Source organism: Heterodontus francisci, chromosome 1 (assembly GCF_036365525.1).
Source record: "Heterodontus francisci isolate sHetFra1 chromosome 1, sHetFra1.hap1, whole genome shotgun sequence".
NCBI classification, from domain to species: domain Eukaryota; kingdom Metazoa; phylum Chordata; class Chondrichthyes; order Heterodontiformes; family Heterodontidae; genus Heterodontus; species Heterodontus francisci.
The window spans coordinates 35,144,085-35,432,442 of NC_090371.1; the positions used below are offsets into that span (position 1 = coordinate 35,144,085).

General features: G+C 45.3%; 1 protein-coding gene across 6 annotated transcripts; it reads right to left on the reverse strand.

Moving 5' to 3' along the window:
• Positions 1–5,987: 5,987 nt before the first annotated feature.
• Positions 5,988–188,048, reverse strand: LOC137368771 (leucine zipper putative tumor suppressor 3-like). Of its 6 annotated transcripts, none has more exons than XM_068028988.1 (5): positions 187,981–188,048; positions 68,839–69,052; positions 36,926–37,414; positions 19,900–20,736; positions 5,988–9,515 (listed from the first exon to the last, which is right to left on the reverse strand). In XM_068028988.1, exons 3-5 carry the CDS (start codon positions 37,373–37,375, stop codon positions 8,808–8,810), a joined length of 1,995 nt encoding a protein of 664 aa, XP_067885089.1. In that variant the 5' UTR covers positions 37,376–37,414; positions 68,839–69,052; positions 187,981–188,048; the 3' UTR covers positions 5,988–8,807. The 6 variants fall into 6 exon arrangements, with proteins under 6 accessions (XP_067885089.1, XP_067885082.1, XP_067885074.1 ...); XM_068028981.1 differs by lacking the exon at positions 187,981–188,048 and adding an exon at positions 73,493–73,745; XM_068028973.1 differs by lacking the exon at positions 187,981–188,048 and adding an exon at positions 73,362–73,452.
• Between the last annotated feature and the right edge of the window lie 100,310 nt (positions 188,049–288,358).

Below are 288,358 nucleotides of genomic sequence, written 5' to 3' on the forward strand. Positions count from 1 at the left end.
TCTTCCTCTCTGTGTTTGCTTGTCTGTCTTTCCCTCCCTTTTACTGGTTCTATTGAAATACTTATCCATTCCTTCATCACCTCTAGACTGGACTATTTCAATGCTCTCCTGACCGGCCTATCATCTTCCACCATCCATAATCTTGAGTTCATCCAAAACTGTTGCCTGTATTCTAACTCACACTAAGTACCCTTCACACATCACTGCTGTGCTCACTGACTTACATTCATTCCCCATCAGGCAATACTTGAATCAAAATACTCATCCTTGTTATCAAACCCATCTCTGGTCTTGCCCTATGTCTGCAACCTCCTCCAGCCCTACAATCCTCCGAGACATCTGTGCTCCAATTCTGGCCTCTTGGGCATCCCTGATTTTCATGCTCCACCATTGGCGGCTCTGCCTTCAGCTGTCTTGGCCCTAAGCTCTGGAATTCCTTGTCTAAGTGTTTCCATCTCTCCTCCTATAAAACACTCCTTAAAACCTATTTTTGACCGAGCTTTTGGTCAACTGTTCTAATATTTCGTGGCTCGGTGTCCAATAATGTTGGTGCTCCTGTGAAGTGCTTTGGGATATATTATATTAAAAGGCACTATATAAATGAAAGCTGTTGATATTCATATGCTTGTTTTTTTCTCAAGTTCTGAGATTCTGAGGAGCCTGAAACAGATACTCCTTTCTCTCCACAGATGCTGGCCGAGTTGCTGCATGCTTCCAGTTTTATTTTTGTTTGTTGAAGACAAAGGTTGTATCATCATGTGATGGGAAAACACAAATCTAAAAGTGACTTTTGGTGATGCCAGCAGGTGAACATTTAACACACTCATATGACGCTCCTCTTTCTATTATTTTAATGTTGGTGGTAGCCTGTTTATTTTTAAGTCAATTAACATTTCTGAAGAAATAATGGGCTGAGGAATGTCATACAAATGCACTATTTGTCCACCAATATCGCCAGTCATAATTTCTAGGCTATTATTTATCGTGTTCCCCTTTTAAACAGTGAGTTGGTTATATACTTGAAGGAGAAAACATTCAGGGATATGGGGGAAAAGCCAAGGCGGTTGGACTAACTGGCTTGCTCTTCAAAATTAATACTGCAGGCTGCTGCCACCCATGCTCATTCACAACCTGTTTGCCACCTCAATTCCTAGGACTCATTTAAAGGCCGCAGATGGCATCCGAGCTAGGTAATTTTCCTCCTGGTGGCCAGAACTCACCAGTGTCTTGTTAATGAGACCCAAGGACCAATATTGAGTGCTTTGGCATGTGCATCAATCACTGCAGCCATTTTCCACTCATATTCTGGTGCTAACTAAAGGCAATATTGATTCAAGATTAAGAGTCACAAAACATAAATCATCGAGACAATGGGAAGAATTGTTATATGATCACGTTTATTTTTTTAAAATTTAATTCATGAACAGTATACAAGAGTATTTTATGATACAAAAGAAATAAACCTTAATTTAATATATAATACAGATAAATTGATGTTCAGAAATTGAAACAATTTTTTTTTTTAATGTGACCTCTGGACACATACAAAGGCATGTCAGCCTGGTGTACAACTAAAAAGAAACCAGGAGGAATTTTTGAAACTGCATATTTAAAGTATTTTGTTTTGCCATTCTTTCCAACTTATTTATTTTATTTAGAGGTACAGCACTGAAACAGGCCCTTCGGCCCACCTAGTCTGTGCCGACCAACAACCACCCATTTATACTAATTCTACATTAATCCCATATTCGCTACCACATCCCCCCCATTCTCCTACCACCTACCGAAACTAGGGGCAAATCACAATGGCCAATTTACCTATCAACCTGCAAGTCTTTGGCTGTGGGAGGAAACCGGAGCACCCGGCGGAAACCCACACAGTCACAGGGAGAACTTGCAAACTCCGCACAGGCAGTACCCAGAACTGAACCCAGGTCACTGGAGCTATGAGGCTGCGATGCTAACCACTGCGCCATTGTGCTGCCCCAACTTAGATGGGAGGAAAAGAACTCGTGACTTTGAACAACAGGTGAGCTAGCAGCAGACATTATTAGTAAAAATATTTTTGTTATGTATTCATTTTTACTTCTTCCCCTTCAACAGCCTCTTCCTGTTCCAAAATAAAATGTCTTGGGCCTTACTCACAGTCCAATATTCAGAGGTACACCAGAGTTGCTCAAGCAGAAACTCTGAGCAGTTTTGATGCAGTACATGAGGGGAAACGGTTTCCACTGGTAGGAGGGCTGGTAACTACAGGACACAGATTTAAGGGAATTGGCAAAAGAATTAAAGGGGAGATGAGGAGAATTTCTTTTACTCAGTGAGTTGTTGTGATCTGGAACGCACTGCCTGAAAGGGAGGTGAAACCAGATTCAATAGTAACTTTGAAAAGGGAATTGGATGAATACTTTTTTTTTATTTAGAGATACAGCACTGAAACAGGCCCTTCAGCCCACCGAGTCTGTGCCGACCATCAACCACCCATTTATACTAATCCTACAGCCTATCACTCTAGAATTGGCCTTTATAGCCACTCCAGGCGCTGCTTCACAAACCATTGACCACCTCCAGGCGCGTATCCATTGTCTCTTGAGATAAGGAGGCCCAAAAGAAAGAACACTAATCCCATATTCCTACCACATCCCCACCTGTCCCTATATTCCCCTACCACCTACCTATACTCGGGGCAATTTATAATGGCCAATTTACCCATCAACCTGCAAGTCTTTTGGTGGTGGGATGAAACTGGAGTACCCAGCGAAAACCCACACAGACACAGGGAGAACTTGCAGTACCCAGAATTGAACCACACAGGCAGTACCCAGAATTGAACCCGGGTCGCTGGAGCTGTGAGGCTGTGGTGCTAACCACTACGCCACTGTGCCGCATGGGAAAAAAAATTGCATGGCTCTAGAGAAAAGGTAGGACAGTTGGACCATTCGGATAGCTCCTTCAAAGAGCCAGCGCAATGGGTTGAATAGTCTCCTTCTGTGCTGGATCATTCTATGACATCTGTGGGGAGGCACCTACCTTCCAATCTGCATTGCATGACACCAACACCTAGAGAAATTGAGGGGACAAACCTGTATCTGATCCATTCTGCGGCATAGCAGATTGTAGCTCCAGTCCATCGTGATTTCACATGTCTGTAGATTTGTGCCTCAGCTTTTCAAGCAGATTGACAACCACAGTTCCAAACATCTCTCCTGAGTTTTAATGTACACATAAATTTGTAACTGAACATAGTGGGGAGAATTCAGAAGCTAACCAGTGACATTTTTGTAACAGTTCCCAACGAACAAGTTTATTTCTATTTTTGTTGCATGTGATCTTGACCTGATCACCTAAATATCATTATCCACTGGAAGAATGTTGACTAAAAAAAGTGCTTCATCAGCTTCCTGATGGGATTTTGTTTTCACTATACATCACAGCTCATTGATCCTCATGCAGCTCCTTCTAATTACAGATAGCTAAAAAATACAGTAGTCAATTCTGGACAAAACAGTAAAACAATTACAGAACAACTTTATGAGATCTATGCTGAGGATTTACTGTAAAAGTAGACATTGCCAGCCATTTAAATAGCATTTTTACAGTCTGCCATTATTTGTTTATTGCTTTGTTTCAAAGACTACCCTGACTGTGGTGTATAGCTGGTTGTGACAAATGTTCTTCCCTTTGAAAAGGCATACACCAAGCCAGCACTGGCTGGGATGACACGCAGTGCAAACTCAAATGGGTTTTGAGGCAGCCTCGTGGAAGGCGGGTCTTATGGTTCATGGGCAGTCGTTGTCTTCCAAGTTATACTGGCATCAATTTTCACCCAAAACTGCTTTGCATCAATGCAAAGCTGGCAACATAGCCACACCCACATTAAATCAAACCTCAGCCATAGCCGAGCTTTCTGGAGAATAGAACACCTCATACATGGGCGCCAGGCTCACAGGGCCTTCTGGATTCTGAATTGTTGAAATGAATGCAGATGAGGCATGAATGGGAAATACAGGCTGAGTGCTCTTTCTGCATTTAACCTTGTATAAAACACAACTAAATAAACTTTGGTATAAACTAAAGTGCTAAAGATTATTCAACATGTTCATAATAGAGAGCACCAAGAGCTAACCAGAAATATACTTGCTGCAGCACAGACATGCCATTCTTTTTCTTTTATGTAACTTATCAAAGGATCAATGATCAATATTTTAGGAAATAAAATGTTGTAACTGTGTTCAGAACATTTACAGGATTTAGGAATCAATCATTTTCAAACATTACATTAGCCTTGAATGTTCTGAAATGAATTGTCAACTAACTCCCACAAGGTTGTCCCAAAGTGAACCATGTCCAGTGAACTATCAGGCCTCCTCACTCAAAATGAGATTTAGTTAATGGATAGAAATTAAGAAAGTAGGATTAAACTGATCATTTTTGGGATAATAGGGCGCAACAAGTGGAGCACCGCAATGATCAGTGCTTGGACCTCAGCTATGTACAATCTAAATGAATTAGATGAAAGGACTGAGTGTAACGTATCCAAGTTTACTAATGATGCAAAGCTAGGTGGAAAAGTAAACTGTGAGGAGGAAGCAAAGAGGCTGTAAAGGAATATAGACCAGTTAAATGATTAAGAAGATGGCAGATGGCGTATAATGCATAGAAACAGAAAATAGGAGCAGGAGTAGGCCATTCGGCCCTTCGAGCCTGCTCCGCTTTTCATTATGATCATGGCAGATCATCAAACTCAGTAACCTGTGAGGAAGTGTTAAATTATCCACTTTGATCGGAAGAATGGAAAAGCCGACTTTTTTTTTAGAAAGGTGACAGAATAGTAAATGTTGGTATGCAGAGGGATCGGAGGGTCCTTGCACACAAATTACAGAAAATTAACATGCAGGTACAGCGAGCAAATATCAAGGCAAATGATATACACCAACCCCTTGTAATAAACGCTAGCATAAGAATGAGGAAGACTTGTTGCAATTATATGGAACTTCGGTGAGACCGCAATTCTGGTCTCCTTACCAAGGAAGGATATACATTTCCTACAGGAATTGCAATAAAAGTTCACTAGATTGATTCCTGGAATGAGAGGGCTGTCCTAAGAGGAGAGATCGAGTAGAATGGCCCTATATTCTCTGGAATTTAGAAGAATGTGAGGCTACTTCTGGCCTCAGAATTTAGAACGAGGAGTCAGTCTCAGGATAAGGGATTGGTTTATTAGGACTGAGAGGAGGAGAAATGTCTTCGCTCAGAGGGTTGCGAATCTTTGGAATTCTCTACCCCAGAGGGCTGTGGATGCTCAATGAGTACATTCTAAACTGAGATCAATAGATTTTTGGGCTCTAAGGGAATCAAAGGATATGGAGATAAGGTGGGACAGTGGAGTTGATCTAAAGGTTCAGCCATGATCTTATTGAACTCTGGAGCAGGCTTGAGGAGCCATTCAGCCTACTTCTGCTCCTATTTCTGAAAATTCACCACCGGCATGTTCATTAAATCAACATCAAACATCCTCCACAAGCCCTGGACCAAACTTCTTGTAACGTTTCCACTGAGGTGGCATGGCGCATACAGAATCTGCTGAGGGTGGGCTGGAATAGACATCGGCAATGCACCATTACAGGTGCATGTGGCACCAAGCTGAGCATACAAGATACCCCATCCCCCGCAAGTTGGGACAGATTCTGGGGCTTCCAACTTTAATTGATTTGCTGATGGAGCGGCCCATTTAGAATTTCAGGCCCTGTGTCTCTCCCATGGCCTGTGAGCATGGGAACAAACTGTGTATCAGACATAGTGTAAAACCCATGATACACTGTGCAGGATAGCCTTCATAACTATTCTTGGTGCGGTAGCACGATCCTTTCATAGCGTCTTTTCCCAATGTTTTGGTGGAGAATTAGACAAAGAAACAAGAATGTTTGGGAGGTCGTGCAGCTTCAAATTAATTTCTAGTGACAGATCTGCAAATTGCACTTCACTGCTTGTAAATTTGATGTGTTCTTATTTAATTTTGATGACCTTATTAAGTTCTGCCAGTTAAGGATCACTTATCATTCTGATGATGCATTGAATCAACTATTAAACAGTGCTATGAGAAAGATATGCAGCAACTGAAAAATTGCATTGTCTAGTCGTACAGGAAATCTTTAGAAATTGTGTAACCTTAGAATGGATTAAGTTTACCTTTACACACATCACAAGCACACATATTTACAAAGAACTATACACACTCTACCCAATATTTACCAATGAACAAACTGATGGATAATTCTTCTTTCAAGTGGATAGTACAACAGATAACAGTGGATTACCAGTAATTCTGTGAAGGCGGATGCAGTGGCACGCAGTTTTCAAATTACAGCGATTGAGGCGACAAATGATTATTTGCCCTTGTTGGTGCCATAATATTGATTATGATGCAAATTATTGAACTGTAATTCTTTCCTTCTCTGTTATTCCTCCCCTGTCTACCTCTTTAATGTTGGCACAGGCACAGTGGGCTGAATGGCCTCCTGTGCCATGCGATTTGACCATTAATCTCTTCGTTTAAAGATAGGGGATTTTGTTTAATCTTGCAAACTATAATCAATTCTCCTTTATCAAAGATTCCTGAAGTGGGCGAAGAGGAGAAATTAGAGAAAACTACTAAGGCAACCAGGTTTTTGGGCTCTACTCAATTACAAAAGACCTGCATTGAGTTTGGTGCTGCAAAGTCATGTGAGCTACTGAAAGAACATCACCTGCTGCTTCAGTGTGTGAGGCACGGATTACATAGGTTTCCTGCTCAACAAATGATCCAATTATGCCATTAGCTCCGTACTTTGCTTGAGTACTTTTACTTCTGGTGCAATATAGAGAAAGATACAACAGGAATAAAATAGGATTTATGTTTTTCTATGTCTACATATAGAAAGCAACATTTAAAAGGGTATGAGCAATAGGACTAAATGGGCAGTTCTTTCCGAATTACCCCCTTTTATAGGGCATAATTCTATATGAACTTTTATGTTTGGAAAAAGGTGTGGGCTCATTTTACCTGGAAAGTGATTTGGAATTGACCTTCCAAGATTATAAAAGTGATTGACAAAGCTGACCCAGGCAAATCGTTCACTGTCGTTGAGGCAGGGGCAGAAGTTAGAAACAACGTCAAGGATTGTACAAGGGTTTAAGAGGCTATTAGATTTGTTTCTGGAAGGAAAAGGTGATGGAGGAATTTGGTGAGAAGGCAGGTCGATAGCATTATTTTGTCAAAATCAGAGCTGATGGCCTTTTACAAAAGCCTTTTATCTCAGTTTAAATGCTTTACAAACATAAGCAGTATTTCCTAGAAAAACTGCATAGTGTACAGGAAACTGAATGATTATGGCCTTGGAGATTGTCAGTGCACAATACGATGGTTTTAGTGAAGGACATTGTAGCTTGGTGTTTTGTGCTGTCAGTCTCAATGAATGTTTGAGTTCTAAGAATTATTTAACTTCAATTGTTCATAGATTGAAATATAAAAGCTCCGTGGCAGTATTCACAAGAGGCAGATGTTGATAATGATGGATGTGTCAGTTCTTTGCAGCACAATGCTCTGCATTTGGTTGTATGGGTTATGTGATTCCACTGTGGCATCTTCACAGAAACTGATAGTCCATACAGGTAGATTATGCACTTATACACTGCAGTGATAAAAGGGACCATTCACACAGTGTGTTAGGGATGGCAGATTTATCTCACCATTGGTTTGTCTCTTCATTTCCTGATTTGCAGATTCTTGCTGCACAATGTCACAATCCCTTGCTAATGGGACATAGGAGTTCTGCCCCTCGAGCCCATTCCGCCATTCAATTAGATCATGGCTGATCTGTAACTTCATTTACCTGCCTTGGTAAAATGATAACATGAAATGAGACCACGCTAAAGTAAGATACTTCACCATGCAACATGACGAGAAGCCTGCTATGACTGTTTCTGGTCTACGAGTCATTGGAATACATGACTGAAATCCATTATGAAAACAGAAAATGCTGGAAAACACTCAGCAGGTCAGGCAGCATCATCTGTGCAGAGAGAAACAGGTTCAGGTCGATGACCTTTCGTCAGAACCGGAAGACATTAGAGATTTAACAGTTGTAAAATACATTTGCAGCCAGGGTAAGTGGGGGCAGGGCAAGAGGGGTAGCTGGACAGAATGGGGGAAGGAAATACAGAAAGGGCAGGTCTATGTTAGGGTGGAGGGCAACAGAGAGTCACTGAAAAAAGGGATAATGATGTTGCCTGTCCTGCTGAGTGCTTTCCTGAAATCTGTTTTTATTTCAGATTTCCAGCCTCCGCAGCACTTTGCTTTACTATAATTGGTTGTTGGATCCCCAAGGCTAAAGGAAATGATGACCATGCTGCTGTGTGTCAGAGTGCCAGGCAGGGATTGGCTTAGCTAGCACACGCACCAGCAACACAGCACAAACCAGGAAGCAGGTCACCTGACCCCCTCCCCCCGCCCCCATGTCTGCAAATGGTAAAGCAGTGTTGGAAGAATAGAAACAAAAAAGAAATGCAGTACAGTATCACTGTAAAGGGTGCTGGGGTGGGGGAGGGGGTGGTTGTTAGCCCTCACCCAGTTTCAAAAAATAAGAATGAGGGGGCCAAATTTTGTAGCATTCATTCATTTTTGAAAAGAAGACCATAGTGAACATGGTGCGAAAACGAAAAGAAAACACAAGGTGATTGTGAATCTAACAAACAAACATGTTTAGGCAAAACAAGTAAATTGTCCCACTTATACATCAATATAAAGTGTACACAGTCATTTGCACAGATTATATTTCCGTGGATTCTATCCGTTCGAGCCGGGATGGTGTCCATTGCTTAATTTCGTCAGCTGTGGGGGAATTAGCCTGTGTGCTTATCTCACCAAGTTTGCTTTCTAGTGCCTGGTTCTTCTGGTACATTTCCACATAGTTCAACTGCAGCTGCTTCTGATATTTGATGACTTTCTCCTTCTCGTCCTGCCACGTCTGCCTCTCCTCCTCAAAGCGGGCCACCTGCTGCTCATGCTGCTGCCGCTCGAGCCTCAGTTCCCCCTGCAGCCGCTCAATCTGTTTCTTCAAGGTCTTCACCACATCCTCGTTCTGCCGCTGCATTTTCGCCTCGTCACTCTCGCAGGCCAGCTCGTCCCTCGGTTGCTCCGGCGGTTCCTCACTGCACCAGTTCTGGCGGCCCGTGTTGGCCAGAGCCTGCTTTAATCCTGAAATCTCCACTTCATTCTGGCCTAGCTTTTCCCTCAAGAGCTGGGCCTCGTTGGTCTTCCTCTGCAGCTCATTCTCGCACACCTCCAGCTCGATGCTCTTGGCATTGACTGAGTCTTTCAGTGCAAGGACCTGGTCCTCTTTGGCCCGCAGACCTGATGTTGCCTCCTTTAGTTGCGTCTTTAATGCCACCATCTCATTCAGTTTCTGAGCCACATCAGCCTGTGAATCCTTCATCTGCTGCTTCATTAAGGAGATCTCACCAGCCTTCTGGCATACCTAGGATAAAGACAGAGAGCACGTGAAAAATAGTCCAGCATTGCCTTGATTTTAAAATTCTCATCCTTGTTTTCAAATGCCTCCATGGTCTTGCCCCTCCCGATCTCTGTAATCTCCTGCAAACCTACAATCCTCTGAGCTATCTGCACTCATCTAATCTTGAGCACCCCCGATTTTAATCGATTTACCATTAGTGGCCTTGCCTACAGCTGCCTGGGCTTAAGCTCTGAAATTCCTTCCCTAAATCTCTCTGCCTCTCTACTTTCAAGATGTTCCTTAAAATCTATCCGTTTGATCAAGATTTTGGTCATCTGTCCTACTATCTCTCTGTGCGGCTAGGTGCCATATTTTGCATTATAACACTCCTGTGAAGCACCTTGGGACATTTTATTACATTAGAGGCACTGTATAAATACAAAATGATGTTATTTTAACTCGGAGTAAGACAAACCAGAAGGGTCACGAGTCATTTTGTTACAATCAAGTCACGTTCAAAGGCTTTCATATATTGGGTCTCACTATGCCTTTGAGGTTGTATTTACAAATAAAGAAAGTGTCCCTTTAACTCCTAAAGCTTTGTGTCTCGATGGTGTTCACAATGCAGGCTAAACTATCTCCAATGACGGAGGGGAGGAGGAAACATTATTTTATTTAGCACAGCGAGTTTGTAGAATTGGGAAAGCACTGCCTAAAAGGGTGATTGAAGCAGATTCTAACTTTTAAAAAGGGAATTGGATAAAAACTTGAAAAGAAACAATTTCTTGTGCTACTGGGAAAGAGCGAGGGAGTGGCACCAATCGGATAGCTCTCTCAAAGAGCTGGCAGAGACACACCAAGCTGAACGACCTCCTTTTGTGGTGTAAGATTCTACAATCTCCAATGAAAACACAGTCATTAAATAAAATGCCAGTGGTTTGGAATTATTTTTCACACCTTGGACGAACAGGGAAGTGATGTCAGCATCCTGACTTACTATCTGACAAACCATTTTGAAGAGAATCTGAGGTGTTTTGAATAATGAGACCCCATTAACTAGTATGAACAGAACAAAGCACACTGAAGCTGGCACACACATTCCCAGGAATTCCTCACAGTCTCAACTATACCTTTAATTGATGGGGGGCGGGGGGGCAGTTCCCAACCCAGTTCTACCACACTGCGTTCTTATTAACACAGGGAACAACAGGAGTAAGTCACTGGAGCCTGTTCCACTATATTTTATTTATTTTATTTAGAGATACAGCACTGAAACAGGCTCTTTGGCCCACCGAGTCTGTGCCGACCAAAAACCACCCATTTATACTAACTAAGGAAGGGATGGTAGGGTGAAGGAACCTTGGATGACAAGAGATGTGGAACAGCTAGTCAAGAGGAAGAAGGAAGCTTAATTAAGGTTGAGAAAGCAAGGATCAGACAGGGCTCTAGAGGGTTACAAGGTAGCCAGGAAGGAACTGAAGAATGGACTTAGGAGAGCTAGTAGGGGACATGAAAAAGTCTTGGCGGGTAGGATTAAGGAAAATCCCAAGGCATTCTACACTTATGTGAGGAACAAGAGGATGGCCAGAGTGAGGGTAGGGCCGATCAGGGATAGTGGAGGGAACTTGTGCCTGGAGTCAGAGGAGGTAGGGGAGGTCCTAAATGAATACTTTGCTTCAGTATTCACTAGTGAGAGGGACCTGGTTGTTTGTGAGGACAGCGTGAAACAGGCTGATATGCTCGAACAGGTTGATGTTAAGAGGGAGGATGTGCTGGAAATTTTGAAAGACTTGAGGACAGATAAGTCCCCGGGGCCAGACGGGATATATCCAAGGATATTAAGGGAAGCGAGGGAAGAGATTACCGCGCCTTTGGCAATGATCTTTGCGTCCTCACTGTCCACTGGAGTAGTACCAGATGATTGGAGGGTGGCAAATGTTATTCCCTTGTTCAAGAAAGGGAATAGGGATAACCCTGGAAATTATAGACCAGTCAGTCTTATATCGGTAGTGGGCAAATTATTGGAGAGGATTCTGAAAGACAGGATTTATGATTATTTGGAAAAGCATAGTTTGATTCGAGATAGTCAGCATGGCTTTGTGAGGGGCAGGTCATGCCTCACAAGCCTTATTGAATTCTTTGAAGATGTGACAAAACACATTGATGAAGGAAGAGCAGTGGATGTGGTGTATATGGATTTTAGCAAGGCGTTTGATAAGGTTCCCCATAGTAGGCTCATTCAGAAAGTAAGGAGGCATGGGATACAGGGAAATTTGGCTGTCTGGATACAGAATTGGCTGGCCCATAGAAGAAAGAGGGTGGTGGTAGATGGAAAGTATTCAGCATGGAGCTCGGTGACCAGTGGTGTTTCGCAGGGATCTGTTCTGGGACTTCTGCTCTTTGTGATTTTTATAAATGACTTGGATGAGGAAGTGGAAGGCTGGGCTAGTAAGTTTGCCGATGACACAAAGGTTGCTGGAGTTGTGGATAGTGTGGAAGGCTGTTGTAGGTTGCAACGGGACATTGACAGGATGCAGAGCTGGGCTGAGAAGTGGAGAAGTGGCAGATGGAGTTCAACCTGGAAAAGTGTGAAGTGATTCATTTTGGAAGGTCAAATTTGAATGCAGAATACAGGCTTAGAGACAGGATTCTTGGTAGTGTGGAGGAACAGAGGGATCTTGGGGTCCATGTCCATAGATCGCTCAAAGTTGCCACCCAAGTTAATAGGGTTATTAAGAAAGCGTATGGTGTGTTGGCTTTCATTAACAGGGGGATTGAGTTTAAGAGCCGCGAGGTTATGCTGCAGCTCTATAAAGCCATGGTTCGACCACACGGAATATTGTGTTCAGTTCTGGTCGCCTCATTATAGGAAGGATGTGGAAGCTTTAGAGAGGGTGCAGAGGAGATTTACCAGGATGCTGCCTGGACTGGAGGGCATGTCTTACGAAGAAAGGTTGAGGGAGCTAGGGCTTTTCTCATTGGAGCGAAGAAGGATGAGAGGTGACTTGATAGAGGGGTACAAGATGATGAGAGGCATAGATAGAGTGGATAGCCAGAGACTTTTTCCCAGGGTGGAAAGGGCTATCACCAGGGGGCATAATTTTAAGGTGATTGGAGGAAGGTTTCGGGGAGATGTCAGAGGTATGTTCTTTACACAAAGAGTGGTGGGTGTGTGAAATGCACTGCCAGCGGTGGTAGTAGAAGCAGATACATTAGGGACATTTAAGTGACTCTTAGATAGGTACATGGATGATAGTAGTATGAAGGGTATGTAGGTAGTTTGATCCTAGAGTAGGTTAAAGGTTCGGCACAACATCGTGGGCCGAAGGGCCTGTACTGTGCTGTACTGTTCTATGTTCTAACCCTACCACCTACCTACACTAGTGGCAATTTACAATGGCCAATTTACCCATCACCTGCAAGTCTTTGGCTGTGGGAGGAAACCGGAGCACTCGGCGAAAACCCATGCAGTCAAAGGGAGAACTTGCAAACTCCGCACAGGCAGTACGCAGAATTGAACCCGGGTCCCTGGAGCTGTGAGGCTGCAGTGCTAACCACTGCGCCACGGTGCAGATCATGGCTAGTCTGCATATTAATACCATCCACCTGCCTTGGTTCCATATGCTTTTATATCCTTGTCTAGCAAAAATTTATCAGTCACATTTAAAATGAATAATTTTAATCAATTCTAAATATTTTGTTTGTAAACAATTTTTTCCACAAATATTCCCCTTTACTTCTCTTCTGAAATGTTTCTGTGACAGTTACGATTGTCTTTTTAAAAAAAAAAGCATAGGGTAAATTTTCTTTTACCCTGTGTTTAGGGAATTGGCAGGTAGATAGCTTTTTATGTTTGATTTGTCCATGTCCCACCTCTCTGCAGAGTTCAGCTCTCAGGGTCTTCTGGTTGTCGATCTCCAGCAGCAACCAGAAGGTCTTGATTTTGAAGGCCTAAAGCCCGCAGGGTCTGCAGTTTCCCTTAGATTTGCTCTTGTTTTCCAGGCACGGGGCCCAGCCAGTGTTGTTTTCCCCTGTCTGGAGTTCCCCAGAGGATAGAGGACCTCTGGAACTTCTGTCAGCTTGTATGTTGGACATGGATTGGCTGAATTCATGCCAGGTGGAGATCTGGTATTGCACATCAGGGTTGGAGTGATCTCCTGGCCCAGTCAGAGAAGAATTTTCCAGATCTCTTCCCTCCTCCCAACATTGGCCTGTGTTTTTCCCTTCTCCTGGGAGTTCACATGGTTTTTAGGTGGGGCAGAGAGTGTATAATATTAGCAGAATGTGCTTGAAGCACTCAGTAGGTCTGGCAGCATCTGTGGCGAGAGAAGCAGAAAGGTCATTAACCTGAAACGTTAACTCTGTTTCTCTCTCCACAGATGCTGCCAGACCTGTTGAGTATTTCCAGCATTTTCTGCTTTCATTTTAGATTTCCAGCATCTGCAGTATTTTGCCCTTGTATAGAAAGTGTATATATTGTGATTCATGAGGTAGCACCATTGTATGGGGGCAGGTTGGATGAACCAGAGAGCTTTGGTAAATTCACAGATCTGGCAAACGGCCGAAAGGAGGAAAACCACAGGTAGCTGCCATATCTCATCTGAGGTCTGCTGCACCCATCATGTATGTGATCAATGAGATGTTTTGATTACGTTGCTCCCTCAGACCAAGCATAACACTGATAACCAGGACACATGAACCGTAGCTATGCATAATCCAACAAAATATGTGGTGTGATTGGGGCGGAGAGCTCATTCAAACACAAACAGTAGCTGAAAGCATGAATGGATTATAAAATCACTTATTTCAGTCCTAAATTTTGGTTAATAGTAAAAGTTTTGTGCTTCTCAAAGATGAAGTTATTTGTTTATTCTGCTCCTGCACAGTTACTTCTGGTTCCCTCAATGATCTATCCTTGGCCCCCTCCTATTTCTCATCGACATGCTGTCCCTCAGCAACATCGTTCAAAAGCACAGTTAGTTTTCACATGTACACTGACGATACCCAGCTCTACCTCACTAACGTCTCTCTCAATTCCTCCACTGTTGCTAAATTATCAGACTGCTTATCTGAAATTTCATCCAACTAAATAATCGGTAAGACTGCTCGGCTATGGACCAGGTGCTGGAAAGTGGGATTAGATTGGGCGGCTAGTTTTATGGGCCGGCGCAGACACAATGGGCTGAATGGCCTCCATCTGTGCCATAACTTTTCTATGATTCTACGACTGAAGCCATCGTTTTCAGCCCCTGCTCCAAATTCCGTTCCCTAGCTACCGAATCTACCCCTCCCCCTGAAAACAATCTGAGACTAAACCAGTCTATTTGAAATCTTCGTGTTATATTTGACCCAGAAATGAACTTCCGACTCCCTATTCACACCATCACCAAGACCGCCTATTTCCACCTCCGTAATATCGCCTGACCACCCGTCAGCTCATCCACTGGTGAAACCCTTATTCATGCCTTGGTTACCTCTAGACTTGACTATTCCAACACACTCCTTCAAACCTTCCTCTTTGACCAAGGTTTTGGTCATCTGACCTAAATATCCTTTTATGTAGCTCAGTGTCATATTTTTGTTTTATAATGCTTCTATGAAGTGCCTTGGGACTTTTTATTAAGTTAAAGGTGCTATACAAATACAAGTAATATTATGCTGTATTAAACTGGTTTATTATATTGTAATATCTCTGCTGCCCTCTGTTGGGAGGTGTAAATAAAGTTTCCAACATGGCTGCTCCCAGTAAAAACCTCAGGTAGTTTAACTCTGAATACACAACAGAAACAGGACGATGAGAGGATAGGATTGATTTTTTTTCTTCCATTTCATTCGAGATGATTACAGCCTGAAGAACATTGTGACATACTTTTTGGAAATGCCAAAGTCAATTTTGAGGAAGTTAGAGTGATTTGAGAGATTACTTTGGGTGTCTGCTATTCGTGTTCATTTCAACTCAAATGAGTATGTAATTTAAAAAAATATGGCACTGAAGACTTATTTTGGGACAATGGGGAAATTCAACCCTAACAAAGAAGACTAGTGTAATTATGAACAAAGGTTACACATTTGGCTTAAAGCTAACAAAATCGGAGATCAGGATAAAGTGAATGTTTTCCTCACCATGATGGAACTGGATGCATTTGAGGTGGTGTTTAACCAATATTGCCTGCAAAACCCCAGTACTATGGACTATTCTGAAATAAATAAGATTCTGGACTCATATTACAGCTCCACTAAAAATGACATTGCGCTCCGAGTTATATTTTGTGGAAGGAAGAAGTTGCCAAATGAGTCTATTGCATGTTATATTCTTGAGTTTCAGAAACTTGCTTGTCACTGTGGGTACAGTGCCAACGTAGAAGTCAACCTTAGAAACACATTCATTGGAGGCCTAAAGAACAGCAAAATCCAGGCCAAGCTTTTGTGTAAATGCAATAAGCTAATGTGGAAGGAGACCTGCAATGAGGCCAGAACCATGGAAATGGCAAGAGGGGATAGCTGCAGATTGCAAGGAAGTTCCTTTCCTGAGCCGGCAGGAGAGGTCCATCAGATTTCAGTGGGAACCAAGCCACAGCAGCCAAGTTCACAGACTCAGAGTCAGAAATTTAGATGCTATCATTACCATGGTAGCCACCAACCATTTCAATGCTGTGCCTGTGGGAAAATCAATCATATCCAGACAGCACACAGGAGTAGAGGGAACAGTTATGCTCCAGATTGCAGCAATGCACCAAGTCGAAGTCCTAGCAGACCTAAAGCTAGATCAGGCTCCTGGAAGTCCTCGAATGCGCATATGATAGATATGGAAATGGAAATTGATGTCATCGAGCAGGAAGATCAAGAGTTGTACTCAGAGAACAAGAAAAACAAAATGCCGCTGGATGCTGGGAGAATTGGAGTTTTCAAGACTGAGATAAATAGATTTTTGTTAGGTAATGGGATCAAAGGATATGGAGCTAAGGCAGGTAAATGATCACAAGAAACAACAAATAGGAGCAGGAGTAGACCATATGTCCCATCGAGCCTGCTCTGCCATTCATTATGATCATGGCTGATCTTCAGCTTCAACTCCACTTTCCTGCCCGCTCACCATATCTCTTGATTCCCGAGAGACCAAAAATCTATCTCAGCCAAAAATATATTCAAAGAAGCAGCATCCACAACCCTCTGGTGTGGAGAATGCCAAAGATTCACAACCCCTTGAGTAAAGTAATTTCTCCTCATCTCAGTCCTAGATGATTGGCACCTTATCCTGAGACTGCACCCCTGTGTTTTACATTCCCCGACCAGTGGAAACAATCTCAGTGTCTACCCTATCCAGCCCCTTCAAAATCTTATAGGTTTCAATGAGATCACCTCTCATTCTTCTAAACTCCAGAGAATACAGGCCCAATTTACTCAGCCTTTCATCATAGGACAACCCCCTCATCCCAGGGATCAATATAGTGAATTGTCGCTGCACTACCTCCAATGCAAGAATATCCTTTCTTAAATATGGAGACCAAAACTTCACACAGTATTCCAGATGTGGTCTCAAGAAGCTCTGTACAATTGTAGCAGGACTTAGAACCATAGAGAAATTACAGCACAGAAGGAGACCATTCAGCCTGTCGTGTCTGTGCTGGCCAAAAACTAGCTGCCCAATCTAATTCCACCTTCCAGCACCTGGTCCATAGCCTTGCTGGATACAGCACTTCAGGTGCATGTCCAGGTACCTTTTAAAAGAATTGAGGGTTTCTTCCTCCACCACCGTTTCAGGCAGTGAATACCAGGCACCCTCTGGGTGAAAAAGGTTTTCCTCATGTCCCCTCTAATTCTTCTACCAATCACCTGAAATCTGTGCCCCTGGTAATTGACCTCTCTGCTCGGGGAAATAGGTCCTTCCTGTCTACTCTATCTAGGCCCCTCATAATTTTGTACACCTCAATTAACTCACCCCTCAGCCTCCTCTGTTCTATAGAAAACAACCCTAGCCGATCCAATCTTTCCTCATAGCTGCAACTTTCAAGCCCTGGCAACATTCTTATAAATCTCCTCTGTATTCTGTCCAGAACAACTATGTCTTTCCTGTAATGTGGAGACCAGAACTGCACACAATACTCCAAATGGCCTAAACCAGCGTCATATACAGTTCCAGCATTACATCCCTGCTTTTGTATTCTATATGTCAGCCAATAAAGGAAAACATTCCATATGCTTTCTTCACCACTTTATCTACCTGTCCTACCACCTTTAGGGACCTGTGAACATGCACTCCAACGTCTCTCACTTCTTCTACCCCTCTCAATATCCTCCTGGTTATTGTGTATTCCCTCGCTTTATTTTCCCTCCCCAAGTGTATTACCTCAAACTTCTCCAGATTGAATTCCATTTGCCACTTTTCTGCCCACTCAACCAAACCATTGATATCATTCTGGTATCTACAGCCACCCTCTTCACTATCAACTACACAACCAAATTTTGTGTCATCAGCAAATTTTCCAATCATGCCTCCCATATTTAAGTCCAAATCATTAATATATACCACAAACAGCAAGGGACCCAACACTAAGCCCTGTGGAACGCCATTAGAAAGTGTTTTCCATTCACAAAAACATCTGTCGACTACTACCTTTTGTTTCCTGTCACTGAGCCAATTTTGGATCCAACCTTCCACATTCCCCTGTACCCCATGGGCTTTCATTTTACTGACCAGTTTGCCATGTGGGACCTTGTACATCTCTGATAGGCCCCACCCTTTCCTTAGTTATCCTCTTGCTCTTAATGTACTGATGAAACATCTTTGGGTTTTCCTTGATTTTACCTGCCAATATTTTTTCATGTCCTCGCTTTGCTTTTCTAATTTCCTTTTTTACTTCACCCCTGTACTTTCTATACTGCTCTAGGCTTTCTAAAATATTAAGTTTTTTGTGTTCGTCATAAGCTTTTTCTTCTGCTTCAACATACACTGTAAGCCTCTGGATAACCTGGGGGCTCTAGTTTTGGCCGTACCACCCTTTATCTTTGTGGGGACATGCCTACACTGTAGAATTTCGCTTTTGAATGCCTCCCACTGGTTTGCCACTGATTTTCCTTCCAGTAGCTGTGTCCAGTCCACTTTCACCAGATCGCCACTCAGTTTTGTAAAATTTGCCTTCCCCCAATTTAGAACTTTAACTCCTGTCTTATCTTTGTCCTTTTCCATGATTATGCTAAAACTATGATTGCTATCTCCAAAATGGTCACCCACTGCTACTTCATCTACTTGCCCAGCTTCATTACCGAAGTCTAAATCCAGAATTGTGTCCCCTCTCATTGGACTTGTTACGTGCTGGCTTAAAATGTTCTCCTAAATGCAGTTCAAGAATTTTGTGCTCTCTGTGCCCTTCACACTGTTTGTATCCCAGTTGATATTAGGGTAGTTGAAAACCCGAACTATTATTGCCCTCTTAGTTTTTACACTCAGAAATTTGCCTACATATTTGTTCCTCTATCTCCCTCTCACTTTTTGGGGGTCTATAGTACACTCCTCATAGTGTGGCTGCCCCTTTTTTATTTCTGATCTTCGCCCTTCTTTATTCCTGTACTCCAATCACCTTGCAATAAAGGCCAATTTGCCATTTGACTTCCTAATTGCTTGTTGTACCTGCATGCTAACTTTGTGTTGCTTATCTGAGTACACCCAAGTATCTCTGAATATGAATATTTAAAAGTTTCACAACTTTAAAAAAAAAATTCTACTTTTGTATTCTTCTGACCAAAGTGCATGCACTGAACACCCTAATTGATTGGCGGAGTACACTTAGGGGGCTCAATGGCCTACTCCTGTTCCTATGTTCCCATAATGTATTTTGACATTGAATGGTAGGAGATGGGTCTGTGGAGTGGTTCCATATGCAAAGTATTGCCAGTCACTAATGTAGTACCAGGAGGAATCAGAGTAGAACACTGGCAGAGATCCAGTCTTGTCGGCTCTTTCAGCCAGGGAATGGTAGTTGGTGGGCGCAACCTTCAGACAGAGTGACCATAAAACATATGGGGACTTTAATGAGAGACAGTGGCATAGTGGTAATGTCACTGGACTAGTAATCCAGAGGCCCAGGTTAATGCCCTGGGGACATGGGTTCAACCCCACCACAGCAGCTGGTGGAATTTAAATTCAATTAATTAATAAAAATCTGGAATTGAAAACAAGTCTCAGTAATAATGCCATGAAACTATCGATTGTGGTAAAAACCCATCTGGTTCACTAATGTCCTTTACCTGGTCTGGCCTATATATGACTCCAGACCCACAGCAATGTGGTTGACTCTTGACTGCCCTCTGAAATGACCTAGCAAGTCACTCAGTTCAAAGGCAACAAATGCTGGCCTCGCCAGCGACGCCCACATCCCAGGAAAGAACAAAAATGATAATTGTCCCTTACCTCCCATTTGGTCTCTTCAAGTCTGGGCAGAAGTTCAGACTGCTCTTTTTTAAAAGTCATACATTTTTTCTCCAGTTCTTCTCTCTGTTGTAGAAGTTGCCCAATGTCCTCCTGAAGTTTCTTCTTCTCTTGCTGGAGCTTGAAGATCTGAAGCTGTAAGGCCTGCTGGGCTCTCTGTGCCTTCTTGGACACCTGCTGGAGCTTGTTTGCATAATTCTGCTTCAGGTCCTCCATCTCACGCTCCCAGATCTTCTGCTTCTCCTCAAAGACTTGCACTATTGCCGCTTCACTCTTGTCGAGGCTTCTTCTCATCTGGATAACTTCCTGTTCCTTCTCCCATAACCGGTCTTCAAGGTCCTGAATGATATCATCGTTAGACAGCGAGTGATATGGTAACGTTTCCTGCATATGATTGAGTTTGTTGAAAGAGGCCATGCTTTTACTAGAAGACCGTCCACTGTCAGAGGTAGATATTCCATTATAGCCCAGCATTCCCCTCTCCCCGTACGAAGTTCCGAGACGATTGATGTGGCTTGTAGAAGCACTCATTGGCCCAATGTGCTGGCTGTAGCCCGTTCCATAGGTAGGAAGGCTAGTCAATGAGTTACGGCCAGAATCAGACATACCTCCACCATGGTTTATAGTCCTACTGTAGCCTGTCTTGTCCAATCCAACTCTCCCTCCTGAAGGGCTGTTGCTACTGGTATGATGAGCATTAAGGCTTTTCCTGCTGTCTATAATTCCATTGCTTTGCGGTGGGCAGAGGTTCTGCATGGAGTGGAAGTTTTTGGGAACAACTGGCTTGAAAGCAGAGGGCCGAATCAATGACTCGCTGTTCTGTAGAGGAAGGATAGACAAATCATTACTTTTCGTCATGAACAACTGATTGAAGCAGTTCACCTTAAACACAACATGCTCCAATGTTTGCATTTACACTGAGACCATTTTTGCTGGTGTGCATACTGGAAAAATTAACCCTCATGGGCAGAAAAACACAGCTCCTCACTGATACTACAATACTATGTATACAATTCTAGCATCAGCATGAAGTAGGCTTCCCTTTGTACCAATGCTAAACTCCTGGAGTAGATATGCAGAGTGAAGGCCTGACCCGACTCTGTAATGAAGCGAGACTGCATTTTGTGCTGGTTTCTAATTGGACTTATCTGGATTCAGGTTGAATTTACGCTGTAAACGTACTTAGGGTTTACAAGGAAAATGCTCCCACTTTCCACAATGAGCTTTTAAATAATGAACAGAAGGATTATTTAGAAACGGGAAAGGGCTATTCAGTCAGACATGCCAACCCACCAAACTTGCAAAAAGCTGATCAGCTACCAATAGCGCAAAACATCCCTGAATCTAGGCCTGATGGGATGTGAAGAATGGGGATTAGACTTAAGGTGCAGCAGAAAAGGATTCTTGTAACTTAAACTGTAACTGGTGCACTGTGTACCATGTAGAAGATGCAGTGCAGCTACTTGCCAAAACTCCTTCGACAGCACCTTCCAAACCTGCAACCTCTACCACCTAGAAGAACAAGGGCAGCAGATGCATGGGAACCTGCAAGTTCTCCTCCAAGGCACAAATCATCTTGACTTGGAACTTTATCCCATTCCTTCACTGTCACTGGGTCAAAATCCTGGAATCCCTTCCTAACAGCACTGTGGATATACCTACATCCCAAGGACTGCAACGGTTCAAGAAGGCAGCTCACCACCACCTTCTCAAGGGCAATTAGGGATGGGCAATAAATGCTGGCCTTGCCAGTGATGCTTACATCCCATGAACAAAAAATATGCGCTTTTGACTTCAGTCATTTTTATCACAGTAACTAAGAGTGCAGCTTGGCAGCTGTGTGACTTAGAGATTACGTAATTGTGATATGAGTGCTGAAGGTATGAGATTTATTTTCCAGATGGTGAATGGAGACTTCCCTTACACCGCTCACTGAAAAAAAGAATGTTTCACAAACAAAAACAAAAAAATGCCAGAAATACTCAGCAGGTTAGGCAGCATTTGTGGAGAGAGAAACAGAGTTAACATTTCAGATCTGTGACATTTCAACTGATGATTCCATCCATAGTATTTTGCTTTTGTGTTGTTTTGTGTGAGAATGTTGCACACCTGCTTTGATGAGTTTATGGGAATATGGAGCCTATTACAATTATGAATGCAAAACTTAGTAAAACGCAACACTATCCCCACTCCCCATTTTCTTGACAAACCACAGCAGTTCCATAAGCGGACAGGAATACTGAAATAAAGCTAGTTAACGTGCTCAAAGCAGAGAATCCTCCGTGTTTCAAAAAAGAAAAACAAATTGCTTTGAAGAAAATAAACCCGGACATAAAACAATAAAAAGACCATTTGAGGAGAACGGCGAGCTCCTACAAACAGTATTTTAGCACACTATTACACATAACTTCTTTTGGGCCAAACATTTTAAACACGCTCACAAGGAACTTCTTTGGGTATGCAGACAGGATTTTCATCAAACTTCCACCTAAGTTACAGCGACCAGGAAATTCCCAGTGATGAACATCATTTTAACTGTGACTCAGAGAAACCAAAAGGCTTCATCAAAAGGTTCTGCCTCAGGTTTGTGTGGCATGAACAATGGGGCCAAGCGTCTTGGTTCTGGCAGCCTATAATCCCAATCCTCCAGCTGATCTGATATGTTCTGTCTGTTATAGTTGCACCTATTAAATGATCTGGCTAGTTAATACTCCAATACCAACGTAGAAAAAAAAAGCTGATTTTACTTGGGAAGCATTGACAAGCTGCCACTCACAAGGCTGTCAATGTCAATTGGCTGTCAGCTTAAAAGGTTGACACAGTTGGCACATTTGAGCCAGGACTTCTTGGTGAATCTCAGCTCCTTACCGATCTGTCTCTCAACATATCCTCCACAATCCCCCTTCTCTCTCCAAAGGGACATTGGCTTTCCCTGGTTCCAGTTGGGTGTGAGCGTGACCACAAGCAGGACTGAATATCATTTGTTGCTGGCCCAACTCGCTGAGCATTGAGCTCACTATAGTTTTGAACTTCAAGTCTTATGCCTCAGCTCCAGGTGTACAAAACACCTCAGATTTGTAGTTCACCCATTTGGGTTGGGGAATAAGGTAACAACTGCCAGATTTAAAGGTCTGCAGCAGCTTGAAGGGCCTGTTGTTAATTGACAATCAATAGTAGAACAGCCTTTGAGAAAACATGCCCAGGTGTGCAGGAGGCCCGAGTGTGGATAAGTTTTCTAAAGGGGCTGTAGAAGTCTTGTTGGAAGAAGTTAGATAAAGGACAGGCAATGTGCACCTAAGGAAAGCTACCTGGGGGAATAAGAGCGAGCCACTACATCCATAACTGTCAACTCCACACACATGAAAACAGCACAGGAAAAGTTTCATGACCTTTCTAGGTTAGGCAGGTTAAGATAACCTACTTGGGCCTATAGTATTTGTATCAAGCACCTTGTAAATCCCTGTACTAGGTCAGGCCTCCTTTACGTTATGTGAATTCTGCTCATTAAAGACTGAAAAGAAGGAATTGCATTTATATCGTGACTGTCACAACCTCAGCACAGCACGAAGTATTTTACAGCCAATGAAGTACTTTTTGAAATGTAGTCACTTTTGTAATGCAGGGAAACGCAGCAGCCAATTAGCACAAAGCAAGGTTCCACAAACTGCAATGTGTTAATTACCAGATAATCTGTTGTAGTGATGTTGGTTGAGAGATAAATTCTGACCAGGACACTGGGGAGATTCCACTGCTGTTCTTTGAAGTAGTACCATGGGATGTTTTACAACCATCTGAGAGGGCAGAGAGGGCCTCGGTTTGACGTCATCTCTGAAAGATGGCACCTCGGGCAGTATAGCACTCCCTCGGTACTGTGCTGGAGTGCCAGCCTATATCACATGCTCAAGTCTCTAGAGTGGAACTTAGACTCAGAAAATGCTACCACTGAGTCAAGGCTGATATCAAGACAACATTATAACCCCTCTTTCTCTGGCGGTGCGAGACAATGAAAAGCCAGCAAGAAATGTAAAAGTTACTGTTAGTCAGGTTGCTGTTGCCAGAGAGTGATGTAGCAATGTACAATCCGATACGGCTCTTGGGATCCCAGTCCCCTCCTGTAGCTGTTTAAGCATCAAATGATTAATATCTTTCATCAGCAGCAACAGCTTCAGCTAAACTTAGTACAACATCACCCAGGAGATGGTGCTGCTTCCATCTATCTGATATGTGACATCTGATGATTTTAAAAAAAGGTTATGAATATCAAATTTATACTGTTTGAGCCACAAGCTTCTCGCTTTGACTGAAACCGCACAGGAATTGAATGTGGCGTTTGGAATTGCCATCTTAAATTTGAATTTCTTCAGTCAAGTCAGATTTAGTTCACAGATATTTAAAACATATGAACTTTCATTCAGAATTGAATAATTCTAGTATTTTATGAAGGGATGGTAATGGAATGTGTTAGAGCTCCTAAATCTAATGATCTAACTTGTGTATGCCCATATCTTCTGTGCTGTTTAAAAACTTCTTTCACCCCTCCCCCATTTCCCCCTTTCTATTTCTGTGCATCATGTGAAAGGACCAAGTGACCTCTTTCTAGCGCTGCCTGCTCAGTTCTTCAATTGGTTATTTAGAGGTGCACATGAGCAGTCCAAGCATGGCTCAATTCAATCTATTTCACACCCAGATTCGACTAGCCCGATTCCAATCTGTGCCCCTTTGTGGTCGCACAACCACATGGGGAAATCACAGGTGTGGCCATGGTGCTAGTCGTGGTTCACTGGTTCCATTCTCATCTATCAAATCATATCATTTGCAATGGCTTCCCTCCCTGTTCCCACACAGTTACCTCTGATGTTCCCCAAGGATTTATCCTTGGCTCCCTCCTATTTCTGATCTACATGCTGCTACTGCCTAGTTCCATCTCTGCCACACCGACTTTGCCCCTGCCTTAGCTCATCTGCTGCTGAAACCCTCATTCATGCCTTCATTACCTAGAGACTTGACTATCCCAATGCTCTTCTGACTGGTCTCCCACATTCTATTTTCCATAACCTTAGGTCATCCAAAACTCTGCCACCTGTGTCTTAATTCGCACCAACTCCCATTCACCCATCACCCTTGTTCTTACTGACCTACATTGGCTCCTGCTCAAGCAACATCTTGATTTTAAAATTCTCATCCTCATTTTCAAATCCCTCCATGGCCTCACTCCTCCCTATCTCTATAATCTCCTCCAACTCTACAACCCTCCGAGATATCTGCACTCCTCTAATTCCGGTCTCTTGAGCATCCCTGATTTTATTTGTTCCACCATTGGTGGCCTTGCTTTCAGTTGCCTAGGGAGTAAGCTCTGGAATTCCCTTCCTACACCTCTCTGCACCTCTACCTCACTGTCTTCCTTTAAGACATTCCTTAAAGTCTATCTCTTTCAGCAATTTTCTGACCATCTGTCCTAATATTGCCTTATGTGGCTCTATGTCTAATTTTGCTTTATAACAAGGAGTGCCATGGTACATTTTATTATGTTTAAAGGCACTATAGAAATATGAGTTGTTGTATTTGTGGTTCAGTAATGTCCTTGAGGGAAGGAAATCTGCCATCCTGACCTGGTCTGGCCGACATGCAACTCCAGGTCCACAGCAATGTAGTTGACTCTTAACTGTCCTCTGAAATGATGCAGCAATCCACTACAGAAAGGTCGATGAATAAAACTGGACAGACCACTCGGCATCAACCTAGGCACCATATATTCCTTCACAGTCGCTGGATCAAAGTCCTGGATCTCCCATCCCAACAGCACTGTGGATGTACCATCACATGGACTGCAGCAGTTTAAGATGGCAGCTCATCACCACCTTCTCAAGGGAAATTAGGATGGGCAATAATTCTTTGAACGAATATAAACAAATATTTAAAAATGTAAATAATTCCATGGCACTATTTTGAAGAGCATGGGAGTTCTCCTAGTCAATATTTACTCCTCAACCAACGCCACTAAAACGCATTATCTGGTCATTATCACATTGCTGTTTATGGGAGCTTGCTGTGCAGAAATTGGCTGCTGCGTTTCCTCACGACAGTGGCTACATTTCAAAAAGTACTTCATTGGCCATAAAGTGTTTTGGGATGTGGTCATGAAAGACGCTTAATAATTGCAAGTATTGCTTTTCTGCCATCCAACCCTTAGGTATGGTGTGTTGCAATGCCAGTTTCCTGAAAAACCCCGGTAGGCAGAGTTCATTTGAAAGCTCTGTTGATTGGATTTCCCTCCGCATTCCCACCCGTGCCTCACGAACAGCAATGAGGGTGATTAACTGGCTACAATTAAAGTTGGATGTCTCTACCTGAACATCACTTATTCAAACTAGTTGGTTAATTACACTGGCACTTAATTAATTATGCTGTATATTGGTTTATGTTGAATTAATATTGCTCAACTTAACACACCCCTGGAAACCATCCAATGATTTGAATAGGACTGCTTCATTCAACCAGCGATGGACTCTTGTTATAAAAGCTGTCAGATTTGTGTCTGAATTTATCAACTCTGCAGTTATTTCCTTCACACTGTAGGCAGCTTTGAGAGCTGGAAGATCACCAGAAACACAAGGGAGTCATTTTAACCTCACACACTGGGTGGGAAACCCACAGAATTGAATGGAATGTCTGTCTTACACCTTACACAATATTACTCTCCATTGTTTATAATCGAGCAAAATCAGGCGGGGTATAAAATTAAGCAGGGTGCACATGCAGCATTGCACCCGAACCCATCAGTTTCCCGACGTGCAAGTAGATTAAAATCACTCCCGCCATCTCTGCTTTGCTCAGTTATTCCCTTTCTCCTATTAGAGGCTCGACCTCAAGCCCAACAATTTTTCCTGATTCGACAGAGAAAAGAAAAGAAAATGAATTTAAGAAATATTTTGAAGCAATTGCCCTCGTGTGCAAACCACAATTTGCATTTGTATAGCGCCTTTAACATAGTAAAACACCCCAAGGCGCTTCATAGGAGTGTTATCAAACAAAATTTGACAGCAAGTCACATAAGGAGATATTAGTAGAGATGACCAAAAGCTTGATCAAAAAGGTTTGAGGAGGGTCTTTAAAGGAGGAAAGAGAGGTAGAGGTGTAGCAGTGTGTGCATTGTGGATTGCATAGTATTTCATCCAATTTGCCCAGTTCCATGAGATGCCTCCTACAAGTGAGTTTACTCCCTCTACAGCATAGAGTGGGAGGATGTGACAGCCGTATTTTCATTTGCATGTTTCTGCTTTCAATTTTAAGGCTAGTTCTATTGATGGTGGCACCAACATTCTATTGGAACTCCAATGCTTGACTTTGTTGTCTGGATTCCACTGGCTGGTTTCTAGGGAGTTGGGGGCATTTCTTCTTTCTTTCTTTTGGGCCTCCTTATCTCGAGAGATAATGGATACGCGCCTGGAGGTGGTCAGTGGTTTGTGAAGCAGCGCCTGGAGTGGCTATAAAGGCCAATTCTGGAGTGACAGGCTCTTCCACAGGTGCTGCAGAGAAATTTGTTTGTTGGGGCTGTTGCACAGTTGGCTCTCCCCTTGCGCCTCTGTCTTTTTTCCTGCCAACTACTAAGTCTCTTCGACTCGCCACAATTTAGCCCTGTCTTTATGGCTGCCCGCCAGCTCTGGCGAATGCTGGCAACTGACTCCCACGACTTGTGATCAATGTCACACGATTTCATGTCGCGTTTGCAGACGTCTTTATAACGGAGACATGGACGGCCGGTGGGTCTGATACCAGTGGCGAGCTCGCTGTACAATGTGTCTTTGGGGATCCTGCCATCTTCCATGCGGCTCACATGGCCAAGCCATTAGCACCACTATTTTTAACCATAGGAACAAGCCTCCAGTTCCAGCAGTTGGATCAACTGTAAATCAAACAATGAACCTTTTTGGCTGATTTGCATGAGGTCACACAATCGACAATTAATAACCCAATTCAAATTATTCTATAGATGCTGTTATACTTGTCAGGCAAGAGATTTTTCAAGTGCTGCATTCCATACATACTTTCCCTGTCTAAAAATAAAACCGGTCAATTAACACAGCTCTTTGTGTTGCTATTGGGAGGAGCTTGCTGATTGTCCTCATGGTGAAACTGGAATATATGTATTATTCATCATCACTCTCACCTAGGGTTGCCAACTTTGGCTGAAAGTATTCATGCTCCTATCATATGACCTCCAACCAGGTCAAACAACCTTTTTACTCCATCTCCAATATTTTTAGAACTAATAAACATTTGTTTGTAATGTGCCTCTGATTTTTTTTTCTGGGTTTGTTCGCAGCAGTCTCCAGGAGACTCGAGGACATTGCTGGAGGGTTGCCAACCCTATTCCCATCAGTGATGATGGACAGAACATTGTACTGGTGCAGGGCTGAATGGTGGCTAAAACTCTGACAGGGCAGTAAAGATGACTTTTTGCCTTGCTTCTGATTCTACTTAATTCACATTTTTTTTTTTAATATTCATTCATGGGATGTGGGCATCGCAGGCCAGGCCAACATTTATTGCCCATCCCTAATTGCCCTTGAGAAGGTGGTGGTGAGCTGCCTTCTTGAACCGCTGCAGTCCATGTGGGGTAGGTACACCCACAATGCTGTTAGGAAGGGAGTTCCAGGATTTTGAGCCAGTGACAGTGAAAGAACAGCGATATAGTTCCAAGTAAGGGTGGTGTGTAACTTGGAGGGGAACTTGCAGGTGGTGGTGTTCCCATGTATTTGCTGCCCTTGTCCTTCTAGTTGGTACAGGTCGCGGGTTTGGAAGGTGCTGTCTAAGGAGCCTTGGTGCATTGCATCTTGTAGATGGTACACACTGCTGCCACTGTGCGTCGGTGGTGGAGGGAGTGAATGTTTGTAGATGGGGTGCCAATCAAGCAGGCTGCTTTGTCCTGGATGGTGTCGAGCTTCTTGAGTGTTGTTGGAGCTGCACCCATCCAGGCAAGTGCAGAGTATTCCATCACACTCCTGACTTGTGCCTTGTAGATGGTGGACAGGCTTTGGGGAGTCAGGAGGTGAGTTACTCGCCTCAGGATTCCTAGCCTCTGTCCTGCTCTTGTAGCCACGGTATTTATATGGCTACTCCAGTTCAGTTTCTGATCAATGGTAGCCCTTAGGATGTTGATAGTGGGGGATTCAGCGATGGTAATGCCGTTGAATGTCAAGGGGAGATGGTTAGATTCTCTCTTGTTGGAGATGGTCATTGCCTGGCACTTGTGTGGCGCGAATGTTACTTGCCACTTATCAGCCCAAGCCTGGATATTGTCCAGGTCTTGCTGCATTTCTACATGGACTGCTTCAGTATCTGAGGAGTCACGAATGGTGCTGAACATTGTGCAATCATCAGCGAACATCCCCACTTCTGACCTTATGATTGAAGGAAGGTCATTGATGAAGCAGCTGAAGATGGTTGGGCCTAGGACACTACCCTGAGGAACTCCTGCAGTGATGTCCTGGAGCTCAGATGATTGACCTCCAATAACCACAACCATCTTCCTTTGTGCTAGGTATGACTCCAAACAGCGGAGGGTTTTCCCCCTGATTCCCATTGACCTCAGTTTTGCTAGGGCTCCTTGATGCCATACTCGGTCAAATGCTGCCTTGATGTCAAGGGCAGTCACTCTCACCTCACCTCTTGAGTTCAGCTCTTTTGTCCATGTTTGAACCAAGGCTGTAATGAGGTCAGGAGCTGAGTGGCCCTGGCAGAACCTAAACTGAGCGTCACTGAGCAGGTTATTGCTAAGCAAGTGCCGCTTGATGACACTGTTGATGACACCTTCCATCACTTCACTGATGATTGAGAGTAGGCTGATGGGGCGGTAGTTGGCCAGGTTGGACTGGTCCTGCTTGTGTGTGCAGTACATACAAGGGCAATTTTCCACATTGCAGGGTAGATGCCAGTGTTGGAGCTGTACTGGAACAGCTTGGCTAGGGGCGCGGCAAGTTCTGGAGCACAGGTCTTCAGTACTATTGCCGGAATATTGTCAGGGCCCATAGCTTTTGCGGTATCCAGTGCCTTCAGTCGTTTCTTGATATCACGCAGAGTGAATCGAATTGGCTGAAGCTGGGGATTTCAGGTGGAGGCCGAGATGGATCATCAATTCGGCACTTCTGGCTGAAGATTGTTGCAAATGCTTCTGCCTTATCTTTCGCACTGATGTGCTGGGCTCCCCCATCATTGAGGATGGGGATATTTGTGGAGCCACCTCCTCCAGTTAGTTGTTTAACTGTCCACCACCATTCACGACTGGATGTGGCAGGACTGCAGAGCTTAGATCTGATCCGTTGGTTATGGGATCGCTTAGCTCTGTCTATCACATGCTGCTTACGCAGTTTGGCATGCAAGTAGTCCTGTGTTGTAGCTTCACCAGGTTGACACCTCATTTTGAGGTATGCCTGGTGCTGCTCCTGGCATGCCCTCCTGCACTCTTTATTGAACCAGGGTTGGTCTCCTGGCTTGATGGTAATGGTAGAGTGAGGGATATGCCGGGCCAGGAGGTTACAGATTGTAGTTGAGTACAATTCTGCTGCTGCTGATGGCCCACAGTGCCTCATGGATGCCCAGTTTTGCATTGCTAGACCTGTTCGAAATGTATCCCATTTAGCATGGTGGTAGTGCTACACAACACGAAGGAGGGTATCCTCAATGTGAAGGCGGGACTTCGTCTCCACAAAGATTGTGCGGTGGTCACTCCTACCAATACTGTCATGGACAGAAGCATCTGCGGCAGGCAGATTGGTGAGGACGAGGTCGAGTATGTTCTTCCCTCGTGTTGGTTCCCCCACCAACTGCCGCAGACCCAGTCTACCCAGTCTAGCAGCTATGTCCTTTAGGACTCGGCCAGCTCAGTCAGTAGTGGTGCTACCATTAAACTATTCATTTAATAATGTACAAAGGCATAGAACGAGAAAAGGTGATTCATCCATTAAAACCCTTTCTCACCACAGACCAGGCTGGGCTTTATGTACCCTCCCCCCGCTCCCCACTGGAGATGGTCCCGGAATTTGTGGAGGAGTGGGGGGGGGGGGCGCCCTACAGAATTGCAGCAGGAGGCGGGGGGCCTGTTGCTTGCCTGTCACACTGCAATTAAGTTGGGGGTGAGAAATGCCAATGATAGCCTTCCAACCATGAAGACAATTGAGGCCCTTAAGAGGCATCCCCAGTGACCTTGCCTCAGTTACCTGGGTCTCTAGCATTGGGCCTGGTTCCAAGGCCTCCTGTAGTACTGGCAGTGGCCACCGCTCCTGTTGGGCGCTGCTGATACTATGGAGCTGCTGGTCCTGATTGGCCAGAAGCTCTTAGAGTTGGGATCCATGTCTTTAAAGGAATGGGGATCCCAGCGCCGGGAAGTTAATTTTCCAAGCACCTTTAAATAGAACCAGAGGGTTCCGAATGGCTGCGGTGGGGTTCCCACTGTCTCTTCGGCCTGGTGCTGGGAGCCCTGCCAGCTCCATTAAATCCATCCGACAGTGTGCAATTGTTGTAGAACCCCAACTGGTTCACAAACGGCTATTCGGAAAGGAAACCCGTTATCCCTGATTGCAGCAGTGCGACTGGCTCTCGAATGCCTTCTCAAATGGCCTGGAAAGCCACTTGGCTTGGGAGGTCCACGAAACGGGTGATAGTAAGCCAGCAGCCATTGAATTAGAAAAGAAAAATCAGCCGATGGTAAAGTGAGCTGGCAATTCGCTGCTGCCCACATTGTACTATCGCCCAGAATGAATTTCACCCCATGGTGTCCAGTGTTTGATTGTCTCATAACATTGAGAGATATTCTTCTCACAGTCCATGTTAAACCATTTAATGAAAGTAACCAACAGCAGCAAATGCAATTTGCTAGGACTCTGTTTTCAGACCATTAAACTCTAGGAGGGTAAAAGAAAGTTTCTTCTAACTTAGACCAGCATTTTGACACAACACAATCTAAATGTAAGGGAAGGTGCGGTCAAGCAAAAGATTTTGTATTTTGATCCAGATGAGTTCACAGGGAGTCGTGCCTCACGGGGGCATTTTATTTAAATCTTTTTGCTGAATGAACAATCAATTTGCACTTATTGCAGACTTGCTTTGCAATGGTCAAAGTGCTGTAAAGGGTCTAACATGGCACAGCAGTGATAAGGCTCACTCCTCCCTCTCCAGGCACAAACAATAAGAGAGATTATTTCAAAAGTAAAATGTTAAAGGACTTTGGACAGCTGAAACATCAGCACTGTTACTCTGTGCACGATTCAGCATGTTGTGCTGTAAGTTATGAACAGAGACTTGATTTTGTGACAGAAAAGGTCAAAATCTAGGTTTTTAATAATTCCGAGAACAATTATTAACAGGGTTCTAACATGTGACTTAACTTGAACTGAGCAGACATCTAAAAGGACAGGACTTGTGAAAAAAAAAACTAGCATCAAGCAAGATTTTAGATGAGGACCACTACCTTCGACAGATGTGTGAATATAAGCAACAAACTTCCAAATGATACCGTTTTTTTTTTAAAAAAGGAGTTGGTTTGGATATTTGGTCAGTTTGGGGTGGAGTATATATTGGCAGACAACAAATGACCAAACACCAGTGACACCAAAACTGTCGAGACAATGGAAATGTTTAGTCAAGGAAAGTAGCTGATCTAGAATGCGAATAGATATTTATTTATTCCATATGTTTGAATGTTCATTGATGTGCATTGGCTCCCGTTCCCCCAAAGCACCTCGATTTTAAAATTTGCATTCTCGTGTTCAAATCCCTCCATCGCTTTGCCCCTCCCCATCTCCATAACCTCCTCCAGCCCCAAAAACCCTCCAAGAACTCGGAGTTCCTCTGATTCGGGCCTCTTGTCCTTCCCCTACTTCCTCACTCCAACATTGGCAAATGTGCCTTCAGTTGCCTAGGCCCTTAGCTCTGGAATTCCCTCCTTAAACCTCTCTGTCTCGCTCTCCTCCATGAAGAAGCTCTTTAAAATCGATCTCTTTGACAAAGCTGGTGTCTTTCTTTGGCTCACTGTCAAATTTTGTCTGATTACACTTCAGTGAAACATTTTGTGATGCTTCAATATGTTAAAGGTGCTATAGAAACGCAAGTTATTGATGATATAGCCATGTTCCAGCATCTAATTAAAGCTGGGATTTAGGCATTAACCAAGGAAAAATTGGCACCCAAGTCTATGCCAGCTTCAAGAAAGGGTGTATTATGGATTCAGGTACATCCCACATTAGGTGCAATAGTTAAGATTCCATTACTGGTTGTGTGATTACTTAAGGATATTTGCTGCTTCCTATTACTTTTTCTTCCAGCTGTATGTCAATGTGGGGACAAACAGCATGAAAATATATTTGCTTAAGCTTTGTGCATATGTACTACTCTGTAAATGGAAGATAAATTAGTGAGTAAATATTTGATTTTAAACAATTGTGCAGTTTCCTAGTAATAAAATATTGCATCTTCTAACAAGCACAAGGGCCAGCCTTGCCCACGTTAGATCCAAATTGTAAACTCCCATTCTACAGGAGGACTGGATGCCTAGCAAGATGCACCCTGCTGCATTCCTTCCTTCCAGTGAGGGTTTGGGAGCCTCACCTTCTTGATGAAACCACGAACCCTGCTGTGAACTAAGCTCCTAAATCAGGAATGTGACTTCCCCCCACCCCATTCCCAACACCTCCCCCTCAGCCCCAACACATTACAGAATGATTACTTGGCCAACAATGTCCAGTAATCTGCTCAAAAGAAATGGGATTGTCCCCATCAAAGGACATATATCAACTATACAATTATCTCATTAATGTCATTCTAATTGAGAATTAATAGACCAGAGGTCTGCAGAATACTTGGAACGCAAAATTATCTCACTATGACCCAGCTTTCCTGATTAATCATTGAGTCTACAGACCAAATATGTAATTTTTTTTTTTACACGAACTTCAGTAACAACCCACACACTCGTGAACACCTAAAAACAGAGCAGAATATTTTGGTGGATTGTCCGATGAGTAACTCACTCCAATTAAGTCTGAATCAGGCCTGTGGTTATTCTATCGAAACTAATAGACTTATTAGGCCTAATGGCCTCTTTCTGTTCCTAAAATTTTCTTTGTTTTGATGTATGCACCGCTGCTGTTGTCAGTTAAATGAAGCCAAATCTGACTAAAGCCTCTATCTGGGATATGGGTCATGTTATATTGAAGGCACTAAACAGTGATTTCAAAGTTCTTGAGGTGTCAAATCAAGGACTGGTTCTAACCTGGTTACACTTTGCTTTCATCATTGACAATTCCACCTGAGCCCACATCCTCTTTAAACTGCATTAGAACCAATCTTCCTGCAAACTACCAGGCAATCCTGTAGCTCGGTCACATTTCCACCTTCTAAAGCGGTGTGATAAAATCAGCAATAAGCCTGCACTTCTGCCAGGTGCTATTTACAAACAATACTGGAAAACCACCAGCTAGAGCATAGCTACCCGACCCGAACTCAACAGGACCCGATGACATGTGTCGGGTTCGGGTCGGGTCGGACACACTATCACCACCTCAGTAAATGCCCTTTCGGAGTATACTTGCATTCACTGCTTTGGCCACTTGCTGTTAGCTAAGGTACCCATCTCTGTAATCGCCCTTTCCTATTTTTGTAAATTTCTCCAGCCTCACAACCCTCTAAGAACTCTGTATTCCTTCAACTTTAACACTCCTTTGTGCATATAATTTCCTTCTCCCCATTAATGGTGGCCGAGCATTTGGCTGGGTAGGCCCTAAGCTCTGGAATACCCTTCCTAAACTACCCCATCTAACTACCTCACTCCCCTCCTTAAAACTCATTTGACCTCTTTGATCAGGCACTAGCTCATCTGACCTAATACTGCCTCAGTGCAGCTCAGTGTCAAATTTTGGCTGATAATACGCCAGTGACACAAGACGTTTTACTATGTTAAAAACACGATATAAATGCAAGTTGTCGCTGTATGATAGTGTAGTGATTATGGTACTGGACTGGAAACCCAGAATGAGAGTTTAGAATCCCAGTTGTGAAATACAATTCAATAAATCTGATAATTATGGGCCAAAAACAGAAAAATAACTCCGAAAGCTGACAATCTGTTGAAAAACCCAACTGGTTCACTAATGTCCTCAGAGACAGTCTGACCTAGATGGGACTCCAATCTCACCATAAAACCACAGAACCATAGAAAAATTACAGCACAGAAGGAGGCCATTCAGTCCTTTGCGTCAGTGCAGCCGAAAAAACTAGCCACCCAATCTAATTCCACCTTCCAGCAGCTGGTCCATAGCCTTGCCGATTACAGCACTTCAGGTGCAGGTCCAGGTACCTTTTAAAAGAATTGAGGGTTTCTGCCTCCACCACCATTCCTGGCAGTGAATTCCACACACACCACCCTTTGCGTGAAAAAGTTTTTCCTCATATCCCCTCTAATCCTTCTACCAATCACCTTAAATCTGTGCTCCCTGGTAATTGACCTGTCCACTAGGGGAAACAGGTCCTTCCTGTCTACTCTATCGAGGCCCCTCATAATTTTGTACATCTCTATTAAGTCACCCCTCAGCCTTCTCTGTTCTACGGAAAATAACCCTGGCCTATCCAATCTTTCCTCATAGCTGCAACTTTCGAGCCCTGGCAACACTCTTGTAAATCTCCTCTGTACTCTCTCCAGAGCAATTATATCCTTTCTGTAATGTGGTGACCAGAACTGTACGCAGTACTCCAACTGTGGCCTAACCAGCGTTTTATACAGTTCCAGCATTACATCCCTGCTTTTGAATTCTATACCTCAGCCAATAAAGGAAAGCATTCTATATGCCTTCTTCACCACTCTATCTACCTGTCCTACCACCTTCAGGGACCTGTGGACATGCACTCCAAGGTCTCTCACTTCTTCTACCGCTCTCAATAGCCTCCCGTTTATTGTGTATTCCCTCGTTTTATTTGCCCTCTCCAAATGCATTATCTCACACTCATCTGGACTGAATTCCATTTGCCACTTTTCCACCCACTCAACCAAACCATTGATATCTTTCTAGAGCCTACAGCTATCATTATCAACTACACGGCCAAATTTTGCGTCATCAGCAAATTTCCCAAACATGCCTCCCACATTTAAGTCCAAATCATTAATATATACCACAAACAGCAAGAGACCCAACACTGAGCCCTGTGGAACACCACTGGAAACAGCTTTCCATTTAAAGAAACATCCGTCGACTACTAACTTGCCACATTCCCCTGTATCCCATTGGCTTTCATTTTGCTGACCAGTCTGCCATGTGGGACCTTGTCAAATGCCTTACTAAAATCCATGTAGACCACATCCACTGCACTACCCTCATCAATCCTCCTTGTTACTTCCTCAAAAAACTAAATTAAGTTAGTAAGACATGACCTTCCCTTAACAAATCCATCCTGACTAGCCCTGATTAATCCTTGTCTTTCTATATGGCAGTTTATCCTGTCCCTCAGAATTGATGCTAGCAATTTACCCACCACCGATGTCAGACTGACCGGCCTATAATTATTTGGCCTATCCTTCGCACTCTTTTTAAACAATGATACAACGTGCACAGACCTCCAATCATCTGGTACCGCTCCTGTATCTAGTGAGAATTTGAAGATGATCCTCAGCGCATCCACTATTTCCTCCCTGGCTTCCTTTACCAACCTGGGATGCAATCCATCTGGCCCTGGCAATTTATCCACTTTCAAGGATGTCAGACCCTCTAGTACTTCCTCTCTCACTATGTTTATTGTACCTAATAATTTAAAATAAAATAAATAAAAAGGAATTTTTAGCAACTGCACTCACCCTATTTAGGATTGGAAAGTGTGTTAACCATAAAATTCCTTCACTGGATTAATGACTTCTAATTCATTTTTGGAGAGCTATCTATTCCAAAAGAGTATTGCATTTTTTTCAATATGAGTTGCAATGTCACACTGTTTCCCCTGACAATAAGATCTCACCCTGCATTATTACCTGTTCTAGTTTGCCAGATACAGGCAGTATCTTCGGGGGGTTGCTTGGCTCTCTGTACTGTGGAGGCACGTTCCTCTCATTATTGTTTGTTACGTCAGTTTTAGTTTTGTCCCCTGTGCGATAGTCCCCGTTAATGTATAAAGAATTAGACATTTTCTCAGGCTTGAAGCATTTGTCATCAGTCGAGAAGCGTTTGGAGAATTCCCGGGAAGTGTACCCATTCCTCAGCCCATCGTACTGCCGACTGCTGTTCTGGGCATGGCCTGCTCGGTTGTTGCTGTTCACACTCTTCATCGCGAACTCCTGCTCGTTGGCGACGCCACTGCCAACACTTCCCATACTGCCCTGGGAGTAGCCCGGATCAATGGATCTGGGAGAAAACGCAGGGTATGCTTCGCAGCTGTGGTAACCTGGCTCACTGGTTGCCGAAAGCATTTGAAGTTTTGCCATGTTGACTCAGGAACAATGGAGCAACATCAGTCAGTGGCACTGAAAGGTGAACAGAAACAGGTGAGTTCCCACAGTCATAAGAGCAGTAGATAATTTATTAAAGGCAATGGAGGCCAGAAAAAATTCTCAGCCCTTCCAGCACAATCTTGTTATAACTTGGGCATGAGTACAGTGGAGAGGGGTTCAAACGAAGCCAGGAACCGGATACACCAGGTTTGGATTTAAAAGTAGACTTTTTCAATGCCCTTGTTTGGGGCTGGGACCTCGGCTCACCCCACATGTGGCAACTGGCATAAAGTATGGCTCTAGGCCTGAATTTGATGGTTTGGGTCATTTGTGCAGCCCCTTCACATTCCTGGCACAGGCCTAGCTCCTTGTAGGGCCTTAGGTTGGGAAACAGGAGCAGGAAGACCACAGCAGTTGCGGGGCTTATGGTTAATGATTTTAAACAATTTTTTTTTTTTAAATGAGGTTGCAGCTACAGATATCCAAATGATTTTTTTTCTCCCTGATAAAACAGCAGAGCAGTGAGTATACTAACAAAGAGTGGAATATACGCAGCCCTGACTGCAGATGGAAACTGGGTGTTTCCTGGTTTGCATGGCTAAAACCACCAGAGGAATTTCACATTTTAAAACAGATGGGGAGGGAGGTGATTTATATGCATGTTGATGTAGACTTCCACTCTAGATATCCAAGAATTGATGCATTTTCAGTAAATAGGATAAATCCTCATTTTATTGCTGGCATATCTCCTCTAATAGGAAATCTGTCACCTTACTTCTACATTTAGCAATGATACTGAGGTTTTGGGAACAAATGGGACAATTTATTTACAGTGACTCCCTCCACAACCCCACCACCCAACCCACTGTGTAATTTTTATCCCATAGCTCACTGTCAACACATGGCACTGGCAGTAACCTTCTCACTTATTGCTCAGAGTTTCAATTTATTCCAGTTCTGCTGTCAAGTGATGAATAGCCATAAAACTGATTTAGTGAAAGTCTGATGTAATGATCCTGACAAAAATATTAAATAAACAACGGGCAAATATGTCCTGTGCAAGAAGAATTTGCATAGAATTCAACAGAATGGAGCACATTCTGCAGCCTCACAGATGGTTGAAAATGAACACACGAGTCAAAATATTAAGTATTACATGTGCGCTTGGAGCTTTGTAAAGGCCCTGCCAACAATGTCTCTGTAACCTCCTCCAACCCTTTGAGAACTCCAATTCTGGGCTCTTACATAGAAAATAGGAGAAGTAGGCCATTCGGCCCTTCGAGCCTGCTCCACCATTCATTACGATCATAGCTGATCATCCAACTCAGTAGCCTGTTCCGGCTTTCACCCCATACATCACCCACTTCTTTCACCCCACCATTGGCAGCTGTGCTTTCAGTTGCCTCGGACCCAAGCTCTGGAATTCCCTCCCAAAACCTCTCCATCACTTTCTCATGCTTTATGATGCTCCTTAAAACGTAGCTTTTTCACCAAGCTTTTGGTGACTGGCCAAAAGTCTCTTTCTTTAGCTTCCTGTCAATTTTTATCTGATTACACTCCTGTGAAGTACCTTGTGATGTTTCACTATGTTAAAGATGCTATATAAATGCAAGTTGTTGTTGATATAGCCTTGTTCCAGGATCTAATTAAAGCTAGCACATGATATTTAGGTATTAACCAATCAGCTGCTGATTATGCCAGCTCCAGGAAGGGTAAAGTTATGGATTCAGGTACATCCTCATTAGGTGCAATAGTTAAGATCACATCAGAGGTTGAATAATTATTTAAGGATGTTCACTGCTTCATGTTACTTTTTCCTCTTTGTTCTCTCCAAGCGGTTATTGTTTTCGTAAATTGAAAAAATATGAACTGATCTTCGGAGTTCATGAATTTCGGTAAATCTGTATAAAGAACAAAGAACAGTACAGCACAGGAACAGGCCATTCGGCCCTCCAAGCCTGCGCCGACCTTGATGCCTGCCTAAACTAAAACCTTCTGCACTTCCGGGGACCATATCCCTCTATTCCCATCCTATTCATGTATTTGTCAAGATGCCTCTTAAACGTCGCTATCGTACCTGCTTCCACCACCTCCCCCGGCAGCAAGTTCCAGGCACTCACCACCCTCTGTGTAAAGAACTTGCCTCGAACATCCCCTCTAAACTTTGCCTCTCGCACCTTAAACCTATGTCCCCTAGTAACTGACTCTTCCACCCTGGGAAAAAGCTTCTGACTATCCACGCCGCTCATAACTTTGTAAACCTCTATCATGTTGCCCCTCCACCTCCGTCGTTCCAGTGAAATGCCACTGTAATGCCAGGAACATTAATATCATTGTCACCCTTTGATTTTCTTCCCGTACCCCTCATCACCAGAAGGGGGAAACAAAAGCTGGAGTACAGTTCTAATAGTGTTAATGATCCAATGGTACTTTCCTCAAGTGGCCATCATTCATGCGAGAGCTGGCCAATCAGTGTAACATCCCTGAAAGCCAGGGTCAAACTGATACGCATGCACATGCTGTAATATTATTTGTTATTTTGGTATGTGAGCTATTGTAAGATTCACAGGACTCCAAATAATATCCAAAGAAAATGTGGGTTATTATGACTTAACTAGAACATATATACTCTGTCAGGCTCCAGCCCCAATTCCCTGGTCATGTTTGATGTGACATCACTTCCTCCGGTGACCTTCACTTACAGCTTCTTAAAAGGTGATCCTCTTAAGATCATCTCACAGCACACACAACACGTAGGATTCCACCAGGAGTCAGTTCCATTCCCAATTCCTCTGATACTGAAGCAGTCGGTGCCCTCATGCAGCAAGACCTGGACAACATCCAGGCTTGGGCTGATAACCGGCAAGTAACATTTTCACCACACAATTACCAGGCAATGACAAGAGACATTTGACACCATTACCATCGCTGAATCCCCCACCATCAGCATCCGGAGGGTCAGCAGTGACCAAAAACTTAACTTGGTCAGCCACATAAATAGTGTGGAGACAAGAGCAGCTCAGAGGCTGGGTATTCTGAGGTGAGTAACACATCTCTTGACTCCCAAAGCCACAAAGCACAAGTCACGAGTATGATGGAATACTGTCTACTTCCCTAGTTGGGTACCACTGGTAATAAACCAGCAGTGGTAGGAGGTCCTCAAGTGGCCTGGGTTGGGCGGGCCATTTATTAGCTCCCCCGCCGCTGGTAAAATTGCAGCAGGGGCGGGAAGGCGACGCAAATGACACCCCCCACATCCCACTCAATTTTATGCCGCCCACCCCCCTCACCATCTCCAGCTTGCTCCTGCAGGGGGTATAAAATTCCAGCCAATATCTTCTTTTGTGGCTACGTGTCATATTTTATTTTATAACGCTGCTGTGAAGCCTTGGGACATTTTATTTCTTTAAGTTGCTGTTCTCAAGGGCAATTACAGATGAACAATGAAGGCCAGTCTTATCAGAGATGCCCACATCATGTGAATGAATAATTTATAAAATTATCATTGCATTTAAACCTAGAGCTGGAACTCTGGTTAAACATTTTCGTTCCCGGCGCAGCAGGCGGAGACCAATTGTAGCACCCTCACTAGCAACCTGCTGAGGTCATCTAACAGTGCAGATGGAGACACTGAGGCTGCATGTTCCCGGTTTGTACAGCTCAGTGTCTAACCACATTGTGAACTGACTTGTAAAATTCACCCAGTCATACACTACCCTGATTTGGACATGTATCACTGTCCCTTCATCGTTGCTGCATCCCCTACTTATCAGCAGGAGCTCCAACATCACACGGATTACAGCAGATCAAGGGGAGGGCCCACCATCACCTTCTCAGGGTTATCTAGTTATGTGGAATGAATATGGCCTTGGCAGTGCTGCTGACATCATGAACAAAGCATTTAAAGCTATAAAGGTGTGGAACAGGGTCGATATAAGCAAACTGATTCCACTCGTGAAAAGGTATGAAATAAGGGCCCACAGATACAATATTAAGTGAGATTTAGAGCAGGGGGGAGGAGAAATTTCTTTACACGGAGAGAGTTGTAAGACTGTGGAACACCCATCATGATATAAAAAGCAACATTCAGTACACAGAATTCACCAGTAAATTGTTTCAGATTGACAAACCAGTAGTGACAAAGCACAATGTGCTGCTGTGTACTCTAAATTGTTCAAATACACTGGACAAAGATTCATCAACAAAACAAAGACGGTCAACTGATTGATGGAAACTGTTCCATTGTGTATTTATGTATGTGTAATGTTTCTATTTGGAATAAAACATCAAGGCTTTCTTTCTTAAATTTCCTGTGGGATTTGCAAAGCATCTGCTTGAAGAGCAGTTACATCACTCAGCAGTCATATTTTCCCCTCTAGTACCAATCTCCCAGCTGGATTAGCTCTCTTCACACGAATAACAGGTGCTCCTTCCACCTTTCTCATCCTGACATTTGATTTTAAACAAATAAGTTCACGAGTCCCACATCACATCATGTGTACCAGAGCTCCTTACACACTGATCCTGAAACACAAAGCAGTGAACTGCTCGTTTAGGCTTCAGCCACTCTTCTTGAGCTGATATTACGCCAATAAACGTTGGTCTAGCCAGCGATGCCCACATCCCAGGAACGAATAAAAACAAACAATCTCTAGTTATCCCCTCTTTAATTTGGGCAATAAAGCAGAATCACAGAACTGTAGTGATTGCAACATAGAAGGAAGCTGTCTAGCTAATGTTACCTGTGCTGATGCTCACTCTTTCTCCATATCCTATTTTCTTTTTCAAATACTTACACAATTTCATTTCAATAGCCTCGGTCTCAATGGCATCTTGTGGTAAAGCATTCCATGTTACACATACGAGTTACAACATCAACAGGTCATTCGGCTCAACCAGTCTATGTTGATGCTTATCCTCCACACAAGCAAATTGGCCTAATCACATTTATTCACTCTGTTCCACAGGTCTTTTCTCTTTATCCACTTATCTAAATTAATAATCAATGTTGACATAGCCTATGCCACAACCACTAGGTGTGGAAGTGAATTCCACAGCCGTACGACTCTCCGCATAAAGACGTTTCTTCCCCCGGCTACTCTAAATCTCTCACATTTAATCTTGTATCTGTCGCTGCTTATTGTAGCCAACCTATAGCAACAGTCTTCTTACATTCACTTCACCTGTTTATAATTTTAAACACATTCCATGATGTTTACCAAGCACGAACATCCATTTTGAAGTACATGCTGCCTATTTCCAACGGTCTCTTTGCTCATCTTGACAAGTAGTAATTTCCTGCTTAATTAAGGGTACAGGCTTAGAAATTGGATGCCACTGTGCTCATTTTACAGGCACAAAACGGACTCATAAGGCGATGTTAGGGTAGGTGACCAAAGAGATAGGTTTTAAGGAGTTCTGAAAAGAAGAGGGAGGAATAGAGAGGCTGAGGCATTTAGGGAGGTAATTACAGAGCTTTAGGCCTTGGCAGATAGAGGCATAGCCACCAATGGTGGAGTGATTAAAATCGGAGATGCGCGAGAGGCCAGAGTTGAAGGGGCGCAAAGGTCTCAAAGGGTTATTGGACTGGATGAGGTTACAGTGATAGAGGCCATGGAAGGATTTGAAAACAAGGAAGAGAATTTTTTTTTTAAATCGAGGCAATGCTGGACTTATTATCCTTCTCCTTTGTAAAGACCCATGTGAATTGTTAAATACTACAGCGATTTTATGATTTTCTGCAAATTGATGACCCTTCTCTGCTCAAAAGCACAATTCCATCTGAAGCTTTGTGATTTTTTTTGTATTTCCTCTTATCCATCCTTAATCTCATCTTATTTTCTCATATTCTCCCTTAGCCATTTCATTATAATGCATACAATCCTCATAGGCCCGCTTCTTCATTTCCAATTGGAAATGAATCTGATCATATTGTAGTTATTCCTCCCAAGGTGCAATAACCCACTTTATAGAAAAAACCTTCAAACTCCCCCCTTCATTTCTTTTCCAACAACACTGACTTTAAAGTCCTTTATAAATTATGAAAATAGTCAACTTATCATCTTAGGATCAATCATAATTTTGAACACCATCAGTGAATTTCTCATTAACCATTTCTGCTCCAGTGTAAAAAGCCCAATTTTTCAAGCCTTTTGCCATAACAACAGAACTAGCTGGTACAAGGATAAAATTCACAAACTCAAGGGAAGACACGAGATTTGAAGAAATGCTTTTACCTCTGAAGAGCAATGAGTCTGTGAAATGCACGCCCAACTAAAGCAGTTAATGCTGGGCTGATTAACACCGTTAAATAATGAGCTGGGTGACCATATGGCCAATGAGTTAAAAGGATCAGGGCAACTCGAGATGACTGAGTGCCACATGGAACATGATTCTTGAGCTGCTGGATGCAATGTCATGCCAAGAAAAGCAACTAGTCAAAGATGATTAACGTAGGACTCGATATCACTGGGGCATGGAGAGAGTTTGCAGAGCCTTTTCCTAAGAGATGAAATACATAGGGCTGAAATCCATGACGGGTTAGATTGTAGAGGTCTATGGAAGGAATGGACCCCAATGGATCAAATGGCTCATTCTCATTCCATATTTTATGTTATCTAATACCTCCTGCTAACTAAAGCACCAAATCACTGGAGAGATGATGCAGTCCAGTGAAGCTCCAATGTCCTATGTTCATATATGATTCTCTTCATAAGTGTAATCTTGATTTGGGAAAGATTGGGCAGAAAAGTGGCAGATGGAATTTAACACTGAAAAGTGTGAGGTGATACACTTTGGAAGGAGTAATGTGACACGAAAGTATTCAATGAATGGCCTGACACTGGGAATTTCCGAGGAACAAAGGGACCTTGGCGTGTTTGTCCATAGATCTCTGAAGGCAGAAGGGCAGGTTATTAGGGTGGTGAAAAAAGCATATGGGATACTTGCCTTTATCAATCGAGGCATAGATTACAAAAGCAGGGAGGTCATGTTGGAGTTGTACAGAACTTTGGTAAGGCCACAGCTGGAGTACTGTGTGCAATTCTGGTCGCCACATTATAGGAAGGATGTGATTGCATTGGAGGGGGTGCAGAGGCAATTCACCAGGATGTTGCCTGGGATGGAACATTTAAGCTATGAAGAGAGGTTGGATAGGCTTGGGTTGTTTTCACTGGAGCAGAGAAGACTGAGGGGTGACCCGATCGAGGTGTACAAGATTATGAGGGGCATGGACAGGGTGGATAGGGAGCAGCTGTTCCCCTTAGTTGAAGGGTCAGTTACGAGGGGTCACAAGTTTAAGTTTAAGGTGCGGGGCGGGAGGTTTAAGGGGGATTTGAGGAAGAACTTTTTTACCCAGAGGGTGGTGACGGTCTGGAATGCCCTGCCTGGGAGGGTGATAGAGACAGGTTGCCTCATCCTTTAAAAAGTACCTGGATGAGCACTTGGCACGTCATAACATTCGAGGCCATGGGCCAAGTGTTGGCAAATGGGATTAAGTAGACAGGTCAGGTGTTTTAATGCATCGGTGCAGACTCGATGGGCTGAAGGGCCTCTTCTGTACTGTATTATTCTGTGATTCTGTGATTAGACAAGTGGAAGGCCAGGCACTTCCTCACGGACAGAAATGTCACACCAAGGGAGAGGGAATAGGGTTCTCACATAGGGTTCTTACACAGCTGCTTTCTTCTTTCTCAAGCTAGTAAATGGAATGCCAGGTTGGGGACCTACAGTCCCCTGACAGTCTTTCGCACCAGCCATTTTATTGAGCTGACACACTGTGATGGCAAAGGAATCAGTAACATTTCATTATAATCAAAGACTGTGTAGGTTTGGGGGAGGGGATGTGGCGAAATAGGAATCAATAAAATGGTGGTCTTGAAATAAATTTATAAATACTAGAATGTAAATACTTAATGGCTGTGTTTGAATATCCTTTGTCTTCTATTTGTGACTACACTTCAAAAGTACTTTATTGGCTGTAAAGGTCTATGGGACACCTGGAGATTGTTAAAGACACTATAAAAATACAAGTCTTTCTTTCTATTTTAACAAAGACAGTAATAATTTTAACAAAGTGTTTAATCCCTTTGTTAAAAACAGTAACTCCACATCAATGGGCAAACATTCATAGAAACCAGCGATGGGATGCTATTGTGAGTAGATAAGAAACAAACTGGGGCATTTTTCATTGAAAAAAAAGGTTAAGAGGACATCTGATAGAGTCATTCAACATGATAAAAGCTTCATAAAGTAAATTGGAAAAACCCAGTTCCACTAGTTGCCGAGTCTAAGTACATTATCCCGCAAATAGGGGAGAGGTCAGGAAGAATGCCTTTACACAGAGGGCTGTTAGGATCCCACACCCTACCAGAAACAGTGATGGAAGCAAAATCCATAAATGTTTTTAAAAAGGGAAGTTTATATATGAAAAAGAAAAAATATTGAAAGGGGAGAGTAAGTGGTTCTTTCAGACAACCAGACTTAATGACTGAATGGCTGTCTTCTGTACTGTAGAATCCTATGACTCAAATGTCTCAGTGTAATTTGGAAGTCACCGTTTTAATACTATTCTAACAAGCAGGACTTGCACATCCTTCGCACATCAGCAACAGAAGTATTTTTGAAGCCTTCCATTTCGAAATTTCTCATACCATGCAGCGCATAAATTGGAGCCCTTACTTTGACACTGCTGAGTTATCTACTTGTTGCAAGAATGCAACCAAACAACGTAATTATAGGAAAGGAACGGAAAGCGCAGGTACCAGAGTATGAAAATATGCCCCATGTAAATACAGTACAATCTCTCTACTGGGAAAAGGTTAGTGAAAATGAAAAAAAATAGATGCTGCACTCACTATGGTTCTTGCTGGCCAATAATTGCTGAGTAGAAAGTAGCTCTTCAACAGTTAGAGAATGATCTCATGTTGCAGATCCTGAGGTGTTTAAAATGATAAAGGGATTCAATATGGTAGACAGAGAAATATTTCCTCTGATAGGGGAATTCAGAACAGGGAGGGGGGGGGGGGATAAAGTCTTAAAATCTTTGAGCTACAACTTATAGAAGGGATATCAGAAGTATTTTTACCATACAAAGGGAAAGGGAATTCTGGAATTCTCCCCAAAGAAAGACTTGCATTTATATAGTGCCTTTCATGACCTCAGGATTTCCCAAAGTGCTTTACAGCCATTGAATTATCTTTTGAAGTGCAGTTGATGTGTTAATGTTGGAAACATGGCAGTCAATTTGTGCACAGCAAGTTCCCACAAACAGTGAATCGTTTTACACTCTGGTCCATTTTATTTTCCACTGACTGTTGTTCATCTGTAATATCTTCCAGGTCTGAAAGAGTTTGTGCATTCTCTCTGTTTTCTTTCATTGTTTCTCTCTCCACCGATACTGTCTGACCGCAGACCGTTGACAGCACTTTCTGTTTTTGTTAATGAGACTGAGCTGCACGACAACAAAAGAGCTTTCAATATTGTTCTCTGCCCTTACAGAAAAGGGTTCATTGTGTAGCCATTTAAATACACATCATCTCATTTAAATCTGAGTCACTGCATAGCTAAAGGCTCAGAAACAGGTTGAACTGGTAGCTACAAAGGCAAAATAAAGACATTGTTCCTTTTTTGGCTTGCGTCCAACCTATCAAAGTCAAATTTCCAAAAGATGCTGGTTGAGACCCCTTACTTTGTAGTGTCTGACTGACTAGGAACAAGTGGCTCTGTTTAACTTGGGAATTTAGTACATTCACAGACAGTAAGCGAGTCTCCTGTCCGGCTGGTTTTGTTATATTTTTGGAGCTAGTAACATCAAAGATGTTTTTTTTTTAATATTCATTCATGGGATGTGGGCGACGCTGGCCAGACCAGCATTTATTGCCCATCCCTAATTGCCCTTGAGAAGGTGGTGGTGAGCTGCCTTCTTGAACCGCTGCAGTCCATTTGGGGTAGGTACACCCACAGTGCTGTTAGGAAGGGAGTTCCAGGATTTTGACCCAGGGACAGTGAAGGAACGGCGATATAGCTCCTAGTCAGGATGGTGTGTGACTTGGATGGGAACTTGCAGGTGGTGGTGTTCCCATGTATTTGCTGCCCTTGTCCTTCTAGTTGGTAGAGGTCGCGGGTTTGGAAGGTGCTGTCTAAGGAGTCTTGGTGCATTGCTGCAGTGCATCTTGTAGATGGTACACACTGCTGCCACTGTGCGTCGGTGGTGGAGGGAGTGAATGTTTGTAGATGGGGTGCCAATCAAGCGGGCTGCTTTGTCCTGGATGGTGTCGAGCTTCTTGAGTGTTGTTGGAGCTGCACCCATCCAGGCAAGTGCAGAGTATTCCATCACACTCCTGACTTGTCCCATGTAGATGGTGGACAGGCTTTGGAGAGTCAGGAGGCGAGTTACTCGCCTCAGGATTCCTAGCCTCTGTCCTGCTCTTGTAGCCACGGTATTTATATGGCTACTCCAGTTCAGTTTCTGATCAATGGTATCCCTAGGATGTTGATAGTGGGGGATTCAGCGATGCTAATGCCGTTGAATGTCAAGGGGAGATGGTTAGATTCTCTCCAGTTGGAGATGGTCATTGCCTGGCACTTGTGTGGCGCGAATGTTACTTGCCACTTATCAGCCCAAGCCTGGATATTGTCCAAGTCTTGCTGCATTTCTACACGGACTGCTTCAGTATCTGAGGAGTCGCGAATGGTGCTGAACATTGTGCAATCATCAGCGAACATCCCCACTTCTGACCTTATGATTGAAGGAAGGTCATTGATGAAACAGCTGAAGATGGTTGGGTCTAGGACACTACCCTGAGGAACTCCTGCAGTGATGTCCTGAAGCTCAGATGATTGACCTCCAACAACCACAACCATCTTCCTTTGCGCAAGGTATGACTCCAACCAGCGGAGGGTTTTCCCCGATTCCCACTGACCTCAGTTTTGCTAGGGCTCCTTGATGCCATACTCGGTCAAATGCTGCCTTGATGTCAAGGGCAGTCACACTCACCTCACCTCTGGAGTTCAGCTCTTTTGTCCATGTTTGAACCAAGGCTGTAATGAGGTCAGGAGCCGAGTGGCCCTGGCAAAACCCAAACTGAGCGTCACTGAGCAGGTTATTGCTCAGCAAGTGCCGCTTGATGGCACTGTTGATGACACCTTCCATCACTTTACTGATGATTGAGAGTAGGCTGATGGGGCGGTAATTGGCCGGGTTGGACTTGTCCTGCTTTTTATGTACAGGACATACCTGGGCGATTTTCCACATTACAGGGTAGATGCCAGTGTTGGAGCTATACTGGAACAGCTTGGCTAGGGACGCAGCAAGTTCTGGAGCACAGATCTTCAGTACTATTGCCGGAATATTGTCAGGGCCCATAGCTTTTGCGGTATCCAGTGCCTTCAGTCAAAGGCAGATCCCCTTGATATGCATTCTCTACTGGTCTTTTTACTCATGAATGAAGGCTTCCTAACATGGTTGCCAACTTTTGCTGGGTGCATTCCTGGAAATCCCATCACATGACCTCCTGTCTTGAACCAGCCTGTCCCCACACAAACACAAAAGCAAAATACTGCAGAGGCTGGAAATCAGAGATAAAAACAAAAAATTCTGCAAATACACTCAGCAGGTCAGACAGCAACTATAGAGAGAGAAAAACAGAGTTAATGTTTCATGTCAATCACCTTTCAATAGGGGCCACTGGTCTATCTGAGGCACACTGCCTTTATTAACCAATTGGAAGGGGAAACAGACACTGTTACCCAACTGGATTAATCTTGACTGATAGTGAAATATGCTTTTTCTCCCATCTCCAATATTTATAACTAACAAACAAAATGTGTTCCAAGAAAATGTAAAGAAAAAACAAAATCTCATTTAATGCTCTGATGATTTTTTTCTGCTCGGTTGCGAACAGCAGTGTCCTGGAGATTAATCTTCAATTCCTGGAGACTCTGGGACAAACCTAGAGGCTTGGCAACCGACTTCTTAAGGGAAAAGAAAACAGCACTCAACCCCATCAAGAATGGGGTTGTAACAGAGCTTTTGTTGATGACCTTAATAACCAGCTGAGATGAGGAGAGGCGTCTTTTGACCAATCCTACTAACTAGTAAAGAAAAGCATTTTATATACACAACACCTTTCGTGACCTCAGGACATCCCCAAAGTGCTTTGCAATCTAATGAAATACTTTTGTAGTGTAGCCAATGTTACAATGTAGCTAAGATGGCAGCCAGTTTGTGCAAGGCAGGATCTCTCGAACAGCTTTGTGATAATGACCAGATAATATGTTTTAAGGATATTGGCTGAAGGATAAATATTGAACAAGACACTGGGGAGAATTCACCTGCTCATCCTCAAATCGCGGAATATTTCACGTCCACCTGAGAGGGCAGATGGAGCCTCGGTTTAATGTTTCATCTGAAAGATGGCACCTCCGACAGTGCAGAACTCCCTCAGTATCTTGGAGATATAAAGGGGAGGGAAAGGCTGCCAACAATCTCAGAGTCAAGGTTCTGCTGGCCAATTCTTCTAAACAGAGGGTGTGTGAAGGGGAAAGGATGAATGCCAGAAACAGCAGTAGCAACTCATGCTTATAGCAACTTTAACATATAAAAATGCCCAGAGGCCCTTCAGAGCTGTAATCAGAAAAATATTCTGACTAGCCATTAGTTCTGACAAAATAATAACAGAAAGTGCTCGAAATACTCAGCAGGTCAGGCAACATCTGTGAAGAGAGAAGCAGAGTTAACATTTCAGGTCTGTGACCTTTCATCAGGTCAGAAGCTGAGTGGCCCTGGTGGAACCCAAACTGCGCATCAGTGAGCAGGTTATTGATGAGCAAGTGCCGCTTGATAGCACTGCCGACGACCCCTTCCATCACTTTACTGATGATTGAGAGTAGACTGATGGGGTGGTAATTGACTGGGTTGGATTTGTCTGGCTTTTTGTGTACAGGACATACTTGGGCGATTTTCCACATTGCCAGGTAGATGCCAGTGTTGTCGCTGTACTGAGCTTGGCTCGGGGTGTGGCTAGTTCTGCAGCACAAGTCTTCAATAATATTGCTGGAATGTAGTCAGGGCCCATAGCCTTTGCAGTATCCAGTGCCTTCAGTCGTTTCTTGATATCACGTGGAGTGAATCGAATTGTAATGGCATTTGTAATGCCAGGGACTTCAGGAGGAGGCTGAGATGGATCATCCACTTGGCACTTCTGGAGCAAATGCTTCAGCTTTGTCTTTTGCACTGATGTGCTGGGCTCCCCCATCATTGAGGATGGGGATATTTGTGGAGCATCCTCCACCTGTTAGTTGTTTAATTGTCCAACACCATTCACGACTGGATGTGGTTGGACTGCAGAGCACTGCAAGATCTTAGAAAGTGATGTGTTTTTTTTAAGCATTGTTTGTTAACAGTTAACTGGCACACTGGATTGGGGGCTATTAGAATGGGAGAAGGGAAAAGCCTGGACTGTCACTGGCACCACTGTATGCTCATATCATGCTCCACTTGAGTCAAAGCTTCAAAGTGTCTGAAATGTGCTGAGCGTAAAACCGTCAGCAGCCAACAGAAACTTCCAATATATTAGTGCCAAAGACAACATCAGAGACCGAGCAATATAGTCTGAGGGCAATGACTCAGGATCTAATACCTAAACACCCATACAGTCAATGAGCTCATGCTGAAACAATCCTATCACAAGAAGCAGCATCTTTTCCCCCATTTCCAATCGTAATTCATTTCTTGTCACATTAAATTTTTTCCACTTGACCCCTTCTAGCAGCTCAAACTCACCAACCACCGCCCCCCCCATTTAATTTTAGTTTGCTTGAATTAGTCATAATCACTGAACTAATCTTAGGAATCAGCCTGATATCTTTCTGCCCTGAACTCTGGAATTCCCTCCCTAATTATAGCCAGAGAATCACCTGTAATGGCTTCTCTTCCTGCTCTCACTCTGTTACCTCTGGTGTCCCAAAGATCTTTCCTTGGCCACCACCATTTCTCAGCTACATGCTGCCCTTCAGCAACATCATTCGAAAACAGTGTCCGTTATCTCACGTATACTGACGACACCCAGCTCTAACCCAGTATCACCGCTCTTAACTCCTCCACTGCCTCTAAAAGATTAGACTGTTTGTCTGGCATCCAGTACTGAATGAGCAAATATCTTGTCATCAGCGACTGCTACAAACTGTTCCCTTGTGAACCTAGGTGTCATTATTTGACTCCAAGATGAGCTTCCAACCTCATATCCCCATCATCACTAAGAGATTATCTAATTCCACCTCTGTAACATTGCCCGACTCCACCCCTACCTCAGCTCATCTGCAGCAGAGGTCTTCATTCATGCCTTTGTTACCTCTAGACTTGACTATTCCAAATGCACTCTTGGCCAGCCTTCCACATTCTACCCACTGTAAACTTGGTCATCCAAAATTCTGCTGCCCATGTCCTTACTCGTATCAAGCTCTGTTCACCCATCCAATCTAAATTGGTTCCCATTTAAACAACATCTCAATTTTAAAATTCTCATCCTCACTTTCAAATCCCTCCATGGCTTCGTCCCTCACTATCTCTTGTTATCTCCTCCAGTCCCAAACACTCCAAGATATCTGCTCTAATTTTGATCTCTTAAGCATGCCCAATTTTAATTTCTCCCCCATTGAGAGACCGTGCCTTCAGCTGCCTTGAACCTAAGCTCTAGGCCAGTCTCCCACATTCTATCCTCTAAACCCCACTAACCCTCTCTACCTCTCTTTCTTCCTTTAACATGCTCCCTAAAACTTAACTCTTTAATCAAGAGTTTTTTGGTCAAATCTTATGTGGCTCAGTATCAAATTTTGCTTTATAATGCTCCGGTAAAGCAGCTCGAGATGTTTTATTACATTACAGGCACTGTATAAATACAAGCTGTTGTTATGAGGGGTTACATTCTGTAAAGCTGGAAGTGGAGTCCCACAAAATTGTAAATTCTTAATTGTACACAGTCGTTGCACTTAACAGAATTCAATGCATGTGAGGTACTTGTTGACATTTCTGAGTGATGTGATAAGATGCTATATAAAGGCAGTCATTCAATGCTTCTGTAGTTTAGGTCACGGGAGAACAATGGCTGTATGCCAGCTCTCTGAGTTTTCCCTACTAGGCTCCCTTTACTCCCAACAGCATCGGAGGTCCACCAAACGTGAGTTGCTGACTTTGGAGTTAGGGCAACAGAGCTTCAGTATAAAAAAGGAAAAAAGGAAAGAAAAGAATAATTTGCATTTATATTTCATGACCTCAGGATATCCCAAAGCAGTTTAAGGCCAAGGTCCCACGAACAGCAATGTGATAATGACTAGTTAAGCTGTTTTGAGCAATATTGGTTGAGGAATCTTTCCATCCACCCAAGGGGACAGATAAGGCTTGGTTTCAACGTCTCAAAAGATGGCACTTCTAACAGTGCAGTGCTCCCTCAGTACTGTACTGCAGTGCCTGCCTAGATTTTGTGTCCAAATCTCTGGAGTGGAACCAGTGAGCCACGAGTAACACAGCATAAAAACACGCAACATTTTTTTCTCTGGTTAGTTGCCCATGTGATTCTGGGAGGGGTGGAGGAATGGGAGGGTGTGTGGTGGGGGTGGGGGGGGGGGGGGTGAAATGGTGAAGAATGGGTCAGATGGTGCACAAGGCTTGACGGACCATCTACTCTTCCCCGTACATTTGATAATGCACGTGGCTGTCATTCTCCCACGATCTGAATGGTGGGAGTGCCAGCTATGTAAGGCATCTCTTCTTTCCCCTATTCATTTACAAGGTCTGATACCACAATCCAGCATTCCTGGCTATGAGTGGAGCTCACAGCAATGGCAGCTTCGGAAATGGCCGTTCAGAGCCTCTCTCCTCTCCCTTTAACACACTCCTTAAAACCTACCTCTTTGACTAAGCTTCTCATCACCTTTCCTAATACTTATGTGGTTTGGTGCTGAATTTTTCCTTTAATAGGGTTCCTGTGAAGTGCCTTGGGATTTATTTACTGCATTAAAGGCACTATATAAATACAAGTTGTTGTTGCTGCTGTAAGAAGTGAACTCTTCCTGTCAAGAGTTTGTTCTTGAATATTTAATATAACTAAATCATTTGCAGGTAGTCATATAGATTCAAATATGTTGAATCCGAGAGCAGTCACTCACTGCATACCCCTTTAAGCAATGTGCTACAGTTGCTGCATTAAAATTATAATAAAAAAAAGAAATTCCCATTATAAAAGGGCAAGTATGTCCCAAGCGCAAGAAAAGCTGCTCAAGCCATTTCGCAAATTCAGCTTCTTCTTGCTAATAACTGTTTATTGAATAACTTCTCGACACTGTGGAAATCTATAACTGTCTCCCCCAAAAGGCTTTTGAGGCTGGAGTGGGGTTAATTGGAAGTTTCAAAACTGAGATTCATAGATTTTTGTTAGGCAAGGATATTAAGTGTTGTGTGATTGCCTTCAAGAGTAATGTACCTTTAAGATCTCAGTATGCTAATGAGCTAAGTGCCAGGATGTAGTCATGTGACTACATGCCAGTCTCACTCTGCTACTATAACACCAAGAGCTGTTAATAGCTAGCTCTGTACTGTATATACTTGTTAGCTGTTTAATAAACCTGTTTGAGATCTTCAACTACCTGAACTCCACGCATCTCATTCATGTTGCATCATACAACATAAACAAGCTTCTCATTGCATTAAGGGTTACAGAGCCAAGGCGGGTGGATGAAGTTAAGATGCAGATCAGACGTGATCGGATTGAATGGTGGTTCGAGGGGCTGAATGGCCTACTCCTGTTCCTACCTTCCTATCAGAAGTTAGCCAGCTGAAAACCCCACAAGCCACAGAACAAATGCAACGTCCGTAGGATTACTGCATACAAGAGCGCCACACCTCAGCGAACAGAATGTTTAATGCTCTCGAGTCCAGTAATGAAAACAAGCCCTTTTTTCAATTGCGGCTGCACTTTCAGTTCTTGGGCAACAGAATCGGTTTTTAAAAAATAAATCGTAGAAGAAATAAATCGTACCTTAGGTTTCCTTTTGTTACATTTAGGTTTTGACTGGAAAATTAACATCCTGGGAAGCCAACAAAAGCTCTTACACTTCTGAATTCACCCTTTGTGAAGTATAATGAGCTTGGGGAGTTTTCTACAGGAGGGCTTCCTCACAACCTGCTGCTAACCTTATCACTGTACAAGTAGCCAGCTGCAATGCAGGAAAATATATGAACATACACACACACACAGGAGCTGGGAGGGGTTAAAGGACATTCTGCAGCACACATGTCAAAACTGTCAGCGGTGCAGTCTCTGCTCGACTGGCTATTTGCACTGGCAGTACTGTTCCTCTACCAACTATGTAAACAGGCTCAATGGGGAGCCCGCACTCCCACCTACATTCAGATGGATTATACTCAGTCTTCTAACAGCCCTTTTATGTATAACATGGATAATCAAATACGCTCTCGAGTTTGCTTTTCTCTTAAAGTGAGACTGCATTCATGAAAAGAGAAATGCAAATACTTGGCATATGTAATTGTTGGTGCTGAGAGCGAGAGCGAGTGCGAGAGCGAGAGAGAGAATGGTTTACAATTTCTGTTTGAAAGAAAGAACCTGCATTTATATAGCGTCTTAACATGTCCTCCAGATTTCCCACATTGCTTCATGTTCAATGAATTTCTTGTGAGCTATAGTCATTGTTTGTGAGCAAATGCAGCAGCCAATTTGCACACAGCAAGATCCCATTGACATCAAATGAAATGAACGAGAAGGTCTGTTGCAGAGCTCGACACCAAAACCTATATAGCCTGTCTTTTCACTGCTGACTGTATACATCAGGCACTTTCTGGATTTACAAAGGTGACTGATCATTCAGGCTGCATGTTGAATAAGAGGGGCATGTTGGCCAAGGCACTGGGGTTACTCTACGTCTCTTCAAATAGAACCACTGGATCTTTCAAATGCATCCAAGCAGGCAGAATCAAGCTTTAGCTCAACATCCAAAAGATAGAGACTGTGATAATATCATGCACCAGTAATGCACTGATTATAATCACATTGAAAGATTACATTGTGCCATAAGTTTGCAAACTGAAAAAGCTTTGACAAAGTGTTCTGTCACAAGCCCTCACATTCTCCTTCTGAAGCCATGTAAGCACCATCGCTGATCAGTCATTTTTCACCCCACCTTCCCAACCCCAGTCGCAAGGAAAGGTTAAGGAAATTGGGTTAAAAAAGCAAAACAAATGCTGGAAATACTCAGCTTCTGTGCAGCGAGAAAGAGTTAATGTTTCCAATTCTGATGAAAGGTCACAGACCTGAAACGTTAACTCTGCTTCTCTCTCCACAGATACTGCCAGACCTGCTGAGTATTTCCAGCAATTTCTGTTTTTATTTCAGATTTCTGCTTTTGTATTAAGGAAGTTGAACTTGTATTCCTGTTGGGAAGAGAAGACTTTGAGGAGGACTATTGGAAGCTTTCAAGATTTTAAAAGAATCTCGCCTAAGTTAATACTGACAACTTGTTAATTGTAACAAAGGGGTTCAAATAGCAGAGAACACAAGCTAACAATTAGGCAGTTAGGAGTAAGAAGGTAAGGCATGTGAACTATTTCATTTAAAGGACTGTGGAATAGGCTACCAGGGAACCAATGATGCTGATAATATAAATGAATTCAAAAGGACAAATACATATGTTTCTAAAGAGAGATGAGATTGAGGGATAACGTGAAAAAAGGGATGAGCTTTGCTTAACCTTTCCTAGTTCCTAAATGTTTGTACATTTTTATTTTAAGATTCTCTCAATCAGTGGAAGAATATTATGAAGGAAGTTGGTTTGCAGTTCGTTCCTTCTAATCTTCATCTTAGATTGACAATATCATGTCCGAAATCTCAGAGATCAATTCCGGAGGAGATGCTGGGACTGCTCCCTCAAGGTACCACTTGTATCAATCTAAAAATACCAGGAGCAGCTTTACCAATAATTTCTCTTCCTTCTTCATTGCATTGTCCCCTCTGAATTTCCCCAATGTTCTGTCGTGACCCCATGCTGTTCCTCATCTACATGCTGCACTTCGGTGACAATCTGCAGACATGGCATTAGCATCCCCAAGCATGGCAACGATATCTAGCTCTACCTGTCCTATTGGACTGCTTGTCCGACATCCCAAGTCTTGGTTGAATCTTAACTTCTAAAACTCACGTTAGGAAGACCAAAGCATATTCTACTTCTTTGTCATGAATTCTGTTTTCATCTCCAGCCATTGCCTCAAGTTGAACCCGTGTAATCCTGAGCTGAGCTTCAGCCCAATTTCTTCTGGATCACAAAGGCCACATACATAAATTTCTGCAAAGTTGCTTGCCTCTTACCCAACTCAGCTCCTAGAATCATAGAATGTTTAAGGCATTTGGCCCGTCATGTCAGCGCCAGCTCTCTGCAAGAGCAACTCAGCTAGTTCCACTCCCCTGAAAATTTCTTCCCTTCAGATGCTTTCCCTTTTGAAAGCCAGATTGAATCTGCCTTCACCACACCCTCAGGCAGTGCATTCCAGATCCTAACCACTCGCTGTATAAAAACATTTTCCCCATGTCGCCTTTGGTTCTTTTGCCATTCACCTTAAATCAGTGTCCTCTGGTTCTCAACCCTTCTGCCAATGGGAACAGTTTCTCCCTATCTACTCTGTCTAGGCCCCTCATGATTTTGAACACCTCTATCAAATCTCCTCTCAGAGAACAACCCCAGCATCTCCAATCTATCCATGTAACTGAAGCCCCTCATCCCTGGTACCATCATAATCTTATGTGAACCCTCTCTATTGCCTTCACATCCTTCAAGTGTGGTGCCCAGAATTGGAAACAATACTCCAGTTGAGGCTGAACCAATGTTTTTTTTAAAAAAAGGTTCATCATAACTTCCTTGTTTTTGTACTCTATACCGCTAGTTATAAAGCCCAGAATCCCATCTGCCTTTTTAAACCTCTTTCTCAACCTGCCCTACCAGCTCCAATGATTTGTGCACACATACCCCCAAGTCTCTATTCCCACATCCACTTTAGAATGGTATCCTTTATTTTCTAAAAGCAAGATACTGCAGATGCTGGAAATCTGAAATAAAAACAAGAAATGCTGGAAATACTCAGCAGGTCTGGCAGCATCTGTGGAGAGAGAAGTAGAGTTAACGTTTCAGGTCAGTGACCCTGTGCTTCTCTCTCCACAGATGCTGCCAGACCTGCTGAGCATTTCCAGCATTTCTTGTCCTTATTTTATATTGCCTTTCCTCATTCTCCCTACCAAAATGTATCACTTCTCTGCATTACATTTCATCAGCCATGTCTACCCATTTCACCAGCCTGTATGTTCTTTTGAAGTCCATCACTATTCTCCTCACAGTTCACAATACTTCCAAGTTTTGCATCAACCTGCCCTGTACATCCACGTCTAGGTCATTAATACAAATCAAGAAAAGCAGTGGGCCGAGTACCAACCCCTGGGGAACCCCACTATATACCTTCCTCCAGTCTGAGAAACAACTGTTCACCACTACTCTCTGTTTCCTGTTACTCAACCAATTTCATATCCATATCACTGTCCCTTTTATTCCATGAGCTTTGACTTTGCTGAAAGCCCATTATGTGGCACTTTGATAGTCCATGAACGCCCCATCAACCACATTACCCTCATCAGCCCCCTTGTTACTTCATCAAAAAACTCAATCAAATTAATTAAACACAATTTGCCTTTAACAAATCACACTGGTTTCCCTTAATTAATCAACACTTGTCCAAGTGACTGTTCATTTTGTTCTGGATTATCATTTATTTATTTATTTATTTAGAGATACAGCACTGAAACAGGCCCTTCGGCCCACCGAGTCTGTGCCGACCATCAACCACCCATTTATACTAATCCTACACTAATCCCATATTTCTACCACATCCCCACCTGTCCCGATATTCCCCTACCACCTACCTACACTAGGGGAAATTTATAATGGCCAATTTACCTATCAACGTGCAAGTCTTTGGCTGTGGGAGGAAACCGGTGCACCCGGAGGAAACCGGAGCACCCGACGAAAACCCACGCGGTCACAGGGAGAACTTGCAAACTCCACACAGGCAGTACCCAGAATTGAACCCGGGTCCCTGGAGCTGTGAGGCTGTGGCACTAACCACTGCGCCACTCCACTGCTTTCCCACCACTGAGGTCAAACAAACTGGCCTGTAGTTGTTGGGTTTATCCTTACACCCTTGTTCAAAAACATTTGCAATTATCCACTCCTCTGGCACCACCCCTGCGTCTAAGTAGGATGGCAAGATTATGGCCAGTGCCTCCACAATTTCCACCCTTACTTTCCTCAACATCCCATCTGGTTTTGTACTTATCAACTTTAAGTACAACCATCCTTTCTAAAAGCTCCTCTATCAATTTGTAGCCCACCCAGTGTTTGAACTACCTCCTCTTTTCACTATGACTTTGGCAGCATCTTCCTCCTTGGTTGAGATGCAGTCATGCCCTCTGCACCATGCATACATGCTCTTTTTGGTCCTTAATCAGCCATACCCCTATTCTTACTACGCTTTTACCTTTCTTTTATTCTTTCATGGGATATGGGAATTGCTGTCAAGGTGATTGAAGGCTGCTTAATTGTCAAGTGCAGAGGGCAGTTAAGAGGCAACCACATTTCTGTGGGTCTGGAGCCACATGTAGGCCCGACCAGATAAGGACAGTCGATTTCCTCCCCTAAAAGGACATTAGTGAACCAGATGGGTTTTTACAACAATTGATGATAGCTTCACGGCACCATTACAGAGCCTAGCTTTCAATTCCATATTTTTATTAATTGCATTTATTAATTAAACTTAAATCTTCCCAACCATGGTGGGATTTGAACCCGTATCCCCAGAGCATTAACCTAGGTCTCTGGATTACTAGTCCAGTGGCATTGCCTATAGAAAACTTTTGGAAACCTCCCCCCGTCCCCCCACCCCACTTGTTAGCTGCCAGTCCCTTCTCATACTCTCCCTTTGCCATTCATTTCCTTTTTCACTGCCCCTCTGAACTTACTATAGTCAGCCTGCTTGGCATTTGTATTGACAACCTGTCATATGCAACCTTTTTCTGCTTCATCTTACTATCTCTTTCAACATCCAGAGAGCTCTGGCTTTGGTTGTGCTGCCTTTCCCCCTGATGGGAATGTACCTCAGCTGAACCTGAACCATCTCTTTAAAGGCTGACTTAAAACCCTCATTTGGGTCTTTCTCACCTCTAGACTGAACTGCTCCAATTCTCTCAGCCTAAACTCTCCATAAACCCCAATTTGAACACAATTCTGCCACAAGTATCCTGTTTAATATCAAGTCTTGCTCTCTCATTACTCTGTGCTCATCAGTTACCTTTTCTCCCCCCCCACAAAAGTCAAATTTAAAACTCCTCATCCTTAAGTTGCTCCATTACCTTATCCCACCCTATCTCTACAATGTAATCCTGCCCTATATCTTCTGTCCATCCTCTGATTGACCTCTTGTGCATCACCCATTCCTTCAGCCCACCAGTGGCAGCAAAGCCTTCAGGCACCTATGTCCCACTCTCTAGAAATCCCTCCCCAAGTACCTTTGCCTCTCTCCTCTCCTTTCAAAATTTCTTCAAAAGCTATTACTTTGACTAAGTTTTTGGTGAGCCTCCTGATCTCTCCTTCCTTAGTTTAGTATCTTGTTTTCCATGCACCTGTGAAAACTCCGGAGGGTCGTCTTTAGGCTAAATACACTACATAAACACATGTGGGTAGATTTATCTTTGTGCAATAATGTAAAACAGGTGACAGTGAATAGGCAGCCTGTTTCGTATCTCCCCTAATTTTTATTTCCATTAACATTCATGGCGTAAAAAGGGCTTCCAATAACCTATTAGCCATTTTACACAAAGTTGAACTCTACCCCATTCTGTTTGAGTCAATGGAAGGGGGTGTGGAGGGGCATTTAGCAATAGTCTCCATGTTCTGTGCATTAGACTCCTTCATGTGGGCAGCCAGAAATGAAGACTGCTTACACGCCTTGTAACTGAGCACTCTTAAAACAAAAAGTCCTTCCTTTTAAAACATTTTACTATTTTAGGGCAACTTTATGGTGGCATATCTCAGTGTGACACCAGTGAAACATTCAGTCAGCATCTAGAGTGTCCAATCATGCATCCTGTGTAAATATCGCAGTAACCTAAGTATATATTAACCAGCTGATTTTGCAAACTGCTATGATGATGGATCTAGCTGTGGCAAAATACCAAGGATGAGCACTGCAGTGATACTTTTATAGTTTAAAAGAAAGCCTTAGTTAGACAAAAATTTAGGCATACAACTTATTTCAGTAAAGATTTCAAAATGATTTATGAGGGCACAGCAGCAAAGCTGAATCATATATCCCATATGCAGCACTGTACATCATCAGGGCCTTGAAAATGCATTAAACAATAAGAGAATTTTTCCACACTGGCAGTTTACTTACTAACTGTAACTGGTCTCCCTTGGTATAGCACTCTGCAACACAAGCCCAGAGTATGGAGTACAGCTCTAGAGGGACAGGACAAAAAATAATATGTGTCTGCACCCATGCTCCATGTCCCAGAATTGCCCTTGCTAATGGTTAGCCCCCAACACCACTTGCACCACCCCAGCACCCACCCAACCACCAGTCAAATCTTTATTATTTACTTCTTGTGGGCATTTTCTTTAAATTGGTTGTGTTGGCAGTAATTGCCATCTGCAGTTACATGTCAACCTAGACATTGAGTGCCTGCAGGCGGACGAGGGAACCAGAGCCTGTCCTCTACTAAATTCCATATATGCCGGCCTGTCTCCAGAACTCAGGGCATTGCGAGCAGAAGCAAGAACCCAGAATGATTTTTTTTTTTTAAACCGTTCCAAAATCTTGGTGCTCTGAAACCAATTGTAATTCATTAGATCCATTGATAGATTTTTGTTAACCAAAGGTATTAAGGGTTATGGGGCAAAGGCAGGTAACATGGAGTTAGGTCACAGATCAGCCATGATCTCACTGAATGCTACAACAGGCTCAAGGGGCAAATGGCTAGTCCTGTTCCTATGTTCACTGCTCACTACTCTTGCTGAGATCATTTATCTCAGCACAAAGCTAAGATTGGGACTAGAACCTTCCTCATCTAAATATCTCAGTATAATACTGGGCAGAGCATTATGCCTGACAAAATAAATAATTCTGAAAATCAGGATACTGTTGGTGAAGTCAGGACAAGGACAATAAAACTGGAGTTGCAATGGAAAAGTGGCATCAATTGCAATGTTTATATAATAAAACCTTTCCTTTAATAGTCCAAATGCTGTTTACATTATGTAGAAGGAACAGCAATGCTCTGTTTACATTACAATATTCCAGCCACTGTCATTATCCAGAACAATGAGGGGTTACCTTGAGATAAGGACTGCCGTGAAAGAAGGGATGGAGATCTTCCAGCCAGCACTAGTTTATCTTTACATTATCTCTAGAATCATAGAATGGCTACAGTATGGGAAGCCATTTGGCCCATCAGGTCTGTACCTGCTTTCTGCAAAAACTACTAAGCTAGTGCCACTCCCTTGTCTTTTACCATAGCCCTGTAAATTTTTTATATTCAGATAGTCACCCAATTCTCTTTTAAAAGTCATGATTGAATCTGCCTCCACCACACTCTAAGGCAGTGCATTCCAGATCCTAACCACTCATTGCGTGAAAAAGTTTTTCCTCATGTCACCATTGTTTCTTTTGCCAATCACCTTAAATCGGTGTCCTCGGGTTCTCAACCCTTCTGCCAACAGGAATAGTTTCTCCCTATTTACTCTGACCAGATCCTCATGATTTTGAGAACCTCTATCTAATTTCCTCTCAATCTTCACCTCTATGGAGAACAGCCCCAGCTTCTCCAATCTATCCATGTAACTGAAGTTCCTCATCCCTGGAACCATTCTTATAAATTTTTCTGCACTGTCTCTAATGCCTTCTCATCCTTCCTAAAGTGTAGTGCCCAGAGCCTTGGCAAGAGGAGACAATAAAAAAAACTTGGTTACCAGAGGGCAGGACCTCAAAAGCAGTAATCTCAGGATTACTCCCAGTGCCATGTGCTAGTGAGCATAGGAATAGGAGGATTGAGTGATTGAACACGTGGCTGGAGAATTGGTGTAGGAGGGAGGGTGTCAGATGTCTGAGGCATTGGGGCCAGTTCTGGAGCAGGTGGGACCTGTACAAGATGGACAGATTGCACTTTAGCAGGACCCGGGACAAACATCCTCACAGAGAGATTTGCTAGTGCTGTTGGTGAGGGTTTAAACTAGATTGGCAGGGGGACGGGAACCTGAGAGGGTGCTCAGATTAGAGGGAAGCAAAACTGGTAACAGGAAGTAGAAAAGCAGTAAGCGAAATTAGAGGACAGACAAAGCAAAGGCAAGCATCAAATCGTATCAGAATGCAGAATAATGTTAAAAAGTTAAGAGGACTCTTATCTGAATGCACGCAGCATTTGCAACAAGGTAGATGATTTGAAGGCATAAATAGAGGTAAATGGGTATGATTTAACTACAATTACAGAGACATGGTTACTGGGTGACAAAAATTGTGAACTGCATATTCAAGGATATTCATCATTTTGGAAGGATAGGCGAAAAGGAGGTGGGTAGCATTCTTAAAAAAGACAACATTAGTGAGAGAGGATCTTAGATCAAAAGATCAAGATATAGAATCAGTCTGGGTAGAGTCAAGCAGCAGCAAGGGGCAGAAAATGTTGGTGGCAGTTGTTTATAGGCAACCAAACAGTAGCGGTAATGTTGAGCACGATATAAATCAGGAAAATGAGAGGTGCAGGTAACATGGGCAATACAGTAATAATGGGCAACTTCAATTTACATATAGACTGGGTAAACCTAATAAGCACCAATACTGTGCAGGATGAATTCCTGAAGTGTGTACAAGATGGGTTTCTAGAGAAGAAACTAGGGATTGAAGAATCCCTTTCCAGTCTGCAGGAACCTTTCCAGAATCTATAGAATTTTGAAACATAACCACCAATGCATCCATTATTTCTATAGCCACCTCCTTCAACACTCTGGGATGTAGCTTGTCTGGTCCAAGGAATTTGTCAGCCTTCAATCCAGTTAATTTTTCAAGTACTACCTCTTTATTAATACTAATTTCTTTCAGTTCCCCATTTTCACAACTCCCTTTGTTCCCGAGTATTACAGGCTGCTTTTCTGTATCTTCCTCCATGTGTAGGAACTGAAAACCCTTATTGCTGCATTTCTGTTGTAAGATCTGTCTGAAGCCTCTGTAGCAGCATTTCATGGAAAACCTACCCAAACTGATCTGCAACATCGCGTGGAAAGAACTGCTCTAGGAAGTTCCCGGTGACTGTCGTCTATATAGGTAGAAAGAGGGATGAGGTCTTGCATCAAGAATTCAGGGAGTTAGGCAGCAGACTAAAAAGCAGGACCTCTCAGGTTGTAATCTCTGGATTACTCCCAATGCCACGTGCTAGCGAGTATAGAAATAGGAGAATAGCACAGATGAATGCGTGGCTTAAGAGTTGGTGCAGGAGGGAGGGTTTTAGATTCCTGGACCACTGGGACCGTTTCTGGGGAAGGTGGGACCTGTCCAAGCGGGACGGTTTGCATCTGAACCAGAGAGGGACCAACATCCTTGCTAGCAGGTTTTCTAGTGCTGTTGGGAAGAGTTTAAACTAATTTGGCAGGGGGAGGGGATGCAGACTCCTAGCAGAATAGGGACACAGCTAAAACAGGAAAGCGAACAAGTCAGAGGGAATACAGCGGAAGTAAGTTTCAAGGGAGTAAGACCAGGATGGAAGGCCTCTACTTTAATGCCAGGAGTATTGCAGGTAAAACGGATGAGTTAAGGGCAAGGATTGACACGTGGAATTGTGATATAGTAGCCATCACGGAGACATGGTTGAGGGAGGGGCAGGATTGGCAGCTCAATATCCCGGGATATAGGATCTTCAGGCGAGACAGAGGAGGGGGTAAAAGAGGAGGGGGCATTGCAATATTAGTTAAGGAGTCAGATAGGAGAGATGATATCTTGGAGGGGGCATCAAATGAAGCTTTATGGGTAGAGTTTAGGAATAAAAAAAGGACAGCCACATTGCTAGGTGTTTATTATAGACCCCCAGATAGTCAGCGGGAAATTGAGGAGCAAATATGTGCGCAATTTGCAGAGGTGTGTAAAAATAATAGGGTAATAATAGTAATAATATTAGGTGATTTCAACTTACCCAACATTAATTGGGATAGTCATCATGTTAAGGGTTTAGATGGAGTGGAGTTCTTAAAATGCATACAGGAGAACTATTTAGCTCAATATGTAGAGGATCCAACAAGGGAGGGTGCAGTGCTGGACCTAATTCTGGGGAATGAAGCCAGACAGGTAGTTGATGTGTTGGTGGGGGACCATTTTGGTGATAGCGACCACAACATGGTACAATTTAAGCTCGTTATGGAGAAAGAAATAGACAAGTTGCAAAAAAAAGGTTTTGGATTGGGGGAGAGCAAATCTTCGTAAAATAAGGCAGGATCTGGCCAAGGTAGACTGGAAAGAGTTACTTGTCAGGAAATCTACATAAGAGCAGTGGGGGGCATTCAAAAAGGAAATGGGGAGGGTACAGGCCCAACATGTTCCCTCTAGGGTAATAGGTAGGAGCAACAAGCCCAGAGAACCATGGATGACCAGAAACATTCAGGGTATGATGAGAAGGAAAAGAGAGGCTTTTAGCAAATACAAGGAGAGCAAATCAATGGAAGCATTAGTGGAATACAGAACGTGTAGGATGGAGCTTAAGAAAGAAATTAGGAGAGCAAAGAGGGGATATGAGAAAGCTCTGACGGGAAAATCCCAAGATAGTCTATAAGTATATCAATGGGAAGAGGATAACCAGGGAAAGAGTAGGACCCATTAGGGACCAAGGGGGAAATTTGTGGGTGGAGCCAGAGGACATTGGTAGGGTGTTGAACGAATACTTCACATCTGTCTTCATCCAAGAGAATGAGTATGTAGATATGGAACTTAGAGAGAGAGACTGTGAGGTTCTTGAGAAAATTGTTATAGGGAGCGACAAGGTATTGGAGGTTTTGAAAGGCTTAAAAGTGGACAAATCTCCAGGTCCGGACGATTTGTGACCCAGGATGCTGTGGGAGGTGAGGGTGGAGATTGCAGGGGCTCTGACCCTAATTTTTAATTCCTCTCTGGCCATGGGGGAGGTGCCAGAGGACTGGAGAACAGCTAATGTGGTCCCACTATTTAAGAAAGGTTGTAGAGATAAGCCAGGGAACTACAGACCAGTGAGTCTCACGTCAGTGTCGGGAAACTATTGGAGAAAATTCTGAAGGAGAGAATCTATCTCCACTTGGACAGGCAAAATTTGATTAGCAATAGTCAGCATAGCTTTGTCAGAGGGAGGTCATGCCTAACAAATTTGATTGAATCTTTTGAGCATGTGACCAGGTGTGTAGATGAGGGTAGTGCAGTTGATGGATTACATGGATTTCAGCAAAGCCTTTGACAAGGTCCCACATGGGAGACTTATCAAGAAAGCAAATGCACATGGGATACAAGGTAACTTGATAAGGTGGATTCAAAATTGGCTTAGCTGTAGGAGACAGAGAGTGATGACAGACAGCTGTTTTAGTGACTGGACGCCAGTGTCCAGTGGCGTACATCAGGGATCTGTGCTGGGTCCCCTATTGTTTGTCATTTATATAAACGACATAGATGACTATGTGGGGCATAGTATCAGTAAGTTCGCGGATGACACAAAGATTGGCCGAATGGTTAACAGTGAGGTAGAGTGTCTTAGGTTACATAAAAATATAGACGGAATGGTCAAATGGGCAGAAAAGTGGCAGATGGAATTTAACGCTGAAAAGTGTGAGGTGATACACTTTGGAAGGAGTAATGTGACATGGAAGTATTCAATGAATGGCCTGACACTGGGAAGTTCTGAGGAACAAAGGGACCTCGGTGTGTTTGTCCATAGATCTCTGAAGGCAGAAGGGCAGGTTAATAGGGTGGTGAAAAATGCATATGGGACACTTGCCTTTATCAATCGAGGCATAGATTACAAAAGCAGGGAGGTCATGTTGGAGTTGTACAGAACTTTGGTAAGGCCACAGCTGGAGTACTGTGTGCAGTTCTGGTCGCCACATTATAGGAAGGATGTGATTGCATTGGAGGGGGTGCAGAGACGATTCACCAGGATGTTGCCTGGGATGGAACATTTAAGCTATGAAGAGAGGTTGGATAGGCTTGGGTTCTTTTCGCTGCAGCAGAGAAGACTGAGGGGTGACCTGATCGAGGTGTACAAGATTATGAGGGACATGGACAGGGTGGATAGGGAGCAGCTGTTCCCCTTAGTTGAAGGGTCAGTTACGAGGGGTCAAAGGTTTAAGGTGAGGGGTGGGAGGTTTAAGGGGGATTTAAGGAAGAACTTTTTCACCGAGAGGGTGGGGACGGTCTGGAAGCCCAGCCTGGGAGGGTGGTAGAGGTGGGTTGCCTCACATCCTTCAAAAAGTACCTGCATGAGCACTTGGCATGTCATAACATTCAAGGCTATGGGCCAAGTCTTTAATGCATTGGTGCAGACTCGATGGGCCGAAGAGCCTCTTCTCCACTGTATTATTCTGTGATTCTATATGCCTTCGGGACGCCAAGCCAAAACTAAGGACAAACATTTTGCTCAAGTGTTTTTTTTTTGTTTGTAACAGCGCTGAACTAAAATCCCTTTTATTTTTCCGGTTAACCACCGTGTATGTGTGTGTGAGAGAGAGCGAGAGAGAGAGCGAGGCTAAGATAAATAAGGGGCTTTAATATTTCAATTTGTGTTTGTATGTTTTATTTCATTATTGGTTAAAACTTGTTTAAAATAAACTGCTAATTTTGTTGTTTATTAAAGAAACCTGGTTGGTGTGTTTTATTCTCAGGAAAAGAGAGAATATGGTTGACTGTATCGGGGAAAATTTAAATAGATTTTGTGACCTGTGGAGAAGTGGGACTATAGTAAACAGTGCAGGCCTCCAGCCTTAATTGTAACAATGTGGTGTATCTGGATTTTCAGAAGGCTTTTGATAAGGTCCCACACAGGAGGTTAGTAAACAAAATTAGAGCACATGGCATTGAGGGTAATGGTGAACAGACAGAAAGCAGAGAGTAGGAATAAATGGATCATTCTCAGGATGGCAGGCTGGTACGAATTGGGTACTACAAGGATCAGTGCTGCCAATTTATATAAATTGTGAGGAGGACGCAAGGAGGCTTCAAGGGGATTTGAACAGGCTAAGTGAATTGGCAAGAATATGGCAGATGGAATAGAATGTGAATAAGTGTGAAGTTATCCACATTGGTAGAAAAAACAGAAAGTTAGAGTATTTCTTAAGTGGTGAGAGGTTGGAAAGTGTTGATGTCCAAAAGAACCTCAGTGTCCTTGTTCATGACTCACTAAAAGCTCGCATGCAGGTGCAGCAAGCAATTAGGAAGACAAATGGTAAGTTGGCCTTCATGACAAGGGGATTTGAGTACATGTGTAAAAATGTCTTGGTGCAATTGTATAGAGACTTGGTGAGACTACACCTGGAGTATCGTGTCCAGTTTTGGTCTCCTTATCCAAGGAAAGATATACCTGCCATAGAGGGAGTGTAACAGAGGTTTACCATACTAATCCCTAATATGGCGGGAATGTCTTATCAGAAGAGATCGAGGAAACTGGGTTTGTATTCTCCCGAGTTCCTTATTGGACATATTGGTGACTATCTTATATTTCTAGCCCCTAGTTTTGGTTTCCCCCACAAATAGAAACATCTGTTACGTTTACCCCATCAAACCTTTCATAATTTTGAAGGCCTCTATTAGCTCGTCTCAACCTTTTTTTCCCCCGGGAGAAAAGAGTCCTTGCCTGTTCAGCCTTTCCTGATAAATATATAACTTTTCAGTTCTGGTGTCATCTTTGTAAATCTTTGTTGCATCACCTCCAGTCCCTCTATATTCTTTTTATAATATGAAGACCAGAACTATGTACAGTACTAAGTAAGGTCTCACCAAGGTGCGATTCAAGTTTCACCTAACTTGATGCCAAGTTTTCATCAGAGCATCAGATTGTGTGTCATTGAACTTGTAGAACAAATAACTAACTTTTTTCTGAAATCAGTACCCAACATATGAGGATGAATTCAGCAGGGCTAAATTCCCAGTACAAAGTCACACTGTGCAATAATATGGTTCAAATTGGATGTGGAGCTCTGTGTACCCAATTCATGACACCCCCAGTTTTGCAATCATTAATTTTAATGACCAACCTCTATGTATAATTTTCCAAATTTATGCTGCCATCCAGTGAGACTCAGCATGGAGAGCATATCTCTGCTGGATTTACTCTCTGGTGCTCACATAAGGTACTCACCTATTGTCAGGTTCAAAACCAGGTAGGGAGGTCCTGGAGGAGGGCAGGGTGGACCGAGACAGGAAATTTGATGATGCTTTGAGTTCTGAGGGCAGAAGGTCTCGTGAGACATGAGAATGGGCAGACATTCCGGGCTACAATATTGTCCCACTCTAGCAAGGCCTTCACGGTGGCTGCAGAACCTGGCATTTATTGTCCTTTCATCTTTACTAAGCTGTTGATGAAAACAAATGCTTCAATATTAAAAGAGACAGAAATAAATGACAAAAGTTGGACTTTGATATGAACCCCCAAGTGACACGGTCTCCTGATGGCCCAATGATGTAGTAGAGATCCAGAGAGATAAGTCCCAGCTTTGATACGAACTCAGTTGGGGTAATTTTAAGATTGGGCAATGGTATAACGTGGCTATATCGAAATAGCCGCCCATTATACATCACGCCTGGTTCTCATTTCTGTGGAGGTCGGCGGTAAATTGGGCGGCAAATTTGATAGCGGACATTAATTTAACTGATCTCAGGTGTGCTACAATTGCCTTTAATTTTCATTGAGCATCTGATTCACATTTTGCAAATTTTCAGATGCTCAGAAACCAGACTGTTTACGCTAAACCCAGTATATGTGACATTACAAAAACCTCAACAAATGTCAACCACAAACAAAATGCACTGGTCCTTCAGCAACTGATTTTCAAGATTCACTGACAATTTATTTTAAAAAAAACAACTTATTGACAAGATCAGCAATCCTTTGACAGATACTGGTTGAACTAGAGAAAGTGCTTAGTCAACAACCTGGCCGTTTTTGGTCCTGGAACAGCTCATCTCAAAACCCTGCTCCCAAATGATGGTGCAGTCTGCAAGGGAATCGATCATGTGATTTCTCCACCTGGATCCTGCAGTGTTCAATTTTAACCTGCTCGGCCTGAAGCTGGCAGTGGGGGGATGGGAGGGGAGGGGGTGGGCGTAAAAGGGGGCCATCTTTATAAAAATGCAAATCATACAAAGAACAAAGATAATTACAGCACAGGAACAGGCCCTTCGGCCCTCCAAGCCTGTGCCGATCCAGATCCTCTCTCTAAACATGTCGCCTATTTTCTAAGGTTCTGTATCTCTTTTCTTCCTGCCCATTCATGTATCTGTCTAGATACATCTTAAAAGAATCCATCGTGCCCGCATCTACCACCTCCGCTGGCAATGCGTTCCAGGTGCCCACCACCCTCTGCGTAAAGAACTTTCCACGCATATCCCCCCTAAACTTTTCCCCTTTCACTTTGAACTCGTGTCCTCTAGTAATTGAAACCCCCACTCTGGGAAAAAGCCTCTTGCTATCCACCCTGTCTATACCTCTCATGATTTTGTACACCTCAATCAGGTCCCCCCTCAACCTCCGTCTTTCTAATGAAAATAATCCTAATCTGCTCAACCTCTCTTCATAGCTAGCGCCCTCCATACCAGGCAACATCCTGGTGAACCTCCTCTGCACCCTCTCCAAAGCATCCACATCCTTTTGATAATGTGGCGACCAGAACTGTACGCAGTATTCCAAATGTGGCCGAACCAAAGTCCTATACAACTGTAACATGACCTGCCAACTCTTGTACTCAATGCCCCGTCCGATGAAGGAAAGCATGCCGTATGCCTTCTTGACCACTCTATTTACCTGCGTTGCCACCTTCAGGGAACAGTGGACCTGAACACCCAAATCTCTCTGGACATCAATTTTCCCCAGGACTTTTCCATTTACTGTATAGTATCATGCTTCAATGACATCACTGGGCCCCGACCTGCAATTTTAATTCTGGCCTGAGAGGGAAAGCCAACATCAGACTGAAAGATCTGAAACTAAGAGGTCATTTAGCTCTTGCAACCACATTCCCCAAACTGGCCAAACCCTTCAGCCAGCCCTTCTGACATTGTGGCCCAACTCCAGAAGCAGCCAAACTGCCCCATTTGCTGACCTTATCTTCAGCTTTCTGACAACTCTCAGTCCTCTTTCCTCTGCCTGATAACTGCCGAAACGCCAAACACTGCCTACCCTCCTGCCCACTGACACCTGCAGCCTCACCACCCCCGATCCTGTGTGCTACTGTAGAATGTGCCATGATGACTACATCAAACCAAATATATCACTTCCAGATGGGGGATAATACAAAGCTTACTGGGCAGCAACTAAGAAACATGATGGGGATGGATTTTAACAATTTGTTTTGGTTGAAGATGTCTGCCAGGTTGGATTCAGTCCTAGGTAGGGCTGATAATCCTGTGGGATATACCTGGAGTCTCCAGGAATTGAAGATTTCATCTTCTGGACTTTACCGCTGTAAAACAACACAGGAGAAAAATCATGGGAGCATTTTGTTCTACATTTTCTTTGAACATCTTTGTTTATTAGTTATAAATATATTGGTGGATAAACAAAGGCTGTTGGGTGGGGCGAGGCAGTTGGCGGCAGGAGGTCATGTGATGAAATCTCCTGGAATACGTACAGAGTTGCCAACCTTGACCTGGGCCCCATGTGGTACAGCTCTGGTGAGGAAGATAAATGCCATGACAGGCATCGAGTGACAGTAGGAACAATGAGCAGGTGCACGCAACACTGTTTGGTTTTGATTTTCAACCCCCCTGCTCTTAGTCTGTTTAGTCTTCTTTGCTAAAAATAAAAATGAGCTGCCCTATTTAGCTGAGAGACACATTAACCACCTCTATCGAGCAGTGCCATACATAACTTTTTAGGTCCCAAGTCATAGTAAAAAGAGCATTGTTCTGAAACATGTTAGCCAGTTGACAGATATACCAATGCAAGCATGTCTAGTGATAAAAGGAAAGCATTCCTGGTGCCAGGAGAACGGGAATATTCTTTCAAACATCAGCTAACTGCTAATTTTCCATCACCACTTGATGGCATGTGACCATCTCTGATGAGCTGTGACATTTTGCAATCAAAGGAAGACACCTTAGCCTCTGTAAAGCTTTCTTCAGCAGATGCAGGCCCCCACTCTGCCTGTATTGCTGACTTTCGGGCACAGTTAGGTCCTTCACCCATGGCAACCGTCAGTCGAACCTCCTGAAAAATCAAACTGACGCAGGTTTGAAGTTCAGCCGTGGTCAGTGGGTAGCACTTTCACCTCAGTCACAGGAAATAGGAGTAGGCCATTCGGCCCCTCGAGCCTGCTCCGCCATTCAACTAGATCATGGCTGATCTATCTCAACACCATTTTCCCACACTAGCCCCATATCCCTTGATATCTTTAGTATCTAGAACAGAGTCAGATGTTGTGAGTTACATAAAAACATTAGAAATAGGAGCAGGAATAGGCAGTCCAGTCCCTCGAGTCTGCTCTCCATTCAATAAGATCATGGCTGATCTTCGACCTCAACTCCTCTTTACCACCTTATCCCCATATTCCCTGATTCCTTTAGAGTCCAAAAATCTAATGATCTCAGCCTTGTATAGACTCAATGATGAGTTCTCTGGAGTAGTGAAGTCCAAAGAGTCACAATCCTCTGAGTGAAGAAATTTCCAACTCAGTCCTAAATGGCCAACCCCTTATCCAGAGACCATGCCCCCTAGTTCTTGACTTTCCGGCCAGGGGAAAGAGCCCCTCTCCAGAGCCCATAATCCAGACTGACACTCAGCTGCAGTACAACTGCCATCTTTCTGATGAGATGTTGAACCAAGGCCCCTCCTTTGCCCTCTCGTGTGGATGTAAATGTTTTGAACAGCAGGGAAATTCTCCCCAGTGTCCTGGCCAATATTTGTCCTCAACCATCACTAAAAAATAAAGATTATCTGGTTATTTGTGTCATTGCTGTGTGTGTGGGAGCTGCCACATTTCTACATTACAATAGCGATTACACTTCAAAAGTACTTCACGGGCTATGAAGTGCTTTGGGCTGACCCGAGGCACTATATAAATGCAAGTCTTTCTTTCTTTAACTGTGGCAACATTACAAATATGAAAGCCATCGCCAAACACCAACGCAAATACATATTTTACTTTTGGATTATGGCTGCATTTTCTGCTTGTGTGGTTGCTGCATTCTTATTTGCAACTGTTTAATACCAATAAGACTGCAAACTGTTCACATTCTCATATATTCCACCACCCCCATCACAGTTAATCTGTTCAGATTCATCTCCAATTTCAGGTTTTGATATGCCCTGACTCTGAATGGTAATGGAGTCACACTGCTCCTGGGTCAGCTTGCCTGTTCGCTGCCAGTGGCTCTCCTTTATTTATGCCAACTGTGGCAATCGTCCCAGGGGTGTTGAAAATCTCCCCTGAGCCGCCGCTGAAATGACTGAGAATCAATTTTTAAAAATTTGGATGGTTATTAAAGTGATAAATGGGTTATGAGCAAAGCTCCGGGCACCACCACAAATGTTAAAAAAATACATTCGTTGCCCAGTAACTATAACCCGCAATAGATTCCAAATTATCAGGAAGGCTGCTTTAAGATTCATACTAGCTACTGTGAACAATTACACAAATCGGAAAGCATGTTAATAGCCAGCGATACCTTCACACTCCCAGTAGCTGCAACATCTTCAGCCAACCCGAGTGACGGTAAAATGCAGCTCACTTCCAGGAATCCATTCAGCCCTCTGACTTCACCGAGCAACATCTCCCACACTGAGAATACTAACTCACCTGTACACAGGCAACCAATATCCTCCGCCCCTCCTTCCCTGGCCCATTGGCCGTGTCTCCACATCTGTACACTCACTTTCAGGCTATTGGTTTTCATCTCCTCATTTGCATCTTGCAGCCTTGTTTACAGTTCTCGGTGTATTTACTCGTGGGATCGCTACTTGAAGTTTATTAAAAACATCTCCAACCGAGCAAAGCTGCTTCCAAAAAGGCTCAAGTCCCGTCGTTCTTCCTCTCCAGTCGGAATCACGAAAGCTTACAGCCATCCCTATTTAACCACGTCACTGCTGAAATCACTTCTTTCCATTATATATTTTTAAACCCCCTGGTTTCCACTGAAACCAGTCCCAGTGATTTGAGCTGGACAGTGAGTTGCAAGCATTCACTGATTCTGCCCTCCTTTCACATCCACACAAATACATTTTTTTTATCAGGAGTAGCACTCAGGAGCTGATCATTCCGCTCAGCTTGTGTTTCAACACTAATTAGAACATTCCTCTTACTGCCCTCGCTGAGATCAGTTAACAGGCCAGGGATTTGAACCTGCAACTTGGCAAGTTCACAACGTTCAGCACCATACCACATGACGTGCTGAATCACATCGCCGTTCACTGCACACTCAGAACCATACAACACTGCAGGAGGCCATTCGGCCCACGATACCCGTGCAGGCTCTTTGAAGGAGCTATCCAATTAGTCCAACTCTTTCCGCAGTAGCCATGCAAATGTTTCAGTTTCATGTATCTATCCCAATTCCCTTTCAAAAGTTACTATTGAATCTGCTTCCACCACCCTTTTAGTCACAGAGTCTTTTACAGTACGGAAGGAGGCCATTCAGCCAACGAGTCCATGCTGGCTCTCCGCAGAGCAATCCAATCAGTCTCACTCCCCTGCTCAATCCCTGCAAGTTTATTTCCTTCATGCGGCCCTCTAATTTCCTTTTGAAATAGTTGATGGTGTCCGCTTGCACCATCCTTGTTTGTATTCCTGATTATAACACCTCAAGTCGTTTTTTCTAAAGAAATGGTCATCCTTGAGAATTTGAGACTCTGATCACTGATGCCTTTCACCACACCAGGGATTGGAAGAATTTTAAATACACTTGCTTTCAGTTTGATGGAGAGAAAGCATTTTTGTAATTTTGAGAAACGGAAAGAGTTGTATTCTCTGTTTGAACACAAACACAATACTTTTGTTTCCTCGAAAAGAAAAACAAAATATTGTGGATGCAGGAAATCTGAAATAAGAACAGGAACTTCTGAAAAGCACTCAGCAGGTTCTCGCCTGGCTGCTGGACAATTTGACAGCTGCCCAGCTGTTGGTAGGAAAAGCAGTGGCAGGAGGCCACTGCCAGGGACTGTTGGGTTCATTCCTGGCAACCAGGAGAGGAAGAAGCTACAGATCACACTTGCTGGCCCACAAGGAGTGCTGTAAAAGGCACTTATCTCCTGGAGCCAGCAGCTCCTGCTTTCCTCTCACTCCTGGGATTGCTGAGCTCTTTTGAAACTCATGTGGCAACAATTAAATATGTTAATGAAATGTCCCATCTCCATTAATGGGTTGGGTGTTACGTTCCCATTTACAATTTTTAAATGCCCCCCCCCCCCCCCTCAGCTATTTCCCATCTGTTGCTGAGGGTTTATTCTTGATGCCAATGTTTCAGGTCAATGATTAAGGGTTGTTGACTCGAAACATTGGCCTCAACTTTCACTACAAGTGGGGTGGGGTGGGGAAGGAGTTATCCTGGATGGGAAAGGGGTGTGATATCCCAGTGGGGAGAGGGTGTGATATCACAGTGGGGAGGGGGTGTGATATCCCGGTGGTGGGAGAAGATGTAATTGTGATCTCCCAATCGGGAGAGGGGATGTATGATATCCCATGGGGGGAGGGGGTGTGATATCCCAGTGAGGGAAGGGGTGTAGTACCCCAATGGAGGGAGGGGGTGTGAATTCCTGGTGGAGGGAGGGGGTGTGATATCCCAATGGGGAGGAGGTGCGATATCCCGTTGGGGGGAGAAGGTGTGATCTCCCAATCGGGTGAGGGGATGTGTGGTATCTCATGGAGCGAGAAGTTGTGATATCCCAGTGGGGGAAGTAGTGTAGTACTCCAGTGGGGGGAAGGGTGTGTTATTCCAATGGGGGGAGGGGGTGTGACTTCCCGGTGGTGGGGAGGGGGTGTAGTATCCCGGTGGGCAGAGGGGGTGTAGTACCCCAGTGGGCGGAGGGGGTGTAGTATCCCAGACGGATCCGGCAAGGTCAGGGAAGTGGAGATCGTAACGGCAGGGCATCATTTAAATAAATCACGGCAGATGCCTGTTCACCTGCTTGCCTTGTCCCCGGCAATTGTGGAAATCTGGCCGTTGCCAGGCGACGAATGGGGAAGTTAGTGGTTCGGGGGACTTCCTTAAATGTGGTGGGATGTGGAGTTTGCTTGGGATAGAAATGCAAAACTGTACTAATGTGCCTTTGGCTTCCCATAGTCAGGTGATCTCTACCATGAGGCACTCACTGCAAGCAGCCATTACAAGTTCAGTTCAATAAAGACACGGTACAAGCAAAACTGTTGTCCTGTGAGCTCGTAACAGAGGTGGGCTTTTTTTATTGCAGGAATCGGGGAATTGGGGAATTCCCAAAGATCGGGAGGGGCCAGTACTGGGGAGGCACAAGGAGTCCCTGAGGGGACCTGGAGGGAAGCACTCCAGCAACTCCTGGTCCACGAGGAGTTGTAAAAGTTGCCCGGGGCTTCTTCTAGTTCGTTATGTAATTGCTACCAGGCAACAGACAACAGACAATGCTGGCCTCCACAACACAATCCCCACCCCATTCCCCCACCCCTCTGATCTTCAGGGAATCTCCAGCACGAGCCTCCCCCCACCTCCAGCCACACCCCCACCCAATCTTTAGGGAAATCCTGGCACCGGCCTCTCCCCATTGGGAATCCCCATCAGGCTGTGACTTTTTATTCTTAAGTAGGCCCCTTTCAGCATTCAGCAGGAGCCTTGTCCATGGCCTGATTCATCGTTGTAAAGATTACAGTGGTCGGGAATGCTTTGGGTTGTATTCAGGGTCTAAATTTTTTGGGCTTTAACCCCTTGCCCAATCCTTTCCCACCCATCGGGGGTTGGTGGTGGGTGTCAACTCTGTTTCTCTCTCCACAGATGACACCTAACCTGCACAGAGTTTTCCAGCATTCCCTGTTTTATTTTCCGCATCAGTATACAATTCCCTCTTTATCCAAGTTATTTCCCCATCCCCAGAACATTCCACCCCCCCACCAGTCCCCCCTCCCGCCATTCACTGGTATTGCTGCATCTCCCCAGAGATTCAGGCCAATGGTCCTTTGATCTGGTTGCAGGGGTGTGAGCAATGATGACGCCACAGAATTCCCCCAGCTCACTGGCCATTTTGATTCCCCCTCACAGTAAAAAATTCAAACAAAACTGAAAACCACACAGGTGGTTTGATGAAAGGTATCTTTCATTGTAATTGGGCTTCTGACACTCTTAAATGCATTTTTATGTTGGAATAAAGAGCGAATGATTTAGCTTCAGTACATCTGCATTAGTGATAACATATCTCCAGGTTCAAAGTTTTAAATGACTGAGTTGTTTGCTCCACTAAAAATCACAACTGTGTTTACAGGCCATGATTAATTCCATGGTGACAATGTCAGCATATAACGTTTGCAAGGAAAATGATAAGTAAGGGATCAAGGGATATGAAGCAAAGGTGGGTAAAAGGATCCTAGGTACAAATCAGCCATGATCTCATTGAATGGTGGAACAGGCACGAGGGGCTGAATGGCCTAAATCGGGCATGATCTAACTGAATGTCAGAACAGGCGGGAGGGGCTAACTGGTCCTATTATGTTCCTACTTTCCCTATCGTCCATAGAATCATAGAATGGTTACAGCACAGAAGGAGGCCATTCAGCTCATCCTGTCTGTGCCAGCTCTCTGCAAGTCTCACTCCCTGCCTTTTCCCCAAAGCCCTGCAAATTTTTTCTCCTTAGATAATTATCCAATTCTCTCTTAAAAGCTGCGATTGAATCTTCCTCTACCATTCTGTCAGGCAGTGCATTCCGACTCCTAACCACTTGCTACATAAAAAAGATTTTCCTCATGTCGCCTCTGGTTTTTTTTCCAATCATCTTAAGTCGAATTTCCTTGCTTTTATACCCAGGATTACATATGCCTTATGAACCAATTTCGCAGCCTGCCCTGCCACCTTCAACAATTTGTGCACATATACCTCCAGGTCTATCTGTTCCTGCACCCCCTTTAGACTGGTACTCTTTATTTAATATTGCCTTTCCTCATTCTTCCTACCAAAATGTATCACTACTCTGCATTACATTTCATCTGCCATGTGTCCGCCCATTCCACCAGCCTGTCTATGTCCTTTTTAAGTCTATTACTATCGTCCTCATAGTTCACAATAGCTCCAAGTTTTGTGTCATCTGCAATTTTTGAAATTGTGTGTGTATGCCCAAGTCTAGATCATTAACATAGAACGAGCAAAGCAGTAGTCCTGGTACTGATCCTTGGGGAATCCCACCTTCCTCCAATCTGAAAAGCAACCGTTCACCACTACGCTCTGTCTTCTGTCCCTCAGCTAACTTTGTATCCATGCTGTCACTATCCTTTTTATTCTACGTGCTTCAAATTTGCTGGCAAGCCTAATATGTGGCTCTTTATCAAATTCCTTTTGGAAGTCCATGTACACCACATCAATCGCAATATCCTCATCAACCCTTTTGGTTACCTCAACAAAAATTCCTATGATGAGGACGAGTTATACAGATTTTTCCCATCACTCTACAAAGGACAATGTAAGAGGAACAAGGTAATTTCAAACTTCAGTTTACTTTTAACACTGTGCCACCACCTGTGCCCAGCATGGGAGTCCTAGGAGACCTCTTTTTTTTAAATCATTAGTTCTGCCCCTTCAAACACAAATAGCTCCAGTGTTTATTTCTCATGTTATGATTGTGTTTGCATTAATGTTCCAATGAGGAAAATGCAAGGCGATGGAAAATTCCACAATGGCCCCTCCTCTACCCTATCATCATGATGCGATAGGGTTGTCAGAAGATCACCATGGAGTGGTCCTACAAAAGTATGTGAGAAGGAGTACATTGAATTTACAGAACAGAAACATGTTATTTGACTCAGGTGGCCCATGCTAGTGTTTATGGGCAGTGGTATAATGGTAATGTCACTGAACTAGTAACCAGAGAACCAGGCTAATGCCCTGGGGACATGGGTTCAAATCTCAGCATGGCAGTTGGTGGAATTTAAATTCAATTAATAAAAATTTGGAATTTACAGCTAGTTTCAGTAATGATGGTATGAACTATCACTGATTATCTTAAAAACCCATTTGGTTCGCTAAATTCCTTTAGGGACATCCTTGTCTGGCCTACATGTGACTCCAGATCCACAGCAATGTGGTTGACTCTTAACTGCCCTCTGAAATGGCCTAGCAAGCCACTCAATTGTCAAGGGCAATTAGGGATTGACAACAAATGCTGGCCTTGCCAGCACTGCCCACATCCCATGAAAGAAACCCTCAACTCTTTTAAAAGACCTCTGGATAGGCATCTCAAATGCCTATCTCCTGAAGGACTAAGGACCAAATGTTAGAAGGTGGGATTAGGCTGGGTGGCTCATTTTTTGGTGCAGACACGATGGGCCAAGTGGCCTCTTTCTGTGCCGTAAACTTTCTATGATTCTCCCACCCTCTCTTCATCTCACCCCATCGGCATTCCTTCTATTCCTTTCTCCCTCGTGTTTATCTAGTTCCCCTTTCAATGCATCTATGCTATTTATGTTATTTATGGCTCCTAGTTCTGGGGTCCCTTACTCTTTCAATGTTTCGCATTCTCACCAAAATGGTTGATTAAAAAAAAGTTATTTTATTCTCCCCGCTAGATTCAGAGGCTCCCAGATTCTGGGGTCTGTGTCAGAACAAAGACATCAGAGATGGCCACCCCTTTTTGTGCCAATGGTACATCAAAATGGCATCCACCCACCCACTCCAATAGGGCAACTCCGAGGCTAGATAGGTTAATTGGCCATTATAAATTGCCCCTAGTATAGGTAGGTGGTAGGGAAATATAGGGACAGGTGGGGATGTGGTAGGAATATGGAATTAGTGTAGGATTAGTCTAAATGGGTGGTTGATGGTCGGCACAGACTCGGTGGGCCGAAGGACCTGTTTCAGTGCTGTATCTCTAAACTAAACTAAACTAAACTAAACTAAACTAAACTAAACTAAACTAGATGAAATAAGCAGGTGCACATTTCCTGCTGCTCCCACAGAGGAAATCAGCATGTTTTTGAGAAATGGCCAATCCCTTTTGGGACCAATTACCTTTCTCAAGGGCAGCTTTGGGCCTGTACTAGATTCATAACATAGTGATTTTCTGTCTTGAGTGAAATGTGTGGAATTCCCCCTGCTGCCCCGTTTTCTCCCCTCCCCCCAAAAATGGGACAGAAACCTGATGGATCTGGGTTCCAATCTGCACGTCTCCTCGCCATCCCGCCATTCACCCATCCACCATGGGCTACCTACTTGCCTTATGCCTTTCCCGGTCCCAAAATTTTGAGCCCAAAGTGTTCATCCAGTGACTCATGGGGAAGGTTCCAGGTTAGATCCTTTTTTGTGTAAGCTGAGTTTATTTTAATGGGGGAAATATAATTGGACTGCTACTGTCGGCATCAGGGCCTGTGAGTTTGTTTGGGTGGGGTGGGGGGGGGGGGGGACAAAAAGCAAACAAACCAGGTTTTCTGTTCCTGATTGCTATCCTGAACCCTGCTCTGTGGGACAGTGGCTGCTGTACATCTAATATACTGAGCTACAGAATGACCAAGTGCAGGTTCCCTACTATTTCTTAACACAGTGTGATGGACGGTCACCTTTGATGGTGGTGGATAATGAATGGGAGAGGTTGGCCACACATCATATGCTCCATCCAATTCTTTTAATGAAAAACCGAGGCGATGTCCCTAAGCCCATGGTGCAGGATACCAAGGTTCAAAAAGTGGTAGAGATAGAAGATGAGATAAAGGAAGTAGTACATTTCTCAAAATTAAATTACATCTAGAAAGTCTTTAATTGTTAGCGGAATTATTATTAGAGATCAGGGCTATTATCACAGGAACTGTCTGCCATACATAATTTAATTAATTTTTTAATGCAGCTTCACAAAGTCACATCCCTCTCAGCCTCCTCCTGAGGTCCCCAGCATCACAGATGCCAGTCTTCAACTAATTTTATTCACTCCACGTGATATCAAGAAACAACTGAAGGCACTGGATACTGCAAAGGCTTTGGGCCCTGTCAACATTCCGGCAGTAGTACTGAAGACTTGTGCTCCAGAACTTGCCGTGCCCCTAGCGAAGCTGTTCCAATTACAACACTGGTATCTACCCAACAATGTGGAAAATTTATTTATTTAGAGATATAGCACTGAAACAGGCCCTTCGGCCCACCGAGTCTGTGCCGACCAACAACCACCCATTTATACTAAACTACAGTAATCCCTACCACCTACCTACACTAGGGGCAATTTACAACGGCCAATTTACCTATCACCTGCAAGTCTTTGGCTGTGGGAGGAAACTGGAGCACCCATCGAAAGCCTACGCGGTCACAGGGAGAACTTGCAAACTCCGCATAGGCAGTACCCAGAATCGAACCCGGGTCCCTGGAGCTGTGAGACTGCAGTGCAGATATGTCCTGTCCATAAAAAGTAGGACAAATCCAACCCGGCCAATTACTGTCCCATTAGTCTACTCTCGATCACCAGCAAAGCGATGGAAGGTGTTGCCTGCAGTGCTATCAAGTCTGTTTTGATCCCCATGGAGACCACCAACAAACGAAAATAATCAAATCCACCGATTGACCCCAATTAGTCAATTTAACTTCAGTGGTGGGAAAAATTCTAGAAAAAATAATTAGGTACAACATCAACAGTCACATGGACATATATGAGTTAATTAAGGAAAGCCAGCATGGATTTCTTAAGGGAAAATCATGTTTAACTAACTTGCTGGAGTTTTTTGATCAGGTAACAGAGAGGGTAGATGAGGGGAATGCCGTTGATGTCGTGTACATGGACTTTCAAAAGGCATTTAATACAGTGCCACACAAAATACTTCTGAGCAAACTTGTAGCTCATGGAATAAAAGGGACGGTAGTAACATGGACACGAAATTGGCTGAGTGACAGGAAACAAAGAGTAGTGGTTAATGGATGTTTTTCGGACTGGAAGAAGGTTTGTAGGGGAGTTCCCCAGGGATCAGTGTTGGGACCCTTGCTTTTCCTGATATATATTAATGACCTAGACTTTGGTGTACGGGGCACAATTTCAAAGTTTGCAGATGATACGAAACTTGGGAGCATTGTGAACTGTGAGGAGGATAGTGTAGAACTTCCAAAGGACATAGACAAGTTGTTGGAATGGGCAGACAGGTGGCAAATGAAATTCAATGCAGAGAAATGTGAAGTGATTCATTTTGGTGGCAAGAACATGAAGAGACAATATAAAATAAAGGGTACAATTCTAAAGGGGGTGAAGGAGTAGAGGGACATAGGTGTATATGTGCATAAGTCACTGAAGGTGGCAGGACAGGTTGAGAGAGCGGTTAATAAAGCATAGAATACAAGAGCAAGGAAGTTATATTGAACTTTTATAAGACACTTGTTCGGCCTCAGCTGGAGTATTGCATCCAGTTCTGGGCGCCGCACTTGAGGAAAGACGTGAGAGCATTGGAGAGAGTACAGAAAAAATTCATGAGAATGGTTCCAGGCATGAGGAATTTCAGTTATGAAGGTATATTGGAGAAGTTAGGACTGTTTTTCTTGGAGACGAGAGGGCTGAGAAGTGATTTGATAGAGGTATTCAAAATCATGAGGGGTCTGGACAGAGTAGATAGAGAGAAACTATTCCCACTTAAGAATGAGAGGGGCACAGATTTAAAGTATTTGGTAAGAGAAGCAAGAGTGACATGAGGAAAAACTTTTTCATGCAGCGAGTGGTTAAGTTCTGGAATGCGCTGCCTGAGAACGTGGTGGAGTCAGGTTCAATTGAATGGAATTAGACGGTTGTATGAAGAGGAAGATCGTGTAGGGTTATGGGGTGAAGGAACTGAGGGAGTTGCTCTTGCAGAGAGCTGGTGTGGAAATGATGGACTGAATGGCCTCCTTCTGTGCTGTAGCGATTCTGTGATTCTGTGAATTTACGAAACCAAACCAAACAGAAAAGATTTTACTTTTATAAATTTTACTTTAACACTCAGACCAAAACCAACATAAATTAAACATGAAGCAACAGATAGATCATGCTTAATATATTGTTACGAGAGTTTCCATTTTTGTGTTAAAGGTTATTGCAGAAAATAAAAGCTCATGGTGTAGGTGGTAACATATTGGCATGGATAGAAGATTGGTTAGCTAATACGTTAAAGAGAATAGGCATAAATGGGTAATTTTCTTCTTGGCAAGATATAATGAGTGGTGTGCCACAGTGATCAGTGCTGGAGCCTCAACTTTTTACAATTTATATAAATGACTTGGATGAAGGGACTGAAGGTATGGTTGCTAAATTTGCTGATAACACATAGATAGGTAGGGAAGTAAGTTGTGAAGAGGACATAAGGAGGCTACAAAGGGATATAGATAGGTTAAGTGAGTGGACAAAGACCTGGCAAATGGAGTATAATGTGGGAAAATGTGAAATTGTCCATTTTGGCAGGAAGAATAGAAAAGAAGCATATTATCTAAATGGTGAGAGATTGCAGAGCTCTGAGATGCAGAGGGATCTGGGTGTCCTAGTGCATGAATTGCAAAAAGTTAGTATGCAGGTACAGTATGTAATTAGGAAAGCTCATAGAATGTTATCGTTTATTGCAGGGGGAATTGAATACAAAAATAGTGAGATTATGCTACAGTTATACATGGCATTGGTTAGACCATAACAGGAGAACAGTGCACAGTATTGGTATCCTTATTTAAGGAAGGCTGTAAATACATTGGAAGCAGGTCAGAGAAGGTTTACTAGACTAATACCTGGAATGGGTGGGTTGTCTTATGAGGAAAGGTTGGACAGGCTGGGCTTGTATCCGCTGGAGTTTAGAAGAGTAAGAGGCGACTGGATTGAAACAGATAAGCTCCTGAGGGGTCTTGATAGGGTGGATGTGGAAAGGGTGTTTCCTCTTGTGGGAGACTCTCGAACTAGGGGTCACTGTTTAAAAATAAGGGGTCGCCCATTTAAGACAGAGATGAGGAGAAATTTTTTCTCTTAGAGGGTCATGAGTCTTTGGAATTCTCTTCGTCAAAAGGCGGTGGAAGCAGAGTCTTTGCATATTTTTGAGGCAGAGGTAGATAGATTCTTGATAAGCAAGGGGGTGGAGGATTATCAGGGGTAAGCAGGAATGTGGAGTTGAGGTTACAATCAGATCAGCCATGATCATGTTGAATAGTGGAGCCGGCTTGAGGGGCCGAGTGCCTACTCCTGCTCCTAATGCGTAAGTTCATATATAAGGCAATAACCAGAGGGAATCTAACCATCTCCCCTTGACATTCAACAGCACTACCATCACTGAATCCCCCACTATCAACATCCTGGGTTTACCATTGAGTAGAAACTTAATTGCACTAGCCATTTATGTACTATGGATTCAAGAGCAAGTCAAATGAGTAACTCACCTCTTGACTTCCTAAAGCCTGTCCATCACCTACAAGGCACAAGTCAAGAGTGTGATGGAATACTGTCCACTTTCCTGGATGAGTACAGCTCCAGCAACACTCAGAAAGTTCAACATCATCCAGGAGAAAGCAACTTGCTTGATCGACACCCCAGCGAATACCTTAAACATTCACTCACTCCACCATCAGCACACAGTGGCAGCAGTGTATTCCATCTACACGATACACTGCAGCAACTCACCAAGACTCCTTCAACAGCACTTTCATCTATCAACTAGAAAGACAAGGCTGCAGATGCATGGGAACAGCACCACCTGCAAGTTCCCCTCCAAGTCACACACCATCCTGAGTTGGAACTATATCACCATTCCTTCACTGTCGCTGGGTCAAAATCCTGGAACTCCCTTCCTAACAGCACTGTGGGTGTACCTATACTGGATGGACTGCAGCGGTTCAAGAAGGCAGCTCACCACCACCTTCTCAAGGACAATTAGGGATAGAAAATACATGCTGGTCGTGATGCCCACATCCCACGAATGAATTTTTAAAATCTGTGAAGTTAGGAACAGGAGCAGGGCATTTATCCCCTCAAGTCTATTCTGACATTCAATTTGATCATGGCTGATTTGCATCTTAACCCCATCTACCCGCCTTGATTACATACGAACATTGGAACGTATGAATTAGGAGTAGGAGTAGGCCATTCGGCCCCTCAAGCCTGCTCTGCCATTTGAGAAGATCATGCCTGATCTGAATGTAGCCTCGACTCCACTTTCCTGAAAGCCCCCTCCCCCCATAATAATTGACTCTCTTGTCTATCAAGAATCTATCCAACTCAGCCTTGAATATATTTAATGACCTATCTTTACTGTTCTCTGAGGAAGCAAATTCCACAGACTAATGACCCTCTGAGACAAAAAATTTCTCCTCATTTTTATCTTAAATGGGAGACTCCCTATTTTTAAACTGTGTTCCCTAGTTCTAGTCTCGCCCATAAGTGGAAACATCCTTCCAGCATCCACCGTGTCAAGTCCCCTCAGGATCTTATATGTTTCAATAAGATCACCTCTCATTCTTCTAAACTCCAATGGGTATAGGCCCAACCTGTTCAACCTTTCCTCATAAGATAACCCCTTCATCCCAGGAATCATTCTAGTAAACCTTTAAACTGCTTCTAATGCAATATTATCCATTCTTAAGTAAGGAGATCAAAACTGCACACAGTACCCCAGATGTGGTCTCACCAAGGATCTGTACAGCTGTAGCAAAACTTCCCTACTATTATATTTTATTCCCCTTGCAATAAACAACAACATTCCATTTGCCTTCCTAATCACTTGTTGTACCTGCATACTAGCTTTTTGTGATTCATGTACCAGGACACCCAGATCCCTTTTTATCACAGAGTTCTGCAATCTCTCTCCATTTAAATAATATTCTGCTTTTCTATTCTTCCTGCCAAAGTGGACAAGTTCACATTTTCCCACAATATACTCCATCTTCCAAATTTTTGTCCAGTCACTTATTTATATTATTTTGTAGACTCTTTATGCCCTCTTGACAACTTACCTTCCTAATTAGCTTTAGGAACATAGAAGCAGGAGTAGCCAATTCAGCCCATCGAGCCTGCTCTGCCATTCAATACGATCAAGGCAGATCATCCACTTCAATGCCTTTTTCCTATTCTATCCTCATATCCCTTTATGTCATTTGTATTAAGAAATCTGTCAATCTCTGCTTTAAAAATACTCAATGACTGAGCTTCCACAGCCCTCTGGGATAGAGAATTCCAAAGATTCACAACCCTCTGAGTAAAGAAATTTGTGTCCCCTGGTTCTAGACTCCCCAACCAGAGAAAACACCTTACCTGCATCCACCCTGTCTATCCCTTTAAGTATTTTATAGGTTTCAATCTGATCACCTCTCATTCTTCGAAACTCTAGAGAATACAAGCCCAGTTTCCCCAATCTCTCATATACGACAGTCCTGCCATCTTGGGACCAAGTCTGGTGAACCTTCGTTGCACTCCCTCTATGGCAATAAACTGCACACAGTACTCCAGGTGTGGTCTAACCAAGGTTCTATACAATTGAAGCAAGACTTCACTACTCCTGTACTCAAAACCTCTTGCGATAAAGGCTAACATACCATTAGCCTACTTAATTTCTTGCTGCACCTGCATGTTAGCTTTCGGTGACTTATTGACAAGGACACCCAGGTCCCTTTACACATCTACACTTTCTAATCTCTTACCATTTAAGAAATACTCTGCACATCTATTCTTCCTACCAAAGTGGATAACTTCACATTTTTCCACATTATATTCCATCTGCCACATTCTCGTCCACTCACTAAGTCTTTCCAAATCCCCTTGAAGCTACTTTGCATCTTCCTCACAACACACATTCCCACCTAGTTTTGTATCACCTGCAAATTTAGCTACCATACATTCGATCTCTTCATCCAAGTCAGTGTTGCAGTTTGTAAATAGTCGAGGCCCCAGCACTAATCCCTGTGGCACTCCACTAGTTACATTCTGCCAACGTGAACATGACCAACTTATCCCTACTCTCTGCTTCCTGTTAGCTAAGCAATCCTCTATCCATGCTAATTTGTTACCCCCTACACCATGAATTCTTATTTTGTGTGGTAACCTTTGATATGAAAGCTTATCGAATGCCTTTTGAAAATCCAAGTACACCACAGCTACAGGTTCCCCTTTATCCACATTGCTTGTTACTTCCTCAAAGAACTCTAATAAATTAGTCAAACATGATTTTCCTTTCACAAAACCATGTTGACTCTGCCTGATCGCATTATGATTTTCTAAATGCCCTGCTGTAGCTTCCTTAATAATGGATTCTCACATTTTCCTATGACAGATGTTAGGCTAACTGGCTATAGTTTCCTGCTTTCTGTCTCTCTTCTTTCTTGAATAGAGGTGTTATATTCACTATTTTCCAATCCAGTGGAACCTTTGCAGAATCTAGGGAACTCTGGAAGATCACAACTAATACATCTACTATCTCTGCAGGCACTTCTTTTAAGACCCTAGGATGAAGGCCATCAGGTCCTGGGGACTTGTTAGCCTTTCGTTCTAATAGTTTTCCCAGTACCTTTTCCTTGGTGATTGTGATTGTTTTATGTTCTTCCCTCCCTTTACTTGTTTTTCAAGTGTCTTTGGGATGGTTTTTGTGTCTTCAATAGTGAAGGCAGACACAAAATACCTGTTCAATGCTTCCACCATTTCCTTGTTTTCTATTAATTCCCAGACTCGCTAGAGGAACAACACTCACTTGAGTTACTCTTTTCCTTTTTAAATACTAGCAGAAACTCTTACTTTTTTTATATTTCTAGCTAGCTTTCTTTCATACTCTAATTTCTCCCTTCTTTTTAAGTCATTCTTTGCTGGTTTTTAAAATCTGTCCAATTTTATGATCTACCAATAATCTTCACAGTATTGCACACTTTTTGTTTCAAAGTGATACAATCCTTAACTTCCTTAGTTATCCACAGATAGTGCATCCTTCTCCTAGAGTCTTTCTTTCTCACTGGAATATATCTTTGCTGAGAATTATGAAATATCTCCTTACATGTATGCTTCTCCACTGTCCTATCTTTCTTTTTATTCATTCATGGGATGTGGGCATCACTGGCTATGACGGCATTTATTGCAAATCCCTAATGGCCCTTGAGAAAGTGGTGGTGAGCTGCCTTCATGACCGGCTGCAGTCGGTACACCCACAGTGGTGTTAGGAAGGGAGTTCCAGGATTTTGACCCAGCGACAGTGAAGGAGTAGCAAGGAAGATAGATGAGGGTAGTGCAGTGGATGTGGTCTACATGGATTTTAGCCAGGCTTTTGACAAGGTCCCACAAGGCAGACTGGTTAAAAAACTAAAATTCCATGGGATCCAGGGAAATGCAGCAAGGTGCATACAAAATTGGTTGAGTGGCGGGAAACAAAGGTAATTGTTGACAGTTGTTTTAGCGACTGGAGGGCTGTTTCCAGTGGCATTCCGCAGGTATCAGTACTGGGTTCCCTGCTTTTTGTGGTATATTAGAATATTACAGCGCAGTACAGGCCCTTCGGCCCTCGATGTTGCGCCGATCATCTGACCTACACTATTCCATTTACATCCATATGTCTATCCAATGACCACTTAAATGCCCTTAAAGTTGGCGAGTCTACTACTGTTGCAGGCAGGGCGTTCCACGCCCCTACTACTCTCTGCGTAAAGAAACTACCTCTGACATCTGTCCTATATCTTTCACCCCTCAACTTAAAGCTATGTCCCCTCGTGTTTGCCATCCTCATCCGAGGAAAAAGACTCTCACTATCCACCCTATCTAACCCTCTGATTATCTTGTATGTCTCTATTAAGTCACCTCTCCTCCTCCTTCTCTCTAACGAAAACAACCCCAAGTCCCTCAGCCTTTCCTCGTAAGACCTTCCTTCCATACCAGGCAACATCCTAGTAAATCTCCTCTGCACCCTTTCCAAAGCTTCGACATCCTTCCTATAATGCGGTGACCAGAACTGCACGCAATACTCCAGGTGCGGCCTCACCAGAGTTTTGTACAGCTGCATCATGACCCCGTGGCTCTGAAACTCGATCCCCCTACTAATAAAGGCTAACACACCATATGCCTTCTTAACAGCCCTATTAACCTGGGTAGCAACTTTCAGGGATTTATGTACCTGGATACCAAGATCTCTCTGCTCATCTACACTACCAAGAATCTTCCCATTAGCCCAGTACTCTGCATTGCTGTTACTCCTTCCAAAGTGAATCACCTCACACTTCTCCGCATTAAACTCCATTTGCCATCTCTCAGCCCAGCTCTGCAGCCTATCTATGTCCCTCTGTACCCTACAACACCCTTCGACACTATCCACAACTCCACCGACCTTCGTGTCATCCGCAAATTTACTAACCCACCCTTCTACACCCTCATCCAGGTCGTTTATAAAAATGACAAACAGCAGTGGCCCCAAAACAGAACCTTGCGGTACACCACTAGTAACTAAACTCCAGGATGAACATTTGCCATCTACCACCACCCTCTGTCTTCTTTCAGCTAGCCAATTTCTGATCCAAAGCTCTAAATCACCTTCAACCCCATACTTCCGTATTTTCTGCAATAGCCTACCGTGGGGAACCTTATCAAACGCCTTACTGAAATCCATATACACCACATCCACGGCTTTACCCTCATCCACCTGTTTGGTCACCTTCTCGAAAAACTCAATAAGGTTTGTGAGGCACGACCTACCTTTCACAAAACCGTGCTGACTATCGCAAATCAACTTATTCTTTTCAAGATGATTATAAATCCTGTCTCTTATAACCTTTTCCAACATTTTACCCACAACCGAAGTAAGGCTCACAGGTCTATAATTACCAGGGCTGTCTCTACTCCCCTTCTTGAACAAGGGGACAACATTTGCTATCCTCCAGTCCTCCGGCACTACTCCTGTCGACAATGACGACTTGAAGATCAACAACAACGGCTCTGCAATCTCCTCCCTGGCTTCCCAGAGAATCCTAGGATAAATCCCATCTGGCCCAGGGGACTTATCTATTTTCACTCTTTCCAAAATTGCTAACACCTCCTCCTTGTGAATCTCAATCCCATCTAGCCTAGTAGGCTGTATCTCAGTAATCTCCTCGGCAACATTTTCTTTCTCTACTGTAAATACTGACGAAAAATATTCATTTAACGCTTCCCCTATCTCCTCTGATTCCGCACACAACTTCCCACTACTATCCTTGATTGGCCCTGTTCTAACTCTTATCATTCGTTTATTCCTGATATACCTATAGAAAGCCTTAGGGTTTTCTTTGATCCTATCCGCCAATGACTTCTCGTGTCCTCTCCTTGCTCTTCTTAGCCCTCCCTTTAGATCCTTCCTGGCTAGCTTGTAACTCTCAAGCGCCCTAACTGAGCCTTCACGTCTCATCCTAACATAAGCCGCCCTCTTCCTCTTGACAAGCGCTTCAACTTCTTGAGTAAACCACGGCTCCCTTGCTCGACAACTTCCTCCCTGCCTGACAGGTACATACTTATCAAGGACACGCATTAGCTGCTCCTTGAATAAGCTCCACATTTCGTTTGTGCCCATCCCCTGCAGTTTCCTTCCCCATCCTACACATCCTAAATCTTGCCTAATCGCGTCATAATTTCCTTTCCCCCAGCTATAATTCTTGCCCTGCGGTATATACCTGTCCCTGCCCATCGCTAAGGTAAACCTAACCGAATTGTGATCACTATCGCCAAAGTGCTCACCTACATCTAAATCGAACACCTGGCCGGGTTCATTACCCAGTACCAAATCCAATGTGGCATCGCCCCTGGTTGGCCTGTCCACATACTGTGTCAGAAAACCCTCCTGCACACACTGGACAAAAACAGACCCATCTAAAGTACTCGAACTATAGTATTTCCAGTCAATATTTGGAAAGTTAAAGTCCCCCATAACCACTACCCTGTTACTCTCGCTCCTGTCGAGAATCATCTTCGCTATCCTTTCCTCTACATCTCTGGAACTATTCGGAGGTCTATAGAAAACTCCCAACAGGGTGACCTCTCCTCTCCTGTTTCTAACCTCGGCCCATACTACCTCAGTAGACGAGTCCTCAAACGTCCTTTCTGCCGCTGTAATACTTTCCTTGATTAACAATGCCACACCCCCCCCTCTTTTACCCTCTTCTCTGTTCTTTCTGAAACATCTAAATCCCGGAACCTGCAACATCCATTCCTGCCCCTGCTCTACCCATGTCTCCGAAATGGCCACAACATCAGGATCCCAGGTACCAACCCATGCTGCAAGCTCACCCACCTTATTCCGGATGCTCCTGGCATTGATGTAGACACACTTTAAACCAAGTTCTTGCTTGCCAGTGCCCTCTTGCGTCCCTGTAACCTTATCCCCTACCTCACTACTCTCAACAGCCTGTACACTGGCACTGCAATTTAGGTTCCCATTCCCCTGCTGATTTAGTTTAAACCCCCCCGAAGAGCACTAACAAATCTCCCCCCCAGGATATTGGTACCCCTCTGGTTCAGGTGAAGACCATCCTGTTTGTAGAGGTCCCACCTACCCCAGAAAGAGCCCCAATTATCCAGGAAACCAAAACCCTCCCTCCTACACCATCCCTGCAGCCACGTGTTCAACTCCTCTCTCTCCCTATTCCTCTCTTCGCTAGCACGTGGCACAGGCAACAACCCAGAGATAACAACTCTGGTTGTTCTCGCTCTAAGCTTCCACCCTAGCTCCCTGAATTTCTGCCTTAAATCCCCATCTCTCTTCCTACCTATGTCGTTGGTGCCTATGTGGACCACGACTTGGGGGTGCTCCCCCTCCCCCTTAAGGATCCCAAAAACACGATCGGAGACATCACGTACCCTGGCACCTGGGAGGCAACACACCAACCGTGAGTCTCTCTCGTTCCCACAGAACCTCCTATCTGTTCCCCTAACTATGGAGTCCCCAATGACTAATGCTCTGCTCCTCTTCCCTTTTCCCTTCTGAGCAACAGGGACAGACTCTGTGCCAGAGACCTGCACCCCATTGCTTACCCCTGGTAAGTCGTCGTCCCCAACAGTATCCAAAACGGTATACCTGTTGTTGAGGGAAACGGCCACAGGGGATCCCTGCACTGCCTGCTGGTTCCCTTTCCTTCCCCTGACGGTAACCCATCTACCTACTTCTTTTACCTGAGGTGTGACTGCCTCCCTATAACTCCTGTCAATAATCCCCTCCGCCTCCCGAATGATCCGAAGTTCATCCAGCTCCAGCTCCAGTTCCCTAACGCGGTCTGCGAGGAGCTGGAGTTGGGTGCACTTCCCGCAGATGCAGTCAGCAGGGACACTCTTGGCGACCCCTACCTCCCACATTCTGCAGGAGGAACATACAACTGCCTTTACCTCCATTCCCACTATTCTAGATTCCCAATAAATCTACTGAAAAACCAAACAAAAAAAAAAGTCAAAACTTGTTCGCTTAGCAATCCGACGGACTGAAGTTTTAAATAAAAAGCTTACCTTATCAACACCCTAGAGTCCTTTTTTTTTGGTTAGAGGAGGAGGGTGGGTGGGAGACACTACACGTGTAGTGTCTCGGGTACTGCCACTGCCCAAATAAATAGTTTTCCCCTACCCAGCAGTCCCCGGTCCTCCGAAACAAAAAAGGGATTAACTTGTAACTTACTGAAATTGACCGATTAATGATTTGGATGTAAATGTAGGGGGCATGATCAAGAAGTTTGCAAACGACACAAAGATTGGCCATGTGGTAGATAGTGAGGAGGATAGCTGTAGGTGGCAAGAAGATATTCATGGTCTGGTCAGATTGGCAGAAAAATGGCAAATGGAATTCAACCTGGAGAAGTGTGAAGTGATGCATTTGGGGAGGTCAAACAAGGCAAAGGAATACACGATTAATGGGAAAATAGAGTAAGTGAGAGACCTTGGAGTGAATGTCCACAGATCCCTGAAGGTAGCAGGACAGGTCGATAAGGTGGTTAAGAAGGCATATGGAATCCTTTCCTTTATTAGCCGAGGTATAGAATATAACAGCAAGGAGGTTATGCTGGAACTGTATAACTCATTGGTTAAGCCACAACTTGAGTACTGTGTGAAGTTCTGGTCACCTCATTACAGAAAGGATGTAATTGCACTGGACAGGGTACAGAGGAGATTTACGAGGATGTTGCCGGGACTGGAAAAATGCAGCTATGAGGAAAGATTGGATAGGCTGGGGTTGTTCACCTTGGAACAGAGAAGGCTGAGGGAAGATCTGATTGAAATGTACAGAAGTTTGAGGGGCCTGGAGAGAGCGGAGGTGAAGGGTCTATTCACTTTAGCAGAGAGGTCAGTGACGAGGGGGCATAGATTTAAAGTGATTGATAGAAAAATTAGAGGGGGGATGAAGAAAACCTTTTTCACCCCGAGGGTGGTGGGGGTCTGGAACTCACTGCCTGAAAGGGTAGTTAAGGCAGAAACCCTCAACTCATTCAAAAGGAGTCTGGATATGGACCTCAAGTGCCATAATCTGCAGGGCTACGGACCAAATACTAGAAGGAGGGGTTAGAATAGGTGGATCATTTTTTGGCTGGCACAGGGATGATGGGCCAAATGGCCTCTTTCTGTGCCTTAACATTTCTATGATTCTATGAAGCCTGATACTGTGCAGGCAGCACAGCTTCTGGACTCATGCTCTTTGCTGCAGAGAACTCTATCTACCCCCCTGATTATACTGTCCCCTACTAGCACTATATTCCTATTTACTACCCCACTTGAATGGCTTCCTATATCATGGTGCCATGGTCAGTTTGCTCATCCACCCTACATCCCCTGCTCTCATCCATACAAGCTGCATGAACCTTAAACCTGTTGGACAATTTCAAGGGCTGAGGCTCCTCTACCTGTACTTTCTCGATCCCCTTACCTGTTTCACTCACAGTCACACACCTGTGTCCCTGACCACTGACCAAATCAAGAACTTAACCTAAGCGGTGAGACTGCCTTCTGGAACAAAGTCTCCAGGTAACTTTCTCTCTCCCTGATGCATCGCAGTGTCCGTAGCTGGGCCTCCAGCTCATCAACTCTGTGCCGAAGCTCCTCAAGCCACAGACACTAACTGCAGATGTGGTAGCATGGATCACACTGACGTCCACCAGCTTCCACATACTACAGCTGCAACACATTCCCTGCCCTTCCATCCCTATAGTGTTTTACTTAACTAATTAGTTAATTATTTTTTAAATTAAGGCATCTACTCACCAACCATTTACATTACGAATTTAAACCCAACTAATACTGATAATCCTTACTATTTACAAATAAGACAGAAGATTCAACAGCTTCTTACTTTCCTTCTACAGGCATTTCTTTATTAGTTATAAGGAAGATAACTTGGCCACCTAAACCTTATTTAAAATGTTCTGTTGGTTCCGTATCCCTAGAAGCACTTGCTTAACAAATATCAATCAATATCAGATGTTACATTTTCAATTGACTCAACTGTTTTTATGGGGAGTGAGTTCCCGTTTTCCACTACCCTTTTCCTGCCATTGTCTGAAGTGAAAATCTAACCCATTGCATAAGAGACTTGCATTCTCCTAAGAGTATGGTTTTTATTTCATACTGAAGAGATTAGGAATTATCTCCCTAACTCAGCTGTAGCTCATCCCATCCTGTCTCCACATCAGGTGGAGTAAAGTTGCAACAAAGAATTTATTGCATCAGTCACTTTAACATGCATTGCCTGGAAATCGGTGTCAGATGGATGACAACACAGAGACCCTGCACACTCAATCACCCACTGCACAAATGTTGGCTCAGCGGGCAGTGGGAGGGGGGAGTCAGTCAGCTTATAATTAATTTAAAAGATTTTTTGAAACAATTTATTTTATTGCGTGGATTGTGTTGGCGATCGTAAATCCAATTTTACTGAGCATGCCAAATTAAGCAATATCTGGAACATTCCATAACTGAAGGAAATGGCTAACTAGTTTTTATGGCTGGAGAATTAATATTGTTGTCAACTGCAGTCAAGTGCACCCCAAAATAAATAGTTCACCATGGCACACATCTTTGCTGTTTTTCATTGCAGAGATAAGACTAGATATTAGCAGGTCATGAAATGTAATATTTCAGCTGTATATTGGCCACTTTGGGCTGCTGTGAACCTTTAACAGCTATTTCATTTCACATTGTGAATGGGTTTCCACTCCAACTACACCAGTAAATACTGTAACAGGACACACATGCACACAGAGCAATGAACAACAGCTACAAAAACTTATATTTATATAGACAAGAAATGCTGGAAATACTCAGCAGGTATGGCAGCGTCCGTGGAGAGAGAAGCAGAGTTAACGTTTCAGGTCAGTGACCTTTCATCTGATGAGTTCTGATGAAGGGTCACTGACCTGAAACGTTAACTCTGCTTCTCTGTCCACAGACGCTGCCAGACCTGCTGAGTATTTCCAGTATTCCTTGTTTTTATTTCAGATTTCCAGCATCTGCAATATTTTTCTTTTATTATATTTATCGAGTGCATTTAACATAGTAAAACCTTCCAAGCAGCTTCACAGGAGCATTATAGAAAAAATGTTACACCAAGTCACATAAAGGATAGATGACCAAAAGTTCAGTCAAGGTGTAGGTTTTAAGGTGTGTCTTAAAGGAGGGTAGAGAGGTACAGTGGCTTACAGAGGGAATTCCAGAGCTTAGGGCCTTGGCAAGTGAAGGCACTGCTGCCACTGGTGTGGCAAAAGAAATTGGGGATGCACAAGAGGCCAGCATTGGAGGGTTGTAGGGCTGGAGGAGATTACAGAGATAGGGAAGGGCGAGGCCACAGAGGGAATCAAACACCATTTTGAGGCATTTCCGGATTGGGAGCTAATGTCATTCATTGAGCACAGGAGCACAGGTGTGATTGGTGAAAAGGACTTTGTGCAACTTAGGATACACGCAACAGAGTTTTAGATGCACTCAACTGTACGGAGAATGGTCGATGTGAGACACAGTCACTCAACATAAATACAAAAGGAAAAGAAACGATCATGGCAGATAACTACTCTGTTTCCATTTCACTCTGACAGCCATTCTTAACTGAACCTTCAATTTGGCTAGTGAAACCTTATGCTCATAAAGCAAGCATCTTTGGTGACTGAGCTGTGAATATCATTTTCATTAGTGGGGAAAAATAACCCCTCACAGAGTCATTAAGCACCCCCAACTTGACAAATGAGTGTCCTTGAAAATCACAGAAGAGGCAAAAAAATAGGTTTTAAGCAGCATCTTCAAGGACGCTAAAGCAAAATAATATACTCAGTACAAATTTGATTGAACTTGTGTGAAAACACCGATGAAGTGTCACATCTTCCCCCTTGCACTTAATCTGCTCTCTGTTGCAGAGCAGGGCTGCATCTGAGCAGCTTGACCTAGAGCTGTCAAAGCTCTCGAAGTGGGGCCAGCTAAGTTCAATGCCAGTTGTGGCTGGAATGAAAACTCATGATCCTGGGTATAAAATGCTTCTGTGCCATATGCTGTTAACTTCAGTTTAGCTTCTCCAAGAGAATAGCACCAGCAGATAAACCAGAAAGAGGATCAGTCATCAGCCAGAAGGGCCTAATTTTTCTAAATGAAGAATGTTCAGACATTCCATTCAAACCCTCTCTCCTCCCTCCCCAATGAACTATTAACGGCACTGTTGAGCATCCCCATTCTGTCCAGAAGCATGATTTCCACATTTCTGCAGATCACCCTTTCTTAACATTCCCATTCCTTCTTTAGCAACCTACACTACTCCAACCATATTCAAATCAACCCTCAGGAAATGAATCTCATTTTTCTCGTGGACACGCTGCATTCCTCTTGTCTCAATATTGACTTTAATTATTTCAGAGCTTGGTTATTTCACAGTCTTCTCAATCTTCCATGTTCCTGCCAGTTGGTGCAAGTGGGAATACGGTGCAGAAGGGGAAGAAGGTGCTGCTTTTTATTCTTCTGTTTTACCTCCACTTGCTGGTGAGTGTTCTGCTCTTATCTCCAAGCTAGGAGATGGTAATTTGCTATTACTTTAGCTAAATAAATTAGTAACTAATTAACTAATCAAATAAATAATAAAGTTAGACAGACATGGCAGGGCTGGTGATGTGCCGTGACTGCAACATGTGGGAATCTGTGGAATGCATTGCAATCCCGGACAACCATATCTGCAGTAAGTGTCTGCAGCTTGAGCAACTTCGGCTCAGATTTGTTGAGCTAGAGTCTGAGTTGCAGACGTTGCGGGCCATCAAGGTGGAAGAGAGTTACCTGGACACATTTTTCCAGGAGGCAGTCTACTTAACCCTTAGGTTAAGTAGAACTTTACAGCTGGTCAATGGTCAGGGACAGGAGGGTGTGATTGCGAGTCAGGTAGGTATGGGGATCCAGGATGTAGTATTGCAGGAGCCTCAGCCCTTGACTTTGACCAACAGGTATGAGGTGCTTGCTACCTGTGTGGATGAGAACAAGTCTTAGAATAAGGGACAGACTATTTATTACTGAGATGAGGAGGAATTTCTTCACTCAGAGAGTGGTGAATCTTTGGAATTCTCTATTCCAGAAGAGTGGAAGCTCAATCATTGAGCATGTTCAAGACAGAAATCACTAGATATCATGATACTAATGACATCAAGGGATATGGGGATAACACGGGAAAGTAGCATTGAGGTAGATGATCAGCCATGATCTAATTGAACAGTGGAGCAGGTGCGATGTTCCTAAGATTGCAAGATAGATGAGCAAACTGACCATGGCACCATGGTGCAGGATGCCATTCAAGTGGGGGGAGTGAAAAGGCATGTGGTAGTGATAGGAGACAGGATGATCAGGGGAGATAGATACTGTTGTCTGCAGCCACGACCGGGAGCTCTGAAGGTTGTGTTGCCTGCCCAGTGCCAGAATTAAGGACATTTCCTCATGGGTGGAGATGAACTTGGAATGGGAGGGGAAGGATCCAGTTGTTGTGGTCCATGTAGGAACCAACAACATAGGTAGCACTAGGAATGATGTTCTGCTGAGAGGGTTGAGTTAGGATCCAGATTAAAATGCCGAACCTCAAAGATAATCATCTCTGGATGGTTAGCTGAGTCACACACCAATTGGCAAAGGGTCAACCAGATTAGAGAATTAAATACATGGCTCAAAGAGTAACATGGGAAGAAGGGGTTTTGATTCATAGGGCACTTTCCCTTGGGAAAGAGGGAGCTGTTTCGTTGGGATGGGTTCCACTTAAACCTGGCTGGGATCAGTGTCCTGGGAATCATATAACTAGGGCCATGTGGGCTTTAAACTAAAATGGGGATTGTGGGGGAGTGGGGGGGGGAGGAAGAGGGGGTTAGATGAAGGTAGATTTAGAAATCCAAAGAGATAAATCAGGAGAATAGAATCGTGTAGCTACGTGGGCAAAGACAAGCAGAGTGGAACAGGAACAGACAGAGTTTAATGGTAATAGTGCATCAGCGAATAAGGTCCATGCAAAGAATAACAGTAAAAGAAATAAAATTAAATGTTCTTTATCTGAATGAGTGAAGCAAATGCAATAAGATAGATGGCACAAATAGAGACAATTGGTTTAGATCTAATCGCCATTACAGCGACATGGTTACAAGGTGACCAAGTTGGGAAATAAATATTCCAGGGTATACATTTCAAAAAGACACACCTTGTACGCTTCTGTCTCGGTCTTTGTGTGTACTAGATAGCATGTTAGTTTTGGTCACCCACTTGCTTGCTGATCATCCATTCAGATATTCCAGAGGCGATGAAAGCTTAGACCTTCTCTGTCACGGACACAACCCCCCACTTCCTGATCACAACGACCCCATAGGGCAGTCCCTGCGGAGGATCCCGGCGCTTATCCAGTATCAGCAGACGGCCTGCAGGCCTCTTGAAACTCCACTACTTCCCACCGACTGCCCGCCCAGCATGATTTAATTGAGGTCGGGAGTTAAGAAAGCCCGGGCCTTATTTCTGGAACAGCGGGTGTGTTACTCACAGCTCCTGAAATGCTGCAAAGTTGAAATGGACCCCACTGATTCAAAGCGAGAAATGGTGGACAGAAAATGCTGTAAACATTATAACAGTGTAAAGATTTATTTTTTATGATCAACACATTGATCACTTTTAATGTTGAAAAAGGTCCCAAGTGTTGATTAGTGCAATGTTCCTGAGAAACAGTATTGTCAAACTACAAAATATGTTTGAAAGTAAAATTCAATGTTCAAATTTGCATTTATATAATGCTCTTTATGACCTCAGGACATTGTAAAGCACTTCACAACCAATTGAGCACTTTTCAAGTGTAGTCTTTGTTGTGACATAGGAAATGTGGCAGGTAATTTGCACACAACAAGCTCCCACAAACAACAATGTTAAAATAATCAGAGAATCTGTTCTTAGTGGTGTTGAGTATTGGTCAGGTCACTGCGGATGACACTCCTGTTCTTCCCCAAAATAGTGCCGTGGAACTGGACCATGTTTAGGGTGAGGGTCAACTAAGGTGAGGGGGCATTAAATGAGTGGTAATGGATCGACCACCACTATATGCGTCACATGATCTTCCTTTTCATCCATTTTGCATCTCCACCGAATTTGAATTTCATCCCCCTTTGATTCCTGGTGGCACTGAACCTGGTCAGGAATGGCTGGTTGAGAATGTTTGTCAAATTGATATTTCATAGCGTGTGAGCTCAGAGTGTCAGCACGCCATTCAACTGTACAAAACATTGCAGCTCAGCCGAGTCCTGTTCATAACACACGTGCTTTCCAGAGAGACTTGCTGGATGATATTCAGGAGCATGCAGGAACCGCACCTGGTTGCCTTTTTCCCCCGTCTTTCGCTGTCTAACCGAGGGACACAGGCCAATTACAATAGGGCAGCACAGTGGCGCAGTGGTTAGCACCGCAGCCTCACAGCTCCAGGGACCCGGGTTCGATTCCGGGTACTGCCTGTGTGGAGTTTGCAAGTTCTCCCTGTGTCTGCGTGGGTTTTCTCCGGGTGCTCCGGTTTCCTCCCACAAGCCAAAAGACTTGCAGGTTGATAGGTAAATTGGCCTTTATATAAATTGTCACTAGTATAGGTAGGTGGTAGGGAAATATAGGGACAGGTGGGGATGTTTGGTAGGAATATGGGATTAGTGTAGGATTAGTATAAATGGGTGGTTGATGTTCGGCACAGACTCGGTGGGCCGAAGGGCCTGTTTCAGTGCTGTATCTCTAATCTAATCTAATCTTTTCCAACTACTACCCCAATTGAGATCAGTCAACTCCACAAAGGTGGGAAATGGGATTTGAAGCCTCCTCGTCGAATGGCTCAGTGCCACAACAGATGGTGGGTTTACCCACTAAACTGTCCTCTGTGATGTCTGCTGCTCGCTGCCTGCGACAGCAATTTCTGCCTGGTTTAGCATTGCTTCTATGTTATGCATAATTGAAACCTGTGTCGCATTAATTCTTGAATTTCTTCGAGACTTGATTGATCACTTTCAGGTAGACGTTATAACCACACAGTATATCAGTGATTCAGAGTCACTGCCAAGAAGCTGCTTTACAGAGGGTTTTTCTGTGTCAGGCTAGGTGTTTTCACTAGGATGGGGTAGGGGTAGGCGGTGGCGTAGTGGTTTTATCACTGGACTAGCAACCCAGAGACCCAGGGTATTCTCTGGGGACATGGGTTCGAATCCCACCACAGCAGAAGTTGGAATTTGAACTTAATAAAAAATCTGGAATTAAAATACTAGTCTAATGATGGCCATGAAACCATTGTCGATTGTTGGAAAAACCCATCTGGTTCACTAATGTCCTTTAGGGAAGGAAATCTGCTGTCCTTACCTGGTCTGGCCTACATGTGACTCCAGACCCACAGCAATGTGGTTAACTCTTACATGCCCTCTGAAATGGCCGAGCAAGCCACTCAGTTGTACCTAACCGCTACGAAGTCTATAAAAAGGAATGAAACCGGACGGACCACCCGGCATCGACCTAGGCACCGGAAACGACAACGGCAAACCCAGCCCTGTCGACCCTGCAAAGTCCTCCTTACTAACATCTGGGGGCTTATGCCAAAGTTGGGAGAGCTGTCCCACAGACTAGTCAAGCAACAGCCCGACATAGTCATACTCACGGAATCATACCTTACAGAAAATGTCACAGACACTGCCATCACCATCCCCGGGTATGTCCTGTCCCACCGGCAAGACAGACCCAGCAGAGGTGGTGGCAAAGTGGTATACAGTAGGGAGGGAGTTGCCCTGGGAGTCCTCAACATCGACTCCGGACCTCATGAAGTCTCATGGCATCAGGTTAAATATGGGCAAGGTAACATCCTACTGATTACCACCTACCGCCCTCCCTCAGCTGATGACTCAGTACTCCTCCATGTTGAACACCACTTGGAGGAAGCACTGAGGGTGGCAAGGGCACAAAATGTACTCTGGGTGGGGGACTTCAATGTCCATCACCATGAGTGGCTCGGTAGCACCACTACTGACCGAGCTGGCCGAGTCCTAAAGGACATAGCTGCTAGACTGGGTCTGCGGCAGATGGTGGGGGAACCAACACGAGGGAAGAACATACTCGACCTCGTCCTCACCAATCTGCCTGCCGCGGATACATCTGTCCATGACAGTATCGGTAGGAGTGACCACCACACAGTCCTTGTGGAGACGAAGTCCCGCCTTCACATTGAGGATACCGTCCATCGTGTTGTGTGGAACTATCACCGTGCTGAATGGGATAGATTTCGAACGGATCTAGCAATGCAAAACTGGGCATCCATGAGGCGCTGTGGGCCATCAGCAGCAGCAGAATTGTACTCAACCACAATCTGTCACCTCATGGCCCGGCATATCCCCCACTCTACCATTACCATCAAGCCAGGAGCCCAACCCTGGTTCAATGAAGAGTGCAGGAGGGCATGCCAGGAGCAGCACCAGGCAGACCTCAAAATGAGGTGTCAACCTGGTGAAGCTACAACCCAGGACTACTTGCATGCCAAACTGCGTAAGCAGCATGCGATAGACAGAGCTAAGCGATTCCATAACCAACGGATCAGATCTAAGCTCTGCAGTCCTGCCACATCCAGCCGTGAATGGTGGTGGACAATTAAACAACTAACTGGAGGAGGTGGCTCCACAAATATCCCCATCCTCAATGATGGGGGAGCCCAGCACATCAGTGCGAAAGATAAGGCTGAAGCATTTGCAACAATCTTCAGCCAGAAGTGCCGAATTGATGATCCATCTCGGCCTCCTCCTGAAGTCCCCAGCATCACAGATGCCAAACTTCAGCCAATTCGATTCACTCCACGTGATATCAAGAAACGACTGAAGGCACTGGATACTGCAAAAGCTATGAGCCCTGACAATATTCCGGCAATAGTACTGAAGACCTGTGCTCCAGAACTTGCCGCGCCCCTAGCCAAGCTGTTCCAGTACAGCTACAACACTGGCATCTACCCTGCAATGTGGAAAATTGCCCAGGTATATCCTGTACACAAAAAGCAGGACAAATCCAACCCGGCCAACTACCGCCCCAATAGCCTACTCTCAATCATCAGTAAAGTGATGGAAGGTGTCATCAACAGTGACATCAAGCGGCATTTGCTTAGCAACAACCTGCTCAGTGATGCTCAGTTTGGGTTCTGCCAGGGCCACTCAGCTCCTGACCTCATTACAGCCTTGGACAAAGAGGACAAAAGAGCTGAACTCAAGAGGTGAGGTGAGAGTGACTGCTCTTGACATCAAGGCAGCATTTGACCGAGTATGGCATCAAGGAGCCCTAGCAAAACTGTGGTCAATAGGAATCAGGGGGAAAACCCTCCGCTGGCTGGAGTCATACCTAGCAGAAAGGAAGATGGTTGTGGTTGTTGGAGGTCAATCATCTGAGCTCCAGGACATCACTGCAGGAGTACCTCAGGGTAGTGTCCTAGGCCCAACCATCTTCAGCTGCTTCATCAATGACCTTCCTTCAATCATAAGGTCAGAAGTGGGGATGTTCGCTGATGATTGCACAATGTTCAGCACCATTCGCAACTCCTCAGATACTGAAGCAGTCTGTGTAGAAATGCAGCAAGACCTAGACAATATCCAGGCTTGGGCTGATAAGTGGCAAGTAACATTCGCGCCACACAAGTGCCAGGCAATGACCATCTCCAACAAAAGAGAATCTAACCACCTCCCCTTGACATTCAACGGCATTACCATCGCTGAATCCCCCACTATCAACATCCTAGGGGCTACCATTGACCAGAAACTGAACTGAAGTAGCCATATAAATACCGTGGCTACAAGAGCAGGTCAGAGGCTAGGAATCCTGAGGCGAGTAACTGACCTCCTGACTCCCCAAAGCCTGTCCACAATCTACAAGGCACAAGTCAGGAGTGTGATGGAATACTCTCCACTTGCCTGGATGGGTGCAGCTCCAACAACACTCAAGAAGCTCGACACCATCCAGGACAAAGCGGCCCGCTTGATTGGCACCCCATCTACAAACATTCACTCCCTCCACTACCGACGCACAGTGGCAGCAGTGTGTACCATCTACAAGATGCACTGCAGAAATGCACCAAGGCTCCTTCGACAGCACCTTCCAAACCCGCGACCACTACCAACTAGAAGGACAAGGGCAGCAAATACATGGGAACACCACCACCTGAAAGTTCCCCTCCAAGTCACACACCACCCTGACTTGGAACTATATCGCCGTTCCTTCACTGTCGCTGGGTCAAAATCCTGGAACTCCCTTCCTAACAGCACTGTGGGTGTACCTACCCCACATGGACTGCAGCGGTTCAAGAAGGCAGCTCACCACCACCTTCTCAAGGGCAATTAGGGATGGGCAATAAATGCTGGCCTGGCCAGTGATGCCCACATCCCATGAATGAATTTTTTAAAAACTCACACGCTTTGCAACCAGACTGAAGCAACCTGAATTAAAGGAAAACTCCTCAGGCTTTATTTCAATGATTTAAGTGTGCTGCAGTGCCCATCTCTCCAGCACAGGCAGTTGAAACATTTCAGCACATGAATTTCTGGCCACTTGCCTTACTTTTATTTTATTTGTTTATGGGATGTGGGCGTTGTTGGCTCGGACAGCATTTATTGCCCATCCCTAATTGCCCTTGAAAGGTGGTGGTGAGCCGCCTTCTTGAACCGCTGCAGTCCATGTGGGGTAGGTACACCCACAATACTGTTAGGAAGAGAGTTCCAGGATTTTGACCCAACGACAGTGAAGGAACGGCGATATAGTTCCAAATCAGGATGGTGTGTGACTTGGAGGGGAACTTGCAGGTGGTGGTGTTTCCATGTGCCTGCTGCCCTTGTCCTTCTAGGTGGTAGAGGTCACAGGTTTGGAAGGTTCTGTCTAAGGAGCCTTGGTACATTGCTGCAGTGCATCTTGTAGATGGTACACACTGCTGCCACTGTGGATCGGTGGTGGAGGGAGTGAATGTTTGTGGATGGGGTGCCAATCAAGTGGATGGTCCTGGATGGTGTCGAGCTTCTCAAGTGTTGTTGGAGCTGCACCCATCCAGGCAAGTGGAGAATATTCCATCAGACTCCTGACTTGTGCCTTGTAGATGGTGGACAGGCTTTGGAAAGTCAGGAAGTGAATTACTGGTTGCAGGATTCCTAGCCTCTGACCTGCTCTTGTAGCTTCGATATTGCTATTCCAGTTCAGTTTCTGGTCAATGGTAATGCCCAGGATGTTGATAGTGGGGGATTCAGTGATCGTAATGCTATTGATTGTCAAGGGGAGATGGTTAGATTCTCCCTTGTTTAAGATGGTCATTGCCTGGCACCTGTGTGGCACAAATGTTACTTGCCACTTATCAGCCCAAGCCTGGATATTGTCCAGGTTTTGCTGCATTTCTACATGGACTGCTTCAGTAGCTTGTTGCCAGCAGCCCTCAAGGTGCTAACAACAATAATCTGCATTTAGAGAGCACCGTTGATGGAGTAAAACATCCCAAGGCACTTCATCGGAGCATTACCAAACAAGATTTAATACTGACCCACATAACGAGATATTAGGATTGATCAAAAGCTTGGTCTAAGACAGGGGTGGGCAAACTACATGCAGCCCGCGGACTGCGCCACAGGGTCCAATGGCCACAGGAAGTAGTTTCAGGTCAGTTACACTATGATTGGTGGCCGGGGGCAGGCGTCTGTCGAGGACTGTAAGAGCCCATCCTTGGCATTGTGTCTTCGTTCAGCATGTCCAGTTAATTCCCACAGTTCAGAGACTGAGAGTTTCTCTGGTGAGCGCAGTCTTCTCTATTTCAACTACTGCAAACTCACTACAGTTTGCTATTCCAGCTCTACTTTGGTTATGGAAACTATTAGATTCAAATGTCAATTTGGTGTGGGCTGCAATTGTTTCTTGAGATCATTCCCAGAATATGTTGCTGCGCAGTTTATGCTCTTCTGGTTGAAGAGTAAATTAAAGTCTCATCTGGGCTGCACTGTGATATGTGCCGAGCTCCCATGAATGGTTTTGTTTACAATGGCTCTCAGTCTTCCCTGTCCAGCCTTCATCAAACAGACAGAAACATGAGCAAGCCTCCTAGCCTTGTGTCTGTGCTGGGAATCTCGCTTGCACATACAGCTCATGGATAGGAATCGACTTGTCCTGTGGATGGGAGGATATTTTCAGTCTTCACCCCTCACCCACTCCTCTCTCTCCTTTTAGTCACATCTTACTGCATTGGAATTTTAAACAAATCAGGGTACTGTTCAATCCTTGAAGCGGCCAACACCCCCAGCTTATACACACTGCTGAGTCAGCGGCGCTTGAGATGGCTTGGCCATGTGAGCCGCATGGAAGATGGCAGGATCCCCAAAGACACATTGTACAGCGAGCTCGCCACTGGTATCAGACCCACCGGCCGTCCATGTCTCCGCTATAAAGACGTCTGCAAACGCGACATGAAATCGTGTGACATTGATCACAAGTCGTGGGAGTCAGTTGCCAGCATTCGCCAGAGCTGGCGGGCAGCCATAAAGACAGGGCTAAATTGTGGCGAGTCGAAGAGACTTAGTAGTTGGCAGGAAAAAAGACAGAGGCGCAAGGGGAGAGCCAACTGTGCAACAGCCCCGACAAACAAATTTCTCTGCAGCACCTGTGGAAGAGCCTGTCACTCCAGAATTGGCCTTTATAGCCACTCCAGGCGCTGCTTCACAAACCACTGACCACCTCCAGGCGCGTATCCATTGTCTCTCGAGATAAGGAGGCCCAAAAGAAAGAAAGAACTGCATTGGAATTTTAAACAAATCAGGTTACTGTTCAATGTTGTCACCACAGTGCATGTCATTGCCCATTGGATGAAGGTGGATTCATTTATAAGAAAGGATTTTCATTTATCCAGCACCTTTCATGACTTCGGAACATTCCAACGCGCTTTACAGCCAATAAAGTTCTTTTTGAAGCTCAGTTTTAGTGCAGGAAAAACAGCAGCCAATCTGCGCATAGCAAGGTCTGACAAAAAGCAATGGGCGAGGGATAAATATTGGCCACAACTTCCCTGTTCTTCAGCGAATAGTGCCATGAGAGGGCAGGTAGGTTCTTGGCTATATTTCTAACAAGTAGAATGTTGTAGCTTAGGACTGAGATGAGGAGAAATTTCTTCACTCAAAGAGTTGTGAATCTTTGGAATTCTCAATTCATAATGCTTTGAGTGAAGAAATTTTTCCTCTTCACAGTCCTAAATGATTGTCCCCTTATCCTGAGACTGTACCCTCATGTTCTATATTCTAGACCCCATTTACTCAGCCTTTTATCCCACGGACCAATCTAGTGAACCCCCCGCTGTACCCACTCCAAAACTGTGCGCAGCACTCCAGGTGTGGTCTCACCAAAACATTGTACGATTTTAGCAAGACTTCCTTGTTCTTGTACTCCAGTCCCTTTGCAATAAAGGCCAACATGCCATTTGCCTTCCTAAGTTGCTTGCTCTGCTTTCATGCTAACTTTTTGCGTTCCTTGTACGAGTACACCAAAGTCTTTCTGAATGTCAACATTTACCACTTGCACACCTTTAAAAAAAATTCTGCTTTTCTATTCTTACTACCAAAGTGAATAACCTCACACTTCCCCACATTATAGTCCATCTGCCACCTTGTTGCCCAAACACTTAATTAATCCAGTCATTAATATAGATTGTAAATAGCTAAGGCCCCAGCACTGATCCTTGCAGCACTCCACTAATTACAGCCTGCCAACTTGAAATTGTCTCATTATCCCTACTCTTTGTTTTCTGTCTGTTAACCAATCCTCTATCCATGCTAATATATTACCCCCAACTCCATGAGCCCTTATCTTGTGTATCAACCTTTTGTGTGACAGCTTATCGAATGCCTTTTGGAAATCCAAGTATACCACATCTACTGGCCCCCCCTTTATTGACCCTACCGGTTACGCCCTCAAAAAACTGTAATAAATTTGTCAAACACGATTTCCCTTTCGTAAACTATGTCGACTTTGTCTGATCATACTAAGATTTTCTAAGTGCATTGTTAAGACTTAATAATTGATTCCAGCACTTTCCTGACGACTGATGTCAGGTTAACTGGCCTGTAGTTCCCTGTTTTCTCTCTCCCTCCTTTCTTGAATAGTGGTGTTACATTTGCTAACTTTCAATCTGCAGGGACCATTCTGGAATCTAGAGAATTTTAGAAAATCATAATAAGTGCATTCACTATCTCAGCAGCTACCTCTTTTAGAACCCTAGGATGTAAGCTATCGGGTCCTGGGGATTTGTTGGATTTTATTCCCTTAAGTTTTTCCAGTACTTTAACTCTGCTGATATCAATCACTTTAATTTTCTCACTCTTATTAGCCCCTAGGTTACCTTTTATAACTGGTATGTAACTTGTGTCTCATACTGTGAAGACAGACACAAAATATTGGTTCAATGCCTGCCATTTCCTCATTTCCCATGATAATTTCTCCTGTTTCGGCCTCTAAAGGACCACTGTTTACTCCAGCTTTTCTCCTTTTTATATACTTGTAAAAGCTCTTACAATCTGTTTTTATATTCCTGGCTAGTTTACTCTGATTCTATTTTTTCCCTTTTTATTAACTTTTTGGTGACCCTTTGCCAGTTTCTAAAATACTCCCTAATCTCAGGTTTACTACTAGTCTTTGCAGGGTGGCGGGGTGTAATGGTAATGTCACTGGACTAGTAATCCAGAGCCCAGGCTAATGCTCTGGGGACATGGGTTCAAATCCCACCATGGCAGATGGTGAAATTTGAATTCAATTAATAAATCTGGAATTAAAAAAGCGAGTGTAATGGTGACCATGAGGGAAGGAAATCTGCCATCCTTACCTGGTCTGGCCTACATGTGACTCCAGACCCAGAGCAATGTGGTTGACTCTTAAATCCCTCTGAAATGGCCTGGCAAGCCATTCAGTTCAAGGGCAATTAGTGATGGGCAATAAATTCTGGCCTAGCCAGCGACACCCACATCCCACAAATGAATAAAAAAAGAATTATCAGCCTCTACTTTTAATCTAATGCAGTCCTTAACTTCCTTAGTGAGCCACAGATAGATCTTTATTGCTGAGTTTTTGTTTTTTTAATGGAATGTACTTTTGTGGAAGATTTTGAATTGTTTCTTTAAATGTTTCCCACTGTTTATTTACCATCATACCTTATGGTCTATTTACCCAATCCACCTTAACCAGCTCTCCCCTCATACATATGTAATTGCCCTTGTTTGAGTTTAAGATTCATCTTTGCGACTGGAGTATGTCACTTTCAAACTTAATATGAAATTCAATTGTATTATGATTTCTCCCAGTGGATCTTTTACTATGATATTATTAATTATCCCTGCCTCAATGCACAATACTAGATCTAAAATAGCTTCATCCCTAGTTGGCTCCACAATGTATTGTTCCAGGAAATTGTCATGAAAGCATTCTACAAATTCATCTACCAGACCACCTTTGCTAATTTGATTGGTCCAGTCTGTATGAAGATTGAAGTCCCACACAATTATTACTTTGCCTTTATTACAAGCTCCAATAATTTCTTGCTTAAAGCTCTGTCCAATGGTATAACTACTGTTAGGGGGCCTATAAACTATTCCCACATTTTCTGACCCTTGCTATTCCTAATCTCCACCCATACTGATTCTACTTTTAAAGGGCGTGAAACCTGTGATATTCAAAGAGGGTTGGGTGCACTCATACAAGGAAAACAAAAAGTTAGCATGCAGGTACAACAAGCAATTAGGAAAGCAAATGGTATGTTGATCTTTATTGCAAGGGGATTGGAGTACAAGAATAAAGAAGTCTTGCTACAATTGTATAGGGCTTTGGTGTGGCCACACGGGGAACACTGTGTGTAATTTTGGTCTCCATATTTAAGAAAGGATATACTTGCATTGCAGGCAGTACAGCGAAGGTTGACTAGATTGGTTCCTGGAAATAAATTAAAGATTAATCTCTAGGAGACTGCTGTGAACAACTAGAGAGGGAAATCATTACGGCATTAAAAAAAGCATGTGTAATTTTCATTTTGTGTTTTTTTTTGACAAAAATATTGGAAAAGCATTAAAAAATGGCTGTTTAACTGTGTTTAGAGGCGTATGCATGTAGCAGTGTTTCCCAACTTCACTCCTGAAAGGCCTAGCTTTAACTTCTTTGGCTATGTCCCCTCGTCCTAGTCTCCACAGCCTAGGTCATGTGTTGAAGCCTCCACGATTATGCCCATCCAAGATTTGCAACCCCAGAGAACTGGGGAGATGGAAGCAGATTAATATACAGAATTCTGGACTTGAACTCTGGGGTTTGAAAGAAAAGTTGATGATTTAGCTGTGATTTTGACACACCTCCACAATTTTTATTACTTCCTGTGGTGGAGGGTTTGACAAAAGGGAACAGTTGAGAGATGGGATGTTCTGTTTTGGTGGCTGACATTTTAACAATATGGATCCATAAATCTTGGAGAGGCCTTCCTATCTCAGTAACCCCCTTCAGTCCTACAACCCTCCGACATCTCTGCACTCTTTCAATTCTGGGCTCTGGTCATCTCTAATGGATGGGCATAATCTTGGAGGCTTCAACACTTAACCTAGGCTTTGGAGTCTAGCCAAAGAAGAATCCAGAGGGCTGTTGGCTTTGCTTCCCTAACAAGGGCGGCACAATGGCGCAGTGGTTAGCACCGCAGCCTCACAGCTCCAGCGTCCCGGGTTCAATTCTGCGTACTGCCTGTGTGGAGTTTGCAAGTTCTCCCTGTGGCTGCGTGGGTTTTCCCCGGATGCTCCGGTTTCCTCCCACAAGCCAAAAGACTTGCAGGTTGGTAGGTAAATTGGCCATTATAAATTGCCCCTAGTATAGGTAGGTGGTAGGGAAATATAGGGACAGGTGGGGATGTGGTCGGAATATGGGATTAGTGTAGGATTAGTATATATGGGTGGTTGATGGTCGGTACAGACTCGGTGGGCCGAAGGGCCTGTTTCAGTGCTGTATCTCTAAACTAAACTAAACTAAACTAAAAGATTGCCACAGGTCCAGGGAGTGATAGAATGCACTCATGTGGCAATTAAGGCACCATCAGAACAGCCAGGCATATTTGTTAATTGAAAGGGCTTCCACTCCTTCAACGTGCAACTGGTATGTGAACACCTCATGAAGATAGTGCAAGTGTGCACCAAGTATCCAGGGATCTACCATGACTCATTCATCCCTCGGCAGACTCGAGCTCCGTAGGTGTTCTCTCCACCAGACAGTTTCAGGGGTTGGCTCCTGGGAGACAAGGGATACCCTGACTGATGACCCCAGTTCGGAACCCACCACAGAGGCAGAGGAGAGGTACAACCAGAGTAAGGGTTTAGAGTCATAGAGAGATACAGCACTGAAACAGGCCCTTTGTCCCACCGAATCTGTGCCGACCATCAACCACCCATTTATATTAATCCTACATTAATCCCATATTCCCTACCACATCCCCACCGTCCCTCAATTCTCCTATCACCTACCTACACTAGGGGCAATTTACAATGGCCAATTTACCTATCAACCTGCAAGTCTTTGGCTGTGGGAGGAAACTGGAGCACCCAGCGGAAACCCACGCGGCCACAGGGGGAACTTGCAAACTCCGCACAGGCAGTACCCAGAACCAAATCCAGTTTGCTGAAGCTGTGAGGCTGTGGTGCTAACCACTGCACCACTGTGCTGCCCCAATCTGATTGTAGTGGTTTGCTATGCTCTGCACAATATGGCATTGCAGAGAGGACTGGAGTTGGTACCAGAAGGTGGTGGAGAGTGCCTGACATCTTCAGAGGAGGAAGAGCATCCTGATGCGCCATTGGTGCCTGCAGCTGCAGACCTAGCTGCCAGAGAAGCCTGCGAGGGCCTCACCCAGGCATGGTTCACTTGAGCAGTGTGCTTGCAGCATTGTAAGTTTTCCATCAAGATTTTCATCAAACTCCCCTACACCTCACCACCAAACCTCCTCCCGACAGACACCCAGCCAACCATCACATTCAACCTTAACCCTTTCTCCTCATCATGGAGGCTCATTCCATTCACCAGAATGAAACTGATCTGAGTCAATGGAAGATCCAACAAAGTAGAGGCCATGACAATGAGTAGTTCACATAAACTCATTCTTTCATTCAAATAAAGAGCATCGATGGAACAGTAACAATGTAATAAGCTGGCAAATGATTCCCTTTATGCAACCAAAATTTTTTCCTGTTCTGCTTTCCATTACTTCTGCATGGTGCTATCCCTGTGGCTTCAGCAGAGCTGGAGGTAGGCCATTTGGTAAAACCTGACTCCGGTATAAAATTAAAATTCGACCTGGGCCCAACCTGACAACAGCCAACCCGAGCCCAACCCTGGCCCAAGTCTTTTAATTTTTTTAAATACCCAACCTGAAAATAACAAACGTATTAATGAAACAGAAAAAAATCATAGATTAGAGCAACAACAATACGAAGCAAAACAGTACAGTCCAGCCTGACCTGACCCGAGCCCGAATGCTGGACGCAGAATGCAGACCCGACCCGAACTCAACACATGGAGTCGGGTTTGGGTCGGGTAGCCAGGCTTTACTGTTTGGTCCCCTGCTCTGACATGAGATGCCTGTGGTGGACGTCCTCTGGAACCCATGAGGGCCCACCTGCACCTGTGCAGGGCCAGACTCGGTCATCGGGGCAGAATGCAGTGTATGCAGCTCTGTTTGAGGGGGGAATGACAAGGGCCGAGAATTGGGGGCATCTTGAGGAAAGCCCCAGTGCCATCAGCCCTTTCTCCATCTTCCCTCTCAGGTCGCACCTGCACTTCCCTGATAACCATGAGTGGGAGAGCACTTGGCTGCATGTAAGTATGGCATTCAGCCACCAAGGCAAAGCTTTGATCGATGTTCCTTAAACTGACAGCCAGAGTGTGCAGGCCATTGGTGTGGGCCAGCATGCACTCGGTGGCCTGATGCGTCTGATTGTCCATGAGGTCAGCCAGTTGTCCAGTGGAGGTGGTCATCAGCTCAAATACCTGAGGCATCACAGCACTCCTGCTAGAGATGGGTTCCTCTATTTGCTGTACAAGGGTGTGCACTGCCTCTGGAAATTCTGACAGAAGTGCAGACATTTTCCCTTGCTGCTCCACGAGTATCCATTACGTGTATGACCCCTGGGGATATGTACAGCTGAGCAGAGTTTGAAGTGCCCTGCGCCCTCCAATGGGAATTCTCCTCTGCTGTCCCTGTCTCCAACATCTGCTCCTGCTCACATGTGATGTGCTCCTCGCCATGTGCCACCCTATGTAACTGTGATGCTGGACCCACTAAGATGTGTGTATCTGTGCTGGTGGAGGGTGTAAAGGAGTCAGGCGACATTGCATCCTCAGAGTACTGGTCCTCCGCTGAGGACTCCTTGGGCTCTTCCCTCATTTCCTCATTAGTGTACAAAATCATGAGAGGTATAGACAGGGTGGATAGCAAGAGGCTTTTTCCCAGAGTGGGGTATTCAATTACTAGAGGACACGAGTTCAAAGTGAAAGGGGAAAAGTTTAGGGGGGATATGCGTGGAAAGTTCTTTACGCAGAGGGTGGTGGGTGCCTGGAACGCGTTGCCAGCGGAGGTGGTAGATGCGGGCACGATGGCGTCTTTTAAGATGTATCTAGACAGATACATGAATGGGCAGGAAGAAAAGAGATACAGAACCTTAGAAAATAGGCAACATGTTTAGAGAGAGGATCTGGATCGGCGCAGGCTTGGAGGGCCGAAGGGCCTGTTCCTGTGCTGTAATTATCTTTGTTCTTTGTTCTCTTTGTCCTCCATCGGGACCCGCGATACATCTGTGGGAGATGAAAGACATGAGTTTGTGCTGAAAGTATGCGATAAAGGGTTTCAAGTTAGTACATTTAATACATTGGTGACATTGATTCAACATGAGTGCCAAGTGGCAGTGTGATATCTAATGCTGTCAAAAGGTCTCTGGACCATCCTTATCTCTCCATCGTCATCGACCTGTACTGCTGCCACCCTGCTGGTCTCCAGGGCTTCCTCCTCTATCGCGGTCAGGATGGCCATGTCCACAGCTCCACCCCTGGTTCTCCATCTCTCCTGGGAGTCGTGGGCTCTCTTCTCCTGCAATGAGAAAGGCCAAGATTTGCAGTGTGAGAGGTGATCTGCTTGCTGAGGATGAGGGTAGACATCTGCAGAGGTTGACTATGAGGAATGGGTGCAAGAGGGAAATAGGATGAGGGTGCATCTGAATGTTGTCTGTTAAGATGGAGAATTGATGAGGATGCTGGAGAGAAAGGAATGTGTGTGGCAACAAGTTGTATCAGTCAGAGGAGTGCTGTGCAGGAGAAAGCTAGGGAGGTGAGAGAGTGAGGGCTGCCAGCTGAGAGGTTCAGGACATTCACCTTGTCTCACCTCATGAGGTCATTGAACCTTTTCCAGCCTTGGATCCAGGTCCTCAGCACCATACTCTTGCAGCTCACCACCTCAACAACTTGAAGCCAAGCCTGCTTGATGTGGTTGGCTGACCTCCATCTGCTGTCTTCAGGGAAGAAGACTTTTCCGTGCTCTCACTGCATCAATCATCAACTCCAGGGACAAGTCTGTGAACCGGGGGACATCTTTTTCCACATCTTCCATCCATTCTGCAGGTCTTTGCTCCTTCACACTGGATTGAATGCTGCAATCACCGCCACCTTTGAGAGTCCTGCCAAGGTCCCTTTAAATAGAAATCCTTCATTGCTGCTTGAGGTGCGTCATCCCACCCGCCTTCCCTGATTGGTCGGGGAACCCGGAGGCGGCATGATAATTACATTGCTCTGGGAAACAGCAACCACAAGATATGCAAATGAGTTAGTCAGGTTCCCGATCTGAAAGTGGTCCCACCATTCTGGCAGGGACTAAGTTCAGAAGATTTCACTTGTTGTCTGTAAGAGTTTCCACCTGGGTGCAGCAACAGTGGAGCTGCATGTGTTAATGGAGAGGAAGTGAGAAAAATACTCCCCCTGCCCTAAAACGTTTTAAGAGGCACTTACTTCCTAACCCTTATTTACTTGGACTGTGGGAGAGAAGTCTCTGAGCACCAGCTCCCTGCATTTACATTGCTAAGATTCTTTGGGCCTCCTTATCTCGAGAGATTCTTTGGGCCTGGAGGTGGTCAGTGGTTTGTGAAGCAGCGCCTGGAGTGGCTATAAAGGCCAATTCTGGAGTGACAGGCTCTTCCACAGGTGCTGCAGAGAAATTTGTTTGTTGGGGCTGTTGCACAGTTGGCTCTCCCCTTGCGCCTCTGTCTTTTTTCCTGCCAACTACGAAGTCTCTTCGACTCGCCACAATTTAGCCCTGTCTTTATGGCTGCCCGCCAGCTCTGGCGAATGCTGGCAACTGACTCCCACGACTTGTGATCAATGTCACACGATTTCATGTCGCGTTTGCAGACGTCTTTATAACGGAGACATGGACGGCCGGTGGGTCTGATACCAGTGGCGAGCTCGCTGTACAATGTGTCTTTGGGGATCCTGCCATCTTCCATGCGGCTCACATGGCCAAGCCATCTCAAGCGCCGCTGACTCAGTAGTGTGTATAAGCTGGGGGTGTTGGCCGCTTCAAGGACTTCTGTGTTGGAGATATAGTCCTGCCACCTGATGCCAAGTATTCTCCGAAGGCAGCGAAGATGGAATGAATTGAGACGTCGCTCTTGGCTGGCATACGTTGTCCAGGCCTCGCTGCCGTAGAGCAAGGTACTGAGGACACAGGCCTGATACACTCGGACTTTTGTGTTCCGTGTCAGTGCGCCATTTTCCCACACTCTCTTGGCCAGTCTGGACATAGCAGTGGAAGCCTTACCCATGCGCTTGTTGATTTCTGCATCTAGAGACAGGTTACTGGTGATAGTTGAGCCTAGGTAGGTGAACTCTTGAACCACTTCCAGAGCGTGGTCGCCAATATTGATGGATGGAGCATTTCTGACATCCTGCCCCATGATGTTCGTTTTCTTGAGGCTGATGGTTAGGCCAAATTCATTGCAGGCAGACGCAAACCTGTCGATGAGACTCTGCAGGCATTCTTCAGTGTGAGATGTTAAAGCAGCATCGTCAGCAAAGAGGAGTTCTCTGATGAGGACTTTCCGTACTTTGGACTTCGCTCTTAGACGGGCAAGGTTGAACAACCTGCCCCCTGATCTTGTGTGGAGGAAAATTCCTTCTTCAGAGGATTTGAACGCATGTGAAAGCAGCAGGGAGAAGAAAATCCCAAAAAGTGTGGGTGCGAGAACACAGCCCTGTTTCACACCACTCAGGATAGGAAAGGGCTCTGATGAGGAGCCACCATGTTGAATTGTGCCTTTCATATTGTCATGGAATGAGGTGATGATACTTAGTAGCTTTGGTGGACATCCGATCTTTTCTAGTAGTCTGAAGAGACCACGTCTGCTGACGAGGTCAAAGGCTTTGGTGAGATCAATGAAAGCAATGTAGAGGGGCATCTGTTGTTCACGGCATTTCTCCTGTATCTGACGAAGGGAGAACAGCATGTCAATAGTCGATCTCTCTGCACGAAAGCCACACTGTGCCTCAGGGTAGACGCGCTCGGCCAGCTTCTGGAGCCTGTTCAGAGCGACTCGAGCAAAGACTTTCCCCACTATGCTGAGCAGGGAGATTCCACGGTAGTTGTTGCAGTCACCGCGGTCACCTTTGTTTTTATAGAGGGTGATGATGTTGGCATCGCGCATGTCCTGGGGTACTGCTCCCTCGTCCCAGCACAGGCATAGCAGTTCATGTAGTGCTGAGAGTGCTTGGCACTCTTGATTATTTCAGGGGTAATGCTGTCCTTCCCAGGGGCTTTTCCGCTGGCTAGGGAATCAATGGCATCACTGAGTTCCGATTTGGTTGGCTGTATGTCCAGCTCATCCATGACTGGTAGAGGCTGGGCTGCATTGAGGGCAGTCTCAGTGACAGCATTCTCCCTGGAGTACAGTTCTAGGTAGTGCTCAACCCAGCGGTCCATCTGTTTGCGTTGGTCAGTGATTATGTCCCCCGATTTAGATTTGAGGGGGGCGATCTTCTTGATGGTTGGCCCAAGAGCTCTCTTCATGCCATCATACATTCCTCTGATGTTTCCGGTGTCTGAGGCCAGCTGAATATGACTGCATAGGTGTTGCCAGTAGTCGTTTGCGCAACGCCTAGCTGTTCTTTGTGCAGTACTTCTGGCTGCTTTAAGTGCTGCGGATGTTAAATCGCTGGGGGCTTTCTTGTAGTTCAAAAGTGCAATGCGCTTAGCGGCTATGACAGGTTCCAGCTCTTCATTATGAGATTGAAACCAGTCTGCATTTCTCTTCGCACTTTTGCCGTAGGTGGTCAAAGCTGACTCATAGATGGCGTCTCTGATGTGGGCCCACTTGGTCTCAGCATCCCCTGTGGGAGCGTTTTGAAGGGCTGTTACAAGTGAATTTAGAAATTTTTGTAACAGCTGTGGGTGAGAAATTCTGCTCGTGTTGATGCGCGGGTGGCCCTTCTGCTTGGAATGATGCAACTTCTTTGGTCTGAGTCTAACCTTGCTGCACACCAGGGAGTGGTCGGTGTCGCAGTCCGCACTGTGGAAGCTGCGTGTGATTTGAACACTGTTTAAGGCGGCTCGCCTTGTGACAATGAGGTCTAGCTGGTGCCAACGACGTGATCTTGGGTGCCTCCATGAAACCTGGTGACAGGGTTTAGTGTGAAAGAACGAGTTGGTGATGCAGAGGTTATGATAGGTACACAACTCAAGCAGTCTCTGCCCGTTCTCATTCATCCTTCCAACGCCATAGTGCCCAAGGCAGGAGGGCCATGAGTCATGGTCGGCCCCAACCCTGGCATTAAAGTCCCCCAGCAGGAATAGGTGTTCGGTGTTGGGGATGCTGCTAATGATGTTATGGAGTTGTTCATAGAACTGGTCTTTAGCTTCAGGTGCGGAGCAGAGTGTTGGAGCATAGATGCTGAGTAGGTGTACTGGACCAGAGGTGGTGAGCAGTCGGATGGACAGTATGCGTTCCGAGCCATTTGAGGGAGGCTCTATCATGCTGAGCAAGGAGTTTCTGATGGCGAAGCCCACTCCATGCTGTCTTGGTTCTTCAGGATCCCTGCCCTGCCAGAAGAAGGTGTAGTCTTGCTCTGCTAGAGAGCCACTCGCGGGGAGGCGAGTCTCCTGAAGTGCTGCAATGTCCACATTGAATCTACTGAGCTAAGAACAGCTTCACTATCCCAGTGGCAGATTCATTGACCCACAGAATGGTGCTTCAAACTAAACAAGCTCTAAGTGAAAACACTTTACAAAAATTGTTAACCATCTTTTTATCTCTTGTTCAAAGACAAGGCACTTAAGCGTTTTTATATGCCCATGAGGGAGCAATGTGGGTACTAAGTTTTACTCAAGAAACGTCCCTCCTCATGGTATCATCATTTGGCTTAATTGAAGATCAAAGGGGGAAACTGCCATTGAAGTGCTGATCAACTGCTGCCACCTCAATCTTCTCTTTGATTCTCCCTCCAGAGACTTACCTGCAAACCAGAGAAACCTCAATTTCAATTAAAAAAAGGCATATCAACTCCTCACCATGATTCAGGAACAGAAACTCCCTCCCTTGGGTCAGTTCCATGATGTCTGATGCCTTTAGTTATGACATCTTGATAATTTCGGATGAATGAAGGTGGGAGGAGGTTCGTGTGAAGCAAAGACCAGCATAAACCAGTTGGGCTAAAAGGCCTGTTTCTGGACTGTCATTTCTATGTAATTCTATGTAGTTCCTTCAGACTATAATCAATCAGTGACTTTATCAGTGCAACAAACATAGCCTGTACCACCACAAGGATGAATTGCATAGTCTATTTCAAAACCCATAGGTTACAAGGTCTCAACATTAATAAAAACTTGAATGATTTATTAAAGAACCATCATGTAAAAATGTCTGGAAATACTGAGCAGATCTGGAACATCTGTGTAGAGATAATCAAAGTTAACCTTTCAGGTCAGCAACCTTTCATCAGAACACTGACCAGAAACGTTAACTCTGCTTCTCTCTCCACTGATGCTGCCAGACATGCTGAGTATTTCCAGCATTTCTTGTTTTTATTTCAGATTTCCAGCATCTGCAGTAATTTGCTTTTATTTATGTCTTGTGAGACACTTCACTGGGTCGGTGAGCAGAGATACGAGAATGGGATTGGTGCTACAATATTCTTTTAAAAATTCTTTTCCCTTTTCACCCCTCTTTTCCTGGTAGGGGATCATTTGATAAAGACCTGATTCCTTACAATGCCACATCCAAATGATCATCGTTAGTGTAAAAGCAAAATACTGCGGATGCTGGAAATCTGAAATAAAAACAAGAAATGCTGGAACCGCTCAGCAGGTCTGGCAGCATCTGTGGAAAGAGAAGCAGAGTTAACGTTTCGCGTCAGTGACCCTTCTTCGGAACAGTGACGAAGAAGGGTCACTGACCCGAAACGTTAACTCTGCTTCTCTTTCCACAGATGCTGCCAGACCTGCTGAGTGATTCCAGCATTTCTTGTGATCATCGTTAGTGTGTGAGCCTGGATCTCCATTGAGGAATACAGATAATATCAGCACAGATCCAGAAAAGGGCGTGTTGAGTGGGACTGCGTTATGTCATACTACGAGCAATTTCAAGGGAATCAGGTATTTCTGAATGAATTATAATTCTGTGGACTAATTCCATTGTGCTTTAACTGCTTTTATGCAGGGAGTGGCTCTTTAGCGCAGGCAGTGAGTCCTAGTGCTCTGTTAATGCATAATATTTACATTGCAGGATCAAAGATGTCTAACCATAGGTTTATCAAGGTATAATTTGTAGTTAATTCTTCTGTAGTGGTGTATGATGTAATAAAGCACATTCTAAGGGACAGATTTTGTTCACTGAGTCAGCGGCGCTTGAGATGGCTTGGCCATGTGAGCCGCATGGAAGATGGCAGGATCCCCAAAGACACATTGTACAGCGAGCTCGCCACTGGTATCAGACCCACCGGCCGTCCATGTCTCCGTTATAAAGACGTCTGCAAACGCGACATGAAATCGTGTGACATTGATCACAAGTCGTGGGAGTCAGTTGCCAGCATTCGCCAGAGCTGGCGGGCAGCCATAAAGACAGGGCTAAATTGTGGCGAGTCGAAGAGACTTAGTAGTTGGCAGGAAAAAAGACAGAGGCGCAAGGGGAGAGCCAACTGTGCAACAGCCCCAACAAACAAATTTCTCTGCAGCACCTGTGGAAGAGCCTGTCACTCCAGAATTGGCCTTTATAGCCACTCCAGGCGCTGCTTCACAAACCACTGACCACCTCCAGGCGCGTATCCATTGTCTCTCGAGATAAGGAGGCCCAAAAGAAGGTGTATGATGTAATAAAGCACATTCTAAGGGACAGATTTTGTTCACTGATATAGTAACTAAAGCAGAAGAAATATCAAACAGCTGCTGAGAGCAGATAAGGCAAGGTTCATGTTGTGCCTTATCTAAGTACAGGTGTGACATTAGATTGATCTAAGCAGAACAAGCAGATCGCAACACAAACAGTAATCAAGGTTATTACTCCATAAAAAGTGGTTTGCTCAAATTGAATCTACCTTTGTACCTGTAAATGGATTAATAATGGTTTGTGGCCTCTTTGTATGTGCAGAGTAGAACAGATCGGGGGTCTGGGTGACAGAGTGACTTACAACACTCTTTCAACACTGTGGCAACCTGTGCTTCAACTCAGTTCAGGCTCGCGAGATGGTAATCTCCTCCCTGCGATGACTATTGGCATCTTACGCAATATAAGTTTGGGCAGTTCTAGTCCAGTATGTAATGGGCACAGCACAAAACTGCCCACAAATCAGCATGAATTGTCAATCTCACTCGCAGAGGGTTAAGTGGTGTGATGACTGGAAATGGGAATTAGTGAGAGAGGACTTCTAAGATTTGACAAGTGCATTGCTAGGTAGTGAAATGAAAGGAATGCTATGTAAGCATCACCTCATGCCCTGTTTTGGTATCAAATGTAGCCAAGAATAAGGTGGGGATAGGAAAAATTGTCCATCCAGTGAAATCAATAGCTAATGATGTAAAGAATGGAATAGTTTCTAAGTTCTGTTGGGAAGAGGTAAGGGATGTATTGCAAGTTTAACAATTGTAAGTTTCCTGGAACAGTCTGATTAACCACCCTGTAAACTCTTAACTGTCCAACTTGCAATAAGTCAGGAATTCACTATCCATCACCAAAACTTCCTATTTCCACCTCTGAATATTGCTAAATCTTTCTCAAATGCATGTCTGCTGAATCTCTCAGTCACATCTTCATCACCTCTGGGCTTGATTTTTCCCAGTGTCCTCCTAAACTCCATCAACACAAACTTCAATTTATGTAAAACTCTGCTGCCCACACCCAGCCTCAAACTACAGCTTGCTCATCCACCATTCTATCCCCACCAGCACCTGCCTTTTTATTCATTCACGCCATATGGGCTTCTCAGGAAAGGCCAACAATTTATTTCCTATCCCTATACATCTGAGTGGCTTGCTGGGCCATTTCAGAGGGCAGTTAAGAGTCAGCACATTGCTGTGGGTCTGGAGTCACATATAGGTCAGACCAGGTAAGGACGGCAGATTTCCTTCTCCAAAGGACATTAATGAATCAGATGGGTTTTTACAACAATTTCATGGGCACTATTACTGATACCAGCATTTTAATTCCAGATTTAATTAATTGAGTTTAAATTCCCCAGTTGCCATGGCGGGACTTGAGCTCACATCTCTGGCTCATTCGCCCAGACTAGTCCAGTAACATAACCACCATGCTACCAAACACCAGCTCTCTGTTGCCCCCGATCAGTGATTTCTCATTAACACACCCCTTTATGGCCTCACCCCCTCTTCTCTTTCCAACTTTTTCCAGGCCTACATTCAGCTCCCACCCTCTTCTGACTCCGGCCTAACTTGCGTCTCCCTCACCTTCTGCTCCATCATTAGTGCCTCAGCTTTGTACCACTGAGATTGGGCATTCTATCTTTGTTTATCCACCTTCAGAGGCCTGGTCAAAACCTTGTTCTTAGAAGGTGCCCTCAACTGTCTCCATGTCTATTTGGCCCTTACCCTTTTATGAAGCAACTTGGAATATTTCATTGCATTAAAGGTGCAACTTGCTGGGTTTTTTTTATTCATTCATGGGATGCAGCCGTCGCTGGCAAGGTCAGCATTCATTGTGCATCACCAATTTCCCTTGAGAAGGTGGTAGTGAGCCGCCCTCTTGAACTGCTGCAGTCCATGTGGGGTAGGCACACCCACAGTGCTGTTAGGAAGGGAGTTCCAGGATTTTGACCCAGCGACAGTGAAGGAACGGCGATATAGTTCCAAGTCAGGATGGTATGTGGAGGGGAACCTTCAGGTGATGGTGTTCCTATACATCTTGCTTGTCTGGACGGTAGAGGTTGCAGGTTTGGAAGGTGCTGTCAAAGGAACTTTGGCGAGTTGCTGCAGGACATCTTGTAGCTGGTACACACTTCTGCCACTGTGCGTCCGTAGTGGAGGGAGTGAATGTTTAAGATGGTGGATGGGGTGCTGATCAAGTGGGTTGCTTTGCCCTGGATGGTATCAAGCTTCTTGAGTGTTGTTGGAGCTGCACTCATCCAGATAAGTGGATGGTATTCCATCACACTTGAGCATTTACATGCTGAGTTATTATAGTGTTTCAAAAGCTACTCTACATATTCTGATTTTAAAGTTGTCAAAATTATCAGTTAACAAAACAAACCTTTGACAAAAAAAAACTGCTATTGCCAATGTGGCTTTAATGCTGTAGAAGCCTAGAGGTTTTATATAATATAAAATAAAAACAGAAAATGCTGGACATAGTCAGCAGGTCTGGCAAAACCTGTGGAGAGAGAAACAGAGCTCACATTTCAAGTCGATAACCTTTTATCAGAACTGGTTTTATGCTCCAGGTTTTATCCCTCATCTAACTTCAATGGTGCAACATTTGAAGCGTTATAATTGGCCTTGCATCACTGCACTTCAGGAAGGAAAAACCTCAGTGGGTGTCATTTTGATTTTGGAATAGTGCACAATGGGTGATATTGGATCAGCCGTTTGTTATAGATTTCTCCCAATCATATCACCCGTTTCACACCATTGATCTAAGTAAATGTTACCCTCTGTGAATCTTTGCCAAAAGGTGAGCATGTATTCTCAGTCTCCGATGCATCTGCTCTGATGATGCTACCTTCCATGACAGCGCTTCTGATATGTCTTCCTTTTTCCTCAACGGAGGATTCCCCCCCACTGTGGTTGACAGGGCCCTCAACCGTGTCCGGCCCATTTCCTGCACCTCTACCCTCACTCCTTCCCCTCCTTCCCAGAACTGCGACAGGGTTCCCCTTCTCCTCACTTTCCACCCCATCATCCTCCGCCATTTCCGCCACCTCCAGCATGATGCCACTAACAAAGGCATCTTTCCCTCCCTTCCCCTGTCAGCATCCCAAAGGGATCATTCACTCCGCGACATCCTGGTCCGCTCCTCCATTACTCCCACCACCTCATCCCCTTCCCACGGCACCTTCTCCTGCAATCGCAGGAGGTGTAATACCTGCCCATTTACCTCCTCTCTCCTCACTATCCAAGGCCCCAAACACTCCTTTCAGGTGAAGCAGCGATTTACTTGTACTTCTTTGAATGTAGTATACTGTATTTGCTGCTCACAATGTGGTCTCCTCTACACTGGGGAGCACAGTGGCGCAGTGGTTAGCACCGCAGCCTCACAGCTCCAGTGACCCGGGTTCAATTCTGGGTACTGCCTGTGTGGAGTTTGCAAGTTCTCCCTGTGTCTGCGTGGGTTTTCTCCGGGTGCTCCGGTTTCCTCCCACAAGCCAAAAGACTTGCAGGTTGGTAGATAAATTGGCCATTATAAATTGCCCCTAGTATAGGGAGGTGGTAGGAGAATATAGGGACAGGTGGGGATGTGGTAGGAATATGGGATTAGTGTAGGATTAGTATAAATGGGTGGTTGATGGTCGGCACAGACTCGGTGGACCGAAGGGCCTGTTTCAGTGCTGTATCTCTAAACTAAAAAAACTAAACAAACGGAGACTGGGTGACTGCTTTGCGGAACACCTCCGCTCAGTCCGAAAGCATGACCCCGAGCTTCCCCCCTGCTCTCATGCTCACATCTCTGTCCTGGGATTGCTGCAGTGTTCCAGTGAACAACAACGCAAGCTCAAGGAACAGCATCTCATTTACTGATTAGGCACACTACAGCCTGCCGGACTGAACATTGAGTTCAATAATTTCAGAGCATGACGGGCCCCCCATTTTACTTTTATCTTTAGTTAATTTTCTTTTTCCTTTTATTTTTTGTGTTTGTTTTATTTTAGTTTGTTCAGTTTGTTTCTACTCTGCCTACCCACTGTTTGTTTTTCGTTTTTTTTCATGTTTGTGCTTGTGGCTGTTCAGTTTTCAGTCCATTAACATCCTATCTGTACTAATGCTTTGTTTTTCAGCACACCATTAACATATTGTTTGCCTTTGCTCCATGACCTTCTGGTCAGCTATTCTGTGACCTTGTCCGATCAACACCTTCTCTTTTGTTATCTCTTGCCCCACCCCTGCTTTACTTGCTTCAAATCTTTTACACTTCTGAAGAAGGGTCACTGACCTGAAACGTTAACTCTGCTTCACTCTCCACAGATGCTGCCAGACCTGCTCAGGTTTTCTAGCACTTTCTGTTTTTATTGCATGTATGCAAGATGAGTGTGATCATCAATAGCACGTAACTCCATTCCCTGACCCACAGTTCTGCTGACACATATGCCCTGATTTTAACCTTAGCTGGGATATGGACAGGTAGGGCCTGAAGTGGCTGATGACCAGTCATATCCTGGACAGCCTATCATTTCTTGCTGCTATTTTTGACTTTCATAATCTGACCTCTCCCCAGGAGCCAAGGACTTACAAGCAGCCACAAATATCCAGAAATTTCCCTCAGCAAGTAACCTCTAATAGCCCTCAGGATGTACGTACTGTGACCATTCCTCAGTGGAAACACTGGAGGAATGATCTTAAATTTATTATGGGGAACAAAGAAATGGCTGACTAATTAAATGCATACTTTGGTTCTGTCTTCACAAAAGAGAAGACAAATATCATACCAGAAATGTTGGGGAACACAGGGCTTCGTGAGAGAGAGGAGCTGAAGGAAATCACAGTATTAGTAGAGAAATGGTGTTGGGGAAATTGATGGGATTGAAGGCCGATAAATCCCCAGGGCCTGAAGGTATGCATCCCAGAATACTTAAAGAAGTGGCCCTCGAAATAATGGATGTATTGGTGGTCATCTTCTAAGATTCTATCGACTCTGGAACAGTTCTTACAGATTGGCGGGTAGATAATGTAACCTCACTATTTAAAAAGGGAGGTAGAGAGAAAGCAGGGAATTATAGACCAGTCAGCCTGATGTCGGTAGTGGGGAAAATTCTAGAGTCTATTATCAAAGATTTTATAGCAGGGCACTTGGAGAACAGTGGTAGAATCGGGCAGAGTCAGCATGGATTTACAAAAGGGAAATCGTGCTTGACAAATCTACTAGAATTCTTCGAGGATGTAACTAGTAGAGTTGATGAGGGGGAGCCAGTGGATGTGGTTTATTTGGACTTTCAGAAGGCTTTCAACAAAGTCCCACATAAGAGATTAGCATGTAAAATTAAAGCGCATGGGATAGTGTATTGCGATGGATAGAAAACTGGTTGGCAGACAGGAAACAAAGAGTAGGGATAAATGGGTCTTTTTCCGAATGGCAGGAAGTGACTAGTGGGGTACCCCTGGGATCGGTGCTAGGGCCCCAGCTATTCACAATATGCATTAATGATTTAGATGAGGGAACTAAATGTAATCTCTCCAAATTTGCAGATGACACAAAATTCGGTGGTCGGGTGAGTTGTGAGGAGGAAGCAGAGAGGCTTCAGGGTGATTTGGACAAGTTGAGTGAGTGGGCTAATGCATGGCAGATGCAGTATAATGTGGATAAATGTGAGGTTATCCACTTTGCTTGCAAAAACTGGAAGGCAGATTATCATCTGAACGGCTATAAACTGAGAGAGGGGAATATGCAACACGACCTGGGTGTTCTCGTCACCATTTGCTGAAGGTAAGCATGCAGGTGCAACAGGTGGTAAAAAAGGCAAATGGTATGTTGGCCTTCATAGCGAGAGGATTCGAGTACAGGAGCAGGGATGTCTGGCTGCAATTATACAGGGCCTTGGTGAGGCCACACCTGGAATATTGTGAGCAGTTTTGGTCTCCTTATCTGAGGAAGGATGTTCTTGCTATAGGAGGGAGTGCAGCGAAGGTTTACCAGACTGATTCCTGGGATGGCGAGACTGACATATGAGGAGAGATTGAGTCGGTTAGGATTATATTTGCTGGAGTTCAGAAGAGTGAGGGGGGGAGCTCATAGAAACCTATAAAATTCTAAGACGACTTGACAGGGTAGATGCAGGAAGGATGTTCCCGATGGTGAGGGTGTCCGGAACCAGGGGTCATAGTCTAAGGGTACAGGGTAAACCTTTCATGACTGAGATGAGGAGAAATTTCTTCACCCAGAGAGTGGTGAGCCAGTGGAATTCACTACCACAGAAAGCAGTTGAGCCAAAACATTGTAGGTTTTCAAGAAGGAGTTAGATATAGCTCTTGGGTCTAAAGGGATCAAAGGGTATGGGGAGAAAGTGGGAAAAGGTTACTGAGTTGGATGATTAGCCATGATCATAATGAATGGCGAAGCAGGCTCGAAGGCCGAATGGCCTACTCCTGCTCCTATTTTCTATGTTTCTATAAAAGAACAGGCCAGACTAAACACAATGCCAATTTTACAGCTAAGCAGGACTATAATACAGACAATGTTACTCATGAGTAAGGCCATTATCAGCTAAACATAAAAAGAATGAGTGGGTCAGAGATCTTTCTCAAATACCAAAGAATGAGGCTAGTTGGAAAATGTTTGGCAAAGCTTTTCTTTCACTACCCATCAGTTTATAACATGGCAATGTCATTTATATAACTTCAAAATAAGGCAACATTTGCGCATGGCATCAATGTGACAGGGATGATGCTTGACGCTCACCTCATCTTGCAGTTCTATCCCAAAATGATGGGACGAATGGCCTCCTTCTGTGCTGTATGATGCTCTGAAAACAGTGAAAAGGCTCATTCACATTACATGGAGAATGCTATAAGGCATATAGTCTAGACTTTGCAATACAATACTCCCTCCAGCTTCAGATTACATTTGGTAAGGTCATTGCTGCAGACCTGGTGAAGGTTAATACAGATTTATGCTTCTAAACAGATGGAAGATCTGAATTTAAAAACAAAAAATGATTAATATAGCTATTTTGAGAAGAGGGTTTTCAGATTTGAATGCTTCAATGAGAAACAGATGTTTAATCCAGCATGCCAGAGGGAGAAATAATTATAAATGTTAATAACTGATAATCAAGACCAGTTTTTTGAGGGAAGATTAATTTACCAAATAACAGGTTTCCATTGCTTCCCCATTCTAAAACTTTAGTTGAGACTTCTTGCTCACAGTCAGTTCGCACTGTGACACACCGAGTTTCACCATGTAGGCCAGAGCACACATGCCTCAGTATGTGTGGATTGTTCACTTCAGGTTCTTAGAAATCAGATACAGATCACCCGTGATCTAACTAACTGGTAGAACAGGCTTGAGGAGCTGAATGGCCCATTCCTGTTCCTATGAATGTGGATTAAGATGCAACAGAATGACATGAAAATGGTATCTGTATGCCAAAAATGTTCTAGTGTCATTTGTGCATGACATTGCAATGATGCAAGAGAGATCCTGAAGCGTGGACTTTCCCTTGTTTATTACAATGGGACTCAGACTATTATGTGGTCATGGAGTTAAAATTATTTCAGTGAACCATCTAGCTCCTGATAAATGGATAAATTTCTCTTTATCTGGTAGAAATTTATGATGTGATCTGCATAAAATTGTACTTATAAATGTCAGTGTGTTAATAGTTTACTCCACAGATCAGATGTAGAATCAGTCAATATCAGGAAGAAATGAACTTTCGCAGTTCCTGATAAAAAATTGTTTTTATTCGTTCAGGGGGATGTGGGTGTTGATGGTTAGACCAGCATTTATTGCCCATTCCTAATTGCTCTTGAGAAGGTGGTGGTGAGCTGTTTTCTTGAACTGCTGCAGTCCTTGTGGCGTAGGTACACCTACAGTGCTGTTAGGAAGGGAGCTCCAGGATTTGGACCCAGCAACAGTGAAGGGACATCAATATAGTTCCAAGTCAGGATGGTGTGTAGCTTGGAGGGGAACTTGCAGGTGGTGGTGTCCCCATGCATCTGCTGCCCTTGTCCTTCGAGGTGGTAGAGGTCGTGGGTTTGGAAGGTGCTGTCGAAGGAGCCTTGGTGAGTTGCTGCAGTGTATCTTGTATATAGTACAGACTGCTGCCACTGTGTGCTGCTGGTGGAGGGAGTGATTTTTGAAGGTGGTAAATGTGGTGCCAATCAAGCAGGCTACTTTGTCCTGGATGATGTCAAGCTTCTTGAGTGTTGTTGGAGCTGCACCCATCCAGGCAAGAAGAGAGTAATCCATCAAACTCCTGACTTCTGCCTCATAGATAATGGACAGGCACTGGGGAGACAGGAGATGAGTTACTTGCCACAGAATTCCCAGCCTCTGATCAGCTCTTGTAGCCACAGCATTTATGAAGCTGCTCCAGTTCAGTTTCTGGTCAACGGTAACCCTCAGAATGTTGATAGTGGGGGATTCAGCAATGGTAATGCCATTGAAAAGATCAAGGGAAGATGGTTAGATTCTCTCTTGTTTGAGATGGTCATTGCCTGGCATTTGTGTGGGATGAATTTTATTGCCACTTATCAGCCCAAGCCTGGACATTGTCCAGGTCTTGCTGCATATGGACATGGGCTTCTTCAGTATCCAAGGAGCTGCAAATGGTGCTGAACATAGAATCATGGAACATATAAGGCACAGAAAGAGGCCACTTGGCCTATCGTGTCTGTGCCAGCCGAGAAACGATCCACCTATTCTAATCCCATCTTCTAGCATTTGGTCCGTAGCCCTGTAGATTACGGCACTTGAGGTGCATACCCACACTCCTTTTGAATGAGTTGAGGGTTTCTGCCTCAACTACCCTTTCAGGCAGTGAGTTCCAGACCCCCACCACCCTCTGGGTGAAAAAGGTTTTCCTCATCTCCCCTCTAATCTTTCTACTAATCACTTTAAATCTATGCTCCCTTGTCACTGACCTCTCTGCTAAGGTGAATAGACCCTTCACCTCCACTCTATCCAGGCCCCTCAAAATTTTGTACATATCAATCAAATCTCCCCTCAGCTTTCTCTGTTCCAAGGAGAACAACCCCAGCCTATCCAATCTTTCCTCATAGCTGCATTTTTCCAGTCCTGACAACATCCTCATAAATCTCCTCTGTACCCTATCTAGTACATCCTTCCTTAATGAGGTGACCAGAACTGCACACAGTACTCAAGGTGTGGCCTAACCAATGAGTTATACAGTTTCAGCATAACCTCCCTGCTCTTCTATCCTACACCTTGGCTGATAAGGGAAAGGATCCCATATGCCTTCTTAACCACCTTATCGACCTGTCCCGCTACCTTCAGGGATCTGTGGACATTCACTCCCTCGCTTCCTCTACTCTTCTCAGCATTTTCCCATTTATCTTCCCCTCCCTTCCCCTGTCAGCATTCCGAAGGGATCGTTCCCTCCGTGACACCCTGGTCCACTCCTCCATTACCCCCACCACCTCGTCCCCTTCCCATGGCACCTTCCCCTGCAATCGCAGGAGGTGTAATACCTGCCCATTTACCTCCTCTCTCCTCACTATCCCAGGCCCCAAACACTCCTTTCAGGTGAAACAGCGATTTACTTGTATTTCTTTCAATGTAGTATACTGTATTTGCTGCTCACAATGTGGTCTTCTCTACATTGCAGAGACCAAACGGAGACTGGGTGACTGCTTTGCTGGACACCTCCATTCAGTCCGCAAGCAGGACCCCAAGCTCCAGTTGCTTGCCATTTCAACACTCCCCCCTGCTCTCATGCTCACATCTCTATCCTGGGATTGCTGCAGTGTTCCATTGAACATCAACGCAAGCTCGAGGAACAGCATCTCATTTACCGATTAGGCACACTACAGCCTGCCGGACTGAACATTGAGTTCAATAACTTCAGAGCATGATGGGCCCCCCATTTTACATTTATTTTTATTTTTTATTTATTGTTTTATATTTTTGTTTTGTGTTTATTTTATTTTATTTCATCTTAGTTTGTTCAGTTTGCTTACCCACTTTTTTTTTCATGTTTGTACTTGTGGCTGTTCAATTTTCAGTCCTGTTAACACCCTAGCTGTACTAATGCTTTGTCTTCCAACACATCATTAACATATCGTTTGCCTTTGCTCCACGACCTTCTGGTCAGCTATTCTGTGACCTTGTCCTATCTACACCTCCTGTGTTATCTCTTGCCCCACTCCAGCTTTACTTGCTTAAAATCTTTTACATTTCTAATGTCTGTCAGTTCTGAAGAAGAGTCACTGACCTGAAACATTAATTCTGCTTCTCTCTCCGCAGATGCTGCCAGACCTGCTGAGTATTTCCAGCATTTCTTGTTTTTATTTCAGATTTCTAGCATCTGCAGTATTTTGCGTTTATTTTCCCATTTATCGTGTATTCCTTTGCCTTGTTTGACCTCCCCAGTGCATCACCTCACACTTCTCCAAGTTGAATTCCATTTGCCACTTTTCTGCCCATCTGACCAGGCCATCAATATCTTCCTTCAGCCTACCGCTATCCTCCTCACTATCTCCACATGGCCAATCTTTGTGTCGTCTGCAAATTTCTTGATCATGCTCCAAATCATTAATATATACCACAAAAAGCAGGAGACCCACTACTGAGCCCTACGGAACGCCACTGGAAACCTCCCTCCAGTCGCTAAAACACCCGTCAACAATTACCCTTTGTTTCCTGCCACTCAGCCAATTTTGTATCCGCTTTGCTGCAATTCCCTGGATCCCATGGGATCTTATTCTTTTTAACCAGTCTGCCATGTGGGACCTTGTCAAAAGCCTTGCTAAAATCCATGTAGAACACATCAACTGCACTATCCACATCTATCTTCCTTGTTACTTCTTCAAACATTTCGATCACATCAGGGAGGGGGAAAGTTACCTGGACACTTTGTACCAGGAGGCTGTCACACCCCTTAGGATAGGGTCTTCTGGTTTGGTCAGGGACAGGAGAGTGCGGCTGCAGCTGAGGCAGGAAAGGGGACCCAGAGGGCAGGAGTGCGGGAGCCTCAGCCTTTGTGGTTGTCCAATAGGTCTGAGGTTCTTTCAGCTTGTTTGGATGAGAGTGGGGGCTGCAGGATGGATGAGCAACTTGACCATGGCACCATGGTACAGGAAGCCATTCAAGTGGAGCGGGAAATAAGGAATGTAGTGGTAGATGGGAACAGTATAGTTAGGGGGATTGACACTGTTCTCTGCAGCAAAGAGTGAGAGTCCAGATGGCTGTGTTGCCTGCCCGGTGCCAGGGTTCGGGACATCTGCTCAGGGCTGGAGAGGAACTTACAGTGGGAGGGGGAGAATCCAGTCATGGTGGTCCACATAGGTACCATAACAACACAGGCAGGACAAGGAAAGAGGTTCTGCAGAGTCAGTATGAGGAATTGGGCACTAAATTAAGAAACAGAACCTCAAAGATAATAATCCCTGGATTATTACCTGACACAAGGGCAGATTAGCATAGGGCAAATAAGATTAGAGAAATAAATGCGTGGCTCAAAGCCTGGTGTGGTAGAAGTGGGTTCCTGTTCGTGGGGCACTGGCACCAGTACTGGGGAAAGTGGTGGCTGTACCATTGGGATGGTCTACACCTGAACCATGCTGGGGGCCAGTGTTCTAGCGAGCCGCATAACTAGGGAAGTGGAGAGGGTTTTAAACTGAATAGAGGGGGCAAGGGATCAAGTTTGGGAAGATATGGTAAATCAAGGAGTAGAGACAAGGCAAGAAAGGAAGGTATTAATATGGAAAATGATAAACAGTCTGTGACAGGAAGGCCCAGAGCATACAAATATGAGAGCAAATCAGCAGATAAGACTAGAGGTTACAAAAATAATAAATGAACTAAACTAGAGGCTCTGTAAATGAATGCACGTAGCAATCAAAACCAAACAGATGAATTGAGAACGCAGATAGAAATAAATAAGTACGATCTGATAGTCATTACAGAGACGTGGCTGGAGGATGACATGGATAGGGATCTGAATATTGAAGGGTACATGGCATTTAGGAAGGACAGGAAACTAGGAAAAGGTAGAGGGGTGGCTCTGTGAATTACTGATGGTATTAGTGCAATAGAGAGGAATGACGTAAGTTCAGGAAACCAGGATGTAGAAGCAGTTTGAGTAGAGATGAGAAATCATAAATGCAAGAAGTCACTTGTCGGAGTGGTGTACAGGCCACCTAAAGTTAATCACACTGTAGGACAGGGTATAAAGGAAGAAATAATGGCAGCCTGTCAGAAAGGTACGGTGATAATCATGGGGGATTTTAACCTAGATGTAGACTGTAAAAATCAGATGGGCAGAGGGAGGCTAGATGAGGAGTACCTAGAATGTTTTCGGGATAATTTCTTGCAACAGTATGTCCTGGAGCCAATCAGAGAGCAGGCTATACTAGACCTGGTATTGTGCAACGAGATAGGATTAATTAATGGCCTCATAGTTAAGGTGCCTCTAGTAGCAGCGATCATTATATGATTGAATTTTACATTCAGTCTGAGGGAGAGAAGAGTGGGTCCAAGACCATTATTTTAAACTTAAATAAGGACAATTATGAGGGCATGAAAGCAGAGCTAGCTAAAGTAAACTGGCAAATTAGGTTAAGGGATAGGTCAATAGAGATGCAGTGGCAGACATTTAAGGGGACATTTCAGAATACACAGAAGAGATACATTTCAACGAGAAAGAAAAATTCCAAGGGTGGGACCCGTGGTTAACTAAAACAGTTAAAGATAGTATCAAACTTAAAGAAAAAGTATATAATTGTGCAAAGATGGGAGGCAGGTCAGAAGATTGGACAGAATATAAAAAACACCAAAGATTGACTAAAAGACTGATAAGAAAGGTAAAATTAGAATGCGGGAGAAAGCTAGCTAGAAATATAAAGACAGATAGTAAGAGTTTCCATAGATATTTTAAAAAGAGTTAACAAAGTGAATGTTGGTCTGATAGAAAGTGTCTGGGGAATTAATAATGGATGATAAGGAGACAGCAGATGAATTGAACAGGTATTTTGCATCGGTCTTCACTAGTGAGGATACAAGTGACATCCCAGAATTAGCTATAAGTCAGGAAATTGAAGGAAGGGAGTAACTCAAGAAAATTACCATCACCAGGGAAGTGGTACTGAACAAATTGTTGGAGCTGAGGGCTGACAAGTCCTCGGATCCTGATCATTCTCGGGGGAAGGTTCTATTGGACTGGAAAATAGTGAATGTAACTCCTTTATTCAGAAAGGGAGGGAGACAGAAAGCAGGAAACTACAGGCCAGTTAGCTTAACATCTGTCTTAGGGAAAATGTTTGAAGCTATTATTAAAGACATTATAGAAGGGCACTTGGAAAAATTGAAGGTAATCAGGCAGAGTCAACATGGTTTTGTGAAAGGGAAATCATGTTTAACCAATTTATTGCATTTCTTTGAGGGAGTTACATTCCAAAAGGCATTTGATAATATACTACATCAAAGATTATTGCAAAAGATAAAAGCTCATGGTGTAGGGGGTAACATACTGGCATGGATAGAAGATTGGCTAGCCAGCAGGAAACAGTGAGTAGGCATAAATGGGTCATTTTCTGGTGGCAAGATGTAACGAATGGTGTACCACAGCCATCTGTGCTGGGGCCTCAACTTTTTACAATTTATAGAAATGACTTAGATGAAGGGACCAAAGGTATGGTTGCTAAACTTGCTGATGACACAAGGATAGGTAGCGTCAGCAAATTTGGCTACAGTACAAAGATAGATGGGAAAGCAAGTTGTGAGGAGGACACAAAGAGTCTGCAAAGGGATATAGATAGGTTAAGTGAGTGGGCAAAAATCTGGCAGATGGAGTATAATGTGGGAAAATGCGAAGTTGTCCATTTTGTCGGGAAGAATAACAAAGAAGCATATTATCTAAATGGTAAGAGATTGCAGAGCTCTGAGATACGGAGGGATCTGGGTGTCCTAGTGCATGAATCGCAAAAGGTTAGCACGCAGGTACAGCACGTAATTAGGAAAGCTAATAGAATGTTGTTGTTTATCGCAAGGGGAATTGAATACAGAAGTAGGGAGGTTATGCTTCAGTTGTGTAGGACATTGGTTAGACCACATCTGGAGTACTGTGTACAGTATTGGATTCCTTATTTAAGGAAGGATGTAAATGCGATGGAAGCAGTTCAGAGAAAGTTTACTAGACTGATACCTGGAATGGATGGGCTATCTTATGAGGAAAGATTGGACAGGCTAGGCTTGTATCCATTGGTATTTAGAAGAGTAAGAGGGGACTTGATTGAAACATATAAGATCCTGAGGGGTCTTGACAGGGTGGATGTGGAAAGGATTCTCCTTGTGGGAGAATCTAGAACCAGGGGTCACTGTTTAAAAATAAGGGGTCGCCCTGGAGTAGTAGTCGATTCATCCAAGTTAATGTAGAAAATATTCACTTGCCAATGAAAAAGCTGGAATGCTTGAATACTCTCAAAGGCATCAGCACCAGATGGAACATTACAGCAGCACTTACACTTGCTCAATCCTTTCAACCTCCTCGCCTTCTCTATACTTAAGGCAGCCAGTGATTGAGGACTTTAGGGCACTGGAAAAGTATTCGATCGTGAGCAGACTGGTTTCCAGCAGCTTCATAGCAATGTTGTATTCTGGCCTCACAGTATGCACGTTGGCGGAGTTGCTGTCATAGAGCAGATTGTTTTTCCTGTCAGTCGGCCAACTACTTTGGCCCAGGAGATGCAGTCCTCCTCCATACAGTGATGTCGTCGGTGAGGCTTTGTTCCAATCAGTGCATGGTGGTGGTGTTGACCAGGGTACTCTTGGTACAATACCCTTCTCAAAGGAAAGTCCTCACACTCTTAAAGTTCTATGCAGTGCAATTCTACTTGTACAATATATAGTATAGTTAGTTCCCAATGTTATTAAATAGAAATATCAGGACAAATGTTTCTTACCCTGGGCATACCTGATCACCTGGGCACAGTGAATAGACAAAAATCAGGTAGAGAAAATCAAATGCCTATAAGACAATTTTCTGTCTACTTAAATGAATGATGGAAAATTAGGCAAGCCCTCACCTCACACAATCTTTGTACACTATGCCCAGGGGACCCACCCCCATGCACCCAGGCGACGCCACACGACCAGGTGACCCACCCCCACGCACCCAGGCGATGCCACAGGAAAATCCTCCTCACTGAGTTAAATTTGGCAAAGCCCTCTTTCCCCAGTGGGGCTTTCCACACAGCCAGTGTATATGGGAAACTAGTGAGCACGCTGGAAATATCTGTTCAGTGAAATCAAAACATCAGGGCACTGGAAATAAACTCTCCAACTATATTCACATTGAGCAAGAAACCTGAATGAAGTTAGGATTATAGTTTGGGCCTAATAGGTTGTAATTGCAAAGTAGGCTGCATCAACTGACAGTATAAACTTGTCTGCAGAATATCTGCTCATGAAGAGGCGACTTGATTGAAACATATAAAATCCTGAGGGGTCTTGACAGGGTGGATGTGGAAAGGATGTTTCCCCTTGTGGGAGAATCTAGAACCTGGGGTCACTGTTTAAAAATAAGTGGTCGCCCATTTAAGAGAGATGAGGAGAAATTTTTTCTCTAAGGGTCGTGAGTCTATGGAATTCTCTTCCTCGAAAGGTGGTGGAAGCAGAGTCTTTGAATATTTTTAAGGCAGAGGTTGATAGATTCTTGATAAGCAAGGGGTGGGGGTGGAAGCTTATCGAGGATAGGTGGAAATGTGGATTAATCAGTTCAGCCATGAACTTATTGAATGGCGGAACAGGCTCAAGGGGCCGAGTGGCCTACTCCTGCTCCTAATTCGTATGTTCGTATGATCAAGTTGGTCAAACAAGATCTTCCCTTAACAAATCCATGCTGAGTTTCCTTGATTAACTTGTGCCCTTCTTAGTTTATCCTGTCTCTCAGAATTTATTCCAATAATTTGCCCACTACTGAGGTTAGACTGAGTGGCCTGTAATTATTCGGTCTATCCTTCGCTTGCTTTTTAAACAGAGGTACAACGTTAGCAGTTCTCCAATCCTTTGGCACCACATCTGTATCCAGTGTGGACTGGAAAATGATGGTCAGACCTTCTGCTATGTCCTCTCTTGCTTCTTTTAACAGCCTAGGGTACATTTCATCTGGCCCTGGTGGTTTATCAACTTTCAAGGATGCTAATCCCATTAATACCTCCTCTCTCCCTATGTTTATCACATCCAATACTTCACACTCCTCCTCCTTAACTACAATATCTGCATCATCCCCCTCTTTTGTGAAGACTGATGCAAAGTATTCATTAAGAACAATACCAACATCTTCCGCCCCTACACATAGGTTACCTTTTTGGTCTTTTATGGGCCATACTCTCTCCTTAGTTATCCTCTTACTCTTAATGTATTGATAAAACATTTTTGGGGTCACCTTGATTCTACTTGCCAATATTCTTTCATGCCCTCTCTTTGCTTTCCTAATTTCCTTTTTGATTTCACCCCTCCACTTTCTATACTCCTCTCAGCTTTCTGTAGTATTGAGTTCTAGGTGTCGGACAGAAGCTTTCCTTTTCTGCCTTATCTTACCCTGTAGGCTCCTTGACATCCATGGGGCTCTAGATTTGGCCATCTCACCTTTTTCTTTGTGGGAACATGTTTACTCTGGACCCCTTGAATCTCCCCTTTGAATGCCTCCCACTGTTCTGACACTGATTTACTTTCAAGTAGCTGTTTCTAGTCCACTTTCGCTAAATCAATCTCAGTTTAGTAAAATTGGCCTTGCCCCAATTGTGCAATCATCAGCAAACGTTCTCATTTCTGACCTTACGATGGAGCGAAGGTCATTGACGAAGGAGCATTCTCTGTAACCTTGCCCCACCCCCGCTTTACTTGCTTAAAGCCTATTACATTTCTGGCTCTGCCAGTTCTGATGAAGGGCCACTGACCTGAAACGTTAACTCTGCTTATCTCTCCACAGATGCTGCCAGACCTACTGAGCATTTCCAGCATTTCTTGTTTTTATTTCAAATTTCCAGCATCTGCAGTATTTTGCTTTTATTTTAGTACATTCGACAGACTGTACAAATGTGTGTGGAGCAACCACAGCCTCAGAGCACAGACTAAACTCAAAGTGTACAAAGCCATAGTCCTCACCACCCTTCTGTATGGCGCCAAGTCATGGGTCCTATCATGTAGGTCTTCTAGAGCACTTCAATTGGGAGAAATATAATTAATATGTAACTCCCTTATTGCATGTTTTGAAGATTCCCAGATCTCCCACTAAAAAAGCCAGAAAAGCAGTTACCAGCACTAGCTCTACCAATATTACAGTGTCAGCACAGATTGGCACTGGCCGTTAGGCAGGAGGTATCAGTATTTTAGGCTGAACATACAGTGGCATGTAACTAGTACTGAAATTGAAATTCTTGACATCCTATTAGCTGTCAGGATAGAGAAGGATGCCGTTCTCTGTTCGAATGGTGAAAACTGTTTGCGATGCTAGTCAGGGAGCCTGGACAGCAGGTTACCTGAAGCTGTGAATGGGAACATTAAACATGACCTAGATTTTGCTGTGGAAACAAGGTAAGGCTCCAAGCACTCATCATTATTTATGCACAAATCAGACAGCAACTTCTGGCAAGTGGAAAATGAAAAGAATCCGGAAGTTGCTGTCTGCAATATGCCGCTGCTCTGTAAGCTACGCAAAAATAGCATCTCACTGCCGGACTCACCATTCAAATGCTGAAGTGCATGAAGTTCCTGTACTGACATTGTAGAAACGGACCAAACTTGTCAGAAAAAGTAAGGGCTTGTTCATTCCAGTCTAACTACCCTTTTAACAGCGGAGTAAAGTTTAATTACTGAGAACTGAAAATTAATTTTTATAAGTATAGCGTCTCATTCCTTTTAACTATTGTTGGAGTTCTTTTAAAAAAATATATTTTTTTAATTTTTATTTCTCTTTTATCTCTATCTCTTAATTCATTTTACCATGGCTCAGTTGGTAGCACTCTCAGCTCTGAGTCAGAAGATTGTGGAATAAAATCCCACTCCAGGACTAGAGCATAAATATCTAGGCTGACACTCCAGTGCAGTACTGAGGGAGTGCAGTACTGTTGGAGGTGCTGTCTTTTGGATGAGATGTTGAACTGAGGCCTCGTCTGCCCTCTTAGGTGAACGTAGAAGATTCCATGGCACTATTTCGAAGAAAAACAGGGGTGTTTTCCTCAGTGTTCTGACCAATAATTATCCTTCAATCGACATCACAAAAGCAGATTATCTGGGTTATTATCACGTTGCTGCATGTGGGAGCTTGCTGTGTGCAATTTGGCTGCTGCATTTCCTACATTCCAACAGTGACTACTATTCCAATTGTTGATCACCGACTATTCCAGAACATTCCTGGCTGGCCTCCTACATTCTACCCTCCCTAAACTTAAAGTCATTCAAAACTCTGCTGCCTGCATCCTTACTCACACCAAGTCCTGTTCCAATATCATCATTGTGCTCACTATGTTCCAATATCATCATTGTGCTCACTGACCTATTTCGATTCCAGGTCAAGCAATGCCTTGATTTTGAAATTCTTATCCTTGCTTTCAAATTTCTTCATGGCCTGGTCCCTCCCCATCTCTGTAATGTCCTCCAGCCCCACAACCCTCCGAGATATCTTCGCTCTCCTAACTTTTGCCTCTTGAGCATCCCAGATTTTAATCGCACCACCACTGGTGGCCTTGCCTTCAGCTACCTAGATCCTAAGCTATACCCTCCCTACACTTCTCCACCTCTCTTCCTTCCTTTAAGGTGCTCCTTAAAACCTGCCTCTTTGGCCAAGCTTTTGGCCATCTGCCCTAATATGGCCTTATAGCTTGATGTCTAATTTTGCTTTATTACACTCCTGTGAAGTCCCCTGGGATGTTTTATTCCGGTGCTCAAAATATAACTTGTTGTTGCTCCACCAGTAGGGACTGTGCCTTCAGCTGCCAAGACTTTCAGCTCTGGAATTTCCTCCATAAACCTCTCTACTTCGCTATCTTCCTTTAAGTTGCTCCTTAAACCTACCTCCTTGACCAAGTCTGCCCTAATCTCCCCTTATGTAGATTGGAGTCAAATTTTATTTGATAATTTTCCTGTGAAATGACTCAGAACTTTTTAGTATATTAAAGGCACTATAGAAAGGTAAGATGTTGCTGTTTCTGACATTGAATTGCTGGTTGAGACTCTGCTCTGGTCATTAACAATTCTTCAGTCTGATTCAGTTGCTTGTCCCGTTTACACAGGTCTCTGATGCTTTCAGAGGGCGCTGCGCTGTTTAGCCGTCCTGCTACAGCAATTTATCCCAAAAAGAGTATATGGGCATATGGAAATCATGTTCGCTGCTCACAACAAAATTTGGCCATGATTTTTCCCCAATAGGTGGGAGAGATATTTTAAGGATGAGTGCTAATTCTAAAAATTCTGTCTACTTTCACAATAATGTCCTCCTTTAAGAAAGTGGACCAAATCTTAGACAAAACAAAGCCCTTTTTTAATTTAAAGTAGAAACCAGACACTCTGTATACAAAGTGGGGTATCAATTCAACAATTTATCAGATCATGCCAATTTATGTATGTGTTTCTACCACTGCTAAATTTATCAGGGCCATTTTTTAGGCGGCTGAGTTTCTTGGCTCGGTGTCCAAGCTGGCTGAACTCGAGCTGCCTATTGTTGGATTTATTCCAATGAGACATGAGGATGATTTTAAGAGGTCACTCTATTGGCACTTGAGTCCATGATGCTGGCTATTTTCCTCCTGTTATCAGGCACTATTAAAGTTCAAGTCCATTAATTGTGCTGCCATAGCCAGAGCTGAATCATTGGGATGGATGTTACCAGCCCTCTGGGACAGCTGGGAAGTTTGGGGGGGGGAATGGGGAGGGGGGCCATAAAATGGTGAAGGAAGGCGGAGGGGTGGATTGCCCATCATCTTCCCGCCGCCATGGCATTTTACCTGTAGCGGAGAAGGTGGCAGACGGCCTTCCGACCCAGAGACCAATTCAGCCTCTTAATTGGCCAATTAAGGGCCTCGTCCTGCCGCCGTTGGCATTTTGCCAGTGGCAGGTGGCCCCTTCACCATGTGGGGGAAACCCAGCAGGCTTGGTGGGGGCCTCCTATTCAGGCACTCATTGGCCCACAGGGAGGTGTCCCCTGGCACAATGGCTGCCTCTGCATAAATGGTGCCACCTGCCTTCACCAACGACCCCTCGCTGGGGCCTGTCTGACTATCCCCGGAGCCCCAGACCCCACTTACCTGGTTGGGAGGGCACTGTCCTTCCATAGCGTCCTCTTCATCCAGGTGCAGTCCTAGCAGCACCCACCACTCCCAGTGGCTCTGCTCAGCTGCCAGTCTTCCTGAATAGGTGGCCAATCAGTTGGCTGCCATTGACAAGATGTGGCCCTGGGTCCTGTACACTGCCAAAGCAGGGTCGCAAACCCCCTTTCAGGCCAGTTGGTGGGATCCCCACTACGAGAACAAAATTCAGCCAATTGTTTGCGAATCACTTAACAACTGATACTGTTTTCAAACCTGTTTAAATTAATTTACCTTAGGGTGAACACACCTTAGTGGAAATTAGGACATAAATAATTTGTCTTAGGTCAGGGTTAAACCCAATTTAATTACCCACTGAAAGATGAATTACATCATTAGGATTAAGCCTAATAAATGCGAGAAATGTTAATGGTGACATATAGTAGTTCTGATGTGGCGCATGTGGATCTGATGTAATACGTACAGTTCTTGAGTAACATAGTTAGTTTGGGTGTGAAACGTGTAATACCCAGGAGGGAGAAATTCATTCGCATCTACGCAGACGCGGCATTCTTCAATAATATCAATGACAAATGCCTTAGGGGCCAGCCAGGTGCTTCTGTGTTCTTCCTCCTCAATGAATCCTCATTGTAGTAATCAAGATCCGTCAGCTGTCTCCTACTGTACTCATTCTTTTCCAGGACCTTAAAATTGCATTCTTTACTTCCCTTCCTCCTACAATCTGCAGACTTTTAATACCCAGCCAGCAGTTCCAAATTTATTTTCCTACTTCTTTATAAAACTCAGTACTGTCTATTTGCTATGGGTCTTATTTCTTCACCTACATTCCTCAATTAAAAATAAATGGTTATTGTGCTTCTCGGCGAATCAAATTGGATGACAGCCTGGTCCCTGAGAGTTATTGAGTGAAATGACCCAGCATTGACTCCACAATTGCTGGGAGGATATTGAGAAGGATAGAAGAGGTGAGAGACCTTGGAGTGCATGTCCACAGGTCCCTGAAGGGGCAGGAGAGGTAGATAGAGTGAAGAAGGCATATGGAATGCTTTCCTTTATTGGCTGAGGTATAGAATTCAAAAGCAGGGATGTAATTCTGGAACTGTATAAAACGCTGGTTAGGTCACAGTTGGAGTATTGTGTAGAATTCTGGTCACCACATTACAGAAAGGACATAATTGCTTTGAAGAGAGTACAGAGGAAATTTACAAGAATGTTGCCAGGGCTCGAAAGTTGCATCTATGTTGAAAGATTGGATCGGCTAGGGTTGTTTTCTTTAGAACAGAGGAGGCTGAGGGGTGGCTTAATTGAGGTGCATAAAATGATGGGGGGCCTAGATAGAATAGACAGGAAGGACCTGTTTCCACTAGCGCAGAGGTCAATTACCAGGGGGCACAGATTTAAGGTGATTGGTAGAAGGATTAAAAGGGACATGAGGAAAGGTTTTTTCACCCAGGGTGTCTGGAATTCACTGCCAGGAGCAGTGGCTGAGGCAGAAACCCTCAATTCTTTTAAAAGTGCAGTAACCGGCAAGGCTACAGACCAGGTGCTGGAAGGTGGGATTAGATTGGGTGGCTAGTTTGTTTTTGGCCGGCACAGACACGATGGGCTGAATGGCCTCCTTCTGTGCTGTAATTTTTTATGGCCCTAAGGTTCTAATAGGTGCAGGTGTTACACTGCCTCCTCATTGGAGGATCTGAAAGACAAGTCAAGACAATGTGCAAAAGAACAAATTTACATTTCTCACCTTACTTTAATAGTACATTTTTGCCACAAGTTGGTTTTGATCAATATAAATACCAGTGCAGATATGCTGATGGTATTTGATTTTTCTGACTTTCTCTATCTAATAACTTCAGTGGACAACTGCCAGAAATCACTGACAAAAATTACCTGAAGTGTGAGGCAGGCAGTCTCAAACCTGCAACCTTCATCCAGACATCAACAACCACTTAAACCTTGGTACCCCCACCCCAAATCGCAGTGTACAGTAAACTATTTAACACTGCACAGTTCTCTTGCTTTGCCCAGGGTGGGTATGATGCTGCTTCTAGGGTGGGGGTATACTGTTTACCAGTAGCTTTCTAACTGTTCCTTAGATTTAATGTCAGTGAAGCCTAAATTATTAGAAGATTATGTAAACCAAGATGTCACAAATTGTAGCTCTGTTGTTGCCTGTGATTGATGCTATAGCTGTCTCTGATTAGTATATGTGTCAGCCTTAGTTCAGTGATAGCATACTCGTTTGCATCATGGGTTCAAGCTCTATGCCAAATATTGAGGGCATAGTCTAGGCTGGTACTTCAGAACTGAAAGAGTGCTGTACTGTCAGAGGTGTCATCTTTCAAATGAGAATTTAAACCAAAATCCTGCCACCCTCTCAAGTCCCATTGTTTTCTCCCTTACCATTTTTTGTACTTAAATCCAGTAAATTCCTCCACTTAGGTTCCATTGTACTGTTGACATTTTCTCCTCTTCCTCTTGAAAAATATTGTGTACAAAGCATTCATTTAACAAGCTTGGCATTTCCTTACTGTCAGCAGCAGCTTTTTCGGGAGCAGCGTGTGAGCGAGTGAGCAGCTGGGAAAGTCCGTTTGAAAGTAAATTTATTTTCCTTTTGTTTTTCGGCGGAGGCCAGGGGGCTGCTGGGTAAGTAAAACACTATATATTTGGGCGGTTTCTGAACCCGAGACACCACACTTGTAGTGTCTCCCACCCGCCCTCCTCCTCTAACCAAAAAAAAGGACTCGGTGGGGTGTTTATAAGGTAAGGCTTTTTCGATTTCTCTGGTTTTATTGTGATTGGTAAAAACTTTTCGTTCCTTTTTCATTTAACTAAGTTTAAACTTAAGATTAAAAATGGCAGGAGATCTCAGACCCGTATCATGCTCCTCTTGCTCAATGTGGGAGCTCAGGGACATGGCTGATGACCCTGACTCCTTCACGTGCAGGAAGTGTGTCCAGCTGCAGCTCTTGTTAGACCGCATGACGGCTCTCGAGCTGCGGATGGACTCACTTTGGAGCATGCGCGATGCTGAGGAGGTCGTGGATAGCACGTTTAGTGAATTGGTCACACCGCAGATTAGGATTGCTGAGGGAGAAAGGGAATGGGTGACCAAAAGGCAGAGAAAGAGCAGGAAGGCAGTGCAGGAGTCCCCTGCGGTCATCTCCCTCCAAAACAAGTATACCGTTTTGGATACTGTTGAGGGAGATGGCTCACCAGGGGAAGGCAGCAGTAGCCAGGTCCATGGCACCGTGGCTGGCTCTGCTGTTCCGAAGGGCGGGAAAAAGAGTGGAAGGGCTATAGTCGTAGGGGATTCGATTGTAAGGGGAGTAGATAGGCGGTTCTGTGGTCGAAAACGAGACTCCCGAATGGTATGTTGCCGCCCAGGTGCACGGGTCAGGGATGTCTCAGATCGGCTGCAGAACATTCTAAAGGGGGAGGGTGAACAGCCAGTTGTCATTGTGCACATAGGCACTAATGATATAGGTAAAAAACGGGATGAGGTCCTTCATGCAGAGTTTAGGGAGTTAGGAGCCAAGTTAAAAAGTAGGACCTCAGAGGTAGTAATCTCAGGATTACTACCAGTGCCACGTGATAGTCAGAGTAAAAATGAAAGAATAGTCAAGATGAATGCGTGGCTTCAGAGATGGTGCAGGAAGGAGGGGTTCAGATTTTTGGGACATTGGGACCGGTTCTGGGGGAGGTGGGACTATTACAAATTGGACGGTCTACACCTGGGCCGGACTGGAACCAATGTCCTTGGAGGTGCTTTTGCTAACGCTGTTGGGGAGGGTTTAAACTAATGTGGCAGGGGGATGGGAACCAATTGAGGTCAGTTGACAGTAAGGAGGTAGTAACAAAAGCCTGTAAGGAACTAGATAATGAAGTCAGTGTGACTAAGGGGAAGAGCAGGCAGGGAGCAGATGATGAATATAAAGGGACTGGTGGTCTGAGGTGCATTTGTTTTAATGCAAGAAGTGTAGTAGGTAAGGCAGATGAACTTAGGGCTTGGATTAGTACCTGGGAGTATGATGTTATTGCTATTACTGAGACTTGGTTGAGGGAAGGGCATGATTGGCAACTAAATATCCCAGGATATCGATGCTTCAGGCGGGATAGAGAGGGAGGTAAAAGGGGTGGAGGAGTTGCATTACTGGTCAAAGAGGATATCACAGCTGTGCTGAAAGAGGGCACTATGGAGGACTCGAGCAGTGAGGCAATATGGACAGAACTCAGAAATAGGAAGGGTGCGGTAACAACGTTGGGGCTGTACTACAGGCCTCCCAACAGCGAGCGTGAGATAGAGGTACAAATATGTAAACAGATTATGGAAAGATGTAGGAGCAACAGGGTGGTGGTGATAGGAGATTTTAATTTTCCCAACATTGACTGGGATTCGCTTAGTGTTAGAGGTCCAGATGGAGCAGAATTTGTAAGGAGCATCCAGGAGGGTTTTCTAGAGCAGTATGTAAATAGTCCAACTCGGGAAGGGGCCATACTGGACCTGGTGCTGGGGAATGAGCCCGGCCAGGTTGTTGAAGTTTCAGTCGGGGACTACTTTGGGAATAGTGATCACAATTCCGTAAGCTTTAAAATACTCATGGACAAAGACGAGAGTGGTCCAAAAGGGAGAGTGCTAAATTGGGGGAAGGCCAACTACACCAAAATTCGGCAGGAGCTGGGAAATGTAGATTGGGAGCAGCTGTTTGAAGGTAAATCCACATGTGATATGTGGGAGGCTTTTAAAGAGAGGTTGATTAGCGTGCAGGAGAGACATGTTCCTGTGAAAATGAGGGATAGAAATGGCAAGATTAGGGAACCATGGATGACAGGTGAAATTGTGAGACTAGCTAAGAGGAAAAAGGAAGCATACATAAGGTCTAGGCGGCTGATGAAAGACGAAGCTTTGAAAGAATATCGGGAATGTAGGACCAATCTGAAACGAGGAATTAAGAGGGCTAAAAGGGGTCATGAAATATCTTTAGCAAACAGGGTTAAGGAAAATCCCAAAGCCTTTTATTCATATATAAGGAGAAAGAGGGTAACTAGAGAAAGGATTGGCCCACTAAAGGACAAAGGAGGAATGTTATGCTTGGACTCAGAGAAAATGGGTGAGATTCTAAACGAGTACTTTGCATCGGTATTCACCGAGGAGAGGGACATGACGGATGTTGAGGTTAGGAACAGATGTTTGATTACTCTAGGTCAAGTCGGCATAAGGAGGGAGGAAGTGTTGGGTATTCTAAAGGGCATTAAGGTGGACAAGTCCCCAGGTCCGGATGGGATCTATCCCAGGTTACTGAGGGAAGCGAGAGAGGAAATAGCTGGGGCCTTAACAGATATCTTTGCAGCATCCTTAAACACGGGTGAGGTCCCGGAGGACTGGAGAATTGCTAATGTTGTCCCCTTGTTTAAGAAGGGTAGCAGGGATAATCCAGGTAATTATAGACCGGTGAGCCTGACGTCAGTGGTAGGGAAGCTGCTGGAGAAGATACTGAGGGATAGGATCTATTCCCATTTGGAAGAAAATGGGCTCATCAGTGATAGGCAACATGGTTTTGTGCAGGGAAGGTCATGTCTTACCAACTTAATAGAATTCTTTGAGGAAGTGACAAAGTTGATTGATGAGGGAAGGGCTGTCGATGTCATATACATGGACTTCAGTAAGGCGTTTGATAAGGTTCCCCATGGCAGGCTGATGGAGAAAGTGAAGGCGCTTGGGGTCCAAGGTGTACTAGCTAGATGGATAAAGAACTGGCTGGGCAACAGGAGACAGAGAGTAGCAGTAGAAGGGAGTTTCTCAAAATGGAGACGTGTGACCAGTGGTGTTCCACAGGGATCCGTGCTGGGACCACTGTTGTTTGTGATATACATTAATGATTTGGAGGAAAGTATAGGTGGACTGATTAGCAAATTTGCAGACGACACTAAGATTGGTGGAGTAGCAGATAGTGAAGGGGACTGTCAGAGAATACAGCAGAATATAGATAGATTGGAGAGTTGGGCAGAGAAATGGCAGATGGAGTTCAATCAGGGCAAATGCGAGGTGATGCATTTTGGAAGATCCAATTCAAGAGTGAACTATACAGTAAATGGAAAAGTCCTGGGGAAAATTGATGTCCAGAGAGATTTGGGTGTTCAGGTCCACTGTTCCCTGAAGGTGGCAACGCAGGTAAATAGAGTGGTCAAGAAGGCATACGGCATGCTTTCCTTCATCGGACGGGGCATTGAGTACAAGAGTTGGCAGGTCATGTTACAGTTGTATAGGACTTTGGTTCGGCCACATTTGGAATACTGCGTACAGTTCTGGTCGCCACATTATCAAAAGGATGTGGATGCTTTGGAGAGGGTGCAGAGGAGGTTCACCAGGATGTTGCCTGGTATGGAGGGCGCTAGCTATGAAGAGAGGTTGAGCAGATTAGGATTATTTTCATTAGAAAGACGGAGGTTGAGGGGGGACCTGATTGAGGTGTACAAAATCATGAGAGGTATAGACAGGGTGGATAGCAAGAGGCTTTTTCCCAGAGTGGGGGTTTCAATTACTAGAGGACACGAGTTCAAAGTGAAAGGGGAAAAGTTTAGGGGGGATATGCGTGGAAAGTTCTTTACGCAGAGGGTGGTGGGCACCTGGAACGCATTGCCAGCGGAGGTGGTAGATGCGGGCACGATGGAGTCTTTTAAGATGTATCTAGACAGATACATGAATGGGCAGGAAGAAAAGAGATACAGAACCTTAGAAAATAGGCGACATGTTTAGAGAGAGGATCTGGATCGGCGCAGGCTTGGAGGGCCGAAGGGCCTGTTCCTGTGCTGTAATTATCTTTGTTCTTTGTTCTTTGTTCTATTACATTCTCACCTGTGTCTGGCTTTAATGAGCCCAGCTCAGGTGCAACCTGTCCAAACTGTATAACTCCTTCCTATCCCAATACCGATGCCAGTGGTCCTATGAAGTGGAACCCCTCCTCCCCATACCAATATCATAAGGACTTACTTTCCAGATCAGTTTATCCCCACACCAATTAGCACAGGGCCTGGGGAGCCATCTGGAAATTACCACCCACTAGCTCCTGCTTTGTAATTTAGCATCTGGCTCCTGATACTCTCTTAGCAGGATCCTCTCCCTGTTTTTCCCGTTGTTGGTTCCAACATGGATCAAAACACCTGGTTTTTCCCTCTCCCTTTCCAGCCACTTTGTCCTGGCACTGGGAAAGCAACACATGATCCTGGACTCTCCACTGCAAAGGGTATCTTCTAGCCCTCTAATTAGTGAATCCTTATAACTACAACCTTTCAATTCTGCTCCTCTCTGCCTTGGACTGCTTCCTGCTCCTCCTTCCCTGCCTCCACCCGATCCTTCTTATGGAGCATAACCACCAGCATTGACCAGTTGGGCCAAATGGCCTGTTTCTGTGCTGTATACCCAATGTGACTCGATGCAATTCTTAGCCTGCTGACTGTCAGTCATAGACTCCTCTTCCTGTATCTACGAGCAGAATTTTAACCACCCAGGGGGTTGGGTTTGGGTGCAAGTGAGGAGTTAAATCCCTGAAAAGTGGCATCAGCTCGGGAAGCTGAGATGATCCCGCCCACTTCCAGGTTTGACCCCCCCCCCCCCCCCCCACCACCACCCCCGTGCAGCTGTCGGGAAAGTCATTAAAATATGCAAACAGGTAATTAACTTCACCAAACTCTCTGCAATCTTGTCAGGGTCAATCAGGCAAGAACACAGCAAAGAGCGCTTCTTCAGTGAAACTTACAGACTGGGAAACCTTCAAACAGTAAAACTGAAGAGATGCAGCTGATGCAGGTGAGTGAGAGGTTGCTGTTCATAGCACTTCTTATCAGAGTGTGCTCATTGCTGGACAGGTGATTTGCAACTTCTTGAGAGTCAGTTCACCTGTCTTGGATGTCACTCACCTTGATCTGCACTTTCCTGCTGTCAGACTTCACCACAGCATGGGAGCAGCTTCTGCAGCTCTACCGTGGACCTCTGATAAGTAACATGAGCAGCAGTACCAGGAGCAACATCAGCAGCAGCACCAGCTACCTTCTCCTCAGCCACATGCCATTCCACAGGACAGAGGGGATGGACACAGATCTAGCTCCTAGAAGGCAACAGGTCTCCAGGCAGAGTATCAGCTCTCTCGATATGTGTGAGCACCAGTGCCTCAGAAGGCTCAGGCTTTCATGGCAGGTTGTTGCTGACATCTTCAGTCTCCTGGAACAAGTGCTCCTTCTCAGTGGACCAGGTGGACATACATTGCCAGTGGCTATCACTGGAGGGGCACACAGGTTTGAGGGATCGCACTCCTGCTGCTGACCTCTTCGCCACTTCTACCCATGCCTGCTAGGTTTGAGAGGCTGTTCTCCTCCTCCTGTCCTTGGCAAATATCAGCTCACTTCTGTCCCTCAGAACCCGCAGCAGGACCTCCAGGTAAAGTCAGAGGCTCCAGAGACAGTTTTCCCAGGTCTCCTTTCCATTCCTGTGGTTGCTGAAGCCTCAGGAATCAATGTACAGTTCAGCCATTCTGACGCCTGCCGAGGTCCTTTAACTAGAAATCCTTCCTTTGCCAAATTCATCACTAATCCTGCCTGCCCTCGGGTGATTGGCCAGGAAACAGGAAGTGGGATGCTAATGCCGAGGCAGAGTGAAAGAACCTCAGCAAAGCCTGCTTCACTCACAAACAGGTCTATCACCCGCTACCGGCCTCCCCTTTGTGTGCAGGTCAGTTTTGTTTAGATTCTGTCCTATATCTCTCTATGTTGCGTGACTGTATTCTCCAGTGACCTATCCAGGTAGCCCTCTCCCCTCAGGTGTCGGAATGCCTCTTATTCGCACTCCAGCTCAACGGATCTCAGCCAAAGTATCTCAAGATGTTGAGGTCCTGGGTAAGTGTGTCAATTTCAGAGAAATTGAAAATGTAACATTTTTGCGTGGAATCCTTCATGTGAACTGGTGGGGATCTAACTTTCTCTTGCTGATACTTCCTGACCTGTTGTTATTATTTCAGATTTTCACCATTTGCCTGTTTGATCAAATCAGACGCTGAAGCTGGAGAGTCCCAAAATCCTGACCACAAGTAATAAAAAGCCAAGTATAACATTGGTGATTTTTAATCTGGTGGCTAAAAGAACGATTCGCAGTGGCAAACCATCTATGAAGATGGAAAACAAAATTTGCATGTAACGGTCAAATGACAGGCACTAATAAATCTAAAAAAAAAGATGCCATCAAAATGAGAGGACGATGTTGATAGTAATAATGGCAGACATCCTTAGCCTAGAAGTTTGACAAATGCATAAGCAGAATGACTGAACTCAATCTTAAACTGATCCATCAATCCTGTACTTCAGGGTGCATTACCTGCCTTTATCATTTAGGAAGCATAATTAACTTTAAAAGAACTGATGATATTTCACTGAGTGACAAGGTTGAAAAGAGTAAGTGTGAAGACAAAGCAGATGTTATGGACTGAAGTTAAGACTTAAGAAGGACTGTTCTCAACAGCTGAAAGTTTGCTAGCTATAGTTCAGAGTTCTAGCACGATTGCCTGAAATACTATCAAAAAGAAGTTTAATTCAATAAAAGGTCAGAATTATAAACAATAATTTTCCAATGTACACACATGGCCAATAGAGAGGAACCATGAGACAGAGCTGATGTAAAACAACATCGGGGCTCTGCTTGCTAACCTCACTGAGTCAAACTGCAGAGTACTGGAAGAAAGCAAAATTGTGAGGAGGAAAAGGGTAGATTCTCTTTACATTCCTCAGCATCGCTGATGAACTGGAGAGCTCCTGGGAAATTTAAGAAGATGGAAATACTTTCCAGACTTCTTCTGGCACCTTCTAACATGCAGATTCTGAATATAGACAACTGTAAGCTTGTCAAATATTCAGGAGGGCTTCCCCAATAAACAATTAATGCTTCTAGCACTTTGCCATAAAGATTATTAGAAAATAAAAAGGTCTAACAAGGTCAGATTTACAGCCAGACCAGTTGGATCTGATATACCAGCTCAGAAATTTGGGTACCCCCATTTATGGGCGAACGGGGGTGGAAGGGAAGGGGCACAGGATGCATTCCCTGTGCCTGAATGTTTCTCCAGATAATGGACCATTATAATGAAAGCAATAAGGTGCAACAGCCCATTGGCGAAGAATAGGTAAATAGAAAATAGGCCTCAGGGTAAACCAATCTGGAGAGGAGACATCAAACTGGCATTAGACCCTTTGTTTACAAAAGTAAAGGGCCTAACATCTGATTATGGCATGTTTAAAGCACGCATATTTTATTTCCTCATCCAATATGGCGGTGGACACACATTTGGCCATAAATGTGTGCACAATTGGTACCTTAGAAGTCCAGTAGGACCTATGGATGGCCACTTTTTCCACTAGGTTTGACATCTTTCACCTGGCTTACGAAATACGGCTTCTGAAAAATTATTTTAAGGCAAATCATTTCAAATGTTGTATGGCTTTGACACCGATCTGGTACAAGGTGCTATACTGCAATACTGCTCCCCTCTCTGCTGATGGCTCTAAGTTTCATATTCAGGTCCTGGTGGTTTGTGTAGTTGCAAGAACAGCTCAGATCATCCCAGCACTGATATTTTAGTTAGGCTTTTAGTTAAGCTAAAATAATTCCAGTGCAAGTTTGTCCAAAAGTGAAACAAGTCAAGGAAAATTACACTTTTATAAAAGCAAAATACTGCGGATGCTGGAAATCTGAAATAAAATCAGAAAGTGCTGGAAATACTCAGCAGGTCTGGCAGCGTCTCTGGAGAGAGAAGCAGAGTTAATGTTTCAGGTCTATGACTTGATACTGCCAGACCTGAGTATTTCCAAAATTACACCTCTGATATCCAATTTATCTTGAAAACTAGGCACAGCCTGCTCCAAAACAGACATCTAACAAAAGAACAGATGGATGACAACCCTAATTTCGATTGTGGGTTGTGTTATGTTCTAGGGCCAGGTTTATAGGTCAATGGTTGAGTTAGCACTTGCAAGGCCGATCTTCCTCTCCTGGTGCTGTTTGAGAGCAAATAATGTGGGGCAAACTGGAAGTGCATTTCACTGGGACCAGAGCTCAGTGCCTGAATTTGCTTTTAGGCCTAATTAAGGAGGTGCTTTGGGGATGCAATATTGGGTGCAGCTATGAAGCAGCAAGCTCATGTGCCGTGCTATTCAAGAGCAAAAGGTGAGTGAAGGATTAACAACCCATTTTCCTCTGCATTCCACTTTTTTGTGGGCATTATATAGGAGCCGGACAGAGGAAATTTGACCCTACAGTTTTTAGTGCAGGGTTATATTTTAATCACAGGACAGGTTTGCAGAGTGACTATTGAGTTAGCGTTGTACTTGCTATAGCGTGGTTGTGATGTTCAGCAAAATCAGATTTACAAGTAAGGCAGTTTCATCAGTGAAGTTAGGGTCACAGGTTTAACTTTAGAAACAAGTACAGATCTTCCTGTAAAGTTAGGTTTATAGCTTGATCCATCCCTTGTCAAGTCACATTATCCAATAGAGTTCGATTTACAGATTATATTTTGGAATCGAGTTCATCATTTGCCCCTTGGGCCAGGTTTACAGGTTGACCTAAATGGGTTTAACAGTTTCTTCCACATGCTGTAGCTTCCAGGATGGCATTAAGTGTAGAGTTTCATGTGTAGGGTTTACAGATTAATGTGGAGGCTCAGCTCATTTTATGCTGCAGGGGTCAAGTGTGCAGTCTGTAGATTCTGAATGGGCAAAGTCTAAATATTTAATGTCAGAAAATTATAGATACATACTGCACAAAAGTAGCCCATTTAGCCCATCATGCCTGTGTCAGCTCTTTGAAAGAGTTATCCAATTAGTCGCACTCCTCTGCTCTTTCCCTATAGCCCTGCAAATGTTTCCTTTTCAATTACATACCCAATTCACTCTTGAAAGACCTAATTGAATCTGCTTCATCTACCCTCATGTAGTTCATTCCAGATTGTAACTCACTGCATGAAACAAATTCTCATCTCCCCTCTGGTTACTTTGCCAATTATCTTACACTATGTCCTCTGGTTACTTTGCCAATTATCTTACACTATGTCCTCTGGTTACTGACCATCCTGCCAGTGGAAACAGTTTCTTGCTATCAATTCTCTCAGAGACTCTATTTTGCAGAAATGTGTGCCCAGATTTAAGATTCAGATTTCATAAGGGTGCCATTGGTTTTATAGGCAGCTTCAAGTATTGTCTAAGCAGATCACTGCATTGATGTGGAAAGTACAGAATGCCATTTAGGCTCTTTGGAATATTTTGGATATATTCAGGCAGATCAAGTTAGTCCAATTCAGTGAATGAATCCTATTTATGCACTTTATTTCATGACATTCATATTAAATTGAGATGTAAAAAAAACCCATAGAAATTCTCTGTCGGATTCTTTGAAATGATAAAATATTTAAAATCTAACTTACACGTGGCTAATATGAACTAAATTATCGGGATAATCTTATGTCGGAATAAAGAAAATACTAAATAGCAGCACTGTATTTCCAACACAGAAAACTTAACTAATGTTCTGTCTCTTTCATTTATGAAGATATAATTACATTTCACAATCTCTCCCTTAATAGACCTTTAATTAAATCCACACAAACAGTGATTTGGTTCTGCAAGAAAAAAAGGATTTTTCTTCTGTTCTGAAATAGGAGTATTTTCTTTCTGATGAGACTCGGTAATGTTCTTGAGCCATTCCCTGAATTTAAAGTAATCTTTCAAGTGATTCCTTTAAGTAGTTTGGACACATTTAAATAAAGAGCTATTTGATTAGTTGACACTGAAGGATGAAGAACTATATTCTCAACTATTTTGTGCTAACTTTTCTTTTCGCCCATAAACATAAGTATCTCTATTGAGACTTTCATTTCTTCTGTATGACAAGTCGTGCATTGACTCCTAATATGCATAATTCCTTCTCATCTACAGGGCATGGTTGACCGCCCAAGAAGGTATGAATGTGCAATAAAGTTTTATCAACCACCCATTTGTTTTACAGTTTTACTCAAGCACTATTGAAGTCAAACACGGACACAAACACCCAGTTTGTTCTCTTTATTCTTTGTTTCCTTACCCATAAGCAGCTTGGTTAATGATTGCACAAATTTCTGTGCTTTTGTGCACTCAGTCATAATGGGGAAAAAATACTGCCATGCCTTACCTCTGCATATTTTTAAATACACCTTAAATATCTTAGTGAATACACAGTCTGTCTTTCATTTCAAGATTTCTTTAGAAATTCAAGCTTGTGAGAAAGGTACTGCAATAATTGTGGGCAATTTTAATCTTCATATCGGTTCGACAAAACTAATTGCAAAGGTAGCCTGCAGGGTGAATTCATAGAGTGTATTCAGGACAATTTCTTAATGTTCTGGAATCAACTAGGCAGCAGACTACTTTAGACCTGGTAATGTGTAATGAGATAGGATTAATTCATGACCTCATAGTAAAGAATCCTCGAAACAAGAGTGATCATAACATGATAGAATTTCACATGCAGTTTGAAAGTGATAAACTTGGGTCTGAAACTGTTGGCTAAACTGTTGGGCGGCACAATGGTGCAGTGGTTAGCACCGCAGCCTCATAGCTCCAGCAACCCGGGTTCAATTCTGGGTACTGCCTGTGTGGAGTTTGCAAGTTCTCCCTGTGTCTGCATGGGCTTTCGCCAGGTACTCTAGTTTCCTCCCACCACCAAAAGACTTGCAGGTCGATAGGTAAATTGGCCATTATAAATTGCCCCTAGTCTTTTCTTTCTTTTGGGCCTCCTTATCTCGAGAGACAATGGATACGCGCCTGGAGGTGGTCAGTGGTTTGTGAAGCAGCGCCTGGAGTGGCTATAAAGGCCAATTCTGGAGTGACAGGCTCTTCCACAGGTGCTGCAGAGAAATTTGTTTGTTGGGGCTGTTGCACAGTTGGCTCTCCCCTTGCGCCTCTGTCTTTTTTCCTGCCAACTACTAAGTCTCTTCGACTCGCCACAATTTAGCCCTGTCTTTATGGCTGCCCGCCAGCTCTGGCGAATGCTGGCAACTGACTCCCACGACTTGTGATCAATGTCACACGATTTCATGTCGCGTTTGCAGACGTCTTTATAACGGAGACATGGACGGCCGGTGGGTCTGATACCAGTGGCGAGCTCGCTGTACAATGTGTCTTTGGGGATCCTGCCATCTTCCATGCGGCTCACATGGCCAAGCCATCTCAAGCGCCGCTGACTCAGTAGTGTGTATAAGCTGGGGATGTTGGCCGCTTCAAGGACTTCTGTGTTGGAGATATAGTCCTGCCACCTGATGCCAAGTATTCTCCGAAGGCAGCGAAGATGGAATGAATTGAGACGTCGCTCTTGGCTGGCATACGTTGTCCAGGCCTCGCTGCCGTAGAGCAAGGTACTGAGGACACAGGCCTGATACACTCGGACTTTTGTGTTCCGTGTCAGTGCGCCATTTTCCCACACTCTCTTGGCCAGTCTGAACATAGCAGTGGAAGCCTTACCCATGCGCTTGTTGATTTCTGCATCTAGAGACAGGTTACTGGTGATAGTTGAGCCTAGGTAGGTGAACTCTTGAACCACTTCCAGAGCGTGGTCGCCAATATTGATGGATGGAGCATTTCTGACATCCTGCCCCATGATGTTCGTTTTCTTGAGGCTGATGGTTAGGCCAAATTCATTGCAGGCAGACGCAAACCTGTCGATGAGACTCTGCAGGCATTCTTCAGTGTGAGATGTTAAAGCAGCATCGTCAGCAAAGAGGAGTTCTCTGATGAGGACTTTCTGTACTTTGGACTTCGCTCTTAGACGGGCAAGGTTGAACAACCTGCCCCCTGATCTTGTGTGGAGGAAAATTCCTTCTTCAGAGGATTTGAACGCATGTGAAAGCAGCAGGGAGAAGAAAATCCCAAAAAGTGTGGGTGCGAGAACACAGCCCTGTTTCACACCACTCAGGATAGGAAAGGGCTCTGATGAGGAGCCACCATGTTGAATTGTGCCTTTCATATTGTCATGGAATGAGGTGATGATACTTAGTAGCTTTGGTGGACATCCGATCTTTTCTAGTAGTCTGAAGAGACCACGTCTGCTGACGAGGTCAAAGGCTTTGGTGAGATCAATGAAAGCAATGTAGAGGGGCATCTGTTGTTCACGGCATTTCTCCTGTATCTGACGAAGGGAGAACAGCATGTCAATAGTCGATCTCTCTGCACGAAAGCCACACTGTGCCTCAGGGTAGACGCGCTCGGCCAGCTTCTGGAGCCTGTTCAGAGCGACTCGAGCAAAGACTTTCCCCACTATGCTGAGCAGGGAGATTCCACGGTAGTTGTTGCAGTCACCGCGGTCACCTTTGTTTTTATAGAGGGTGATGATGTTGGCATCGCGCATGTCCTGGGGTACTGCTCCCTCGTCCCAGCACAGGCATAGCAGTTCATGTAGTGCTGAGAGTATAGCAGGCTTGGCACTCTTGATTATTTCAGGGGTAATGCTGTCCTTCCCAGGGGCTTTTCCGCTGGCTAGGGAATCAATGGCATCACTGAGTTCCGATTTGGTTGGCTGTATGTCCAGCTCATCCATGACTGGTAGAGGCTGGGCTGCATTGAGGGCAGTCTCAGTGACAGCATTCTCCCTGGAGTACAGTTCTAGGTAGTGCTCAACCCAGCGGTCCATCTGTTTGCGTTGGTCAGTGATTATGTCCCCCGATTTAGATTTGAGGGGGGTGATCTTCTTGATGGTTGGCCCAAGAGCTCTCTTCATGCCATCATACATTCCTCTGATGTTTCCGGTGTCTGAGGCCAGCTGAATATGACTGCATAGGTGTTGCCAGTAGTCGTTTGCGCAACGCCTAGCTGTTCTTTGTGCAGTACTTCTGGCTGCTTTAAGTGCTGCGGATGTTAAATCGCTGGGGGCTTTCTTGTAGTTCAAAAGTGCAATGCGCTTAGCGGCTATGACAGGTTCCAGCTCTTCATTATGAGATTGAAACCAGTCTGCATTTCTCTTCGCACTTTTGCCGTAGGTGGTCAAAGCTGACTCATAGATGGCGTCTCTGATGTGGGCCCACTTGGTCTCAGCATCCCCTGTGGGAGTGTTTTGAAGGGCTGTTACAAGTGAATTTAGAAATTTTTGCAACAGCTGTGGGTGAGAAATTCTGCTCGTGTTGATGCGCGGGTGGCCCTTCTGCTTGGAATGATGCAACTTCTTTGGTCTGAGTCTAACCTTGCTGCACACCAGGGAGTGGTCGGTGTCGCAGTCCGCACTGTGGAAGCTGCGTGTGATTTGAACACTGTTTAAGGCGGCTCGCCTTGTGACAATGAGGTCTAGCTGGTGCCAACGACGTGATCTTGGGTGCCTCCATGAAACCTGGTGACAGGGTTTAGTGTGAAAGAACGAGTTGGTGATGCAGAGGTTATGATAGGTACACAACTCAAGCAGTCTCTGCCCGTTCTCATTCATCCTTCCAACGCCATAGCGCCCAAGGCAGGAGGGCCATGAGTCATGGTCGGCCCCAACCCTGGCATTAAAGTCCCCCAGCAGGAATAGGTGTTCGGTGTTGGGGATGCTGCTAATGATGTTATGGAGTTGTTCATAGAACTGGTCTTTAGCTTCAGGTGCGGAACAGAGTGTTGGAGCATAGATGCTGAGTAGGTGTACTGGACCAGAGGTGGTGAGCAGTCGGATGGACAGTATGCGTTCCGAGCCATTTGAGGGAGGCTCTATCATGCTGAGCAAGGAGTTTCTGATGGCGAAGCCCACTCCATGCTGTCTTGGTTCTTCAGGATCCCTGCCCTGCCAGAAGAAGGTGTAGTCTTGCTCTGCTAGAGAGCCACTCGCGGGGAGGCGAGTCTCCTGAAGTGCTGCAATGTCCACATTGAGTCTACTGAGCTCGTTGTTAATGATGGCGGTCTTCCGAGAATCGTTGATTTGTGTAAGGTCTTCCGACAGGCCAGGACACATAGTTCTGACGTTCCAGCTTGCAAAGCGAAGGGCTGGTACCTTCTTTCCTTTTTTCATGTTGTTTGGTGCGGTGTATCAGTCCACCTTTCGGGCAATGACCCTGAGCTCCAAGCACCCATTGAAGCAGGCAGACTGTGGCGGGACAGAACCTTATTGACCGGGGGCTGCCCGGTTTGAGGCGGGCGGTAGCTGTCCAGTGAGGTGCAATGACCTCTCCCACCGACAAAGGCAACCCGTGGCGCCCAGTTTCTACGCCAATTTATCTGGACTTATAACCCGTAACTGCTGCCTTCCGTGTTGTTTCAGTCGCTGTGAGGCAACTATGGAGTGACCTCTCCATGGCGCATGCCTGGGCAAATTTATGGAGGTTGAGAGTTGCCCAGTCGTCAAAACCCCCCTCTCGGCCTTTCTGGTGGGGTCCAAAGGAGTGCAGGACACGACGTTTGGCACCAGTATGGCTGCAGGAACTGCCGGAAACATGCCAAAGGTGACACATGACCGCCTACGGGGTTCCGCTCCGGATTTTCTGTTAGGGTTTACTCCCTTAGCCTTGGTCTCTCCCGAGACGCCCACAAGGCAGTGGGGTTGTTGGGGCCCCTACACAGGTGTAGGATGGTGCCGGTGGGAGGAGGGGATGCAAGGGGGAGGGGTAGAGGGAGGGGGTGGGGGGGGGGTGCAGGGGAAGGGGGTGCGGGGTGAAGATGGTGCGAGGGGGGGGCGGGCTGGGACGGGGTTGTGAGGGGGTGAGCTGAGAGGGTGGAGCAGGGAAGGGGACGGGGGTGGGGGGGGTGGAAGGGGGGTAAAGGGGGGGGGGAGGGGGGGTGGAATCTGGTGCAGGTAATAAGCCATTTCCTCAGTGCCCACCATCGACGTCCGGAAAGCTCATCCACGTCCTTCGGGAGGTGAAGCATCATTTGGCAGACTTAGAGGTGATTACATTTGCTAAGGGTTTTTTTTTTGCAGTGGTTTAAATAAAGGCATGCAGCATTGCCGACAGTGCGCTGCAGATGCTCTCCGAGCCATCTCCCGCGGGCGCTTTGAAGTTGCGGCCGGGGGGGCCGTTCGTGGATGTTTTGGGTGTTCGGGGCACCTTTTCACAGGACTTCTCTCGGGTCCCGCAGCTCCTTCTTCACCTCAATGGACTTACCGCATGCAGTGGCTGCAGACACTCTGGACTGTGAAGACAGCAGGATCGGAGATTAAAGTATCGGCAGCTGTTCTCGTCAGTTTCATCCGGATCAATTTCATTGAGAAAACAAAGAGCAGGTGTGGCTGGGGGAGGGCAGTGGGCCCAGGTAACATACACTAAACTAACTGTTAACTTTTAGATAGGGCTAAAATGAACTGATTTAAAGAGCCAGGGGAATTTAAACAGTTTAAGAGGGCAGATTGGGGGAGAAAACGTTAGGGATGGGAGCAGATGGCCATGGATAGAGTTGAACAGCAAGGGAGCTTCCAGCCCAGGAGCCATCTTGAAAGCCCTAACCCTAACGTGCCCCTAGTCTCGGTAGGAGAATATAGGGACAGGTGGGGATGTGGTAGGAATATGGGATTAGTGTAGGATTAATATAAATGGGTGGTTGATGGTTGGCACAGGCTTGGTGGGCCGAAGGGCCTGTTTCAGTGCTGTATCTCTAAATAAATAAAAATAAATAAAGTGGACTGGGAAAATAGGTTAAAAGATAAGACGGTAGAGAAGCAGTGGCAAACATTTAAGGAGATATTTCATAATTCTCAGCAAAGATATATTCCATAGAGAACGAAAGACTCTGAGAAGGATGCACCATCCGTGGCTATCTAAGGAAGTTAAGGATGGTAGTAAATTGAAAGAAAAGGCATACAATGCTGCCAAGATTAGTGGTAGCCAGAAGATTAGGAAAATTTTAGAAACTGCAAATGATCGCTAAAAAAGAACATAAAGAGGGAGAAATTAGAGTATGACAGTAAACTAGTAAGAAATATAAAAACAGACAGTAAAAGCTTCTACAAGTAAATAAAAAGGAAAAGAGTAGCTAAAGTAAGCATCTGTCCCTTAGAGGATGAGACTGGGGAATAACGGGAAACAAGAGAAAATGGCAGAGACTTTGAACAAGTATTTTGTATCTGTCTTCACAGTAAGAGACACAAATTGCATCCTAAGATTAGCAGAAAATCAAGAGGAAAAAGGGAGGGAAGAACTTAAAACATCACTATTGCTAGAGAAAAAGTACCAGGAAAACTCATGGGACTAACGGCTGACAAGTTCCCCGGACCTGATGGCCTGCATCTTTGGGTCTTAAAAGAAGTGGCTGCAGAGATAGTGGTTGTAATCTTCCAAAATTCCCTAGATTCTGGAAAGGTCCCAGCGGATTGGAAAACCACAAATGTAACAGCTCTTTTCAAGAAAGGAGGGAGGCAGAAGGCAGGAAACTATAGGGCCAGTTAGTCTAACATCTGTCATTGGGAAAATGCTAGAATCCATTATTAAGAAAGTAGTAGCAGGACATTTAGAAAATCATAATACAGAGTCAACATGGTTTAATGAAAGGGAAATCATGTTTGACAACTTATTAGGGTTCTTCAAGGATGTAACAAGCATGGTGGATAAAGGGGAGCCAGTAGATGTAGTGTATTTGGCATTCTAAAAGTCATTTGAGAAGGTGCCACACAAAACATCATTACACAAGTTAAGAGCTCAGGGTGTTGGAGGTAATATATTGGCATGGATAGAGGATTGGCTAACTAACAGGAAACAGAGTGTCAGGATAAATGGGACATTTTCAGTTTGGCAAACTATAAAGAATGGAGTGCTACAGGGATCAGTGCTGGGGCTTCAACCATTTACAATCTATATTAGTGACTTGGATGAAGGGACCGATTGTGTCTTCATGAAATTTGGCTGCAGTAGATGGGAAAGCTAGTTGTGAGGACACAAAGAGTCTGCAAAGGGATACAGATAAGTTAAGTGAGTGGGCAAAAAGTTGGCAGATGGAGTGTAGTGTGGGAAAATGTGAGGTTATCCACGTTGCCAGTAAGAATAGAAAAGCAGATTATTATTTAAATGAAGAGAGACTGCCGAAGCTGCAGTACAAATGGATCTGGGTATCCTTGTACATGAATCACAAAAAGTTAGCATGCAGGTACAGCAAGTAATTAGTGCAAGGGTGATAAAGTATAAAAGTAGGGAAGCCTTGCTACAACTGTACAGGGCATTGGTGAGACTGCACAGTTTTGCACAGTTTTGATCTCCTTACTTCAGGAGGGATATACTTGCATTGGAAGCAGTTTAGAGAAGGTTCACTAGGCTGATTCCTGGGATGAAGGGGTTGTCTTATGAGGAAAGGTTGAGCAGGTTGATCTTATACTGATTGGAGTTCAGAAGAATGAGAAGTGATCTTATTGAAACATGTATGATTCTGAGGGGACTCTTACGCAAAAGATAGCACCTCCCTCAGTGCTGCACTGGCATGTCAGTATGTTCAATTACTTCGAGTAGGACTGTGAACCCACAACCTTCTGACTCAAGAGGTGAGACAGTGCTACTACTGAACCATGGCTAATCACAGTTATAATTATTTTCCAGGGTCTGGTACGAAGTGCTGTCAGCTGAACTTGACTGTCTTACACAAAACCCTCAGATGGCAAGGAAGCAAACAAAGCTCTTCTGATTGACACAACTGCTCTGCACAGCTAGTATACTTGCTTCACAACACACCCTGGGGTGAGAGGAGAGACCGAGACGTATTTCTGACAGGGGGATAAAATTCATTGACATTTGTGCGAGTGGCTTAAGGTTATAAGTTTATCCTACGTGTATTGTAGATAATATCCTGGGGAGGAAAGAATGCGGTGGGCACAAAGGGTTAAAATAGTCTCTATCCCTCAGATCTAATAGAGTACTGGATGAAACTATCTACTCTCTGTTCACTGCAAGTGCTTTCTTTGAAGAGTTTGCAGGCTCAACCCAATTCCTAGTTGACTCAAAACTGTCCAAAATTTTGTATAAGTTGGCAACACAAAAGTTTAGAATAATCAAGAATACAAAATTCTCACAATGTAACTTGAGGTACTCTTTGGGATTCATTCAGGTTGTTGGTCTGGATTAGAAGGAGTATTATGCATGCATAACCTGGGAGTGCTCAAAAGCTCGACATGAGAGGTCAAAGGTGAAACGTTTTCATTCCTCAACAGTTATAACAGGTGGGTATAAAAGTCATGAAAACACAAAACAAATTATAGTTCCAAAGAGGCTCCTCCCTTGCTGCACATTAGTAGCGTGTGCAATATTTTCTGTGACCTAACTCCAGCCATCCATCTTCATCATCCCATGTCAGTCCCATTTAAAATATTCTTCAAACCACTTTAGACAGCAGCTCAGAGATCAGCAACATCTTGTATTGATCTATCACTTTTAATGTATTTCAATGCTTTCCTGGCTGGCCTCCCATCTTCCATTCTCCCTAAGATTAAGCTCATCAAAAACTCGGCTGCCCATATCCCAGGTCACACCATTCACCCAGCACCTCAGGTGCTCCCTGACCTAAGTTGGCTCCCATTCCAGAAACATTCCAATTTTTAAATTCTCACCCTTGGCTGCATCAGAACAATGAAAATCAAAAACAATATTATGTTGTAAATGTGAACCCATTTAAACCAGAGACTCAGTGTTTTGAGGTCTTGAGAAGACACCAATTCAGGTTAAATCATGAGAGTAAATAAAAATGTTAGGAACAAGAAGGCAGTTGCCAAATAAAAAACCTTTTTAAATTGATCATAACTCCTCTTCATTCCTCCCCACCAACATGCCTCTTTCTCCTTATGTAGCCTGAACCAAAGCTTTCGATAAGCACCAATAACAATGCAGTTTACGCGCAGTGCTTATTCATCTGTTTTGGTTTTACAATATGATTTTGAAATCAAGAAGTTAAGTTGAGGAAAGGTAAAAGAAATTGATTTTCTTTTCTTTAGAAAACACGAGACTTAAAGGTGACCTAATTGAAATTTCCAAGCTTGTGAAGGAAATTGATGTTCACTATGGTGAAATATTCAAATACCAGAGGACACAAATCTTAAACAATCTAGGACTTTAGAATTAGGGGAGGCAGTTAAGTAGATTTATTTCATATGCAGAGGGTGATAGACTCACATTACAAGGGAAGGTCATTCAAGTGAACAGGGCCAACAGGTTCAAGAGATTTAAAGGGATCCAGGTAGCTGCGTTTGGTCTCTATTAAGAAAGTGAGGCTCTGCTGGGGCAAATGGACTTTCTGAGTTCCTAAAGATTCTTATGTTTTTGTAATTAATCAAACTAAACGAGTTATCCAGATGATCATATGTAGGTACAGTTAGGCTCATGTCAGCTTCCTTACTCTTTTATGAGGGTATTCATAGCATTTATGATATAGCATGACCTTAAAATTAAGAATTCCTCTTAACAGTACTTCACCAGATGATTACAACGTGGCATTTCCAGTAACAATATCTGCAGCAGCCTGACATGGATGGCTGCAATTTTGTAATCGTTTATCAAACAGCATCAACAGGCAGAATTGTTATACATTGAATCTGATAAGTCCATTGTTGAAACAATTCCAAATACAATATTTCATTGTAAAGACTGGGCTGCATTTATTCATTGGCATCGCTGCTATTGTTAAATGCTGCTCTGATGATCAGTAGCAAAGGTTTATTTTAAGAGACTCACTCAACACTTTGCACAATCTTTGAGATGGGCGAGAAGGAGGGAGGCATTGGTATAAATAGTGCTTAAAAGACAGGCCTGACTGGGGACTGCTGTGATCTTCAATACAATATAAATAACTCTGAAGGGACAAGTGACCATACCTTGGATCATGAAAATGTGGCTTAATTGTGGTCTGGCTTCTGAACACTAATATAACGGGATTAAATAATAACTGCGCTGTACACCTTATCTGTTAAAGTAAATATAAAACTCAAGGTACTGATTTTGAACTATGATAAGCAATGGTTCACTTATTAAAGATATGTTTTTCAAAGATTTAAAGGGATGTTGCCAAAAGCAAAAAAATGTTTGGCAGAAATGTATGCTGGTTGGAGAGGGAGGTCAGCTGCCTATTAACTTCTTGTGCTGGTGTCACACAATGAGAACTTTAAATTCAATTTAAGTCTTATTAACAAAAAATTCAAATGCTTTTTAATGAAGACAGTGTCTCTTTGAAATCTGAAACCATTCAACGTTGTAATTAAATTAGTTTCACTTCCTGCGTGGGCAGAGGACGAGCTAAAAAAAAGGCTATAAAGGTAAATAAAGTTTAAGAAAACCCTACAAATTACTTGTTAGAATCTTAGTTATAGTTGGGTAATTTCCTTTAAAAGCAGTTTCAAATGATTCCTTATATTACATCAGATTTAATAAGTACTACAGTCACTGGGGCCTTGTTTATCAGCTTTTTGTTTTTTTTATTTCCAAAATATACTTTATTCATAAAAATCTCTAAAAAAAATACATGACAAAACAGTTCTAAACAGCACCAAGTAAAAAAAATACAAACAGTGCAAAGGAGGTCAGTTTCCTTCAATACCGGAGTGAGTTGCCTCACAACCCTTCCATTTCATTTTTCATGCCATATACGTTTTACAGCAAACAAGAACTTTCCCGATACAGTTCGAGGGGTTTTCCATGGATCCAGCCCCTCCATTCAGCTTGGTGGGGGGGACCTTACACAGTGGTCTTTCCCCATTGAGCCTTTGCTGTGGCTGCCCCAAGCTTTAGTGCGTCCCTCAGCACGTAGTCCTGGATCTTGGAATGTGCCAGTCTGCAACATTCAGTCGTGGACAATTTTTTGCGCTGGAAAACCAGCAAGTTTCGAGCAGACCAAAGGGCGTCTTTCACCAAATTGATAGTCCTCCAGCAGAAGTTGATGTTTGTCTCGGTGTGCGTCCCTGGGAACAGCCCGTAGAACACAGACTCCTGTGTTACAGAGCTGCTTGGGATGAACCTCGACAAAAACCACTGCATCTCTTTCCACACCTGCTTTGCAAAGACACATTCCAGAAGGAAGTGGGCAACTGTCTCTTCCCCATCACAGCCATCGTGAGGGCATTGTGCGGAGGGGGTGAGACTTCGTGCGTGCAGGAAGTATCTGACGGGGAGGGCTCTTCTCACCACCAGCCAAGCTACATCTTGGTGCTTGTTTGAAAGTTCTGGTGATGAGGCATTCCACCAAATGACTTTGGCGGTCTGCCCGGGGAACCATCCAACAGGATCCACTATCTCCTTTTCCCGTAGAGCCTTGAGGACATTCCGAGCGGACCACTGCCTGATGGATTGGTGGTCAAAGGTGCTTTTCCGCAGAAACTTTTCCACAAAGGATAAGTGGTACGGCACAGTCCAACTGGATGGAGCGTTCCACGGCAATGTGACCAGGCCCATCCTTCGCAACACTGGGGACAGATAGAACCTCAGCACGTAGTGACACTTGGAGTTTGCGTACTGGAGGTCTACACACAGCTTGATGCAGCCGCACACGAAGGTAGTCATCAGGATGAGGGCCACGTTGGGTACATTTTTCCCGCCCTTATTCCAAAGGTTTGAACATCGTGTCCCTCCAGACCCGGTCCATTTTGGATCCCCAGATGACGCGGAAAATGGCTCGGGTGACCACCACAGCGCAGGAGTGGGGTATGGGCCAGACCTGCGTCACGTACAGCAATAACGTGAGCGCCTCGTACCTGATGACCAGGTTCTTACTCATCATGGAGAGCGATCGCTGCTCCCACATGCTCAGCTTGTGTTGTACCCTGGCTACTCGATCCTCCCAGGTTTTGGTGCACACCCTAGCCCTTCCGAACCATATCCCCAGCACCTTCAGGTAGTCTGACCTGACAGTGAAGGGGACAAAGGATTGGTCAGCCCAGTTCCCAAAGAAGATGGCCTCGCTCTTGCTGTGGTTAACTTTGGCTCCCGAGTCCCGAGTTCAAACTGGTCACAGATGCTCATCAGTCTGCGCACAGACAGCGGATCCGAACAGAAGACGGCAACGTCATCCATGTACAGGGAGGTTTTAACCTGAGTGCGTCCACTGCCTGGGATTGTCATCCCTCTTATGCTCGCATCCTTCCTAATAGACTCAGCAAAGGGTTCAATACAGCAAACAAACAAGACAGGGGAGAGAGGACAGCCCCGTCTGACTCCAGATTGGATCGGGAAACTTTCTGGTTTACCAGCTTTTTGTGTCAGTGAAAGTCCCCCAGTCACTGTGTATACGCATAACTTAAGCACAGTAAACAAACCTATTAAGTGGTTCCTCACACCACACCAACAATAAATGAGTGACTTACAAGTGGGAGATGGTAAAAATACTAGATTTCTCATTTTTGTTTTACAGTCATCCAAATGAAGGACATCATTGCTGTTCTATGTAATTTCTATCTCCCAATGTCAATACTAAGCAGGGCTAGTAAAGCACAGCCAGGAACAGTGTAAAGTTTTCTTCCTAGTTGTTACTTTGTCCCACTTGCCACTGATAGAAGCCACATGGAGATCTAGTCAATACCGAGACAGAAGGCTAGATTTTGTTGGTGCAGAAAATGGCGACCGCCCCGCACGGGAGCCGCGCCTCTCCACCGCTGCAATTCTACGGCGGGCAGCCACTTAACATATTGACGGCGGTCACCCCCCCCCCCTCAATCACGTGCCGGGGGCAGCATTGGCGATTCTGTTCATGGCATCACCTGATGCAGGAGCAGGTGCTGCCACCAATTTTAAAAGGCTGCTAGCCCTGCAAACAGTTCAAAATAATGCAGAGTTGACCCCCTTCCCCACCTCGGTGGCGCCAGCTTCTCCTGGACGGGAAAGTGAAGGCGCGTGAGTGTTGCACATGCTCAAGGTTGGGAACTGAAGGCAAGATCGCGGCGAATTAAATTTAAATTTCTGCAGAGATCTAATTTAAATATTTAAAGTAGGGTCCCGTCGCAGAGTGGCGGATGATCAGGCCCGACAATTCCAGCATCAGGCTCCATGGCAGCCATCGCCATTCTGATTCTCCGCCCCCCAACACCCTACCCCCCCACCCCCCACCAACCTGCCATGAAACCCAACGTCGGGCTGAGAACAAAATGCAGCCCAGAATCTGCCTTTCCACCAGCAATGGGGACTGGGACCATTGTACATTGAGTGAACTGCTGTCAAAGGCAGAGCAACGTATTGGGCGTCAAAACTGCTTTCTCTCAAATGGGTCCGATAATAACTGCAAAAGGTAAAAGAGGAAATTCTGCACAACACTCAGCTGGCCAGGCAGCGTCATAAACTGATACAGCACATAAGTAGGTTATTTGGTCCAATGTGCCTGGAATGGTTCTTTGAAAGAGCTACCAATTAGTTTCACTTCCCTGCTTTATCCCCATAGCCCTACAACTATTTATCCAATTCCCTTTTGAATGTGACTATTGAATCTGCTTCCACCGCCCTTTCAAGGCAGCAGATTCCAGATCATTAAAAACTCACAGTATTAAAAAAAAACTCATCTTCACTCGGGTTCTTTTGCCAATTACTGTAAATCTGTAAATTTTAGTTACCAACTCACCTGCTACTGGAAAAACCGACCTGAAACACCGCACAGGATTTTGCCTTGGGGCTCCTGAATCTTGCCGTCAGACTGAAATGTGGGTCAGAAACAGTCATTCACTGTGATTTTTCCCAGGGCTTCCAATTAAGAGCTGGAGGGCAGGCTCGCCATCCAATTAAGTTGATTAATCCGAGGCCTTCCAGCTTGAAAGGAGCAGTCGGCTGCAATGAAAGGTAAGTAAGGGAGAGGGCACTTTAAAATGGAGATTCCCTCTCTCCAGCTTTTTAGAATTTAAACTGAAAAAATAGCTTTTGCAGCAAGGCCACATTGTGGTGGGAGAGGGGAGGTGCAGAGCCCCTCCACAGGGTGGCATGCAGCTGCTGCAGCATCCAGGCAGGCAGGGCGGGCCTCTAGGCCTGTCTGCAGCGCAGGTGCCCTGGTCTGCTGCTGGGAGGCCACCTCCAAGCAGTTAAATTGTCACCAGACCCAGTCTGTGGGAACCTGGAGGCCATCTGGAAGGCCCAATGTGAACCTGCATCTTACCACTCCATGGCAACATGCTGTGCTCCCTCACTATCTCCCAAATGAACACTTAATGGACATCTTGTGTTACCAAATGAAAACAATCAATGAGGTGCAATGAATAACATTCAGAAGAAAGAACGTTGAACAAGAGTCAACAATTTACCCCGCTACTTGTAGAAAAATAACCTCAATGTTACTTAATTAAGCCATCAGAAAAGAAAAAGTACCACCGACTGGCAAATATCCCTTCATAAAACTCTCTGCAGAAACTGAGGTATTTCAACATTTGGTGTTACACACAAGATATAAGCAATAACAAAGTGCTCACAGTCTTATAAGCAATTATGGAGCATATAATAGATTTCTTTGTGTTAACAGCTAGTAATCCAATATGTAGGCATCATGTAGCACCATAAACCATGATATATCTGTTATTGGAAATTGGAGATGGATTGCAGCCTCAAATTTGCTGTGTGGTACGGTTTATTTGTGTTTTTGCATCATTTCCATGGACTTGTGTAATTGTGTCCAGTTGTATATGTTTTTAGCTGATGACACACATTCTTTGTCCTCAATAAGTGATATTCACCAAAGAAGATAAATCTGCGCTGACAGGAAGATAATAACAAATCTCCCTGAACAGGATTTAGCACGTCCTGTCTATATTATAACCCAATAATCACTTTCATTTTTCATGTCAGAAATTTATGCAAATACAGAAATGTCCTTTTCAGATGGTCAAAGTGATTATTCTGCCAACAGAACACAGTTCTCCTTCACTGCTTGGTTCTTTGACAATCTTTAACCTTCAGTACATTCCTGCTGTAAAACATTAACCAGCAAGAATAAAAAAATCTTGGCTCAAATACATGAAAACCTCTCACCATTCACAATCCAGTCACTTTCCTCCTATTAACATATAAATAGTTTGGAGGTTTTCGAGCATGTGCCACTGTTCCTGACTGAATGACCGGAATTCATTCTTGGTTTTTGATGGAATATGAATTACCAGTGTGAAAGCATGTCGGCCTTTTGTGGGAATGTTATTGATTGTGCTGCACCCTATTGTGTTCGCTGTCTATAGTGACCTTAGGTGACTGGCTATAAAGATGGATTATTACCTTTATAGATGGCTCCTGTAAAGGGCCATATCCTCAAGCATTACTGCAAACAGTAGACTGTCTCCATTAAAACAAGACATTTAGAGTCATAGAGTTATACAGCACAGAAACAGGCCCTTCAGCCCATCGTGTCTGTGCCGGCCATCAAGCACCTAACTATTCTAATCCCATTTTCCAGCACTTGGCCCATAGCCTTGTATGTAATGGCATTTCAAGTGCTCATCTAAATACTTCTTAAATGTTGTGAGGGTTCCTGCCTCTACCACCTCTTCAGGCAGTGCGTTCCAGATTCCAACCACCCTCTGGGTGAAAAACCTTTTCCTCAAAACTCCTCTAAACCTCCTGCCCCTTACCTTAAATCTGTGCCCCCTGGTTATTGACCCCTTTGCTAAGGGAAAATGTTTCTTCCTATCTAACCTATCAATGCCCCGGAGGTCCTGGAAAAGTATGAGTTACAGTAGTTGACTGCATAATGACTCCGAATTTCAATAACAATTGTCTTTTTTATGTCAAGTTAGATGGAAATGCTACACTAACTGAATTTCCCCACAGTAAAGAAGGGAAACTAGACAGGGCCTCCATTCCTGATTGCCATCCAGAATTTCTTCTCAAGTGCACACAAGCTGACAACAGGATTGTTTAACACCCTTTCAAACAGCCCATCAACACTCACTGACTGGCTAATAGATGAATAACAATTTTGGTGAGATCTTGCCTTTTGGATTCATCTCTCTCATCCTCACTAATCTTTTCTTTGCCTTTAAAAGGACAGTGGATAAATATTTGCACATAGTAGTTAAAGAATATGGAGAAAGGGCAGGGGGACAAGACTAAGTGCCTCGCTCTTTTAGAGACACGGCACAAAAAAGATGGGATGAATGGCCTCATTGTGTGCTATCAAATCCTTTGATTCAGATTCTTTAGTATAACCTCGCAAACCCGAGGAGAATGGTGATTCCAACGGAGTCCATCTATTGCATGATAGGGTTGTTACAATTTAAGAGTGAACACAGTCCTGTCACACCTGAAACATAGGCTTCAACTTAGACTGATAAGATACAATGCTCTTCTCTCTGCTGATACTAAAGGTCCAACACAAAAAAAAGTTTGGGAAAACTCAACTTTTGCTCAACTCAGCTTCTACTGCAGATAGTCCACAGCAGATAAATGTGTATTGATTCATACAGCTGCCAACACTGAGGGTATGGTAGTGCAGTATTTATGGTAGCAGACTGGAAGTTATGAGTTCAAGTCCCATTACAGCAAGTTATGAAATTGAAGTATGGACTGGAAACAGAAAAAAAAGATAACTGGTTCACTCTGAATGGCATCAGAAGTAGTCACACAAACCGTTCTTTTAAAAAAAATTTTCATGGGATGTGGGCATCAATGGCAAGGCCAACATTTGTTACCCATCCCTAATTTCCCTTGACAACTGAATGACTTGCTAGGGCACTTCAGAGAGCAGTTAAGAGTCAACCATATTGCTGTGGGTCTGGAATCACATGTAGGCCAAACCAGGTCAGAATGGCAGATTTCTTTCCCTAAAAGGGCATTAGTGAACCAAATAGGTTTTTACAACAATCAATGATCGTTTAATGGCAACATTACTGAGACTAGCTTTCAATAGCTTCCATATTTTTATTAATTAAATTTAAATTCCACCAGCTGCTATGGTGGGATTTGAACCCCTGTCCACAGGACATGAGCCTGGGCCTCTGAATTACAAGTTCAGTGACATTACTGCTATGCCACCATCTCCCCATTGCTTTTTTAAGAGCTTATGACTGCAAAGGATCTTCTAGTAACTCTTTGTTCATTTTCTTGGGATCTTCAGATAATGCTGGCACTGTGGACTGCTGGATAATAAAATAATTATGGGCGCTTTCTGCATAATGTGAACAACACTCTGGATTGCATAAAGTAAAAGCAAAATACTGCAGATGCTGGAAATCTGAAATAAAAACAAAGTGGTTGAAATAGTCAGCAGGTCAGGCAGCATCTGTGGAGAGAGAAGCAGAGTTAACGTGTCAGGTCTGTGACCTTTCATCGGAACCTGAAACGTTAACTCTGTTTCTCTCTCCACAGATGCTGCCTGACCTGCTGAGTATTTCCAGCACTTTCAGTTTTTAGGTAGTATTGCATTTCTGTGATGAGAAGCTATCCAAGTATTTATGTAATGGTGACCCTTCCTGTTCATCTGGGAATTTGGATTGATATTTGGAGCCCTAATAACCACATGGGTGCTCTCTATGGCTCCCTGGACTCTGGAGAAGTCTGTCAGGCATTAAAAATTTCTTTGCCTTCTCCAGCTGGTACTTCCTTTCCACTGGAAAAGTAATAAAGGTGTTCCATCTGGCAGGATTCTTACTTTATGAATTGCAGACTGATTTATCAGGCAGATACCTCCTTGCATGACCAGGAAGGATCTTGTTGCATAGAAGATTACTGCCAATGCGACCTTCACAGCTATGGAACCTGCCATTCTGTTCCTAAAGGCTGCCTGTAAGTTAGCCTATAGCATAGCTTGGGCACTGCCTCTGCAGTGAAATGTTGACAGTGGGATGGGTCTCCCCTGACATACCCAGGAGTGTCTTGGCCTATATACGGGTGAGTGTTGACAAGAGCAAATATCCTACCAAAGTGTTGTTGAACCTGAAGATTTCTTCTGAGCGATTTTTTTTTCTCATTGAATTCATGCAGCCCACCCGACGTTCCCAGGTCAGGTATAGCACAGGCCGGATGGAAAGTGAAGCTCTCACTTATTCACTCTACAGACGTGCCTTAAAGCAAACCGGAGCTATTTTATATTAGTCACACCAGTCATCTTGGGATCACCCAAAGGGATTCAAACCTCTTGACTTTGTTAATTGCAACTTGTAGTTTCAGCAGCAATTGCCCAGGCTGTTGCCCAGAAAACGGAAGCCTTGGCTAAGGTACAGAAATACACAGGCTAACAAAAAGCTCAGCAAACTATTAAATACAGAAGCAGATAAATGCTCGCTGCCAAAAAAATCTACAATTTACAAGTTCAAAGAATCTGACTTTAAGTATCAGGCTAAAAGCAATCAGGCCAATTAAGCTGTTGTGTGCTCAATTTATATGGTGAGATGAGTTGTACAGATCAGCCATGATCCATTTGAATGGCAGAGCATGACTGAATGATCGACTCATGTTACTCTGTTCCTATGCGATGCAGGTTATGGGTCTAAAATGGTGAAACTTTGCATGGGATCTTATTTGAATAATTTTAGTATTTAAATTTGGGAAATGTTTGGCTGCAAAGCTGCCTCCATCCACTCCCAAAAAACTACACTGTGGAAATTTACTGTGCTAAAATTCAGATGTTTGAGGTTTGGTGGCTGATTTTCCAATCAGTTCCTCAGCACCAAAATTCTCCGTGCTGCTAACAGAACCTTGTTACGACCAGCTGAGAAAGGTGTCCAGGGGCTTTTTACTGTCTTCACCTGCAACAGGGTTTGATTTTAAACACACTGTGTTTTGAGCTCCCTCTTGGTGAATCCTTGTTCACTGCTTTCCAATTATAAGGCAAAGAAATGAGCACACCAGGTTTTCTTAGGTTTAAAGAAGAAAGATGAAATTTATTAAAACTTAAACTCTAATTCGGTTAACGCCTACGGATATACGACACGCTCACGCTAGCATGCATACGCGATACACACATGCAAATAGGGACAGAAAAGAGAAGAAAAATAAAGTAAAAATGTTTGAAGCAATCTCTGAAGAGGGGTTTTTACTGTGCTTCGGGCTCGCTGTAGTCCTTGATTGTAGGTAGTCTTGCTTTTCGTTGGGGCCCAGTATTCTTCTTAAACCTTGTTCACTGGAGGAGCTTTTTCTCTCTTGGAGTTCATGTGTCTTCAATGGTCTTCAGTTCCGTGAGAAAGAGATGGGAGCAGACAGGAGAGATATCTTTTCAGTCCAGAAGCAAACAGCTTTCTGCCCAAACACTCTGTGGAAAGTTCAAATTTAAACAGCTCGTTAGTCATGTGACTAAACTGGCCTGACCAGGTCTTCTGTGTATTGGCGAAGCAGGGACTGGGTCCTTTGTTCCAACACTGTCTGCCAGTATGCAAAAAAGGTCTTTCCGGTGAGGGGCTTGGCAATTCCTTGTGATAGGCCCTCTTTTCTTCCCAGCACCAATTTTAAGTTTTAATGTTCATGTGGCGAAATAATGTGCATCTCATTCTTGGCAAGTGGGGGCCTGCATGACAACCTCATTAAATTAGGGTTGTGTTTCTTTTTTTTTAAGCTGCATATAGTCAAACCACAGCAACAGACCAGAATGGAGATGATTGGGTGATGCACCTGACATCACATCTGCAGCCTGCACTGCTGTCTGTGACTGGCATTGATTTACAGACTTTATTTGCATTATGTAACTATCATCCGCCAACTGCATTTTGTTGGAGAAATAATCCAGCTATTATTGGGAGACTGTGCTGTAGTTTTGATGTTGAATTCTGTTTGCTGTTTAAATATACTCTGCTATAAAATAGGCTTTGTTTGCTGTAAGTCCTGTCATAAGTCCCACCCCACTTCCAACTCTTTGGCTGACACAGTGGTGGCAATACTCTCACCATTCTGTTTTAAATAGTGACTTGCATCAAAATAACTTATACTTTTAAGAGAAAAGGAATTATGATCACTTCTAATGAGAGAAATGTGCTGAGTCTGTCACCATTTATCAGCAGTAATCAAGTCGTCACTGGGATGACTGGTGTGAATTATATAAAATGGCTCCAGTTTACTTTAAGACATGTCTGTCAGGTGAATAAGTGAGAGCTTCACTTTCCATTTGGTCTGTGCTATACCTAACCTGGGAATGTCAGTGCTGATGTTAAGATGTTAACCCCTTGCACTCTCACCTTGATCAAGTCATAAATCCACCAAAATAAAAGCAATAGAGAGAATACTCATCCCTTCCCTGGCGAATCAGAAAAGGGAGGTGAGAAAAGAGCTTTAAAACTTAAACAAATCCTCTAACCTTGCTGATCCCTAGTGGCCCCAGGTCTTATGATATCTATAGCAGCATTTCGGCTTCTGATTCACAAGCCAGCTACACATTATAGGAGAACTGTAGATAGGTGAGTCTTTGGCTGTTAGTTGCATTCTATACTGTAAATAAGCCTAGGTTCAAGAGACCGAATCTATGATTCTGCCAATAGGCTAAGGCAGCCAGTTGACTTACCTAACCATGATGAGCTGGTCCTATACATTTGCTCTCAGTATACTTCCCTTTGCAATTGGAGGCCAGTGTGCCACCGAGAAGCATTCCACAGTACGTGCAAAAGTAGGAGTAGCAGCTCACAGTGTCTCCCTCCTGAAGCAGGTTGAAGCAAGACAATGAGTATAAAAGCACGCACACTGTATCTCATTGAGTGCAACCCAATACTCAAAAAAAACACACATGCAATGCCACTGATACAGAGTAATGCAACAATCAACTAACACTTTTCTGAATCTTTGAGAAATATTCTGGAACCTGCATTAACAATTTCAGCATTGAACAATACACTGCTGCACATATGAAGAAAATAAAATAATGCTATTGTTCTTTTTTATATGTTATAAAATATAATTTGTGCATTTTAAACGGACACCATTTGTTATGGTAAGGCACTTAACAAATCGTTCTTGGTCTGTTTGCATTCATGCATGATCATGTAAATCACATCACTCACATAATTACCTTATTGTGATGAAAATGGTGGATCTCTCCTTTTGCTCACCAAACACAGCACAATTCTCCTCTCATTTTGTTCTTAAGATAATGCCCCTTTAATAAATTGAAGCTAAGATGACAACAGAGCTGAGTCCACACTGCACCAGCTCTATAATCCAGTAGGTTTGGAGACATTTTGATCAATATCATACAAATAGTATCGTTCCTTCATAGGCTTGAGTATTTCTTGCCAATATCTGGATGGTTAATGATATTAATCTCCTGAGACTGCATCACTGATGCCACTAATACTCACAGAACCCACTATTAAATGCCATGCATGAAAGACCAATCTGCATTCCCTCCGCTATGCAATGTTGTTTCAGAAATAGTACAACCATCATTCCAGCAAGTGATTAACACTGTTCGACAAGTAACAAAATATATTTTCCCCTTTTTTTGTGGAGGGACTCTTTTCTTCTATTTTCTCTGGTAAATTCTAATGGCAATTAATCAAAATGGCAGCCTTGTAAAATATAAAACACGAGGGCTTTAATTGCTATCGACTGGTCAATCAGAGTATCTAAAATTATATTAGCTTCCAACTTCTCAAGCAGCTAAGGAGTTGCTGAAGTGTCTTCAACCCTGAAAATGTTAATCTGTCTGTTGGGTAAAGGGACAGCACAAAATTGAATCTCTTACATGTGTCAGTTTGAAATCGTCTGAAAACCCGACAATGCCAGGGCTGTGGCATTCAGCACAGAAACACTGGACTCATACTGACCAATGAATGAATGAATAAATCTCTGACCATAAGTGGCTAATGACATTCATATAGAGATAAACTCTATACATGATTAATTGATGTCTTTGTTGGAGAGATTTAAATAATAAATACAGTTTTATGCAGCACAATTTTTCGTAATTCCCAATGTCTCATTTTAAGCTTATGTTCAGTTGAAAAGTCTGTTGAACTCATCCGAAATTAAACTGCAAACATTTTACCATTGATTTATCAGACTGTCCAGTTGCTTACAAGAGTAACTAAAATTCAGTAATCAAGTGAACTGTGAGAGTCAGTGAGGATCGATTGTATATGTAACATACTTCAGGATTTGTAACATCTTGTTAAATTAATACACTTTTTTATTCTTTTCCGGGATGTGGGCATCGCCGGCTAAGCCAACATTTATTGCCCATCCCTAATTACCCTTGAGAAAGTGGTGGTGAGCTCCCTTCTTCAACCACTGCAGTCCATGTGGTGTAGGTATACCCACAGTGCTGTTAGGAATGAAGTTTCAGGATTTTTACCCAGCGACAGTGATGAAACGGCGATATAGTTCCAAGTCAGGATGGTCTGTGGCTTGAAGGGGAACTGGCAAGTGGTGGTGTACCCTTACATCTGCTGCCCTTATTCTTCTAGGTGGTAGAGTCTGCAGGTTTGGAAGGTGCTGTCGAAGGAGCCTTGGTGAGTTGCTGCAGTGCATCTTGTATATGGTACACACTGCTGCCACTGTGCATTGGTGGTGGAAGGAGTGAATGTTGAAGGTGGTGGATGGGGTGCCAATCAAGCAGGCTGCTTTGTCCTAGATGGTGTCGAGTTTCTTGAGTGTGGCTGGAGCTGCACCCATCCAGGTAAGTGGAGAATATTCCATCACATTCCTGACTTGTGCCTTGTAGATGGTGGACAGGCTTTGGGGAGTCAGGAGGTGAGCTACTCACCGCAGAATTCCCAGCCTCTGACCTGATCTTGTACCCGCAGTCCTTATAGGGCTACTCCAGTTCAGTTTCTGGTCAATGATAACCCCCAGGATGCGGGTAGTGGGGGATTCAGTGATGGTAATGCCATTGAATGTCAAGGGGAGATGGTTGGATTCTCTCTTGTTGGAGATGGTCATTGCCTGGCATTTGTGTGGCGCGAATGTTACTTACCACTTATCAGACCAAGCCTGAATGTTGTTCAGGTCTTGCTGCATATGGACATGGACTGCTTCAGTATCTGAGGAGTCACAAATGTGCTGAACGTTGTGCAATCATCAGCGAACATCCCCACTTCTGACCTTATGACAGAGGGAAGGTGATTGATGAAGCAGCTGAAGATGGTTGGGCCTAGGAGACTACCCTGAGGAACTTTTTTTAAAATTCATTCATGGGATGTGGGCGTCACTGGCTATGCCAGCATTTATTGCCCATCCCTAATTGCCATTGAGAAGGTGGTGGTGAGCTGCCTTCTTGAACCGCTGCAGTCCATGTGAGGTAGGGACACCCACAGTGCTGTTAGGGAGTTCCAGGATTTTGACCCAGCGACAGTTGAGGAACAGCGATATAGTTCCAAGTCAAGATGGTGTGTGACTTGGACGGAAACTTGCAGGTGATGTTGTTCCCATGCATCTGCCGCTCTTGTCCTTTGAGGTGGTACAGGTCGCAGGTTTGGAAGGTGCTGTCTAAGGAGCCTTGGTGCGTTGCTGCAGTGCATCTTGTAGATGGTACACACTGCTGCCACTGTGCGTCGGTGGTGGAGGGAGTGAATGTTTGTGGATGGTGTGCCAATCAAGCGGGCTGCTTTGTTCTGGATGGTGTCGAGCTTCTTGAGTGTTGTTGGAGCTGCACCCATCCAGGCAAGTGAACAGTATTCCATCACACTCCTGACGTGTGCCTTGTAGATGGTGGACAGGCTTTGGGGAGTCAGGAGGTGAGTTACTCGCCACAGGATTCCTAGCCTCTGACCTGCTCTTGTAGCCATGGTATTTATATGGCTACTCCAGTTCAGTTTCTGGTCAATGGTAGCCCCTAGGATGTTGATAGTGGGGGATTCAGCGATGGTAACGCCATTGAATATCAAGGGGTGATGGTTAGATTCTCTCTTGTTTGAGATGGTCATTGCCTGGCACTTGTGTGGCGCAAATGTTACTTGTCACTTATTAGCCCAAGCCTGGATATTGTCCAGGTCTTGCTGTATTTCTACACGGACTGCTTCAGTATCTGAGGAGTCACGAATGGTGCTGAACATTGTGCAATCATCAGCGAACATCCCCACTTCAGACCTTCTGATTGAAGGAAGGTCATTGATGAAGCAGCTGAAGATAGTTGGGCCTAGGACACTACCCTGAGGAACTCCTGCAGTGATGTCCTGGAGCTCAGATGATTGACCTCCAACAACCACAGCCATCTTCCTTTGCACTAGGTATGACTCCAACCAGCAGAGAGGTTTCCCCCTGATTCCCATTGACTCCAGTTTTGCTAGGGCTCCTTGATGCCATACTCGGTCAAATGCTGCCTTGATGTCAAGGGCAGTCACTCTCACCTCACCTCTGGAGTTCAGCTCTTTTGTCCATTTTTGGATCAAGGCTGTAATGAGGTCAGCAGCTGAGTGGCCCTGGCAGAACCCAAACTAAGTGTCAGAGAGAATCAGCATGAATTTGTGAAGGATAGGTCATGTCTGACTAATCTAGTTGAACTTTTTGAGTGGTCACTAGTATGGTGGATAGGGGAGTGTCTATAGATGTTGTTGTCTATAAGGACACTCAGAAGGTTCTGCAGAAGGCATTCTCAAAAATAATAGTGCATAGAATTGGAGGTAGCTGCCTGATATGGGTTAGGAGAAAGGAGACAGAGTAGGAATAAAGGAAACATAATCCGATTGATGGGAGGTAACAAGTCACGTTCCACAGCAATATGTATTGCAGTATCAGCTTTTCACTCTGTATAACAAAACTTGGATGAAGGAATGGTCTGCAGATTACACTAAATTTCAGAGGCATAAATAAATTTTGGAGATGGGAGCAGGAAGTTCCAAAGAGTCACAGACCAAGCAAAATTATGGCAGATGAAGTTTAATGTGGGAAAGCATGAGCTTATCTGTTTTGAATCAGAGAAAGTCAAATCAGAATATTTTCTTACTGTTGAGGGACTGGGAGTTGTGGAGGAACAAAGGATCTGTGGTATCCGTGTAGACAAATCACTAAAAGCTATTGCACAAGTACAAAAAGTAATCGCAAAATCTAATGGAATGGTGGCTTTTATCTCAAAGGGGTTGGAATACAAAAGTGAAGTGATGTTTCAGTTGCACAAAGCCTTGGTCAGACACCTCCTGAAGTTCTGTATTCAGTTCTGGACACCGCACCTTAGAAAAGATAGATTGGTCTTGGAGGCCTGCAATGCAGATTCACTAGAAAATTACCAGGATTCAAAAGGGTTGAATTATAAGGACAGAGTGCATAAACTTGCTTTGTATTTCCTCGTATTTAGGAAGAAGTTGAGAGGCAATCTAATCGAAGTGTTAAAAATGAACGGATTCAACAGAATAGATACAGAGAAACTATTTCCTCTGGTGGTGGAATCCAGAACCAGGTGGCTTAATCTTAAAATTAGACCTACTCCAGTTAGGAGAGGGCCCTCCCTCTCCCCCACCCATCTCAAACCAACTTCAGCTTCCAATTGTCCTCCCTCCGCCTTTGAAAGTGAAATTACGTGCTCTATGGATGCTGCTCACCTTCTCAGAATCATAGAATCACAGAATAATACAGTGCAGAAGAGGCCCTTCGGCCCATCGAGTCTGCACCGATGCATTAAAACACCTGACCTGTCTACCTAATCCCATTTGCCAGCACTTGGCCCATAGCCTTGAATGTTATGACGTGCCAAGTGCTCATCCAGGTACTTTTTAAAGGATGTGAGGCAACCTGCCTCTATCACCCTCCCAGGCAGTGCATTCCAGACCATCACCACCCTCTGGGTAAAAAAGTTCTTCCTCAAATCCCCCTTAAAAACTCCCGCCCCTCACCTTAAACTTGTGACCCCTTGTAACTGACCCTTCAACTAAGGGGAACAGCTGCTCCCTATCCACCCTGTCCATGCCCCTCATAATCTTGTACACCTCGATCAGGTCACCCCTCAGTCTTCTCCGCTCCAGTGAAAACAACCCAAGCCTATCCAACCTCTCCTCATAGCTTAAATGTTCCATCCCAGGCAACATCCTGGTGAATCGCCTCTGCACCCCCTCCAATGCAATCACATCCTTCCTATAATGTGGCGACCAGAATTGCACACAGTACTCCATCTGTGGCCTTACCAAAGTTCTGTACAACTCCAACATGACCTCCCTGCTTTTGTAATCTTTGCCTCGATTGATAAAGGCAAGTGTCCCATATGCCTTTTTCACCACCCTATTAACCTGCCCTTCTGCCTTCAGAGATCTATAGACAAACACTCCAAGGTCCCTTTGTGCCTCGGAACTTCCCAGTGTCAGGCCATTCAGTGAATACTTCTGTGCCACATTACTCCTTCCAAAGCACCTTCTGTGCCTCCTTTTTATGATTAGGATCATAGGAAATAGGAGCAGGAGTAGGCCTTTCAGCCCGTTGAGCCTGCTCCACCATTCAATTGGATCCTGGCTGATCATCGACCTCAACACCATTTTCCTGTGCTATCCCCATATCCCTTGATGTCATTAGTCTCAAGATATCTATTGATTTCTGTCTTGAACATGCTCAATGATGGAGTTTCCACAGCCCTCTGGGGTAGAGAATTCCAAAGATTCACCACCCTCTGAGTGAAGAAATTCCTCCTCATCTCAGTCTTAAATGGCCTTCCCCTGATTCTGAAACTATGTCCCCAGTTCTAGACTCACCAGCCATGGGAAACATCCTATCTACATCCATCCGGGCGAGCCCTGAATTTTGAAAGTTTCAATAAGATCACCTCTCATTCTTCAAAACTCTAGAAAATACAGGCCTAGTTTCCTCAATCTTTCCTCATAAAAGACAGTCCCGCCATCCCAGCGATTAGTCTGGTGAATCTCCATTGCACTCCCTCTTTATATCCTTCATTACATAAATGAGGCCCAAAACTGTACATAATACTCCAGGTGTGGTCTCACCAAGGCTCTGTACAATTGCAGAAAGACTTCTTTACTCCTGTACTCAAAACCCTTTGCAATGAAAGCCAACATACAATTTGCCTTCCTAATTGCTTGTTGCACCTGCATGCTAGCTTTCAGTGGCTCGTGAACAAGGACACCCAGGTCCCTTTGGACATCAACACTCCCAACCTCTCACCATTTAAGAAATATTCTGTTTTTCCGCTTTTTCTACCAAAGTGGATAACTTCATACTTATTCACATTATATTCCATCTGCCATGTTCTTGACCATTCACTTAGCCTGTCCAAACCCCCTTGAAGCCTCCTTACATGTTCCTCACAACTTACATTCCCACCTAGTTTTGTGTCATCAGTAAATTTGGAAATATCACATTTTGTCCCCACATTGCGAATAGCTGATCCTTGCAGTACCCAACTAGTATTAGCCTGCCATCCTGAGAATGGCCCATTTATTCCTACTCTCTGCTTTCTGTCTGTTAAGAAATTCTCAATCCATACCAGTATATTACCCCCTATCCCATGTGCTCTAATTTTGTTTACTAACCTCCTGTGTGGGACCTTATTGAAAGCCTTCTGAAAATCCAAATACACTACATCAGTTCCTCATTCTTACAAGTCCCTTTGTTCCCCAGTACTTCTGGGATATTTTCTGTATCTTCTTCCATGAAGGCAGACACAAAGTACTTAATGAAAAGTTAATGAACAAGAGTGGGAAACTGGGGAGGAATTAATCTGAATTTTAAGAGGACGAAGTGATAAAATCAAATGAGAGGTGGGGATTATGAAAAATCACAATAAAGATGAACAAAAAGAAGAGGCTGAAAAGCTGATGGACAAAGGAAAAAAGACAGAGAGATAACAAACAAAAAAGGAACAGCTGGAGAGAAAGGAAAACATAGCAGAACTGATCAGGAGCTTCTGAAGGATAATGAAAGAGAGATGAACAAAGTTGAACAAAGTGAAGAAATCCAAAGGAACAATAAGGGAGCAATGTTGAGAGTGAGTGATGTAGGCCAATGAAAGAAGAACTGAAAAACTTGAGTGCGTCAAAATGAAAATAGAGCTAGAAAATCTGAGTTTGAGATTGATAAATCAGAAAGAGGATTGAGAAATTGATCCAACATAGAATGAAAGCAAAATACAGAAAGGAAGGTTGGACAAAACAGACAGTAGCAACAAATTTACTTCCATGAAAACTTCATTCTAAGCTAAATAGATTAATTTGCTCATCCTGACAGCGGGTTTCTTGGTGGGGCTGGGGGGGGATCGGGGGTGGTGGAGAGAGCATGGAAAATCAGAGCAGAAGAGCCCACCACGGAACCTGTGCCAGAAATCCCAGTTCCGGTTCTTCCAGCGACAGCCTTCCCACCCAGAGGGGCCAAATAAGGACGTCTTCCCACCGCCACTGGGATCTTACCAATGGCGGGGGGAGGAGCCGCCGCTGCACAGGGAAGATACCTTGGAAAATGAGGCACTCTCCCTGTGGGCTGAGGGTGGTGGTGGTGGATTCCTCCTTTTGGGTAATTTGTGGACCACAGAAGACCCCCACTGGAAATAAATGTACCCCCATGGGCGGCCCCACCCGGGCCGAATGGCCAACCCCCACCCCCTGCTTACTGGAGCCTTCTGGACTGGCCTCAGTGACCCAGCCTCAGGTACCTGATATCCAGGGTTCCAGCACTGAGCTGGGTTCAAGGCCTCTTCAGTACCGGCAGTAATCACCGCTCCCGGTGGCGAGGGCAATACGGCTGAGCTGCTGGGCCTGTGATTGGCTGGCAGCTCTTGGGGGCAGGTTCCCCAACCCTATTAAGTGTGTAAAGGGACAGGAATCCCGCCTCCTTAAACTTTGAGCCCAAAAGACCAGAGGATCGCTCCAGGGGTCAGAAAAAATGCCGAGGTGGGGATCCCCCTGACTTTTCGGTCCAGACCGGGAGCCCTGCCTCCTGCACAAAATCTAGCCCTTAGTATATTTCAGGAATGACTGAAGTTTAGTATGTAGTTTAACCTGCAATTGTTCTCATTCTATACAGCGGATACAAAATTTATGGTGACATTTTAGAGAAGTTAATAAATAATAAAATTAATTTGTTTCCAAAATATACTCACATTTGAGTGATGAATAAATAAATTTACATAAGTGGCAATTTATCTTCAGGTTGCCACTGGGCATTGGGTTAATAAGGAAGATTTGGCCCCATTACCTGCATTCACCATACTCTCCCAAATCTGCCAATTGTTATTTTTCAACAATAACTACAGCTGTGCTGATCTTATAACAAAACTCCATTCCAAAACAGAGTTTAGGACACACTTATTTTCTTCAAACCTATTTGCCTTCAGGCATTATAATACTACTGTTTATCTTGTCTGGAACCGTCAGATGTCTTTCGGTAGAACCGACAATTGCAGTCACTATCTGTATCATATAAAACAGTGCAACCCCTTTCAATAGAACCATGTGCTAAAGACAGTAGAGTGACTGTTTTCAACATAATTTTAGTAGGTCACTGGCAGACTATTCATGTGAAAAATGTGATGTAACTATAGATGCCACTGAATTAAGAGTAGCTTATTTTCTCTTTTTCATGAATAGGTCCCTAACTGACTCAAAAGCATTGTTGTCACTATGGGCCATCACTGTTGATTAATGGACCATACTACGTGGCAAAAGGAATCAAGGTCATGCAAGATCTTTGCAATGCATTACAGTGGGTAGAAGTATGCTCAATTTACATCTGATACCTGGACCAACAATTTCTTTATAGCGCATGGCACCAAATCGATCAGCGGTCCAGCTGACGCCAATAAATTTGGGAAGAAGCATCAAGCTGGGGAACGTGCACCATGGCAGGAATGTTCAATAATGTCACTGACAGCAGAGGTTGACCAAAAGGAAACCAATAAAGTGTAGGTAATGTACAGCTAGTCTATCAGTATCTGCAAAGAGAACTGGAAAACTGGAGTGCGACTTCTGCTGTGCATTTCACCATCTGAGTTATTTCTATATTCTTTTTCCCTTCTGATATCTTTTCATTGCCTTACAAAGATGATCCTTTGCCATCCCCCACTGTCCGCTTTTCCTTTTTCTCTCCCTTCCAACCTACATAAAAGCTCGTTAACAGTTCAGTTTTCAGTTATGGGAAAGGGCCTTATACCTAAAATACCAATGTGCCTTTTCTCTTTACAGATGCTGACAGACTTGCTCTATATTGCCAGCATTTTTTTTTTCATTTCAGATTTGCAGGATGTTTTTCTTTTTAGCCCTTCACAATATTGGTATTGCACTGTCCCATCCTGAAGTAAGGCTTCATACTTGATAGCAACTGCCGCAGCATACTTCTTCATCACATCTTCCTCTACCACTCTGCTTAGGTTGGCTTGATCCTTCATGGGATTTCTTTTTGGGATTTTCAGCCCAATTTTCATCTTCATTACAAGCAGACGGTGATCTCAATTGATGTCTGCACCTGGGTAAGTGAAGGCATTCTTGATGCTGTTCTTGTATTTTTCATTGATCATCAGAAAATCTATTTGATTCTGTGAACATCTCCTGGACTCTTCCAGGTGTACGCAGTCATCTTGGGTGTTGTTTGAAGAGTGTATCCAAGGTGACCAAGTAGTTCTCACCAAACTGTATCAGATGTTCACCTCTGCTAGGGAAGGGAAGAAATTGCTGGGGCCTTGACAGAAATCTTTGCATCCTCATTGGCTACAGGTGAGGTCCCAGAGGACTGGAGAATAGCCAATGTTGTTCCTTTGTTTAAGAAGGGTAGCAAGGATAATCCAGGAAATTATAGGCCGGTGAGCCCTACATCAGTGGTAGGGAAATTATTAGAGAGGATTCTTTGGGACAGGATTTACTCCCATTTGGAAACAAATGAACTTATTAGTGAGAGGCAGCATGGTTTTGTGAAGGGGAGACCGTATCTCACTAATTTGATAGAGTTTTTTGAGGAAGTGACGAAGATGATTGATGAAGGAAGGGCAGTGGATGTTATCTATATGGACTTCAGTAAAGCCATTGACAATGTCCCTCATGGCAGACTGGTACAAAAGGTGAAGTCACACGGGATCAGAGGTGAGCTGGCAAGATGGATACAGAATTGGCTCGGTCATAGAAGACAGAGGGTAGCAGTGGAAGGATGCTTTTCTGAATGGAGGGATGTGACTAGTGGTGTTCCGCAGGGATCAGTGCTGGGACCTTTGCTGTTTGTAGTATATATAAATGATTTGGAGGAAAATGTAGCTGGTCTGATTAGTAAGTTTGCGGACGACACAAAGGTTGGTGGAGTTGCAGATAGGGATATGAATTGTCAGAGGATACAGATTGGCTGGAGATTTGGGCGGAGAAATGGCAGATGGAGTTTAATCCGGACAAATGTGAGGTAATGCATTTTGGAAGATCTAATGCAGGTGGGAAGTATACAGTAAATGGCAGAACCCTTAGGAGTATTGACAGGCAGAGAGATCTGGGCGTACAGGTCCAAAGGTCACTGAAAGTGGCAATGCAGGTGGATAAGGTAGTCAAGAAGGCATATGGCATGCTTGCTTTCATCGGTCGGGGCATAGAGTATAAAAATTAGCAAGTCATGCTGCAGCTGTAAAGAACTTTGGTTAGGCCACACTTAGAATATTGCGTGCAATTCTGGTCGCCACACTACCAGAAGGACGTGGAGGCTTTGGAGTGGGTACAGAAGAGGTTTACCAGGATGTTGCCTGGTCTGCAGGTCATTAGCTATGAGGAGAGGTTGGATAAACTCGGATTGTTTTCACTGGAACGACGGAGGTGGAGGGGCAACATGATAGAGGTTTACAAAGTTATGAGAGGCATGGACAGAGTGGATAGTCAGAAGCTTTTTCCCAGGGTGGAAGAGTCAGTTACTAGGGGACGGAGGTTTAAGGTGCCAGGGGCAAAGTTTAGAGGGATGTGCGAGGCAAGTTCTTTACACAGAGGGTGGTGAGTGCCGGGAACTTGCTGCCGGGGGAGGTGGTGGAAGCAGGTACGATAGCGACGTTTAAGAGGCATCTTGACAAATACATGAATAGGATGGGAATAGAGGGATTATGGTCCCCGGAAGTGCAGAAGGTTTTAGTTTAGACAGGCATCAAGATCGGCACAGGCTTGGAGGGCCAAATGGCCTGTTCCTGTGCTGTACTGTTCTTTGTTCTTTATTCTTCGTTCCTATTCCATAAGCACCCACCACATTTCCCAGCCTCTCTCCGCCAACTTTTGCATTCAAATCACCCATGACTATCAAGATGTCTCCACTCTTCACATGCTTCAATGCTTTTTGCACCTTCTCATAGAATACTTCCACTTCTTTATCACTGTGATCCTATGTGGGCCCAGACAGTTGTAAACACATGCAATTTTCATCGGTTTCCCTTTAAATGTTTCCATAATCACTCATACGAACATACGAATTAGGAGCAGGAGTAGGCCACTCAGCCCCTCGAGCCTGATCTGATTGTAACCTCAACTCCACATTCCTGCCTACTCCCAATAACCTTTTAGCCCCTTGCTTATCAAGAATCTATCTACCTCTGCCTTAAAAATATTCAAAGACTCCGCTTTCCACTGCCTTTTGAGGAAGAGAGTTCCAATGACTCACAACCTTCTGAGAAAAAAATTTCTCCTCATCTCCGTCTTAAATGGATGACCCCTTATTTTTAAATAGTGACCCTAGTCGTAGATTCTTCCATAAGAGGAAGCATCCTTTCCACATCCACCCTGTCAAGAACTCTCAGGATCCAATATGTTTCAATCAAGTTGCCTCTTACACTTCTAAACTCCAGCAGATACAAGCCTAGCCTGTACAACCTTTCCTCATAAGACAACTCACCCATTCCAGGCATTAGTCTAGTAACCTTCTCTGAACTGCTTCCAATGCATTTACATCCTTCCTTCAATAAGGAGACCAATCCTGCACACAGTATTCCAGACGTCTCCAGTCTCACTAATGCCCTGTATAACTGAAGCTAACCTCCCTCCTTGTGTATTCAATTCCTCTTGCAAGAAACAATAACATTCTATTAATTTTCCTAATTATGTGCTGTACCTGCATACTAACCTTTTGCGATTCATGCACTCGGACACGCAGATCCCTCTGCAACTCAGGGCTCTGCAATCTCACCATTTAGATAATATGCTTTGTCAAGAAAACCCCAAATGCCAAATAAGAACTATTAATTTCATCAGTTGGAAACTTACACTAGACTTTTAATGGAAAAAATCCTACAGTAACTTAAAAAAAACCAGCAGCCAAGATGGCCACTGCAATTTACATCTGAAGTACCAGGAGAGTGAACTGCAAACAGAGATCTGAGAAGCCCTGGACCCAGAACAATGGCTTGCTCTAGGTAAATCGAATTACCCAGGATTGCTTCATTAGCACGACAGTCAAGGCCATCCTGACACTTGGACTTTGAAAGAGCAAACCCCTCCGAGTGTAAATATTGGTATTCTGCAACCTGTGGAGCCAATTATGAAGCTTGTATCTCATTAAAAACAAAGGGTATTGAGAGAACCATGTGACCTTCTGTCCATTTCTGAAAAAAACCCAGGAATTTTGTCATACTCAGAGGACAATGAGTAACTGAGTGCGCAGCAGAGAAATCTGCATGCTTCCCCCTCTCTCTCTTTCTCTCTCCCCAGAAAACATCAAGTTTGAAAACCGTCTGCAACTTTGGATTCTCCAAGCCTACAAACAGCTAAAGCCAGAGACCAGGGGAAGAGAGCCAACTACAATTCTGCCTTCAGGAAAATTGTGAGCAAAGCAGGCCAACCACAAAGTGCACTTTGACCAGCGAAGACTTCAAGAATACAGCTTCTACCGAGGACCACTGGGTCATCCACTTCACAGACTGAGCATTTAATTTCCATTTATTCTGGATTTACAATCAACCACCGAATCTATTTTTCCCTCTGTAATCTATTTGTGTGTGTGTGTGATTCTCATGTGAATGTGTGCATGAATGTGTAGCCTCTTTTTATTATTTTTAAATCAGGGTTAGAGTGTTAAGTATAATAAACTTACCTCTTTCTTGTTTGAACTCAAGAAAACCTGTCTGATTGGTTCTTTCACGATCACAGTAAAGGTAAAAGGGTAAAACACTCAGAGGTGGTAAGCACAACCCCTGTTTAAAAAGGAGTAAACCCTGTTGTGGTCAAACAAGAGGAAGGGCAAGAGGGGGGACTGAGACCCCCTCCTCACCTGGCTGTAACAGCTTCTCTTTTATTCTTCTTGCCAAAATGGACAATTCCACATTTTCCCACATTATACTCCATTTGCCAGATCTTTGCCCACTCACTTAACCTATCTATATCCCTTTGTAGCCTCCTTACGTCCTCTTCACAACTTACTTTCCTACCTGTCTTTGTGTCATCAGCAAATTTAATAACCACACCTTCGGTCCCTTCATCTCAGTCATTTATATATAAATTGTAAAAGGTTGAGGCGCCAGCACTGATCCCTGTGACACACCACTCCTTACATCTTGCCAACCAGAAAATGACCCATTTATGCCTACTCTGTGTTTCCTGTTCACCAGCCATTCTTCTATCCACTCTCTCTGACATTGGACAATACCCCTGCATTGTTCTTGCTACCTTCTTTGTCATCATTAATCCAACTCCATTCTTATGCTTTCTACCACCCGAGAAGATCATCACCTGCTTGCCTTTGTCTATTTTTCGCGCGGGAGCTTTTCAGCGTGCGGCCCAAGCTCGCCACTAGCAGCAGCGACAGGCTCTTCAAATCCTGCCCAATATCTCCTTATTTGGCTCAGTGTCATTTAAAAACAAATGCGCCTGTGAAGCACCTTAAAAAGGTGCCATGCAATTATAAATGATTATTGTTTTTGAATAGCACCCAAATTGTGTGAGTTGCAGAATAATTCACATCACTTCAGGTTAGGAATCAATCCTTCACATCCCTGCTCCAAGTCCATGTGATATTAGCATAAAACAAAAGTTGAAGACTGCAGCATACAATTCAGTAGCATGTGTTATAAATGATGTCAGTCAGGCAGCCGATAAAATAAATATAGAATTGTAGGCATAGACACATTAACAGATGCATTCAGAGTGAGTCAGTGAGCCCTTACAGCAAAAGATGGGACTTGAACTTTTGACCCAATTGTTGGGAACCTACTTCTCACCCGGTTGCAGTGCTCCCTGTCTCCAAGTTGTTTTTGCTGCACATTGTATATAGATACCACTGTGTCAATCCACCACCTGAGTAATTTGATTTTAAATTTACTCAAAATGACATTAAAAAATACCAAACTATTTTCTATTTAGATTGGGCTACAGTAGTGAGTTAAGTAAATGAAAAAGATTTGTTCAAACCTTTCCAAAAGGTACCTATTAGTGGCCTTGCGTCCAGCTGTTCCAGTTTACTTTTGGAGCCTCCTCGCAGGCCCATGCCCAATGGTGAATAATTCATCCCGGGGACATGGCCAGTTTGGTGGGCAGGGCCTGCTTCTAGTGAGATGTTTTTAAAACAAGCGCAAAAGATCGCGGGAACTCATGTTGCACTGAACACAATTTGTGCTTAAAATTCTGTGACCTCTTGTGCCGATTATGCTAATCTCGGCAAGTTGTACCAAAAAGACCAGTGCAACCAGGCGATAACTCCAGGCTGAAATGTATACCAGGATCCAAAGTTATCCTGTGTTCCTGTGCTAAAGAAAGTACGACATCATTGAATACAAATTACAAATCACCCATGGAATCACTGGCATGGAAATTAATTATTCATTTGAGTTTTCTTTTTTAAAAGTACCAGGTCGTTTGCTACTTAAATTATGCAAGCTTCTAGTGGATACTATCAAGCCCAGCACAGAGCAATAAAATAGAACACATCCATAGCACAGGATTAAAAACCATGAATGACCACTGCATCCTACAAGAAAACATGCTGGCTGAAATTTTATGCCCCCCCCCCCACCCCAGTGGGCTGGTAGTGGGGGGGAGAGGTGGAGGGGGGTGGTGGGGGGTGATGTAATATTGTCATGTGGGGGGTGGGAGTTCCCGACATCTTTCCACCCCCACTGCAATTTTACGAAGGATGGCTTTGACCAGAACCAGCCCACCCCAGGCCAATCTAGGCCCTTAAGTGGCCAATTAACTGCCACTTAAGGGCCTCCTCCTGCCACCGCACCAGTGGAGGGCAGGCGGTTCAGGCCTTCCAGGAGGCTGCCAAGTAAAGCCTGGCGGGGTGAGGGGTGCCCTCCTGATCAGTCAGTCACTCTGTGCCCCATGGAGGCACCCCCCCCCCCACAACCCAACCGGCTCCACTACACAAAACAACCCCCATCCCCCTCCCCCCCACCCCCGAAACCAACCCCCCCTTGCCTCTGACAAGGCCCCAGACACAACTTTTTCCAGGGCTGGTTTGCTGCTGAAACTGGCTGCAGTCCCAGCAGTGGCCACCACTCCCGGTGGTGCTGCTGGGACAGAGAGCTGCCGCCCGCTGATTGGCCGGCACCTCTTGGAGGCGTGATTTCCTGCCTCAGAAGAGTGAGTGAAAGTCTCGCCCAAGGCCAGTTAAGGGCCTGGGGAGCGTAAAATCCTGGTGTGGCTCTCCAGGCCCGGCAGAGATGGGCTCACCCCAACTTTTTGGTCGGTGGGCGGGGCCTCTCGCCCAACGTAAAATTCCGACTGCTAATTCTGAAGCATACAACACTACTAATGGATCACTGTGGTGTTGCTCATGTGAACTGCGAAATACAGTGTAAACTCAATATATGTTATACATATGAACAAAGAGAGCTCAGAGGGGTCAAGCAGACCTGGAATTTGGAAAGAATTTTGAAAGAGATATGCTCAGAAACAGCAAAATAATGGTGAACGTGTTTCTGATGCCTTCCAGAGAAATTTGCTTCCATCAAAATATCATGATAGGCATTTTATTTGACAAATACTTTTAAAATATGCGATGCATTATAAGCATGGCTTTTCTAATATTACTTGCAGATCTCCTTTGGCATTGCTCTTAGCAAGTCAGACAATATGATGTTTTATCAGGACTAGAGCATCAAATGTATTTATTCCACTGCTTGTGGCTCTGTGTCCCTTTAAGGCCCCAAGGTTTAATTGTTTTAAATAGGCACATCCTAAGATTGGAAAAATGGATTTGTATCTGGAACACAGCGTGACACTTAAAGAAGTGTGAATAACTCAAGATTTATTTTTAATATAAAGTAGCTAGATATTACAACATACCCAGGAGCTGAAATTCCTTTGAACACTATTTTGAGCTCACATGCATAGGTAAAATTCTTAATATTCCAACACTGGAAAAAGGGAAGGACTCACATTTATGTAGCGTCTTTCAATACCTCAGGATGTCCTAAAGCGTTTTCTAGCCAATTTAAATTTCTTTTTAGCATAGAAAATTCCCTCAGCTCTTCTTTGAATTATGCCACGGGATCTTTTACATCCATCCGAGGCGACGGACAGGGCCTCGGTTTAACATTTGATCCAAAAGACAGCACCTCCGACAGTGTCGGTCTAGATTTGGTGTTTAATCTCCTGGAGTGGAACTTGAACCTATGATCTTCTAACTCAGAGGTGTGAGTGCTACCACTGAGCCAAAGCTGAGATTGTAACTGCTGTGTTAAATGCGGAAAGCATTCTGTTGTTTTTAAAAAAAAATTAAACCTACACAATGAAGTGAAATTTTGAAAATTGAGTTGTAAGAGTCCCAAGTTACTAAAGATACCAGGAATGCATCGCAGAGGCAGTGTATGTGAGCACATGACAACACAGTTTTCCTCAGGGAAGAAAGTTTCAAGCGCAGATGGGTTGCTCGACACAAACAATGCCAAATGCAAATTGAACCAACACAATAAAGCCTAATGGTCTAATTATAGCTTTGCTGCAAGTATCAGGGACCAGACAGAAGCCCCCAAGCTGCAGTCAGAAGCCAAATTAAATTACTTAGGCAAGACGCTATCAGCACTCAAAGTGCGATGATGTGTAAAAGGACTGGCCACCTACTGGTTGACTAAAGGTTGTTCTTCTCAATCATAGATGAGTCTGAACATTGTTGACATCAACATGACAATGCAGTTGGCAGAAGCTATAATAATGAAAGCATTCAAACAAAGCCGTGCACTTCCATACAAACACACATAGGAATACGAAAAAATACCCAACCTCGGTTCTGTTCAAGCAGATGAGTTATGGCAGTTGTTAAATCTGATCAATCCATGAAAGCTGCTAAAAAAACTGTGATTATTTCTACAAGGTCCCACTTCAGTCATTTATCACACCAATTTTGATGCCACATGCACATCATATATAAAAGTAATTGCATCTGGAGATGAGAATAGGTAGCATTAATCACACATGGGGAGAAATGTGAGGCAGCTGGGGTCAACAAAGCATTTTATTTCAAAGTGCAATTGAGCCTGTTTGTACACCAATACCTGGGGAATGGATTCCATCTTGTCCAGCAGCTTCCTATTGCATTTATTAATGTCATATTGAAGCTGATATGTGACATGAGGACTCTTAAGACAACTTTCAGTGGAGGCTTTTGTTTGTTTTTGAAAGAAGCAGAATTGCCTTTTATTGTACACATACCAATTTTTAGGTACTACAGGAATTCAGGAATTTGGGGATGATGTGGGAAGGTGGAGTTGAGGGAGAAGATCAGCCATGATCATGTTGAATGATGAAACAGACTCGTAGGGTCAAATGAACTACTCCAGCTCCTATTTATGTTCTCACGTAGTACAGTTACAGGATCACCTGCACTGTCAGGGAGGAAATCACTTCCACGTGAACACCCTCACCAAGTATGGAGCACCCAATTTTGAGAATCTATTACACAGGGCAAAGTGCTTTGCTCTGAGAGACAGGAACGTATGGAGGGATATTGTTACAGATAGGTGGAACATGATAAAGATGGTTTCCCTTTTTCACCTTTCAACTGACCAAAGACTGTTTTTATTAGAAATGTATTTTAACTCCTGAGCATTTTAATGGTCAAACAAATGGCAAGTTTTCTCATAGGTTTAAAGAATGATAAATGTTTATTACACAATCCCCGAAATTATTCGCAACTTCACACACACTTACAAGCACCCAGACACACACACACAAAAAGATAGAGATAAAATAAAATGTGTTTAAATCTGATGGCTTTAAAAAAGAGTTCACTGCAAACCTGGCATTCTTCCCTGGGGATGAAGATTTTAAAAAATGGCACAGATCTGTTTTTCCTTTTTCCTGGTTTACTGAAGACAAAAAAAATGCAAAGTTCCAGAAGGGAAAATGCATTGTTGCAGACTTCATTTTGTTGCATCTCCGTCACAGTTCAATGTCAAAAACCCAGTACAATTTCTCAGGTAGGGAGTCTCAAAGCCACTTCCAGTCACGGCCTACAGATAGTTTAAAGATGGTGTTCTAGGCAGGGTCCTCCTTCTCCTGCTGGAGTAGAAGGAATCTCTATATCTAGTTTTGTCTTTGCCCAGCATATACTTTTATTAAGTTCCTTATCAGACCCCTAGTTTCTGTCATGTGACCATGCTTGCACTTTACCATCATCTTTATAAATGGTGTTTTATGATGGGGCCATTGTTAGACAATGGGATATGGGTGTCACCCATCATCATTCCATTTTGATAAAGTGGAGTTTTTTCACACCCATTCATTTGAGTTTGAAGTTGGAGACACCATGTCTGCCATGCCATTGTTAACCCAATTTGTTGAAAAGTCATAGAGTCATCTACAGCACAGAAGAAGGCCATTCGGCCCATCAAGTCCATGCTGGCACTCCACTAAGCTATTCAGATCCCCGTAGCCCTGCAAGTCTATTTCTCTCAGGTAGCCATTCAACTTTCTCTTGAAGTCTTTGATCGTCTCCACTTCCACCACCCTCGTGGGCAGTGAGTTCCAGGTCATTACCACCTGCTGCATAAAAAAGTGCTTCCTCATATTCCTCCTGCATCATTTTCCCAAAACCTTCAATCTATGCCCCCTAATCCTTGTACAGTCAGTTAATTGCCTAACTTATCCAGGCCTGTCATGATCTATTAAATCTCCCCTCAATATCCTTTGCTCTAAGGAGAACAAACACAACTTTTCCAACCTAACCTTGTAACTAAAATCCTCCATGTCTGGAACCATTCTGGTAAATCTCCTCTGCACCCTCTCATGGACCCTCACATCCTTCCTGAAGTGAAGTTGGGATCTAACCCAAAGCTTTATAGAGGTTCAACATAACTTCCCTGTTGCACTCAATGCCGCTATTTATCTCAAATGCTTTACTAAACACTCACAATATGTCCTGCCACCTTCAAAGATCTATGCATATGCACCCTCAGATCCTTCTGTTCCTGCACACTCTTTAGTACTGTGCCATTAAATATATTGCCCTATTCCTGCTGCCAAAATGCATCACCTCACACTTGTCAGTATTAAATTTAAGCTGCCACCTCTCTGCCCATTCTGCTAGCCTATCTATGTCCTGTTGCAGGTGGTTCATATCATCCTCACTGTTTGCCATTCTTTCAGGTTTGGTGTCAACAGCAAATTTTGAGATTCTACTCTTTATTCCAAGATCCAAGTCATTTATATATAGCAAAAAAGGAAAGCAGTGGTCCCAGCACTGACCATTGGGGGACACCACTGTCTACCTTCCTCCAGTCTGAAAAGCAACCATTTACTCACTGTTTTCTGTCCTTCAGCCAATTTTTTTTTATCCAATTGCACACTGACCCTCCTATTCCATGAGCCTCAATTTTGTTAAACAGCCTTTATGTGGTACCTTATCAAATGCTTTCTTAAAATCCATATAAACATCCACCACATTCCCTTCATCAACTTTCTCTGTTACGACATCAAAAAATTAAATTAGATTAGTCAAGCATAATCTACCTTCTAGAAATCCATGCTGGCTCTCCTTAATTAACTCCAACATCTCCACTGATACTTTCCCTGATTATTGTTTCTAAAACATTACCCACCGCGGATGTTAAACTAACAGGCCTATAGTTGCTAGGACTGTCCTTACACCCTTTCTTGAATAAGGGTATCACATTTGCCATTCTCCGATCCTCTGGCTCCTCCCCTGTATCCAGGGAAGATTGGAAGATTATGGCAAGCCTTTCCACTATCTCCACCCCCACTTCCTTTCGCAACTTGGGATGCAAGCCATCAGGACCAGGTGACCTATCTACCCTCCATTTCCTTAATGAGTATTTTTTATCTGTGTTCATTAAGTATATTAGCCTTCCCTGCGCCTCTAAACATATATCACCCTCTCTGACCTGAACAGGCCCACTCCTCCTCTTACTACTCGCTTACTATTTACATGCCAGTAGAAGATCTTTGGGTTCCCTTTTATGTTGACTGCCATTCTATTCTCACAGGTCTCTCTTTGCCAGTCTTATTTTCCTCCTCACCTCCCTTCTCAACTTATTGTATGCGGCCTGGTTCTCACTTGAAAAATTCACCTGACATGCATCATACTCCCTCTATTTTTGTTTCATCATCATCATCTCTATCTCCCTCATCACCCAAGGAGCCCTGTTCATGGTTCCCCTACCTTTTGCCTTTGTTGGAACATTCCTAGCCTGTATCTGAAGCATCTCTTCCTTAAAGATAATCCATTATTCCAATACAGCTCTTCCTGCCAGACTTTGGTTCCATTCTCCCCTGGCTAGATCCCTTTTCATCATGTTGAAATTAGCCCCCTTTCAACCTAGACATTCTAACTTATTTTATTCCTTGCTTTTCTGCATTATTAGGCTAAACCTTATGATACAATGCGATGATCACTCTTACCCAAGTGCTGCCCCACAGACACTTGGCCCATCTCATTTCCCAGATCCAGCAATGCCTCCTTTCTAGCTGGGCTGAGAACATACTGATCAAGGAATACCTCCCCCTCCTTACCCTTTACTGTAAAATTATCCCAATCAATATTTGGGTAATTAAAGTCCCCCAATATCACCGCTCTATAGTTCTTGCACATCTCTGATTTTCCCTACAGCTTTGCTCCTCTGTCTCTTTCCCTCAGTATTTAGAGGCCTGTAGAATACCGCTAGTAGCATGATCATACCCTTTTTGCTCAACTCTAACCGAATGGATTCTGTCCTTGTCCCCTCAAGGATATCCCCTTTTTCCAACACTGCAATGTCTTCCCTAATCAGTGCTACCACCCACCTCCCTTTTTTCCTTCTTTATCTTTTCTTAACACTTTATACCTTGTATATTAAGCACCCAGTCCTCGCCATTTTTAAACCACAATTCCGTTATTGGCACTACATCATATTCCCATGCTGCTGTTTGTGTTTGTAGCTCACCAATCTTATTCACCACACTTTGTGCATTTACACACGTGCATTGCAATCCTGTCTTTGCATTTCCCATAGTCCTTCTCAGTCCACTTGCATCTAATATGCAACTACTCCCTTCTCTAGGAGATCCTATAGGAGCAGGAGCAGGCCATTCAGTCCTTCAAGCCTGCTCCGCCATTTGATAAGATCATAGTTGACCTGGTTGTGGTCTCAACTCCAGTTTCCTGTCTGCCCCCATAACCCTTGACTCCCTTGTTTATCAAAAACCTATCTAACTCAGCCTTGAATAAATTCAATGACCCAGTCTCTACTGCTTTCTGGGGAAGAGAACTCCACAGAGTAACGACTGAGAAAAAAATTTCTCCTCATCTCCATCTTGAAAGGGAGATCTCGTATTCTTAAACTATGTCTGCTAGTTCTAGTCTCCCCCAGAAGAGGAAACATCCTTCCAGTATCCACTCTATCAAGCCCCCTCAGGATCTTATATGTTTCAATAAGATCACCTCTCATTCTTCTAAACTCCAATGAGTACAGGCCCAACTTGTTCAACCTTTCCTCATAAGGTAAGCCCTTCATCCCCAGAATTAGTCGAGTGAACCTTCTCTGAACTGCTTCTAATGCAATTATATCCTCTTTCAAATAAGGAGACCAAAACTGTATTCAGTACTCCAGATGTGGTCTCACCAATGTCCTGAACAGCTGCAGTAAAACTTCTCTATACTCAATTCGCCTTGCAATAAATGCCAACATTCCACTTCTCTTCCTAATCACTTGCTGTACCTGCATACTAACCTTGTGATTCATGTACTAGGACATCCAGATCCCTCTGTACCAGTTCTGCAATCTCTCTCTATTTAAATACTATACAGCTTTTCTATTCTTCCTGCCAAAGTGGACAAGTTCACATTTTCCCACATTATACTCCACTGGAAGTGGTTAGCAAATTCTGCTACCTTGGCTCCATGGTGATAGACAATCTGCCTCTTGATGCAGAGTTCAACATAGAGAAAGCAGCTACCATCTTTGGCCAACTTTGGAAATGTGCATGGGATAACACCAAGCTGACCCTTTGGACCAAGTTGATGGTTTATAAGGCCTGTGTTCTCAGCACCTTGCTGTATGGCTGTGAAACATGAGCGACCAGCCATGGCCCCAGCACTGATCCCTGCGGCACTCCACTAGTTACAGCGTACCAACCCGAAAAAGACCCATTTATCCCTACTCTCTGCTTCCTGTTAGCTAACAGTCCTTTATCCAGTACTGTCTTACACTCTCACTCTGACCCCACCTAATACTTTGCTATTTCCTTCTCTAGTGCTATCTGTCTCTTTCAATTCTCTGTGTACCTTGGTGTTCCTCTCTTGTATTATCTCCTGGTTCTCACACCCCTTCTAAGTTAGTTTAAGCCCTTCCCAATAGAACTAGCAAGTCACCCCGCAAAGAAATTTGACCCAGCTCTATTCAGGTGCAACCTGTCCAGCCTGTACAGGCCCCACCTTCACCAGAATTGGTCCCAATGTCCCAGGAATCTAAAGCCCTCCCTCCTGCACCATCTTTCCAGCCACGCATTTATCTGCTTTATCCTCCTATTTCTATACTCACTTGCGCGCGGTACTGGGAGTAATCCGGAAAGTACTACTTTTGAGGTCCTGCTTGTTAATTTCTTACCTAGCTTACTAAACCCTTTCTGCAGGACCACATCCCTCTTCCTACCTATTTCATTGGTACCAATGTGGACCATGACTGCTGGCTGTTCACCCTTTCCCCTCAGGATGCTCTGCAGCCGCTCAGTGACATCCTTGAGCCTGGCACCAGGGAGGCAACACACCATCCTGGATTCACGTCTGCGACCACAGAAACGCCTGTCTGTTCCCTGGCTATGGATTCTCCTATCACTATCGTTCTTCCAGTCTTACTTGTACCCCCCCTGTACAGCTGAGCCAGCCATGGTGCCATGGACTTGGCTCTGGCTGCACTCCCCAGATGAACCGTCACTTTCCTCAGTATTCAGAACTGAATACCTGTTGGAGTGTGAGATGCACTCAGGGGTCTCCTGCACTACCTGCCTGTTTCTTCTATGACTGTCTGGTGGTAAACTAAAATCACTGTGTTACAAAGATAAACCCTGTTATGGCCAAACCAGAGAAGGGGCGACAGGGAAGCCTGAGACCCCTTCCTCATGTAGTTGTAACATTATCTTTCACTTAGCTGCATCCATGCCCGATGAAATGCTCTACTCCTTTCCTATGCCTTGCTACTCTGAATTTGGCAGAGTGGTTAAACAATGTGACCTTTATACATTTAAAAACAATAAACATATTGCCCACCAGGCATGGAGACTTTTTGTTTAATTTTTTGAAACCTGAATTGATAGGAAGTTGATAAAAGGATGGGGTTTTTTTTGCATGTAACCCATCTCCTTGAAAACTGAGAACAAAAATGTTTAAAAAAAAGTTCAAGTGGCATAAATACAAGTCCTGAAAAGCTGTCAGTGTTTTTTGCCAGCCAGCCATTGAGTTGGTTAATAATTAAGGTTGTTCTGTGCACTTACTGTAATCATACGCACCTCACCCACTATCTGCAGTGGAACACTTAGATTCCTTTGCAGTTCAGAGCTATAAAGTGCGTTCTTTATTCTTCCAACAATGAATGACTTTTCACCAGCCTTCATAAATCTATTAACAATGTATTATTAAGTGAGTCTGTGCAAGCAGGGACTATTCTGTGGACTCTTGGAATGCAGCTGTGCGCCTTTCACTCTTCGTTTTAGTTTGACACACAAGGAATGAAAAAGTACCTGGCTACATTTCACATTTTTAAAATGATATGAGGGTAGTAATCACTGTTGCTGATGTTATCAGATGAACATTTAACAAACACGTATCAAGGTTCTCTTGTTCATTTTAATTTGCATACAAGAATGAATTTATTTTCCCCAGTATGGTGTAACTGGGCCAGAATCAGTCTGTTGCTGCTGTTTTTGTTGGTCTCTAATTAGCCTGGTGGTCTTGCTGAGCTACAGGTGTCAATGCAGGGCTGGGATCAGCCTTCTGGTATGGCTGTTGGGATGGGATTATCCTGCTGGGGTTGTTACTGGTGTTTCTATTGGACGAAAATCAGCCTGCTGGTGTTATTACGGGTGCTTCTATTGGACAAGAATCAGCCTGCTGGTGTTGTTACTGGTGTTTCTATTGGTGAGAATCAGCCTGCTGGTGTTGATACTGCTGTTTTTATTGGACCAGAATCAGCCACCTTGTGTTGATACTGGTGTTTCTACTGGATGAGAATCAGCCTGCTGGTGTTGTTACTGGTACTTCTGTTGGGCTAGAATGTGTTGCTACTGGGCCAGGATTGCCATGTGGGTGCTGCTGGGATCCCCTTCTGGTGTTGTTGGACTAAGATCAGCAGGAATGCCTGGCTGAATAAGCCTGGTGGTGTTGTTACTAGACTGTTCTCAGCCTACTGGAATAGCTGGGCTACGTTGAGTTGTTGCTGGAGTGGGATCGGTCTGGTGGAGCTGCTGGGCTGGGAACCACCTAGTGTTGCCTCTTGCCTAGAATGAAACCGATGACATTTTTGCCTGGCATTGTCCATAAATTCTTTTAAAATAGAATCGGATAGACGTTTGAAAAGAAGAAAACATTAAACAGCATGGGGAGCAAGTAGGGGAGTGGGATTGGATGAGAAGGCTCATGAAAGAAAGGAATTTGCATTTATATAGCACCTTTCATAACTTCAGAATGCCCCAGAGCACTTTACAGCCAATGAAGTACTTTTGAAGCATAGTCACTGTTGTAAAGTCGGAAAGGCAGTCGCCAATTTGCTCAAACCAAGCTCTCAGAAACAGAAATGAGATAAAGACCAGATCATCATTTCTAGTGATGTTGGGTTGAAGGATAAATATTGTCCAAGACATGCGGAGGAAAACATTGGCGCAGACTTCTGTGGCTGTAATGTTCTATGATTCACGCTGAGCGAGCAGCCACAGATGTGGATGGAAGAAGTAGCAAGCTCAATACTGAGAAAGACATAGAGAAAGATGACTGCAGTGAGCAAATTAAGTGGCAATAAGATATTTTAGAGTCTTTTTTGTGTGCGCTGATACATTACAGTAGTATAGAACCATCGAATCTTACAGCACAGAAGGGGGCCCATTATGCCTCTTTGATAAAGCTAACCAATTAGCATTAAAAAAAAATCTCATCTCATCTTTGGCTCTTTTACCAATTACCTTAAATCTGTGTCCTCCAGTTACTGTCCTTTTGCAGCTGGAAACAGTTTCTCCTTATTTACTTGATCAAAACCCTTCATGATTTTGAACACCTCTATTAAATCTCTCCTTAACCTTCTTTGTACCACTATGAGACACCTCAACAGAATATCCAATCTCCTCTCCTCTCCTCATTCCATCAGCAATGTCATCAGTACACAAAAGCCAACCTTGCACAATGGGAAACACTCCTAATGTCCAAAATCGGGGAAAAGGCACGACTGCAAGCATCTTCCACAGTCAGGCTCAAAGATAACCAGGTGAGAAGCACTTCAGGTGAATCACTGGTGCAGCTATTGCCTGAAGAGATTGGCAACATCGATGTGAAATAAAAATTTCTGCATAAATATCTATACTAAGGAACGCACAGTGCCTTATTATTTGAACTTTATACAGCGTGTGCTGCTTCAAAAATGCAATATCAAATTAATTCCATTTATATGGATTTAGTTGAAAGAATATTTCTGATTTGCAATAGTGCAGTAGTGCAGTAGAGCTGTACGGTTGACTGGTGCTTTAGCCTGGAGTTACAGCAGCTTACAGGCCTAATATCTCAATGCTGCCACTCAGGAAGAGCAGTACCCTGTGAATTTAAAGATAAATTCTCCTCTTTTTTTCTCACCTTTCAAGTCACCTCCAGGAATATTTTTGTTTGTGCTTATGGATTTCTATCTATTTATGCTCATAATAATTTGCAGACAGATTTTAAGTTTGGGTCTTTTTTAATTTTGTGGGTCTAATCTCCAAACTCCATTAAATTGTTTTTTTTTATTTGATGATAAAAGTTACAAAGGAGATATTGATCTCAATTAGCAACGTTTTTAAAATTTCTTTTCCAAGACTATCAATACAACTCAATTTTTAATGCAAATACAGAGACCATATTTCCTTGTCCTTCCTTATGGAAAAGCTTTGAAAATTTGGGATGCCCCGCTTGGCTTCATAAGGGATGCAACCTCTGCCTGTACAGTTAGAGGTCAGTGATGTGGAAGCAGTGGGCTCGTGGACATCTACACAGAGGGGGGGGGTCTCACTTTCCTGGAGGTCTGCAAATGTTGTACCATTGTTTAAAAAGGGTGCGAGGGATAGGCCAAATAATTATAGGCCGGTCAGTCTGACCTCGGCAATGGGTAAATTATTGAATCAATACTGAGGGACAGGATAAACTGCCACTTAGAAAGGCACGGATTAAACAGGGATTGTCAGCACAGATTTGTTAAGGGAAGGTCATTTCTTACTAATGTGATTGAGTTTTTTGAGGAAGTAACAAGGAGGATTGATGAGGGTAGTGCAGTGGATGTGGTCTACATGGATTTTAGCAAAGCATTTGACAAGGTCCCACATGGCAGACTGGTCAGCAAAATGAAAGCCCATGGGATATTGAGGAATGTGGCAGGTTGGATCCAAAATTGGCTCAGTGACAGGAAACAAAGGGTAGTAGTCGACGGATGTTTTTGCAAATGGAAAGTGGTTTCCAGTGGCGTTCCACAGGACTCAGTGTTGGGTCTCTTGCTGTTTGTGGTATATATTCATGATTTGGACTTAAATGTGGGAGGCATGATTGGGAAATTTGCTGATGACACAAAAATTGGCCATGTAGCTGATAGTGAAGAGGATGGCCGTAGACTTCAGAAAGATATCAATGGTTTGGTTGAGTGGGCGAAAAAGTGGCAAATGGAATTCAATCCAGAAAAGTGTGAGGCAATGCATTTAGGGAGGGCAAACAAAGCAAGGGAATACACAATAAACAGGAGGATATTGAGAGGGGTAGAAGAGGTGAGAGACCTTGGAGTGCATGTCCACAGGTCCCTGAAGGTGGCAGGTAGATAGAGTGGTGAAGAAGGCATATGGAATGCTTTTCTTTATTGGCGGAGGTATAGAATAAAAAGCAGGGATGTAATGCTGGAACTGTCTAAAACGCTGGTTAGGCCACAGCTGGAGTATTGCGTACAGTTCTGGTCACCACATTACAGGAAGGACATAATTGCTCTGGAGAGAGTACAGAGGAGATTTACAAGAATGTTGCCAGGGCTTGAAAGTTGTAGCTATGAGGAAAGACTGGATAGGCCAGGGTTGCTTTCCTTAGAACAGAGGAGGCTGAGGGATGACTTAATTAAGGTATACAAAATTATGAGGGGTCTAGATAGAGTAGACAGGAAGGACCTGCTTCCCCTAGTGCAGAGGTCAATTACTAGGGGATACAGATTTAAGGTGATTGGTAGAAGGATTAGAGGGGAATGAGGAAAAACTTTACCCAGAGGGTGGTGTGTGTCTGGAATTCACTGCCAGGAATGGTGGTGGAGGCAGAAACCCTCAATTCTTTTAAAAGGTACATGGACATGCCCCGAAGTGCTGTAACCTGCAAGGCTATAGACCAAGTGCTGGAAGGTGGGATTAGATTAGGCGGCTAGTTTTTCGGCCGGTACTTATATGATGGGCTGAATGGCCTCCTTCTGTGCCAAAATTTTTCTGTGGTTCTTTGGTTTTATATTGAACTGGTAGAAGACTGAAAGCTGGAATGTGCAAGTCAGTTGAGGCATATTGGCCTCCAGAATGGGTACAGGGTTTTGGGGAGGGTGTCCAGGCCAGGAAGACAACCATTTTGCTCCACCAATAATTTCAGTATCAGCTCCCTTGCAGAGCTGTTTGAAGAGCATTGGTGGGACTGTCCACCGTAGGGTATGTATTGCAGGCCATGTGGGGTAGTCACATGTTCAAGTTGCACTTGTAATGGTGTAGACTCTTGCCAGGCCAGCCCATCCAAGTAACATGTCTTTCCACTAACTGCAAACTCTGATAAGGTCAACACTGGAGGGTGCTGGAGGTCACGATCCCAGTTTAACTGGTGGCATCACATCTCATGGTTTCTCAACAGACTATGTTTGGTGAAATATCACTATTTAATCAATAGTTTATTATTTTGGAAGCCTAAAGATAAAGGAGATGTTGTTTGATCCTTCAACTCTGACTCCAGGGCAGGGGAGGGGGGGAGTTTAATGTTCTCCCCGCAGCCCTTTTGGAGGTGGAGAGAACATATAATCGGGAGTGAAGGTGGGGAAGCACCCACCACCTTCCCCCCTCTGCAAAATTAAGTCTGGTATAAAAAGAAGACCTGTGAATGCTAAAAGACCTTGTTAAAAGACAATGCATTGGGAAGGGGGTGACCTGGCATCGGGAAGAGGGTGCCCGCTGAGAGCCACCCCCATGCCCTTGCTACTGAACCCTCCTACACCCCTCTCCCCCATGGCCCCTACCCCACGAGACCCCTCCCACACTGACCTACATGTGACCTGGGTCTAGCGCTGCTCCTGGGCCTCGGATGGGTGCTTCACCGGCAGCAGCCACCACCTCTGTGGTGGCACTGCTCAGTTAAAGAGCTGCCGGCCTCCGATTGGCCAGGGTCTTGACCCTGTGGAAGGCCTACCACTGTCCAGTTAAATGCTTAATTGGCACTAGAATCGGCGGCCCTTCCACAGAAGAGGAGATGCGGGGTTCTTGACACACTTTTTCTGGATGTCAAGCCCCCCGTTGCTCGTATAAAATCCCAGTCCTGATGTACGAGTTAGTTGCAAATGAAAAAGCACAAATTAAATACGAACATATGAACTAGGAGCAGGAGCAGGCCACTCGGCCCTTCGAGCCTGCTCTGCCATTCAATAAGTTCATGGCTGAACTGATTAATCCACATTTCCACCTACCCCCGATAACCTTTCACCCCCATGCTTATCAAGAATCTATCTACCTCTGCCTTAAAAATATACAGAGACTCTGCTTCCACTGCCTTTTGAGGAAGAGAATTCCAAAGACTCACGACCCTCAGAGAAAAAATTTCTCCTCATCTCTCTTAAATGGGCGACCACTTATTTTTAAACAGTGACCCCAGGTTCTAGATTCTCCCACAAGGGGAAACATCCTTTCCACATCCACCCTGTCAAGACCCCTCAGGATTTTATATGTTTCAATCAAGTCACCCCTTCATGAGCAGATACTGTGCAGACAAGTTTATACTGTCAGTTGATGCAGACTACTTTGCAATTACAACCTATTAGGCCCAAACTATAATCCTATCTTCATTCAGGTTTCTTGCTCCATGTGAATATAGTTGGAGAGTTTATTTCCAGTCCCCTGATGTTTTGATTTCACTGAACAGAAATTTCCAGCGTGCTCACTAGTTTCCCATATACACTGGCTGTGTGGAAAGCCCCACTGGGGAAAGAGGGCTTTGCCAAATTTAACTCAGTGAGGAGGATTTTCCTGTGGCATCGCCTGGGTGCATGGGGGTGGGTCCCCTGGGGTAGTGTACAAAGATTGTGTGAGGTGAGGGCCTGCCTAATTTTCCATCATTCATTTAAATAGACAGAAAATTGTCTTATAGGCATTTGATTTTCTCTACCTGATTTGTGTCTATTCACTGTGCCCAGGTGATCAGGTATGCCCAGGGTCAGAAACATTTGTCCTGATATTTCTATTTAATAACGTTGGGAACTAACTATACTATAAATTGTGCAAGTAGAATTGCACTGCATAGAACTTTAGGAGTGTGAGGACTTTCCTTAAGGTCAGCCTTTGAGAAGAGTATTGTACCAAGAGTACCCTGGTCAACACCACCACCATGCACTGATTGGAACAAAGCCTCACCGACGACATCACTGTATGGAGGAGGACTGCATCTCCTGGGCCAAAGTAGTTGGCCGACTGACAGGAAAAACAATCTGCTCTATGACTGCGACTCCGCCAACGTGAATACTGTGAGGCCAGAATACAACATTGCTATGAAGCTGCTGGAAACCAGTCTGCTCACGATCGAATACTTTTCCAGTGCCCTAAAGCCCTCAATCACTGGCTGCCTTAAGTATAGAGAAGGCGAGGAGGTTGAAAGGATTGAGCAAGTGTAAGTGCTGCTGTAATGTTCCATGTGGTGCTGATGTCTTTGGGAGTATTCAAGCATTCCAGCTTTTTCATTGGCAGGTGAATATTTTCTCCATTAACTTGGATGAATCGACTACTACTCCAGAGCACATCACCACACTACAACAAATTGCATTTCCTCAAGCACCTTTAATGTCAAAACCCATCCCAAGGCGCTACACAAAGAAAGAACTTGCATTTATATAGTGTCCTTCATGACCTCAATGTCTCAAAGCGTTTTACAGCCAAGGAAGTAATTTTGTGAAGTGTAGTCACTGCTGTGATGTAGGGGGAAATAGTTTTGAAATGTTTAGCTTACATTTGAGCAAGTTTTCTTGGTATCCAGATCAATATTCCTCCCTCAAACACCAGCAAGCAAGATTAGCTGGTCATGGCTGTTTATGGGATCTTGCTGTGCACAAAATGGATGCCATGCTTGCCTACATTGTAATAATCACTGCTCTCCAAAAAGTACTAATCATGCAAAGGTCACACTGAAACCAACAACTTCACCAGTTAGCACTCTCTCAGTACTCGTCCGAACATATCAGCCCAGATAATGTATTCAACGCATGGAGTGGGGCTTTATAAATGTAAGTCAGTCTTTATTAGAATGTAATTTTTATGGAATAACGTATCTTCCACATAATGACAGAGCAGCAACAACTTGCAATAATATAGCACCCCTTGTGAAGTGATTCACTTGTATCACTTGTGACAGAACCTGCCTCTCAAGGAATGGCCTTCACAGCCATCAACAAAGATGCACAAAGACAAGACACCCCACCCAAATGGATTGTTTGCTGCATGTCCATCATCTTTCATACATGGAAGGATGCCAACCAAAAAACAATGTAGTAAAACATCCCAAGGCAAGGTACAGGAACTTTATCAAAAAAGAATTGATAGCGAGTCACTTAAGGAGATATTAGGAAAGTATGGTCAAAGAGGTAGGTATTAAGGAGCGTCTTAAAGGAGGGGCAAAGCAACACTGGTTGAATCCCATGCTGTCTGCATTACTTCACTGGATGTTCACAGATTCCAAATCTCAAGCTCTTTAACTATTTTAAATACTTTATTATGTATTTATACAAGGTGGTGACAGAGTTGGGAGAGAGACTTCAGAAACTCCATTCACAGAGCCACCTATTGGCCACAGCTTGAAAATACACCTGGACACTCAGCTTATCAAAAGTTGAATGGTGACAGAAAAAAAAGTGTGGCCAAACAATTGTGACAACAGCAAATAAGATTTGTCAACAGGAAGTGTACAGCCTATGCAAGTGCTTTAATATATTAGACTTTGCTACCTTGTAAATGGCTGTAACTCCCTTATCTGCTCTTTAAACCTGTGTTTCAGATTAAATATTGATTCCTAATGTAGCACCTTCCCAATAGCTTTTTATGAAAACTGAAACTCCCACCTCCACCCATTTCAATGAAGGGGAACTGTTAGGCTAGATAGAGAAAAACTATTTCTGCTGGCAAGGGACTAGGGGACATAGCGTAAAAATTAGAGCCAAGCTTTTCAGGAGTGAAGTTAGGAAATATTTCTACATGCAAAGGGTGGTAGAAGTTTGGAACTTTGGGCGTAGACACCCAATTTATAGATTTAATTAGGCTCGCCTGCTACTCTGCTTCCATAGGAATTCTTATTATTTTTTAAAGGCACACTTTTCAGTGGTGGTTGCCACTTGACCCACAGTGACTGGTTTACAACGCTAAATGGAGGAAGCCTGGTTCTTGCTCCTGTGAAACCAGTTTACATACGTACGGGCCTAACACCTGTTTTAGCCAGTTTCCCATGATGCCTGCAACCAATATGCTGGTTAGCGAGACAGCGAGAGAAATGTCCCGATTCCAGACAAGAATGCAAAATCTCCTCCAGCTGCAGTCGATGGGGGTCGAGGTCATGGAGGATCTCCAGGAGGTGAAGAGCCAGCAGGCCTCACTCTTTGCCACGGAGGCCTCCAAGATCATCTTCCGGTCCAGAGTCCACTCCATTGAGCAGGATGAGATGTGTTCACGTTACTTCTTCCAAAAAGTACACAGAGAGAGATCTGTGATCAGCAGCCTAAAGGAAGAGGATCGCTCGGTAAAGTCTTCGCAGTCGGACATACTATGGATTAGCAAATTCTTTTATGCTGGGCTGTACAACGTGAAGCCCACAGACAGCAAGGCCTCCTAGTCCTTCCTGTCATCTATCAGAGGTCTTAGATGACAGCATGTAGGACAGTCTGGGTAAACTGCTTAGTCTGGATGAGCTGACAAAGGCTGTCAGGTCCTTCGAGATGTGTAAAACTCTCGGAAGCGACAGCTTACCAGTTGAGTTGTATTCGGCTCTGTGGCACTGGTCGGCCCAGACCTGTAGGAAGTATATAAGAGTATGCTTCTGGACGGCAGCATGTCAGAATCCATGAGGAAAGGCATCATCACCCTCATCTACAAGCGGAAGGGGGAGAGGGCAGAAATCAGAAATTGGCGGCCCATCTCACTGCTTAATGTTGACTACAAGATTGTCAAAAGTCATAGCCAGTTGGGTCAAGTCTGCTCTGGAGTTGGTGATCCACCCCGATCAGACCTGTACTGTACCCGGCAAGAAGGTCTCTGATAGTCTTGCACTACTCAGGGATACGATCGCCTATGTACGGGACAAGAGGGTGGTCACCTACCTTATCAGCCTGGACCAGGAGAAGGCTTTTGATAGGATATCACACACCTACATGATGGACGTGCTTTCCAAAATGGGGTTTGAGGAGGGAATCTGCAATTGGATCAAACTGCTCTACACAAACATCAGTAGCGCAGTCTCAATCAATGGGTGGGAATCAGAAAGTTTCCCGATCCAATCTGGAGTCAGACAGGGCTGTCCTCTCTCCCCTGTCTTGTTTGTTTGCTGTATTGAACCCTTTGCTGAGTCTAGTAGGAAGGATGTGAGCGTAAGAGGGTGACAATCCCAGGCAGTGGAGGCACTCAGGTTAAAACCTCCCTGGATGACGTCGCCATCTTCTGTTCGGACCCGCTGTCTGTGCGCAGACAGATGAGCATCTGCGACCAGTACGAACTGGCCTCGGGAGCTAAAGTAAATCGCGGCAAGAGCGAGGCCATGTTCTTTGGGAACTGGGCTGACCGATCCTTTGTCCCCTTCACTGTCAGTTCAGACTACTTGAAGGTGCTGAGGATATGGTTCGGAAGGGCCGGGGCATGCGCCAAAACCTGGAAGGAGCGAGCAGCCATGGAAAACTATACAATGAGCATGCGGGAGCAGCATTCCCTCTTCATTGTGGGTAAAAACCTGGTCATCAGGTGCGAGGCCCTCACGTTGTTACTGTATGTGACGCAGGTCACATTGCCGCAGAATGCTCCATCCAGTTGCACCGTGCCGTACCACTTATCCTTCGTGGGAAAGTTTCTACGGGAAAACACATTTGACCACCAATCCATCAGGCAGCGGTCTGCATGGAATGTCCTCAAGGCCTTACGGGAAAAGGAGATGGTGGATCCTGTCGGATGGTTTCCAGAGCAGACTGCCAAACAAGAACTTTCAAACAAGCACCAAGACATAGTTTGGCTGGTGTTGAGAAGGTCCCTCCCTGTCAGATCCTTCCTGCATGCCCGGAATCTCACCACCTCCGCACAATGCCCTCGAGGTGGCTGTGGTGGGGAAGAGACAGTTGACCACCTCCTGGAATGTGTCTTTGCAAAGCAGGTGTGGAAAGATATGCAGTGGTTTTTGTCGAGGTTCGTCCCTAGCAGCTCTGTAACACAGGGGTCTGTGCTCTACGGGCTGTTCCCAGTGATGCACACAGAGATAAACACCAAGTGCTGCTGGAGGACCATCAATTCGGTGAAAGACGCTCTTTGGTCTGCCTGAAACTTGCTGGTCTTTCAGTGCAGAGTTATCCACGACGGAGTGTTGCAGACTGGCACATTCCAAGGTCCAGGACAACGTGCTGAGGGACGCACTAAAGCTTGGGGCAGCCACTGCAAAGGCTCAATGGGGAAAGACCACTGTGTAAGGTCCTCCCACCATAGTGAACCGAGGGTTGGAACCATGGGAAACCCCTCGGGCCGTATACGCCAAATATAGGTTTGCTGTAAAATGTACATGGCATGTAAAATGGAATGGAAGGGTTGCGAGGCAACTCACTCCTGTATTGAAGAAAACTGATTTCCTTTGCACTTTCTAGAATGTCAACTCGGAGCTGTTTTGTAATGGATTTTTTTTTTTTAACAGATTTTTATGAATAAAGTATATTTTGGAAAAAAAAATCCCTTTACAGTCACTGACACACAATGAAGCTCCAGTCACAATAAAACTAACAGCATCATTGAAAACTGTAGAGTGTTTTAACCCCCCTCCCTAAGTGTTACTCCTTAAGCTAAATGCTCCTATGCCCTGTTTCCATTATTCAGAATGTCCTTGATTGAGTTGTTTATGATGAAAGGATTTGATAGGGTTGATGCAAAGAAACTATTTCCTCTGGTGGGGGAGTCCAAAATGAGGGGCAGAACCATAAAGTTGGAGCTAGGCCATTCAGGGGTGATATCAGGAAACACTTCTTCACAAAAAGGTTAATGGAAACCTGAAACGCTATCAAAAAAGCTGTTGAGGCTAGATGAATTGAAAATTTACAAACTATTGATAGATTTATGATCGACAAGGGTATTAAGGGTTACAGAACCAAGGCAGGTAGAATACTGATCAGTCATGATCGAACTGAAATAAGAGGTTCAACAGGCTGAATAGCCTACTCCTGTTCCTATGTTCCCTTCTTTCAGAACTCTTTTCCTTCAAAGGGCCTCTTTCCCTGCTGCCTCTCTCTATGTGCATCAAGATACTCAATATACACTGCTAACCTTCTGATAATTGAGGGTACAGGGTTATCCGGAAAGTTGCCTTTTTTGGTGACAATGAGAAATCCATCAGGAGCAAGCCTATAGTAAGTGGAACCAGGGTCAGAGTGTCAGAGGCATTAGGGCACAGAAGGAGACCATTCGGTCCATCAAGTCCATGCCAGCTCTTTGTACAGCAATCTATTCAGTCACCTTTCCCTGCTCTGTCCCCAGAGCTCTGCATGTTTATTTCCTTCAATGCCCATCCAATTTCCTTTTCAAATCATTGATTGTCTCTACTTCCACCACCCTCGTAAGCAGCAAGTTCCAGGACATTACCACTCGCTGCGAAAAAAAGTTCTTCCTCACATCCCTCCTGCATGTCCTGCCCAAAATCTTCAATCTGTGTCCCTTAATCCTTGTACTTTCAGCTAAGGGGAACATTTTCTTTGTCTACCTTATCTAAACACGTCATAATCTTGAAGACCTCTATCTAATCTCCTTTGTTCCAGGGAGAACAACTTCAGCTTTTGCAAACTAACCTTGTATCTAAATTCCCTCAATCCTAGAACCATTCTTGTAAATCTCCTCTGCACCCTCTCAAGGACACTCACATCCTTCCTAAAGTCTGATAACCAGAACTGAATGCAATACTCCAGAGCTTTATAAAGGTTCAGCATAACCCACCCGCTTTTGCACTCAATTCCTCTATTTGTGAAGCTCAGGATCCCATATGCTTTGCTAACCACTCTCTCAATATGTCCTGCCACTTTCAAAAATCTATACACATGAACCCCCAGGTACCCCTGTCCCTGCACACTCTTTAGAACTGTGTCATTAAGTCTATATTGCCTCTCCCTATCCCTTCTGCCAAAATGCATCACCTCATATTTCTCTGTAATAAAATCCATCTGCCACTTGTCTGCCCATTCTGCTAGCCTATCTATGTCCTGTTGCAGTTGATTGGTATCATCCTCACTATCTGCCACATCTCTAAATTTGGTATCATTGGCAAATTTTGAAATTTTACTCTGTATTCCTATTTCCAAGTCAGTTACCTGTATCAAAAAAAAAGTGGCCCTAGCACTGACCCTTGAGGAACACCACTGGCTATCATCCTGCAGTCTGAAAAACAACCATTTACCATGACTCGGTTTTCTGTGCTTACGCCATTTTTTAAATCTAAGTTGACATGAGCCTCAATTTTGTTACCAGCCTTTTATGTGGTATTTTGTCAAATGCTTTCAGTTTAGGAATATTGCATGCTGCAGGGCAAACAATACTTTGTTCATTAGAAATTTGGTATTAGAATAGGGCCTTAATACTGTTAGTTTTGCTGAAAATAGAGACACGTTGTCGAAACATTTTGTCTTGCACTCATCAGGACAATCCGCAAGAATAAACAAAGTAAGGGAAAACAACAGCTTATACTGCACGAGAAGAGAGTGCTGATTGGTTGGCAAGTGAACTCTGATTGGTAGAGGCGTTGCCATGGAGAATGCACCAGTTTACGGTGACTGACAGTTAACTGCCATGCTTTGTTTGAAATTTGAACCAAGCAGCTTGACTCTGATGGGTCAAGGCATTGCCCGGAGGAATGAACCAGCAAATGGCTGTCACTTATTTTGTTCAACTTGAAACAGGCGCAATGTTTCTACATATTCTTTCTGTCTGCCTTGTGTATTAATAAATGTAGCTTCCAGTACGTGCAAATGTGCCACACTACGAGCCCTACTGACATTCTTAAATTGGTTGTGAGGTTGTCAGGAGTGCAAGACGAAAAGCTTTGACAACATGTCTCTATTTTCAGCAAAACACAAGTGCTGTACTACTAAAGGACAGTTAGTTTTAGCATAATCATAGACCACCTCCAGGCGCATATCCATTGTCTCTCGAAATAAGGAGGCCCAAAAGAAATGAAAAGAAAGATGGAAAAGGACAAAGATAAAACAAGAGTAATAGTTCTAAATTGAGGGAAGGCAAATTTTACGAAACTGAGAGGTGATCTAGTGAAAGTGTTCTGGATATAGCTACTTGAAGGAAAATTAGTGGCAAACCAGTGGGAGGCATTCAAAAGCGAGATTCTACAGGCAAAGTGTAGATATGTCCCCACAAAGATAAAGGGTGGTACAGCCAAATCTAGAGACCCCTGGTTATCCAAAAGCTTACAGGGTAAGTTAAAGCAGAAAAAGAAAGCTTATGATGATCACAAAAAACTTAATATTTTGGAAAGCCGAGAGGAGCATTGAAAGTGCAGGGCTGAAGTAAAAAAGGAAATTAGAAAAGCAAAGAGAGGACATGAAAAATTATTGGGAGGTAAAATCAAGGAAAACCCAAAGATGTTTTATCAGTACATTAAGAGCAAGAGGATAACTCAGGAAAGGGTAGGGCCTATCAGAGGGGAACTTCTGCATGGATGCAGCTGATGTGGACAGGGTTCTTAATGAGTTTTTTGTCTCTGTCTTCACAAAGGAGAGGGATGATGCAGACATTGTAGTAAAAGAGGAGGAGTGTGAAATATTAGATACGAGAAGCATAATGAAAGAGGAGGGTCTGACATCCTTGAAAGTGGATAAATCGCCAGGGCCGGATGGATTGCGTCCAGGTTATTAAAGGAAGCCAGGGAGGAAATAGTGGATGCGCTGAGGATCATCTTCAAATGCTCACTGGCGAGATGCCAGAGGATTGGAGGTCTGTGAATGTTGTATCATTGTTTAAAAGGGTGCGAGGGATAGGCCAAATAATTATAGGCCAGTCAGTGTGACCTCGGCGGTGGGTAAATTATTAGAATCAATTCTGAGTGACAGGATAAACTGCCACTTAGAAAGGCATAAATTAATCAGGGATAGTCAGCATGGATTTGTTAAGGGAAGGTCATGTCTTATTAATTTGATTGAGTTTTTTGAGGAAGTAACAAGGAGGATTGATGAAGGTATTGCAGTGGATGTGGTCTACATGGATGTTAGTAAAACATTTGACAAGGTCTCGCATGGCAGTCTAGTCAGAAAAATGAAAGCCCATGGAATGTGGCAGGTTGGATCCAAAATTGGCTCAGTGACAGGAAACAAAGCGTAGTAGTCGACGGATGTTTTTGCGAATGGAAAGCGGTTTGCAGTAGCATTCCACAGGACTCAGTGTTGGGACACTTGCAGTTTGTGGTACATATTAATGATTTGGACTTAAATGTGGGAGGCATGATTAGGAAATTTGCTGATGACACAAAAATTGGCCATGTAGTTCAGTGAAGTGGATAGCTGTAAACTCCAGAAAGATATCAATGGTTTGGTTGAGTGGGCAAAAAAGTGACAAATGGAATTCAATCCAGAGAAGCGTGAGGTATTGCATTTGGGGAGGGCAAACAAAGCGAGGGAACACACAATAAACAGGAGGATATTGAGAGGTGTAGAAGAAGTGAGAGACCTTGGAGTGCATGTCCACAGGTCCCTGAAGGTGGCAGGACAGGTAGATAGAGTGGTGAAGAAAGCATATGGAATGCTTTCCTTTATTGACCGAGGTATAGAATACAAAAGCAGGGATGCAATGCTGGAACTGTATAAAACGCTGGTTAGGCCACAGTTGGAGTATTGCGTACAGTTCTGATCTCCACATTACAGGAAGGACAGAATTGCTCTGGAGAGAGTACAGAGGAAATTTACAAGAATGTGGCCAGGGCTTGAAAGTTGTAGCTATGATGAAAGATTGGATAGGCTAGGGTTGTTTTCTTTAGAACAGAGGAGGCCATGGGGTGACTTAATTGAAGTGTACAAAATTATGAGGGGCCTAGATAGAGTAGACAGGAAGGACCCGTTTCTCCTAGCAGAGAGGTCAATTACCAGACAGGCACAGATTTAAGGTGATTGGTAGAAGGATTAGAGAGGACATGAGGAAAAAACCTTTTCACCCAGAGGGTGGTGGGTGTCTGGAATTCACTGCCAGGAATGGTGGTGGAGGCAGAAATCCTCAACTTATTTAAAAGATAGCTGGACATGCACCTGAGGTGCTGTCACCTGCAAGACCAGGGGCCAGGTGCTGGAAGTGGGATCAGATTGGGTGGCTAGTTTTTTCAGCCAGCACGGACACGGTGGGCTGAAGGGCCTCCTTCTGTGCTATAATTTTTCTATGGTTCTGTGGTTCAGTTGTTTTGGAAGATAGGCACTAGTTGTCAAGTGAGGCACTTTTTATAACAGGATAATGTATCAATCATATTTGTTCACCAAAAGGATTTTTCACAGAATATAAGAACACAAGAAATAGGAGGTGTAGGCCATACAGCTCCTCGAGCCTGCTCCACCATTCAATAAGATCATGGATGAACTTCTACATCTACTTTCTCCATCGTATCCTAGTGTCTAAAAATACTCATTGACTAAGCACCCATGTCTCTCTGGAGTAGAAAATTCCAAAGATTCACAACACTGAGTGAAGAAATCTCTCCTCATCTCAGTCCTAAGCAGTCAAGTGCTTATCCTGACACCATGACCACTAGTTTTAGACTCTCCAACCAGGGGAAACAGCCTCTCAGCAATTACCCTATCAAGCCCACTGTGAACTTTATATTTTCAATGACATCACCCCTCATTCTTCCAAACTCCAGACAGTATTGGCCCATTCTACTCAATTTCTCCTCATGGGGCAATCCTCTTATCCCAGGAATCAATCTAATGAACTTTCATTACACCCCAACCCTTTTGCAATAAAAGCTAACATACCATTTGCCTTCCTAATTGCTTGCTGAACCTGCATGGTAACTTGTGTACAAGAAGCCCTAAATCCCTCTAAATCCCAAAATTTACTAGTCTATCACCTTTTAACAGTCTGCTTTTCCATTCTTCCTACCACATTATACTCCATTTGCCATCTTCTTGCTCAGGCACTTAACCTGTCTATGTCTCTTTACAGCCCCTTTGCGTCCTCCTCACAGCTTACTTTCCCACCCAGCTTTGTACTGTCAGCAGACTTGGATGAGGGGACTGAGTGTAATGCTTTCAAGTCATTGATTTAGATTAACAGCTGAGGCCCAAGCACTGATTCTTGCAGCATGCCACGAGTTGCCATCCCAAAAATGACCTTTATTCCTATTCTAGTGCTGAATTGTATAACAATGTGTAACTAAGATTGCTCTGGAATGATTTTCAAGTGCCCAAAACATACATAAATAGAATTACATAGATCTTACAGCACAGGGACAGGCCATTCAGTTCAACGAGCCTGTGCCAGTATTTACGTTCCACAAAAGCCTCCTTATACCTTACTTCATCTTACCCCATCAGCAGATCCTCCTCATCCTTTCTCACTCACGTACTTATCTAGCTGCCCCTTAAATGCATCTCTGCAGCACAAAGGAGACTGCCAGCTCCACATGCCTATTCGTGCTGTTTTGAGGCGTGGCCCTTTTAGCATGTGGACTAGCAAACACTAAGCATGTTAGCCTTTATTACAAAGGGACTGGAGTACAAGAGCAAGGACGTCTTACTGCAATTATTTTGAACCTTGGTGAGACCACACCTGGAGTACTGTGTACAATTTTGGTCCACTTACCTAAGGAAGGATATACTTGCCTTAGAAGGAGTGCAACAAAGGTTCACTAGACTGATCCTTGGGATGAGGGGATTGTCCTATTGAAGAGATTGAGCAGACTAGGCCTATACTCCCTAGAAATCAGAAGCATGAGAGGTGGTCTAATTGAAATATGTAAAATTCTTAAAGGGGCTTGACAGGGTGGATGATGGGAGGATGATTCCAGAGAGCTGTGGATGTTCAGTCATTATGTATATTAAGACACAGGTCGATAGGTTTTTGGGCACTAAGGGAATCAAGGGATTATGGGGATAGGGCAGGAAAGTGGAGTGAGGTCGAAGATCAGCCATGATCATATTAAATGGCAGAGAAGGTTCAAGGGACTGAACAGCCTGATCCTGCTCCTATTGCTTCATTCACACCTGCTTCTCCTGGGCCTAACAAAAAATAAAGTTGAAAACTTCTGGGCTTTTTTTGAGTGACTTCCAAGGGTTCCTTTTAAAGATCACTGGTTAGACTCCTCAGTACCCTGTGCAAGTGGGTGGAGTGTGCACGGCACATGCTCCACCCATTTGAACCTGAAATTTGCCATCAGGGTCCTGCAACCGGCATACCTAAGCAGCTTCCCGCTGTTTCCAGGTAGGCGGGTTGCTTGCCCATTTACAGGCCCTGCCACACCCCTCACCTCGATTTGCAATTGATGACTACCTTTGTATTGAGAAGTGGATGGGTTTGGGAACAGCAATCCAGAATTTAACCACATGGTGACTGAAGGATTTGCATCCTTCTGTTTTATGGCACAGTCCAGTGGGTACACCACCTGGCCAACCCAGAAGGTCTATGTGAAATGGCTTTGTGTGTCTATTTTGTTTGGCTCCTATTTCCTCTAAATCAGATTGAATCTCCCCAGCATTCTTTCTACAGAGCAGAGCCAATTTCCCTCTAATTTAGTTCTGTATTGACCCAAGTGAATGGCTGAAGCACTCTGCAAATTCATTGATGCAGTACAACAATAAGAAAGAAACTAACAAATGCAGCAGGGATCATGTTTATACCTCAATCTTGTACTTACATTGGGTGTGGGTAGACTTCCAACTGCTGGCTGCCCTTTCCTCACCAGAAAAATGGGTGGCATCACCCCAACACTTGCTCAGTACTTTGTGGGGAATCGCGGCAGCCCATTTGCATTTAGAACTCCCAATGGAGTGGGAGAGAAAAATTATAGGCCTTGCAACTCTAGGGTTATCAACTCTGGTTGGACCTATTCCTGGAAGTGGCAACTTCAACTGCCGGCCCCCACTGTCGTGCCATTGGTCACCCGAAATGTACACATTCACGCTATGCTACCTTCCCACGCCAACGGGAAAGCAAATAGACTCTTAGTTGCTTAATTGATTGATGGTCACAAATCATCCAAATGGCCATTCTCCCCCCGCACCTCCCCCCACAAGTCCATGTCCAACATTTTTTCAACAAATGAACAAAAAAGTGTTCCAAGAAAGTTTTTTTTTTGAAAAAAGCACAACGTTTCATTGCCCTATGACTCTTCCCCTGGGCTGCTTGCATCAGCATCCTGGAGATTCGTTTTTAATTCCTGGAGATTCCAGGGTAATCCTGGATGGCTGCTGAACCCATGTCACCCCTTGGTGACTCTTCCCATTCCAGGAATTTTCTGTGGTGCTAGTACGCCTCAAATAAGCAAGAATAATTCGGCAATTAAAGGAAAAAAATGGAAGAAATAAAATCAGTGTTAAAACTTAGAACTTGTTAATTAGTAGGCAATAGTTAATCTTTAAATCTGGAGGAGTGCTTCAAACGGAAGAGGAAACTAGAATCAAGGCAGACCCTTCTCTCTGCTATCTAATAACACACCAATCCCGGCTAAATTTGAAAGTACATGGACAGAGTGTATACATCTTTCCAGGTGAACTGAAAGCAATTTAATTTATTTTCATATCATATATTTTATTAGAGAGCTGAAAAAAACTGCTTAAAAAAATTAAATTATTTCATGTGATTAGAGGATCCAGGACACTACTAAAGATTTCAAAGGACAAATCCAAGCTAATGGTGTCACGTGAGCCAGCTGTGAGAAATATTTTTAATCACAAATAGAATTAGAACTAAATATATAAATATATTTTGACATTGTATGACGAGACATATTTACATATGTCTGGTGATGACAATAGTCCTGTAACTACTGTAATGTCCTATTGTAAAACCACTTAGATTGTGTCTTTTGTCATAACTGGGCTTAGCATTGTTGTGACTATTTCCTTCTGGTTGTCTCCGATTATCTTTTATTTATATTATTGCAGATTGCTTGCACAGTCTGACCCGCTCAAGCCTTTTTATGCAAGCAGTCACAAAATTCAGATCCAGACTCGAACTTCTTCCCTTCATCCTGGAGGCACTAACTTGTACTGGGCCTAGTTCCTGCAACACAGTGAATACCTCAAACCTATCCACATCATATTAATGCTTTAATATGGACACAGTGAAAACAGAGGCATGTACAGCACTAAATGAGAAGGAAATAATGTGGCTCTTCCAGTTTAAAATGTAAACTTTGCATCATCCAACTACTAGATTTACCCTGTTGTTTGTGCTCATTCCAACATTAAAGTTCTTCATTCTCACTTAGATCCTCAACAAAATACATCCTTTTCTCTGCCAAGTTTTCTATGTAAGAACACTTCTTGAAATTTGAAAAATATTTTGATTTTTCTCCCTATGTGTTGATTAGGATGTCCAGTGGAGAACATAGTAGAAGGCCATGAAAGTCTGACCTTGCAGACAAACAGGCAGTAGCTGAAATTAAAGCAGGTGAAAGAAATTTGTAATTCAAGTGAAAGGTCAAAGATGACCAAGTTTTCCAGAAAATCTTATGTGCTCGTGGAACAATGTAAAAAATATTGAAAAACTTGCTAGCTACAGAGGAATGCCAATAAAGCGACCACACTGACAGGGACAGTTGGATCCATACATCTAGCCCAAAGAAGTGCAAAGATATACTCTTAAATTTAATTTAGCTGATGAGCTTCCAATATTTAATTTAGAACCATGCTCGGTTTCCGGGTTTTACCTTCAAATAATCTGCTGGCTTCTGTTAAACTCAATGACTCACACTGGGCGTCATTTTGGCTTTGTGTGATGGAGTAAAATGATTGACAGTGAATAACCAGCCCATTTGGAGTCAAACCAATTGCCAATTCACTTTTACCCATTTTACATTATCGCTCAAACTTGAAATGACCCTTATTAACAATAAGTTTGCACCAAAGCGGCACTACCTTCATGAAAAAGTGATTTGTTAAACTCTTTATTGCTGGTTTAGGGAGGAGGAAGAAACAGGCGTATTCTCCATATGGATGACTAAAATGGCTCATTTTCCAACTTGATGGTGTCAGTAGGGAGTCCGAGCCACAGATCGGAAATACAGCCACCTGCTCATGTGATTTTCCAAATATTTATTTCAATTGTTTACAAATAATGTGCTGCCCATGCATGGATTTCTGATGTGGACTCCTAATGGGTGAGGCTCCCTGTCAGGACTGTGTCAGAAAATTACACTGCAAACGCAAGTGATATGCCATTACTATGCTTTCACATAATTGGGTTGTATGGTTGTAAAGAGGCAAAGACACCACTCTTAAATGGGCTCAACAAACTACAGGACGAACTTTCATTTATATGGTGGTTTATCCCATCCTCAGGCCATTTCAAATCGCTTTGCAACCAATAAACAAACCTTTAGTCATTGTAGATAAACACAGCAATAAATTTGTGCACATCAAGATTCTATGACAATGAGATATTACCACATCATGTGCTTCTGCTGGTGATGTAATGAGATTAGAGTCATAGAGTCATACAGCATAGAAACAGGCCCTTCAGTCCACCGCGTCCATGCCGACCATAATGCCTATCTATACTAATCCCACCTGCCTGCATTAATTCCATATCCCTCTATGCCTTGCTTATTCAAGTACCTGTCCAGATGCCTCTTAAATGTTGCTACTGTTCCTGCCTCCACCACCTCCTCAGGCAGGTCATTCCAGATACCCATTATTCTTTGTGTGAAAAATTTACCCCTTTGATCCCCTTGGATTGGGCGGCACAGTGGCGCAGTGGTTAGCACCGCAGCCTCACAGCTCCAGCGACCCGGGTTCAATTCTGGGTACTGCCTGTGTGGAGTTTGCAAGTTCTCCCTGTGTCTGCATGGGTTTCCTCCGGGTGCTCCGGTTTCCTCCCACAGCCAAAAGACTTGCAGGTTGATAGGTAAATTGGCCATTATAAATTGCCCCTAGTATAGATAGGTGGTAGGGGAATATAGGGACAGATGAGGATGTGGTAGGAATATGGGATTAGTGTAGGATTAGTATAAATGGGTGGTTAATGGTTGGCACAGACTCAGTGGGCCGAAGGGCCTGTTTCAGTGCTGTATCTCTAAATCTAAATCAAACCTCCTCCCTCTCACCTTAAATCTATGCCCTCTAGTTTTAGTCACCCCTACCATGGGAAACAGACTCTGGCTATCTACCCTATATATGTCTATAATAATTTTATATACCTCTATAATGTCCCCTCTCAGCCTCCTTTGCTCCAGGGAAAACAGACCCAGCCTATCCAATCTCTCTCTTTATAACTCAAGCCCTCCAAACCAGGCAACATCCTTGTGAATCTTTTCTGCACCCTCTCTAGCTTAATCACATCTTTCCTGTAGTGCGGCGGCCAGAAATGTACACAGTACTCCAAATGCAACGTTATGTACAATTGTAACAAGACGGCCCAACTCTTGTACTTAATGCCTCGGCCGATGAAGGCAAGCATGCCATACACCTTCTTCACCACCCTGTCTACCTATGTTGCCACTTTCAGGGAACTATGTACTTGCACCCCAAGGTCTCTCCGCTCAACAACACTCCCCAAGTACCTGCCATTCACTGTATATGTCCTGCCCTGGTTTAACTTCCCAAAATGCATCACTTCACACTTGTCTGCGTTAAATTCCATTTGCCACTCTCTTGCCAACTTTCCCAGTTGATCTATATCCTGTTGTAACCTGAGACAACCTTCTTCACTGTCCAATATACCACCAATTTTGGTGTCATCTGCAAACTTACGAATCATGCCCCTTACATTCACATCCAAGTCATTAATATATATGACAAACAACAGAGGGCCCAGCACCGATCCCTGCGGCACACCACTAGTCACCGGTCTCCAATCTGAAAAACAACCCTCCACTACCACCCTCTGCCTCCTATCACCAAGCCAATTTTGTATCCAATTTGCTAGTTCACCCTGGATCCCATGTGTTCGAACCTTCTGGACCAGCCTACCATGCGGGACCTTGTCAAAGGCCTTGCTAAAGTTCATGTAGACAACATCCATCGCCCTGCCCTCGTCAGTCCTCTTGGTCACCTCCTCAAAAAACTCAATCAAATTCGTGAGATATGATTTCCCACGCACAAAGCCATGCAGACTATCCCTAATCAGACCATGCCTTTCCAGATGCACATAAATCCTGTCTCTCAGAATCCCTTCCAATAACTTTCCACCACTGATGTAAGGCTCATCGGCCTGTAGTTCCCTGGCTTATCCCTGCTGCCCTTCTTGAATAAAGGCACAACATTAGCTATCTTCCAGCCTTCTGGTACCTCACCCGTGGCTAACCATGATACAAAAATCTCTGCCAGGGCCCCAGCAATCTCCTCCCTTGCTTCCCATAGCATCCTAGGATACACCTGCTCAGGCCCTGGGGATTTATCCACCTTAATGCACTTCAAAACCTCCAACGCCTCCTCCTTTGTAATGTTGATATGCTCCAGGATATCGCTGTTCCCTCCCTTGAACTCACTAGCTTCCATGACCTTCTCCACGGTAAATACGGACGGGAAATAGTCATTTAAGACCTCGCCCATTTCCCATGGTTCCACACAGATCCTTAAGGGGACCTATTCTCTCCCTAGCTACCTTTTTACTCTTAATATACATAGAATCTTTTAGGATTCTCCTTTATCTTATCTGCCAGGGAAATCTCATGGCCCCTTTTCGCCCTCCTAATTTCCTTCTTCAGTGTAGTTCTACATCCCCTATACTCCTTGAGGGACTCGCTCGATCCCAGCTGCCTATACCTGACATATGCCTCCTTCTTTGTCCTGACCAGTCCCTCAATATCCCTCGTCAACCAAGGTTCCCTAAACTTGCCAGCCTTGCCCTTCCATCTAACAGGAACATACCGGCCCTGAACTCTTCCTATCTCACTTTTAAAAGCCTCTTCACCTGTAAACAGCCTCTCCCATTCAACTTTTGAGAGTTCCAGTCTGATGCCATCGAAATTAGCCTTCCCCCAATTTCAGACTTCAACCTGAGGACCAGTCCTATCCTTTTCCATAACTATCTTGAAGCTAATAGAGTTATGGTCACTGGTCCCAAAGTGCTCCCCCACTGACACATCAACCACCTGCCCATCCTCATTCCCTAAGAGGAGGTCAAGTGTAGCCCCTTCTCTAGTAGGGCCATCCACATACTGCTTCAGAAAACTATCCTGGACACACTTAACAAATTCTTCCCCATCTGATCCCTTAGCACTAAGGCAGTCCCAGTCAATACTAGGGAGGTTAAAATCACCTACTATTACAACCCTATAATTCCTACACCTATCTGTGATTTCCCTACATATACGCTCCTCCACTTCCCTCTGACTATTGGGGGGCCTATAGTATAATCCCATCAATGTGATAACCCCTTTTCCAACCCTTTTCCTTAGCAGAAAATTGCAAAGAGATATTGACAGACTAGGTGAGTGTGTCAGATGGATTTCAATGCGGACAAGTGTGAGATTATCCATTTTGGACCAAAAAAGGATAGAGCAGGGTACTTTCTAAATGGAAACAGGTTAAGTACAGTGGATGTCCAAAGAGACTTGGGGGTTCAGGTGCATCAATCTTTAAAATGCCATGAGCAAGTGCAGAAATTAATCAAAAAGGCTATTGGAATGCTAGCCTTTATATCAAGAGGATTGGAGTATAAAGACACAGAGGTTATGCTGCAGCTGTACAAAACCCTGGTTAGACCCTACTTGGAGTACTGTGAGCAGTTCTGCACACCACACCTTAGGAAGGATATATTGGCCTTGGAGGGAGTGCAACATAGGTTTACAAGAATGATACTTGGACTACAGGGGTTAAGTTATGAGGAGAGATTACACAAATTAGGCCTGTTTTCGCTAGAATTTAGAAGGTTAAGGGGTGATCTGATTGAAGTCTTCAAGATATTAACAGGAAAAAAAAGGCTAGATAAAGATAAATTATTTCCACTGGTTGGAGATTCTAAAACTAGGGGGCATAGTCTAAAAACTAGGGCCAGATCTCATTCAGGAGAGATGTTAGGAAGCACTTCTTCACGCAAAGGGTGGTAGAGGTTTGGAACTCTCTCCCACAAACAGCAGTTGAAGCTCGAACAGTTGTTAATTTTAAATCTGAGATAGATAGATTTTTGTGAAGCAAAGATATTAAGGGATATGGGCCAAAGGCAGGAATATGGAGTTAGGCTGTGGATCAGCCATGATCTCATTGAATGGTGGGACAGGCTCAAGGGGCTGAATGGCCTACTCCTGTTCCTATCTTCCTATGTTCCTATATTCCCAAGCACAAACATGAAAAAAAGTGGGTAGGCACAGTAGAAACAAACTAAACAAACTAAAATAAACTAAACACAAAAAAGAAAAAAGAAAAAATAACTAAAAATAAAAATAAAAAGGGGGGCCTATCATGCTCTGAAATTATTGAACTCTATGTTTAGTCCAGTAGGCTGTAGTGTGCCTAATCGGTAGATAAGATGCTGTTTCTTGAGCTTGCGTTGATGTTACTGGAACACTGCAGCAATCCCAGGACAGAGATATGAGCATGAGAGCAGGGGGGTGTGTTGAAATGGCAAGCAACCGGAAGATCAGGGTCATGCTTTCAGACTGAGCGGAGGTGTTCTGCAAAGCAGTCACCCAGTCTGCTTTTGGTCTCATCAATGTAAAGGAGACCACACTGTGAGCAGCAAATACAGTATACTAAATTGAAAGAAGTACAAGTAAATCGCAGCCTCACCTGAAAGGAGTGTTTGGGCCTTGGATAGTGAGGAGAGAGGAGGTAAATGGGCAGGTATTACACCTCCTGTGATGGCAGGGGAAAGTGCCCTGGGAAGGGGATGAGGTGGTGGAGGTAATGGAGGAGTGGACCAGGGTGTCACGGAGGGAACGATCCCTTCGGAATGCTGACAGGGGAAGGGAGGGGAAGATGTATTTGGTAGTGGCATCACGCTGGAGGTGGCGGAAATGGCGGTGGATGATCCTTTGGATGTGGAGGCTGGTGAGGTGGAAAGTGAGGACAAGGGGAACCCTGTCATGGTTCTGGGAGGGAGGGGAAGGGGTGAGGGGAGAGGTACGGGAAATGGGCCGGACACGGTTGAGGGCCCTGTCAACCACAATGGGGGTGAATCCTCGATTGAGGAAAAAGACATATCAGAAGTGCTGTCATGGAAAGTAGCATCATCAAAGCAGATGTGTCGGAGATGAGAAACTGGGAAAATGGAATGGAGTCCTTACAGGAGGCAGGGTGTGAAGAAGTGTAGCTGTGGGAGTCGGTGGGCTTATAATGAATATTAGTAGACAACCTATCCCCAGAGATGGAGACAGAGAAGTCGAGGAAGGGAAGGGAAGTGTCGGAGATAGACCATAAAAAGGTGAGAGAAGGGTGGAAACTAGAAAACTAGTTTTCTAGTTCCGGGCGGGAGTAGGAAACAGCACCGATACAGTCATCAATGTACCGGAAAAAGAGTTGGGGGAGGAGGTCTGAGTAGGACTGAAACAAGGAATGTTCGACATATCCTACAAAAAGACAGTCATAACTAGGAGCCATGCGTGTACCCATAGCAACACCTTTTACTTGAAGGAAGTGAGTGGAGCTGAAGGAGAAGTTTTTCAAGTTCAGCTAGGCGGAGGAGGGTGGTGGTGGATGGGGACTGGTTGGGCCTCTGTTCAAGGAAGAAACGGAGAGTCCTCAAACCGTCCTGGTGGGGGATGGAGGTGTAGAGAGATTGGACGTCCATAGTGAAGAGGGCCAGGAAACTGGAAATTGTCAAAATGGCGTAGGGCGTCAGAAGAGTCATGGTTGTAGGTGGGAAGAGACTGGACTGGGGGAGAAAAGATAGATTCAAGATAGAAAGAAATAAGTTCAGTGGGGCAGGAACAGGCTGAAATAATGGGTCTGCCGGGACAGTCCTGTTTGTGGATTTTGGGAAGGAGGTAGAAGCGGACTGTCCGGGTTTGCAGGACTACGAGGTTGGAAGCTGTAGAGGGAAGCTCTCCAGAGGAAATGAAGTCCATGACAGTCCTGTGGACAGTAGCTTGATGTTCGATGGTGGGGTCGTGGTCCGGGGGGAAGTAGGAAGAAGTGTCTGAGAGTTGGCGCTCAGCCTCTGCAAAGTGAAGGTTGGTACAGCAGTAAACAACAGCACCACCCTTGTCTGCAGGTTTGATGACAATGTCGGGTTTAGACCTGAGAGAACGGAGTGCGGCAGGTTCAGCGGGGGACAGGTTAGAGTGAGTGAAGGGGGGCAGGGAAATTGAGATGGCCGATGTCTCGCTGACAGCTTTCAATGAAAAGATCAAGAATGGGTAAGAGGCCAGGTAGACGGAGAATGCTGGAGGCGGGTGAATGGGTCTGCTGGCTGGGGGACTAATTGGAATGTTGGGACAGGTACAATGGGCCTCCTTCTGTGCTGTATGATTCTACCATTCTATGATGTTCTCTGAGCTGTGCTTTCCTTCTCCGTTATCATTCAATATCACCCCCACTGGCTGCTGCAAAATTCTGAATGTTCCACACTATTTTATTTTCTAACTGCTGTAGGAATACTTCATTATGTTCAGAGTTCCTTTAAAGCTCTTTCGTAAAACCTCTGATAAAAATAGTCTTTTTCCTCCCAATTTTCACAAGACTTTTCTTTGCCCGCATATGAATGCTCAGAGCACCTCTAAGCATAGAAGAATCGTTCACTGCCACCTTTTTGAGCAGTTTGTGGAATACAGGAATGGGTCTTCTCTACATGGGTTTGCGGACTGGAGTCAGCTCCATGAGAAATTAGACTGAATCCAACCAAACTCTTTTCATGTTGCACCATCTTTGTATCTGTCTGGACTAAATTTGAACTCTGGTCCCAGAGAGAAAAGGGGCAATGTTCTGACACATTGTGCCACCCATTCTACATTACTTCAAGTAACTTCATTTAATGGGCTTAGCTGTGAATCTATTGTAACCTCCATTTCATCAGCTACACAGGCAAAGCTCAGGTGACATAAGCACTCAGGGTCACCTTGCAGCATGATTATTTCCTAGCAGTGTGAAAGGAGCAATGTGATCTGGCCCCATCTCGGTTGCTTTTAGTGTCACCTGAGTTTGTGCAAAAACAAGCAAAAAAAAAGGTGCAGGCCATTCAGCCCCTCGAGTCGGTTCCGCCATCCAATGAGACCACGGCTGATCTGTATCCTAACGCCATCCACTTGCCTTGGCTCCCTTAATACGCTTGGCCAGCAAAAATCTATCAATGTGAGATTTAAAATGAATAACTGAACTAGAATCTACTGCCTTTTGGGGGAGAAAGTTCCACACTTCTACCATCCTTGGTGTGATCGAGAACTTTTCTCTTAAATGGCCTGGGTAATTTTATGGTTATGCCCCATGTCCTAGACCAGTGGAAACTTTATCTACCCTAACAAATCCTTTCAAAATCCTAAAATCTCAATCAAGTCACCCCTAAACCTTCTATATTCCAGGGAATACAAGCCAGTTTATGTAATCTCTTCTCATAATCTAACCCTTGGATCCGTGGTAACATTCTGCTGAATTTGAGCTGCGCTCTTTCCAAGGCCAATCTATCCTTTTTAAGGTTTGGTGCCTGGAACCTTACATAGTATTCCAGCCAGGCGTGATCTAACCAAAACCTCCTCCCTTTTATATTTTAACCCTCAAGATATAAAAGCTAACATTCCATCAGCCTTTTTGATAATTTTTTTTTGTTCCTAACCAGTAGATTTTCGTGATCTGCTTGCAAGGTGAACGCAAGCTCTGAACGCAATCAGTGGCTTGGGGACTTTGGCTGATATTTTTTTCCTGAAGGAAGTGAATACTCTGTGAAGGGAACCTAGCATGTGGGCACATGTTAAGGGAACCTAGCATGTTAAGGAGTGTGTTATTCTTATGTGGTATATAATTATTGAGATCTCACTAATCTAGCATTGAATGATGGGCACAAAACAACTAGATTTATTATGATTACATCCAGCAGCACTTTGCAGCTTCCATCTTCCAGACTAACTTATTCCAATTGGGATCAGAGCTTAATTTACAAATGGATTAACACAAGACTTACTAGTGTTCAGGAAACATCTCTGAATTCGTTTAAGGTTATGTTATTAAATGGAGGTTTGGAGGGTCCCGATAAAGATGCTCGTAAACAGGAGCAGCTCCAAGTTTAGTAATCGGATGTGCAGACATGCATTTAGTAGTTGGAAGCATTACTTATCATCCTGTATTCTGAGTTACATAGCAAGTCTTATCAGAACACTATTGATAATGTAAAGTATTTTTTCCATTGCTCCATAAGTGCACAGATGTGCTGAGGTCAGTTTATTTCGTGATATCAAATTGTTTCCTTTCTTCAAAAACAGCCAGTAATAAAAAGTTAATTGTTCACAAAATTAATTATTTCCCGTCAGCTGGCAAATTGCCCAATATTTTTTCTATTAATTTCACTGAATAAGAGGGCTCCCTTTATTTGTCATTTAAAAGACCTCAGCTAAACCTTATAGAACAAGTTGGCCAAATAGATTGCAGTGAAGAGTAAGGGCCTAGAGAGCAGATATAGCTTCTTAGGAATTATCTGAGCAACTTACACCTGTATCCCTACAACTTAGAGAATATGGCTTCAATGACTTGCATTTTACATATAGAACCTTTCATGACCTCAGGGTCTCCCAAAACATTTTACAACAAATTAAGCCAAGCCTCCTTTGACAGCAGATTCCAAACCCACAACCTCTACCACCTAGAAGGACCAGGGGCAGCAGACACATGGGAACGCCCCTCCAGTCCACACATCATCCTGACTTACAACTATATCACTGTTCCTTCACTGTCACTGGGTCAGAAACCTGAACTCATTTCCTGACAACACTGAGGGTGCACCTACACCACATGGACTGCAGCGGTTCAAGAAGGCAGCTCACCACTACCTTCCCAAGAGCAATTAGGAATTGGCAATAAATGCCGGCCTAGGCAGCGATGCTCACATCCCATAAATCAGATTTTTTTTTAAAGTCCTTTTTGAAGTGTAGTGACTGTTGTAATACAGGAACCACAGCAGCCACGAAGAGTGGCATGCGAACACTGTCATCTTCACGGTCCCCCTCTAAGCCAGACCATTCTGACTTGGACACACTAATCATTGCTGGGTCAAAATCCTGTAGAAAATTGTAGCAATTAAAGGAGAAGGCTTGCCATCGTTTCAGTGATGGGCAATATATGTGGCTTGTCAGTGTTGTCTACATTGCAAGAACAAAGTTAAAACAGTCTTATATTTTTAGTATGCAGAGGAAAATGGTAAGCTATTGGATGACAGCCCTAAATATTTAGCTCCACTACATTTTACTGGCATTTTTAAAATTTACTTCACATGCAGGAACGGACCTCTAAAAAGGAAAAGAAAGTCTTGAATTTATAAAGCACCTTTCAGAACCTCAGGATATCCCGAAGTGCTTTACAGTTAATCAAAAATACTTTTGAAGTGTAGTGACTGTAAAGTACGAAATGCAACAGCCAATTTGCATACTGCAAACTCCCAAAAACAGCAATTTGATAAAGACCAGATAATCTGTGTTTTTGATGTTGTTTGAAGGATATATATTGACCAGGACACCAGGGAGAACTCCCTGGCTCGTCTTCAAAATAATGACATTTTTTTTTACATCCACCTGGGAGGGCAGACAGGGCTGCGGTTTAACCTCTCACCTGAAGGATGCCACCTCCGACAGTGCGGCACTCCCCTCGGTACATTTGAGTGGCAGCAATTATGCACATCTTTAAAATATCAAAACATTGTATGAGGAAAACAAGTGTACGCTGTAGATGCCGCCATTTTGGATTCCTTGCTAAGTGTCTCTGTATGCCCCCCTTTTGTTTTTTGCCACAATATTTACAAACCGTATAATTATATTAATAAAAAAGAACGACAAAGACCAACATGATATTTAGTTGTTTCACATAGGTACAAAATACAAAGGCAGATAGGCAGGTTGAAAGACATTACTGAAGATATTAGTGTTATGTTTATGCTGGGTTACTGGGGTTAGTTTGTAATAGCTGATTTAGCTCAGCACAATGCAGATATCGCACTTGTTTTAAATAACCAACTGGTTTATTTACAACACATTAACTATAAAAGTTCTGACAGGATTTCAGTACATGATTTGAGAGCAGCCAGTATTCTGTGGAAGCTTCTAACAGTCTCTTAGTTTCACCTTTACTCTGCAGCTCCACCTTAGACTTAAACATTCGATCAGAGTGAACAAAGATAGTGGGCAGACTGAAACAATCAAACCCTGATCAATCAAACACTACATTTTTCCCCCTTTTGACTAAGGACATTATTTTTTAATTAAAAAATTCTAAACAGCAAACATATATACATCAACTTATTTCTTAGTGTTGAACTTGTCTGTTTTCTCTAAGTACAGAAATAGTCTTTGAGATAGGAATGTCTCTTTGGTCTCCAATTAGATCTACCAATTTGAAGTTGTGGATCTGTTTGATCAGCTTGACGAGGCAGGTTATCAACATCATTCATAGGAAAAGGAAATGTATCCTTATAACCGCTATCCTCAAAATATCCTGGTCTGCTCCCTATCAAACATCTGGCATTCCACTTGCTGTTGTCAGTCAACAATAAGCTGCTTTGGACCTGATGCTGGTGAAGCAAGTTTGTGGTCGCGATTTGACCGTTTGATCTCAAACTTTAAACTGTGGTTCCCTTGCTCCTATATGTTTGTCAAAGTTTGCTTTTGTTTTATCTTGTCACTTTGTGATTTCATCTGCTTTCGCTCTGACATCCTCGTTAACTGGTAGTGGTGGCTTAAGAATGGTCAGTGCCATGCAAACGTTATGACCTATCATAAGTTCGGCTGGTGTCTTGCCGGTCAGAGAGTGTGGGGTGGATCGGTATGTTTGGAGTAGGATGTGAACAGACTGTTTGAATGTTCTCTCCTCCAACATACTGGCTTTCAGACTTACCTTTATCACCCTGTTGAATTGTTCAACACTGCCATTTGATTGCAGGTTGTAAAGTGACATCAGCTGGTGATGGATTCCGTAACTGACTAGAAATTCCAATGAATTGACTTGAAACAAATTGCGGTCCATTGTCTGTAGTGATGTTCTCCGGAAAACCCCATTTTGTGAATAACCTGCCAAGAATGTCGATGACTGAAGGGGTTGTAATGGAACTTGTTATAGCAATTTCCGACCATTTGCTGTGGAGATCGTGAACAACAAGCAAAAAACATTGATTCCTAGTGGCTGCTTGCACTTCTCCAAAAATATCAACTTGAAGTTGTTGCCATGGTTTTGTTGGCCATGGGGTTGGTTTTAGAGATGCAGGACAAGGTTTAACAGATTTTTCACTGAGTGCACAAGCTACGCAGTCCCTAATAAACTCCTCTATATAGTGATCTATTCCTGGCCACCAGACTGCTTCCCGGGTTTGTTGGTTCATCTTAACAACATCCGATGTCCTTTGTGGGCAAGATGCAATACACATTGCCACAGTGCCTTTGGGATAACTGCCCGAGTGCCACATGCAATACAGTTATCACCAAACAATGCGAGTTTGTTGTGTACTCTGTAAAAACATGATCAGTTCTTCCCCTATATCACAAGGCCACTCAGATTTGAGGTATTGACTTACTTGCTGCAGTTGGTTGTCTGCTGCTGACTCTGTCTACAACTACTCTCATGTGACAAGATACGTGGTCACACGCGAAATCACTGCGATCACATAATCTTTAACATCGCATGTTGCTTTCCTGTCGCTAACACTATCTGCGACAGTATTACGGCTAAGCATATCAGCTGCTCAGTTGCGTGAACCCGCAAGGTACTCGAACTCAAAGTTATACCCATGTAGACGATCTGACCATCTGTAGATACATAGAGGTCGGTGACCTGAATCCAACCTAGCTAATAATGTAGGCAATGTTTGGTGATCAGTATGAAGAGTAAACTTTCTACCAAAAAGATACATGTGCCAATGTTCACATTCATTGATACAGGCTAGTGCTTCCCACTGTCCAGTAGAATATTTATGTTCAGTGTCCAACAACGGATGTGACACATAAGCTATTGGTTGTTCACATCCATCAATGGTCTGTGACAGTACAGCTCCAATTTCAGTTCCTGACGCATCTGTCGTGACATACGTTTCTGCATATGGGCTGAAATGTGCGAGGACTGGTGGAGATGCTATCTTCGCCTTTAACATTTCAAATGCTGATTGCTGTGTGACAGTCCATTCCCAGTGAGCCCCTTTACGAAGTGGCTTTTTATTTATTTATTTTTATTTAGAGATACAGCACTGAAACAGGCCCTTCGGCCCACCGAGTCTGTGCCAACCAACAACCACCCATTTATACTAATCCTACATTAATCCCATATTCCCTACCACAGCCCCACCATTCTCCTACCACCTACCTACACTAGGGGTGATTTACAATGGCCAATTTACCTATCAAACTGCAAGTCTTTGGCTGTGGGAGGAAACCGGAGCACCCGGAGGAAACCCACGCGGTCACAGGGAGAACTTGCAAACTCCGCACAGGCAGTACCCAGAACTGAAGCTGGGTTGCGAGAGCTGTGAGACTGCGGTGCTAACCATTGCGCCACTGTGCTTCCAAAAAGGCTCTGCGATTTCTGTATAATTCGGAATGAATTTATTATAGAAGTTGGTAGTACCTAGAAACAATGCCAATTCTTTCACATTAAACTGTGTTGGAAGTGCATGAAGGGCTTTGATGTTGTCGTGTGTAGGCTTTACTCCAGTTGCTGTCACTCTGTAACCTAGAAAGTCAAACTCGGTGCCGCAAATATGCATTTTTCCTTGTTGAGCATCAAATTGTGTTTTACAAGCCGAGTGAACACTGCTGATACTCGTTAATCATATTCAGCTTTGTCCCGTCCGTGGACAACAACGTCGTCAAGTAGGGTGAGCGTCCCCTCAACACCCGACAAGACTGAAGAAACGACCTTCTGGAATGCGCTAGGTGCTGAACTTAGTCCGTGTGGCAGTCATCAGTACTGAAACACACCTTCATGAGTAACAAAAGCTGTAAGATATCGGCTTTGTTCTGCTAGAGGTTTTTGAAGATAACTCCGTCACATATCAATCTTTGTGAAGATTGTAGAGTCATGAAATTATGCTGACAGTTCTTGAATTGAAGGAAGTGGATATTTGTCTGGTATGATAGCTTTATTAACTGCCTTTAGGTCGATGTATAGTTGAAGTTCACCATTTTTTCCGTCATGCAATGACTAGATTTGATATCCACGGTGATGAGTCTTTTCGTTCAATGATACCGTCTGCTTCTAGTTGTTTCAGCTGCTGTGACATTTCAGCATGGATTGCAAATGGCAGCCGTCACAAACTCTGTGAAATTGGTCAAATTGATGTGTCGACATGAGGAGCATGACAGTACCCTTTGATCTCCCCAAAATCCAGTAAATAAGGAAGGATACTGGCGTGTACAATCTGCATTATCAAACCCATTAATGTGGGGTCAGTGAGTTTGAATCCAAGCCTACTGAAAAGGTTTATTCCCATAAGGCTTCAGCCTTAAGTGAAGCTGTCTAGGGTGACGTTTTTGTAGCGTACTGGAACTGTGATCAACGCTGAAACTAGAATGATAATGTCATCATAAGCTTGAAGAGTGTCTATTGCAGGAGTGAGGGAGAATTGTGAAAATTACTGATGGTAGAGTTTGTCACTCAAAATAGATACTTGCGCGCCAACATCAATAAGAAGTAACAATGAGATGCCTGCGATCTTGACTGAGCGCTCCTTAAAATGACCTGGAGCTTAACTTTTTGTGATGGAATATACATGTTGTACCTCACTCTCAGGAAGAAACTCCCCTATGTGTCGAACTGATTAAGTCTTTTCCTTTGACAACTTACACATCTTTGCAAAATGGGTCCACTTTGAACATGAGCTACACTTTTTCCCTCGAGCTGGACATGGCATTGTGACTTGATGAGAATTTCCACAATTTGGGCACAGTTTTGCAGGTAATTGACCATGATGGGGCACATTTTGATGAGGTTGCTGAGGTTTTCTTGGCCTTAACCCATGCACTGAAACTGGTTGGGCAAGCTGAATCTGCAACCCTGAGTCTAAGGGTGCATGTGTGTGTAATCTCTTCGAATCTAACAAGGCAGATTCGATCTGGACTGCTAAGGTTATGGCTTTTTCCAAGGTTAAATCATTATCCTCCATGAGAAGATGTTCCTTAATTCGTGGAATTGAAGTCTTTTCAATCAATTGGTCACGAATTAGTTCACTGGTTAGTGTGCCAAATTTACATGTAGATGCCAATTGTTGCAACGCTGTCACGTATTGTTTATTGAACTCAACATGACCCTGGAATCTCTGGCGGAACAGGTTGCATTCTATCATCAAGCTTTTCTTTGGCCCGAACTATTTTTTGAGAGCACTCACTGCCACATCGAACGTCGATGTATCTTCAGTGAGCTGCTCGAAAATTCACAGTCCTTCTGCTCCTAAACAATGTACGAGTACTGTTTTCTTACGGTTTGCTGCTATATCTGGGCTGTCCGTCCCCGTAGCGAGCAAGTAGGTCTTGAACCCCAAAATCCATCACTTTCAAAAAAAGAAGGATTTCCTGGTGTTGGAAGGAAAGGTTCTGGAGTTGGTAGCATTAGATTTTGTTAAATCTTCTTGGTCACCACTTTTTTGTTATGTTTATACTGGGTTACTGGGGTAAGTTTGTAATATCTGATTTAACTTAGAGCAATATATCACACTTGTGTTAAATAACCAACTGGTTTATTTACAACACATTAGCTATAAAAGTTCCTACAGGATTTCAGTATATATCTTGAGAGCAGCCAGTATTCTGTGGAAGCTTCTAGCAGTCTCTTTGTTTCACTTTTACTCTGCAGCTCCACCCGGAGGCTTAAGCAATCAAACACAGTGAACACAGATAGTGGGGAGACTGATACAATCAAACCCTGATGGATCAAATGCTACAATTATAACAGAGCACTATAGTTTCCAAAGCTCAGGTATGGGCCTAAGGAATAGATCTGGCTCCAGGTACCCATTGTGTAAGTAACAGACAAGCAGAGAGCCGCATGTGCTATACAAGTGGAATGTCACTGTGTGACTAACCTTGCTTGTTTGCTGTTCCAAGTGTCTCAGCCTGATTATTAGATCTGAGTACCATGTGGTGGCAGCCAGGAAGAAAAGAAAGCAAAACAATGTGCCCAGTCAACAAGAGAGAGTCCAGCCTATACTGGAGAATTGCAGAATGACAGAAAAAAATGGTAGCATTTCAAATAATCAGAAAGTTAGTGCTAGGTCATTTCAGAAGCACTTCATCACTTAAAAGGCTGTGGATGCTGGGTCAGTTGAAATTTTCATGACTGAGATCATTAGATTTTTGTTAGGTAAGAGTATTAAGAGATACAGAGTGGGTAAATGGGAATTGAAGGTCAGTTCAGCCATGATCTGATTGAATGACAGCACAGGCTCGAGAGGCTGAATGGCCTACTACTGTTCCTAGACCCTGGTATTAACCCAACGGGAACTGTAATGGAAATAAAATTCAGCCATTTTACATTATCGTGACCCACAGTCAAAATTAGCCTGGAGTGTGCTCAACAGGCCTGTTTTAAATAAACAACTCAAAAGAAGTAGTTCAGTTTTGTCTGCAGTATTCTGAGGAAAGGACAAACCTGGTCAAGCCCATGACACTATCTGCTGTGCCTGAATAAATCCAGCTGGAAGTGGGAACACATCTGTTCAGCTGGAAAGATAACACATATCTTCTGGTTGCAGACTACCTCTCATATTTCACAGCTGACTCACCTCAAATCATAATATTCTGGAACATCTGAAATCAATATTTAAACATCATGGAATATCGGAACAGATCATTTCAGATAATGGGTCATAATTTTCAGCCCTGGTCACTGAGACGTTTACAAAGCATTGTGGATTTGTTAACGCTATGAGAAAAGGGGAGGCAGTGGCGTAGTGGTATTGTCACTGGACTAGCAACTCAGAGACCCAGGGTATCGCTCTGGGGACAAGGGTTCGAATCCCACCACAGCAGAAAGTGGAATCTTAAGTCAATTAATAAATCTGGAATTAAAAAGCTAGTCTAATGATGGCCATAAAACCATTGTCAATGGGTCGAAAAACCCATCTGGTTCACTAATGCCTTTTAGGGAAGGAAATCTGCTGTCTTTACCTGGTCTGGCCTACATGTGACTCCAGACCCAAAGCAATGTGGTTGCCTCTGAAATGGCCTAGCAAGCCATTCAGTTCTATCAAACCGCTACGAAGTCAATAAAAAGGAATGAAACCACCCGGCATCGATCGAGGCACCGTAAACGGCAATACAACCCTGTCGACCCTGCAAAGTCCTCCTTGCTAACATCTGGGGGCTTGTGCCAAAGTTGGGAGAGCTGTCCCACAGACTAGTCAAGCAAAGGCCTGACATAGTTATACTCACGGAATCATACCTGACAATGTCATCACTATCCCCAGGTATGCCCTGTCCCACCGGCAGGACAGACTCAGCAGAGATGGCAGCACAGTGGTATACAGTCGGGTGGGAGTTGCCCTGGGAGTCCTCAACATTGACTCTGGACCCCATGAAGTCTCATGAAATCAGGTCAAACATGGGCAAGGAAACCTCCTGCTGATTACCACCTACCGCCCCCCCCACCTCCCTCAGCTGATGACCATGTACTCCTCCATGTTGAACACCACTTGGAGGAAGCACTGAGAGTGGCAAGGGTGCGGAATGTACTCTGGGTGGGGAACTAAAATGTCCATCACCAAGAGTGGCTCGGTAGCACCACTACTGACCGAGCTGGCCGAGTCCTAAAGGACATAGCTGCTAGACTGGGTCTGCAGCAGGTGATGAGGGAACCAACAAGAGGGGAAAACATACTTGAACTCATCCTCACCAATCTGCCTGCCGCAGATGCATCTGTCCATGACTGTATTGGTAGGATCGACCATCGCACAGTCCTTGTGGAGACAAAGTCCCGCCTTCACATTGAGGATACCCTCCATCATGTTGTGTGGCACTATCACCGTGCTAAATGGGATAGATTTCGAACAGATCTAGCAATGCAAAACCAGGCATCCATGAGGCGCTGTGGGCCATCAGCAGCAGCAGAATTGTACTCAACCACAATCTATAACCTTATGGCTCTGCATATCCCCCACTCGACCATTACCATCAAGTCAGGAGACCAACCCTGGTTCAATGAAGAGTGCAGGAGGGCATGCCAGGAGCAGCACCAGGCATACCTCAAAATGAGGTGTCAGCCTGGTGAAGCTACAACAGAGGACTACTTGTGTGCTAAACTGCCTAAGCAGCATGCGATAGACAGAGCTGAGCGATCCCATAACCAACGGATCAGATCTAAGCTCTGCAGTCCTGCCACATCCAGTCGCGAACGGTGGTGGACAATTAAACAACTAACTGGAGGAGGTGGCTCCACAAATATCCCCATCCTCAATGATGGGGGAGCCCAGTACATCAGTGCGAAAGATAAGGCTGAAGCATTTGCAACAATCTTCAGCCAGAAGTGCCGAGTTGATGATCCATCTTGGACTCCTCATGAAGTCTCCAGCATCACAGATGTCAGACTTCAGCCAATTCGATTCACTCCACGTGATATCAAGAAACGGCTTGAACGCACTGGATACTGCAAAGGCTATGGGCCCTGACAATATTCCGGCAATAGTATTGAAGATCTGTGCTCCAGATCTTGCCATGCTCCTAGCCAAGCTGTTCCAGTACAGCCAGAACACTGGCATCTACCCGGCAATGTGGAAAATTGCCCAGGTATGTCCTGTACACAAAAAGCAGGATAAGTCCAACCCGGCCAATTGCTGCCCCATCAGTCTACTCTCAATCATCAGTAAAGTGATGGAAGGTGTCAACAACAGTGCCATCAAGCAGCACTTGCTTCGCAATAACCTGCCCAGTGACGTTCAGTTTGGGTTCCCCCAGGGCCGCTCAGCTCCTGACTTCATTGCAGCCTTGGTTCAAACATGGACAAAAGAGCTGAACTCAAGAGGTGAGGTGGGAGTGACTGCCCTTGGCATCAAGGCAGCCTTTGACCGGGTATGGCATCAAGGAGCCCTAGCAAAACCCGAGTCAATGGGAATCAGGGGGAAAACTCTCCGCTGGTTGGAGTCATACCTAGCACAAAGGAAGATGGTTGTGGTTGTTGACAATATCCAGGCTTGGGCTAATAAGTGGCAAGTAGCTCTCGCGCCACACAAGTGCCAGGCAATGACCATCTCCAACAAGACAGAATCTAACCATGTCCCCCTGACATTCAATGGCATTACCATCGCTGAATCCCCAACTATCAACAGCCTAGGGACTACCATTGACCAGAAACTGAACTGGAGTAGCCATATAAATACCTACAAGAGCAGGTCAGAGGCCATGGTTCCTATGGCGAGTAACTCAGCTCCTGACTCCCTAAAGCCTGTCCACCGTCTACAAGGCACAAGTCAGGAGTGTGATGGAATCCTCTCCACCTGCCTGGATGGGTGCAGCTCCAACAATACTCAAGAAGCTCACCACCATCCAGGACAAAGCAGCTCGCTTGATTGGCACCCCATCCACAAACATTCACTCGCGCCACCACCGACGCACAGTGGCAGCAGTGTGTACGATCTACAAGAGGCACTGCAGCAACGCACCAAGGCTCCTTAAACAGTACCTTCCAAACCCGCAACTTCTACCAACTAGAAGGACAAGGGCAGCAAATGCATGGGAACACCACCACCTGCAAGTTCCCCTCCAAGTCACACACCATCCTGACTTGGAACTATATCACCGTTCCTTCACTGTCGCTGGGTCAAAATCCTGGAACTCCCTTCCTACCAGCACTGTGGATATACCTACCTCACATGGACTGCAGCGGTTCAAGAAGGCAGCTCACCACCACCTTCTCAAGGGCAATTAGGGATGGACAATAAATGCTGGCCTAGCCAGCAACGCCCACATCCCATGAATGAATTAAAAAAAACCTTGGTAATTTCAGCGGGGAAACAATGCAGACTATAAAGAATGAGATGTTAAACCGAGGTCCTGTCTGCCCTCTCAGGTACACGTAAAAGAACCTGTGGCATTATTGAGAAGAGTAGATGCATTCTCCCCAGTGCTTGGCCAATTTACATCACTGAATCAACATTGCTAAAACAGATTAACTGACAATTATCACCTTGCTGTATGTGGGAGCTTGTTGTGCACAAATTGGCTGCCATGCTTCTTACAGTGGCTAATCTTTAAAAAAATGCTTCATTAGTTCTAAAGTGCATTGGGACACCTTGAAGTTGTGAAAGGCATTCTATAACTGCGAGTTGTTCTTTCTAACTTATCATAATCTTCCACTGAGTTAAGGATCACATCATTCCTAGTAAACTTCAACTCTAAATAATCATTCCTGGCAGCATCAAGAAATGGAGGAAACAAGCAAGGCACAATGAACAAAGATGCTACAAAAACTGAAGATTACGTGTAGATATATGTCCTCCATTCAGCGCTGCTTTTGTTTGTGCTAAAATCATGACAGGTTCTCATACCCCAAATGCAAACACCAAAATTCTGTGCAAAAGGTACAGCATTCAACTGAATCACGCAAAGTGCCCGAGGATCGAAATAACCATTTTGACTTTGATTTTAAGTTGGGGTGGGATTGGTGCACCAGAATATCATCTGTATGGGTAAGAGATCGGTGTTCCCCTGGGCTTGTGTTAAGTTGAGCTTCTTACTCCATATCCTGCCCATCACCAAGACTGGCTGCTTCTGTAGCATCACCCATCTCTATCCGTGCCTCAGCTCATATACTGCTGAAACCCTCATCCATGCCTTTATCACCTATAGATTTGACTATTCCAATGTTCTCCCAGCCAGCCTCCCATCTTGCACCCTCCATAAACTTGAGCACATTCAAAATTCTGCTGCCCATATCTTAATTTGTTCAAAGTTCCATTCAGCTATCACTCCAGTGCTCGCTGACCTCCTCCAACTTTGGCCTCTTGCGCATCCCTGATTTAAAATCGTACCACCTTTACGGCTGTGCCTTCAGCTACCTCTCCTCTCAATCCTCCTTTAAGATCTTCCTTAAAACCTGCCTCTTTGACCAAGCTTTGGACCACCTGTCTTCATGTGGCTCAGTGTCAATATTTGCTAGAAAATGCCCCCATGAAGCACATTAAAGATGCTATACAAAAGCAAGTTGCTGTGTTGATGGAATTTGCTATATTCGGGGGCTCTGCTGTGAGTTGCCTGCAGCATCTGCCAGAGAATGTACACTTCTAGCAACAATGCTTTACACAGTGAACTGTGTGTTATGGTGGATGTATTATGCTGCAGACCGCAACTCAGGGACTGCAGCTACTGGCCACCCAAGAGTCACCCACTTTGTGCTCACTGCCTACTTCAGGGCACTTCACGCTATTCCTTATTAGACAGGGAGCAAATGCCTGATGCACTGCAGTGTTTCTGGTGCCCAACATCATATTAGCTTCCCCAAATGTCTTATAAAGGCACTACTTAACCAGATGACTAAACTCCTTTAATTCCTACATCATCACAGCTGTTCATTTTGTTGACTAATGCCTGGTAGATAAGAGAGAAACTGCTCCCTCTGATGGAAGGGGCCAGAACAAGGGGGCACAACCTTAAATTTAGAGCTAGGCTGTTCAGGGGTGATGTCAAAAGCCCTTCTTCACACAAAGGATAGTGGAAATCTGGATCTCACTCCCCCAATTAGCAGTTGAGACTAGGTCAATTGAAAATTTCACACGTGAGGTTGATAGACTTTTGTTAGACGATGGTATAGAACCAAATAGGAATAGATGGAGTTAAGACACAGATCAGATCTAATTGAATGGCGGAAGAGGCTTGAGGGGCTGAATGGCCAACTCCAGTTCCTATGTTCCAATGTTGAACACAATGCTTTCAAAGCATATTTATGGCAGTACTGACCTGAGTTATACAATGCATAGCCTACGAAAGCCTCGAACAAAATCAATATATTTAATCATCATTCGGAAGATTGAAATTGTAGCTTAATGTGCATTGTTGGAGGAACCATCCTGAAACCCCTTTAGAATGCTGTAGCACAGTGTAAGAAAACCAAGTCAACCAATAAATGACTAGAACTGAATCAAAATCTTTTGGGATATGGCATTGCCTGATTTTAGTATTATGAGCTGGCCAACTTTCACTGTTGTGTCTCTTAAAATGTCACGCCAGAAAAGGCGGTCTGTAAAAAAAAACAAGTTAAATGTCAGTTATGCTTGGAAGCTTTTGGGTGTGGGCGAGGTGGGAGGAAGGCAGCAGAACGAAACTCTGCAGAACCTTTCCTCAGGACGTTATATGGGTGGTTTGCATTTATACAGGCTGCTTGGGGTGCCAAAGAGCCTGCAGAAGGAATGGACTTGATGGGTGGAATGAACTTTTTTTGGTCCATGGTTCCCATAGATTAGTATATTAAAGCATTTTATCTAACCAAACAAAACACTCTCTCAGACAGACTAAAACCATTGTATTACATATTGTCTTTGTGTCCAGAAATGGTCCTGCACAACCCACTCATTGCTTTGTTCATCATCAGTCTTATGGACAGCTTCCAGCATTAGGAAAGGTCATCTCATCCAAAATTCAACACTGCATCTTGATGTAATGCTAAAGATTCTTTTTAAGGAGTTTTACAAAAGCACAAATGGGTTCTTTACTACAGTCTTAAGAAACAAAGTGACTTTGTTCTGTAACTACCAAGGGATTTCAGTCTGAAGACTTTCATTAACACAACTGTGGAAGCTTACATAGCCTGGGTTGGGGGTATCCCAGTATATATTTCTATACGCACGCTCAGAGCTCTTTTCAGTGGCGCAATTGGTTCATGTACTGTACACTAAGCCATATCGATCAGAAAAATTGCTGATCTGTCCCAAGTTAATGGATAAGAGTGGTTACCCAACTATGAAGCAGGGGAAAAAAATCAGTCAAGGTTTTCCACTTCTAACTGCTATCCACTCTCCTCTACTGGTTGGCTGGCAAAGACCAGATCAAGAGTGATGTCTCAATGTTTCAATAGTCGGCCAACACTCATTGTCAAGGCTCATGAAATAAAGAATGGCCATATGGGCAAGGTATTAATAGAACCACACCCCAAAATGAGTAAATACTTTCAGGCAAGGCTGAGGGGTGACCTGATAGAGGGCTTGATAGGATATTCACAGCGAAGACATTTCCGCTTTTGGAGTGACCAAAACCAGGGGCCAGAAATATAACTTAGCCGCTAATAAATTGAAATTGCAGGGAAAGCTTCTTTACCCAAGGAGTAGTTAGAATGTGGTATTTGTTACCACATGGAGTACTTGAAGTGAATAGCACAGATGCATTTAAGGAGAAACTAGATAAACACACAAGGGAGAAAGGAATAGAAGGCGAGGCTGAGAGGGTTTGATGAAGAGGGGTTCGAGGAGGCTTGTGTGAAGTATAAACATAGGCATAGACCAGCTGGACCGAGCAGCCTGTTTCTATGCTGTCCATTCTACTTAATTGTATAAATATAGTAACATTGTACAATAGATGGCATTATTCAGGAAGCGGAAAGAACGATACAAAATGTTGGAAATTCACTGCAGGTTAGTCAGTATCTGTTTTTTTTAATTCTTTCAAGGGATGTGGGCATCACTGGCAAGGCCAGCATTTGTGGCCAATCCCATATTGCTGTGGGTCTGGAGTCACATGTAGGCCAGACCAGGTAAGGACAGCAGATTTCCTTCCCTAAAAGGACATTTGTGAACCAGATGGGTTTTTACAACAATCCACAATGGTTTCATGGTCGCCATTAGACAAGCTATTTTTAATTCCAGATTTTTTAAAACTAATTGAATTCAAATTTCATCATCTGCTGTGGTGGGATTCGAACCCATGTCCCCAAGGCTTTAGCCTAGGCCTTTGGATTACTAGTCCAGTGACATTACCACTACACAACACCACAACCACACCCCCTGCCACCCCCCTCCCCCCCCACAATAAACAACAATAAATGTTTATATGGCACCTGTAATGTAATAAAACATCCCTAGGTGCTTCATAGGAGCATTATAAAACAAAATACGACAATGAGCCACATGAGATATGAGGGCAGAAGATCAGAAGCTTGGTCAAAGAAGTAGGTTTTAAGGAGTGTCTTAAAGGAGGAAAGTGAGGTAGAGAGGTGGAGAGGTGAGGGAGGGAATTCCAGAGCTTAGGGCCTAGGCAACTGAAGGCACGGCCACCAATGGTGGAGAGATTAAAATCAGGGATGCTCAAGAGGCCAGAGTTAGTTGAGTGCAGATACCTCAAAGGATTGTGGGCTGGAGGATATTACAGAGATAGGGAGGGACGAGCCCATGGAGGGATCTGAAAAAAAGGATGAGAATTTTAAAATCAAAATGCTGCTTGACCGGGAGCCAATATAGGTCAGTGAGCACAGGGGAGATAGGAGAACGGGACTTGGTGCGAGTTAAGACATGGACAGCAGAGTTTTGGATGACCTCAAGTTTATGGAGAGTAGAATGTGGGAGACCAGCCAGGATTGCATTGAAATAGTCCAGTCTAAAGGTAACAAAGGCATGAATGAAGGTTTCAGCAGCAGATGAGCTGAGGCAGGGGTGAAGTTGGGCAACGTTGTGGAGGTGGAAATAGGTGGTGTGAGTGACAACGCGAATGTGGTCAGAAGCTCACCTCGGGGTCAAATATGAAACCAAAGTTGCAAACTGCCTTGCTTAGTCTCAGACAGTTGCCAGGAAGAAGAGGAATGGAGTTGGGAGCTAGAGAACAGAGTTGGCGCTGGAACTGAAAACAATGGCCATGGTCATGGATTGTGGGTGTCACTGATAAAGTCAGCATTTGTTGCCCATACCTAATTGCCCTTGAAAACTGAGTGCTTTGCTAGGCCATTTCAGAGGGAGTCAATGGGGATCGGGGGAAAACTCTCCGCTGGTTGGAGTCATACATAGCACAAAGAAAGATGGTTGTGGTTGTTTGAGGTCAATCATCTGAGCTCCAGGACATCACTGCAGGAGTTCCTCAGGGTAGTGTCCTAGGCCCAACCACCTTCAGCTGCTTCATCAATGACCTTCCTTCAATCATAAGGTCAGAAGTGTAGATGTTTGCTGATGATTGGACATCGTTCAGCACCATTCGTGACTCCTCAGATACCAAAGCAGTCCGTTTAGAAATGCAGCAAGACCTGGACAATATCCAGGCTTGGGCTGATAGGTGGCAAGTAACATTCGCGCCACACAAGTGCCAGGCAATGACTATCTCAAACAAGACAGAATCTAACCATCTCCCCTTGACGTTCAATGGCATTACCATCGCTGAATCCCCCACTAACACCCTGGGGGTTACCATTGATCAAAAACTGAACTGGAGTAGCCATTTGAATACCATGGCTACAAAAGCAAGTCAGAACTAGGAATCCTGCAGCGAGTAACTCAGCTCCTGACTCCCCAAAGCCTGTCCACCATATACAAGGCACAAGTCAGGAGTGTGATGGAATACTCTCCACTTGCCTGGATGGGTGCAGCTACAAGATGCACTGCAGCCACTCAGCAAGGGTCCTTAAACAGCATCTTCCAAACCCATGACCTAGAAGGACAAGGGCAGCAAATGCATGGGAACACCATCACCTGCAAGTTCCCCTCCAAGCCACACCATCCTGACTTGGAACTATATCGCCGTTCCTTCACTGTCGCTGGATCAAAATCCTAAAACTCCCTTCCTAACAGCATTGTGGGTGGACCTACCCCACATGGTCTGCAGCAGTTCAAGAAGGCGGCTCATCACACCTTCTCAAGGGCAATTAGGGGTAGGCAATAAATGCTCTCCTAGCTAGCAATGCCCATATCCCAAGGATGAATTTTTAAAAAGCGATCCAAGGGACTAGGGCGAATGAGGAATTGAAGGAAATTAGTAAGAAGGTTGTGTTGGAGAAATTAATGGGGCTGAAGGTTGTTAAGTCCCTAGGACTTGATATTCTCCATCCCATCTCAAAACTGTCAGAGGTGGAGCCATCGAATTGAATGGTGCCGTGCATTTTATCATGGAAGGACCATATGAGACTGCGAAGCTTGGGAGGACAGCCAATTTTCTCTATTATCCAGTCGAGGCAAGTCCTGCTCATGGTGTCAAGAAGAAAAAAGTTGAGCTCAACAACAATAATGTAAAATCTGCAGCTTATCAGATCCAGGGTTTTCTCAGAGTGACTGGTAATTTAACAATTAATAAACTTGCAATTGTTTGATTCCTGCGTCTAGAACTTTCATTTGTGGTAGACAGGAGAAGGACTGTAGCCGCTATCTAGTCTTACAGTATTAAAACTGCAGCACTTATTGAGGTTCAATGTTGAAGTAACCCATCAATTCTCAAAGACATTACTGGCCTTAGTTGAACATTAACGGTGGAAGAATCAGCAATACAACAATCCTACCACTAATGATGCCATTTGTTTCTCGGTTTTCCATTGTTTAACCCACAGTTTAATGGAAAGCAGTACCTCTGTTCCCCAGGGACAACATTTCAATTTGGACAATTAAACTGCAGCTGCAGTTTGCTACAGGCAAAAGACAGTTTACAGACTTTAAATGTTAAATTTGGATTAATGCAGCCTCATTCTTCGAAGGGCACAGATTTAAGAAAATCCTTTCTTTTCGTAAATTCCGATTTGATATTGAAAACAAATTTGGTGTGAAATCCCTAATGTGCATTGATCTCACTGCCCTCGAGTCTGCCTTTGGGCCAGTTGGAATGATGGGCTCATCATCTATCTCATGGACTTTCACATTGCCTAGAAAACTTAATCAGGCTCATTGTAAGCAGAAACAAAACACTGTGAATGCTGGAAATCTGAAAAAAAAAAATAAACAGAAAATGCTAAAAATATTCAGGTCAGGCAGCATCTGTGGAAGAAGAAATAAAGTCAACCTTCGTTTCAGGTCAAGGACCATCATTTTAAGCCGAGCTGCAAAACTGAATACATTGCATCCACAGAATCATATTCTATTCAGTAGCACTGCACCCACCGCAACCCACCCCCCCCCCCCGCCCCTCCCACAGGTCAGGTTGGGAGGGGGTTCGGGGAAAAAGGGGGAAGAGGACATCATCTTGCAGCTGATTCAGTGATGGAGGAGGGTTGCTCTGTCTGAAAATGAGCCTGATTATGTTTCCGAGGCACTGCGCTGGTAAACTAGACATAGTGGGATGTGTCCGTCATTCCAACTGACCTGGAGGCAGACTGGAGGGTAGCGGGATACCGGCACAGGTTAGGGAATAGACGCATTATTTGTTCAATATAAAATCAGATCAAAATATTTTTAGTTGGGAGGCTGTTCTCACAGCATCACGTTATTAACAATTGTAGCCAGACTAGTGGAAGCAGCTCCTTGCAAGACAAACCACCAATATAGTGACCTCCTCCCATCTAGTCTTGACATTGAAAGTGGCAGTTTGCAGTTGATTGACAGGCTTGAAGTGTTGTGGCTGCTTACTGTGTCCGCATACTGATTCTGTGCTTCACGCCACTGAAAATGCTTCAGTTCCAGTTTGACACTGAATGAGCCATGGGCCAGCTCTGAATGAGAATATATAGCAAACACATGATTCAAACCTGATGAGGTTTTCAATAATACTTTGAGAGGTGATTCATTTCCTTAACCAAACAACTTGTTGTGTGATGCTTTTCATTAAGCCACAAATCTAATGATTCACAGCAGCCAGTAATGAGGGTTATTAATACATTTTATTACAAGAACCCAAGATGGAGAGAAATGAATAAAGAATTAGAAATCAATGAGAAGATTCAACTACTGGTTCTGTAAATATAATATTTCGGTGAGTTTAGAGATAGGCTCTGTGTTGCTGAGCTGAGCCACAGGTAGAGGAAGGTCTCAAGTTTGATACCGAGCCTGTGCTAAGTTAGAGGATCACAGCCGGCTGGGGTGGCAATAGAGATGCCACTATGAGGCTCTGCGCCCGAAGACTGAGCAAAGGGAGGGGATGTGAAAGCTTCAGCCGTGGTTCTATTCTTGATCAGTGTCTGCAATACCACTGCTAGAAAGTGCCCATGTGCGACAATTGACAAAAGACGGTTTCTACAGCAAATTGGACTCATAAAACCAGTGGCCTATATTTCCTCCCCACCCAACCCAACACCACCACTGGAATCTTCCGCCAGAAATGAAACTGACCATATATCAGAACCCAAATTCAGGGCATACATTTTCTAACGAGTTATAAATGATGGGGTGATGATGGGATGATGGTTTTGGGCAGGGGGATGTGAGGAAGAACTTTTTTTTTGACATAACGAGTGGCAATGCCCTGGAACTTGCTGCCTACGAGGGTGGTAGAAGCGGAGATGATTGATGATTTCAATAGGAAATTGGATGGGCACTTGAGGGAAATAAATTTGCAGGGTCACGCAGATAGAGCAGGGGAATGGGACAGACTGGATTACTCTGCAGAGAGTCGGCATGGACTCGATGGGCTGAATGGCCTCCTTCTGTGCCCTAATGATTATTGCCGTATGACAGTATGTGGGCCTTAGAAACAGTAGGTTCAAGGGGTGCCTATGCATCCCTGGCATCCTGTGCTGCTACGGGCTGTAAAAGGTTTTAAAATTTAAATGACCAGGTTGTCAAATGCAGTTTATCACGAAGTCATCAAATCAAAATACGTCAAGTGTAAAATTCAAAAATCTTGAACTTTTTATAATTTTTAAAACGATTTTCACCCAATGTCCTGCAGCAATTCCGTTCCCTTCTCCACAGCTGAAGGGGCCACTAAAGTGGTAGCTGAAATGACCACAGCCCTCACCGTTAATATGTAAATGAATCTGACCCCAAGAAATGGGTTGTGGTCAGGGGTATCAGCAAGGAATAGGTGTAAGATATGGCACCGTTTGAGTAAAAGAGGAAATTCAGAGCAAAGTTTTCTCATATTATAAACATAATAGCATGACAAAACATTAACTCAACAAAATTATACTTATCCATACAGGTGATTGTTTTGCAGCTGAAATTTCTCCAGAAGCTGACCCTCTTTTAAACACCCTGGGGTTGAGTTTTGCATCTTCCCAGAGCTATTACTCTATGTAGAGCCTTCCTGAATGAAAAGGCTCAAGCACGTAGCACCATGCAAGTCCTGCAATGTAGAATATACAATGCCATACTGTGCAGAGTACTTGGCATCAGGTGGCAGGACTATATCTCCAACACAGAAGTCCTTGAAGCGGCCAACACCCCCAGCTTATACACACTACTGAGTCAGCGGCGCTTGAGATGGCTTGGCCATGTGAGCCGCATGGAAGATGGCAGGATCCCCAAAGACACATTGTACAGCGAGCTCGCCACTGGTATCAGACCCACCGGCCGTCCATGCCTCCGTTATAAAGACGTCTGCAAACGTGACATGAAATCGTGTGACATTGATCACAAGTCGTGGGAGTCAGTTGCCAGCATTCGCCAGAGCTGGCGGGCAGCCATAAAGACAGGGCTAAATTGTGGCGAGTCGAAGAGACTTAGTAGTTGGCAGGAAAAAAGACAGAGGCGCAAGGGGAGAGCCAACTGTGCAACAGCCCCAACAAACAAATTTCTCTGCAGCACCTGTGGAAGAGCCTGTCACTCCAGAATTGGCCTTTATAGCCACTCCAGGCGCTGCTTCACAAACCACTGACCACCTCCAGGCGCGTATCCATTGTCTCTCGAGATAAGGAGGCCCAAAAGAAAAGAACTGTGCAGAGTATAACCGGAATCAAGCCACTTCCCTCTTTATCCTTGCTCTACTTTACCTAACAGCTTCCCTCTCTCCCTTGTACTCCATTCCTCAGTCTATTGATTCATTCCCCCTTTTCCCAGATGCTAAAGGTTTATTGGTCCAAGCCTGAGGGCTTTCTTGATTGAACTGAACATTAAGTTTCTCCATTGGCTAAAAAAGGCCTTGAGATCAGTCGTAACAACTTCTCCTATCCAATGCTCAAGCTTTTCCCAGTCAGATGCTCAAGGCTCCACCCAACCCAGCAACACTTGTTGAAGAGCGTTGGAGCAAAACCTTCCAAAGATACATTCCTAGGCTTTCAACTGAAGACAGCACACTAACTCAGACATCACGGAAACAAATTACTTTTTTTTAAACAACAGGTTTGGGACTGAACTTCAGTTTGGTTCTGGCCCAAATACCCAAATTCACCGAGTTTTAACTTTTAGGCAAGGTTCTGTATCGAGAACCTGGTACCTGCTGGCCACTGACTGAGGCTGAACCTGGCCATTTGCAGCCTATTTGACCCTGATCTGAGCTTCTGACCCATTATCATTCTCTCCATCACCAATGCCACTTATTCCAGCTCTGTGACATCATCCATCTCCACCCGTGCCTCAGCTCATTTCGCTGTTGTGTTCTACTTCCATGTCAAAGCTGCATGAAATTGCAGGGAGAGAGCCACAACAGGCCAAGACCTTGCGTAACCATCGCGGCCCTGCCTCCACAAAAGATGACCTCGACTCTCCAGAGAAACAGAGGAAGACAAGGTTATTCTCCATTCATGGATTTCTTCAATACAAGCTGCCATGTCCTGGGCGACATTTCCAAAGCAGCTGTAGCACATCTGAGAAGGCACTGCCTTGTGGATACATGGTCCTTTTGTGTTCTTGTAGGATCTTCCCAAAAGGAAGGCTCAGTGGTACCATGACTTCGTGCGCATCACAGCAGATTTAGTTTTTATTCATTTGTGGGATGTGGGCATCGCTGGCTAGGCCAGCATTTATTGCCCATCTCTAATTGCCCTTGAGAAGGTGGTGGTGAACGGCCTTCTTGAACCGCTGCAGTCCATGATTATTCCAAACACTCCACCCAAACCTGGAGCAGACAGTGAGAAAAGTACACTGCATGAAGCAACGTCCACAAATGAGGTACCCTTACAGTCACCAATTGAAGATATAGGTGTAAGAAATAGATAAGGGCAGGTTCGTTTTTTTGGTGAGCGTTCAAATAATTATTTAAAACAAAAGGCACGAGAGACAGCAAAGCAAGAACAGCAGCAGTTTGAAGGAGTGGGTCTAGAGAGAGCAGAGTGAGACTGGCGGCAGTGTAAAGGAGTGGACTGAGAGAGAGCACAGTGAGACTGATGGCAGTGTAAATGAGTGGGCCTGAGAGAGGGTACAGAGAGACTGGCGGCAGTGTAAAGGAGTGAGCCGGAGAGAGGGCACAGTGAGAATGATGGCAGTGTAAAGGAGTGGACCTGAGAGAGGGCACAGTGAGACTGGCGGCAGTGTAAAGGAGTGAGCCGGAGAGAGGGCACAGTGAGAATGATGGCAGTGTAAAGGAGTGGACCTGAGAGAGGGCACAGTGAGACTGGTGGCAGTGTAAATGAGTGGGCCTGAGAGAGGGCACAGTGAGACTGGTGGCAGTGTAAATGAGTGGGCCTGAGAGAGGGCACAGTGAGACTGGTGGTACTGTAAAGGACTGGGCTGGAGAGAGGGCACAGTGAGACTGGTGGCAGTGTAAAGGAGTGAGCCGGAGAGAGGGCACAGTGAGACTGGCGGCAGTGTAAAGGAATGGGCCTGAGAGAGAGCACAGTTAGAATGATGGCAGTGTAAAGGAGTGGGCCTGAGAGAGGGCACAGTGAGACTGGAGGCAGTTTAAAGGAGTGGGCCTCAGAGGGAGCATAGTGAGACTCGAGGCAGTGTAGAGGAGTGCGCCTGAGAGAGGGTACAGTGAGACTGGCGGCAGTTTAAAGGAGTGGGCCTGAGAGGGAGCACAGTGAGACTGGAGGCAGTGTAAAGGAATGGGCCTGAGAGGAAGCATAGTGAGACTGGAGGCAGTGCAGAGGTGTGCGCCTGAGAGAGGGTACAGTGAGACTGGAGGCAGTTTAAAGGAGTTGGCCTGAGAGGGAGCACAGTGAGACTGGTGGCAATGTAAAGGAGTGGGCCTGAGAGGAAGCATAGTGAGACTGGAGGCAGTGTAGAGGTGTGCGCCTGAGAGAGGGTACAGTGAGACTGGAGGCAGTTTAAAGGAGTTGGCCTGAGAGAGTGCACAGTGAGACTGGAGGCAATGTAGAGGAGTGGGCCTGAGAGGGAGCGCAGTGAGCCTGGAGGCAGTGTAAAGGAATGGGCCTGAGGGAGGGTACAGTGAGACTGGAGGCAGTGTAGAAGAGTAGGCCCGAGAGAGAGCACAGTGAGACTGGAGGCAGTGTAAAGGAGTGAGTCTGAGAGAAGGCACAGTGAGACTGGAGGCGATGTAAAGGTGTGGGCCTGTGAGAGGGTACAGTGAGACTGGCGGCCTTGTAAATGAGTGGGCCTGCGAGAGGGCATAGTGAGACGGTTGGCAGTGTAAATGAGTGGGCCTGAGAGATGGCACAGTGAGATTGGCGGAAGTTTAAAAGAGTGGGCCTGAGAGAGGGCACAGTGAAACTGGAGGCATTGTAAAGGAGTGGGCCTGAGAGAGGACACAGTGAGACTGGAGGCATTGTAAAGGAGTGGGCCTGAGAGAGGGCACACTGAGACTGGTGGCACTGTAAATGAGTGGGCCTGAAAGAGGGCAAAGTGAGACTGGCGGAGGTTTAAATGAGTGGGCCTGAGAGAGGGCACAGTGAGACTGACGGCATTGTAAAGGAGTGGGCCTGAGAGAGGGTACAGTGAGACTGGAGGCAGTGTCAAGGAGTCGGCCTGAGAGGGAGCACAGTGAGACTGGAGGCAGTGTAAACGAGTGGGCCTGAGAGGGAGCATAGTGAGACTGGAGGCAGTGTAGAGGAGTGCACCTGAGAGAGGGTACAGTGAAACTGGAGGCAGTTTAAAGGAGTGGGCCTGAGAGTGAGCACAGTGAGACTGGAGGCAGAGTAAAGGAGTGGGCCTGAGAGAGGGTACAGCGAGACTGGCGGCCTTGTATTTGAGTGGACCTGCGAGAGGGCACAGTGAGGTGGTTGGCAGTGTAAATGAGTGGGCCTGAGAGAGGGCACAGTGAGATTGGCGGAAGTTTAAAAGAGTGGGCCTGAGAGAGGGCACAGTGAAACTGGAGGCAGTGTGAAGGAGTGGACCTGAGAGAGGGCACAGTGAGACTGGCGGCATTGTAAAGGAGTGGGCCTGAGAGCGAGCATAGTGAGACTGGAGGCAGTGTAGAGGAATGCGCCTGAGAGAGGGTACAGTGAGACTGGAGGCAGTTTAAAGGAGTGGGCCTGAGCGTGAGCACAGTGAGACTGGAGGCAGAGTAAAGGAGTGGGCCTGAGAGAGGGTACAGCGAGACTGGCGGCCTTGTATTTGAGTGGGCCTGAGAGAGGGCACAGTGAGATTGGCGGAAGTTTAAAAGAGTGGGCCTGAGAGAGGGCACAGTGAAACTGGAGGCAGTGTGAAGGAGTGGGCCTGAGAGAGGGCACAGTGAGACTGGCGGCATTGTAAAGGAGTGGGCCTGAGAGAGAGCACACTGAGACTGGTGGCACTGTAAATGAGTGGGCCTGAAAGAGGGCACAGTGAGACTGGCGGAAGTTTAAATGAGTGGGCCTGAGAGAGGGCACAGTGAGACTGGTGGCACTGAAAATGAGTGGGCCTGAGAGAGGGCACAGTGAGACTGGAGGCAGTGTAAAGGAGTGGGCCTGAGAGGGAGCACAGTGAGACTGGAGGCAGTGTAGAGGAGTGTGCCTGAGAGAGGGCCCAGTGAGACTGGAGGCAGTGTAAAGGTGTGGGCCTCAGTGAGAGCACAGTGAGACTGGAGGCAGTGTAAATGAGTGGGCCTGACAGAGAGCACAGTGAGACTGCCGGCAGTGTAAAGGAGTGGGCTGAGACAGAGCAGAGTGTGACTGGCGGCAGTGGAAAGGAGAGGATTGAGAGAGAGCACAGTGAGACTGACGGCAGTGGAAAGGAGTGGGCCTGAGGGAGGGCACAGTGAGACTGGCAGCAGTGTAAATGAGTCGGCCTGAAAGGGGCACATGAGACTGGCGGCAGTTTAAAGCAGTGGGCCGGCGAGAGGGCACAGTGAGAATGGCGGCACTGTAAATGAGTGGGCCTGAGAGAGAGCACAGTGAGACTGGCGGCAGTGAACAGGAGAGAACTGAGAGAGAGCACAGTGAGACTGGCGGCAGTGTAAAGGAGCGCACTGACAGAGAGCACAGTGAGACTGACGGCAGTGGAAAGGAGTGGGCCTGAGGGAGGGCACAGTGAGACTGGCAGCAGTGTAAATGAGTCGGCCTGAAAGGGGCACATGAGACTGGCGGCAGTCTAAATGAGTGGTCCTGAGAGAGGGCACAGTGAGACTGGTGGCAGAGTAAATGAGTGGGCATGAGAGAGAGCAGTGAGACTGGCGGCAGTGTAAAGGAGCGGGCCTGAGAGGGAGCACAGTGAGACTGGTGGCAGTGTAAATGAGTGGGACTGAGAGAGAGCGCAGTGAGACTGGCGGCAGTGTAAATAAGTGGGCCTGAGAGAAGGCACTGTGAGACTGGCGGCAGTGTAAAGGCTTGGGACTGAGAGAGAGCACAGTTAGAATGATGGCAGTGTAAAGGAGTGGGCCAGAGAGAGGGCACAGTGAGACTGGAGGCAGTTTAAAGGAGTGGGCCTCAGAGGGAGCATAGTGAGACTCGAGGCAGTGTAGAGGAGTGCGCCTGTGAGAGGGTACAGTGAGACTGGTGGCAGTTTAAAGGAGTGGGCCTGAGAGGGAGCACAGTGAGACTGGTGGCAGTGTAAAGGAGTGGGCCTGAGAGGAAGCATAGTGAGACTGGAGGCAGTGTAGAGGTGTGCGCCTGAGAGAGGGTACATTGAGACTGGAGGCAGTTTAAAGGAGTTGGCCTGAGAGGGAGCACAGTGAGACTGGAGGCAGTGTAAAGGAGTGGGCCTGAGAGAGGGCACAGTGAGACTGGAGTCAGTTTAAAGGAGTGGGCCAGAGAGGGAGCACAGTGAGACTGGTGGCAATGTAAAGGAGTGGGCCTGAGAGAGGGCACAGTGAGACTGGAGGCAATGTAGAGGAGTGGGCCTGAGAGGGAGCGCAGTGAGCCTGGAGGCAGTGTAAAGGAATGGGCCTGAGGGAGGGTACAGTGAGACTGGAGGCAGTGTAGAAGAGTAGGCCCGAGAGAGAGCACAGTGAGACTGGAGGCAGTGTAAAGGAGTGAGTCTGAGAGAGGACACAGTGAGACTGGAGGCGATGTAAAGGTGTGGGCCAGAGAGAGGGCACAGTGAGACTGACGGCATTGTAAAGGAGTGGGCCTGAGAGAGGGTACAGTGAGACTGGAGGCAGTGTCAAGGAGACGGCCTGAGAGGGAGCACAGTGAGACTGGAGGCAGTGTAGAGGAGTGCACCTGAGAGAGGGTACAGTGAAACTGGAGGCAGTTTAAAGGAGTGGGCCTCAGAGGGAGCACAATGAGACTGCAGGCAGTGTAAAAGAGTGGGCCTGAGAGCGAGCATAGTGAGACTGGAGGCAGTGTAGAGGAATGCGCCTGAGAGAGGGTACAGTGAGACTGGAGGCAGTTTAAAGGAGTGGGCCTGAGAGTGAGCACAGTGAGACTGGAGGCAGAGTAAAGGAGTGGGCCTGAGAGAGGGTACAGCGAGACTGGCGGCCTTGTATTTGAGTGGACCTGCGAGAGGGCACAGTGAGGCGGTTGGCAGTGTAAATGAGTGGGCCTGAGAGAGGGCACAGTGAGATTGGCGGAAGTTTAAAAGAGTGGGCCTGAGAGAGGGCACAGTGAAACTGGAGGCAGTGTGAAGGAGTGGGCCTGAGAGAGGGCACAGTGAGACTGGCGGCATTGTAAAGGAGTGGGCCTGAGAGAGGGCACATTGAGACTGGTGGCACTGTAAATGAGTGGGCCTGAAAGAGGGCACAGTGAGACTGGCGGAAGTTTAAATGAGTGGGCATGAGAGAGGGCACAGTGAGACTGGCGGCATTGTAAAGGAGTGGGCAGAGAGAGGGCACAGTGAGACTGGTGGCACTGAAAATGAGTGGGCCTGAGAGGGAGCACAGTGAGACTGGAGGCAGTGTAGAGGAGTGGGCCTCAGTGGGAGCACAGTGAGACTGGCGGCAGTGTAAAGGAGTGGGCCTGAGAGAGGGGACAGTGAGACTGGAGGCAGTGTAAAGGAGTGGGCCTGAGAGAGGATACAGTGAGACTGGAGGCAGTGTAAAGGAGTGGGCCTGAGAGAGGATACAGGGAGACTGGAGGCAGTGTAAAGGAGTGGGCCTGAGAGAGGATACAGTGAGACTGGAGGCAGTGGAAAGGAGTGGGCCTGAGAGGGAGCACAGTGAGACTGGAGGCAGTTTAAAGGAGTGGGCCTGTGAGGGAGCACAGTGAGACTGGAGGCAGTGTAGAGGAATGCGCCTGTGAGAGGGTACAGTGAGACTGGTAGCAGTGTAAACGAGTGGGCCTGAGAGAGGGCATGTGAGACTGGAGGCAGTTTAAAGGAGTGGGCCTGAAAGGGAGCACAGTGAGACTGGCCCCAGTGTAAAGGAGTGGGCCTGAGGGAGGGGACAGTGAGACTGGAGGCAGTGTAAAGGAGTGGGCCTGAGAGGGAGCACAGTGAGACTGGAGGCAGTGTAAAGGAGTGGGCCTGAGAGAGGATACAGTGAGACTGGAGGCAGTGTAAAGGAGTGGGCCTGAGAGAGGATACAGTGAGACTGGAGGCAGTGTAAAGAAGTGGGCCTGAGAGAGGATACAGTGAGACTGGAGGTAGTGTAAAGGAGTGGGCCTGAGAGGGAGCACAGTGAGACTGGAGGCAGTTTAAAGGAGTGGGCCTGAGAGAGGGTACAGTGAGACTGGAGGCAGTGTAAAGGAGTGTGCCTGAAAGGGAGCACAGTGAGACTGGCCCCAGTGTAAAGGAGTGGGCCTGAGGGAGGGGACAGTGAGACTGGAGGCAGTGTAAAGGAGTGGGCCTGAGAGGGAGCACAGTGAGACTGGAGGCAGTGTAAAGGAGTGGGCCTGAGAGAGGATACAGTGAGACTGGAGGCAGTGTAAAGGAGTGGGCCTGAGAGAGGATACAGTGAGACTGGAGGCAGTGTAAAGGAGTGGGCCTGAGAGAGGATACAGTGAGACTGGAGGTAGTGTAAAGGAGTGGGCCTGAGAGGGAGCACAGTGAGACTGGAGGCAGTTTAAAGGAGTGGGCCTGAGAGAGGGTACAGTGAGACTGGAGGCAGTGTAAAGGAGTGTGCCTGAGAGGGAGCGCAGTGAGCCTGGAGGCAGTGTAAAGGAATGGGCCTGAGGGAGGGTACAGTGAGACTGGAGGCAGTGTAGAAGAGTAGGCCCGAGAGAGAGCACAGTGAGACTGGAGGCAGTGTAAAGGAGTGAGTCTGAGAGAGGACACAGTGAGACTGGAGGCGATGTAAAGGTGTGGGCCAGAGAGAGGGCACAGTGAGACTGACGGCATTGTAAAGGAGTGGGCCTGAGAGAGGGTACAGTGAGACTGGAGGCAGTGTCAAGGAGACGGCCTGAGAGGGAGCACAGTGAGACTGGAGGCAGTGTAGAGGAGTGCACCTGAGAGAGGGTACAGTGAAACTGGAGGCAGTTTAAAGGAGTGGGCCTCAGAGGGAGCACAATGAGACTGCAGGCAGTGTAAAGGAGTGGGCCTGAGAGCGAGCATAGTGAGACTGGAGGCAGTGTAGAGGAATGCGCCTGAGAGAGGGTACAGTGAGACTGGAGGCAGTTTAAAGGAGTGGGCCTGAGAGTGAGCACAGTGAGACTGGAGGCAGAGTAAAGGAGTGGGCCTGAGAGAGGGTACAGCGAGACTGGCGGCCTTGTATTTGAGTGGACCTGCGAGAGGGCACAGTGAGGCGGTTGGCAGTGTAAATGAGTGGGCCTGAGAGAGGGCACAGTGAGATTGGCGGAAGTTTAAAAGAGTGGGCCTGAGAGAGGGCACAGTGAAACTGGAGGCAGTGTGAAGGAGTGGGCCTGAGAGAGGGCACAGTGAGACTGGCGGCATTGTAAAGGAGTGGGCCTGAGAGAGGGCACATTGAGACTGGTGGCACTGTAAATGAGTGGGCCTGAAAGAGGGCACAGTGAGACTGGCGGAAGTTTAAATGAGTGGGCATGAGAGAGGGCACAGTGAGACTGGCGGCATTGTAAAGGAGTGGGCAGAGAGAGGGCACAGTGAGACTGGTGGCACTGAAAATGAGTGGGCCTGAGAGGGAGCACAGTGAGACTGGAGGCAGTGTAGAGGAGTGGGCCTCAGTGGGAGCACAGTGAGACTGGCGGCAGTGTAAAGGAGTGGGCCTGAGAGAGGGGACAGTGAGACTGGAGGCAGTGTAAAGGAGTGGGCCTGAGAGAGGATACAGTGAGACTGGAGGCAGTGTAAAGGAGTGGGCCTGAGAGAGGATACAGGGAGACTGGAGGCAGTGTAAAGGAGTGGGCCTGAGAGAGGATACAGTGAGACTGGAGGCAGTGGAAAGGAGTGGGCCTGAGAGGGAGCACAGTGAGACTGGAGGCAGTTTAAAGGAGTGGGCCTGTGAGGGAGCACAGTGAGACTGGAGGCAGTGTAGAGGAATGCGCCTGTGAGAGGGTACAGTGAGACTGGTAGCAGTGTAAACGAGTGGGCCTGAGAGAGGGCATGTGAGACTGGAGGCAGTTTAAAGGAGTGGGCCTGAAAGGGAGCACAGTGAGACTGGCCCCAGTGTAAAGGAGTGGGCCTGAGGGAGGGGACAGTGAGACTGGAGGCAGTGTAAAGGAGTGGGCCTGAGAGGGAGCACAGTGAGACTGGAGGCAGTGTAAAGGAGTGGGCCTGAGAGAGGATACAGTGAGACTGGAGGCAGTGTAAAGGAGTGGGCCTGAGAGAGGATACAGTGAGACTGGAGGCAGTGTAAAGAAGTGGGCCTGAGAGAGGATACAGTGAGACTGGAGGTAGTGTAAAGGAGTGGGCCTGAGAGGGAGCACAGTGAGACTGGAGGCAGTTTAAAGGAGTGGGCCTGAGAGAGGGTACAGTGAGACTGGAGGCAGTGTAAAGGAGTGTGCCTGAAAGGGAGCACAGTGAGACTGGCCCCAGTGTAAAGGAGTGGGCCTGAGGGAGGGGACAGTGAGACTGGAGGCAGTGTAAAGGAGTGGGCCTGAGAGGGAGCACAGTGAGACTGGAGGCAGTGTAAAGGAGTGGGCCTGAGAGAGGATACAGTGAGACTGGAGGCAGTGTAAAGGAGTGGGCCTGAGAGAGGATACAGTGAGACTGGAGGCAGTGTAAAGGAGTGGGCCTGAGAGAGGATACAGTGAGACTGGAGGTAGTGTAAAGGAGTGGGCCTGAGAGGGAGCACAGTGAGACTGGAGGCAGTTTAAAGGAGTGGGCCTGAGAGAGGGTACAGTGAGACTGGAGGCAGTGTAAAGGAGTGTGCCTGAGAGGGAGCACAGTGAGACTGGAGGCAGTGTAGAGGAATGCGCCTGTGAGAGGGGACAGTGAGACTGGAGGCAGTTTAAAGGAGTGGGCCTGAGAGAGGGTACAGTGAGACTGGAGGCAGTGTAAAGGAGTGGGCCAGAGAGGCAGCACAGTGAGACTGGAGGCAGTTTAAAGGAGTGGGCCTGAGAGGGAGCACAGTGAGACTGGAGGCAGTGTAAAGGAGTGGGCCTGAGAGCGAGCATAGTGAGACTGGAGGCAGTGTAGAGGAATGCGCCTGTGAGAGGGTACAGTGAGACTGGAGGCAGATTAAAGGAGTGGGCCTGAGAGGGAGCACAGTGAGACTGGTGGCAATGTAAAGGAGTGGGCCTGAGAGAGGGCATGTGAGACTGGGGGCAGTTTAAAGGAGTGGGCCTGAGAGCGAGCATAGTGAGACTGGAGGCAGTGTAGAGGAATGCGCCTGTGAGAGGGTACAGTGAGACTGGAGGCAGATTAAAGGAGTGGGCCTGAGAGGGAGCACAGTGAGACTGGTGGCAGTGTAAAGGAGTGGGCCTGAGAGAGGGCATGTGAGACTGGAGGCAGTTTAAAGGAGTGGGCCTGAGAGAGGGTACAGTGAGACTGGAGGCAGTGTAAAGGAGTGGGCCTGAGAGAGGGTACAGTGAGACTGGAGGCAGTGTAAAGGAGTGGGCCAGAGAGGCAGCACAGTGAGACTGGAGGCAGTTTAAAGGAGTGGGCCTGAGAGGGAGCACAGTGAGACTGGAGGCAGTTTAAAGGAGTGGGCCTGAGAGGGAGCACAGTGAGACTGGAGGCAGTGTAGAGGAATGCGCCTGTGAGAGGGTACAGTGAGACTGGAGGCAGATTAAAGGAGTGGGCCTGAGAGGGAGCACAGTGAGACTGGCGGCAGTGTAAAGGAGTGGGCCTGAGAGAGGGGACAGTGAGACTAGAGGCAGTGTAAAGGAGTGGGCCTGAGAGAGGATACAGTGAGACTGGAGGCAGTGTAAAGGAGTGGGCCTGAGAGAGGATACAGGGAGACTGGAGGCAGTGTAAAGGAGTGGGCCTGAGAGAGGATACAGTGAGACTGGAGGCAGTGGAAAGGAGTGGGCCTGAGAGGGAGCACAGTGAGACTGGAGGCAGTTTAAAGGAGTGGGCCTGTGAGGGAGCACAGTGAGACTGGAGGCAGTATAAAGGAGTGGGCCTGAGAGGGAGCACAGTGAGACTAGAGGCAGTGTAAAGGAGTGGGCCTGAGAGCGAGCATAGTGAGACTGGAGGCAGTGTAGAGGAATGCGCCTGTGAGAGGGTACAGTGAGACTGGAGGCAGTTTAAAGGAGTGGGCCTGAGAGAGGGTACAGTGAGACTGGCGGCATTGTGAAGGAGTGGGCCTGAGAGAGGGCACAGTGAGACTGGTGGAACTGAAAATGAGTGGGCCTGAGAGAGGGCACAGTGAGACTGGAGGCAGTGTAAAGGAGTGGGCCTGAGAGGGAGCACAGTGAGACTGGAGGCAGTGTAGAGGAGTGCGCCTGATAGGGGGTACAGTGAGACAGGAGGCAGTTTAAAGGAGTGGGCCTGAGAGGGTGCACAGTGAGACTGGAGGCAGTGTAAAGGAGTGGGCCTCAGTGGGAGCATAGTGAGACTGGAAGCAGTGTAAAGGAGTGGGCCAGAGAGGGAGCACAGTGAGACTGGTGGCAGTGTAAAGGAGTGGGCCTGAGAGAGGGCATGTGAGACTGGAGGCAGTTTAAAGGAGTGGGCCTGAGAGGGAGCACAGAGAGACTGGCGGCAGTGTAAAGGAGTGGGCCTGAGAGAGGGGACAGTGAGACTGGAGGCAGTGTAAAGGAGTGGGCCTGAGAGGGAGCACAGAGAGACTGGCGGCAGTGTAAAGGAGTGGGCCTGAGAGGGAGCACAGTGAGACTGGAGGCAATGTAAAGGAGTGGGCCTGAGAGAGGATACAGTGAGACTGGAGGCAGTGTAAAGGAGTGGGCCTGAGAGGGAGCACAGTGAGACTGAAGGCAGTGTAAAGGAGTGGGCCTGAGAGAGGATACAGTGAGACTGGAGGCAGTGTAAAGAAGTGGGCCTGAGAGGGAGCACAGTGAGACTGGAGGCAGTGTAAAGGAGTGGGCCTGAGAGCGAGCATATTGAGACTGGAGGCAGTGTAAAGGAGTGGGCCTGAGAGCGAGCATAGTGAGACTGGAGGCAGTGTAGAGGAATGCGCCTGTGAGAGGGTACAGTGAGACTGGAGGCAGTGTAAAGGAGTGGGCCTGAGAGCGAGCATAGTGAGACTGGAGGCAGTGTAGAGGAATGCGCCTGTGAGAGGGTACAGTGAGACTGGTGGCAGTGTAAAGGAGTGGGCCTGAGAGAGGGTACAGTGAGACTGGAGGCAGTGTAAAGGAGTGGGCCTGAGAGGGAGCACAGTGAGACTGGTGGCAGTGTAAAGGAGTGGGCCTGAGAGAGGGTACAGTGAGACTGGAGGCACTGTAAAGGAGTGGGCCTGAGAGGAAGCACAGTGAGACTGGAGGCAGTGTAAAGGAGTGGGCCTGAGAGCGAGCATAGTGAGACTGGAGGCAGTGTAGAGGAATGCGCCTGTGAGAGGGTACAGTGAGACTGGAGGCTGTTTAAAGGAGTGGGCCTGAGAGGGAGCACAGTGAGACTGGAGGCAGTGTAAAGGAGTGGGCCTGAGAGCGAGCAAAGTGAGACTGGAGGCAGTGTAAAGGAGTGTGCCTGAGAGCGAGCATAGTGAGACTGGAGGCAGTGTAGAGGAATGCGCCTGTGAGAGGGTACAGTGAGACTGGAGGCTGTTGAAAGGAGTGGGCCTGAGAGGGAGCACAGTGAGACTGGAGGCAGTGTAAAGGAGTGGGCCTGAGAGCTAGCATAGTGAGACTGGAGGCAGTGTAGAGGAATGCGCCTGTGAGAGGGCACAGTGAGACTGGTGGCAGTGTAAAGGAGTGGGCCTGAGAGAGGGTACAGTGAGACTGGAGGCAGTGTTAAGGAGTGGGCCAGAGAGGCAGCACAGTGAGACTGGTGGCAGTGTAAAGGAGTGGGCCTGAGAGGGAGCACAGTGAGACTGGAGGCAGTGTAAAGGAGTGGGCCTGAGAGCGAGCATAGTGAGACTGGAGGCTGTGTAGAGGAATGCGCCTGTGAGAGGGTACAGTGAGACTGGAGGCAGATTAAAGGAGTGGGCCTGAGAGGGAGCACAGTGAGACTGGTGGCAGTGTAAAGGAGTGGGCCTGAGAGAGGGCATGTGAGACTGGAGGCAGTTTAAAGGAGTGGGCCTGAGAGAGGGTACAGTGAGACTGGAGGCAGTGTAAAGGAGTGGGCCTGAGAGAGGGTACAGTGAGACTGGAGGCAGTGTAAAGGAGTGGGCCAGAGAGGCAGCACAGTGAGACTGGAGGCAGTTTAAAGGAGTGGGCCTGAGAGGGAGCACAGTGAGACTGGAGGCAGTTTAAAGGAGTGGGCCTGAGAGGGAGCACAGTGAGACTGGAGGCAGTGTAGAGGAATGCGCCTGTGAGAGGGTACAGTGAGACTGGAGGCAGATTAAAGGAGTGGGCCTGAGAGGGAGCACAGTGAGACTGGCGGCAGTGTAAAGGAGTGGGCCTGAGAGAGGGGACAGTGAGACTGGAGGCAGTGTAAAGGAGTGGGCCTGAGAGAGGATACAGTGAGACTGAAGGCATTGTAAAGGAGTGGGCCTGAGAGAGGATACAGGGAGACTGGAGGCAGTGTAAAGGAGTGGGCCTGAGAGAGGATACAGTGAGACTGGAGGCAGTGGAAAGGAGTGGGCCTGAGAGGGAGCACAGTGAGACTGGAGGCAGTTTAAAGGAGTGGGCCTGTGAGGGAGCACAGTGAGACTGGAGGCAGTGTAAAGGAGTGGGCCTGAGAGGGAGCACAGTGAGACTAGAGGCAGTGTAAAGGAGTGGGCCTGAGAGCGAGCATAGTGAGACTGGAGGCAGTGTAGAGGAATGCGCCTGTGAGAGGGTACAGTGAGACTGGAGGCAGTTTAAAGGAGTGGGCCTGAGAGAGGGTACAGTGAGACTGGCGGCATTGTGAAGGAGTGGGCCTGAGAGAGGGCACAGTGAGACTGGTGGAACTGAAAATGAGTGGGCCTGAGAGAGGGCACAGTGAGACTGGAGGCAGTGTAAAGGAGTGGGCCTGAGAGGGAGCACAGTGAGACTGGAGGCAGTGTAGAGGAGTGCGCCTGATAGGGGGTACAGTGAGACAGGAGGCAGTTTAAAGGAGTGGGCCTGAGAGGGAGCACAGTGAGACTGGAGGCAGTTTAAAGGAGTGGGCCTGAGAGGGAGCACAGTGAGACTGGAGGCAGTGTAGAGGAATGCGCCTGTGAGAGGGTACAGTGAGACTGGAGGCAGATTAAAGGAGTGGGCCTGAGAGGGAGCACAGTGAGACTGGCGGCAGTGTAAAGGAGTGGGCCTGAGAGAGGGGACAGTGAGACTGGAGGCAGTGTAAAGGAGTGGGCCTGAGAGAGGATACAGTGAGACTGAAGGCAGTGTAAAGGAGTGGGCCTGAGAGAGGATACAGGGAGACTGGAGGCAGTGTAAAGGAGTGGGCCTGAGAGAGGATACAGTGAGACTGGAGGCAGTGGAAAGGAGTGGGCCTGAGAGGGAGCACAGTGAGACTGGAGGCAGTTTAAAGGAGTGGGCCTGTGAGGGAGCACAGTGAGACTGGAGGCAGTGTAAAGGAGTGGGCCTGAGAGGGAGCACAGTGAGACTAGAGGCAGTGTAAAGGAGTGGGCCTGAGAGCGAGCATAGTGAGACTGGAGGCAGTGTAGAGGAATGCGCCTGTGAGAGGGTACAGTGAGACTGGAGGCAGTTTAAAGGAGTGGGCCTGAGAGAGGGTACAGTGAGACTGGCGGCATTGTGAAGGAGTGGGCCTGAGAGAGGGCACAGTGAGACTGGTGGAAATGAAAATGAGTGGGCCTGAGAGAGGGCACAGTGAGACTGGAGGCAGTGTAAAGGAGTGGGCCTGAGAGGGAGCACAGTGAGACTGGAGGCAGTGTAGAGGAGTGCGCCTGATAGGCGGTACAGTGAGACAGGAGGCAGTTTAAAGGAGTGGGCCTGAGAGGGAGCACAGTGAGACTGGAGGCAGTGTAAAGGAGTGGGCCTCAGTGGGAGCATAGTGAGACTGGAAGCAGTGTAAAGGAGTGGGCCAGAGAGGGAGCACAGTGAGACTGGTGGCAGTGTAAAGGAGTGGGCCTGAGAGAGGGCATGTGAGACTGGAGGCAGTTTAAAGGAGTGGGCCTGAGAGGGAGCACAGAGAGACTGGCGGCAGTGTAAAGGAGTGGGCCTGAGAGAGGGGACAGTGAGACTGGAGGCAGTGTAAAGGAGTGGGCCTGAGAGGGAGCACAGAGAGACTGGCGGCAGTGTAAAGGAGTGGGCCTGAGAGGGAGCACAGTGAGACTGGAGGCAATGTAAAGGAGTGGGCCTGAGAGAGGATACAGTGAGACTGGAGGCAGTGTAAAGGAGTGGGCCTGAGAGGGAGCACAGTGAGACTGAAGGCAGTGTAAAGGAGTGGGCCTGAGAGAGGATACAGTGAGACTGGAGGCAGTGTAAAGAAGTGGGCCTGAGAGGGAGCACAGTGAGACTGGAGGCAGTGTAAAGGAGTGGGCCTGAGAGCGAGCAGATTGAGACTGGAGGCAGTGTAAAGGAGTGGGCCTGAGAGCGAGCATAGTGAGACTGGAGGCAGTGTAGAGGAATGCGCCTGTGAGAGGGTAGAGTGAGACTGGAGGCAGTGTAAAGGAGTGGGCCTGAGAGTGAGCATAGTGAGACTGGAGGCAGTGTAGAGGAATGCGCATGTGAGAGGGTACAGTGAGACTGGTGGCAGTGTAAAGAGTGGGCCTGAGAGAGGGTACAGTGAGACTGGAGGCACTGTAAAGGAGTGGGCCTGAGAGGGAGCACAGTGAGACTGGTGGCAGTGTAAAGGAGTGGGCCTGAGAGAGGGTACAGTGAGACTGGAGGCACTGTAAAGGAGTGGGCCTGAGAGGGAGCACAGTGAGACTGGAGGCAGTGTAAAGGAGTGGGCCTGAGAGCGAGCATAGTGAGACTGGAGGCAGTGTAAAGGAGTGTGCCTGAGAGCGAGCATAGTGAGACTGGAGGCAGTGTAGAGGAATGCGCCTGTGAGAGGGTACAGTGAGACTGGAGGCTGTTGAAAGGAGTGGGCCTGAGAGGGAGCACAGTGAGACTGGAGGCAGTGTAAAGGAGTGGGCCTGAGAGCTAGCATAGTGAGACTGGAGGCAGTGTAGAGGAATGCGCCTGTGAGAGGGCACAGTGAGACTGGTGGCAGTGTAAAGGAGTGGGCCTGAGAGAGGGTACAGTGAGACTGGAGGCAGTGTTAAGGAGTGGGCCAGAGAGGCAGCACAGTGAGACTGGTGGCAGTGTAAAGGAGTGGGCCTGAGAGGGAGCACAGTGAGACTGGAGGCAGTGTAAAGGAGTGGGCCTGAGAGCGAGCATAGTGAGACTGGAGGCTGTGTAGAGGAATGCGCCTGTGAGAGCGTACAGTGAGACTGGAGGCAGTTTAAAGGAGTGGGCCTGAGAGGGAGCACAGTGAGACTGGTGGCAGTGTAAATGAGTGGGCCTGAGAGAGGGTACAGTGAGACTGGAGGCAGTTTAAAGGAGTGGGCCTGAGAGGGAGCACAGTCAGACTGGTGGCAGTGTAAAGGAGTGGGTCTGAGAGAGGGCACAGTGAGACTGGAGGCAGTTTAAAGGAGTGGACCTGAGAGGGAGCACAGTGAGACTGGTGGCAGTGTAAAGGAGTGGGCCTGAGAGAGGGCACAGTGAGACTGGAGGCAGTCTAAAGGGGTGAGCCTGATTACGCACAATGAGACTGGAGGCAGTGTAAAGGAGTGAGCCTGATAGAGGGTACAGTGAGGCTGGAGGCAATGTCGAGGAGTGGGCCTGAGAGAGGGCACGGTGAGACTGGAGGCAGTGTGAAGGAGTGGGCCTGAGAGAGGGCACAGTGAGACTGGCGGCATTGTAAAGGAGTGGGCCTGAGAGAGGGCACAGTGAGACTGGCGGAAGTTTAAATGACTGGGCCTGAGAGAGGGCACAGTGAGACTGGCGGCATTGTAAAGGAGTGGGCCTGAGAGAGGGCACAGTGAGACTGGTGGCACTGTAAATGAGTGGGCCTGAGAGGGAGCACGGTGAGACTGGAGGCAGTGTAAAGGAGTGGGCCTGAGAGAGGGCACAGTGAGACTGGCGTCCGTGTAAATGAGTAGGCCTGAGAGAGGGCACAGTGAGACTGGAGGCAGTGTAAAAAGCGGGCTTGAGAGAGGGCACAGTGAGACTGGTGTCCGTGTAAAGGAGTGGGCCTGAGAGAGGCTACTGTGAGACTGGAGGCAGTGTAAAGAAGTGGGCCTGAGATAGAGCACAGTGAGACTGGAGGCAGTCTAGAGGAGTGGCCCGTCGAGTCGGTACAGTGTGACTGGAAGCAGTGTAGAGGAGTGGGCCTGAGAGAGGGCACAGTGAGACTGGAGGCAGTGTAAAGGAGTGGGCATGAGAGTGCACAGTGAGACTGGAGGCAGTGTAAAGGAGTGGGCCTGAGTCGGAGCACAGTGAGACTGGAGGCAGTCTAAAGGAGTGGGCCTTAGAGTGGGTACAGTGTGACTGGAAGCAGTGTCGAGGAGTGGGCCTTAGTGGGAGCACAGTGAGACTGGAGGCAGTGTAGAGCAGTGTGCCTGAGAGAGGGCACAGTGAGACTTGCGGCAGTGTAAAGGAGTGGGCCTGAGAGAGGGCACAGTGAGACTGGCGGCAGAGTAAAGGAGTGGGCCTGAGAGACGGCACAGTGAGACTGGCGGCAGTGTAAAGAGGTGGGCCTGACAGAGAGCACAGTGAGACTGGAGGCAGTGTGGAGGAGTGTGCCTGAGAGAGTGCACAGTGAGACTGGAGGCAGTGTAAAGAGGTGGGCCTGACAGAGAGCACAGTGAGACTGGAGGCAGTGTAGAGGAGTGTGCCTGAGAGAGTGCACAGTGAGACTGGAGGCAGTGTAAAGGAATGGGCCTGAGTGGGAGCACAGTGAGACTGGAGGCAGTGCAAAAGGAGTGGGCCTGAGAGAGGGCACAGTGAGACTGGAGGCAGTGTAAAAGGAGTGGGCCTGAGAGAGGGCACAGTGAGACTGGAGGCAGTGTAAAGGAGTGTGCCTGAGAGAGGGCACAGTGAGACTGGAGGCAGTGTAAATGAGTGGGCCTGAGAGAGGGCACAGTGAGACTGGAGGCAGTCTAAAGGAGTGGGCCTGAGAGAGGGCACAGTGAGAGTGGCGGCAGTGTAAAGGAGTGGGCCTGAGAGAGGGTACAGTGAGACTGGCGGCAGTGTAAAGGAGTGGGCCTGGGAGAGGGCACAGTGAGACTGGAGGCAGTGTAAAGGAGTGTGCCTGAGAGAGGGCACAGTGAGACTGGAGGCAGTGTAAATGAGTGGGCCTGAGAGAGGGCACAGTGAGACTGGAGGCAGTCTAAAGGAGTGGGCCTGAGAGAGGGCACAGTGAGAGTGGCGGCAGTGTAAAGGAGTGGGCCTGAGAGAGGGCACAGTGAGACTGGCGGCAGTGTAAAGGAGTGGGCCTGAGAGAGGGCACAGAGACTGGCAGCAGTGTAAATGAGTGGGCCTGGGAGAGGGCACAGTGAGACTGGCGGCAGTGTAAGTGAGTGGGCCTGAGAGAGGGCACAGTGAGACTGGAGGCAGTGTAGAGGAGTTGGCCTGAGAAAGGTTACAGTGAGACTGGAGGCAGTGTAAAAGGAGTGTGCCTGAGAGGGAGCACAGTGAGACTGTAGGCAGTCTAAAGGAGTGGTCCTGAGAGAGGGCACAGTGAGACTGGAGGCAGTGTAAAGGAGTAGGCCTGAGAGGCAGAACAGTGAGACTGGAGGCAGTCTAAAGGAGTGGGCCTGAGAGGGATCACAGTGAGACTGGAGGCAGTGTAAAGGAATCGGCCTGAGAGGGAGCACAGTGAGACTGGAGGCAGTGTAAAGGAGTGGGCCTCAGAGAGAGCACAGTGAGACTGGGGGCAGTGTAAATGAGTCGGCATGAGAGTGCACAGTGAGACTGGAGGCAGTGTAAAGGAGTGAGCCTGATTACGCAAAATGAGACTGGAGGCAGTGTAAAGGAATCGGCCTGAGAGGCAGAGCAGTGAGACTGGAGGCAGTGTAAAGGAGTGGGCCTGAGTGGGAGCACAGTGAGACTGGAGGCAGTGTATAGCAGTGGGCCTGAGAGGGAGAACAGTGAGACTGGAGGCAGTGTAAAGGAGTGGGCATGAGAGTGCACAGTGAGACTGGAGGCAGTGTAGAGGAGTGGGCCTGAGAGAGAGCACAGTGAGACTGGAGGCAGTGTAAAGGAGTGGGCATGAGAGTGCACAGTGAGACTGGAGGCAGTGTAAAGGAGTGGGCCTGAGTGGGAGCACAGTGAGACTGGAGGCAGTGTAAAGGAGTGGGCATGAGAGTGCACAGTGAGACTGGAGGCAGTGTAGAGGAGTGGGCCTGAGAGAGAGCACAGTGAGACTGGAGGCAGTGTAAAGGAGTGGGCCTGAGTGGGAGCACAGTGAGACTGGAGGCAGTGTAAAGGAGTGGGCATGAGTGTGCACAGTGAGACTGGATGCAGTGTAAAGGAGTGGACCTGAGAGACAGCACAGTGAGACTGGAGGCAGTGTAAAGGAATGGGCCTGAGTGGGAGCACAGTGATACTGGAGGCAGTGTAGAGGAGTGGACCTGGGAGAGGGCACAGTGAGACTGGAGGCAGTCTAAAGGAGTGAGCCTGATTACGCAAAATGAGACTGGAGGCAGTGTAAAGGATTGGGCCTGAGAGGGATCACAGTGAGACTGGAGGCAGTGTAATGGTGTGGGCCTGAGTGGGAGCACAGTGATACTGGAGGCAGTGTAAAGGAGTGGGCATGAGAGAGGGTACAGTGAGACTGGATGCAGTGTAAAGGAGTGGGCATGAGAGAGGGTACAGTGAGACTGGAGGCAGTGTAAAGGAGTGGGCATGAGTGTGCACAGTGAGACTGGATGCAGTGTAAAGGAATGGGCCTGAGTGGGAGCACAGTGATACTGGAGGCAGTGTAGAGGAGTGGGCCTGAGGGAGGGCACAGTGAGACTGGAGGCAGTCTAAAGCAGTGAGCCTGATTACGCAAAATGAGACTGGAGGCAGTGTAAAGGAGTGGGCATGAGAGAGGGTACAGTGAGACTGGAGGCAGTGTAAAGGAGTGGGCATGAGAGAGGGTACAGTGAGACTGGAGGCAGTGTAAAGGAGTGGGCCTGAGTGGGAGCACAGTGAGACTGGAGGCAGTGTAAAGGGTTGGGCCTGAGAGGGAGCACAGTGAGACTGGAGGCAGTGTAAAGGAGTGGGCATGAGAGTGCACAGTGAGACTGGAGGCAGTGTAAAGGAGTGGGCATGAGTGTGCACAGTGAGACTGGATGCAGTGTAAAGGAATGGGCCTGAGTGGGAGCACAGTGATACTGGAGGCAGTGTAGAGGAGTGGGCCTGAGGGAGGGCACAGTGAGACTGGAGGCAGTCTAAAGCAGTGAGCCTGATTACGCAAAATGAGACTGGTGGCAGTGTAAAGGAGTGGGCCAGAGAGGGAGCACAGTGAGACTGGAGGCAGTGTAAAGGAGTGGGCCTCAGAGAGAGCACAGTGAGACTGGGGGCAGTGTAAATGAGTCGGCATGAGAGTGCACAGTGAGACTGGAGGCAGTGTAAAGGAGTGAGCCTGATTACGCAAAATGAGACTGGAGGCAGTGTAAAGGAATCGGCCTGAGAGGCAGAGCAGTGAGACTGGAGGCAGTGTAAAGGAGTGGGCCTGAGTGGGAGCACAGTGAGACTGGAGGCAGTGTATAGCAGTGGGCCTGAGAGGGAGAACAGTGAGACTGGAGGCAGTGTAAAGGAGTGGGCATGAGAGTGCACAGTGAGACTGGAGGCAGTGTAGAGGAGTGGGCCTGAGAGAGAGCACAGTGAGACTGGAGGCAGTGTAAAGGAGTGGGCATGAGAGTGCACAGTGAGACTGGAGGCAGTGTAAAGGAGTGGGCCTGAGTGGGAGCACAGTGAGACTGGAGGCAGTGTAAAGGAGTGGGCATGAGAGTGCACAGTGAGACTGGAGGCAGTGTAGAGGAGTGGGCCTGAGAGAGAGCACAGTGAGACTGGAGGCAGTGTAAAGGAGTGGGCCTGAGTGGGAGCACAGTGAGACTGGAGGCAGTGTAAAGGAGTGGGCATGAGTGTGCACAGTGAGACTGGATGCAGTGTAAAGGAGTGGACCTGAGAGACAGCACAGTGAGACTGGAGGCAGTGTAAAGGAATGGGCCTGAGTGGGAGCACAGTGATACTGGAGGCAGTGTAGAGGAGTGGACCTGGGAGAGGGCACAGTGAGACTGGAGGCAGTCTAAAGGAGTGAGCCTGATTACGCAAAATGAGACTGGAGGCAGTGTAAAGGATTGGGCCTGAGAGGGATCACAGTGAGACTGGAGGCAGTGTAATGGTGTGGGCCTGAGTGGGAGCACAGTGATACTGGAGGCAGTGTAAAGGAGTGGGCATGAGAGAGGGTACAGTGAGACTGGATGCAGTGTAAAGGAGTGGGCATGAGAGAGGGTACAGTGAGACTGGAGGCAGTGTAAAGGAGTGGGCATGAGTGTGCACAGTGAGACTGGATGCAGTGTAAAGGAATGGGCCTGAGTGGGAGCACAGTGATACTGGAGGCAGTGTAGAGGAGTGGGCCTGAGGGAGGGCACAGTGAGACTGGAGGCAGTCTAAAGCAGTGAGCCTGATTACGCAAAATGAGACTGGAGGCAGTGTAAAGGAGTGGGCATGAGAGAGGGTACAGTGAGACTGGAGGCAGTGTAAAGGAGTGGGCATGAGAGAGGGTACAGTGAGACTGGAGGCAGTGTAAAGGAGTGGGCCTGAGTGGGAGCACAGTGAGACTGGAGGCAGTGTAAAGGGTTGGGCCTGAGAGGGAGCACAGTGAGACTGGAGGCAGTGTAAAGGAGTGGGCATGAGAGTGCACAGTGAGACTGGAGGCAGTGTAAAGGAGTGGGCATGAGTGTGCACAGTGAGACTGGATGCAGTGTAAAGGAATGGGCCTGAGTGGGAGCACAGTGATACTGGAGGCAGTGTAGAGGAGTGGGCCTGAGGGAGGGCACAGTGAGACTGGAGGCAGTCTAAAGCAGTGAGCCTGATTACGCAAAATGAGACTGGTGGCAGTGTAAAGGAGTGGGTCTGAGAGAGGGCACAGTGAGACTGGAGGCAGTTTAAAGGAGTGGGCCTGAGAGGGAGCACAGTGAGACTGGTGGCAGTGTAAAGGAGTGGGCATGAGAGAGGGCACAGTGAGACTTCGTCTTTTGGGCCTCCTTATCTCGAGAGACAATGGATACGCGCCTGGAGGTGGTCAGTGGTTTGTGAAGCAGCGCCTGGAGTGGCTATAAAGGCCAATTCTGGAGTGACAGGCTCTTCCACAGGTGCTGCAGAGAAATTTGTTTGTTGGGGCTGTTGCACAGTTGGCTCTCCCCTTGCGCCTCTGTCTTTTTTCCTGCCAACTACTAAGTCTGCAACCCATGGCGCCCAGTTTCTACGCCAATTTATCTGGACTTATAACCCGTAACTGCTGCCTTCCGTGTTGTTTCAGTCGCTGTGAGGCAACTATGGAGTGACCTCTCCATGGCGCATGCCTGGGCAAATTTATGGAGGTTGAGAGTTGCCCAGTCGTCAAAACCCCCCTCTCGGCCTTTCTGGTGGGGTCCAAAGGAGTGCAGGACACGACGTTTGGCACCAGTATGGCTGCAGGAACTGCCGGAAACATGCCAAAGGTGACACATGACCGCCTACGGGGTTCCGCTCCGGATTTTCTGTTAGGGTTTACTCCCTTAGCCTTGGTCTCTCCCGAGACGCCCACAAGGCAGTGGGGTTGTTGGGGCCCCTACACAGGTGTAGGATGGTGCCGGTGGGAGGAGGGGATGCAAGGGGGAGGGGTAGAGGGAGGGGGTGGGGGGGGGTGCAGGGGAAGGGGGTGCGGGGTGAAGATGGTGCGAGGGGGGGGCGGGCTGGGACGGGGTTGTGAGGGGGTGAGCTGAGAGGGTGGAGCAGGGAAGGGGACGGGGGTGGGGGGGGGTGGAAGGGGGGTAAAGGGGGGGGAGGGGGGGTGGAATCTGGTGCAGGTAATAAGCCATTTCCTCAGTGCCCACCATCGACGTCCGGAAAGCTCATCCACGTCCTTCGGGAGGTGAAGCATCATTTGGCAGACTTAGAGGTGATTACATTTGCTAAGGGTTTTTTTTTTTGCAGTGGTTTAAATAAAGGCATGCAGCATTGCCGACAGTGCGCTGCAGATGCTCTCCGAGCCATCTCCCGCGGGCGCTTTGAAGTTGCGGCCGGGGGGCCGTTCGTGGATGTTTTGGGTGTTCGGGGCACCTTTTCACAGGACTTCTCTCGGGTCCCGCAGCTCCTTCTGGAGGCAGTCTAAAGGGGTGAGCCTGATTACGCACAATGAGACTGGAGGCAGTGTAAAGGAGTGAGCCTGATAGAGGGTACAGTGAGGCTGGAGGCAATGTCGAGGAGTGGGCCTGAGAGAGGGCACGGTGAGACTGGAGGCAGTGTGAAGGAGTGGGCCTGAGAGAGGGCACAGTGAGACTGGCGGCATTGTAAAGGAGTGGGCCTGAGAGAGGGCACAGTGAGACTGGCGGAAGTTTAAATGACTGGGCCTGAGAGAGGGCACAGTGAGACTGGCGGCATTGTAAAGGAGTGGGCCTGAGAGAGGGCACAGTGAGACTGGTGGCACTGTAAATGAGTGGGCCTGAGAGGGAGCACGGTGAGACTGGAGGCAGTGTAAAGGAGTGGGCCTGAGAGAGGGCACAGTGAGACTGGCGTCCGTGTAAATGAGTAGGCCTGAGAGAGGGCACAGTGAGACTGGAGGCAGTGTAAAAAGCGGGCTTGAGAGAGGGCACAGTGAGACTGGCGTCCGTGTAAAGGAGTGGGCCTGAGAGAGGCTACTGTGAGACTGGAGGCAGTGTAAAGAAGTGGGCCTGAGATAGAGCACAGTGAGACTGGAGGCAGTCTAGAGGAGTGGCCCGTCGAGTCGGTACAGTGTGACTGGAAGCAGTGTAGAGGAGTGGGCCTGAGAGAGGGCACAGTGAGACTGGAGGCAGTGTAAAGGAGTGGGCATGAGAGTGCACAGTGAGACTGGAGGCAGTGTAAAGGAGTGGGCCTGAGTCGGAGCACAGTGAGACTGGAGGCAGTCTAAAGGAGTGGGCCTTAGAGTGGGTACAGTGTGACTGGAAGCAGTGTCGAGGAGTGGGCCTTAGTGGGAGCACAGTGAGACTGGAGGCAGTGTAGAGCAGTGTGCCTGAGAGAGGGCACAGTGAGACTTGCGGCAGTGTAAAGGAGTGGGCCTGAGAGAGGGCACAGTGAGACTGGCGGCAGAGTAAAGGAGTGGGCCTGAGAGACGGCACAGTGAGACTGGCGGCAGTGTAAAGAGGTGGGCCTGACAGAGAGCACAGTGAGACTGGAGGCAGTGTGGAGGAGTGTGCCTGAGAGAGTGCACAGTGAGACTGGAGGCAGTGTAAAGAGGTGGGCCTGACAGAGAGCACAGTGAGACTGGAGGCAGTGTAGAGGAGTGTGCCTGAGAGAGTGCACAGTGAGACTGGAGGCAGTGTAAAGGAATGGGCCTGAGTGGGAGCACAGTGAGACTGGAGGCAGTGCAAAAGGAGTGGGCCTGAGAGAGGGCACAGTGAGACTGGAGGCAGTGTAAAAGGAGTGGGCCTGAGAGAGGGCACAGTGAGACTGGAGGCAGTGTAAAGGAGTGTGCCTGAGAGAGGGCACAGTGAGACTGGAGGCAGTGTAAATGAGTGGGCCTGAGAGAGGGCACAGTGAGACTGGAGGCAGTCTAAAGGAGTGGGCCTGAGAGAGGGCACAGTGAGAGTGGCGGCAGTGTAAAGGAGTGGGCCTGAGAGAGGGTACAGTGAGACTGGCGGCAGTGTAAAGGAGTGGGCCTGGGAGAGGGCACAGTGAGACTGGAGGCAGTGTAAAGGAGTGTGCCTGAGAGAGGGCACAGTGAGACTGGAGGCAGTGTAAATGAGTGGGCCTGAGAGAGGGCACAGTGAGACTGGAGGCAGTCTAAAGGAGTGGGCCTGAGAGAGGGCACAGTGAGAGTGGCGGCAGTGTAAAGGAGTGGGCCTGAGAGAGGGCACAGTGAGACTGGCGGCAGTGTAAAGGAGTGGGCCTGAGAGAGGGCACAGAGACTGGCAGCAGTGTAAATGAGTGGGCCTGGGAGAGGGCACAGTGAGACTGGCGGCAGTGTAAGTGAGTGGGCCTGAGAGAGGGCACAGTGAGACTGGAGGCAGTGTAAAGGGTTGGGCCTGAGAGGGAGCACAGTGAGACTGGAGGCAGTGTAAAGGAGTGGGCATGAGAGTGCACAGTGAGACTGGAGGCAGTGTAAAGGAGTGGGCATGAGTGTGCACAGTGAGACTGGATGCAGTGTAAAGGAATGGGCCTGAGTGGGAGCACAGTGATACTGGAGGCAGTGTCGAGGAGTGGCCTGAGAGGGAGCACAGTGAGACTGGAGGCAGTGTAAAGGGTTGGGCCTGAGAGGGAGCACAGTGAGACTGGAGGCAGTGTAAAGGATTGGGCTTGAGAGGGATCACAGTGAGACTGGAGGCAGTGTAATGGTGTGGGCTTGAGTGGGAGCACAGTGAGACTGGAGGCAGTGTCGAGGAGTGGGCCTGAGAGAGGTTACAGTGAGACTGGAGGCAGTGTAAAGGAGTGGGACTGAGAGGGAGCACAGTGATACTAGAGGCAGTGTAAAGGAGTGGGCCTGAGAGAGGGTACAGTGAGACTGGAGGCAGTGTCGAGGAGTGGGCCTGAGAGAGGGCACAGTGAGACTGGAGGCAGTGTCAAAGAGTGGGCCTTGAAGAGAGCACAGTGAGACTGCAGGCAGTGTAGAGGAGTGGGCCTTAGAGAGAGCACAGTTAGACTGGAGGCTGTGTAGAAGAGTTTGCCTGAGAGAGAGCACAGTGAGACTGGAGGCAGTGTAGTGTCGTGGGCCTGAGAGAGGGCACAGTGAGACTGGAGGCAGTGTAAAGGAGTGGGCCTGAGAGGGTTGCAGGAGAATATGAGGAAGTTCTATTTTTACTCAGCGGGTGTTAATGAGCTGGAACTTGCTGCCCATGGTGGTAATGGAAATGGAGACAATCAATTTGTTCAAAAGAAACAAAAATTGAAAATGCAGGATTTTTTTTTTCCAATATATACTTTATTCATAATCTGTAATAAATACATCACAAGACAGTTCTAAACAGCACCATGTCAAAAAATACAAACAGTGCAAAGCAAAAAACAAAGAACAAAGAACAGTACCGCATAGGAACAGGCCATTCGGCCCTCCAAGCCTGCGCCGATCATGATGCCTGTCTAAACTAAAACCTTCTGAACTTCTGGGGACCGTATCCCTCTATTCCCATCCTATTCATGTATTTGTCAAGATGCCTCTTAAACGTCGCTATCGTACCTGCTTCCACCAGCTCCCTCGGCAGCAAGTTCCATGCACTCACCACCCTCTGTGTAAAGAACTTGCCTCGCACATCCCCTCTAAACTTTGCCCCTCGCACCTTAAACCTATGTCCCCTAGTAACTGACTCTTCCACCCTGGGAAAAAGGACGTTACTTTCCTTCAATACTGGAGTGAGTTGCCTTAGAACCCTTCCATTTCATTTTTCATGCTTTCTACATGTTACAGCAAATAAAAATTTCCCAATACAGTTCGAGGGGTTTCCCATGGATCCAGCCCCTCAGTTCAGCTTGGTGGGGGGACCTTACACTGCGATCTTGCCCCATTGAGCCTTTGCTGCGGCTGCCCCTGGCTTTAGTGCGTCCCTCAGCATGTAGTCCTGGACCTTGGAATGTGCCAGTCTGCAACATTCGGTGGTGGACAACTCTGCGCTGGAAGACTAGCAAGCTTCGAGCAGGCCGAAGGGCATCTTTCACCGAATTTTGATCGTCCTCCAGCAGCAGTTGATGTTTATCTTGTGTGCATCCCTGGGAACAGCCCGTAGAGCACAGACTCCTGTGTTACAGAGCTGCTTGGGATGAACCTCGACAAAAACCACTGCATCTCTTTCCACACCTGCTTTGCAAAGATACATTCCAGAAGGAGGTGGGCAATCGTCTCTTCCCCACCACAGCCACCGTGGGGACATTGTGCGGAGGGAGTAAGACTTCGGGCGTGCAGGAAGGATCTGATGGGATGGCTCTTCTCACCACCAGCCAAGCTACATCTTGGTGCTTGTTTGAAAGTTCTGGTGATGAGGCATTCCGCCAAATGACTTTGGCAGTCTGCTCGGGGAATCATCCGACAGGATCCACCATCTCCTTTTCCCTTAGGGCCTTGACGACATTCCGTGCAGACCACTGCCTGAGGGATTGGTGGTCAAAGGTGTTTTCCCGCAGAAACTGCTCCATGAAGGATAGGTGGAACGGCGCAGTCCAACTGGATGGAGCGTTCCATGGCAATGTGACCAGGCCCATCCTTCGCAACATCGGGGACAGATAGAACCTCAGCACGTAGTGAAACTTGGAGTTTGCGTACTGGAGGTCTACACACAGCTTGATGCAGCCGCACACGAAGGTAGTCATCAGGATGAGGGCCACGTTGGGTACATTTTTGACGCCCTTATCCAGAGGTTTGAACATCATGTCCCTCCGGACCCGGTCCATTTTGGATACCCAGATGAAGCGGAAAATGGCTCGGGTGACCTCCACAGCGCAGGAGTGGGGTATGGGCCAGACCTGCGCCACGTACAGCAACAACATGAGCGCCTCACACCTGATGACCAGGTTCTTACCCACAATGGAAAGCGATCACTGCTCCCACATGCTCAGCTTGTGTTGTACCCTGGCTCCTCGCTCCTTCCAGGTTTTGGTGCATGCCCCGGCCCTTCCGAACGATATCCCCAGCACCTTCAGGTAGTCTGACCTGACGGTGAAGGGGACAAAGGATCGGTCAGCCCAGTTCCCAAAGAACATGGCCTTGCTCTTGCTGTGGTTAACTTTGGCTCCCGAGGCCAGTTCAAACTGGTCACAGATGCTCATCAGTCTGCGCACTGACAGCGGATCCGAGCAGAAGACGGCGACGTCATCCATGTACAGGGAGGTTTTAACCTGAGTGCCTCCACTGCCTGGGATTGTCACCCCTCTTATGCTCGCATCCTTCCTAATAGACTCAGCAAAGGGTTCAATACAGCAAACAAACAAGACAGGAGAGAGAGGACAGCCCTGAATGACTCCAGATTGGATCGGGAAACTTTCCGATTCCCACCCATTGATTGAGACTGCGCTACTGATGTTTGTGTAGAGCAGTTTGATCCAACTGCAGATTCCCTCCCCAAACACCATTTTTGAAAGCACATCCATCATGTCGGTGTGCGATATCCTGTCAAAAGCCTTCTTCTGGTCCAGGCTGATGAGGCAGGTGTCCACCCTCCTGTCCCGCACATAGTCTCACGCTACTCAGGGATACGATCGCCTATCAGAAATCTTCCTGCCGGGTACAGTACAGGTCTGATCAGGGTGGATCACCAACTCCAGAGCAGACTTGACTGGCTATGACTTTGGACAGAATCTTGTAGTCAACATTAAGCAGTGAGATGGGCCGCCAATTTCTGATTTCTGCCCTCTCCCCCTTCCGCTTGTAAATGAGGGTGATGATGCCTTTCCTCATGGATTCTAACATGCTGTCGTCCAGGACCTTACTCTCGTATACTTCCAGCAGGTCTGGGCCGACCCAGTCCCACAGGGCCGAGGACAACTCGACTGGTAAGCCATCGCTTCCAGGAGTTTTACTCATCTCGAAGGACTCGACGGCCTTTGTCAGCTCGTCCAGAGTTAGCGGCTTGTCCAGTCTCTCCCTCGTGCTGTCATCTAAGACCTCTGTGATAGATGACAGGAAGGACTGGGAGGCTCTGCTGTCTGTGGGCTTCGTGTCATACAGCCCAGCATAAAAGGATTTGCTGATCCTTAGTATGTCAGACTTCGAAGACGTTACCGAGCCATCCTCTTCCTTCAGCCTGCTGATAACAGAGCTCTGTCTGTGTATCTTTTGGAAGAAGTAACGCGAGCACGTCTCATCCCGCTCAATGGAACGGACTCTGGACCGGAAGATGATCTTGGAGGCCTCCGTGGCAAAGAGCGAGGCCTGCTGGATCTTCACCTCATGGAGATCCTCCTGGACCTCGACCCCCATCGTTTGCAGCCGGAGCAGATTTTGCATACTTCCGTGGAGTCGGGACATTTCTCTCTGTCTCTCTCTCGCCCTCTGAACACCTTTGAAAATAAAGAACCTCTTGATGTTCTCCTTGATCGCCTCCCACCAGTGAACTGGAGACTCAAAGAGGGGTTTCACGGTTCTCCAACCTTTGTAATCCCTTTTGAGTTCCTCAACATTCTCTGGGGTTAGCAGTGTAGCATTGAGCTTCCATATCTCCCTGCCAACCCACTGGTCGTCCTGTAAGTGACAGTCGGCCAGTAAGAGGCAGTGGTCAGAGAAGAACACTGGCTTGACGTCGGTGGATCTGACCATGACAGCACGGGACACAAACAGGAAGTCAATCCTGGAACAGGCAGACCTGTCCATTCTTGACCAGTTGTATCTACGCTACGCTGCAGGTTTGCTGAAGACGTCGTGCAGTTTGGCGTCTTTTACTGTTTCTATTAGGAACCTGGACGTAGCGTCCAGTTTGCTGTTGTCTCTGCTGGATCGTCCAGCTGCATCGATGATGCAGTTGAAGTCACTGCCTAGGATGACTGGCCTGGACGTCGCCAGCAGCAGTGGGAGCTGCTGGAAGACGGTCAGCCGCTCGCTGCATTGAACCGGAGCGTACACGTTGATCAACCGGAGTGGAGCATTGTTATACATTACATCTGCTACGAGGAGGCGACCGCCCACCACATCCTTAACTACTCATCAGCTCTGGCAGCATCCTTAACTACTCATCAGCTTCTGGAGACAGAAACAGAGTTAACGTTTCAGGTCAGTGATCTTTCATCAAAACTGGGTTCACATTAAGGTCACCGACCTGAAACTCTGTTTCTCCACAGATGCTGCCAGACCTGCTGAATATTTCCAGCACTTTCTATTTTTATTTCAGATTTACAGCATCTGCAGTATTTTGCTTTTATTTACTTCAAAAAGAAATTGGATTGCTACCTGAAGGAAATAGACTTGCACGGCTAAGGGATCAGGTGGGGGAGTGGGACTGACTGAATAGCTCTGTGGAGAGCTGGCATAGACTTCATGGGCCGAATGGCCTCCTTCTGTGCTCTGACACTGGGAAACCTTACTTTCCCCCTTATTTGGTGTTTCAATGCTGTTCAGGAGAGGGATGAAGGTTATAATTTCACGGAACAACAGGCAAATTGCCAGATCAGCACAACAAAATGGAACATGGTATTTGTGAAGCAGCACTGTGTTAAAGCTGAGAGTGTGATAAAAGATGATAGGTGGGAGTAGGTATCGTTTTCTGGATGTAGTTCTCAATTACTGTTTTCTGGCATCCAGGACTGTGAGTACATCATAGATCTTCATCTCTACTTTCTTCCTCTTCAATGTCATTACCTGTGAATCTCCTGCCCCATTAGCCAATTCATCTTCCAGCTGCACGCTTCTCCCCCTTTGTATAGTATTTATTATGAAGCAGGCAGCAGAGTGTGAAGGGCTCGTGAGGATGCCATGAATGTCAGGGAGCTCCTGATCGAGGAACTTTTCGACTGAGCCCTTCTGACCCAGTTGAGGGGCATGGATATGGGTGGGAGTCTGAGATTCCTGTGCTAACACATGCATGGAAGATGCAGCCTGGAAAATCTAATCACTTGCTGCCAACGATGGAAACACATCTTTCACCAACTCATACCACTTTTCCTGTCATGGCAGCAATAAAAAGATCTCAGATATCTGCTTTACAGTGTCACCATTTAGACAGCGCAAATAGAGGAAAACAGTAGACAGAGACAATAAGGGCACACCGCAACGACTGACTTAGTGTTCCATGTGACAAGGTGGCCTGCTCCTGCCACCCTCCGGGAATAGGACCTCCCTCCTCTTCCTCACAACCTCCAATATTAGATCAAGGATAGGATCAATGAACTGAGGGGCAGCCCTGCCCTGGGTACCACTTCTCCAGCTCTCCTGACTTCCCTCTGGTGCAGTGGAAGGCTTTAGCACAATCTGCAGATCTCTCCCTCAGGGCAACCAGCAGCCTCAGTGACGGCTACTATGGGGAGTCTAAATCAGTCACCTACGTCATCTGACCTGCCTCCATTCCCACTCCCACAGGCTCTAATTGGACAGGGAACCCATCTCCAGATCAATTAAGGGCCCACCCCCACAAAAATCGTGACTTTAATCAGTTTCCCACCAGAGGCAGGTTCCTGACCTGAAAACAAACCCACTCCTATTTCCTGGCAAAAATTCAATCCTCGTCAATGGTAGCTCTGTAACTAGATATTTGCTAAATGCTTGTGTACAGTCAGAATTTCTAGGAGTACCTAAATAATTCAAAAGTTTCTTCTGAATCAAGTCACTGTATATTTACAAATATTTTTTATTACAACCAAAGCATTTAATAATTATATTATCTCTATTATAGCTGGCAGTGCGAAATTACTATGCTTGGTGTATCTAATAGCTGTGGTTCCCAATAATTAGACCCCCCCTTATGTAATAATTATTATAAAGTCCAATAACTTCCCCACAACAGGTGGTAGAATAACAGGTCTATAATTTCATGGTTTCTCTTTCACACCTTTCTTAAATAATGGTATTATACTGCAATTTTCCCCATTTATAAAGGGACAGTTTCCGAATTAAGAGAGCTTTGCAAGATTATGGCTAAAACATCTGCAATGTCCTCACCCACTACTTATAAAGTTATAGCTACATAATAACAGTGGTGTCCAATAATTACACTCCTGTTATATAGTTATGGGGGTCAACATTCATTCTCCATGTATATAATAGCTGCAGTACACATGTTGGGAAATTGTGGCCTTGTAGCCTATGACTTCCATCCGTTAAAATGGATAGAAAATTAGAGCTATGCTCACTCAAAATTATAATCTTCCCATATTTTTCTGAAGTGCTCTGGCAATACATTCCGCCTCTGTTAAAGCTACAAGTCCCCATAATTACAGTTACCATAGAACAACTACAATGCCTCTCAGCTACATTCTAAATATATTAAGATAAATATCTGATTCTGATTCAATATCTATTCCAACCATATTATAGCTATGGTAGCAGATGTGAGCTTTGCTCCATGCACCTACCATATATCATAAGAGCTGTAAAAGCCCACCTCATAAAATACTCCGAAAACATGAATGTACCTTTCATGTACCCAATGGTACTGTGCAGTGGTCTTCATCCCAGCTCCCGGCTGTTTGAGTGGGGCTTATGCTGCAGTTATCCAACAATGAACCTGTTCCCAGTAGACCACCAGAAGCTTTCAAGCATACTGCTCAAAAGATTGTGCACTTTTGTCCCATCCATTTTACGGCTGCTAATATCCTGTTAATACTGTGTAAAGTGGCATGGCAGCAGATGCATTTTAATAGAGGTGTGAGCACAGAGTTCTATTTCAACTGCTCACGTATATCCCAGAGAGTTAAAGGAAGGCAGAATTCCAGGCATGTATACTCAAAATGATACACAGAGCACTGCTCAGTGAATGCCAATGATGTATTTTTAATGACTGAAAAAGCTGAGATCATTAAGATGCGATTAGCTGTGAAGCACACAGCTACGGGTTTCTTCAAAAGCAACCTGAAAAATTACCCTTCTTTGATGCTAGTTGTATTTAGAGTGACTTCTGCCAGGCATTTTCTTCTTAAAACCCTATCCCTGCCTCCTCCATCCTCACCTCCAACAACAAGTGCAAAGATCTCATGGATTTCTTGTTACCAAGAATGAGGGAGGCTCTCAGTTCAGCTGCTTCCCTCCCTTCCACTAGTGCAACCAGCCAAATACCCCTTATGGCTTCCACATGCACTATTGCTGAACACACATTTTTCTCTCGTTTCCCTAACTCCCCTCGTGCCCTCTCCGAGCTCATCCTGTCCACGAGACCCATCTCCTCCGCCCTCAGCTTGGAGAATAAAAGAGCAGCCCGAAGAACAAGAGCACAACAAGACTGGCGGGGAAGATAAAGGAACAGCCCTGAGAGTGAGAGCACAGTAAGACCGGCAGGGAGGATAAAAGAGCAGCCTGGAGAGTGAGAGCACAGCAAGACCGGCAGGGAGGATAAAAGAGCAGCCCAGAGAGTGAGAGCACAGCGAGACTGGCAGGGAGCATTAAAGAGCAGCTCTGAGAGTGAGAGCACAGTGAGACCGGAAGGGAGGATAAAAGAGCAACCCTGAGAGTGACAACACAGTGAGACTGGTGGGAAGCATAAAGGTGCAGCCCAGAGAGCGAGAGCACAGCGAGACTGGCACAGACGATAAAAGAGCGTGGATGGGCAACTGCGACCTGTTGATTCCGATTCATGCACCACGTGGAAACTCCAGGATACTTCACATGTCTTGGGCAACCACGTGTGTAGGATGTGTCTCCAGCTGCTTCAGCTCGAGCTCAGGGTTTCCGAGCTTTAGGGGCAGCTGGAGTCACTGTGGAGCGTCAGGGAGCAGGAGAGTTTCCTGGATCATACTTTCCAGGAGGTGGTCACACCACAGGCAGTGAGAGTTCAGGATACCAAGTAGGTGGCCATCTGGAATCCAAGGAAGAAGATGGAGTTGCAGGAGTCTTCGGGGTGTGTGCCACTGTCAAATAGGTACTGAGCTTGAGACTGCTGGGAGTGGCGATACCCTAAAGGACTGCAGTCCAGATCATGGCATAAATGGGCAACGGACTATACAGGAGGGAAAAGTAGTGTAGAAATACAGTTGTTATAGGAGACTCCATAGTCAGGGGAAAGACAGGCAATTCTGTATGAGTTATTGTGAGACCTGCATGGTGTGTTGCCTTCCTGGTGCCAGGGTAAAGGAGGGTGCAAAATATTCTGCAGGGGGAAGAGAGTGAGCCAGAGTTGTGGTTCACATCACTACCAACGATATAGCAAGGACAGATATTAAGCTACTACAGTCAGATTTTCAGAAGCGAGGGAAGAAGTTAAAGAGCAGGACCGCGAAGGTAGTAATCTCTGGATTACTCCCAGTGCCACATGCAAGCGAGAGTATCAATAGGAAGATAGGGTGGATCAATGCATGGTTTGAATCATGGTGCAGGAGGGAGGGCTTCAGAGGCTTGGGCACTGGGATCAGTTTTGGGGCAGAACGCACCTACTCAAAAGGGACAGGACTGGGACCAATGTCCTCACACAGAGGTTCACTGTTTGGGGAGGGTTTAAACTAAATTGGCAGGAGGATGGGCACCAGCATATGTAAGTAGAAAAGAGGAAAACGGTGCATAATGTGAGAGTGTTGGACAATACTAGAGAAGGGAGCAGTTTCATATTAAACAGGAGCAGAATGAGGAGGGCTACGAGGAATGCAAAGACAGAATTACAATGTATGACTGTAAATGCACAAAGAGTGGTGAATAAGGTTGGTGAGATACAAGCACAAATAGCAATATGGGAATATGATGTAGTGGCAATAATGGAAATGTGGCTTAAAAATGGTGAGGATGTGGCACTTAATATACAAAGATATAAACTGTTCAGAAAAGATAGAGAAGAACAAAGGGATGTGGGGTGGCAGCACTGATTAGGGAAGGCACTGTAGTGCTGGAAAGAGGGGATATCCTTGTGAGGGAAGGAGAGAATCCATTTGATTAGAGTTGAGAAGCAATAAGGGTATGACCATGCTACTAGGGGCATTCTATAGGCCTCCAAATATTGAGAGAGAGATAGAGAAGCAAATCTGCAGGGAATTCACAGAGATGTGCAAGAATTATACAGTGGTGATAATGGTGGACTTTAATTACCCAAATATCGAATGGGATAATGTTAGAGTAAAGGGTAAGGAGCAGAAGGAATTTCTGAAATGTGTTCAGAGAACTTGCTTGATTGGTATGTTCTCAGCCCAACTAGAAAGGAAGCATTGGTGGATATGGTGCTGGGAAATGAGGTGGACCAAGTGTCTATTGGGAAGCACTTGGGTAAGAATGATCATTGTATCAAAAGGTTTAGACTCGTGATGCAGAAAAGCAAGGAATGATAGAAGGTAGAATATCTAAACTGGAAGAGGGCTAATTTCAATGTGGTAAGAAGGAATCTAGCCAGGATAAAATGGAACCAAAGACCAACAGGAAAAACTGTAATGGAAGAATGGGTTATCTTTAAGAGATGCTTCAGGTACAGGCTAGGTACATTCCAACAAGGGCAAAAGGGAGGGGGAACCAAATATAGGACTCCTTGGATGACGGGTGAGACAGAGATTATGATGAAACAAAAGAAAGAGGGTATATGATGCATGTCAGATGCATTCTTCAAATGACAACCAGGCCAATATACAATAAGTTGAGAGGGGAGGTGAAGAAAGAATATGAGAATTGAATTTTTAAAAATTTATTCGGGGAATGTGAGCTTCACTGGCTGGGAAGCATTTATTGCCCATCCCTAACTGCTCTTGAGAAGTTAGTGATGAGCTGCCTTCTTGAACCCCTGCAGTCATTGGGCTGTAGATACACCCACAGTACTGTTAGGAAGGAAGTTCCAGGATTTTGACCCAGTGACAATGAAGGAAAGGTGATATATTTTCAAGTCAGGAGGGTGTGTGGCTTGGAGGGGAACCTGTAGGTGGGGGTGTTCCCATGCATCTGCTGCATTTGTCCTTCTATGTAGTAGAAATTGCGGGTTTGGAAGATGCTGTCGAAATGGCAGTCAACATAAAAATCTTCTACCAGCATGTAAATAGTAAGTGGGTAGTAAAACGTGGAGTGGGGCCTAATAGGGCCAAAGAATGTAATATATGCTTAGAGGCAAAGGGCAAGGCTAGATCACTTAATGGGTTCTTTGTTTCGGTGTTTACTAAGGAAGTGGAATCTGACAAAATATCCAAAGAAGGGAAGAGAGTAGTGGCAATGGATAGGGTAAAAATTGAGAGGGAGAAGGTACTGGAAAGGCTGGCTATGCTTAGGGTAGATAAGTTACCCTGGTCCGGATGGCTTGCATCCCAAGTTGCTAAAGGAAGTGAGAGTGGAGATAGAGGAAGGGCTTTCCATAATCTTCCAATCTTCCCTGGATATGGGGGAGGTGCCAGAGGATTGGAGAGTGGCAAAAGTGACATCATTATTCAACAAAGGGTGTAAGGACAATCTGAGTAACTACAGGCCAGTTAGTTTAACGTTAGTGTTGGGTAATGTTTTAGAAACAATAATCAGGAGAAAAAAATCAACAGACACTTGGAGGTTTGAGTTAATTAAGGAGAGCCAGCACAGATTTGTAAAAGACAGATCATGTTTGACAAATCTAATTGAATTTTTTGATGAAAAAACGGAGAAGGTAGATGAAGGGAAAGCAGTGGATGTTGTCTATCTGGATTTTAAGAACAAAATAACAAAGAACAAAGAAAATTACAGCACAGGAACAGGCCCTTCGGCCCTCCAAGCCTGCGCCGATCCAGATCCTCGAGCTAAAGAACAAAGAACAAAGAAAATTACAGCACAGGAACAGGCCCTTCGGCCCTCCAAGCCTGCGCCGATGCAGATCCTCTACCTAAACCTGTCGCCTATTTTCTAAGGGTCTGTATCTCTTTGCTTCCTGCCCATTCATGTATCTGTCTAGATACATCTTAAAAGACGCTATCATGTTCGCATCTACCATGTCCGCTGGCAACGCGTTGCAGGCACCCACCACCCTCTGCGTAAAGAACTTTCCACGCATATCCCCCCTAAACTTTTCCCCATCTCACTTTGAACTCGTGACCCCTAGTATCTGAATCCCCCACTCTGGGAAAAAGCTTCTTGCTATCCACCCTGTCTATACCTCTCATGATTTTGTACACCTCAATCAGGTTCCCCCTCAACCTCCGTCTTTCTAATGAAAATAATCCTAATCTACTCAACCTCTCTTCATAGCTAGCGCCCTCCATACCAGGCAACATCCTGGTGAACCTCCTCTGCACCCTCTCCAAAGCATCCACATCCTTTTGGTAATGTGGCGACCAGAACTGCACGCAGTATTCCAAATGTGGCCGAACCAAAGTCCTATACAACTGTAACATGACCTGCCAACTCTTGTACTCGATACCCCGTCCGATGAAGGAAAGCATGCCGTATGCCTTCTTGACCACTCTATTTACCTGCGTTGCCACCTTCAGGGAACAATGGACCTGAACACCCAAATCTCTCTGTACATTAAGAAAGCATTCAATAAAGTACCACATAAAAGGCTGGAAGATTATGAAAAGCCCTTCCCCTATCTCCACCCTCACTTCCTTTAGCAGCTTGGGATGCAAGCCAATCTACCCTAAGCATAGCCAGCCTTTCCAGTATCTTCTCCCTCTCAATTACTTGAGGTTCATGCAATAGGAGCGTCAGTGTCTAACTGGATAAAAAATTGGCTTAAAGACAGAAAACAGCGAGTCGTGGTAAATGGTTGTTTTTCAGACTGGAGGATGGAAGACAGTGATGTTCCCCAAGGGTCAGTGCCAGGATCAATGCTTTTTTTTTTCTGTATATAAATGACTTGGAATTTGGAATACAGAGTAGAATTTCAAAATTTGCCAATGATACCAAACTTGGAGGAGTGGCAAACAGTAAAGATAATATGAATCACCTGCAACAGGACATAGGTAGGCTCGCAGAATCGGCAGACAAGTGGCAGATGGAATCTAATACTGACAAGTGTGAGGTGATGCATCCTGGCAGAAGGGATAGGGAGAAGTAATATAGACTGAATGGCACAGTTCTAAAGAGTGTGTAGAACAGAGGGATCTGAGGGTGCATCAATCTTTGAAGGTGGTAGGACATATGGAGAGAATGGTTAGCAAAGCATATGGGATTTTGAGCTTCATAAAAAGAAGCATAGATTACAAAAGCAGGCAAGTTATGTGAACAATTAGAAAGCTCTGGTTAGGCCACTGCTAGAGTATTACATCCGGTTCTGGTCACCACACGTTAGGAAGGATGTGAGGGTCCATGAGAGGTTGCCGAGGTGATTTAACCAGAATGGTTCCAGGAATGTGGAATTTTAGTTACAAGGTTAGGTTGGAAAAGCTGGGGTTGTTCTCTCTGGAGCAAAGGAGATTGAGGGAAGATTTGATAGAGGTGTACAAGATTATGACAGTCTTAGATAAGTTAGACTAGGAAAAATTGTTCCCATGAACTGATGGAAGAAGGACTAGGGGCCACAGATTGAAGGTTTTGGGCAAGAGATGCAGGAGGAATGTAAGGAAGAACTTTTTATGCAGTTAGTGGTAATGACTTGGAATTCGCTGCCCAATCGGGTGGTGGCAGTGGAGACAATCAATGATTTCAAAAGGAAATTGGATGGGCACTTGAAAGAAATAAACTTGCAAGGCTACGGGAATTGAGCGGTTGAGTGGGACTGACTGGATTGCTCTGCAGAGAGCCAGCATGGACTCAATCGGCCGAATGGCCTTCTTTTTGCCATAAATGACTCTATGACTATGACTCTATGAGTCTACCCTATTTCCACTAAACTACTGACCACACAGTGTCCTTTCCTGGTCCCCATGTTCGCTAATATTGTTAATTGTTCCATCTTCTCAGGTACTGTCACCCTTCACTTCACATCTGCCATCATCCCCCCTATTCTCAAAAAAGCAACCCTTAGCACCACCCTCCTTGCAAACTATTGCCCATCTCCAACCTCCCTTTCCTCTGAAAATTCATTGAACATGCTATAGCCTCACAAATCCATGCCCATCTTTTCAATGTTTCAATCACTCCAATCAGCTTCTGTCCCTGTCACAGTACTGAAAAGGCTCTGATCAATGAAACAAATGACATCCTATGTGACTGTGAAAAAGGTAAACTCTCCTTTCTCATCCTTCTCAACCTGGTGACACCATTGACCATGCCATCCTCCTCTAATGCTTCTCCTTCATCATCCAGCTCATTGGATCTGCTCTTACCTGGTTCCATTCTTATCTATCCAGTCATAGCCAGAGAATCACTTGCAATGGCTTCTCTTCCCATTCCTGCACAGTTGTCTCTGGTGTCCCCCAAAGATCTATCCTTGGCTCCCTCCCATTTCTTTTCTACATGCTGCACCTCGGTGACATCATCTGAAAACACATTATCAGCTGCCACATGTATGCTGACGACACCCAGCTGTACCTCACCACCTTGGTGTTGTATTTGACCGAAATGAGCTTCTGACTACATATCTCCTGCATTGCAAAGACTATCCACTTCTACCTCCGTAACATCACCCGCCTCCGCCCCTTCCTAACCTCATCTGTTGCTGAAACCCTCAACCATGCTTTTGTTTCCTACAGACTTGTATGTTCCAATGCACTCCTGACCTGCCTCCCAACTTCCATCCATAAGCTTGAGCTCATCCAAAACGCTGCAGCCCATATCCTAATTTGCATCAGGTCTGTCAACTGATTCCTTTGTGCTTGCAAATTCATTCATGGGATGTGGGCATCGCTGGCTAGGCCAGTATTTATTGCCCATCCCTAATTGCCCTTGAGAAGGTGGTGGTGAGCTGCCTTCTTGAACTGCTGCAGTTCATGTGAGGTAGATACACCCACAATTCTGTTAGGAAGGGAGTTCCAGGATTTTGACCCAGTGACAGTGAAGGAACAGCGATATAGTTCCAAGTCAGGATGGTGTCTGGCTTGGAGGGGAACTTGCAGTTGGTGGTGTTCCCATGCATTTGCTGCCCTTGTCCTTCTAGTTGGTAGGGGTCGCGGGTTTGGAAGGTGCTATCTAAGATCCTTGGTGCATTGCTGCAGTGCTTCTTCTAGATGGTACACACTACTGCCACTGTGCGTCGGAGGTGGAGGGAGTGAATTTTGAAGATTGTGGGTGGGGTGCCAATCAAACGGGCTGCTTTGCCCTGGATGGTGTCAAGCTTCTTGAGTGTTGTTGGAGCTACACGCTTCCAAGAAAGTGGACAGTATTTCATTACACGTTGGTGCTATTACAGAGACTTGGTTGAGGGAAGGACAGGATTGGCAGCTAAATGTGCCAGGATTTAGAAGCTTCAGGCAGGATAGAGGGGGATGTAAAAGGGGTGGGGGAGTTGCATTACTGGTTAAGGAGAATATCACAGCTGTACTGCGGGAGGACACCTCGGAGGGGTCATGCAGCGAGGCAATATGGGTGGAGCTCAGGAATACGAAGGGTGCAGTCAAGGTGTTGGGGGTTTTCTACAGGCCTCCCAACAGCCAGGAGGAGGTAGAGGAGCAGATATGTAGACAGATTTTGGAAAGATGTAAAGGTAACAGGGTTCTGGTGTTGGGTGATTTTAACTTCCACGATATTGACTGGGACTCACATAGTGCTAGGGGCTTGGATGGGGCAGAATTTGTAAGGAGCATCCAGGAGAGCTTCTTGAAACAATATGTAGATAGTCCAACTAGGGAAGGGGCCATACTGGATCTGGTATTGGGGAATGAGCCCGGCCAGGTGGTCAAAGTTTCAGTTGGGGAGCATTTCAGGAACAGTGACCATAATTCCGTAAGTTTTAAGGTACTTGTGGATAAGGATAAGACTAGTCCTCGGGTGAAGGTGCTAAATTGGGGAAAGGTTAATTATAACAATATTAGGCAGGAACTGAAGAATTTAGATTGGGGGCAGCTGTTTGAGGGTAAACCAACATCTGACATGTGGGAGTCTTTCAAACGTCAGTTGATTAGAATCCAGGACCGGCATGTTCCTGTGAGGAAGAAGGATAGGTTTGGCAAGTTTCGGGAACCTTGGATAACGTGGGATATTGTGAGCCTAGTCAAAAAGAAAAAGGAAGCAGTCGTAAGGGCCGGAAGGCCAGGAACAGACGAAGCCCTTGTGGAATATAAAGAAAGTAGGAAGGAACTTAAGCAAGGAGTCAGGAGGGCTAAAAGAGGTCATGAAAAGTCATTGGCAAACAGGATTAAGGAAAATCCCAAGGCTTTTTATACGTATATAAAGAGCAAGAGGGTAACCAGGGAAAGGGTTGGCCCATTCAAGGACAGAGGAGGGAATCTATGTGTGGAGCCAGGGGAAGTGGGCGAGGTACTAAATGAGTACTTTGCATCTGTATTCACCAAAGAGAAGGACTTGGTGGATGATGAGTCCAGGGAAGGGAGTGTAGATAGTCTGGGTCATGTCATTATCAAAAAGGAGGAGGTGTTGGGTGTCTTGCAAAGCATTAAGGTAGATAAGTCCCCAGGGCCTGATGGGATCTACCCCAGAATACTGAGGGAGGCAAGGGAAGAAATTGTTGGGGCCTTGACAGAAATCTTTGTATCCTCATTGGCTACAGGTGAGGGCCCAGAGGACTGGAGAATAGCCAATGTTGTTCCTTTGTTTAAGAAGGATCACAAGTATAATCCAGGAAATTATAGGCCGGTGAGCCTTACGTCAGTGGTAGGGAAATTACTAGAGAGGATTCTTCGGGACAGGATTTACTCCCATTTGGAAACAAATGAACGTATAAGCGAGAGGCAGCATGGTTTTGTGAAGGGGAGGTCGTGTCTCACTAACTTGATTGAGTTCTTTGAGGAAGTGACGAAGATATTTGATGAAGGAAGGGCAGTGGATGTTGTCTATATGGACTTCAGTAAAGCCTTTGACAAGGTCCCTCATGGCAGGCTAGTACAAAAGGTGAAGTCAGACGGGATCAGAGGTGACTGGCAAGATGGATACAGAACTGGCTCTGTCATAGAAGACAGAGGGTAGCAGTGGAAGGGTGCTTTTCTGAATGGAGGGATGTGACCAGTGGTGTTCCGCAGGGAACAGTGCTGGGACCTTTGCTGTATGTATTATATATAAATGATTTGGAGGAAAATGTAGCTGGTCCGATTAGTAAGTTTGCGGACGACACAAAGGTTGGTGAAGTTGAGGATAGTGATGAGGATTGTCAGAGGATACAACAAGATATAGATCGGTTGGAGACTTGGGCGGAAAAATGGCAGATGGAGTTTAATCTCGACAAATGTGAGGTAATGCATTTTGGAAGATCGAATACAGGTGGAAAGTATACAGTAAATGGCAGAACCCTTAGGCAGAGAGATCTGGATGTACAGGTCCACAGGTCACTGAATGTGGCAAC

Bases quoted from the DNA above. Each gene is read 5' to 3' on its own strand.
- LOC137368771 (XM_068028988.1), bottom strand. From the start codon at position 37,375: ATGGCAAAACTTCAAATGCTTTCGGCAACCAGTGAGCCAGGTTACCAC. The intron at 20,737-36,925 runs GTAATAATGCAG...CTTCCTCTACAG, and splicing joins TATCTGGCAAACTAGAACAG to AACAGCGAGTCATTGATTCG. The intron at 9,516-19,899 runs GTAAGGGACAAT...TCTTTATCCTAG, and splicing joins TTGAAGAGACCAAATGGGAG to GTATGCCAGAAGGCTGGTGA.